We start from the raw sequence: 288,358 nt of genomic DNA, 5'->3' as shown, positions 1-288,358 counted from the left end.
GAATAAATGCTCTTTGGATTGTTGCACACCTTTGGTTAATTTCCAGAGTTCTGAAAAAGTTGATTTTGACTTTTGCCAGTGCTTTTATGGTAGAGCAGCTTTTGCTATCATTGCGTTTTTGGGGGACTAACTTTTCAGAAGGCCTAACTCTGCCACCCACTGACATCACGCCAATTTAACAGATTTTAAAGGAAAGTCTAAGCCCCCCCAAAATTCCCCTGTAGTATTGTCCTTAAAGTATAAACAGGGAAGACAAACATACAGGCATACAAGCACTGGGGAATGCAGCACCAATAAACCTATACTGGTAAAAATTGCTTGATGAAGAAATCTTACTAACCAAAAATTAAGTTTAAAATATAAAATTTAAGCATTAAGGGAAAAGAGGACAAGGGGAATCTTTTAGGGAGCATGGAAATAATTATACACTTAAGAGCAGTGCACTCACTGTATGTAAAATATGCCTCAGTTAAAAACAAAAGCAAAAATACAGAGCTTAGGAATGGAAAAACTGAGAAACTGTATGGTAAATCCTGAATTCATTTAAATCTACGACTATGAGTAAACAACTATGGGAATTATGAGTCCAGGACAGAATGTAAATGTTGACTACACAAAAATATCTTCCAAATATCAGGAGTTGGGTGTACAGGCTGGGAAGGGAAATGGGGAAAGTATAGTATATGTATGTATATTAGTTATCTATTGCTGCATAAGAGATTACATTGACCTTAGCACCTTGAAACAACCTAAATTTTTATTCTCTCACTTAGTTTTTATAGGTCAAGCAGCTTAGACAGGTCATTCTGATTCAGGGTGTCTCAGGAGGCTACAGTCATCAGCAGACTTAACTAAGGCTTAACTAAGGCTAGGGGACTCACTTCCAAGATGCCTCATTTGCATAGCTGTTAGTAGAATGCTTCAGTTCTTTGCCACATGGATTTTTCCATAGGTCTAATTGAGTGGTCTCACAACATGGCAGCTAGCTTTCCTCAGAACCAACTATTAAGAGAGAGCAAAGCAGAAACTTTTCATGACCTATCCTTAGAAGTCACCATATTCTGCCGTATTCTGTTGTTTGCACAGACCAATCCTAAAGCAGTGTTGGAGGGGATTACACAAAGGTAGGAAGACCAAGAGGATCATTAGGAATCATCCTGGAGACTAACTATCACAGTCTGCTAATTTCCTTAGCTTTTTTAGCCAGGAGCCATTAGATACTGCCCACAAATTAGAAAACAGTGCTTCCACCCTCCCAGTGTTTTCGTATGATCCTTTTTTCTTGCTTTATTGAACTCTTAGGAACCTCATTTCCCCTATAGAAGCATTTACTAAATTTGAGTAGATCCTTCTCTCTAGTTTATTTAGATTTATCTTCTTGTGTTAAAATCAAATCAAACTAAATTTGGTGTTTTTACATTTAAAAATTCAGCATGTAGTATTATCTCATTTTAGTAATTATTTCTGCCTATTCTATGTCCACGTATGCTTGGAGTGATCTTGTAATAAGTGCAGTTATTTATAAGTGGTAAGAATTTGGATGCTTTTTTTTTTTTTTTTTTTATGGTACGCGGAGCATACCCATCCCCGTTGCGGAGCATAGGCTCCGGACGCACAGGCTCAGCGGCCATGGCTCACGGGCCTAGCCGCTCCGCGGCATGTGGGATCTTCCCAGACCGGGGCACAAACCTGCATCCCCTGCATCGGCAGGCGGACTCTCAACCACTGCGCCACCAGGGAAGCCCTGGATGCATTTTTTTTATTAGCTTTCCTCTTAATTGTTCTACTTTCCTCTGAATTGTGTAGAATTCTTTTTATAATGAGCATGTGTTAATGTTTACAAAAAGAAAGTCAGACTCTAAAATTAATTTTATAAGCAGCAATGGTGAGGATGTAGGGAAAAATTCTCATCACTGTTGGTTAGAATATAAAATTGGGTACAATCTTCTTTAGGGGACAATTTGGTAGTATCCATCACAAACTTAAATGCCACTCGTATGCTACGAATCAAAGTCCATTCCTGTGAATTGGCCCTAAGATATTTCTTTGTATACACAAAGATAAGCATAGAGTGTTCATTGCATCACTTATAATAGTAAAATGTTAGCAACAGTTGAAATGTCTAATAACAGGTAAATGTGTAAGTGGATTATGGTATATTTCTGATATAAAATACCATGTAGCCATTAGAATGATGAAGGTTCACAATGTGATACGTGAGAAAATTCCAAGACATTATGTCAGAAACATTGCTACTTATTATGTATAGGATAACTCCAAATGTGTGTTTAAAACAAAAAAACCCCAGGGCTTCCCTGGTGGCGCAGTGGTTGAGAGTCCGCCTGACGATGCAGGGGACACGGGTTCATGCCCCGGTCCGGGAAGATCCCACATGCCATGGAGCGGCTGGGCCCGTGAGCCATGGCCGCTGAGCCTGCGTGTCCGGAGCCTGTGCTCCGCAACGGAAGAGGCCACAACAGTGAGAGGCCCGCATACCGCAAAAAAAAAAAAAAAAAAAAAAAAAAAAAAAACCCTAAATATATATATGTACATGTTTGTGTATTAAATGCATCGTAAAGAGTTTGGAAGAATTCACACCAAATAAACAGGGATACCTCTAGGGAATGAGAGAAGGGTTAGAGATGGAGGAAGGGCTTTTTTCTCTGCATTTGTGAGTTATTTTTATGGAGAATGGTTGCATGTGTTATAACTTAAATTTTTTGAGACATATCTCTCACACTGTGGAAGGTGAATTGCAGAGATGACTGCAGCTCTCAAGTAGGAAATTGAAGAAGCACATTTCACATTTTCATCTGTGAAGTGATCTTCTAATTAAAAAGGATCTGATCATGAGGATTTTGTACTTTGTGGATCTTAGATGACTTGTTCTTTTCATCAGAGTTATTTCAGTTATCTAGGCAAAAGAGGCTGAGATTCCAAACTGCTGGAATGAGGATTGGAGAGACGAAGAGAAATTTTGGAAGAGAAAGGGATTGGATTTAGTAAGCATATGAGAGTTGGGGGAAGGAGTAGAATGGAACATAAAATTGAGATGGGGGACACAGGAGGAAGAACAGATTTAAAGGAAGAGGATAATGAATCAAGTTTACTACGTTGAAGACCTGTGGGAAATTCTCATGAAACTGTCTAGCAGATGGTTTGAAAGACCAGTCTGGTGTTCTGGAAGTCATTGGTATTTAGATATTTTAAACCCTGATTGTTGATGGTTGAGATGATCGAAGGAAGAGTGTGTAGAATGAAAGAAGATGCTTAAACATGGAATCTTGGGGCACTAACATGTAAGGAGATAACAAAGCAATCCCTGAAGTTGACTGAAAAGTTGCGTTGGAGAGTTGTATCCAGCATTCCAAGGATGAAGATGATGTGAGTGAGTCAGTAGTGTCACGTGCCAAAGGAAGATGGAGGAAGAAGAAACATTTAAATTTGTAGTACTAGGGACTTTGACAACAATGGGTTGTGGTGGAGAGCCCTCTGGTGGAAGGGAGCATAGCATTTGAGGAACTGGAAGGATGGAGCTGAAGCTCAGAAAAGAATGTGAATGAGACTGGCAAAAAGGGTTTTTCATCCTTTGAACACAATGTGATCACTTTCTTATTGGAAAGAAATTAATCAGGGGTTAGTTTTAGTCTCTCAGTGTATGAAGGTTATATGTAAATTTTTCTTTTCTTCTGCCCTGTGAAAGGTAGAAAAGAGCTTTTGAGGAGCTAAAACTTGTGGAGAATGACATTGTGTTCAGCAGTGGGAAGTAAAGGGAGTTAGGAAAATTTTCTCTGAAGGAGAGGTACCAGAGCTGACAGTAAAGAGAAGCTGCAGGACCTTTTGACACCTAGCTCAATTGAAGTTCCAAAGACATGGACCGGCCCCAGAAGGAAAAGTTAAAGGAACTCTACCGATCAGCAAGTTGCTAACGAAGAAATATCATTGTAAAATGTATTATTGTACATATTTAATTTTTTTTTTTTTTTTTTTTTTTTTTTTTTTTTTGCGGTACGCAGGCCTCTCACTGTTGTGGCCTCTCCCGTTGCGGAGCACAGGCTCCAGACGCGCAGACTCAGTGGCCATGGCTCACTGGCCCAGCCGCTCCGTGGCATGTGGGATCTTCCCAGACCAGGGCACGAACCCGTGTCCCCTGCATCGGCAGGCAGACTCTCAACCACTGCGCCAACAGGGAAGCCCCATATTTAATTTTTATAGTGCCTTTTCTGGAAAAACTGCTTGCTTTATTACTTTGTTTTCTTATGAAAACTGAGATTAAGTTTACAGAGAATAAGTTCCTTGTTTGTTTCCTCCTCTCACAAAAGACTAGACAGGAGGATATTCTTTATTACCTTCTCTCCCTTTGTTTTATTAAATTAATAATTACACATAGAGAAAATTGTAGAACAACATATATTAACAGTTAACACTGATTACCCCAGAGTGGACTTGGCCAGGGAAGGCTGAAATTAACTTCTTTTCACACTTCTGTTTTGTTTAACTTAATTACAGTGTTTATAAAGCAGCCAATAAAGTGTGTAGTGTTTATAGGGAAAGGCTAAAATAAAATAAGTTAATATTTGTAGACAGATTAAGAAAACGATATAGAGGTGTACAATGGAGGGAGAGTCTGCCACTCTAAATTCGTATTGTGTATCTTTGGCTATATATGAGCTTTTGTTACTGTACAAAACAACGTAGATTATGTAAAAATATATGTATTCATTAAACTATATACTTTTCCATTTATATCATGGGGATCTTTCCATATTGATACATATCCATTTGTTTTTTTTTTAACACCTCATAGAATTTTTAAAACTTTCTTGGGAAAACTTCATTGAAATACAACATAGAGAAAAGTGTCCAGTTTAATGGCTTTTACAAAGTGAAGACACACATGTAACCACCATCCAGATCAAGATCAAGAACAGTGCTGGTCACTTCATGGGCCTTACTCATCCTACCTCCAGTAATTAACCTCCTCCCTCCTAATGACAGATAACCACTATTCTGATTGTCATCCATATACATATATATAATTGTGTCTGTTTTTGAACTTTATGTAAATTGAATCATACAGTATTGTGCATGGCTTTTTTTACCTGTATGTGTGACTATTTTTGGCCAACATTATTTTTGTGAGATTTATCCATGTGACTTCATGTAGCAGTAGTTTTCCCTTTTTCTATTTGTTGTAGTAGTCTGTAGTAGAATACATAAATACCACAATTTATGCATTTTCCTGTTGATGGGTATTTGAGTTGTTTCAAACTGGGGACTATGATTAGACAATGCTCATATAAGCCTTCCAGTACGAGTTTTTTGAACATATTCTTTTGAGTATGTACACATTTCTGTGGGCTGTATACCAAGAAAAGAAATTGCTAGATCATATGGTATGTGTATGTTCAGCTTTAGTAGATATTGCCCAGTTGTTTCCCAAAGGGGCCCTGACACTTTACCCTTCCGTCAGCAATGAGAGTTTCATATATGCCCTGCCAACACTTGGAGTTGATGGCTTTTTGTTTGGTTTTCTATTGTTTGGTTTTGATGGCTATTTTAGAACATTAGTCTGCACAGTATCTTATTGTATGAATATACCATAATTTACTCTCCTTTTGCTGGGCTTTTGCCCTCTTGCCCCACTATAGCACAGCCAGAACCTGGACACCTCTAATGTCTAGTAGACTCTGTGGTTTGTTCTATGTGTGAGCTGACTGTTTGAGGAAGATTTAATACTGTAGGTAACAGAACCGATATATTTGGGGTTTTTTATTAGCAGATTTTCCTCAAATTCCCTCTCTTTTTGAGTAGTATGATACCAATGTAAGAATCCATGTAAAATGGTTTCATTTTGTTGACATGAAAATCAGTTTTGATTTCATGGTGGTACATGGTTGATTTCTTCACTCTTGTTAAAAACTCATGTGAGGGCTTCCCTGGTGGCACAGTGGTTAATAATCCACCTGCCAATGCAGGGGACACGGGTTCGAGCCCTGGTCCAGGAAGATCCTACATGCCACAGAGCAACTAAGCCCGTGCACCACAACTACTTAGCCTGCGCTCTGGAGTCCGGAGCCACAACTACTGAGGCCTGCGCGCCTAGAGCCCGGGCTCTGCAACAAGAGAAGCCACCGCAATGAGAAACCCGTGCACCACAACGCCGCCAAAAAAACCCAAAAAGTCATGTGAAAAATAGTATAATGTTTGAAACTAGACTTTTGGTGAAAGTATTGCTAAACATGGCCAATTTAATTATACTGAATAATTTGCATTCTCTTAGAACAAGCATACAGAGATAGCTGCCAGCACCTGTATCACATAGATCTTCAATCCATTGAAAAACTGCTGTGTGAATGATTTGAGAATATAATCTCTTCGGTTTTGGAAAGACTCTTTGAATTTCACCCTTTGAAAGTGAAAGGTGTTTCCAATCAGAGAACCATGCTTCTCAGCCCAACTTTTAACAAAACTGCCCTCCCCCATTTCTGCAAATTTTCTTTTAAGGTAGGTTTTTAAAAGTACAGAAGCTAGGGGCTTGCTTTTAATGAGTTAAATGTGATAACCAGACCTCCTGGTTCTTCTTATGTTAGGGGGCGTGATTACTTCATGATAACCACTCTTTCTGTTGTGAGTTACAGCTTTAAACAGGTGCTGGCACAGGTGGTATTCATTACTATCCAGTTACCATAAGTAATTCCTTGGGAGAGTTTATATACTGTTAACCCTCTAGGGTAGCTGAATGGTCTTTTGGAAAGTGCCTTATGGGTGTATAAGACAGTTTTATATTTCCTATTATTCTTTGCTTTTGCCAGTTGTATGTTGAATTATTCATTTTGGAATAGCTATAATGACCAGAAGAAGCATGTTATTCTCATACTCTAGTAAGTTTTAGACATGCTTTTTTACCTTCCACATGGAGGTCTTTCAATTTCTTATTTATTGCTTTCAAGAACTTGTTAGTAATAGCTGAAAACTACTGCTTTGTATTGTATTCAGTGTTTCGTTAAGTCTGTTAGAAGAACATCTTTACCTCTTGAGATTTCTTAAGAGGTCCTATTGTAGCATAACTCTAAAAGTCTTCCAACTGTTAGCTATCTATACTAATGAGCCTGAAAATTAATTAACAAATGAGTTAGCCTGAATGAATTAACAAATAATCCAGAAATCTTATTGAAGAGAGTATTTTTCAATGACCTCTCCTTTCCCAGCCCCTCAATCTTTTTATCAGTATCAATAATGAGCAGCAAAATGTGCTGGCTTGATTTTTTTTCTTCCAAATATCTGGTAAAAGTTCTAATGTTCTAAACCAGGATCGGGGTGGAGGTGGTGATGGTGGTTGAAGGAGCACAAACTTAATCAACTTCTGACAACTGTTATTTAGATAGCTCTTCATTTATCTCACATTCATGAACCTGGTTTAGAGATTAATTTAGAGACCATTTTTAAGTCTTGGTAAATAAAATGCTTTGACCTCTTATAGATCATTTCTGAATATATCCTTGCAGTCAGCTTTTACAAGGAAGCCCAATATTAAAAGCCTTGCTCAAGTTGCAGCTTCCTTATAGAATTAACAGAGAATAAAGTACCCAATAACCTAGAACCAACAGATCCCTCATTAACTTCCCTGTAATTGCAGTATCCACAGCAGCTGTTTCTCTTTCTCCACAGGTATCAGTCAGAGCCGGATCTCTCACTGGCTGTTGCAGCAGGGATCAGACCTGAGTGAACAGAAGAAAAGAGCGTTTTACCGATGGTATCAGCTTGAAAAGACAAACCCTGGTAAATATTTTTTCCTTTTTTTATTGCATCTGAAATGGGACAGATATAAATTAATTACTTTATTGACTCCATAATTGGATTCCATTCCACTCCATAGTGTTCCTTGGTTTGTCTTCCCCAAGGTAGTTTCATACTTTACTGTTGTTCCTTTATGCCAAAGAACACTCTCAACTGTAAAACCTAAGCCCTGATTGTACCAATTTTTAGCTTAGTGTCTAATATTATCTAGTCATTTTCACTACTTCCTCCAAGGTGCCTCTTTGTTTTCCAGGTTATATGACATTTCTAACCGTAATTTGAAAGAAAGGTCATGATAGTCAGTAGCCAGTTTTTTTTTCCCTCACCTATAGGTATTGGTACATATAAGATTCCATACCTGGTTTTATATGTGTTTTTGTAAATCTTGTTTTAGTTAGTAATATAAATTTAATACTTTTATTTTGTTCATGCTATACCATATCCAATGATTTCTGCTAATGATTTTCTCTTTCTAATTCTAATTTTGGGTAATGAATGTGTCTTTGGACTTTAGGGTGAAGCTGCCCTGTTGACTTTGGGGGCAGCATTAGGTTGGAAAATAGACTGAAATCTTTAAAAAGATCACAAAAACCTTTGTGTCAGAAGTTGCCAGGAAGAGGCAAGATCTATTGCAGGATGCTTTTAATGGTGGTATATAAGTAAAATCTGAAGTTCGTGATGGACTCCCTCAATCTACACATTACACAGACTGGTGGCAGTGAGATCTGTCTCAAGTTTAACCTTGTGATTGAACTATCTTCTGTAGTACTACAGCATTAAAGCCTTTGCTTACAGACTAAATTATCAATTCGAATATCGAGTATTGAAGGCTCTTAGCTAATAATAGCATTGGCTCTGAGGTAGAAATAATGTTATAGAGACATATTTGTGTGTGTGTATCTGTGGTTAGATTTTTTTTTCCCAAAGATCACTTTGAAAGGCTCAGGCAGACAAAACAGAACAGACTGTATCAATCTCTTCGCAATGAATTTTTTAATCTACCCAGCCCCCCATTTTTTATATTTCAGATATACAGAAAAATTAAAAGACCAGCACAGCTAACACCTGTTTATCCTCTTCGTAGATACAATAATTGTTAACATTTTGCTATATTTGTTTTTCCCTATAAAATAAATAAATGAATAAATTTTAAAATGTATGTATGTGTGTATACAAACACATACTCTTTCTCTCTTTAGCATTCGTCTCCTGAAAAAAGGGTAATCGCCTACATAACCACAGCCCCTACAATCACATCTAAGAAAATTAATTTTAATTCCATAATAACACCTAATATTCAGTCCATATTCACATTTCTTTAGTTGTTGCAAGAATGTCTTTGTAACTTTTTTTAGAATTTTTTAATTGAAGTATAGTTGATTTACAATATTATGTTAGTTTCAGCTGTACAGCAAAGTGATTCAATTATATATATTTTTTCAGATTATTTTCCATTATAGGTTATTACAAGATATTGAATATAGTTCCCTGTACTATACAGTAAATCCTTGTTGCTTATATATTTTATGTATAGTACTTTGTATCTGTTAATCCTGTACTCCTGATTTATCAGCTTTTGTTTTCATTAAATAGTATGTGATTTAGGTTGAGAGATTGGAATTTGTTATGTCTCTTTAGAGTCTTAAAACTAGTCACTTAAAATTTTTCTTTCATGACATAAACTTTTTAAACCATGTCTCACGTTCTGGGCTTTTCTATATCCTCGTAGTGTCGACTAACTTGTTCTTCTATAGCCTGTGTATTTCACATACACTGGAAGTTAGGATTAGAGGCTTGATTAGATTCAGGTTAAATAGTTTTTGACAAGAGTACTTCATAGATTGTTTAGGGAGGACATTTACTAATGGCTGCAGTTAACTTCGAAACACATCAAGATAAAATGAATAGGGAGATGGATATGTGATAAACTAGGTATAGTAAAATATTAGATGGTATGGGTACAGATTTTCACTATAAAATTCTTTCATTGTTGCTGTATGTTTGAAATTTTTCACAATAAAACATTGGGGCAAAATGCTTTGTAGGTAATGTATACCTCACGTTACCACATGTCAAGAGGCATGTAGTGTCAGGTGGTAGCACTACTCATTTGCTAAGTTTGATTGTTTGTTAAAGTGGTGGCCACCAGATCCTATTTTTGCAGCTTTTAAATAATCTGTAGGGCATTACTTTGCCGCTGGATGAATAGCCTTTTCTGCAGCAAGCTTTGCCAGTGGTCTTAGCGTCCATTGATGATGCTCACCTGAATCAGTTATTCTGATGGGGGATTGCAAAATGGTGATGATGTAATCTACCATTCCTTCAATATTTACTAGCTGGCAGTTTTTCTACAAAGAGGAACTTCCATTTTTAGATATTTTTCTAATGATATCTAGATATACAGGCAAACCTATCAAAATAATGACTGTTGTTGCTGCCATTAGTTAAATGTTCTAAAACAGCACAGTTTAGTAGAAATATAGTGCAAATGACATATGTAATTTAAATTATCTAGTAGCCACATTTTAAAAAGAAGAAATAGCTAAAATTAATTTTGATAATGTATCAATATTTATGCTTGTATTATCACTTCAACATTTAATCAACACTTCAAAAAATTACTGAGAGCTTTCCTTCTCTCTCTTCCTTCAGTCCTTCCTTTCTTCCTTTTTTTCTCTCTTTCTCTCTCTCTTTTTTTCCTTTTCTTTCTTTTTCTTTGAAATACAATGTGTATTTTACACTTAAAGCACATGCCATCTGCAATCAGCCAAATTTCAAGTGCTCAATAACCACGTGTGGCTAGCGGCTACCATATAGGACAGCGCAGTCTAAAGACTCATGTTGAGGCAACACTTCCATCTGAGCTCTAAGCAGTCTTCCCAAAGAGCTGACTTCTCCCGTGACTCACAGCAGAGCAAATCAGATGGAAAGGAACAAAAACTTGGCACTTGGTCTGTTTAATAGAGCAGCTTAGGCTATGATATTGATAACAAGAGTTGGGCTAGGTAAATCGGGAACTGTGCCCAAGGGCTTCATAAACCTGGTCACATGCCAGCAATTGGCTACCAGGGGGAGTATCAGAGGGATTGTTAAGATGTTCCAAAATATATACAGCAGAGCAATGAAGAATTTGAAAGACAAACACAAGTCTAACTGTGCCAGGTAATCAGCCTCCATAAGAGAAGGGATTTTTGTCTCTTGGATTTGGCACTTAGATCAGTGCCTGACATGTAATCTAATCATAGCTGGTAAAGCTAAATTACCACACTGGATTTCAGGGCTGGACTTCAATCTCAGACAGGGACTGGGATACCAGGAAAATGAATTCATTACAAGCAGGAAGGCGGACTATCATGTCGGCATTGTTGTAGCTGATCTGACAGCACTGCCGACTGTGGAATACTACTATTGGAATCCAGTTTTAACAGGAAAATGGGGAAGGGCTAACAGCATTCATCCAGCTGTTAATTAGCAGGTGTTTTTTTCTTTAAGGATATAGTGCCTCCTCCTTTTAACAGTAAGTACCCCTAATTATATGCATTTGCTTTTCTATGAAGTTGCATTACCAACTGTCCCCCTGTAAAAGGACTTCCTAATTTTTATTTAAGAATCAAATCCATTCTAGTTCTGAGTTCTTTCTTTCTAGCTTCCTAGTCCAGTTCTTTGTAGTCTAGTATCTAGTTTTCTGTAGGATGTAATTCAGAGTTAGCTGAAAAGAAGGGGATAAGTTTGTAATTGTCCAATTGGTCCTTTTTGTTGCATCAACAGTAATTGGATATTACCAGTTGAAATTTAAATTTTTAAGTTTTTCTTTGCACTTTCACCTTTATTAAAAGAGCTAATATGGTATAGAATTTTTTCTAGATAAATGCAGTTTTATTGAGTTTAAAATAACCCTTGGTTTTAGCTAAAGAATTTATTCTTATTTCATGGACACTTTGGAACTATTATATGATGATAGTTCCAAATTAATATTGTGTGATAAGATGCACTAACATTACATTAGCATCTAAGAATACCTTATCCAGTGTCTAGTCAGTATTCACTTTTATATAATACATCAGAATTTTCTTTGCAAGTCATTGCAGAGGTGATTGGAATCCAACTAAATGTCCCTCAGTCGAGAAGTGGTTAAATAAATTATGGTATATCTGTATAATGGAATACTGTGGAGGCTATATAGCTTTTTTTTTTTTTTTTTTTTTTTGCGGTACATGGACTGCTCACCGTTGCGGCCCCTCCCGCCGCGGAGCACAGGCTCCGGACGCTCAGGCCCAGCGGCCGCGGCCCATGGGCCCAGCCGCTCTGCGGTATGTGGGATCCTCCCAGACCGGGTCACGAACCCGTGCCCCCCGCATCGGCAGGCAGACTCCCAACCACTGAGCCACCAGGGAAGCCCTATATAGCAATTTTTTTAAAGGTGGCTTTATATGAATTGAATTTATATGTAGGAATATCAAATTCATCAGTGAATAAAGTAAGGTAGAAAACAATGGATATAGTATATTGCCATTTATGTAGGGAATACACACACACACACACACACACACACACACACATGATTATATAAACTTGGAACATCTCTGGAAGGGTATATTAGGAACTGATAAGAATAGCTCTGTGGCGGAGAACTGAGAGAAGGGGAGGATGGGAGTGGCAGGGACACTGTTAACTATGTAACCTTTTGGTGTCTTTCTAAATTTTATTCCATGCACTTGTGTTGTATATTCCAAAAATACATATAAAGTGTAATGAATATAAGAGAGGGAGAGAGGCAAAAAAAGAAATTAATCTACCTTGTTAATAGCTTTTAAGATATAAAACAACTGAAGAACCTAGGTTTACATAGTTCAGACCTGCTTTTGAGAGGCAGTTAGGTAGAGAAATTAAGGTGTCAGTGATTTTTATCGATAGTTCTTTTATTTCATGTTTTTTCTCTGTCCAGGACAGATAGCTCATTGGAAGAAATGTAAATGGTATCATCACTTTGCATATATTCTGAGAAAAAATGCAAAATTAAGGACACTCACACGGTGAAAAAGTACTTTTTTTTCCCTCTAAATTTAAGCATTTAGAAAAAAAACAAAAAGTATTTGTACATTCTGTGCCTTTATCCCTGGGCTCAGAGCATTTCTCTCTGTATACGTTGATTGATGTTCTTCTCTTTTTCAACCTCTTCACTCTGGATTCATTTGAATAGGTTTTTTTAGTCTCTCTTTTAGTGGACTCAGCAAGAAAAATAATAGAGTGCATATTTAGGTTATTTTTACTGATAATCCTATAGATACAGTGTAGTTCTCTGCTAAACAGACCAATCACCAGAATTTCCCAGCATAATCTAAAGCCTGCCAAGGCTTATGAATAAAATAGGCTGATGGAAACTGATCAAATACATTTTATCTTGCTTCTTATGAAAACATTTACAAGAAAATGCCTATTTTTAAAAAGCAGTGAGTACTAAATTCAGTATGGTTGATATCAAGAGCCCCTTTATTTAATCAAATTAAGCTCAACAGTCCTCTCTCTTGTCTAATTTAAACATTACTATAGCAGACAGGGTTTGATGAGTTCTTCTTGGCTCATGGCGGTGATTCTGCATATTTCTAAATTAAACAATTAAATAAAGTTTGCACATGAAGTAAATTTGGAGAGCAGAGTATGCCTCCTCCCTTCACTGTTGCAGGGAGTAGAGCCTCAGGGAAATCATGTTTATGATGTGGGGGAAGATGAAAAATTACTTTTGGAGAAGCTAGTGTCTATGAATGGAGCAGTAATAACATGCTTGTAGTCATTCTTTTATTAGCTGATTGGCAAAGGCTCACCCAAAAGTAACCCTGATAAGCAAGAAAATGATTATAGATGCAAAGAGAACAGTTACCAAATGTTAAAATCTATCAGCAAATTAGGAAGAGTTTTGTTTTCTCTGGGTTTAGATCTGCTAGATAAATCTGCAATATTTTGTCTTAATGGGGACCCAGATATAATGTGGAGAAAAAAACGTTTCTGTAGAGAACACAGGTAACACGCTTCCTATAGGGAAGAAAATAGTGGGTTCTTTAGCCAATCTAGAATGCCTGTATTTTACTTCAGAGGGATTTAAATTCTTACATACATTGTTCCTGCATAATTGTGAACCCATTCTTGGGTTATTCATTGCTCTCCATCTGTTTCAACCAAAGCAAGAGGAACAGGTTTCTAGAACAAATCTGTTGTAGTGTTTCCAGAGTTTTTCTTGTGCTTTTTTTTTTTTTTTTTTTTTTTGCCACGCGGCTTGCGGGATCTTAGTTCCCCAAACAGGGATCGAACCCATGCCCTCGGTAGTGAAAACGCAGAGTCCTAACCACTGGACCACCGGGTAATTAATTCCCTCTTCTGCTATTTTTTTTTTTTTTTTTTTTTTTTTGCGGTACGCGGGCCTCTCACTGTTGTGGCCTCTCCCGTTGCGGAGCACAGGCTCCGGACGCGCAGGCTCAGCGGCCATGGCTCACGGGCCCAGCCGCTCCGCGGCATGTGGGATCTTCCCAGACCGTGGCACAAACCTGTGTCCCCTGCATCGGCAGGCGGACTCTCAACCACTGCGCCACCAGGGAAGCCCTCTTCTGCTATTTTTAAATACTACTACATTGAAAAAGAAAAAGGAACAAGACAAAAACCTCAAAAGAAATATGATAATATTATGTTTCAAATTAAGTATGTTTACAAGTTTGAAATTATTCGGAGTTTCCACCTTCTGTGCATAAATTGCCTTGATTTCTTTTAAGGTAACCAGGCCATTACTTACTTCTCTCTCTTCTTTTTTTTCCTCGTTCCCTCTCTCCCCCTTTCTTTGACTTCCTGACCAATTTTATTTTATCTAAGTTTCCTTTTTATAGAAAACCTGGACAATACAGGATATTGTAAAGAAGCATAGTTATATTACCAATAAACCCTAATACCAGGGAAGAACCATTATTATCAGTTGGCTCATTTCCTTCAACCTCATGACTCAGTTAAGACTCTTTGTATTCTTTGTTTTATTTGTGCCCATTTATCACTCTAAGAAAGCATGCCATAGTTACAGATATGGCCTACTAGTAGCAACTTACTGACGTATTTCTCACCCTCCACCCAATGAAGCCCTGAAACCCTCTATCCTTTTACCAGAGCCAGACCTTGGATGAGAGGACCTGGCTGCCTTAACCAGGTCATTTCTGCCTCTGTCTTTATTAGCCATGGTAGCAAGTTTGGCTCCGTTTTGGACCTTTTATCATGGCTGTAGAATAAAGCTTATATAATCTAGCTTAGGTAGATTCCAGAGCCCTCATTATACTGTCAATCCTGCTTGCATCCCGAAAAGTACCAAAACAAGGAGTTTGAAACCCTCTAGACCCATAGTTACTTCTTACGCCTAAATTTGTTAACTTTGAATTGAGCCCAGACCTAATTGCCAAGTTATTTTGGCAGAATGGAACCCTCTTTCTTGAACTACCTAAAGAAAGGTTTCAGTTTAGAGTTTCATAGTGTGTAGGACAGGAATTTTTTAAATCAGGGGTTAGCAAACTCTTCCTGTAAAGGGCCAGATAGTAAATATTTTAAGCTTTGCAAGCTGTGTGGTCTCTGTCACAGCTACGCAACTCTGCACTATAGTACCAAAAAGAGACAATATGTAAATGAACGAGTGTGGCTGTGTGGCAGTGTGGCAGAAGACCAGAATGTGCCACACCTTTTAAGCCAGTAGGTCTCTAATGTGTCGGTGACACACTTGCCTATTTGAGGAAGAGGTCAGATATTTACTTTACATCACACATGACGGGAAATCATATATCTATGAAGAGTTCAAACAAAAGTAAAAACTATAAAAGTATTCTGAGTTATATAAAATGCATTGACCATAAAAGAACAGATTAACAGATTTGACTGTACAAAAATTAAGATCTCGAAACATCATAAATAAAAAGATGAATGAAAAGCTGGAGAAAAATAGTTGCAATCTATATGACTAGCAATTGGTATGGTATCTACACACCAATAAGAGGAATAACTCAAAAGAAAAAAGGACAAAAGATATAAATTCACAAGAGAAGTAATTGTCAGAAACAGGAAAAGATGCTCATTCTTACTAATAGTGAAATCTTTATATATTAAAGAGAATTTTTTGTCTGCCAAATTTATAAATGTGAATAATTAATAACACTTATAATACTCAGTGTGTCAGGGAATTGGGGAGGTGGTTGTGATGTCTTATACAACTGGAGGTGGTTGTGATGTCTTATATTAGTTCTATATTATTGTGTAACAAATTACCCTACAGGTTACGAGCTGAAAACAGCAAACATTTATTATCTCACAATTTCTGTGGGTCAGGAATTCAGGAGCAGCTTAGCTAAGGAGGTTCTGGCTCAGAGTTCTCATGACACTGTAGTCGAGCTGTCAGCCAGGTCTGCAGTCACCAGGGCAGGACAGTCTGCTTCTAAGGTCACTCCCATGAGTCTTGGAAAGCCCCAGGTCGTTATTGCCTATTGGCCAGAGATAGCAGGTCCTCCATATGGGCCTGGCCATTGTCTTGCTGAGTGTTCTTGCTACATGGCAGCTAGTTTTCCCCTGAGCAAGTGATCTAAGAGCCAGAGCAGCAACACAGACACCACAGTGTATTCTACAGTCTAATCCCTGAAAGTGGCATATCATTACTTCTACCATATGTTATTGGTCACATAAACTAATCCTGGTACAACGAGGTGAATACCAGGAGTTGGCAATCCTTAGGAGCCACCTTGGAAGCTGGCTACCACACAACTATATTAGGGCTGTATGTCTAGGGCCTTATTTCTGTCAGCTGGGTTCTACACTTCTCCACATGGTGTCTGCTGCAGCTAGAATGTCCAAACTGGCTTTTTTCCTCAAATGTCTGGCACCTGGGTGGGTTTCACAGGAGCACCTGGAGGCAGACTGGGCATCTTTCACTCCACGTGGCTAGCTTTGGCTTCCTTACAACATCGTGGTCTCAGGGTAGTCATACTTCTTATATGGCAGCTGGCTTCCCCCAGAACCAGCATTCCAGGACATCTAGTCAGAAGTTGCAAAGCTTCTTATGACCTAGCCTCAAACTATGTCCATGTTGTCAAAAGGCGTCACAGGACCAGCTCAGATTCAGGGGCATGATTACCAGGAGGTGTGACTTATTGTGAAGGGCCATCCTTGGAACCTATCCCAGGGAATTATGCTTAGGAGAGATGATGCTGGCTTACTCTAAAGTGGTAGCAGTGAAGGTAATATAAATTCGTCTGATTCTGGATATAGTTTGAAGATAAAATTGACAGGATTTGCCTGTGCATTAGATATATAGTAGGTGGGGAAAAATAGCAGAGGCAAAGGTGAGTCTGAGATTTTTGAGCTGAGCAATTTAAAGAATAGGGATGCCATTTACTTGAATGGGCGAGAATGCAGGACAACAGGTTTGGAAAGGAAAATCGGGATTGGTTGAAATATTGGACATCTGTATGAGACAGTGCATATAAAGATGTAGCCATTAAGGGGACATCAAGAAACAAATCTGTGTGTAGTAAAGTAGAAATGCCACCCTTGGTATTAATTGCAAGGTACAATAAATAGAGTATAATTCCTGTTATGAAGAAAGAAATATATGCATACATGCATTATCACCAGTTCAGGCTGAGAAAAGTCTAGTCTGATTTAGTAAAATATCTCAATTGTACATTTTTTTCCATTGGTTTTATTACATTCAATAGGTAAAAAAATAGTATAGCATTAACAGGTAGTAGACTTATGGAGATCTGAATTAGTTAATAGACTAAAAACATATCAAATATCATCTCTTCTTTTGATGCTATATTTGACTTTTTTTTAAAGCGTTTGCAACAATTAGTGTTATTTTAAATTCATCTCCTACCTGCATACATTGATTAAAGGGCTCCATTTTCTCAACAACAAGAAGTCTTTTGAATGGTAATGAAAGGTTCTGAACGTGTAGGATATATTGTTCAGAAAGATTAAAACTGTCAAGTAGGAATTTCAAGAGAAATTTTTCAGAGGAAGATACTCTGATTAAGGGTTGTCACTGGGCCAAAGACCGTATGTCCTTATTCCCCTGAAGAGATAGATTTTGAGCTTTGTTTCAAAAATTGACATAAACAAAGATAAAAGACAAATGACTAACTGAAAAAAATGACATTTAAAATAATTAATAATGGGGGAGTTCCCTGGCGGTGCAGTGGTTAGGACACTGCACTTTCACTGCTGAGAGCATAGATTCAATCCCTGGTCGGGGAACTAGGATCCTGCAAGCCACGCAGCGTGGCAAAATAAAATAAAATAAGCAAAGTAAAGTAAAATAGATGGACTTTTTAAGGAAGAGTTTTTGTCTCCTTGGATTTTTATTTTGGTCAAATAATGTTTTTAAAATATAAATACCAAATGTATTGGGCCTGCAATTTCCAGTGAAGGGGCAAAAGTTTATTGTTGATTTCATGATATATTTGTCATATTGGTTTTAGTAAATTGCAAGATATTTGCCCAAAAAAGTCTCATTTATTTCAGGAGCTACACTAAGTATGAGACCCGCGCCCATTCCAATAGAGGACCCGGAATGGAGACAAACGCCTCCCCCAGTCTCAGCTACATCTGGCACCTTCCGACTGCGACGAGGGAGTCGATTTACCTGGAGAAAGGAGTGCCTGGCTGTCATGGAAAGGTACATGTCTCCTTTTCCTAGGAGCAATCTCCCAAACTTAGGACAGAGAAACTTAGGATAGATTTGGACACTTTTCATTTCAAACAAGTAATTTGAGATCTAGGTTTTATCTCTAAAAGTATTTTGGAGTACTATAAGTGCTGTATTATTGAAATAAAACGATCTTACCATTGAGAATTCATAAAACCAGAGTTAGTATCTATCAATATAATTTTTGTCCTCAGTAATTTAAGAAACTTTAGAATAATTTTTTTGAGTTTAGATCTTTGTATTATGTTTTAGAAAGACTCTTTGAAGTCTTATTTTCATAAAAAATATTAAATAATTGTGTAGGAGGCCACTGAGACTTAACTTTCTTTGATAAGGAGTATAGCCTAGATGAGCTTAGTCCCAGAGGTTAGAAGTACATGTTTTTGACTTTGATTTCATATCCTCTGACTCTAGCACCGGTACCTGATCCATAGTGGTGCTTTTTTTAATTTTAAGTTTTTTTTTTTTTTTTACAGTTTAAAAAAAAATTAATTGAGTTATTTTTTTGTCTGCATTGGGTCTTGGTTGCCGCACGCAGGCTTTCTGTGGCTGCGACGAGCAGGGCCTATTCTTCATTGTGGTGCGCGGGCTTCTCATTGCAGTGGGTCTCTTATTGGGGAGCATGGGCTCTAGGCGCGAGGGCTTCAGTAGTTGCAGCACGCAAGCTCAGTAGTTGTGGCTCGACGGTTCTAGAGCACAGGCTCAGGAGTTGTGGCGCACGGGCTTAGTTGCTCCGCAGCATGTGAGATCTTCCTGGACCAGGGATCAAACCTGTATCCCCTGCATTGGCAGGCGGATTTTTAACCACTACGCCACCAGGGAAGTCCCGGTACTCAGTACTTTTTAAACTTGAATTTGACCTTAGCTTCAGTTTTTCCTATTGGAAATCATATAAGTTAATTAAATGTGGTTATGAAATGTTCAATATATTTAGGGTGGATCCTATAGTATAATTATCCTTTTAGTCTCCTACCTGTAAGTAATGTTTACAGAATCTTGGTTTGATGGAGTTTATATGCAATAAGGTAGTAATTTTCTATTAGAAAAGTATTTACTTCCTAAGATTAAAATGTAGAGAAAAAGAATATATTAGGCAGAGGTGAAAACAATTGAACTTTTTCATATTGTGATTTCTCAATAATTTAAATAATAGAAAAGAGTGGAATTGAATGTTTAAAACTAGATTTAAATTCTAAGCATGTACATATTTACACTGAGCCAGCTTCACATTTTTTTTCCTATTATCTAATCTGACCAATCGAATGGTATACTGAAAAGAGCATTTGGCTCAGAGTCAGAAGACCTGAAGCCTGATTTTGGCTTTGCCATTAACCAGCTGTGTAACTTTGTTCAGGTCAGAAATTCTGAGCTTTAGCTTCCTTATCTCTAAAATATAACTTGTTCTGCACATATAAACTTCGATTAACCAGGTAGTTTTTCCCTGAGGAAGAATTCCAACTAATAAATGGAAAAAAGATGATTAGAGTATCATTATTATCAGACAATAATCATTGATAGCTGCTAACATCCCATAAAGATATACAAGGAGGTATTATGTACTTAGAGGATGTTAAGACACCACCTACAGAGTATTCTTTCTAACAAAATTGAAGCTGAATCAAATCGAATTTCTAGATCCAACTCCAGGTTTTTAGGAAATATGGAACAAAATTCTGTTAACACCACAGGGGTTTAAGTCAACCAGATTCATGGTGTGAGAGACCCTAAGAATAATAACTCAGTTTCTTCAGGTGTTTATTTCTTTTAAAATCTTCAGACAGTTGAAGAAATTTGAACACTGGATAAATAGTGATTCTTGTTTCAGTTACGATAATGGTCACTTATATGTAAACGGTGCTACATTTATAAAAATTAGAGTTCTTGTCTTTTAGAAACATGTATTAAAATGTATAATAATATGATGAAGTGATATCTGGGATTTACCTCAGAATAACACAAGGCATAAAGGCAGGGGCAAGGGTGTGTATAAAACGAGTGGTATCAGTAAATTACTGATTTCTATAGTTAGGTGATGTTTACCTGGGGGTTCATAGTATGGTTCTCTCCACTTTGTATGTATATTATGTGCGTGTTAAAGGATGCTGTAAATTTTGGATCAAATCACATGGAACTAGGAGAAATGTAAAGCCTTCATATATCACAAAAACTCAACTACATGATGTTATCTAATAGTAACATTACTTAATAAATATTTGATTGTCACTGTAGTGACAGCAGTACAATAGTGAACGTTGCAAACTCCCTCCTGAAGAGTCAGGTTGGAGAAACAGAAGTTAATGAAACAGTCATACAAATCAAGGTAAAATTGCAATTGTAATACATGTAGGAAAGGAAAGGTACATTGTGCTTCAAGATCTTACATTGATTAAGAGAGGATGTGGTGATTTAATTAGGTCAAAAGGAAGGGGGAAAATATTGCAGATAGAAAGGAGAGCTATAATCATCTAGAACTGTGCTATCTGATCATGGCCACCTGTGGCTATTTAGATTTAAATTATATAAATTTTTAAAAATTTAAAATTCAGTTCCTCAGTCACACTAGCCACATTTCAAGCACCGAGTAGTCATATATGGTTACTGACTATAGTTTTAGACAACACAGATATGTAACATTTCTGTCATCACAGAAAATTTTGTCAGACAGCTCTAATACAGAACAACTGTATCTCATCCCCAATAGAAAATAGTGGTTATATTTGACCCATAATGATTTGTTTCTATTTTTCTCTTTACTCAAAATTTTAAGGAAATACAAATATAAATTAAAAAGCAAACATTAAGTACATTGAAATATTTCAGAAAATGTCCTATGTGACCATGACAGAAACAGATAAATATTTCACTAATTCACGTAACAAAAGTATTGTGCTTCTGCATCCTTTTCCACATCTGGCCCTGCTTTTCAGAGTACAAGATTTAATAATTCATTGTTTATAATGATGGGTCTTTTCTCTCTAATTAGCATTCATTCATTCATTCACCTGTTCATTAAACATGTATTTTTACACATGGCATTTGGTCTCTTGAGTCGCTTAATTTTAACAGTTTCTTATACATACATAAACACACATACACACACAGACACACGTTTTCCATGCTGTTTATTTGTTATAGAGACCATGATATTTTGTCCTGTTGATTTTCCCACATTTTAGATTTGGCCAGTTACATCCTCTTACTGTCTCATTACATGACCCCATATTTTCTGTAGACTGATAGTTAGATCTAGAGCCCTGATTAGATTCTGGTTCAATTTTTTGGCACATAACTGGTACTTTGTTCTTCCTATTACATTGTATAAGGAGACGCATAATGTCTGGTTGTCTCCCATTTTTAGTAACTATAAGGTTAATCAGTAGATTCAGCGCTATCATCCTGATCCACTTATTAGAAAGGTCCCCATGTACAGCATAGTTTAGGGCAGTGATTCTTAACCTTGGCTGCATATTAGGATCATCTGTTAAAAAACACCAGTGAGACTGTACCCCTGACCAACTGAATTGTAATCTCTGGGTGGGGGACCTAGGCAGAGGTATATTTGGAAAGCTCCCAAGTGATTCTAAAGGGCACTCAGGATTGAGAACCACTGTTTTGTATCCATTGATGATTTTTTCCTCGTCACTTTCTTCATAAGAGGTTTGCAAAATGGTTATATTCCAATTTTTTTTACTTCTTCTGCACTGATAAGCTCGAGTTCTTCTTCTATAAAGAAGAACTTTCCTCTCATTAACTCTTTAGTTGCCCAGAAATATATTTCCTCACAAACTTGGGGAGGTACTATGATATAAGCAATTATAGAACTGGGGAATGAATGCTATTATGAAAATGGGTAATTAAATTTATGGGATCATATGAGATGCCGGCAAGCAGAGGAGGGAGTCAGGAAGACTTTACCAAAGTGGTGACATTTTGGCTGCATTTTGATGGATGATGGATAGGAGTTCACCAGTTAGACAATCATAGAAAGGATAGTATGATGTTAGGAGATTCTCTGTGGCGGAAGGTAGGGTTTTTCATCAGGAGCATCTCTACTTTGATTATACAGGACTTAGTCATACTATGCACTCTGTAATTAATAAGACCATGCTTAATTATACCATAGCTTTGGTGTTCAGGCTTTATCATAAAGGAGATTGCACCTGATCAGATTAGTCTGTTAGATAACGTTAGTAGGGGTATGGAAGATCGGCAAGAAATCAGCCAGCTAAGTATGCATTTGAACTTATACCAGATGCCTAAAGCCGAGGTAAAATAAATGTAAGTCGTAGTGTCTGCCCTCATATATCTTAAGATAATAATAGTTTACATTTCAGTAGGATTTTACAGTGTATAATTATTAATCTTATTGATAATTATTCTATATGATAAGTGAGCTTATTTAATCTTAACGATTCTGTACTGTGGATATCTTATTATTTATAGTTTATATATAAGAGCCTCAGAGAAAAGAAGTGACTAGCTTATATGTAAATGGGTTGAGGAGGGATAGATGGAGGCTGTTAGGGTAATCTGTGCATCAGTGATGAGGGCCCAAGCTATAATATTAAAGCAAAGGGCAAGAAAGTGGATAGAAGATAATAGATATCAGAAAAAATTTGAAGAAAAGAACAACCTAAGCTAGTCACAGATTGAACATAGAGATGACAGAGCAGGAAGTGTAAAAGAGAGTTTAGCAATGGTGATGGTCAAAGAGCATTCATCTGGGAGACAACATCTGTACCATTAGAAAATGGTTTGACTTTGGGCAAATCATTTAATACCTCTTAACCCCAATTACTGTATTTATAAAAAGAAGAGTTAAGTACTATGATAGAGTGAAAAGTCAGAGTCATAGAGACTTAGGGTTTAGTCCCAGTTTCACCTTATATTAATCTTTAGGAATTTCAGTTTTCTGTAAAATGAAGTTGGTTATTATGAGAAGAGTTGCGAGAGTTACGTGAGATAATATATGTAAAGCACATAGTAGAATGCCTTTCTCATAAACAGTATTGAACAAATGTTCCCTTTCTACCTAAATTCCTTTCACTTAGAGCTTTGACTGTGAAATCACCTCAAGATTTCTGTGCTAGGAGGTTTCAGTGGCTCTAGAAATGAAGATTTAGGAGTCGTCCATATAGTAGGTGTAGTTAAAGCCATGAGTAAGAATATACCCTGTTTAAATTCATCTCTTCTGTTTCTACATTTTTGCTTATGCTGTGTTCATGTTTTTGCAGCTAAATATGGCTCCAGAAAAACTTAAAACCCTTCTGACTGATCTCATTTTAAATTCATGACCATGAACCTCAAGTGAGTCTTTAATTCTGCCAGACAATCATACTATACCTTCCTGGTTCATTCTTTCCCACTCTCCTAAATAATTATTTCACACTTTGTTCTCTCTGCAAACTCCCCATCCTCAGTCTCATGATGATCTTTCTTTCTATTTAAATGAGGAAAGTGAAGGACTCAGGAAAATTTCACTAACTACCCACCTGTTTGCATGTAACACACACATACTATTTTCCTACCCCTTACCATCCCCAAAACACTTCAGTAATATTTCCTAGCACATAACTTAGTGGTGCCTGCCTGGCTTACAGTAGATAGATAGATATATATCGATCCCCCTTTTTTTGGCCTTTTCCACTTCTCTGACCTCATTGCATTGTCTGTACCACATATTTGACTTTTAAAATATCTAGTTCCAGAAACATTTATTGTCACAAAGGACAATACTGTATGATTCCCTTTATATGAAATATCCAGTTTAAGTAAACCTATAGAGAGACAGAACGTAGATATGTGGTGTCTAGGGCTGGGGAGGTTAGGGATATTGTAGGGGAGGATGAAGGCTAAGGAGTGTTGGGTTTCTTTTTGGGGGTGATAGAAATTTCTAAAATTGTGATAATTTTCACACAACTCTGAATATGCTAAAAGCTATTGAATTATAAATGGGTGAATTTGGGGGTATGTGAATTTTATCTCAGTATAGCTGTTTTTTTAAAGAAACAGTTATTTAGTACAGTATTGGGAGTTCCACATATATTTATCCTCCACATTTAAGCCTCATAACAGTCCTGGTTTCTTCTTTTTCTAATGAGGCAGCCGAGCCTCTAAGAGGTTGAATACCTTCCCAGGACCACAAAGCTAATAAGTGGCCCAGCCACGTGTCGACCTTTAGACAGAGCTAACCATGGATTTGAGTTTTCCTTATTAACTAAGAGGGGTATATTTGTATTTGGGTGTACACTGTTTTTAATGTATGGACTTGACCCTTATTAACTCTGACGTCTGATGCCACTAGATTAACATGTGATGTAACCTTCTATTTGCTTAAGAATATATGGAGATTGTAAAGAGGGAAAGATAAAACAAAAATGGAAAAATGATTGATAATTGTTGAAGCTGGATAATAGGTACATGGGGGTTCATGGGTATAGTATATTTGTGTAGTTTTGAAATTTTCCATAAAGATTTTTGTTGTTATTATTTAAAGGGGACTTGACTAGATTTTAATGGGCAAAATAGAATTAGATAATTGACTGATTTATTCATTCAATCATTTATTTATAGAGCATCTGTTATGTGCTAGCACTGAGCTAGGCTAAACTCAAGTAGTTTACATATTCACAAGGGGAAGGAGCGACATCTATATTGTATGTCTGAAATACCTGCATGTACAAATAATATAATGTAAGACTCAAATGTGATTTTTATTCAGCAAACCTAACTGTTCCTTTGTTCATTCAATAAAGTACTTACTAGGTATGAGGCAAAGTGCTAGGGATGGAGCGAAGGGATACATTTAAGGGTGAAGAAGTAAAGGATGATGATGAACCTAGCAGAACTGAATAGTCTTTAGAGTTTATGGTCAGAAGTTGTGGAGACCTTATGGCCTAAAATCAAAGCTTCTGATGTACTCTTTCCTTTCTAACCTTTCTGCCGTTCGGACTGGGTATTCTTTCAGCTTTGGAGACAGGTATGTCTTTGGAGTGTTTGGATATTTGACCAGGACACAAAAGCGTGAGACCTGGCTATTGTACCTATTCTGGTCTCAAGGGAGAAAGATGAAAGAAACCTTCGAATCGCCATATATAGGTTTTTCAGCCCAATTAAGCAAGATTGAAAGAGAAGCAACAACTTGAAGAAGGCTTTGACTAGATACAGGAATAAATAAGAGCACCCTGTGACATATAGAAGCAATAGAGTATAATGCTTAAGAGTACCCACTTTGGAACCAGATCTCTGTATATAGGTTACTTATTGCCGTTATTTTTCATCAAAGTAGCTGAATGATGAGTCTGTATCTGGGAGTGTCCAGGAAAATGAAGGCAAAATGAGTATCGCTGTGTGTGTTTGTAATTAAAACTATTTCATGGTTTTGTTTTGTTTTTTATGGAAACAGCACACCTATAATTTGTATTTTGTTCCTCTTAGATTCTTTTCATGTTCATCTTCAGTGAGCTATTATAAAACAAAATCATTTCTAAAGCCCAGAACCTTCTGAAATTATAAGGAAAACATTTTTGTTGTTGTTGTTTTAACCTTTGTCAATCTCCAAAACAACTCGAAAAAATTAACCCTAATTATTCTCCCCAGCAAGCAAAGAATCAGTATTAAAAATTTCAGCTTAAGCGTTTCTCTTCCCCTAAAATTTAAGCATCTAAAAATAGTTTCTTAGGATAAAAGTTACTCTTTATCAACAAAAATAACTTCACAACCACAATACTATAATGAACCAAAATTAAATCATAGCTCTAAATTTGGTGTCACTGCTATTAACCTGACATGTTATATACAGTCTGAATGTGTAATCTGAATTAGAGACCTGGGTCTAGTACACAAATGCATTTTATATAAGTCTGTTGTACATCCTGGGAGAATCAGCATAGAAGAGACAAATCTGTTTGTAAAGTGTGTTTCCAGAATTTTGCTTGAGGTTTCTGTAATTTAATTCTCTTGGTATTTACCACATTTTGGAATTCTTCCCAGGACAGTTTATTATTACTTGGATTTTGGTTTCAGTCTCTTTCCTTTCTCTGTTTAACTTTCAATTTTTCAGTGAGTACTTGGACTGTGAAGGTTAAGAAGACCAATAGTTCCAGAAACTAAATTCTATATTTAACTGCAGACTGGGTGTGGTTCAGAAACTGCAATGCAAGCTTGCTAGTATTTTGCCAGTCATCAAAACCCTGACCTGCAGGGAACATTCCTTTTCCTAGTCTTCTGACTCTGAAATATGATGAATTTTGATGATATATGGTGTACACATTTGTATGTGTAACTAAAATAAAGACAGAGTCGCATAGGTTCAACCTTGAAGTGGCTCTGGAAGATCTGTTTCTTCTGTGTTCTTGTATAGTAGTCTCAAATGGTATTAACCTTCCCTAGTTTCATGGCGCCACTTCCCATTATTGTTTTATTACCTTTAATTACTACTGTGCGATTTAAAAATTTTTTTACACAGGAAGTATTCTCCACTTCATCTTTCTTAAGTCATGAAGCCACATTTTCTTCTAATGTTTTTATCTTGTTTTGCTTTATATAGTTTTAGACAGTTTCCTAATTACCGTAAAAATGGAGAAATAACTGCTTGTTCTACTAGTAAAAATTTCCCTCATTTTAAAAAAAGCACTCTTATCTCTTGAAGAGAATCCTATTACTTTGTAAAAGGGAAAAATAATCACCTTTTCCTCCTTAGCGGTATCCTTCTGTATTATTTTGTGTAGTGTAGTGTCCTAGTATCATTTGGTATCATTCATACTATACAGAAATCCATGGAGTAAGAGACTCTTCTCATTTTAGTAAGATTACACCTAACCACAAAAATATTGGAGCAGAAATGCTTATAAATGCTTTTGTAATATTGCTCTTCTGAGAGATTGAGACCCATCCAGATGTTTCTTTGAATGACAGCTTGAGCCATGTGAACAATAAAGGGACCATTTTACCTCTGTTGTACAAAAATATATAAATTGCATCTGCTGACCACTGATTCGGTTTAAGCAACATTTAAGAACCTTCCCTTGATTTCATTTACTTGTATTTGGTCACATTTCTGCAGAGAATAAGGAAAAGACCCTAAAGATCATCTAGTTCAAACAGTTTGTCTTTTAAAACAAGAACTAAGAAGTTAATTAACTTGGCTAAACTCCAGAAGAAATGAGTTTAAGTTGCTTATTTTGAACCCATAGCCATATGAACCATAGAATTTTTTTAAGCATAATATTGATCTTTTCTGTTCTTTCTCTTCTTTATTTTTTGTTAGATACACATTTATTGAGTGTCTGCTATGTGCTAGGCCGTATGCTAAGAATTGGGATGCAAAGATGAATAAAAGGAAAGTCCTTATTGCATTTAATTGTCTTCTTGTCTGTGTTTCTTTATTCATCTCTTATTTCTTTCAGGCCCTCTTAATCTTCCTTTTTCCCTGCTAAACTCCTTTCTGTATCTTCCTCAAGGTTCCTCACTTTCTGTTCTTTAGTTTGCCAGAAAAATTTCTATTCAGTTTTTCTTTCTTCTTCTCACACTTTCTTTTAAGTATGCTTCCTACCCTCCCACCTCTGTTCTTCTTAGTTGCTTCCTAGTTGATCATAATGTAAACTTCAGTATATGCTTTAGTTTTTCTTAAACTTAGTGAATAAAGTATTTTTCTATTTCACTTAAAAAGCAAATTAATCATTATTTATTTTTCAAAGAATTAGTAAATGCTATATAATTTCTAAGGGCCCTTATAATTCTCAAAATTGCATTGCTGTATGATTTTAAGTAATTTCTTGTTATGTGTGGAGCCTTTGTTCCCTTTAAGACTGTGGCTTTTGTTAGGAAAATCTTCTCACCCTAGAAGTAAATCTTTGAAAAATAATTGGTGTTTTGTATAACTACATGAATGAATAGACTAACTTCAAAGAACAAAATCACCTCCATGATAACTGAGTTCTATGAGAAGACCAGTTATCTAGGACGTCATTCATATATATATATATATATATATATATATATATATATATATATATATATATATCTCCCCATTATTTATCTTGGCACCTTGTTTGGCAATCAGCTTGTACTTTGGTCCCTCAATTTCTCTGTTTATAGTAATGAAATACCTTAAGGGTATTGCAACCTGAAAATGCAAAGAAATCATTGTTCACCTACCTTTTATCAGTCTAGGTAATGAGAATTACTTCCTTTTTCCTTATAAAATGAAAAAACTAAAAGCATTTCTCACTGCTGAGAAAAAAATTTGCTTCTCCTATTTTTCATTTTATCTCTAAGAGTAAAACTTCCTTTAGTATTTTACAGCTGCAAAGAAACTTAAATCTTATTTTCTTCTTTGTTATGTTGCTGCTGAATTGAGTGGACTAGCTAAAGAAAATATCTTTTTCATATCTGGGATCAGAGACCACGTGTATGACCAAGATAGTGACTTTGCATAGGAAATTCAATGAATTTTTTTTAGCTTCTTTACATTTAACCATGATAGCTTTTTAGCAAGCTGCTAAGTTATTACATGGAATGTAGTGGTAAAGTAACGGATGTGGCCTGTGTAAATTCGAAGAAGACCGTGAATGAAATAATGTTAAGCGATAGAAGAAAAATTGCATTATTACAATAATGAAAAAGGAATACACATACAAAGATAAAGATTGGGAGCAGCAATAAAACTTTTAAATAAATGGTTTGCCCTAAATGTCGAATAGTTTGCACATTTTATGTTAGTTTTTGTCTTTCTCTTTGTTTGTTTCTGATAATATAGTGGTTAAGAACACAGATTGTTTTTAAAAATTATTTTATTGAGGTATACTTGATCTACAACATAGTGTTAATTTCTGTTGTCCAGCAAAGTGATTCAGTTATACCTATACATATATTCCTTTTCATATTCTTTTCCATTATGGTCTATCACAGGATGCCAAATATAGTTCCCTGTGCTATACAGCAGGACCCTGTTGTTTATCCATTCTATATATACTAGTTTGCGTCTGCTAGTCCAAACTCCTAATCCATCCCTTCTCCACCACCTCCCCCTTGGCAACCACAAGTCTGTTCTCTGTCTGTGAGTCTGTTTCTGTTTTGTAGATAAGTTAATTTGTGTCATATTTTAGATTCTACATATAAGTGATATCATATGGTATTTGCCTTTCTCTGTCTGACTTACTTCACTTAATATGGTAATCTCCAGGACCATCCAGGTTGCTGCAGATGGCATTATTTCATTCTTTTTTATGGCTGAGTAGTATTCCATTGTATATATGTACCACATCTTCTTTATCCATTCATCTGTCGATAGACATTTAAGTTGTTTCCATGCTTGGCTACTGTAAATGGTGCTGCAGTGAACATTGGGGTGTTGGGGTGCATGTATCTTTTTTAAAAAAACTTTATTTCTTTTAAGTCTTTATTGAATTTGTTACAGTATTGCTTCTGTTTTATGTTTTGGTTTTTTGGCCACAAGGTATGTGAGATCTTAGCTCCCCAACGAGGGATCGAACCTGCAGCCCCTGCATTGGAAGGTGAAGTCTTAACCACTGGCCTGCCAGGGAAGTCCCGCATGTATCTTTTTGAATCAGTTTTCTCTGGATGTATACCCAGGAGTGGGATTACAGGGTCATATGGCAACCCTATTTTTAGTTTTCTAAGGAACCTCCATACTGTTTTCCATAGTAGCTGCACCAGTTTACATTCCCACCAACAGTGTAGGAGGGTTCCCTTTTCTCCGCACCGTCTCCAGCATTTGTTGTTTGTAGACTTTTTGATGATGGCCATTCTGACTGCTGTGAGATGGTATGGTACCTCTTGGTAGTTTTGATTTGCATTTCTCTAATAATTAGTGATGTTGAGCATCTTTTCATGTGCCTGTTGGCCATCTGTATGTCTTCTTTGGAGGAATGTATGTTTAGGTCTTCTGCCCGTTTTTCAATTGGGTTGTTTGTTTTTTTGTTACTGAGTTGTGTGAGCTGTTTGTGTATTTTGGAAATTAAGCCCTTGTTGGTCACATCATTTGCAAATATTTTCTCCAGTCCGTAGGTTGTCTTTCCATTTTGTTTATGGTTTCCTTTGCTGTAAAAAAGCTTTTAAGTTTGATTAGGTCCCATTTGTTTATTTTTGCTTTTATTTCTACTGCCTTGGGAGACTGATCTAAGAAAACATTGGTACAATTTATGTCCAAAAATGTTTTGCTAATGTTCTCTTCTAAGAATTTTACGGTGTCATGTCTCTTTTTTAAATATATCTTTTTTTAATTAATTGATTTATTTATTTGGCTGCGCCGGGTCTTAGTTGCAGCATGCTGGATCTTCATTGCTGCGTGTGAGATCTTCATTGTGGCATGTGGAATCTTTTTAGTTGCGACATGCAGGATCTTTAGTTGTGGGATCTTTTTTAGTTGCAGCATGTGGGACCTAGTTCCCTGACCAGGGATCAAACCTGGGCCCCCTGCATTGGACCACCAGGGAAGTTCCTGTGTTGTCATGTCTTATATTTAGTCTTTAAGCCATTTTGAGTTTATTTTTGTGTATGGTGTGAGGGTGTGTTCTACCTTCATTGATTTACATACAGCTCTCCAGCTTTCCCAGCACCACTTGCTGAAGAGAGTGTCTTTTCTCCATTGTATATTCTTGCCTCCTCTGTGGAAGATCAATTGACTGTAGGTGTGTGGGTTTATTTCTGGGCTCTCTATTCTGTTTTATTGATCGATATGTCTGTTTTTGTGCCAATACTATGCTGTTTTGATCACTGTAGCTTTGTAGTACTGTCTGAAGTCTGGGAGGGTTATGCCTCCTGCTTTGTCCTTTTTCCTCAGGATTGCTTTGGCAATTCTGGGTCATTTATGGAAGAACAGAATTTTTAGTTACAAAGACTGGGGTGCTAGTCTCAACTGTCTTACTCACTAGCTGTGTATCCGTAGGCAAATTCCTTGCTATAAAATGACAGTAATAATCAAACTTACCTTATAGGAGTGCTGTGATTTATTACTGAACAATGGGGCTTCCCTGGTGGCGCAGTGGTTAAGAATCCACCTGCCAATGCAGGGGACATGGGTTCGAGCCCTGGTCTGGGAAGATCGCACATGCCATGGAGCAACTAAGCCCATGCGCCACAACTACTGAGCCTGTGCTCTAGAGCCCATGAGCCACAACTACTGAAGCCCACACGCCTAGAGCCTGTGCTCCACAACAAGAGAAGCCCGCACACTGCAACAAAGCGTAGCCCCTGCTCCCCGCAACTAGAGAAAGCCCGTGTGCAGCAACAAAGGCCATACATGCATAAATAAGAAAAATACTGAACAGTGGTGCACGTGAAGTACTACCTGTGGTACGTGACACACATAGTAGGTGTTTAACAAATATATTCCTACTAAACAAATAAGAATTTTCAAAAAGAATTCTGGGTTTCTTCAAGTGGAATTTTCTGAAGAATTACCATTTTCTGTATTCCTAAGCCTCAGCCAATAAATGTCTATTTAGCCTTTCTTTACTCAAAAGAAAGTCATTAATCACCTGTATGCCAATCACTACACGAGTGCTGAAGCATATTTAAAGATAAGGTTTTGCTCTAGTAGGTCTCAGTCTAGTGGAAGAGTCAGGTTTAAAGAAACTCAGAAGAGATAGGCACCAGGTACAGTAGGAGATAGAGGAGAGTGGTGTGAGGGAAGACAACACGGAGGTGACACTGAAGCTGGGTCCTGGAGAGCAGTATGATTTTGATGGGGTGGGGAAAGGAAGAAAGACGTGCTTGGCAGTGGAAGCAGTATATGCAAAGGCACAGAGGCATGAAACATCAGGTAACTGGAGTACTGGTTAGTCAGGCAAGAAGTGAGGCTGGGGAAGTAGGATGTATCCAGATTGTAGAAAACCCTTGTCTTGCCACAGTTGTAGCATTTGTCTTTCTCAAGCATTCATATTTGCATCCATGCCGAAATATGGTTGTTCTAAAAATCTCTTAAGACATTTTTTAGGTTGTTTGTGCCACTTTCCTCTCACATATAAAGCACTGATAATAGTTCTTTTATGACAGGGACTCAAAATTATTTTGGAGAGTAGAGGTAGATTTTTGTGTCTAATATTTGTAAAACATCCTGGGATTAAAAAATTGAAACTGTTTTGGGAATTCCCTGGTGGTCCAGGGGTTAGGACTCTGCGCTTTCACTGCTGAGAGGGCCTGGGTTCAATCCCTGGTCGGCAAACTAAGATCCCGCAAGTTGCGTGACCAAAAAAAAAAAAAGAAAGAAAGAAAACAATTGTTTTGAAAATCTTCTCAGTCTTCCTTTTTAAAGATAGGAGCCTAAATGATATTCCCTTCTCTGTGGCAAGGAAATATGTTGAAATTCCAGCCATTTTCAATTTAAACATTTTTGACCCATTTTTTTCCCCCTGCTGACGTGGATTATTATAAAATTATAGAATACAATTTTCCTACTGACTTCTGTTATAGCAGTGCATTGTTAGGAAGAAAATTTGAGCTATATCTTTACCAGAATGAATTATTTCGCCATCTGTTGAGTAAATTTTACTTGGTACTTCAGTGACGTAGTTTATGTTCCCCTGCAGACAAGGGTTTGGTTACACCCAACGGGTTCCTAGGCTAGCACAGTGCTCTGCATAAAGTCTGGCATCAGTAAGTGTTGCTTGAACTTGACTGAATTGACTATTTAATAAGACCCTACAACTTTAAGAAAATTAGGAAGTGGTGTCGCCCATCTCCCCTGCCAGACATATTAGACTTGGGGTGGGGGTAGAGTAATACAGTATTTTCTAATTTTGTTAAAATTGTAAGGGCTTCAATTCAGTTCAGCAAGAAACAATAATTTGATAATTTAAAGTGATCCACTCAAAATGACTCAGAAACAGCAGAAAAATTACGTTTCAAGGCCTCAATGTCGTTTTTCCTTAGCCTGATCACTGTACTATTTTTCCCCCACAAAACCCACTTTGTGGGAGTGGAATTGGGTCCTGTAAAATCTAAGGGTCGCCTTGCCGTCACTGCAACCCCTGGCAAGCTGGTCTTCCTTTCCCTCTCTTCTGATGTCATTGCTGTCCTAGGATAGAAAATGCTGCAAGAATACATTATAAATTTTGGAATTAATGGATGCTGGAAGATGAATTTTAAAAAGAGTTTAACGTCTTTAATACTCCTTATGGAATGACTCAGGTGGAACATAATGAACTACACCTCCTGTATCTCTGCAAATAGAAGGAAGTTCTTAACATTTATTTAAGACAGCAGGAGCCTGAACATGACCTCATTTCAATCCATTAGACTATTTGAGGAAAAAAACAACAAAACTTTCCCACTTATTGACAGGTAAAGTTATCCCAATCCATTTCTCATAGCCAGTAAGAAGATGAACTGTCCTTAAATGCATTTTAAAATTGGCAGATTATACTTCCTGGTTCCCTTTTGGTCAAACAGAAATAGCCAAAAGAGAAATTATCACCATTTTTTTGAGGCTGATTAAAAATTCTCCCCATCCTTGTATAGAAGATATGCCAGCAGTTTCATTTTGTGCAAACAACAGACCCCTCATTTCTCTAGTTCCTGAGCTAATTAAACAGGACCAAAGACCCCATGTTCCTCATGTTGTTCTGTGGCCACAGTTTACAAAGACATGAAGCGTAGTTTGGTAAGTGTTGGTGTTGCATGTGAGGAGTCACCAATAAACATATGATTCATCCCAGAAGCAGAGTTATACACGTCATAGTATAAATATTAATACTGATGGAGACCAGGTTATAGACCAACTAGAAAATCTTCACAGAAAATGAGTGAGCTTTTTCTTTTATAAACTCAACAAATGTTTATTGAGCTTCTACTTCATACCACTCCTTATGCTAGACACTGTTTGGGATACAGTGATTAACAAGACAGATATGGCCCTTATAATAGTGCATTCGGAAATCATTGTTGATAGACTAAACATTCATAGTGTGTACCAAGGTTTGCATAAGTGTTTGATGTTTGAAGATCCCAAATTAGTAGAATATGAACTTGTGGGTAAATATTCTACTTCTGTTTTAGTTGCCTTTTGGTTGAAGAAGTGTGCATGCACCGTGTAATTTCAGTGATAGAAAGCATCTAAAAGTGGTCTTTTTGAAAACCTGTGTACCATAGAAATCTCAATCATAATAGTGCCTCATCCAAATATTCTGTTTTATTGGTTCCTACTTTGTCACGTCATCCACTTAAAGGCCAGACAGACCTATAGTTCTGTTTTGAGACTATCCTATAATTATCATCTTTCTGGGGGCAGAAACCTTAGTTTGTCATCAAAATACCTTCCTTGGAATATGACTATATCCCAAATTTGCTCTTGTATCACTGTGAAGAAATTTATTTATCTTGCGCACAATTGGTAAGATAACTTTTCAGTTCTGGCAATATTAATGTAAGTAGCATGTTTTTTGTGTTATAAGAATTAATTCGACTTTTTAAAAGGCAGTTAGCAGTCATTTATGTATATCCTGGGTAGTTTGACTAAACTAAAAACAGCAGCAAACCCATAACACAGGAGATTAAAAAGTAGGTTTAAGAGAGAGTAGCAAGTACCTTTAAGTACAAGGTATTGTGTTTCTCCCCTCTTCAGGGAGGTATCAGAATAATCTCCAACCAATGTACCTCTGATTCTCTAAAGACTCTATGCTGTTGGCCATGTTTGGTTTGCTATTTGTTGAGACCTCCCCCAGGAGGACAAGTTCTCATTTTAGATACAGACCATATCCTTTTATGGTAGAGGTAGTCATTTTGCAGAAGCATAGTATTAATCATAAAAAAAAAACCATGCAGGAGACAGTGGATTGATTTTTATCAGTCTTGTTCTATTGATCTTCATATTATAGTAAACTGTTGGTCAGTAGTGTCAGATTGGTAAGTGGCCAGTTTATAATTCAGTGCTTTATATTTAAAAACAGGCTCCCTGCCTCAGGACAACTTGTACAGTGTAAGAAACTTAATTCCAGGTCACCTTACAAAACTTTTTTGTAAACCTAATTCCGACTAGCAAAGGCTGTCAAAACAGAGGGGGGAGGATACAGCTGCTTCCAGCCAGAAGCAGAGGCAGCAAGAGGCATACCAGCTTTCATGCTTTGACAGTGTAAGTTCTGGTAGATGCAGTTCACTCTCCAAGGTACCACAGTTTCCACTGGTATGAACTTCATGTAATTATCACTCACATTCGGTAGTTTCATTAGGAAACTAGGAAATCCATGGACCAGCAAAACCAAACACTGCCCTCTTGTGCATGTTCTTTTTCTTATTAAAATAAAATGGAGGGTTGAGCAAACATTTAATGAATGCTTCAAGAGAAATACCATACCATTTCTCGGTTGTTTTTCTTTAAGGTGGTTAGAATTTGTCAGTTTTACTGTTTTGCCTGATGACTTCAAAACATTGTCTCCATTCTTCTTTTCACAGTCTTCATAGAAAGACTGATGACTAAAAAGGTAATACATATTAGAAGGAAAACTTGCTCTATATTGTCAAGTAGTAATAAAACTCACACCAAATCTCTACTGTGGTAGGACTTCATTTAGGGCTGCATGTCACTGGACAAACGATAAGCCTGTGTTGTTTCTAAGGCTTAGTGATAGGCTAAAATGTGTTAAAAACTCAGTTCCTAAATTCACTGTTAGTCTTGAAATCTATTTATTAAACAGCAAGTAAGGTCTAGTGGCAGTTAGCATGCTGCAAGTAAATATAACATTTAAACATAGAATCTTTGCAGTGAAGGACCTCGGGAGATGAAAATTTTGTATTAGGGCACGTTTCATACATGGTATCCATAATTGTATCGTGTGTCGAATTTTCTTTTTTACATTAGTGAAGAAAGGCCATCCTGAGGAGGACTTGGAAGCTTTTTTTGGTGCTAGTGTCTGAAGAGGTCCTACTAACTCTTCTACGGTAGATTAACTGTGCTATATACATAGTCTTTAAATGTGTATGGATGTTGTGTTTCAAAGGAGAAGTCGTAGAGTTTATTAAATTCTCCTCTGCCCAGGGAAAAAAGGTACCTCAGTGTTATTATGGTTGTCTCCAGAGCAATTAGATTTCCTTTCCCAGGAGGAAAAAGCCCCTAGGTATAGTAGCTGCGGTCCTGGGGCTGTCATGGGTATCTTACTACTGCTGTCACATCTTTGCTTCTGGGAGCGCTTGTGAAATTTATAGGAGTTGATTTAGGTGATTGATTGCCACAGAGATTTGTGTCTTAAAGGAAGTCTGAAACAATACTATGTCATAGCTAAATAATGACCACCATTCCTGTGAGCCCTTTGAGCCAGTGAACTCAGTCAGGAAACTTGAGTTCTGGGTTGTGTGACCTTGAGCAAGTCAAGTCTCCCTTCATTCTTTGTCAGGACCTACTGTGTGGTGTATCTAAAACCATGTGTAATGAACGGTGTTATGGGATTCCATTGCATTTATGAATTGGGATTCTAAAATTCAACTTCTCATATCTGAATCCTTTAATCTCTTCATAGGCCAATACTAATTTTTCCACTTAAAGTCTTCCCTTTTCACAGGCTTTTCTATTCTATAAGATGCGGCAAAGTCTCGAAAACTTACAGCTTCTTCTATAATAGAACTCATTCATATTTTAGCTTTTACTTGGAAGGTCATGTGAACCTTACAAAAGTCTGATTTGGAGGGAGCCATTATTTATTTTAATTCTGTAGAATTAAAAGTGAACTTTTATTTATAAAAAATACATTAGTGTAGAACATCTTTTGTTTGTCATACTTTAGTGTGTTCGCAAAACAGATGTTTAAAGCGTGAATTTGTTGCCAAAACGCATTAATAAAAACTAAGAAATTTATTATTTAAAAATAATTTTGTGCAGTTCTATTTTGTTCATGCTTTGGGACAGCAAACTTTATTTTCAAATAATGCCTTTTTAATTACAAAATAAGCACATACTTATATAAAAAATGGAGAAATGCAAGAAAATATAAAGAGGAAAATTAAAATGAGCTTAATGAGATAATCATTAACATTTTGGTATGTTTCTTTTTCGCCATTTTTCTGTTACATATATATATCTGTATATCTTTCTAAGCAAAAGAATTTTGTATAAGAATATGCCATAATTTGTTACCCAGTCCCCTGCAGTTGGACATTTGTGTTGACAGCTGTATCCAGCTAGCTCAGGTCCTAATTTCATAACTGCTTATGTTGCCAGTTTGTAAACAGATACAGGGATGGTAAAAGAAAGAAAAGTATTTTGAAAAGCAGTTATAAAATTAATCAGAGTTAGGTTTATGTAATATTACATAACCCAGTTTATTTTTATTTGGGGTAACATTTTTTATTAGAAAATTAATAGTAACACATTGTAAACTATTTGGAAAACAATGTATAAAGAAGAAAATAATATTTCCATTCATAAATAACCACTAAAAATATTTTGGTACATTTACATTTGGTGTTTCTATCTTATCTGTATTTTAAACACAATTAGAATAACTCATATTTGGTTTTGTAAACTGCTTTTTTTCACTGACATTTTCCGATGTCATTTAGTACTCTTTGAAAACACGATGTTTTTAAATGGCTCCTTCTTTTTTTTCAAATGCCTATACCATAATCATAGTTAACCATTATTATTTTATTAGACATTTAAAGTCTTCCCAGTTTTGCCCTGTTAAATAGTCCTGACTCAGACACCCTTGTTCTTACCTTTTGTCTTAAGAATAATGATATGTTTGGCTGTATTACCAGCTCCCTACAAAAAGCTGAATTTATTCACATCACCAACAGTGGCCTTGAGCATGCGCTGCTCCTGTCACCACAGCCCTGCCTTCCCTGCATACCGTAATCTTTTTAGTGAGTGAAAATCAGCTTCATTTTACTTATTTGGTAGGTGAAAAGCACTGTTTTAGTTTTGTCTACATTTAAACTTCTTTTTTGTTTTTTTTTTTTTTTTTGGTACGCGGGTCTCTCACTGTTGTGGCCTCTCCCGTTGTGGAGCACAGGCTCCGGACGCACAAGCTCAGCGGCCATGGCTCACGGGCCCAGCAGCTGCGCGGCATGTGGGATCTTCCCGGACCAGGGCACGAACCCGCGTCCCCTGCATTGGCAGGCGGACTCTCAACCACTGCGCCACCAGGGAAGCCCTGGAATTTATTTTTTATTTAAATGTAGATAAATCCAGTGCTTTTATTCTTGTGTGACTGCCTCCATCACATATGCTTCCTCATTCAGATGTTTTCTTTTACATTTAGCCATAAAATATTGGGTTTATAAGGTGAAGGTCTAGTTTGGTCTTATTTTCCAGATAGCCAATTCTCCCTTTCTTCTTAGATTTAAAATTGTTTCTTTCTTGCATATAAAGTTATTATATTTGTTAGTTCTATTGATCTTATCAACAATTCTTGAACCACAGCTCTGATTATCATATAATTTCACAATATTTGACAAGAGAGAGAGCCTATTTATTACCATTTTCAAAATGTTCTTAACCATTTTCATCTGTTTTTTCAGGCAAACATTCAAATAGTATTGTTGACTCATAACACTCCCACTGAGAAAAAAAGAGGGAAGAAAAATATGTGATTGAAGTTAAATTTCATTGAAGTTAAACCTAAAAATTAATTTGGGAAGAAATGACATTGTCATATTATTCATTCTTATCTAGGAATGTGTTATATGCCTCTCATTTCTTGTGTCTTTTTTATACCTATCAGCAAAATGAATAACATTTTTTAGTTTTTTGTATGGTTTCTATATTTTTCTTGTTAGACATTTTTATTTTCTCATTTTTCTTGCTCTCATGAATAGATGCCTTTTTTTCTGTTAGGTTGTCCAATTGCTTATTATTGATGCATAGGAAAGTTTTGATATTTTTGTTGGCCTGTTTAGTACCCAACCATCTGATTGATTACTTCTGAGGCAATTTGAATTTATCCCTTGGCTTTCTTGGTATAATATAATATGCAATTGATATCTTTGTGGCTCTCCTTCCCAATTTGTTTCTTAATTCTGTTCCATGCCTTATTGTACTAGGACTTTCAGAAAAAACATTAAATTATAACAAAAGTAAAGGTTGTATTGGGGATGGTGAGCTCTGTTGCCTTGTTTCTGATTTAATGGAGATGCTCCTAGCATCTTACCATCTTATTAATGTTACCAATTACTGTTTTCCCAAGATTTTACTGTGAAAAATTTTAAATGTACAGCAGAGCTGAAAGAATTTTATAGTTATCACCTAGATTCTACCATAGTTTTAGTATACTTGTTTTATCATACATCTCTTAGCACATTTTTTAATATTGATAATCTCTGTTGTATTACAGAAATATTTATCTGTACTTACTGTTCCAAGATTTTAAAAAGTCAGCGCTGCACTAATTGTAAAGATACAGATGAATACAGCAATCTCTTAGCTCCATTATCATGAAGTAGCCAATCTAAAAAAGTTAATAAAGCTTTGAATTGGGGGTTTAGTGTGAAAACTGTTCAAATGGAGGACAGTGTTAAGCATCAAAAGAAGGATAGCAGTCCAGTTTGGGTTACAGGAGGAAAAAGAACTGAAGTTAGAATTTTTCTGTATTTGACCAGACTTTCAAAGAATGTCTTATTCAGCTGCTGACAGACTACTTACTTACAGAAATAGCTACTTATTCCAGTCTACTTGCCAGGTGTATTCTATAGTGAAATAATGTCCATCAAGTTATGATAATTGAATCACAGTATCTCTTAAGACTATCCATTCTTTTTGTACTGATTCTGTTTACCCAGAGTATTAGTTTTCTAGGGCCAACATAACAAATTTCCACAAACTGGGTGGCTTAGAAGGTGTCAGCAGAGTTGGTTCCTTTGGGAGGTTCTGATGGTAGAAACCCTCCCACACCTCTCTTCTAGCTTCTGTCAGTTGTCAGCGGTCCCTGGCATTCCTTGTCTTGTAGATGTATCACTCCAGTGTCTGCTTTCACTTCCTCATTGTCTTCTCTGATTGTGTTCTTTTTTTTCTCTTGTAAGGACACTCTCGTTGGGTTTAGGGCCCAGCTTGACCTCATTTTGATCCTTCCCAAAATTACATCTGCAGAGACCCTATTTCAAATAAGATCACTTTCTGAGGTTCCAGATGGACATGAATTTTCAGGTGACACTCTTCAACCCACTACATCCGGCGACTTCTTTCGTAAGCAGCAGTGGAAAGAGCATGGGCCTGGAAGTTAAGGAGCTTGTCTGTAATGCTAGCCAGCTCTGTAACTTTGGGGAGCTTATTAAGTGTAAGCTTGTCATTGTCTCTATTTCTCAAATGTGGAAGTTGATCGGTGAATAATCTTTCAAAGTCCCTTATTGTCCTGAAGTCCACAGTGAATGATGAAGAGTCATATGCATAGCTGATTTATAGCTCTGCCCCTCTTATTTCTCTCTGACCCCTGATGATTTTTCAGGGATATTTTTAGGTATGATTAGTATCAGAGGGGCTTTGAGATCTTTGGATAAAATGTAGGATATCACTGTCCAGGTGTGTAAGTGAACTGAGGATGTTCCTTCCTTAGACCTTTATGGATTAACAAAAGAGAGTTGCTGTACTTAAAGAAACTTTTCCCATTTTTTTCATCTCTGCCTTCACTCTGTTGTTTAAAAACAACCCCCCAAAAAAAGAAAATTTTAAATTATTTTGTTGCTGAAGATCATTTAACACATAGATGCTCTCAGAGAGGAGATGGGACAATTAGGTTCCAAAGTATTTTAGTTTAATGTTACTCTCTTTCCTGCCCTCTACCCAGTAATTTTACTTAGTGATGAAGAAATGCACACTGGATTGTAGATAGTGAGCACTGTATGACAATCCTGAAACCTTATTTTGAATTACTAAAATGGTGAGGTTTAAATATCTCTTCAGGAGGGATAGTTCACTTAAAGGCACAGTAGAAAAAAAAAAAAGTTCATTTACATGGCATTATCCCTTGCTTAGAGAGCCATTCCCTGCCTTCTATATGCTCACCAAGACACAATAGGAGGAACTTTCTGGCTGCAGTTTTTATAGACTTAGTGTTACTGAAATGAAGGTGCCTCAAGGACATTTCAATTTGTTACTAGCTTATGGTTTCTCATCTCATGTAAATTATTTTTCCACCTTTCATTTTAAGTCTTTGCTGTCAGGGTCTTGCAAAGCGATCATTTGGTTTCCCTCTGTGAAGATACTCACTGATCACTCAGCTGACAATGTCCTTTGTCTATAAAAGTGTAGTACCCTTAGGATTTATTTTATCACTCTTATATTACTACCTGTAGATTTCTGTTTGCATCTCTTTCCCTTTTTTGTCTTATAAAATGTCTAGGGCTATAAACATTCTTATATGGGACAGAAGAAGTATATTTCAGAAACAGGTCCCTTTTAGAGTCTTAGAACCAAGCTCACCTACAATTTACCCACCTGGTAACAGCAGATATATCTATTCCTTTGACATAACTTAAGCTTAAAATGCTTGAAGGTGAATAATGAATAGTGCGTACTGTTCCTAAAGCTGTCTCTTTTGGTGGTGGGGCAGGGAGGCGGTGCCTAAACCCAGGAAGCAAGGCTGTCTTGAATTTTTATTACCATCCTGAAATGTCTCTCTCGCTCTTTTTTTTTTAAATTTATTTTTGGCTGCATTAGGTCTTTGTTGCTGCGTGTGGACTTTCTCTAGTTGTGGCGAGTGGGGGCTTCTCTTGTTGTGGAGCTCGGGCTCTAGGCACGCAGGCTTCAGTTGTGGCACACAGGCTTAGTTGCTCCGCGGCATGTGGGATCTTCCCAGACTTAGGGCTCGAACCTGTGTCCCCTGCATTGGCAGGTGGATTCTTCACCACTGCCCCACCGGGGAAGCCCCTGAAATGTCTCTAATCTCATCTTTCCTCTCTATTTCCATGCCTTAGCCTACTTCAGATCCTCTCCTCAGTTGTTACCACAGCTTCCTAACTGGCTTTTGCCTCTAGGCAGAGATACTGCCCTACAAAGTAAGTTTGATCATATAATACCCCTGCTTAAAAACCTTTGCTTCCAGTTGCCAAAAAAGTTAAGTGCAAACTCTATCATACTCTTTAAAATCTGGACCCAATATTTTTCTTTAGTTTGATCCCCAGTCTCCCCATCTCATGTATATTTCGTCCACACTGAACTCCTCATTCTCGGAACATTTTAAGGTCTTTCATGACTCCCTTTCTTTTACATATTGCTTCCTCTGCCTTGGGTTATTTCACTTTATCCACCCTCTATGATCTGTCTTCAAGAAGCGTGCACAAATGTTGATTCCTCTCTACTCCCATATACTACATTCATACCACCAATACAGTCCATTTTACAGTGGACTTTATAATGTGTTTTGTTACATACATACATCCCCAGTGATTACACTGGGAGGCTTTGCATGGTTCATCTTTTGCCACCATTTTGCCAATTGCTTGGTATAAACTAGGACTCAGTCAACATTTGGGGGTGACTAAATGAATGATTAATTATGTCTAAATATCGAAGTCATTAGACCTATTTCCCAGCTTCATTGATAGTCTATTGGTTATGTATAGTTGAAAAATAAACACTATACTAATGGAATTGTATTCGGCTATATCTGAATATACCTAGAGAAGACGGTGTACAGTATGGTGAGACCCCAACTAGCTTTCTCCTGAAAGAGGTATTCTTGGTTTCAGTAAAAGCCTTAACTGAAACCACTGTTTTCTGTTTTCACCTCTGTTTCCTACTTCCATTCATTCATTCTTTCATGTATCATTTATTCACCCATCTTTTGATCAGACACTTACTTACTGAATGTCTGCTACATGCCAAGCAGATTCCTTGGGCTTAGATAGCTCCTCTTGTAAGTAACTAGATAGAAACCGTAGTTATTATTTTCTTTGATTCAGCTTCCTTTGTTTTGACAATATCCAGAACACAGAGCACATGTGAAAAAGACATAGGGATTTTAGTTAACATTAAATTCAGATAAGTCAATAATGTGATGTGGTCCTGGGGTGACCATGTAATTTATTGTCTAAGTGGGATACTTTAGGGGAATGAGAGGGGGGTTTGTTAATAATCCAGGATAACAGCACTATTTCAGGCACACCCTACATATAATCCTTATAGTCTAATCAGATTGCATTACTAGTTGCCTTCTGTCTTCCAGGCACATCTTAGGTTTTTCTACCTTTATATTTTTGTCTTTACTGATAACTTTGCCCTTTCCTGTCCAATGCCTGGGGCCTCTGCATCCTGCAGAAGCCTGTCCAAATCAGTGAGCTTTGCCAGGTCAGCACAGTCCATAGAGATATCTCTCTAACCTGAATTTATTTAACGTATCATTTATATAGTTAATTAGCAGCTAGATGTATTCTGGTTTGTCACAGTTTTACTGTTTTGACCGTTTCTTTAACTCCTATTGTTTAACTTTTTTAAACCTGACGTCTGCAACTGAACTGTATATTGTTAAGGTCAGGGCCATGTTTTGAACTTACGTCTACTCAAGTACATACTCATACTTACGTAATACTTATTTGTTGCATATTTTATTTCCTGGCCTACCTTTGTCTTTCGTAAAAACTCTTCCACTTTACATCAGTGCAGTGTGTCTGTCTGCCACCCCTCCCACCATGACCAAGAAGAAAGCTTTAAGAGCTTTGTAATTTTTTTGCAAAAAAATTTTAACTATTACATTTTAAACTTAAATATTTACCATGAAGTATCTTAAAATATATCATTTTATCAGTTTAGATTATACTATCGATATTTAATTAATATTTTTTAAACATTGAAACATTGCAAAAAGATGAAAAGTGGTGCTCACAGCCCAGTGTACACACCTCCAGCTGTGGTAGCACATTTTAATGAAAATTGAAATATTCAATAGCCCTACATTTCTTAATTATAAAAATAATAGGTCTTTAACAGAAAAGAAAGTATTAATTGCCAGGCTTAGAGATTTAGAACTATAGTTAGTGAATTATATTCTTGAGTCTTTAATTTGGAAGATGTTACCAATTTATTTTTATTCTGACTTTATTTTATATAGTTAAATCCTAAAAATACAAATTAAATAAGATTTTAAAAAACTTTTAAACTCATTAATCATATATGCCACGAATCACTGCCAATTCTTATTTAACTTCCAGAAATACTACGGTTTTATTCTGTTAGTGACTAGAATGGCAATCACAAACCTAATATTTTCTAGCCAATCCAGATATACTTTCCAAACATAAATTGTTTATGGAGTTATTAATCAGTAAACTAGTCCTTAATTGTCTGAATGTTTTCCCAAAGTTCTTTTATTAAAAAGAAATTTATGAAAATAGCATATGTTCATTTCAGAAATTCAACAGAGACGTATACAAAGCAGAATGTGAAAACCGATCTTAATTACCACCAATATTTCCCTCTCTTCTACCCACCGCCCCCAGCATTCTTGCTCCCAGGAGATAATCATCACTTGTAACAGTTTAGTATGTACCCTTCAAGACCCTGTTGCAGTAACTCTATACCCTTGATGGTCAACAGTTCATTTACAGTGACATCCATTTCTTTTGGAGGCCCCTACACTGGGCTGGTGGGGACTTTTCCATTGTTACTGAGGAGCGCATATCATCAATGAGGAGTGCATGTGGGGATGAGTCAGACTTGGCACCCTGGCCTCAGGTGGCTTTCAGTGTAGTCAGAGAGGTGTACAGTGATAACTGTAATACAAGATGAAAAAGGTGTAAGAGAGGAACAGATGAAATGCTGTGGGATTCATGGGGTAAGGAAATTATTTACCTTTGAGGTGATATTTGAGCAATGATGTGAAAGACAGACAAGATGGTTTGGGGGCAGGGAGGCAAAAAACAGATACACTGGTAGGAGAAAGGCACAGAGATGCAGGGGGTTGACAAGGCTATTCCATTTTCCTAGACTGTAGCATGCCTGTATGAGAGTAGCAGCAGATAAAGATGCAAAGGTAGTTTGGGGGAGAACTCTAAACACCTCTATAATAAATCTTGAAAAACTTTTGAACAGAAAAGTGGCATGACTAGAGATGTACATTAGGAATATTAATTAGACATTAGAGGGAGTAGAGTGTCGGTCACAGGCTTTGCAGTAATTTGGAAGAGGAGTTACCACAATGAGGTGTAGTAGTAGCCATTGAGCTGTAGCTGAAACAGGAGCTCTAGGTCTTAGCAGCTACCATATTCCATCAAACCTAAGAAGGCTTTGACTGTATGACACACCTTTAGTTTATGGTACTGGGGTGGGCGTGGGTGGAGGGAGGACACTGCCAGTTAATTTTCAGACACCACCAATTATAAGATGTACCTGATTTTAGAGATTATAATAATGAGGAAATGTGCATCATAAAATCAGTGAAATAGAGTAAATTGCATGTGCACAGGGAAAAGAAGGGGTATGCAAGAAAGAAAGGAGAGAGTTGAGAAAATGAAGGAGGGTGGGGGTGATGAGATCAAAGGCACAAGTGGAGAAGTAGACCTTGAAGAGGAGGATGCATCTTCCTCTGCCATGAGATGAAGAGAAGAACGTGCAGTGACTCAGAGACATGTAGAACTTGAGAAGCTAAAAACATTAAGCAAACCCATATTTAATAACCTCCATCTTGGTAAAAGAGGAGGCAAGGGCATCTGCGAAAAGAATGACGGTAGTGGGTTTGAGGGCTTGGGACTTCAGAGTGGAAAGGTTTCGGGTAAGTGGGGCACTAAAGATGGAGTATTAAAGACAGTTGGCTAGAAGGACAAAAAGCATTCCCAACAGAAATGAGGGGCCCAGTTAAGGTTCAAAAGCACAGATTTATAAAGAAACCAATTGGCCCTATTTTATGACTTTGTCCAGGAACACTTGGTACCCTGCGAGAAGGATGGAAGAAAACAAGAGGAAGGTGCTTTCTGCAGGGTGGGAGATTGGCTGGATAGGTATGGTGGAAGGACAGAAAAGCTGAATAATCAGAATTTCTCCTAAGAGATACAGTTGATTCGGCTTGCCATGGAGTTCAGGCTGAGAAATGAGAGGTAAGGCCAGAAGAAGAGTAATAGATGAACAGATTTTTAAAGTTGCAGTAGGGTTTTAAAGGATTCAAGATTATAAAGAAGGTGAAGAAAAAATTATTTTGGAGAGGTGGAGTAGGTGAGTAGAAGGTTGATTGGGGAATTTCAGAATTTCAGATCATAGGGTTGAGTATTGAAGATATGTTATCATTCTCAAACACAGATGGGAGTATATCTCTGTGTGGCCTGAAAACCTCTATTTCAGGGTGAAGTCTCTACTACTCATAGAACAGACAGGGCTCATCACAGGCTGGCCCCATCCTACTCTTCCAGACTAGTGTCTCCTCATTGCTTCCCCATATTCTAACCACACTGAACTCTTCTCTATGCCCAGAATCCTCAAGGCTTTTATCTACCTTTTGCCTTTGCTCATGCTCTTTCCCTCGCATGAAATGTTCTTCCTTCTCTCCTCTGCCTTGCAAACTCCTGTTCATCTTCAAGACCGAACTCAGACGGCACTTCCTCTGCCAGGTCATTCAGCAACACTGAGCACACCTTCGTCTGTGTGAACTCTGCTCTGTTCGGACATCCTATGGAATTTTATCACAAATGTATTGATTTATATGTGTCTTCAGTAGATTATAAACTCCTTGAAGTCAGAAACTAATTCTCTTCTTTACCCACAGTGGATGCACATAACATTAGGTACTTAATATCTGCTTTTGTTGTCTTTGTTGTTGAATTTTAAATGCATGAGCTAATCCAGTGCTTCTTAAACATTAATGTGCATTCGAATCACCTGGAGATCTTGTTAACATTCGGATTCTGATTTAGTCTGAAGTGGGGTCTGGGATTCTGCCTTTCTAACAAGCTGCCAGGTGATGCCCGTGATGCTGGTTAATGGAAACTAATCCATAGTGTCTTTGCCCAAGTAAATAGCAGAAGTGGAGTAAAGATAAAGGTCAGTAGGAATGTGGAAGTGGAGCAGAGATTGGAAGAACTCTCAGTATGAACAGGGAAGCCCTAAAAATGATAGCAGAATGTCACGTGGGAAGAGATGCTTAAAGCTTGGACTTAAGCAGGAGACCATTTGTGGAGGGTGGTAGTTGACAAGACTGGATGATATCGTTCTATCACTTGTATTTTAGAAAAGGAAAGGCTGTTTGGTGATGGCAGCTGCTGTGTCAGGACTACAGTGAAGGATGGTCTCATGGAGAGGGCTTCAGGGGAAGGGATTGGCATTGCAGAAGGCGGGTTTGGGGATTCACAGGAAGGGTTAGGGGCCTCCAGTGTTTATTCCCAGTAGAATGGCATTTTCACCAGTGCAGACAGAGGGTGAAGGAATGGGAAAGCTGCTTTCTGGGGGAAGGGAAGCCCCTGAGGAGATGAGAGGTACTAGAATTTAACAAGGAATCATTTCCTGATCTTAAGTTTCCAGGTTCAAAGCACAGAAATTCCCTTTTTCTTTTTTGTCTTTTATATATTTATTTATTTATATTTTATTTTTGGCTGCATTGGGTCTTCGTTGCTGCACGTGGGCTTTCTCTAGTTGCGGCGAGCGGAGGCTACTCTTTGTTGCGGTGTGTGGGCTTCTTATTACGGTGGCTTCTCGTTGTGGAGCACGGGCTCTAGGCGCGTAGGCTTCAGTAATTGTGCATCGCAGGCTTAGTTGCTCTGCGGCACGTGGGAACTTCCCGGACCAGGGCTCGAACCCGTGTCTCCTGCACTGGCAGGCAGATTCTTAACCACTGCACCACCAAGGAAGTCCACTTTTTTTTTTTTAAACTCATAGATGACAGAAGAGGTAGTACTAATAAGCATTCTGTTCCCACATATAGTCTCACAGATCTGATAATGCTAGGGATGGGTTCAGTAAGCCTAATTTCTTTAAGTACTATTGTATAGAAGCAATATATGCTTTTCTAACATAGGGGAAAAGGCAAAAATAAATTTAGAAATGTTTAAATTTCCTCCTATGAATCCCCTTCTCCCACAAGGAGGTAATCCAGCTTGATGTGTACCCTTCCAGCTTTTATCCATGCAAATTTAAGTACACATAGACAGGAATTTTTCAAATTTCTTAACAGTACTTTTACATGCACATTATTCTACAGATTGTTTTTCGCACTTAGGACTGTGTCATAAACATCTCTCCAGGCCAATGGATAGTTTTTCTAGTAATTTTTAAATAGCTATGTATAAATATAGATGTCCCATAATTTGTTCTGTCATTCTCCTACTGATGGGACAGTTGGGTAATTTCCAACTTTTGCTACTACAAACGTGACACACAAAGAGATTTCTGTTGTTACCAGTGCCTTAATAACAGAACTCTGTGATTTCAACCAGCCACCCATATCACAAGTAACTTTTTTTTTCAAGGACCTCTTTTAATGAAGCCTAGCAGTGGCCAGACCTGTACTATCCAATATAGAAGCCACTAGTCACATGTAGCTACTTACATTTAAATTTACTAAAATTAAATCAAATTAAAAATTCCCTTCCTCAACCACATCAGCTTCATTTCACGTGCTCAGCAGCCACATGTGAGTAGCGGCCACCCTGTTGGACAGTACAGAACAGACCGTTTCCATCCTCACAGAAAATTCCATTGGACAGGCTGGACCAAACACTCTAATGTTACATCCTAAAGAAGAACATCTTTTTCAGTGGGCTGGTGTTTTAAGGAGAGCACAGTTTTTAAAAGTACGAACTTTGTGTCTTAATTGGTTGCCTCTGCAGTTACTTCAATGAGAATCAATACCCAGATGAAGCAAAAAGAGAAGAAATTGCAAATGCTTGCAACGCAGTTATACAGAAGCCAGGTAAGGTAGCAAGTGCTGCTTGGCTCTGCTGGAGCTCTCGGCTCAGGTCATCATTTGGGACCTAAGTCTCTTCCTCTCCCAACGGGGTGCTCTTGGCTCCATTCCTGCCATCCTCCTGTGGATGGCCACTCCCCTGTCCTGTTCAAACAGTGCTTCTTAGGGGGTGATCACGCTACTCCAAATCAAACTTCATGTGGCAATTCCCAGCGAGTGTCCTTGCTTGAGATACGCAACCTGGAAATTATTTTTTGTGAAGACTGTGTAGATTTCTTTTTCCAAAAATACAGCATAAATATGCCAATTTCAAAATAGTTTTAAAGTTTGGTATACTTAAGCAAGGTTAGTTAATGAAATTATTAAGATAGGGTGTGTGGGTTTTTTTGGTGTTTTTACAACTGTTGAAAATTCTATAAGTCTGTCTTTCTGCTTGAAGAAAGAATTTTTTGGAGTTGGCTTCTTCCTCCTTCCTACATCGGGATGACTTCTTAGGTGGGAAAAAATGTAGGGTAATTCCATTCTGAAGTCCTGTTGTTCCTGTGCAAGTCCACAGAACCCCTGAAGCACTCATACATCTTTCCTTCCAAGTGCTAAAGTGCTCTTTCATGTTTTACAGGGTTTTTTTTTTTAACCAGAAACCATTCTCAGTTAAGATGATCCAGTTGATCTCCATTTGGCCAGTTACGTAGATTGGCTTAAAGGCTATATATATCAACAACACAAAAGTATCACTGTTTTATAATAATTAAATACTAATTTATCCCCCCCCTTAGTTAGAAGCCAGACTTTTAATAATCTAGAACATACAAGCTCAGCTACAGTGATACCTGTACCCTTATTTTACACAAGCCAAAAAGTCCCAGCCCTAAAGCTGTGCTGGAACTCAAACTCTTCGTGGAAAATACTTCACCCCCTTACCATCAAGGGCCTAACCTGTTTTCTGGTTTCTCCACCCAGTGTGGATTAAAAGCTGAATAAGGGAGGAGGGAAAGGTACAAGGTGGTTGCCATGTTGGTAAACATGGTGCTATCCATAAAACGTCACATTTGACAGCAAAGAAGAGAATACATTTAAAATGCAGTTTGAATTGTGCTGTGTGTTCCAGCATAGTTACAATTACGGCTGGTCATAGTGATCTTAATCTTCAAGAAAACATGGATAGCATTCTCTGTCTTAAGACAGCAGGAAACTAGGTAATATAAGGCCTTAAAGATGTAAATAAACTTCAGCTATCTGGAAACTTGATAAAGAATAACATATTCATCTAGAATGATGCTGATCAAATGAAACCTTCATATACAATCATGTGAACTCTGAACCCCTAGTAGACCGGATTCTTTAATGTAGTAATATTGGAATTCCCTAATATTGTGTGGTTTTCTGAATTCAAGCATTTTGTGTTATTAGTTGCTATTTGTATGTTTATTTATATGTTTATTCATTCAGTAATTGAGTCTGTACATAGTACTAGCTCATGCTAAAAAATATTACTTCTATATCTGTTATTCTGGCAAGAAATGCAATCAAAAGAACATTTTTAAAAAGAAAAGTAGTAACCCTTAAAACTAGTCTCAGATATAGATTATCTGAATTTTATTGCATGCATTCACAGGCAAAAAACTGTCAGATCTGGAACGAGTTACCTCCCTGAAAGTGTATAATTGGTTTGCTAACAGACGGAAGGAGATCAAGAGGAGAGCCAATATCGGTAATGTATCAGAGAGGCTGCTGTCTCTTTTGAGGCAGTCATGGACGTTGCGTTTATTTTAAGAGTGACTTCCATTTAGAACTGCAGGTCTAAATGATCCTACCTCTTAAGCCTAATGAGACTTGCCCTTACGTTTTTCTTCATTGTAGTTTTAATAATGCGAAGTTAATATTAATTACACTATTTGTATTGTAATAAGAATGGCATTATTTCTGAAACTCATTGTTCTCAATATGCTAGAATCTAGAATGTCTCTGATCAGTTACTCCTGGGGTGCATATTAAAGATACTTGTAAGGGCTTGAGAGAGGGAGTGTGATACCCTTAGCGTCTTCGTTATTACTGAGCTATATGACCTAGATGTTAAGAAACATGTGATTAATAAAATTGGAATAAGAGAGTCTTAATATACAAGGAACCTAGTAAAAGGCGAGATTTTTTTTTTTTTTTTAAAGAGAGAGCATTTAAGAAACATGAATTGATGAGATTGGGGTGGAGGGGTGGTTTTGAGCTTCTAAAATTGTGTTTCATTTATAAACGTACTTCCTTCCCCTTCATCGTTACAATTCTCAAGTGTTTTATAGAACCCCAAGACAGGAGAGCTGTTTAATTAGTTGGTAAGTATTTATGAAGCACCTAACAGTCAGCCACTCAAATGTACACGCATAGCAGCAGGGGCTCCAGAATGGGAAACGTGTTCCTCCCCTGACCTCTGTGCCGCCGAGTTCCATCTGTCTGCAATTTAAAAGAAACAAAACATAGAGAGGAGTCTAGGTTTTTGTTTAATTGCATTCTAATTTCCTCAATACAAACTCAGTGTTTAGACCATGATGGCGATGTAACAGATAATTTAGGGATCTATTTGCTTTTTTCGAAGAAGCAGCAATCCTGGAGAGTCATGGGATAGATGTACAGAGTCCCGGAGGCCATTCCAACAGTGATGACGTCGACGGAAATGACTACTCAGAGCAGGTGAGCAGCGGAGGGGAGGCTGCCGGATACAGGGTGGGTGGGACGGTGTGACAATTCCGTGGGTGCGTTTTGTACGGGGTGGGGGAGGGGAGGCAAGCGAATGTCCCTCCACTCGGCTCCTGTGTCTAGTTAGATTTTCGTGTAATTTGAAAGTGAATTTGTGAGAAATCGTTATTCACCCACATGGATTTATTGTCATATAACAGGATACTTGGCAAGTACGCAATGGGGAGGAGGAGGAGGGAAGAAGTTCAGAGGGAGGCAGAGAAGCAGAGAAGGTAGAAGAAGAGAGGAGGATCTGATCCAAACAAGCAAGTTCCACCGTCCACCACACACACACTCACTGTCCGAGAGACACTAGGGGCTGCGGGCAGCTGTGACCCTGCCTGGACACGTTCGGACCAGCACACAGTAGAAGGGCCCACCCACTTCGGCCCCGTTGCCGTGGGAACCCTCGTGCCGAGATAGTGGGTTCCTCCAGAGTCTCTGGCACATGGACACACACACCCTCTCATAAATGCATGTCTGCCCACCTCACCCTGACTTACTCTCCACTGCTTAGGGGGAAAATATATTTAATTGTAGCCACTGGATGGAATAATTCAGTAACTAAGAATGTGGGAATTTTCCCCCCACATATCTGTTGACAGAGTTCATTACATTTTTTATAGGATTTTAAACTCATTCCATTTGGAATATGAAGAGAATGTACGGTCTCTTCTCCTAGGCCCCAGCAGGAAAACATCTGCTCTTTCCTATTTGATGTACACCTTTACCTTGCCCCTCGGCCAGCTCTTTTAATAGAGTCCACTGTGGCCTTCTGCCGACCGCTTTGCAGCCCCTGTTTACCGGCTTGAGCATAGACACTGCCACTGCCAGGGTACCAGCAGTTCCATGCTGATCCCTACTTAAACTAAAGGCCAGCCTGTGCGAATGAGCACAGAATTTCCCTCTGAGGACTTCAAATCAGCGCTCCATGTTTCACTCAAGAGAATGTTGTGTGAGTCTAAGTGGAAACATTCCTGTTAGTTTTTAGTCTACCAATGTAGGTGGATCACTTCCACTTTTTCTCCCAGATGCCCTAAGGGCAACACATGCCATGCTATTTTTCGCCCAAAGGGACTCACCCTTTTCCAAAGCTTTTCGATGCAGAGTTCCCCTGAAGATGTGACAGGTGAGAAACTTACCCCTTGTGTGAAACACCATCTTCAGCGCCTGACGAACATCCTGCAGTGCCAGTTTCCTCCACAGCTGTATTGTTTAACACATCGGCGTTGCGGAGGGCGAGCTTCGCACTCCCTCCAAGTAAGACACCTGCACTTCCCTTGCCCGGCTCCCTTACAGTGGGAGAGTGCCAGGTGACATTTTCTCGGGAAGCCATTTCCAGCAGTTACACTTTTGTCCTATTGTAATTGAGAGTTTGGGGTTTGGGTGGGGGGGTTGGTTTGTTTTTTACAAAAATGCATTTTTATCCGAAAGGTGTTGGTGCTGTAGTTTTGTCTAGTCTTCTCAGTTGAGTAGAGAGATACTATGAATTCTGATAATCTGTTCGTAAGAGCACCAATCCAGAATTTAAGCTCACCTAGTTTGGCCTTCAGTAACTAGTGTTGTATTTGTTGCAAACTTGGAATGGTCCAGGTTTGATCATCATCCCCAGCAATCTTTCTGATAGAAGGAAAAAATTCTCAACAAGAAAAAAACATTTTAGTGCTTTTTATTTGTTGAATCATAAAAATGCCAACCCGAGGTCTCTGGACCTATATCCATTCAGTGTCTACTTAAATACATTTCACCTCTATTCTATCATGACGCCCCCAACTCTGTTTTCTCCCACGAATGTTCTGCCTCCCCTTGCCCGCAGCATGCCTTTCTGTGAGCTAGAGAATTTTACCAGTGCACTAATAACATTTGTTTCTTATCTCTGCACATCTAGGACGACAGCACTAGCCATAGTGACCACCAAGACCCCATCTCATTAGCTGTGGAAATGGCAGCAGTCAACCACACTATCTTGGCATTGGCCCGACAAGGAGCCAACGAAATCAAGACAGAGGCCCTGGATGACGACTGATGAGGGAGGATTGGACACGAGAAGTTAACTTAGTTTAGACGTAGCACCTTAGCAGACTTTCCTCGGTCCTTAACATGTGTTCTTACAGTATAACTTGCAGTTTCTTGTATGTCAGTTAGCCGTTAGGGTCTTGTTCTGTGAAGATGGCATGGTGCCCTCAGCCTTTGCATATACTCTCAGTATTAATTCCCAGTAAATAATAACCAACCAACCAACCAACCAATCAACCTTCCCTCTCCCAGACCCCGAGGCTAGAAAATCTTGCTGCTCTGTCTTAGCATTCCAAGAAAGTGCTTCCAGGTATTTAGATAGCCCTCAGTTCTCAAATATTAGGCTGTGTGTATTGGGTACCTTTAGATTCCTGTAACACTAGTCTGTACCCCTTCCTTCCCCAAGACTGGTAGGATGCAAGCTGAGGTAGTGTGGCCCAGGATGGACAGACGCCATTTGGGGAGTACCCACAGAGTAAAAGGGACACTAGAACCCCCACCTCAGTGTGGGAAGAATTGATTTCCAGCTGCAATAAGCCGTGCCTCATAATAGTCACACTGTGGCTAGATTATACTTCTTTGGGTGCTGTGCTAAGAATGTCAGTGGAAACACTCGATCTCAGATTTTGGTTGATGTTAACATGCCTGACACAGACATCCTTTCCTCTCACAAGCTGTGTGACTTAAGTAGATAAAATACTGCCTCTGCCTTTGGGACCATGATTAAAACAAACAAACAGAAAAATGACAAAAAACAAAAGTCATTTAAAAAAACAAACCCACAAAGCCCAGCTTGAGAGCACTGGGAAAAAACATGAGCTGAAGGTCTAATGGATGTTAGGTCCAGTTCTCAGAACCACTATACAGTACGTGGCACAGGTACATGCCGGCCTGGAAAGGTGCTGGAGGTCGTCACGGAAGCTGCTTTGCCTCCTGTCTGTGTCCCCTTTCCCTGCTACCAAAAAAAGGCATTTCGAGGATGGAGCTAAGGTCAAAAGTAAGTGAATGAACTTCCAGTCTTTGTATCCATTAACTGAAGCCCCCTCAACATGAGAGGTTGATAGAGGACTTTATAGCGGGATTATGCTGACTGACTCTCACAAACGCAAATACTTTCCTAACTAGGAGCAGAAAAAAAGCAGGGGACGTTTGCCACTTATGCGGTGGGTCTGCGAGATACAACAGGATGTGACTGCTTTGGTGTTCTCTTTACTCTGTCCTTGTAGAGGTGTGAAAAGCTATATTGCTACAGGCAATTTATTTAATAATTGGAAGCCATACTGATAATGGATGTGGTAATATTTGTAAAGTTTAATCTACTTTAAGCGGCAGTAACTAATGGAATTTTTTTCCTTGATCACATATGTAGCACTTTTGTTACTTTTTAAAGATATTTATATTTGATAAATCTTTTTTTCATTTTGAGAACTCAAAATACCAAACAAACAGTGAACTTGAGTTATAAAGTCACCCTGTGATCACCTTGTCGTCCAGTAGCAAAATGATGAACTATTCATGCGTCCAAGAAAATTACATCTGCTGGCCTTGTATGAAAATGATCTCTTGGCATCCCGATTAAAGGACACAGTGTCACTGTGGGTAAGAGGAAACAGCCTTCAGTGTAGCAGCGTAGGGTGCGTCTGAAAGAGGCACAGCTGCTCTCTATTTCCTGCCTCGTTCCCTCTCTCCTTCCTACAGACAACGAAGCCTCGTTTAAAGGGGAATATGGGCCTGGCTGTTAAGCAGGGCGTCATGTGTTTATCCATTGCCTGAAAGTGATTCTAAAATTGAAGGAGGGTGCCATTTCCTTACCTCTTCACCCTTCCTCCCCCACCAGATGTTTTCAACTTAAAACCATTGAGAGAGAGAATGACTGGCCGCCTTCATTTCTCCTTTCCTCAGCAGTGAGTTTGAACATCCGCCAGCTTCTAGCTGGTCTCACTCCACCTAAGGCACACGCTGATGAGATCACCTCCACTGTCTGTTCATCCTGCTTATGTCAGTGTGAGGAAGCCTTTGAGAGGCATGAAGGTGCCACCTTCTGTGGGTCTGTGACTTTATAGAGCTACAGGCAGGGCCTGGGCCTGCTCTTGTCCTTGGATTTCAGGGGGAAAATGTATATATTTTTTTCCAGCTTCCAAGAATTGAAGTAAAATGGAGTAGCCTTTTCTGTTTAACTATATTACTTGAACCAACGAATTCAAGAGTAGCATTTGTTATTCTCAGGAATGATCGATCCCCCCACTCATTTTCTTTCTCGGTGTGTTTGACTTTTTATTTCTATTAGAAGACTGTGTTATCTTTCTTTCCTTTCCTTTGATATTATTTAGAAAAAATACAACATATCTTTCCATTTCGGTGGAATTTTGTCTGCTTATTTTCAGTTGAATCAGAAAGAAAAGGAGAGAGAAAAATATACTGACAAGCCACATCCATGATTTATTGTAAGGAGATTATTATAATTGATAGCTTCTTTAAGATGGGATTGCTAGTATCATTTGTTCTTGCTGGTCCTTTTAAAGAAACAGACTCAAACTGTAAAGGCAGCTGCAGTTTCTAAAGAAACAGGGTGATTGCCAGAGAAGAGCTAAAAGGTTTCATTGATTTAGGACCTTTAAGGAAGGAAAGAAAGCTTCAAAGAGTAAAGGAGAGTATCCATGAAGGCAGTACCAGGTGCTTACCTGGAAATCTGGGAAAAGTGAAAGAATGTGTCTGCCAGTGCGGGGCAGCATTGCCTTGGGTTCAGTAGGAACTGGAGGAAGGAGCCCTGCACGCGGAGTTCTTTGATTAAAGACGACTGCCGGTCTGCTCTAACATCTACTGCCTTACATACAACTTTTGCTTTTTCTCCAGAAGTGAAAATTTAGTTCTTTGGGGCCTCGATTTAAGTCTACCATTGGTTTTTTGTCATCAGGTTTAACTCTGCTGTCTTCTCCAGGCTACCTTAGTTCTTACAGTGGCATATGGAGTTGCCACTGTCTAATTTGTAATATCTTTGGGGAGTAAATTTTTTTCTTAAGCTTTTTCAGGCTTAAGAGGTGGTATTAAAATAGAAACCCTAAACTGCTCTCTTACTGAAGGGAAAATAGCCAGGCTCTTAAAGCATCCCATCGTGTGCTTTTCGGTTTTTCTGTCCTCTTTTCTCACTTCCTGCTGTACTTTTTTCAGGCCCCCGAGGACTCTTTCAGGGGCTGCTCCTTCCCAGGTGAGGAAGACTGAATGTGTCAGGTGGGGAAACCTTGCAAGCAGTTCAGGTAACTTGTCTGTTATTCTTTTAAGACACTTTCATTGAATTATACTGTGGTCACATGGGTAAATTTCCTAGCCTTCTTAAAACACAGCCTTACAAAGGGACCCTTTAAAGATGGACCATCCTAATGCCATTTCTGCCCATCTCTTGAGAATCGTAACAGCAGATGAAGGCCAGGGAGGGCTACACGGTACACTCTGATCTGCGACCTTCCAGGACCCGTCAGTACCAAATAGACATTGTGGTTTGTTTCAGCAAAGCCTGTAAGGCCGGAGCACCCCTTAAGGCAGTTTTCTTCAAGTCTCAGTACTTTGGGTGGCCTCCTCCCGCCTGTAGTTTGTAGAGTTCCCGCATGTTGTCGTTCGGTGGGTGGGCTCTCCCCCACGTCTCGTAGTCCTTCACAGAAAGAGAGATCCTCGAACAGGAAGACCCCTTTCAGCTCAGGCGCGGTGATCACCTAAAAGGACGTGAGGGAGGGAGCAGCCCCTCAGTATGGGAGGATGCAAACCCAGCCCCCGTGTCCTGTAGGTTTATCATGGCAGTAGTTGCTGATGAACAGCACCTTTACCTCAAAAGGGACAACTCGTGAAGAGCTAGTGATACAGTTGCTTTCGTTCTCCCTGTTCGGCCTCTGTCTTTACACACTTCCCTCTTGGATTTCAACCATCAGGCACCAAGTGTAAGTAAACAGACTTTCATTTCATCAGGAATCTACAGTCACATCCTCTCTGTCTGTGAACAACTCCTCTTCTCTTTTCCTCTGGGCTCCAAACCAAGGTCTCATCTTGAGCTGACTCCTTGCTGGAATCTTTTTATCCTCTGCAGCAGGCAGAGTAGGTGGGTGTGGTCCATCTCTTCACACAAACACCCCTTCCTGTCTTGCAGCCCAGCTTTTTGACCAGCTACATATTCCGCTGACCAGCTACTCTCTCTGCCCACAACAGTGGAAATAATCCCTTTTTCATAAATGATACCCCACCCCCGTCCTTAAAATGTGAACGTCAAGTCCTTCTCTCTCTTTGGTCTTAAGAAGGGTTTGGGTAGAAGCAGTCTTCCCATTTAACTCGTGGCTCTGCCTTTTAAAATTGCTGTTTGTCTCTTTTTGTTGTTGTTCAGAGAACCACCAGAGTATTTTTTTCCCCAATGAGTCTCAACAGATTCTTAGGCAATAATTTTTCTTCTTATTGATGACCTTGTGTGCAGTAGCACTCTACATTCAATAGTCCTGACCCTCTACTCGTGCGTTGGTTTTCTGTGTTAATCACTGTGTGTGATTTAAATCTTATGTCAGAGTGGTGATAGAGTTTGTCATTTTGTTGTTGTGATTATTAGTGATGTTTTACTACTGTATTCATTGGGGCTGCGTTGAGACCAGCCAAATCCATTTATAGCTTTACTGAGCCGCGTTTGTTTGTCAAGATTTCCCAAGTGAACGTTGGGCACATTGACCAGCTCCTGCTGGTGGTATCTCTGCGGGGCACAGGGGTGGGGTGGGGGGGGGTGCAGCGGGGCAGGGCTAGGAGCTGCGTAAGACATTCCTTTTTGTGTGCTCTCTAAATAACAAGGATGTTTACTCAGGATTGGGGGATCAGTTGTTAGCCATATTGAATTTGGCAAACTGAGCTGCATGCCCTGGAAACCCTCTTCTGTTTCTTAATCTCCATATTGTCTGGTTGCCATTACCTGGTAATACCTAAATTACCCAGTTTAAAGGTATCGCACCATAATGAGAATGGGAGGTTTTCCCCGGGAGGCAACCGTGAATGCCCAGGTTATCCTGGAAGGATTGCCCTAACGGTGGTGTGCTGTCAAAGCAGGGGCCCTTTCTTTTTCTGTACTGCGGTTGCCTTCATGATAGGGTCTTCTTTTCAAAAGATGATAATCACTTAAGAGGAAAGATTTCCTTACTGCTCTCAAGAGAACTGCCGCACTAAGGTGGTGGGAAAGGCTTTTTAAACACATCAAGCCCATAAGTCCATTTCCAGTCACAGAAACCCCTCTCACAAACAGGTTATACAAAAGGCTGTTCTTAATTCTCACAGGCTAAAAGTGATAAGCTACTACTCTTGCCGTCTTAGAGGGTCGATGGTTGACTCACTAATCGCTGGAAGCTTATAAATTGACCAAGTTTCCATACCAGCTTCATTATTCTTCCTTAGTGGGGATGAGAAACAGCAGCAAAAGGAAAGCTAACGATCTTGAGAAATCTAGTTTCCGGTAACAATGGTTTTCTTTTCTAATCAAGAGGGGAATAAACATGGGAGGGAGGAGAGGGAAAATCTGGCTGCACGCGGGGATCTTGCATCCCCTTCTTATTGTCACCCAAAGACCTCGAGGACGTGGTAGGCGCCTTGGGATTCCAGGTACGCCTATCCTGGGCTTCATTTTTATCATTCCTCCTGTGACACCTGGGGCCAGGCAGTGAGCAGAACTAAATCTGTGCATTCAAGCAAAATCTAACTAGCATTTTTACACCCTGCAGTTTCCCACACACGTCTCACACCCGTTCTCTCATTAGCCGCAGCTCCCGCACAACAAGCGGAAGGACGCCTCTGCGGGGGGCCTTTGCGCTTCCCTCCTGACATCCCTTTTCCTGGGCAGTTACGGGAGCCATCTTGCCCCCGTCCGGACGGCAGCGCTGTGCCCTCCGGTGGGTGCGGGGGCGGCAGTGGCGTGTGAGCCGGCCTGGGCGCGGGCGAGTGTGCACGGCTCCACGGGCGCTTCACACCACCTCGGGACGCCGGCCCCCGTGACTCCATTTTCATTCTCTCCCTTAAATAAAAATGGCTCTATACAGTCATAATTAACTCTCAGATTCACGTTGGTGTGCTGTGAGCAAATGAAGGTTTGCCTGAATCCTTTCAAATTGTAACCATGGCGATTGAGGGGGGTGGCACAGAATGAATATATAAAAATATAACGACAATTGTTCTGAATGACTGAGTGTCCTCCTGACATGTAATTAGCTGTTTTAACAGCAAGATGTAGATTGGCATGGTCATAATTAAAAGGATTTCCGTCCTTTATGTGATTGAAAATGGCAGATCTCCCATTCCCTGTTCCCTTTTAGCACTAATGCTCCCAAGAACATTTGGAACAGCAACTCAGTAAACTAAAATAATGACATAGTGTTCGCGTCCTCTCCTAAGTGAAAGAGAAGGATTGGAGTTATTTCAGCTTCAGAATGGAAGCCTTTGATTACTGCTCCCCATTAGACTAAGTCACATGAAACCTGTCGCTCACATCCAGTTTCAACCTGCTCCATCTATGGCAGAAACTACAGTCAGAATCCCAAACTGAGTCAACCACTGATGAGGCCTCCAGAGTACTCTGTCCCACATGCCAACCAGCCAGGGTCACGTGTCGGCCTTACCTGATGTTTCCTGCTTCACGAGCTCCCTAGAATTCACATTTTCCCTTGGTCACTTGATACTTCCATTGCCGTCACCATCAGGAAGTGTTTTTCAAACAGGAGCTTACACTTGAGTTAGATAGGCTTTTCCTGAGCTAGAGCAGAAGACATGACACGAACACAGATGAATAAACTAAAACATATGGTCTGTAGAGAACTATGCGGCATAAGTGGAATACTGTTGTTTGCAATGTCCTAACGTTACTGGTGGAGAAGGACACGTGTGAATTTCACCCAGGTTTGCTCACATCTCTGGTAATTGCCAGCTTCCTCATGTCAGCAGCCTTTGGTTACCCTGAGTTTTCCCCATTGTTCTGCTGTGTCAGTGGGATTGCCCCCGCCTTGGCCCTTCCACATCCATGTTCTCTCCCTCCCACTTTTTTTTTCTTTTCCACCCACCCTGTCCCATGGAGCACCATGTTGTCTTGACACCATACATGGCCTGCCCACAAAGCCCGTGTTCTCACCCTGAGGCCTCAGGCTGGACGGGAGCTGCTGCGTCACTATCTAGCCTTTCTCTAGAATATGCCTTGTTTGGTTTTTCCCGTCACTTCAGTTATATGATCAAGAGTGAGTCTACACAAATACCAGCACCCAACATAGTGCCAAGTGGCCCTTCACAAGCCGTTTCAGTCCCTGAGGTTCCTGGCTGTGCTGGTGAGCCTGGCCCCTGAGCCCTTTGTTCAGGCCTGGACACTCCAGGGTCAGGTGGCAGCCGCTAAAGAAAAATACAGCTCTTGCTTTTGTTCATACTTTCCTGCTTACCCTTTTACCCATCTTCTCCCCTCTCCACATATCAGAGGGAATCCTAACCCAAACATTAAACTTCAGTTTCATAAAAATGCTGAGGTAGGCTGCTGCTTTCTAACTGTTCTCTCCCTTTAGCCCCCAGTACACACACACACACACACACACACACACAGGAATTTGGATATAAAGGTTCTGCCTTGGGATTCTTTTTTTTCCCCCTCAAAATACTTGCAATCAAATGTGTAATAGTTGTGCTAGAACAGGAAAAATAATGCCATAAAGGGTTTTTACTCAGTGCTGCTTTTCCTACAAGATCTAAAAGTGACTTAACCCCGACTCCTGCATGCCACCTGCTTTCAAGATAGACGTGCAGTCATTGGGACTTCTTTATGGGATCCTGTTGGTCATCTGACAGCTGGAATGGTTGTGGATTCATGACCCCGAAGACTACAGTATCCCATCCCTTTTCTTATTTTCCCAACTGCTGAAAGATAACTATCTCCATTAGAATTGAGAATCTGTCTTAAGATTAGCGATTCTGAAAACTGACTAGATGAGTATAATTCTGTGATTTGTGAGACATGCATTCAGCCAGCCAGCAGAACATTCTGATTATCTGCTTACATTCAAAGAAAATAGAATTATCACTGCAGTTAAAACCTTCAAACACAATCTACTCCTTTAGGGATCAAAGTATTAGATGTGCTGCTTAAAGGATGGTGCTACGTAAAAAGAACTGGAGTTGGCCAGACATTTCCCTCCCCAGATGTTTCCACAGGCCACTTTGGTGACTCAGAAAACCCTTCACCACATATTCCTTTACCACCCGCAGCCCCGCTAAAAAGAAAATAAAGCCAGCTTACCAAAATCAGTGAAAATACAGGTAGTGCTTACCCCTGCAATATGTATTTTTTTGGAAGAAAACACCAGAAGTAACCAGAGTAAAGATGCCGTCATTCTAAATCATCGTACCTCCCAAGCATTCGAAGCTCGAAGTAGCCGCTGACACTTGCTAGCTTGTCCTGTGTGCCCAGCACTGTGCTGAGTGTTTTCACTGTCTCATTGATTCTTGAAGATTCACAGACCATACTGAGCAGTACCCCCTAAATGAAGTCAAGTAAAATCTCCAGTCACTTCTCTCATCCTGGTAGAACATTAACAGGATGTCTGCCTGGCCCTGCTGAGTGAAATCTCTGTACTTAACCTGTTCCTTTTTCTCTTAGGCATTGCCGGATGATTCCCCCCTGGTGCACTGTTGCCCCGCCATCATTTCTGTGCCGACACTGGACCAGTGTCACTGTGATGATCTAGACACCAGGGCATCCTTCCTCCTTGGCCTTTCTCCTGTTACTCATGGTTACAGAAACGCAGTGAACGCAGTGAGGCTTGGCTGCTGTGATGCAAAACCTCTTGTTTCAAGTCCCCTGTCCCCATCTCCGCCTCTAGGAGGTGAATGGGAAGGTCTTGCCTTTTGCTGGGATGGAAGATCTTGGCTGTCACAGTCTGAGTTCTGAGGGGAACTCGAATATCCTAGCATTGCTTGGGGGTAGGTGCTCTAAGTGGAAGCAGAGAATATTAAAAGCTCACTCTTCCTGTTCTCTCTCTATTCAGCTCTTGGAGCATTTTTTCAGTGCCTGTGTTTGGAAGTTTCGCTAAGCCATTCCAGCTCAGTCCACTGTCCCTTCCGTCACAATCACGAGAGGCGGTGGGGCTGGGCCAGTGCTTTGGAGATTGGAGGCTCTGGAATGCCAGTGTTGGATCAGTGTCTGCCCTGCCGTGGGCTCTCTCTGGCTCGGCGTAAGAACTTTCTGGTAACCACAGTCCAGCTCAGGGGCGAGCTGCCTTGGGGTTGGTGTGGCAGCTCAGTGACTGTTGTCAGGGACGCGGGCTCTAAGCTGACCTGAGGACTCAGCTAACTAAAATCCATGCGCCTCCCTCCCATTCTCCAGCTCTTTACCTCTCAATAGGTGGTTCTGCAGGGGCCGGCTCTGTCGCTTCTCTCTCTTCCGACCGCTTAGTCGTGCCCTAAGCATCCTTGAAGCCCAAGAACGGGAACCGCCCCAGGAGCAAGGCCTCGCTGGGAGTGGCCCTGGGAGAGGGTCCCCATGTTGACCACTGGGGATTGGTGGCCCTTGTAATAGGCACCTTGTTTCATTAGCCGGCTCGTGGGGGGTTTTGGTTATCCACTCCACTCACCCCACCAAATAAACCCACCCTTAAAGGGAAGGGAAGAAGGCACGTGTGCTTTCCACTGAGGTGCTGATCCCGATTTGGAATCTCTGGTGGCAGCTGGGGGAGACTTCAGAAGGGAGGTGTGGGCTCTTCCCGAGGAAGGCGCACGTGACTCACCAGCCAGTGTGCACGCAGAGCTGGTCCCAGGACACCTGTTCTCTTCGTAACTTCCCACTCCCTCCAGGTCAGGTGTAACTAATCTGTCTGATTTCTGGCTTCCTTTGAGCACGGAAACCTCTCCTTTTGCTTTACTGGAACTAAGAGCCCAGCATGAAGTTGTGACGCTTATCCTTCCACTTCATCATTCACTGAAGCTATTAAACTGGAAAGAGAACGGCATTAGTGCTGTATTAATGTACACAGCAGCCACTCTAGTGATATTACCCTGAACTCTTGTTTTTATGCCACGGGGGGCAGGGCAGTACGTACGTTAGGAGTGGACCGAATGAAGGTGAGGGAGCTGGGCTGCGGGCTCCTGTCAGGAGCATTATCGTTAGTTTTCATTTGCCTTGGAAACCACATTCAGTATTGTTAGTCAGTGAACCCCTTCATCATTCATCTCTGAAAATGGGCACCACGAACGGAAACCAAAGGTACGGGGGGCGGGGCAAGAGCTCTCTGCCTGCACTGGCAGCTCTGGCAGGGCTGCTCTTGATTGCGCTCGGTTCCCAGAACCCTCGTCTCACCGGGGCCTCTTCTCTTCCTAGTAGTTTCTCTCGCACTGACGGTAGGAAGCGCACTGACGGTAGGAAGCGAGTCCGTGCAGCCCGAGCGTCACCCCCAGCCCAGCGGCTGCGAGCCTAGAGCCGGCCACCCAGGCACCCCGCGCGTGCTCTCCGCCCCATCTGTCCCTCCTGCTCTGCCCAAGCTAGAAGGACAGAGGCCTCTGCCGGTTCGCCCAGGCCGCAAGGGGGGCCACTGTCCCCGCCAGAAGATGCCGAGAGCATCACAGCCGCCTCCCCTGGAAGAGCCCACAGCCTTCTCTGATCCCCCGTGGGCTCCCCTCCCTCCCAAGGCCGTGGTCACGCTGGGTATGCAGCACCTTCCGAGGATGAATTTCTCTTTCTGTTTTTTAAGTGCCTACACAAGTTACAGACCTCTGGGACCCGCCAGAGTCGGCCTGTGCCCTGCCCTCCCTCCCCAACCCTGCCCTGGCCCTTGGGGTGGGTGGCCACGGTGGCTGCCCCTCCCCAGGGTCCCCGGGTTCCGCAGGCAGAACAACTGCAGGGGTGAGCACGCGGGCTGTCGCTCTCCCCTGTGCTGCTGCTTCACGGGCGTTTCTGTGGACGGGATGCCGGTCCTGGTCCCAGAGACTGTGTAGGAGCCTGCTTAGCGAAGTCCGCAGCTGCCGAGCGAGCGAGCGGGAGAGCGAGACAGCCTCGGTGCAGAAGCCCGGGCGTCTCTGACAGCCGCCAGAAGGTGCGTCCAGACCCAAGAGGCAAAGAGTCAATCAGAGCTATAAACAGGATTATTCATTTGCCGTCATCGGTCACTGACCCCTGGCTGCCTGTCCTCGTCCTCTCTTCCTGGATTTGAGGGATCAGGGTGTCTGCCCACAAGGGCCCAGAAAGGCCGTCATCGGTAGGGGGTGAAACAAGATCAGAAGTGCATCTTTGAAAACGAGTGTGAGATTGTTTGCTTCTTTTTTAAAGTACTTTAAGTCTGACCTAAACTCGGGGCCTTGATCACGTGGTGGGCGGATGAGGAGGGTTCTTCTGTGGCCGCACTGTTGACATCGTGGCACCCAGCAGCGCTCGGATGACTGGCTGGTGAGTAAGAAGGGTTTTGCAGAATGCAACAATCCATACCCAGGCACTTTATTTTCATTATGAATCCAGCATTTTTGTTCGGACAGTGGAGTGACCCATACACTGGGCATTCCCACTTAACACGTACAGCGTTTGCCACAGGGACTGAGCTGGGTGGCCAACGGGGGCGGTAGATGGAAGCGATGGGGTGGGCGAGCACCGCCGTGGAGGTGGCCTGTGAGGCTGCCGTGGAGCCGCTGCCCCCGTGAGCCGAGCCCCGAGCAGACCCTCGGCGCTCCAGGCGCCGGGCCACAGGTTCCACGGCGCTTGTCGGCTCCCCGTGTTGTAGTTGAAGAGTGTGAGCGAGGTTGGCACGAGGCTGAACCGGAGGAGGGGAGAGGAGAGGAGAGGAGAGGCGGGTTTCTCTCCGATCACCTGGACCGGGGGCTCACCTGGACCGGGGGCGCTGGGGGATGGTTCCCGCCGCGGAACCCCATGCGGCTCCGTCTCCCTGGGCGTCCGTTGTAGGGTGGGAACTCGCTGGCGCAGCGAGTTTAAAGTGTAAGGCGAGTTGATGGGGGTCATTTGATCAGATGCCAGGGGTGCCTCGGGTCTGCTGGAAAGTCTTTAGCATCCTCCAAATACTGGAGTACCTGCGACGGGCTGAGTGGGGCCCCTGCGGGCAGGCGGGGGGGGGGGTCGGGGCAGAGCGTTCCCCCTGCCTTCGCCGTCGTGTCTTAGTCTTTGTGTTTCCCTTTGGTGTCTCCGGGTCTCTGTCCCCATCTTGTGCACCATGTGTCCCTGAGGGGAGTCACACCTGTGTCTGAGTCTGCTGTAAGGTGTTCAGTCTACCTCAAGGGGTCATCATGGTCAACTCTGTCCCATAGCAATCCTTCCGACGTCGCCACACACACTGGAATGTATATCTGCCCCGGCCCCAGCCCGCCTTCCTGTCAGTAACCTCCTGACCCCATCTTTTCCTCTATCACCACAAACTCCTAGTGCAAATTGGATGCTGCTTTAAATGTGAAAACACTTGTTCAAAAGCTATAAAACCTGAATGAAAGCTAAAGCTGAATTTATAAGCCTTGTTGCATATGAGCCAAAAGTGCAAAAAGCTCTATATAATGAACTAACCTGCCACTCGTATAAATATAAATATATATAAATATATTAAAATCAGACTGTTCTACAAAATTGTGTATTTGTATTTTTGTGTACGTACAATTTTCTGCTAAGCAGAAGGAGGATGTAGTATAGGATGCTGTGAGAAGAGATTTGGTTTAATCCTATTTCTTTGTTACTTATTTTTGTTAACATCAGATGCCTGTCTTCGTCTTACGTGTAATGACACTGTTTGGAAAGCTGCAGTATCTCTCTTCCTTAGGGGCAGAGTCCATGAGAGAATGAAATGTGGGGTGGAGAGAGCTGTCCTGGCCACCGAACACGGGACAGTGGCCCAGGCTGCCTGGGAGCCACTCGAGGCCCTAAGGTGGGACTGAGGGAGGACGCAGGGAAGCAAAAATCCCGTTTCTAGACATCAGCTTCCAAACAAACAGACTGTCAGAGCTAACGCAGACGCCCCACCAGCCACTGGGAGGGGACGTGGGACCTCTTGGAAGTGAGGGACAGGGCCTCTCATCTCTGGGCCAGAAGCCTGCCCGGAAAGCAGCAGGGGGCTGTGCCTGGCAGTGCTGCCCTGCTCACCGGCCCTGAGCTCCCCGCCCCTCTTCCAAGTAGTCGCTGCCTTTTTCAGATCAGGTTACAAAACGCCTCCCCTCTGCCGAGCTGCTGGCGCTTCATCCCCCAGGCCTCCAGCCCCAGTTAACCTGGAGGGTCTCAGAACCCACCTTCCGCCGGTGCTAACACCCAAGAGGGGGTAGCGTGGCTGCCAGCAATGGCCAGAAACCGCCCATCGGACAGGCCGGGCCGGAGGACAAGCTCCGCGTGCCCAGGACAGCCGGCCCTCCCACCACAAAGGCGTCCAGAGGCCCTGGCCTGGGACTGCCTCTGCTGCCCACCCACCTCTCAGCCCCAAGACAGTCCCTCGTGACGTGAACCTTCTCTAGGGAGAGCGATACTGCACCTTCACCTGTGGGACTCATATTTATAACATTGTGTAATGACTGTAGCAAACAGCCCTTGTTTCTAGATGTAAATGGTCAAAGAAACAAGTGCTCTATTGTATTGATTAAAATAGTTCCAATGAGTCCTGTATCATTGTATCTCCTATTCTGGATTAGTGCCTTTTGGACAGTAGACTGTTCTGTAATTAAAATGTAGTATACTGCTTTTTTGTACAGTTTTGTTTTAATAAAACTTTTTTTTAATTTGTGTTTATTTTAGTATTGTACCTATTAGAGAATAAAATGTATAACTGAACAAAGACTGGTCGGGATTTCTTTGAGTAAGGACAGTCATTTGGGAAGTGCCCTGTCACTTCTGTTCTGAGCATCTGTCCCTTCATGCTTTTGAAAACGGACTGGTGCCCCAGAGACCCGAGGACACTTGAAAGGGGTTAAGGGGACAATCAAGCACTTCCTGGTTGAGGGAACGTCAGCCGTGAATCCGGCCCCTTCTCCTCCAGCCTGTGCTCCCTTCATGTCTGCCCCGAATCCCCCAGGAGAAGCCATCTCTTCGCGTAGCTTCCCCGCCCGTGATCCCCTCACTACAGGCACCACCCTCCCACATCCTAAAACCACTGGGATGCTGGAAGCTTCTCTTCCATGAGGACCACACCCTTGGACTTTGCTGAGCCGTGAACTCCCACCTCAGGCCATGCCCCGAGCACCTCATTTTCCTAGGGGCTTCACCTTTAGCAGTAAAAAACACAATATGAAAGAAAGCTGAAGCTTTGTAATTTGTGTAAGGCGTCCAATGGTTGGGAGCAAATTCTTGAGCAGGACTGAAGGATCGGGTGCCAAAGCTCCCCTTTCACCCAACAGGCTAGGATAGGTTCAACGACCCCTTCTCAGAGACGCAGTCTGTTTTCTCATTATGCATAACTAGAAAAGACTCTGCAAAACTTTAAGCTGCCCTCAAACCCTAAGTTGCCAACGTAGATGGGCGGGTTTTCGGGGGATGGGGATGCCGAGGACCATCCCCCCCCCCGCCCCATGCCACTCTACTGGGGCCAGAACTGCTCCTTCTGGTTCTGTCCTTCAGGGCCCACCTGCCCCCAGAGCACCACCACCCCCGCGCCTCGTCTGCGAGTCCTCCAAACACACTTGCCTGGAGGTCACCTCCTCAACCCCTAAAGCTCTGGAGCCCCTCTTGTGGGCGCCACACTCGAGGTTCTGCGACCGTGGGACTTGTCCAGCGACACCAGGCCCGGTGCAGGACGGCGCACACATGTTCCGAGGAACCCAGTAGCGAGAGAGTGAACGAACTAAACGTGACATACCCACTAGCGCCCATTTTGGGGTCTGAGCAACCGTGAAAACCCCACAGCCTCGTGCAAAGGAGATCTCATTTAGTTGCAAGACAGTAAGTAACGGCTCGAAAAATACGATTTACCCTAGGAGCTAAATCAATCTGAGACTCTTGCCTCAGAGCAGGACAGCTCCTGGCTGCCAAATTTCTGTCATTATTCGGCAGTGCTTATCTCTGAGAACAAGTCTCGGGCACTTAGGAATACAAACAAGTCCCGCCAAGACGTGCTCTGACTGGCGGCCACCTCTAATCAGCCCTCCCCGTGGCTGCAGCCCTACGTTTGCAAGTACCTTTTATAGCAGGCGCAGGCGGAGTGATTCACTGATGCAGGGCCACCAGCGCACTGGGCCGACTGCGTCCTCGCGGCTGTGGGCTGGGCTCCTGGACCATGAGCAGGACGGTGCAAGCCATCTCGGGAGGGCTGCTTCTCTCCCCGGCGCTGGCTCAAGCCCACGCTGGGCTACAGCTGGGTGCCACGTCCTCAGGATGTCGGCCTCAGGGGCAAGCAGGGCCCAACAAATGCCATCGGGCTTCACAGCCTGCGGGGACTGGACCGCCGGTGTGCACATCCATTGTCCTCCTCCCCCAAACACCTCGTTGCAGAACCTTCGAGGGTCCACTCACCCGTGCAGCAGTGGAAAGAAGTCCTCTGTTCCCCAGCTGCGGCGTCTGACAGGGGGCCCAGCGTGCAGGTCGAGGTGGACAGTGGAGCTGAGGCGTGAGAGCTGGGACACCCCTGTTCCCGAGAAGCGGTATCCCGGCTAGGTAGCCCAGAAGCTCCGATTACCTTGAATGTAAGGCCATCAAAAAGCTTCTGTTGGTCCTTGGCTCCTGAAAAAGGTCTCAACCCACTGGCCACGGAACCAAATCACAAGGAGCGCTGGGCTGTGGAGGTGTGCTCAGCGGACCTGCTGCTGCCCTGAACCTCTCTCTTCCAGTCTCAGTCCTGAAAAGCCCCACGCTGATCACTCAGAACCATGTCACAGCTGCCTGTGGAACAGTCTGGAATGAGCCCAAACACCCCTGCCTCAGGGTGGGGGAGAGGAAGGCAACCAGACGACCCAGACGTAGGCAGGAGATCAAATGGTTTTATTTAGAGGCTGTTGGTCATGTGACGGAAAGGCATATATGGTACAGAATTAAAGAGGTTTAGTTCATTATACAGTACAAATCATTAAGTCTTTACAATTCATTACAGAGTCTTTGGATTTTTCTTAACTCCCATTTCATGTGTAGCAAATCAATACAGTCTCCCAAACAAAATCACTCCTTTATGTGAACCCGTCATATTTACAGAACTCCACGCACAGAGATGTTCCAAGACTCTCCCAACACGATTAGTCAGCAGCACGCAGGAGGCATGACGGATTCCTCCCCGAGAAGGGTGCACATGGGGACAACGGGGACAGTGCAGTCAAGGGTCTCAGGCGCACAACCCATCCCGGAGAGATGTCTGTCCATCTGAGGAGCGACAGGCAGACAGACGGGGCGGTGATCCTGGGAGCTGGCGGCGTGTGAGAACAGGCAGGCCTCGGGCAAGTGGCTCATTGTAGCGGAGAAAATATGTACCCGTGGCCTCCTGGTCAGTTTCACAGACGGGGAACTTTAATCCAAGAGGAGGAAGTAACGGGGTCGGGGGGAGGGGGGATAAGGGTCTGAACACCTCCTAGGCCTTTCCGGCTCTGCAAGGGGCCCGCTCACAGCTCACCGAGCACAGGGGCCTGACCCGCTGGCCGGCCACCCGCACCGCCCCCCACAGTCCTCTGGGGTCCGGGCTGGGTGACCGTGTGTGTACAGAGCAGGAGGCAGAGGCCAGGAGGGCTCCCGCCCAGCCTTGACCTGTCCTCGTGCGGCTGGGAGCCACAGACGGACGGTCCCTCCCCAGCGCCACGCAGCTGCCGCTCCTGCTGTCTTACTAAATCCCGGAGCCTGACCTGCTAAGAACCGCATCAGGGATCCTAATGCTGACATTTATTTAAAATTAGGTTTGTGTGTTAGTAAGGCGAGGACAGAAGACGCAGGGAAGGGGGAGTCCCTCCCTCCCCCCTCCACCCAATAACTCAGGGTGCGGGGACTGCCCGGCTCCTGGCTTTAGGGACCGCAGCTCTTCCATTCACAAGCTAACAGGAGTCTGCGCCAAGAAGCAGGGCGGGCTTCCTTCACCACCTTGGAGCAGGACGGTCCCCGCACCCACCCCCCCACCCCCACCCCCCCCCCGCCCCGAGCCGCCCAGGAAGCCGGAGGCAGCAAGAGAGAGGCCGAGAGCGTCCCCGGAGCCCCACTCCATCCACCAACACAGCGGCCCAAAGGGACGTGTGGGTCATGGAGCCAGAGGGCGGGGGTCGGGACTGCTGACCCCATACCCCTGCGAGGACCCAGCATGGCCCCCACGCCCTGCTCTGCTCTTCCAGGGGCCGCCTCACTGCCCTCGAGGGTCCCGGGCCAACCAGGGCCCAGAGCTGGGTCAGGAGAGCCAGGCCAGCAGCTGCCTTCTGCCAGCAGTGCTGACAGATGAGGATGCCCAGGGCAGCCCGCGTGTTGCTCTCTGGCCGCAGGAACAGCTTACCAGGAACGCCGATGGGACGACGTGGCCTCTCTAACGCCACCAGCACAGGCCCAAACACAATTCATTCTGAGAAAACCCCAGGCAAGCTGGGAGCTACAGACTCTAGAGCAGCGACAGTGCTTTCCTCCCTGGAGAAAGCACCACCTCTGCACACAACGGGCTCTGGCCACCGCCCCCAGTCCCGGCAGCACGAGGTCAAGGGCTCTAAGGAAACGCTGCTTCCCTGGGGGCAGAGATGCTGGGCAGGGCTGGTGGGACACTCTCAGGCAGGCGGAACTGGGGACGTTTGAAAAGCAGGCCCCGGGAGGAGGCGTAGGGGAGGCCGGGAGAAGGGGAAGGGCGCCTGAGGCCTCTCCAGACAACAGGGCTCCTCCCGGCCCGTGAGCTCCGGCCAAAAACCTGCTCAGGGCAGTGACTGGGGCTGTCACCTCTTCCACTTCAACTCAACCGACAACGAAAAGAGCCCGACCCTTCACATCCCCCGACCGACCGTCCCAAGCCCGTTCTGTGAGGTTGCGACGCCTGTCACAGGGCAGATGGGCCCCAGCAAGTACTTGGCTCCGTAAATGAGGGTCACAAACACCCAAGCCACCTTCCATTTCTATGGCGTCTTCTCTCCAGTGCGCCTGGTGCGGACTTTCTGCCCCACCAGGCAGGTCACCTGAGGCTCTGGGAGCGAGAGCCGCCCTCCCAGGGAGCGGGTGGTGCTAGCATCGCACTGAAAACAGGCCTGAAAGGAGAGCTTCCGTGCTGGCAAGGAGCTTACGCAGAAGAGCTGGCACAGAGTTGGGAGCGCTTAATTCAGGGACACGCCCGGCAGGTGTTCCTCGGAATGCCAGCTGAGGACAGGAAGGAGTACAAGTGGTGGCCCGCCACAGACCTGGGGCACCAGGTCACTGGGCCACCACCCTGGTAATACCAAAGGCACCGGTGAAGAAAGGGCTCTGGACCAGGGCTGTCCCAGCGGGGCCAGGCGATGCTCTGGGATGATTCACAGCGTCCCCAGCACCATCCGGGCCAGCCTTGCCCGTGGCTCTGCAAGGCTCCCAGGGATAAACCCCGCCGGCAGCGGGGTGGGCAGCTCTCCCTCCGCCTACCGGGCTGCAGCCCCAGGCTGGGCGGGCGTCAAGGCACAAAACCGCCACGGAGCTAAGCTGGTCTAAGGACCCTCCCAGGACCAAAACCGCACCAAGGCCACGATGCCTCTGACCGACTTTGTCATTGGCCACAGAAGCACAACAAAAGTCTCCAGGTTTTCACTGTCAGCTTAGAGTAAGGCCACTTGTGTATCTGCGATAAAGGACACAAGGAGGGGCAGCGTCCTCCGGGAACCCCCGCCAGAGGCAGGAGGCTGGCAGCTCCCAAGTGGCCGCAGAGGCGGGCAGCGTAAGGCAGGCCCTGGGCACTCACATCGGGAGAATGATTGTGGCTCGCGAACAATTTCGGATTTTGAAAAAATAAATATAATAAATATATGCCAAGAACTCTGTTAAGGGAATAAATGGCAAAGAGAAAAAACTTTCTGGGTATAAAGACCCTAAAACACCCACAAAGAAACCTCTAAGAAACCCCGTGAAAAGGAAGAGGGAAAGGCGGGAGGGGGCAGGCCCAGGGCCCCAGGCACCTGAGGTGGGGAGAGGTGCTGGGGGCTACGGGGGTGCGGGGCGCCGCCTCCACGCGAGGGAAAGGCACGAGTAACGGTTATGCTTTAAATTAAGAGGTTAACGGCGTCACCACAGAAAAAAGAGCAACATTGGCCGCAGTCGCAGCGGCCCCAGGCCCAGGAAGACGGCGGAACCCTGCTCTCCACAATCTGGGACCACGCTGGGCTCCTAGAACCTTCCACCCTCGGCCCAGCTGCGACGCAGCCTCACTCTCTGGGGAGAGGGAGAAACAGGGAGAGGTCACCAGCCCCGCGACGTGCAGAAAGCATTCCCGGCCTGTCCCCACGGAGAGGGGCTAGAGGGCCCGCCCGGGACTGTCCCCGCAAAGGCTCGGAGGGTCCCCGCGCCCTCTGTCCGTCGCCCAGGAAGGACGGGAGGCGGCCACCCCGCCGCTTAGCTGGCCCAGGACTTGCGGTTCTCCGGGTTCCCGGGGGCGCGCTCGGCCCGCCCCGTCGCGCCCTCGGCCTTGGCCAGCGCCGCCGTCAGCGAGGCCAGGTTGGTGGCAGAGCCAGAGAGCGCGCCGCTCCTACGGGTCTCGGGGGCGCCTTGCGGCCGGAGCCCCGCGCTGCGCCGCCGCCCCGCGCACGCCGCCCTGCGCACGCGGCCCGGCCTCACCAGCAGCCCGTAGCCGGGGTTGCACTTGAAGTACTGCTTCCCGCCGATGGAGCCATCGTTCTTACCTGCGGGAAGGAAGAAAGGAAGGAAGACGTGGAGGTGGCTCCCCGGCCCGTGGGACCCCTGTGCTCCCAGGCCCGCGCAGCCGGTCCCCGCTGAAGGAGCGGGGCCGGGGCAGTGCCTCCCGAGCAGCAGAGGTGGTCACTGCGGACAGATCCCGGTGGCCTCCGGCACGGCCAGGGCCTGTCACTTCTGACGCCCACTCGCCCCGCCCTCGGCACCAACCGCTGTCAGTCTGGACAGTCAAGACGCAAACCGAGGATGGATGTCGTGAGTGGAACGATTATTTTCCCTAAATCTATTAGATGGAAACTGGCAAATTACCAAACTGTAGCTAGTGAGATGTCACGCCTGGTGTGTTAAGATGGGGAGAAGATGCCTCCTTGGTAAAAGCAAACAAAAAATGCTTTAAGGTGAAGGTCAGCACTGGGGGGGGGGGGGTTGGGGGGAGCTGATCCCTCAGTGTCCGCAGCCCATGGTGATGGGTTGCTGGGGGACGTGATCTCTGCAGCAAAGCACTCATGAACTGTCCACACTCACTGCCTGCACCCCGCAGCCTGCCTCCTCTCTTCCTCCCTCTCAAACAGGCCCACCCTCCACCAGCTCCTCTCAAGGTCAGCAGGAGTCACTCGGTCCGCCTCTCGATGTATCTCACAGGTGACCTCTCGCTCTCCCTTCCTGCCTCCCCCTCGAAGGCGGGGGCCTGTGTGTGGCCCTGCCCTGTCCCTTGGGGGCTCGCCCACCCAGCCTGCCCTCCGAGAACCCTGCTGCCTCTTGGCTGCGTGTCCAGCCCGAGGTGGCCCTCTGACTGCTCTTCTCTACCGGGCATCCACCCCGCACGCCCAGTGCCCCTCCTGCCAGAACCCTGGTTCCTCGGGAGCACGTGCTCTCCCTGCTCTCCTCATAGCACTCACTACTATCACATTTTGTTTGTTTACTTGGCAATTCTCTTCCCTCTAAAATGTAAGTCCAGGGAAACCAGAACTTGGTTTTGCTCACCAAGGTGTCCTCAAAATCCAGGACAGGGACTGGAACGCGGTAGGTGCTTAGTATTTATTTGCTGGATGAATTCGTCTGTTCGCTAATCCCCCTTTAATTTTTGAGCTCAATTACAGATAAAAATGTCTTTCCCAATTCCCCTTTGCATTTCAGCAGAAATAGAATTTAAAAAATATTCCAACCTGTGCTGCACTAGTCTTCTACCTCTTCCATTTTATGACATTCTTGGCCAAAATTATTTTTAAAGCCAGTGATTTCACAGCTGAGCCTAGGGGCTGAGAGACAGTCACTGTGGCCTGGGGTTCACTGAGGCCCCTCCTGCAACCCTCACTCTGCTGGACCAAAGGACAGCTCCTCACTGGCGACACCCAGCAGGCCACACAAGCTCTGCTAAAATCCATCTCCACAGCCTCCAAGCCTCAGCTCAGGGAGCAGCTGCCCCACCCTGGGACACGCTGGTGGGAGGGAGAAAGGCAATCAGGCCAGCCGAGCTCAGCGTGCTAGACACAGAGTGAACTCCCCGCCATATCTCCTCAAGAGAAATGAGTGTGTCCATGCAAAAACTTAACACACAAGTGTTCCCCGCAGCCTTACTCACAACGGCCAAAAAGTGGAAGCAACCCAAACGTCCATCAACTGACAAGTGGATGAACAACGAACGCGTGGGGCATCCCTACAGTGGGACAGTATCGGCCACAAAAAGGAATGAAGTGCTGACACAGACCACAACTGGCTAAGCCCGCGAAACTCGGAGAGTGAAATAGTCACAGGAGGCCGGGTATTTATGGCTCCATTTATGTGAAAGTCCAGATTAGGACCTTTTATATCAACTTAGGCAAAAAAGTAGATCAATGGTTACCTGGGTCTTGGGGGGGTGGGTAGTGTCTTGCTAACTGACATGCAGCTTCTTTTTGGGGTGATAAACCCATTCTAAAATTAGGGTGTACAACTCTGGAAATATACTAAGAACCACTGAATTGTACACTTTAAACAGGTGGATTTTTTGGTATGTAAATTGCATCACAATAAAGCTGTTGAAATCAAAAAGAATCCGCAGGCCATTTGCTACAACAAGGATGAACCTAGAGGGAATTATGCTAAGTGAAGTAAGTCAGAGAAAGACAAATAATGTATGTTATCACTTACATGTGGAATCTAAAAAACAAAGCAAATGAATGAATATAACAAAACAGAAGCAGACTCACAAATATAGAGAACAAACTAATGGTTACCAGCCGGAGAGAGGGAAAGCAGGAGGAGCAAGACAGGGGTAGGGGGTTAAGAGGTGCAGACCACTATGTATAAAATAAATAGGCTACAAGGACATATTATACGGTACAGGGAATACAGCCAGTGTTTTATAATAACTTTAAATGGAGTGCAATCTATATAAATTTTGAATCACTATGCCATACACTGGAAGCTAATACTGTAAATCAACTATACCTCAATTTAAAAAAAAAAAATTGGGGGGCTTCCCTGGTGGCGCAGTGGTTGAGAGTCTGCCTGCTGATGCAGGGGACACAGGTTCGTGCCCTGGTCTTGGAAGGTCCCACATGCCGCGGAGTGGCTGGGCCTGTGAGCCATGGCCGCTGAGACTGTGCTCCGCAGCGGGAGAGGCCACAACAGTGAGAGGCCCGCGTACCGCAAAAAAAAAAAAAAAGAAAAAAAAGAAAAATTGGGGACTTCCCTGGTGGTGCAGTGGTTAAGAATCCGCCTGCCAATGCAGGGGACACGGGTTCCAGTCCTGGTCCGGGAAGATCCCACATGCCGCAAAGCAACTAAGCCTGTGCGCCACAACTACTGAACCCCACGCACTGTAACTACTGAAGCCCATGCGCCTAGGGCCCGTGCTCCGCAACAAGAGAAGCCACCGCAATCAGAAGCCTGCACACCACAACGAAAAGTAGCCCCCACTCGCCACAACTAGAGAAAGGCTGCGCGCAGCAACAAAGACCGGACACGTTCAAAAATAAATAAATAAAACTAAATAGATGAATGAATGAATGGCACGACAAAGTACATGTTTCCTTAAGTCCTGCCCTCAGTCTTTCTGAAATGATGATCTCTTGGCTTGGAGGGAGGCCATTCCATAAGGAGACTTAAGAGACTGGTGAGCCCACGAGGCTCTTCGATCACCTCGCCTTCTGTCCTCCCCCTGGGGGCCCAGGAGCCTTGGGGTGTCTTAGGAACACCTGAGGCACCTGAAGCTCCACATGGGCACTGGTTTTTGTAACCTGAGCAAGCACAGCAGACGGAGCTGCTGTGACAATTGAAATGCAGACGCTTCTGTGACTAAAAAAGAAAAACCAGGATGTAAAGTCACCAAATTAAGAGTAGCTTTCAATTAAGGTCTTTGGTTTCTGAGAAATTTCTGCAGGTTAAAAAAAGAGAATCTGACTCTGAAAACGCTTAGGAAACTCTTATCTAGACAAAATTCTTCATTTTGGAAAGTGGTGACCCAGGGGCTCAGAGACGTGAACGATGTGCCCAAGGGCACACAGCAGGCGCTGGGCAGTGAGGGGCAGGGCCGACCACGGGGGGCACGGTGAGTCGCCCCGGGACCCGGAACCTGTCCCAAAGCAGCAGCACTAACCTGAAGGTAAGTCTAGCTCCACTCCGACCCACGTGCCCTCCTGGAAGTCAGTGGGCCCCACGTATCTCACGATGCCCGTCTTGGTGGTGCCCACGGTCACATATTCTCCCTCTCTGAGCCACTCTGGGACCTCACTGGCTTCTTCAGAATCCGAGGAGACTTCCAGCTTTCCCGGGGCCTCTGCCCCAGCACTGCCGTCGCCCGGGCCCCCTGAGGCCAGCGGGTCCTCCTCGCTCCCCGAGGGGCCGCCGGGGTCCCCGCCAAGCATGCGTGTGAATGACTTCAGCTCCGAGGTCCGCACCTTCTGGATCCTGAAGGAAGGGACCGGAGCAGGCGGCTGGCACCGAGGGTCAGCAGGCGCCGGCGGCCTGGAGACGTCGGGCCCTGGGCCAGCGGCCGGCTTCGCCTGGGGCTGGGGGCTCTCCGGCTTCTGGGGGGCAGCGGCAGGGTCACTCCTGCCCCGCCGGTCAGGCGCGGGGGGGCCTGCCGCCTCGTCCCGCTTCACCGCTGCAGCCCCGACAGGGGCCGCAGCCGCGCCGTCTCCCTGCGCCATTCGCTCCACCGGGCCGGGAGGGGCGCGGGACGTGACGGGCGCGGCCGGGGGCTCGGGCTCAGGGGTGGCCGGGCCGGGGCCAGGAGAGGGCAACGCCGCGGTATCCAGGCCGGGGCCGCAGGCGTCCGACAGGGTGGCAGTGGAGACACTGTGCGAGAAGTAGCCGCTGGACGCCTCGCTCAGGGGGCTGGGCGGCCCATCTGCGCCCTCGGGGGCCGGGGAGGTGGGCGCGGGCCTCGGGGGCCCGTCGTAGGTCTTGGGCGAGGGGGCGGCCGGCAAGGCCACGAGCACGTCGGAGGCCACGCGCAGCCCCGCGCTCTCTCGCTGAGCCTGGAGCAGGGAGGGGAGAATTCACAGTTAGGCATCCGCTCCCCAAAGCCTGGAGACCAATGCTGTTGTCAGCGGGGACATGACAGCTCCAACGGTGGGACAAGCGCAGCCGTGCAGCAGGGCGGACCCGGTTCCCACCTCAGCTCCCCTGCTGTGCCGTGCGACCTCCACGAACCAGATACGCAGGCCGACTAGGCTCCACGCTGGCGCTGCCCCTGCTGCGACTGAGGGCTAAGCAAGACGGCCACGGGTGCCCCTCATCGCCTCTCCTTTCCGTAAACTGCAGATCTTAACAGCTGCCTGTGATGGCATCATTTCTAGTAAGAGTTCCATATTTGGTCCTAGTCTTGTTTTCGGGCACAGAACTCCCAAAACCCTTGGGGTTTCCTAAGTGGCAATAACAATAAGGGCTTCTTAATACTCATAGCGAGGCCCTTTCAACCACATCTGAGTTTGTTAAGGGGGTGACTTTTGGAAAGCCCCCAAGGAAGGGGGCTGGTTGCCAGGGGGAACAACCAGGTGACTAGAGGATTTGAACTTTCCATCCCACCCCTGGCCTCTGGGCAGCGACTAAAGGCTGAACCGATCACCAATGGCCAATGATTGAATCAACCATGCCTACACAATGAGGCCTCCGTAAAAACCCAAAAGGACAGGGTTTGGAGAACTTCTGGGTTGGTGAACGTGTGGCAATCTGGGGAGAGCGCTGTGCCCAGGGAGCGTGGAAGCTCCCCACCCTTCCCCTACGCATCTCTCCCAGCTGGCTGTTCCTGTGTTACATCCTTTTATAATAAATGGATAATCTAGTAAGTAAAATGTTTCTCTGAGTTGTGAGTCACTCTAGCAAATTCATTCAACCTGAGGAAGGGGTCATGGGACCCTCTGAGCTGGAGCACACCGGACTTGGCATCTGAAGTGGGGACAGTCTTGTGGGGCTGAGCCCTCAACCTGTGGCATCTGACACTGTCTCCAAGTAGATGGGGTCAGAAGCCGAGTTAACTGTAGGACACACAGCTGGTGTCCGAGAATCGCTTGGTGGTGGGAACAACACGTACGGGGCGGCCACCTCGGCGATGCGGTACAAGGTAGGCAGACCAGGCCCTCACACAGAGCGTGGCACACAGCAGGCGCACACCTCCTAGCGCCTCCCACTTCCCTGCACTCAGGCTCAGAACTCTTGCCCCCATGTGAACGGATCCCCCTGCCCAACGCCAACTCCATGGGGAGACTGACAGCACCGCCGGAGGCCAGAAGAGCACTTTCCTCCTGCAAAACTGAAATGATGGTCTCACTGGAGGATCTGGAAGTGCCAGGGCACAGCTCCACCAGCTCGGGCAGGAAGCAACAACCCTGGGGCCTGCGGGCGGGAGGCAGGGGGAAGAGGAGGAACAGAGGCTGCCTGCAGGCTGTGCCCTTCCTCTGAGAGGCCGTCTTTCAAGCTGCTGCTCAAGGCTGGTCCCATGTCACAAATGGTCCCTCTGGTCCCAGGAGACTCAGGCCAAGGAGCAGCCAGCCCGGCGAGCAGGGGCTGAGCGAGGCCAGAGCTACGCTGGCCTCTCCGCCTCACGTCACCGGGTCCGAGGGAGCCTGCAGAGACGCGCAGAGCCCCATCTCCTGGGGAAGACGACAGTCGCGGCTGCGCCGAGCTCTGCGCTTTCTGGCGCGCTCTAAGGTGTCTCGCCTTGATAACTTAAGCCATTGGGAGAAGGTGGCAGATTATCTTTCTATTCCCAGTGCACAATGACAGGGAACGGGAGACAGAGTGGGGAGTGGGTTGGGGGGCGAGAGGGGTGCTGCTCAGAAAAAGAAATGTGTTTTCAATATTTACAGAAAGATGATTTATATTAGGAGAATGGCCGTTTTCCATTTGAAATACAGGATTTATTTGAACTGGGAAACAGCTGAGATCTGTAAGTCTCTTCCAGTTACTTGGCTTAACTCAGCAATTTGATAAATCGTGCATTTTCTCGTGAACTGTCATTTATATCCCTGTCTCCAGAGGCCCTCCTTCCCCCACAAGGCACACTCTCAGGGTACAAAATTAACAGCACCTCTTGAGATTAACAACCCATTTTTGTGATGAATCTCTGGGCTGCAAAATTTACTAAATCCAATAGATCAATAACTGTCACCAGCATAAATACTCTAAAAGATTAGGCAATCCTTCAATCATTTTTCTTTTGCAACTTGTACATATTTTATTTACTCTTTTCTATTTTAGTTTTAATATCACTGACTGGGCAGGGAAGAATACGCAAACAAAATTACAACAGTCTAGAATCTGAACAATAACTATGGCCCTTAAATAGCCTGTGTTCCCCACTCTCCCAGGGTCCAACCCACCATTGCCGGATCTGCTGTCTGCTAAGGGCAGCTGGGCCCATCCGGAGGGAGACAGTCCTGCAACAGTGCCCTAGAGCTCCTTGCTGTTCCCCCATCAGCGCTACTGGATCCTCTGATGTGGGCCAGAAAGTACTCGCTTTACAACACGGCCCAGACAGGCTAAAGGATTCACCCAAAGGCTCCAGTAAGTGAAAAGCCAGGGATCAGAGGTCACATCCACAGCGACAAGAAAAAGGTGACGGGAGGCGGCAAAAGGCGAGCCCAGATAACCCGCGTTCTTTCCTGCTGACCGAGCGCAGCTCAGATCCTTCCGCTTCGGCGCTTCGGCGCTGCGGCAGCCGCTCCCACTCGACTGGAGCTGCTATGTGAATGAGAACCTCCCTGCGTCTTTGGGTTACACTTTGCCACTGACATTCCTAAGGCTGCCAGAAAGCCTGGACGCGAGTGAGCCAGCGGGATGCTGAGCGAGCCAGCGGGATGTGCAGCAAAGCTGCGCGGAGCACGCAAGGCAGCGCCCTTACGTAAGGGACTCCGTCTCATTCTGCCCCACCGGCCTTGGGACCCCAGTCCTGCCTCCGAGAAATAATAAACCCAACTCATAGGGGGCTGGGGGGGGGCGGTGGGTGTCACAGCTCTATCTTCAGTTAAATTCGTGAGCACCAAGGATGTCCTGCATTGAAAAGGGCTGTGCAGAAAGTAGTAAATTCTTGAACGTCTAAATTTTCTTTCGAATTATTTGGCCTCTTTTCCTATTGTTTTAATAAATAAAATTTTCCTATGACGATACCGCGTTTCCTAAGAGGATGAACACACAGTGGGAGAAAAGAGATTTGCTATTCATAAGATCAGAAGTGCTGTTCATCTGTGGGAGATCATAAGAGACTATTTTCTCCCCAGCTTAGCAGCAGTCTTTTCACGCTGATATCATGAATCAGAATGAAATGTAAAACTGAGAATTTAGTCAACACTTGGAATAAGGAGATTGTTCTGTTTATAGAAATCGCCTCTACCTAGCAGTGGGTTATTAAAGCCACAGACTGCATTAGCAGTCAAGCACCTAAAAGTTTAGCAATCATATGATTAACAAGTTGAAAACAGAAAAGTGTAACAAGCAAAATAGAGAGGGAGAAGACGGTGACCTATATTATAGTTAATTATCAAAACGGGAATGCTAAAATAAAAAACCACGGGTGTGGACTCAACAATTATAGCATCGGGGCCACCCACGGTATGTGGGGCAGCCACCAGCAAAGGCGCCACCAGGCCCGACTAACTCACCTCCACTATCCCGGGCGTCCCGGCATCTGGGAGGGCTGACTGCACCATGATTCGAGGCACGGGCTGAGGAAACAAGGGAACAGGTGGACACAGGGATCAGGGGAAGCAGAACAGAATAACCAGAGAAGATTTCAACTGAACAGACAGGAGGGCTGTCAGGATGACCCACACAAAGCAAACTTTTACAACTTTCAGGAATTCTAACAAGTCACCGCCTAGCAGGCCTGCCCGGGGCTGGGGTCGGGACGCTGCAGAGGAAACACGAGAAGCCGGGAACTCAGCCAGCTGCTCGTACCCAGCTGGCAACACCAGACACGTGCTGAAGACAGTAAGGTGTACGGTGTGCTCTCTCCACTCTCGCACGGCACACGTTAGCCAAGGGCTGCGTCTCTACATACAAGCGTTACAGGACTTCACTGGCCCGGGAAACTCCTGGTCGAGAGGATCACAGGCAGTGCCGTCACAGGAAGCAAGGAGGACAGAAGCCAGTGTGGCTGAAGCACGAGGCACAGCAGGACAGGGATGTGGACAGAGGCTCTGGGGTCTGAACAAAAGCTCCTGGGCAATGGTAAGGACCCCTGCAACGCCTGGGCAGAGAGGGCAGGACATGAAGACCGACCTGCTGGCGGAAGGCAGGCTGGCTGGAGAAACAGTGCAAGAGTGAGGCGGGCCAATCACAGGCTCCAGCAACAGAGCAGGGGTGAGTGACGAGAGCCTGAGTTAATGGGCACAAGTGACATCACAAGAACGGAGTAGGCTGCTTATGGACACGTGGTTCAAGGAACATTTAAAAAAAGAGTAAAAAAAAAAAAAGACAAAAACTAGGGGGCTTCCCTGGCGGCGCAGTGGTTAAGAACCTGCCTGCCGATGCAGGGGTCATGGGTTCGAGCCCTGGGAAGATCCCACATGCTGCGGAGCAACTAAGCCCGCGTGCCACAACTACTGAGCCTGTGCTCTAGAGCCCGCGAGCCACAGCTACTGAGCCCACGTGCCACAGCTACTGAGCCTCTGCTCTGGAGCCCGTGCCGGGCAACAAGAGAAGCCACCGCAATGAGAAGCCCGCGCACAACAACAAAGAGTAGCCCCTGCTCGCCACAACTAGAGAAAGCCTGCGTGCAGCAACGAAGACCCAACGCAGCCAAAAATAAAGAAAAACAAAAACAAGCCCCAGGATAAGGAAAACAGACCTCAAAGGAGGAGCTGGTAACCGTGAAGCAGTTGGTAGCTGCTGAGTGCACTACAGCAGGTGGGGAAGGGCACAGAGTAGACGCAGTCATCTCGAAGAAGCCCGGGGTCCACCACATCCGCCTTTATTCTCTCAACCAACGTCTGGCCCGTTCCCAGGCCTGCCTGCTCCGACACACAAGTCTGGACCTCGCCTCAGAGAGCTGGGCTCTAAGAGGGCTCCGTCCTGGCAAAATGAACACCTACCCGCAGTCCTGTCTCACAGAAGGAGTCAAAATTGGGTGTCGGAGTTTGTTACCATGGAGTTATGCGTGTCTCTTCTCTTGCCGGCTCACTGATCTACTATCTAATCTAAGTTGCCCGGAGATCCCTCCAGGTCCCTTCCTCTGGCCCTGAGCACTCCAGGTCCTCCCAGGTCCCTGGTGCATCTGGGGGCCCGGGGGCCTCTGCTGTCACGACTCCCCAGACAGTCTGCAGGCACGAAGGCTGACGGCCAAAGTCTTGCTTCCTACTTGGCAGCCCAGACTCTTCATTGAAGGGAGAAGAGCCCACCTGCAACAAGATGGCCCACTGAGGGTAGGTGTCGACCTGCTGTGTTCACACACCAAACAATCGCGTTTCAGCAAAGGTACCGCTACAACCAGTTATGCCCTGGGACTGCCTCTGGGAGAAAAGTGCTAGAAGGGATTAATTTTGTAGAGGTGAGGGACCAGCAACAGGATTTGGGCAAAAGCACAGAGAAGAGGCGATTAAATAGGAGATGGTAGGAGATCCAGCTAAACAGGTGGGAGGACCTAGGGATAAAGGAAAGGAAGATGTACTCTACCCTGCAAACACTGGGGAATTCCTCGGGGTTGAAGGCCAGGGAAAGCGAGGATCAGAGGTGTGTTTAAGAGAGCCAGTGTGAGCAGGCAACAGCACAGAATGAGGGAGGACGCCCGCTGGCGGCAACGCCACGGACCCCCCGCCCCCCGCCGGGCTCACATCACTCCCTCCCACCCTCCGGCACCTGCCGCGTGCTCCCCGCTCCCTTTTAGGGGTTCTCCACTTCAAGCACGTACCCTTCACCTTGTCTTACAGTCCTTCAGTGCACGGCCTACTCCCTTTATTTGTATTTTCCCCATAGTGTCTGAAGTCCCCCACGAATGGAAAGGTGTTCAGAGCATAATTCTCAGTAAGGAAAGAAAAAAGTGTTAAGCTGGAACTCCAAAATACTTACATTCTTCAGTTAGATCTTATTTAAAACCGACAAGATTGGTGTGAAACATTCTCCCTTAAGGCATAAAAACGTAAAAATCCCACCAAGAATGGAACTATAGCCACCCAGGATGAAAGATTTTCTAAGATTCTTGTCCTCCTGAACGGAGCATGGAAACATAATTGATACTTTTATGATTCAGAGTGATTTAAAAAATCCAGTAAATGTTTGGAAAAGTATCTGCTGAAATGAATTAAAGGGCCAGCTTGACTGGGACGCGATGCTGGAACCCAGTGGACCCACGGGGCTTCCTGGTGGGGCAGGGCCCCTGGCCAAGACTCTGTGGCTCCAGGCTAAGCTGAAGACTTCGAGTCCACCCCTGACCATCACTCACTCTCAACAACCACTTCTCCATCAGGCAACAGGTCTGCTCCACAGAGATGCCTGCCCCACCCCCAGCATTCAGATGACGTGAGAACCAGACACTGGATGATCAGACACACCTGAAATGGCTGAAAACCGTGTCAACAATAAGATCACATCAGGTCTGAGTGGGTCCTGAGTGCAACTTCACGTACTTTGACCACACCCACTGCGCTTCACACTCTGGTAACTTCGGGGTGTCCCCTCCAAGGGGTGCTAGGTAGCAGTGGACAAGAGACGACCACAGGTGGATACTTCTCCAGCAAGGGACATGCTCAAGAGGGCAGGGGCACAGACATACAGGACTGGCCGCGTACTGCTTTCTATGGAAGCTAGGTGCTGAGTACCTAGGGATTCACTGTAATATTCGCTTTACATCTGTATATTTCAAATTCTCCCATAATACTGCCCTACATGATGAACTTAACTGGGGCTCTGCTTCAATGTATAAACTTAGCTCAACAAGGACTCAGGTCTCAGGCGTACAAGGCATTGCAATAGCGCCGTGGGAACACAAAGACCTGAAGAATACGGGCTCACTCGCGACAAGGCAGCAATCCAGTTTGGGGGCAGGATGGGATGCAAATAACAAAAACGTCAAGGAAAAGGACAGCTATCAGAATGACAGTTTCAAAGCAGAGGAGATTCTGAGGAGGAAGGGGTCATCCTGGGACCAGGCCTAGAACACCTCCATGAGGGTGATTTCACTTGTGAGACAGGGCTTGAAGACGGAATGGCTTTTCCCACAGCTGAGGGACACCTCGAACATGAAGAGTGGCGTGACAAAGGCAGGCTACCCTTTGTGTCTGGCAGTGTTCCCTCCTCACTTCCTGCCCAGGAAAAGCTACTCAACCTTCCAGGAGGTCTTGGGAGAGAGAGGATGATCTAGACTGACCAGTGCTGGGCAGAGGCAATGGAAGTTAGGGTGTGCAGAGGAGGCCTTGTATGTAAATTTATGGTGGATTTTCACAGGCGATAAAGAACTATCAAAGGTACTGAATGAAGCGGCCATAAGAATTAGGCTAACAGAAGATTATCCCTAAAGAGGGCAGACAGAAAACTTGGAGAGGTCAATTAAGCAGCTGCTTCAATGGTTCAGCGGAGAGCCAATAACATAAGAGCCTGCACTTGGATAGTAAGAGGAAAAGGAAAGAGAAATGAAAATTTAGAGATACGAAGGAGACTCCTGAACACCTGGAAACTGGGGGGAGAGCGAAAGACGGTGCCCAGGAAGAAGGGACGACAGGGCGAGGGTGACGGTGGCCTCAGCAGAAAGAGTGTGCACACGCACCTGTGCGTGTGCACGATCATGGGGGGGGAGGGGTGCAAGGGAGGGGGTGCCAGCCTTCTATATTTGGCCACGGCCTTTGGTGAATTTAGCAACCTTAGTAAGGGTACCAAAAATACCTACAAAGTGCACTGAAATCTTCAGTGTGTCATCTGTCCTTCACACGTAACAGCTCCCATTTCCAAATGGTACTGCTTGCGCTTTAATGCTCTTTTACATATCCCCCATGCAGGCGGTTGCCTCCGATCTCAGGAGCTCAAAACACTGCAGATCATAAGTTCATTAATCCTTATGACACATCTGGTAACTATTAATAAAAATGACTGCAAAGTATTTTGCAGCTATAAATATTAAGAAGTCCCACGAGGCTCACGAATATAAGTATAATTATCTACATTTCACACTACAGAAACCAAGGCGCAGAGGCATTCACCTAGCGGTTAAATGCAGACAGACTGCCCAGGGGGGTCAGTGACAGGGATGGAAAGGGACCGTGGCCTGGAGGCCAGCTGAACCTGCCATCGTGCTGTCCCGAGGGTGGCTCAAACCTAGTAGATGGGCAGGTGACAGGCAGAGGGTTGCTCCGAAGCATTTCGGGGAAAAGGTGATGGTCACTTCTCATACCATACCTTGTCATTTCCTAAACTCTGGTTTTCACATGCCACCTGAATGAAAACAGAGCAGACTGGCTCAGAATTTCATAACTAGGCATAAAAGCTAATTTGGAGACCTCCTTGCCCCAGAATAAAGCCTTAAGTCCTTGGCGTGACTTGAAAGAACCTCACCCCTCACGAGGCTGCACTTCCCTCGCTCGGCATGCTAACCCACTCTGTGCTGGACACACCATCCTCGCACTGTCCCTTCCCCTAGGGTATCACATTCCACCTGATGAAGACCTAGTCATCTTTAAGTCTCAGCTCAAGCAACATCTACTCTTCCTCAAACTGCAGGTAAAATGCCACCTTCACTGGGTCACCCCCGATACACACATTCAGCACCTACAACATCGTCCTATTTATCTGTCGACGTGTCTCGACGGGAGCCCCTCTCAACTGCAAGCTCTCTGCAGGGTAGGGGTTATGTCTCATTCATCTCATCCATAAACAGGAACTTAATGTTTGTTGAATGAATAAACAGTTAAATAAGTGAATGAATGAATTACTTAAGTGACATGAAGGCTGAATTGTACAGTTAGATAGGATTTGGAAAAATCCTATCAAATTCCAAAATTTGGGCATAGGGGTAGGTAGAGGGCAGAAGAGATATCAGCTGAAGCAAAAAATCATCACTTTGTTCAAAAAAAAATTAAATTTTCTGATGTAGTTTTTTGTTTGAAAATGAACCTTTCCTAAAAATCACCCCTTACCCTGAATTTGATAAATTCTTACATGTCATTTTCTAATGGTTCCTAAGTGAATATGATCCTCTAAGTCTTTTTTTTTTTTTTTACAACTCTAACCAATCACTTTAATCCAAGCATAGGAAAATACAACAAGAGATGTAAGATTTATTTTTGCCATAAATACTCAATAGCTAACCTTTGATATTCGTGCTGCTAAAGTGAGAAAAATATAAGGAACACCACTGAGCTGGGGCAGTGCACATAAACAAGATACTTCCTCATCTCTGAATATGTTCTGGTAAAGTAATAAACATCAGATAAAATCAGACGCGTACAATTACTAAAGATCAAGAATCAGCAACAGCCTAACCAATATAAACAAGTGTTTAAAGGTTATGTTAATCAGAGGCAGGGTGGTGAGGCTGCCAGTGCCCCCCCACGCGGGTGCAGGGACAGGCGCTCCAGCCACCGCGGAGGGGGTGCCCTCGGACCCAACCCAGCACCAGCCTGGGCTCACGAGCAGCCTTAGGAGCTGCACTCTGGCTTTCCAGAGGGATCCAGGTAAGACTGTGCTGGCCACGATGACACCAGCACTTTTATCCACCTGGCAGTTATAGTTCTTAGTTTAAATGAGTAACTTGGCATTCTAATGGATCCCTCAGTCCTTTGTGTAGACCTGATCACCGCTGGGTGATCACATCTGGAAGGTGGTGATCCAGACCACAGGAATTCTCTAAGCAATGCCACCCAGGGAGGATGGCGGGTAGCCACCAGATGGTCCTCACCAGAGACACTGTTACCCTACCTGGCACATGCTCCTTCCAATCAGTGACATTAAAGTGTCACTGTGTCAAGCATGGGATGGTGAGTTCACTTTTCTGACCAATATTACAATCCCTCATGAGGTATGCACATACATTTGAATAGATTCTTCCAGTTTTATTCTATTCCAATCCATCTTCCAAACTGCAGTCAGAGGGGCTTTCTGAGACACAAATTTGACCACGTCACTCTCCTGCTTTGTCAATGATCCCTCATTGCCCAGAGATAATTTTTTTAGAAAGAAATGAACAAAAAAAACAAAGATGGATAGATCCTACCCAGTGTATTTCCACGGCATGACTAGTTCCTCCTTCAAATACTTTATAGAGTCATTCATTCTACAAATATAATCGCTTGCTATTTTTAATCAAACCCAGTGAAATCTCTTCAGATCACAATTGTGCATTGTTTTGTTTCTTGAATATGTCTCAGTTCTGCTACTCCCTAGGCTCTGACCTTAGTTAACCCACCTGAGTCTCATCTTCCTCTCTGTCCAACTCAGTGTCTAGTATCACCCTTTAACTCTGCGTGTCCAACATGGCAGCCACCAGCCACATGGCTTCTGAGCACTTGAAATGTGGCTGGTGTGACTGAGGAAGTGGATTTACTTAATTTTAACTAATAATATGTAAACTTAAAGCACCTTTAAGTATGTTTGGAATGGCTTGGGCATGCGGATCTATTTTTTCAACTTCATGAACTCTAAATGCAGATCAAGATTTCCGAGGAAAATTTAGTATCTAAATTGAGATGTGCTAGAAATGTAAAATACACACCTGATTTCAAGGACTGCACAGAAAAAAAGATGGGACTGTCTCAGTAAGTTTTTTTATACTGATTACAGGTTGAAATGACGATATTATGAATATACTGGGTTATGTGAATTATTTTATTAAAATTAGTTTGACCTGTTTCTTTTTACTTTTTTTTTTATTGGAGTATAATTGCTTTACAGTGTCGTGTTAGTTTCTGCCGTACAACAAAGTGAATCAGCTATACGTATACATACATCCCCTCCCTCGTGGACCTCCCTCCCACCCTCCCTATCCCACCCCTCTAGGTGGTCACAGAGCACCGAGCTGAGCGCCCTGTGCTCTACAGCAGGTTCCCCCTAGCTAGCTATTTTGCACATGGTAGTGTATGTATGTCAATCCTAAATTACTTTATCACAATTAATTTGGCCTGTTTCTTTCTACTTTAAATGTGGCTACTAGAGAATTCTAAATGACACATGTGGCTCATTTATTTTCATCAGACAGCAGTGGTGCTGAGCTGATGCATATAAAATCCCTGGCACACCAAGCACTCAGTACTCTTTTAAAGCACCAAGGTAATCTAGTCATTGGGATTTCGGGTGTTGTCTTCCAAGGTATTTCTAGGTGGACTTACTATATGCACATTTTTAAACAATCAACAATTCCACCTGATGTAAGTAAAACATGGGCCAGGTGCCTACTATATTCTAAAGGTTGTGCCAGGAGATAGGGATACAATGTGTGCAACACCAGACGTAGACAGGGCCCTTCTTACTCCTCAGAAATGGGCACTCAAGGTCCACCATCTGATATTCCTATTTAATTCAATTACATGAAACAACTAAACGGCCCACTTCTTCTATCAAGAAGTAAATTGTTGTATCCGTTGATAAAAGTGAATAAGCCCATCCAAACAGACTTTTCATTTCACTCTATCATATATGTGTTAGTTCAACTTACTTGAGGCCCTAGATACAGAAAATTTTAAATACTAATATTTCTGAAGTTGTCACGAAAGAGACTGTTCCTTATTTTTTAGGGTTTAGCTAGTTTACTTTTTAAACTTCTGCATGATAATTATTAAAATTTATTTAAGTATTTATGTGAAAAAGATTTCTATTTTTTAAAAAGAGGATGTACTATTCACTCCATCCACTTAGTTTCTCAAGCACCCATGAAGGATGAAGGATGTTTACCTGAAACACAGAATGGCCATCAATCTAAAAACTTAAAACCAGGGTCTAAATCTAGACCGTCCCCACCTCGGTGTGCCCTGTAAGCTAAGAATGCTTTTTAAATTTTGAAGTTGTTGAAATAAATGAATACCCTGTGACATGTAAAAATTATATGAAATTCAAATTTCACGGTTATAAATAAAGTTTTATTGGAACAAAACCAGACCCAATGTTTGGACCAGAACTACAGCTAGTTCTGACAGACACCGTTTGGCCTGCAAAGCCTAAAATGATACTATCTGGCTCTTTACCAAAAAAGGTTCCAACCTCAGGTCTCCAGAATCATACAGAAGTATACAAGGCCCATTTGTGAAAAACGACTGGCAGACTGAGGTCTCTTCCATCAACTCGTATCCTGCCTCAGAAACTACCTTCTTTTCATTATTTTTCAGATCAACTACTAACCCTGATTCTGAAGACAACCTGTCAACTTAGTGTCTCTAAGTATGTCAATATCCATACATTTCTGGGGCAAAGGTAGATGGTAAGATGTTATGATTTTGGAAAAGAAAACAGAGAGAAGAGTCTCATTCTGTAAAGTAGTAAGAATGCCTAGGGCTTCCCTGGTGGCCCAGTGGTTAAGAATCCGCCTGCCAATACAGGGGACACGGGTTCAAGCCCTGGTCCAGGAAGATCCCACATGCCGCGGAGCAACTAAGCCCGGCGGCCACAACTACTGAGCCTGCGCTCTACAGCCCACGTGCCACAACTATTGAAGCCGCGCACCACAACTACCGAAGCCTGTGCACCTAGAGCCCGTGCTCCGCAACAAGAGAAGCCAGTGCAGTGAGAAGCTCCAGCACTGCAACAAAGAGCAGCCCCTACTCACCACAACTAGAGAAAGCCCGCGCACAGCCCAAAATAAAAATAAATAAATTTAAAAAAAAAAAAAAGAAGAATGCCTAAGAACACATCCCCAAACCAATTGAACAGAAATCACCTGCCTTGAATTCTTGGGTTTTTTTGACCACGCTGCATGGCATGCGGGATCTTAGTTCCTCGACCAAGGATCAAACCCTTGCTCCCTGCATTGGGAGCGTGGAGTCTGAATCACTGGACCACCAGGGAAGTCCTACTTTGAATTTTTTTTAAAAGTCTGTACTCCAGAAGGGCTGTGCAAACTTCCCTTTGTTAACTCAAGAAAAAGCAATATAGCATACCATATCCAAATATAAACTACAGGGGGAAATAACCTTTAAAAATAACCTGAATAATTAAGGAAAACTCAAGGCTAGAAACAAAGTATAGATACCTTTTCTTATTTTAGTTAGTTAAGATGATGAACCCTTAAGACACCAGGATAGGCATTTATATGGCTTGTTTCATCAGAGGAGCCCAAGTATGAAGAGCCTAAAACAGCATCTTCATGCACAAGGGAAGAACCAGTAGCTGTGTTTGTTTCCCCCCATTTTATACATGGAGGAATTGCTGACATGAAACCCGGAAGAACTAGCCAAGCATCTTTTCAACTAGGCCAGAGATGCGCAGGGCGCTGCTTTCCCTACTCAAGGCCCTGTCCATCTTCCACACTGGAAGCTGTGTTGAAACCGGAGACACACATCCCTGAAGTCGACAAGGCAGCCATAAGCAAAGCGCAGGACACTTAAGAGGGGCAGACGGTAAAATAAAGATAGGCCGGAAATGCGGCTGTGTTTTTGATGGTGGAAATTGAATGTGAGCGTTAACTCTTTAATTCCCCAAATGAACCAAAGATGCCATTTGGAGCACCTAAGTTTGAAGTGCATAAACAGCTTCATCTGAACACAATCTTCTAGATATATGAAAAAAGCTATTATGCCACATTAATTCAATCTAACTAATTGGAGAGCAGGAAGTGCTTTCAATTATTGTATGTGCTGTCTGAGAAACACACTTGAATATGAGTACAGATTTCATTAATTGCAGTTCATTATTTTCCAGATTAGTTACTAAACTTGCATCAGAAGGTCAAAGACAGCAATTTTGTCAGCTGCCACCTCTCTCAGTGCTGTATCTTTTGCATTTCTGGAACTCAGACAGAAACTGATTACAAACAAAAACAGATCTCCATAAAAATGACAAACATAAGTCTTTACGAATATGTTCGAGCCAAATGATTCTGTAAAATATAAGAACCTTTGTTTTTAATGACTTTCTTAAAATCTTTATTTTCTTTCTTTAAATTTTTGTATTCCTCAGAATAAACTGTTAACTTCTATCTTACAAGAAAAGATCCATGAGTCTTTTCAGCTGCTGAAGTATGCACCCCCCCAAATAACAGAATCTTGATCTGAGAACCTGCTGACTCCAAAGAACAAGTTAATAAACATTTATCTTTTCATTAGATTTTCACTGTGGTTGTGTGTTTGTATCTTTGCATGAGGGAGGGAATTGAATGTTCTTGTTTGAAAATGTCAAGGACACTCTGATTAAAAGTACTTTTTTGATAATAATCATTCCTTCATTACACAACTTCTGCCTCTCTTCCACCTAATCTAGCAAAGAAAAGAGGGAAGAATGACTGGTAGAAACAGGATCTATTCCATTCCCCGGTTCTTAATGGGAATACTTTTATATTTTCAAAATCTTACTTTTACAAAATAGAAGTGACAGAAAGCCCTGGGGGTTTTTTTAGAGAGTACCCTGCTATCTACAAATCACTGTACTCATTTACGGTTGTTACCATTCTCTTCGTTAACTTCATTTCTGTTGTTCTGTGCCTTTCCTACTGCTGCTTGCCTGGAACCATCCTTACACAATTCTTCCCTGCCTTTGGTGTTGATATCCCCTGAATGCTTATACAGTCAGCTCTCTTAGTCATTGTTTGGTCAAGCTATAAATAACTTCTTTAATCCTTCTTCATAAATCATTTCTGATGTTATTCTCTGAAATAATTCCAGTTGGTCAATGAATGTCTAGTAGTAACATACCCAGAACTAAGTGCAATGATCTAAGTGTTGTCGATGCCGGAGAGAACCCAGGTGTGGTGTTTAGGTGGGCTGCTATGAGTGTCTTTGTTACTGTGACTCTTCCAGAGGAGTTTAAGTCTCCAAATTAACTTGGGACAGAAACAGAAAAAGGAAGAAGTTTTGAGATCTTTCATCACAGTCAGGTAGGAAATGGAGAGGGCAATGGCTTTGAAAATGATGAAAAGAGAAAGTTGGGTGGGGACAGAAATGAGAGTGTGCCTGTCTTATTCTATAGTCTGCTGGGTTACCACGTACTGTCTCTGCTGATCCATTTGGGGGTTTCTGTTTAGTTTGTTGTGCCGTCTCACATTAGAAATCTTAAACAAGGGGCTTCCCTGGTGGCACAGTGGTTAAGAATCCGCCTGCCAATGCAGGGGATATGGGTTCGAGCCCTGGTCCGGAAGGATCCCACATGCCGCGGAGCAACAAAGCCCGTGCGCTACGACTACTGAGCCTGTGCTCTAGAGCCCGCAAGCCACAACTACTGAGGCCCGTGCACCTAGACCCCGTGCTCGGCAACAAGAGAGGCCACTGCAGTGAGAAGCCCGCGCACTGCAACTAGGAGCAGCCCCTGCTCACGGCAACTAGAGAAAGCCCGCATGCAGCAACAAAGACCCAACGCCGCCAAAAATAAATAAATTAAATAAATAAATTTAAATAAATAACTTTTAAAAAAAAGAAATCTTAAGCAGGGTTACTATCTATTTTTTGTCTCTAAGTTTTATGCAATGTTAATACCAATATTTATCCCTTCCTGTACTGTAGAATTGATCCAGATTCCTTTTAGGCATGTGCACTGATTTCTATTTTTCTGGGTTCTATCTTTGATGTCATTCTAAAACCTATATAAGTTTTTTAGTCCGGTATTGATTATTGAATGACTATTTATACGGGCCATTGAAATTAGTGTACTAACAAGGCAGTAGTAGCCAATTTAAACCAGAATCAAGACAGAGAGCAAGCTTCGGGGTATTTGTGTATTTCTTTACGCTACACTAGATACCTCACACAGAGCTATGGCTAAGCCAGGCAGTGGGCAGGGTGGTCTAGGAACGTTCATCAGCATGAATTTTGTCCTAGGCTTTCTGGACTGGTGATACAGAGGAAGGCATGGTGTCCCTCTATTTCTGTAATGCATCTAACAAAGTCTCCCATAATCTCTTTGCTAGGGAGAGGGGGAAACGTGGGTTGGAGATGGAAGTTACTGAATATGCAGAGCTGAAGTGTGTCGCTCTGTCGCTCTGTAACTTGGGGAGAGATCTCTAGTCACATATGACAGAGTTCTCTCTCACGCCCTAATGTTCCATATTTTGTTTGTGACTCAAATGCAGACTATGCCCTTCAAAGTTTGCAGATGACAGTTAGGACAGAAGTATTTTTTAAATAATTATACAAAAAATATCTTGCTATCCTAGGAATGTTGAAACAAAATCAAGATGAAAAATTTTCTAAATGAATCTGAAGATCCTTATTTAAGTATTTTTATACTTCAACTAAACAACATAATAATAAAAAGAGAAGTGCATTGACAAGAGTGTAAGCAAATAAACAAGCAAACAAAAAAGGGGAACGTTAATGGACCAGAGCACAATGAACTAAAAATACTTGCCTTTAAAAAAAGTGCAATCATATGCCACTTTGGTAGAAGTACATTATTCAAAAGAGGACAGTGACAGTTGCACTATTTTCAAGCATAGGGGTTACAGTATCACTTCTGGGCTCCCCACTTTAAGCAAAACCCTGGCAAGACAACGGAAGAATGATGAGGCATTTATTATAAGAGATATAGTTGACTAGTCTTCAGCTATTAGGTCTGGAGAAAGCCTAAAGGAGCACAGAACCTTTAACTCCTGGGCAATAGCAGAAAAAAGCAGAGGCAAAGACTAGGTAGAAATAAAACAACCTTCTTCCTGGAGGACTTGGAGGTTCCACACGGAGGGAAAAAAGTAAGAACCTCAACTTTCAGGTATCAAATCTGATTTCCAAGTGAATAGGATGACATTAGAGTGAAGATTACTATAAAAAAATTGGGAAACACTAAAAAAATCTAGCCAATATAGCATTGCTCTTGTTGCTGTTATTTTGAAATTCCATTAACGCTCAAGTGCCCTAATTTCAAGGATGGAACATCGTTTAGGTGACGGCAACTTAAAGCATACTTAAAGTGGTCCTAGTAAGGGAAACCTCTATATTGATACTGTCATTTTAAATTATAATTTACTTCTCTTAAAACTTTAGCAGAGATAGTAAAAATGAGAACACAAGCATCTTTGATCAAATAAGTCCGAAATTATAAGCTCAAGCTTTCCCCTCCTTTAAGAGTAGTTCTTTAGTGGAACCTGCATTAATCTAGGAAAGAAACTTCATAAATATGTCTCGATATCTCAAATTCCCACTCAGATGTGATTCTCTCACCTCCGAACTATAACCACAGTCCTTTACACCACTGGATGACACCTGGTACATGCAAACTATCTAACATTACAAGCTGTACAAATGTCAATGGTCAACCAACATATATTTTCCATTGACTATGCCCCTGCCCTGAAGAATTACATTCTAGAGTGGAGATAACCGATAAGCATATAAACATAACAATGACTCCCAATGAAAAGATTAAATATGGGAGTACACTGTAATATGTATGGTAGATGCTATTGTTTTAGTTTGGTTGGTTCAGGCCACTCTAAACTCAAACGTATTTACTTAGAGTGGTCTTTCTTGACCACGCTATTAGCAGACAAGTCTACTAGAGACCTAGTAGCCACGCAAAGACTTTGGGAGAGAGCAGTCCAAGTAGAAGGAAAAGCAAGTGCCAAAACTCTTGAGACCAAAAGGAGCTTCATGGTTCATGCGACAAACAATAACAACGAAAAGGCCAATATGGCTTAGCATGGTGAACAAAGAATAAAATGAAGGGAATAGGGACTTCCCTGGTGGTGCAGTGGTTAAGAATCCACCTGCCAATGCACGGGACACGGGTTCGAGCCCTGGTCCGGGAAGATCCCACATGTCGCGGAGCAACTAAGCCCATTCGCCACAACTACTGAGCCTGTGCTCTACAGCCCATGAACCACAACTACTGAAGCCCACGTGCCACAACTACTGAAGTCCACGCACCTAGAGCCCGTGCTCCGCAACGAGAAGCCACCACAATGAGAAGCCCGCGCACTGCAACTAGAGAAAGCCTGCGCGCAGCAACTAGAGAAAGCCTGCGCGCAGCAACGAAGACCCAACACAGCCAAAAATAAATAAATAATTAAATAAATAAAAAATAAAGGGAATAAAAGATTAAAAGTCAGGAGGCTAGATCACATAGGCCACTGTAAACCACAGTAAGGAATAGATTTTATTCAAAGAGAAGCAGTGGAAGGTTTCAAGCCATGAACTAATGTAAGGCCTTGGGAGCTCACCCTGGCTTCTCTGTGAATGACAGGACTGTGTGAGGCAAAAAGCGTCAGTTAGACCAATTGATAGGCTGCTGCATAGTCAAGGCAAGAGACGATGGCATGGATGAGTGATGAGAAATGGAGATGGCGAGAAGTCACCGGACTGAAAGTGGTACCCACAAAATTTTACTGATGGACTATTTATGAGGTGAAGCAACTAGGTGGACATTTGTGCTATACACGCTGAGATGGGCATGTATTTTGTAAGTAACTTGTAAAATGTGAATGTCTAATGGATTTGTAAGTGGAAAAGCTGAACAGGTGGTTAGCTCCATGAGGCCAGCGCTCAGGGGCAAAGCCTGGGCTGGAGATAGAAATGTGAGCATTGTCAATGCATAAAGAGTTAAAAGCCACAGAGCTGGATGAGATTACCTGGGAGGGAGCTCTGGAACACCTGAATATCAGCGGCTTGTTGGAATAAAGGGTCCCAGAAAAGGCAACTGAGAAAGACTGAGCAGCCAACAGAAGGGAAGCCAGGCAAACTCGGCGCTAAGCGCTAAAGCCCAGAGACACAAATGTTTCCTGCACGATTGTCGAGTCCACGATGAGGACTGAGAAGTGCAGGCAAGATAGAGCTCTGGTGACCTTGAGAAACGGTCCTTCAAGGGAGTGGGGATTTCACCAACCAAATGGAACAGTTTAGCTCCACCATTGAGCATCTTTGTTAAGGCCACTTTTGTATTGACATTCTCATTTATTTATGAACTATGCAGCATCTGGGGGCTCTTTTTGTAACATCTTTGCTCATATATGCTCAAAAAAAGTAAACTGAATGAACAAATATTCTTAAGATATCTTCAAAATATTTCAAGATTACCTCTCTTAAACTGGACATTACAAATTGCGATTATCCACCAATCACTAGATTTCTTTCTAAACCACTGCTGTTCCTCTCATATCCAAAGGGACCAATCACTCACTGGCAAAACAGTAAAAGTAACTTCTTACGGTAGCAGGTGATTTGACTTGCTACATCAAAAGCTTAAAGTCGCTGATAATTATAACAATGGTAGTCTGATTCAATGACTTCTAATACTGTTCCAATTTCCTTTAACTTACGTTAACTCTGTCTTCACCAAACAGCAATTGAAAAACAGTGGATATCAAACTTTAATGTGAATAAGAATCACCTTAGGTGCTTATAAATGCAGATTATTAGATGTCCCAAGGTGAGGTATGAGTTACATTTTTTTAAGGTCCGGCTGTATTTTTTTAAAGTTACCTTTTTAAAAAGCTACCATGGAAATTCTGGCACAAACAGTAAATGAATCATACTTTGTGAAACAATGATGTAGCAGTTTAGAACAGAATAACGTATGCTATGACAAACCCGTGGCAAAATCTGTTTTGCCTACCCTCACCCCCACCAAATATTAGGCTTGCTATTTGTTTTAAGCTCTCGCCATCTCAGATTCATTTTGGTAACTGTCAAGCACCCGTTAGTGCCCGGTTAAATTTAAACATTTCCAAAAATCTCGATGTTTAATTTTTTTCATACAATATGTGTGCATCTATGCTGATATATATGCTCATATAATCCTAGAATGAAAAAATTATGTATTTGCATAGCAACCTTACAAAACTAATACCATCCCCCTTGAAAATGCACTTGTAAACTTAGAAAAGTCTTTTAAATAGTTAAGGTCTCAGGCAAGGAGACTCACCTGCATTTCTGCCACTTGAATGTTTAAGTGAATGTGGAGAAGCTGATGTCAAAAGAACTATTTCAACAACTGAACATGCACTGTATGTGTTTTTGAATGAGTATAAATAAATCCTCATTTATCATTTTCTGCTGAATTCACACCTATATGAGGCTAAAAATTGCATTTCCAACAGCCTTCCCAGGCACCATCACACAAGAGCAGCTTCCTGATTATTTGGAAAACCCTTTAACATCTTCTCTAAAACGTCCTCTAAGGCCCGGTAGAGAGTTTTAATAAAAAGGGGAAATAAGACACGTTATCACTTTTAATATTTCAGTGAAAGAACAGGTAAACCAGAGTAGAGGAAAAAAGAGGTTGAGCAGCAAGGACAGGGATGATGTAAAATTGTGTGAAATAAGAAACGAAATCAAGAATTAAAAATAGAATTACATTTTCTGTTTGGCAATACACAAACAACACTAAGTGCACTTCATAAATTTCACTATTGTTGCTCTAAGTGATATGACCATAAATCACGTTAGTAGTGTACTTGGCATTTTTTAAAAGCAGAAAGGATTGAGAGCATCACTGTGTTTAAACAGCTCTGTTATCTCCGACGAGAGTGGAAGAGAAATTATCAGAGCTTTTACCAGGTCTGAAAGCCCAGCTCTGACGCCCCCAGTGCTGTTACCCTCTCCTTCCAGCTTCAGCGCAGCGCAGAGCATCACTGCGCCAGCAACCTATTAGGAGCACGGGCACTGTTGCCTTCGTGACGCTTTTACCTGATGTGTGAGGGGAGATGGCTGTTTGCCCCTTTTCTCGTCGCGGACGGGGAAGAGAGACTTCAGCAGCTTCGGCATCTGCGGCACAAAGGATCTTACTGGACTCAAGTAGGAGGCTGCTAGGTTACTCAGTCCTGCCAAAAATATTGAAAGGAAAAGAGATAAGGCAAAAACAATTACAGAGACATCTTCCTTACTGTAAATTGGCCACATATCCTTTGTAAGCAAATCTAACAATATAAATCAAAAAACGTATCCTTAAAAAAATTAATATTAAAAGACATGCTCTTATTATAGTTACCCTCAAACACAATGGTGTTTCCTTTTCCAATTAAATAGCAGCAATTGGGGTACTTCTAAAATGCTCTAATATCCATCGTGCCTATTAAATGTGAAGGGTAATCCAACCCCAGGCCTTGTCACTAACTGGTCAAGTACTATTGGGTTGGCCAAAAAGTGCTTTCGGTTTTTAAGTAAAAATAAAAGACACATTTTTCATTTTCACCAAGAACTTTATCAAACAATGTATTCACCCTTTTGTTCCCCTACCTTCTGCCATTTTTCAGGCAACTTCATAATTCCGTCTTCCCAAAACTTTTTTTTTGTATTTATTTTTGGCTGTGTTGGGTCTTCGTTGCTACGCGTGGGCTTTTCTCTATTTGCAGAGAGCAGAGGCTACTCTTCGTTGCGGTGCGCAGGCTTCTCACTGCGGTGGCTTCTCTTGTTGCAGAGCACGGGATCTAGGCGCACAGGCTTCAGCAATTGTGGCTCGCAGGCTCTAGAGCGCAGGCTCAGTAGTTGTAGCGCACGGGCTTAGTTGCTCCGTGGCATGTGGGATCTTCCTGGACCAGGGCTCGAACCTGTGTCTCCTGCATTGGCAGGCAGATTCTTAACCACTGCACCACCAGGGAAGCCCCCAAAACTTTTTATCTTTTTAAGCAAAGAACTGTTCAAGATGCCTTTTACATTCTTCCAGGGAACTGAAATTTTTTCCATTAAGAGAATTTTGTAAAGACCAAAATAAATGGAAATCCAAAGGTGCAATGTCTGGTAAATATAGCAGATGAATCAGAACTTCCCAGCCAAGCTGTAACAGTTTTTGCCCGGTCATCAAAGAAACATGCAGTCTTGCATTATCCTGAAGGAAGATTATGCATTTTCTGTTGATTAATTCTGATGCTTTTCATCGAGTGCTGCTTTCAGTTGGTCTAACTGGGAGCAGTATTTGTTAGAATTAATCGTTTGGTTTTCTGGAAGGAGCTCATAATAGAGGACTCCCTTCCAATCCCACCATAGACACAACATCACCTTCTCTGGATGAAAACCAGCCTTTGGTGTGTTTGGCGGTGGTTTATTTCACTTGCCCCACAATCTCTTCCGTGCCACATTATTGTAAAGTATCCACTTTTCTTCGCCTGTCACAATTTGTTTTAAAAACAGAACGTTTTCAGTACTTTTAAGTAGAGAATCGCATGTGGAAATACGGTCAAGAAGGGCTCCCCCCCCCCCCCCCCCCCCCCCCCCCGCTTAACTTACGTAGAACCCAAACATCAAAGCAATTAACATAACCAAGCTGATGCGAATGACTTTCAACCTTGATTTGGATATTTTAAGTATGTCGGCTATCTCCCAGGTGGTATAACGTTGATTGTTCTCAATTAATGTCTCAATTTGATCGCTATCCACTTCAACTGGTCTACCCGACCGTGGAGCATCGTCCAGCGAGAAACCTCCAGCAAGAAACTTCACAGACCACTTTTGACGTGTTCGATCAGTCACAGCACCTTCTCCATACACTGCACAAATCTGTTTTTGCGTTTCAGTTGCGTTTTTACCTTTCTTGAAATAATAAAGCATAATATGCCAAAAATGTTGCTTTTTTTCTTCCATCTTCAATGTTAAAATGGCTACACAGAAATTCGCCAATTTGGATAAGCCTTTTTTTAAATGCACGCTGATATGACAGCTGTCACAATACAATCTAACAAAACTGTTTCGAATGAAGTTAAAGACAACTAACTGCTACTAGAACCACGTTACAGAAAAAAAACCAAATGAACCTTTTGACCAACCCAATAACTTCTGCCCTAGAATAAAATGGGGCTTTTCATTTTTAAATCACATAGCCAATGACACACTCGTACAGCTCTCCATCCAGACTTTAACCTCTTTAAAGTCAGGGACCATATCTTATTCTACTTTAATTTTTCATGCTGTTTACTGAATGAAGATGATGAAACTGACCTTTCAGGAAGACAGTGGTGTTTGAGTTGTTTTCACAAGAGAGGGACAAGTGCCCTGAACCAACCCTGTTCTTACCTGCTCTTAATTACCAAAGGCTGGGGTCAGACGTGCAGATAACGCCTATGATATTAGGAGACTTGTTAATGCTTTATTCCTTATTCTTAGTGAATAAGACTAAATTTTCAAGAAAAACGAATTCAAGTCATATGTGACTTGAAAACTGTACCCTAATTAACACTTTAAAAAGAAGAAGCCAGTCAACTTGAGGCATCTGTATATGAGGCTGCCTGAAGAGAAGCACATGACCATCCCCACCTCTACTCCACGCTGGACGAAGACGATGCAAGTTCATTGGCAATACAGATGGTGCACAGACCTGTACGGTTAAGGTTTTACCTTTTCCATAAAGGACTATTAACTCTAAGTAAACTAGGAAAAGTTACAGAAGGATATTCTGTAATCATGAGCTCAGTCATTAAAAAAAATACAGCAAAGAGAAAGCTATTTGCCAAGAGACAGGTCAAAAGCAAAAATAGGGATGAGAGAAACAAAAAAGAGGAGACAAGGGAATTCCCTGGCAGTCCATTGGTTAGGTCTCCATGCTTTCACTGCTAAGGGCCCCAGGGTTCAATCCCTGGTCAGGGAACAAGGATCCTGCAAGCCTCGCGGCATGGCCACCAAAAAAAAACAAAAGAAGAGACAAACAAACAAAAAGTTTAAGATGAATAAAGAGGTAGAAGATATAATCATCTAAATGCTAAGAAAAAAATTAGGAATAATCTAAAGTTTTACATGCAGTTAAACTAACATTCTAGAGTGAGGATGACCTCTAATTAAATATCTAGCCAATAATCAACTAAAGGCTGCATCTATCACAGAAAAAGAGATAATCAGACATGATGTGTCTCCTAAGGGAAGTACATAAAACTACCCATTCATTTACCCTACCTTCCGTCCCTCCCTCAAATTAGCCTGAATCTGACCAAGGCTGTGGATCTAATCACCAATTTACAGGAAATACATGGGACAGAGAGTCATGTTTAAATAACCTGGTGAGGATGTCACCAGTAAAAGTAAAAATGTACAGTCTATGTACAAAACCTGGTCTCTTCAACAGATACAAGGCAACAGGGAAAAAAGATGAAGAGCAGATAGACTAAACAGACTTAAGACACGTATCAACTAATCACAATGTGTGAACCTTACTTGGATTTTCATTCAAAATGACTAAGAGATATTCTTGATCCAACTGGGGAAATCTGAACACTGACTAGATGTTTAATGATATTTTGGAATTATTTTTCATTTTTCTTAGGAATGAAATGTTACTGTGGGTATTACTTTAGAAATACATGTACAAGTATTTACAGATGAGATAATATCTGAGATTTGCTTTAAAGTCATTCTGAGAGGGTGTGGGGACGTAGTGGGAGCACAGATAAGTAAGCCTGGTGATGCACTGATCGTTCTGAAATCAGCATGGGGCACTGGAGGGCACACCATGATTCTCTTTCTACTTTGTCTGATATTTTCCATAGTAAAAGGATTCTTCAAAGTGAGAGCAAAATAAAAACTTTAACATACAAAAGAAACAGTTTGTCACTAAAAAAAAAGATGATTGCTAAAAGCGCTAATGATGGATACATAGTCACTAAAAAAGAAACTAAACTCAGAAGCATGGAATGAGCAGGAAGCAATGATGAGCAGAGCAAAGTGGTAAACATGCAAATCAAGTAAACACTGATTAGAATCTTTTTCTTTAATTTACAGAATTTTTAAACAAGGTAGTAGTCTATGACCAAGTAATTTCACCCTAGGTATTTACTCAACAGAAATGTTACAAAAAGACCTATACAAGAACAAGCTTTAGTCACAGTAGCCAAAAACTGCAAAAAAACCAAATGTCCATAAACAGGAGAACTGGTTAAAAACTGATAAATTCCACTGTGACAGTGAAATATCTCTCAGCAATAAAAAAGAATAAATTACTGATACATGCAACAGTATGGATGACTTGACAGATATGCTGAGCAAAAGAAGCCCAACACAAAAAGAGCACATACTATATGATTCCATTTAAATGGAACTGTAGAACGGGCAAAACTAATCTGAAATCAGAACACTGATGCACTGTGGGGAGTAACTGGAGTCACATAAATCTTCTAGAGCTCGACTGGGGTGTAAGTTACATGAGTAAATAAACTTGTCAAAACTCATTAAATATGACCCATAGACTAGAAAAAAGCAGTCAGAAAAAGACTAGGGGATTGGTCATGATGCTGGAGTTAGCAGGTAAGAAGTTTAAAAGCAGTTTTTATACACAGGTCCAAGGATGTAAAAAAAGATATGGTCTTAACAAATATACAGGTATGAAAGAAATATCAGCAGAGAAATTAAAACTATTTAAAAAAAGCAGCAAATGGATATTCTAAAGCTAAAAAGAATAACTGTAATTTAAAAATTCTTGGATGTGCTTAATAAAAAACTAGAAATGGCAGTAGAAATTATCCAATCAGAAGAAACAAAAATAAGATAAAAAGATGAAAAATTATAATCAAAATAGAATAGAGCTTCTGTGACCCATAGGGCAATATTAAGCAATACAACATGTGTGCAATTAGATTCTCAGAAGGACAGAAAAGGGCAGGGGAAAAATGTAATTAACTAATAGTTGAACATTTCCCAAAACTGTTCGAAAAATCTCAATGTATAGACCCAAGAACGTCGGTGAAACCCGAGCAAGATAAACACTAAGAAAACTATACCTAAGCACATCACTGCCCAACTTGCTAAGAAGAAAAATAAAGAGAAAAATTGGAAAGCAAACAACGTAAACAAAGATATACCACATGTCGTGGGAAAGTGACACAAATGATGGCTGAATTCTCATCAGAAAAGAAGTGTAAAAGATAATGCAGTGTCTTTGAAGAGCTAAAAGAAAACAAGCTATCAACTCAGAGTTCTCTACCTAGTGAAAATATCCTTTGAAGAAAAAAGTGAAATAAAGATATTCTCAAAAGGGGAGACCCATCTTCTCAAGGAAAACTGCACAATAATACAGGATATTCTTCAGGCTAAAGAGAAATAATATCAGATGAATATATGATCTTCAGGAAGGAGTAGTGACAGAAATAATAAATATGAAGGAAAATATAAAAGATTATGTATAGTTTCTTAATTTCCTTAAAAGACAAAGAGCTGTTTTAAAGAAAAAAAGAAAAAAAAAAACAACCACTGTAAAATGGGTTCACAACACCTATAAAAGCAAAAGATACAACAATAATACAAAATAAGAGGGGTGGGGGAACAGGTAAATGGAATTACACTGTTGCAAGATTCTTATATTTGTGCAGTGGGAAGTGGTAATTATTAATTCTAAGTAGACTGTGGTAAAATTAAAGATACCTACTAGACTCCTTTAACAAAGATGTTAATAAGTAAATACAGGTATACCAGAAAGCCAAAGAAAAAATAAAATACTGCAAAATATTTTTCAATTAACCCAAAAGAAAACAAAAAAGATTACAGAGGAAAAAATAAATAAATAGGCCAAACAGAAACCAACAGCAACATGGCAGAGATAACAATAATAATATTAGATGTAAAAGAACTAAACATGCCAATTAAAAGGCAGAAATTGTCAGACTAGATAAACAAAAAACACTAAACCTAAATATGCTGTCTATAAGATAATCACTCTTAAAGATAAAAATACAGGCTAAAATTTTAAAGACTGAGGCAAAGATACACCATGCAAGCAATATGCAAAAGAAAGTTCGTGTGCCTATACTAATATCAAGCAAGACAGATTTCAAAGTAAGAGTATTACCAGAGAGCTAAAGGGACATTTCATAATAAGAAACATAACTATGTCAGCAAAAAATAACAATTCCAATGTGTTATACCCAGTAACAGAGTTTCTAAATGAATCATGCAAAAACTGTTATAATTAAAGGAAAAAATAGACAATTTCACAATCATTGTTTAGAGATTCAACACCTTCTCTCAATGACCGACAGAACAAATATGAGGGGGAAAAAAATCAGTAAAGATACAGCAGGTTTGAACAAGGTTATCAACCAACTTGACCTAATTGATATATAGAGAACACTGTGCCCAAAACAGAATAGACCTTTTCAAATACACATAGAATGTTCACTAAGATAGAATATAGTCTCAAAACATTTAAAAAGATTGAAATTTTGAAGAGTCTGTTCTCTGCTCATAATGAAATTAAATAAGAAATCAATAATAATAATACACCCCCAAGATATAGGAAAATGAATTAATATGCTACCCAATAACCCAGGGGTCGAAGAATAAATCAGAGAAATTAGAATATCTGGAACAGAATGATAAAAAAACACATCGTGCCAAAATTTGTGAAATGCAGAAAGAAATAACAATCAATGAAACAGAAAATAAAACCAAATTTGGCTCTGTGGGAAGACTAAAGAAAACTGACAAACCAGTTTCAAAAGTATTTAAGAAAAACAGAAAGAAAACAAAAATTATCTATTTAGAATAAAAAGAATGAACATAACAACAGATCCTATAAACATTAAATGATCAATAAAGGAACACTGTAACATTTATGTAAATAAATTTAATAATTTTGGTGAAATAGAAATTTCCCTAAAAAACATAATTTATGAAAACTTACAAAGAAATATAAAAAGTTAACTTTATAATAAAGAAACTGAAGTCATGATCTAAAATCTTCCCACAGAGAAAATTCCAGGCCCAGAGAGTGTCACTGGTGAATCCTGTCAAACATTTAAGGAAGTAGTAATACCAAGTTCACATAAACTCAGGAAAAAAAGAGGAGGAAATTTTTCTCAAGTCACTTTATGAAACCAATGTAATCATGATACCAAAACCTAACAAAGACAATGTTATGAAAAAGGTACATATATTCATCATAGAACATATGCACAAAAACTCTAAACAAAATATTAGCAAACAGAATCAAACAAATATAAAGGACAACACATCATGATCAAGTGGTATTTCTCACAGGAATGCAAGATAAATTCAACATTCAAAACAATGGGACTCAACACGTTATGATAAGGAAGGGGAAAATTCAGACAGGCATTAACTCGTAGGACAGTGGTTACCTGGTAGGAAATCCTGATTTAAACTACTTCTGAAAGATGCTCAAATTTCATGACAGTGATTGAAAAAGGAAAATATAACTTACCTGGATCAGGAGAATGGTTGTTTTGGGGACAACCAGGGGGAGATGGGGCAGCCGGAGTGGTTGCTCTAGAAACAGCAGTTTGCGATACATCCTGTTGACTTTCCCACCGGCCCTATTAAGGACAAAATCAGGAATTTTGATTCATATCAATTAACAAAAAAATCTAAAGATACTGAAGAGAAATCTGTTACACATTACTAAAGCTTTATTCTTGTTATAAGACATGATAAATCTTATTACCTAAGTACCCTTCCTCTTCTTTATAGAATTGCTCTCCCTAATAATACCACCTCACGTCTGGGTATCCCCTATGATTAGTGATGTTGAGCATCTTTTCATGCGCTTATTGGCCACTCATATATTTGTGTATTGGAGAAATGTTTGTTCATGTTTTCTGCCCATTTTGTCCAAATGGCTAAACACTTGCCTAAGGCAGGACTGAAGCCAAATGCAGAATGAACTTCTAGGATAAAGATACAGTCTGAAGTTTTGTTTTTTTAAAAAAAGCATTTCTATTTTATTAAAAATTTTAGGTGTCAAAATTCAAGAGGTTGACAGTATAGTACAGGAATAGCAACTTCTCATGCTGTCGGTGGTTTTCCTGTACCTGCAGTCGCTCCACTGCACACTTGTGAACACTGGTGTTCACTCCCCGATGGGCTAGGGACGGGGCAAGGTGGTCACGTCTGCCAATGCAAAGACCTGTGCCAGCGACGGTGCACCTTCCTCCCTCACAGCAGCTGTTGAAGGTAGAGACTTACCTTCTTTGCGTCCCCTAGACTTGAGGACTTGGTCAATCTGTGAGATGATGCAATGTCATTGACAAAATCACATGAACTAAATAAACCTTGCTTTACTGCTTACTACTATTTACAGCCTCCTAATAATCTTTCTCCTATATCATGCTGCTTCTCACAAAACAGGGATTTAGTAAGACATTCCTCTTGAAATCCTCCCTTCCGCTCTGCTCCTTAGGCCCTCTCTGCTCTTGTGCCTCAAGATACCCTCTTTCACTTCAGATTCTCGACGGAAGCCTAGGAACAACTCTAGTACAGTCAGGCATCTTCTCCTCCGCCACATACCATTCATGAAAGTAAAAACTCTAGAACAGCATATTACCAAGCCATTCATTTTTTTTAACAGATATTAAAGATGAGTTGCAGTTAAGCCTAAACCAAGTAGTCACAAGGTGCCAATAATGGTAGTCTCCGAATTAACAAGTCTGACTGTACTTTCAACTTGTCTTGTAAATTCCCATTAAAGAGATTTCACTGCATAATACAAAAACAATGCCCACCAGCTGATGGATTAGTTTACCTGTCTAGAGCTTGAGCCATAAAAATGGTGACAGCACCAAAACACTCTGAACATCAGTCCCATCTGGTAAAGAAATAAACCCCAACCCATACTACCAGTATAAAAACCAGTAATGAAGATGAGACATAACTCTTTTAAATGCTGTACGTTCTCTTTTGGTCTTCTGATAATCACTCTGACTTCTTTTTCACCAGAGTTTAAAAAATGGTATTTTATATTAGTTTAAGCCAGTACTCCACAGAAGAGTGACCCTGACGATCAACTTGAGTCTTCATTAGTAATCGCCTGCAAAGTAAGTTCTTTGCTGCTCCTGAAGGTGGATGGGGGAAGAAAGCCCTCTTAGGTTGCCAACATGTACTGGAAACCTATCTGCTTTTAGCAGCAACCTAAGTACTGATCATAAAATCGATAAGCCCTAAGTGATCTGGATCCTGTTTATCTTACAGAAGCCCATTTTCCCCAGGAACTCTCTCAGCACTTGATATTTTAACACATGGTATGATGCTCAACAGTAGGAAGCTAGGAAGCAAGAGAGACATGAAGAGATGATGAGGGAAATGAACTATGAACATGTCACTGTAGGAGCATTTGTGTTACTATGAATCACACACTGATTTACATACTTTAATGTTTCATTAACTTTTTTGCATTTAAATTTAATTATCTGTCTGGGAAGCTGCAGCTTTGTGTACTCTGGGACGTCACCATGAGGTGACGGGACAATGAAGTCAACACTCTACTGAGCTCAGAGGAAGAAAAGTCTCACGCTTTCTTTACAGGGTTTAAGCTCATGCAAGGTTGTTCTGAAGACAACATACTTGATTTCAGAATAAATCTGTTTTCATACTTTACATTTTTCTTCCTGGTTTGGCAGCTGACATAGTGGGACTCTGTCCCTTAGGAAAACTAAGCAGCAGATTTGGAGTCAGCACCTCAGCCATTTGGTGTGGCCCAGTGACAAATACTGTAGGTGTCACCTCTTCCCCAAGGCACACTCAGGGCTCTGCTAGCTTCCCGGGTAATTTTTACCAGCTGGAACTCCCACACCCAATGTTACTCCCAAATCTGAATGGAGGCAGTAACTCTTACTATCTCATATATTCAAATATCTCAAGTGAAAACATTTGAAAGGATGCACACAGTACTTACACAGAGCCTCAGCCATATCGTTAGCCCCATCAGAGAACGAAAAACGGAGACTCATTTCATCCATCTCCCTTAACCACCATCTTAACCTTGAGGAATCTCACAGTCTCGCTAACCAGAGACGGGGACACAGAGTGTCTCAAATCGCTCTGGGACAGAACAGGCTCTGCTTCCAAGGGAACAACAAATTTGGATGATAAACTGGTATAACACTCCTCCCTCCTCTTTCTGATACCTGCAGATCTCTGGAGAAACACTCCACTGAAATCATTCACTATATTCTTTCTCTCTGGCTGTACATGTCCATTCTCTTGCCAGGAGTGGAATCTGTGGTCCGGGGTCTAGCAACACACACTGCCACCCAGGGACAAGGCAATTAGTGTCTTTCCAATACATTTCACATGCTTGGCTGGTCCAGGGTTATTCTCCCTTTACTAAAATGTTGGAGAAGAAAAAAGGAAGCATCCCAGTTAAAGGTACTTCAGAGGGAGATCAACTCAGGACAATGAATAAAAAGGACTTGGCCAGACACCAGGCCTTTCTGCTTTCTTATGAGCTCAGCTCTCAAAGTCAAAGAGTATGGCATTTTTCTTTTTAAACTTCTACCACAGTAATCCACGCTCCACTACTGAAATCTGGAAAGATCAATCTGTGATGTTTCTGACATTTTTCATGTCTATCAACCTTCAGAATCAGCCACAGTGGGACTTCCCTGGTGGCGCAGTGGTTAAGAATCTGTCTGCCAATGCAGGGGACACGGGTTGGAGCCCTGGTCTGGGAAGATCGCACATGCCATGGCCCGTGCGCCACAACTACTGTGCCCGCACTGTAGAGCCCGCGAGCCACAACTACTGAAGCCCCCGCACCTAGAGCCCGTGCTCTGCAAAGAGAAGCCACTGCAATGAGAAGCCTGCACACCGCAACTAGAGAAAGCCCTCTAGGTGGTCACAAAGCACCGAGCTGATCTCCCTGTGCTATGCGGCTTCTTCCCACTAGCTAGCTATTTTACATTTGGTAGTGTATATGTAAGTCCATGCCACTCTCTCACGTTGTCCTAGCTTACCCTAGGACAACGTGGGTCTCTTTTTTTTTTGCGGTACGTGGGTCTCTCACTGTTGTGGCCTCTCCCGCTGCAGAGCACAGGCTCCGGACGCGCAGGCTCAGTGGCCATGGCTCACGGGCCTAGCCACTCCACGGCATGTGGGATCTTCTCAGACCGGGGCACGAACCTGCGTCCCCTGCATCGGCAGGCAGACTCCCAACCACTGCGCCACCAGGGAAGCCCCCTTCCCCCATGTCTTTAAGTCCATTCTCTATGTCCATCTGCGTCTTTATCCCTGTCCTGCCCGTAGGTACTTCAGAACTTTTTTTTTTTAGATTCCATATATTTGTGTTAGCATATGGTATTTGCTTTTCTCTTTCTGACTTACTTCACTCTGTATGACTGACTCTAGGTCCATCCACCTCACTACAAATAACTCAATTTCGTTTCTTTTTATGGCTGACTAGTATTCCATCGTATATATGTGCCACATCTTCTTTATCCATTCATCTGTCGATGGACACTATGCTTAAAGGCAAAACCCAACAGGGAAAAACACAGCACGCTCTCAGCTGGCTTGAAGACCTGATCGGTCCCCCTTGGGCACCTCCTGTTTTCCTGTTACCGCTCTCCAGACAGACACAAATGCTCTGGGTATTCCGTCAAAGGGTCTGGTTTTGATCAGGAAAGTGACAAAGAGGTAAACAAAGAGAAGCACCAGTGACATTCCAGGTCCAAAGGTGGCTTCTCGTGCAGCTAAAGAAGAGGTGACTCATATCTGGTACCAGCCTTAACTAGTGCCACACTACATAACTGCAGTTTTCAGGAAGGTGATGGGGCCAAAACACACAATTCAGTTTTGTTAACTGAATATTCATCCAGGCTTTTGGCTATTTTTAATTGCACCATAAACTCCAATCAGAAGCTGACAAACATCTTACTAACTTATTTAAAAATATATAATTCCATTTTAAATGTCTTTAAGTAAGACCAGTATTTTCTGTTGACAGAGTTCCATGGATTGCAAAAGATCTCAAGGCACAGCCACTGTTTAAATGGAAAAATAATCTGCTGAAATTAATTCTGCACCTAAATGTGAGTCTAATCTGGTAGACTGGTCACAAAAAGTTTGCTAAGCTTTCATTATATCTATACAAAAACTGCCTTACAATAATGATGAAATAGCCAGTAACAGTAAATAACAACATCACTGCAATTAGGAATATTTTATATTCTTAATTGAAAAGCTTTTCAAGAGTGATTTCTTTTAGGCCATAAGGTGAAATTAAAAGTTAAGAGTAGTTAATAAAATTCAATTTATCTTTTTAAGATCAATTAGCTCATCAGTTGCATCTTGGTGGAGCTCAGTAAACAATTCCAACTTTAATATGTAGCGAGCATCAATAAATAAGGCCACGCAAAATGTGGCTGGCCGAATTCCAAGTATTATAGGCCAAAGTGTGACACTGTTTTAGTACCTTACCACTTGCTCTCACCTCCCCAAGAGCCCTAAGCCTATCACACTCTCTGCTCCTGCCTCCCGGACACACCTTTTAGTGTTACTTCTCTCCCGACTGACTAATCTTTGCCATGACATTAACTGAAAATTAGTAGGGAAAGGCAGACTTGAACTTACTCCGTGGCCTCTCCCTGCTTCTAAACCTGAATGTTCTGATATTAGGTGGGGAGGACACAGCAGATTCTCTGGTCTGTGACTCTGATTTCATAATCAAGAAAGAGGGATAGACACATAGATAATGGAACAGAGAACCCAGAAACAGGCCCACACGAGTTTGAAAGGTAGATGTAACTGTGATTATAATTTTCATTTTTTTTAAAATACAGTTTCTAGCATTTTAAGCATCGATTCCAGGTTAAAATTATATTTCCGACTCAACTTCCCTGTATGTTAAATACTTTCATGCAAGGAAGCCAGGATGGTCCCACTGAGCAAAGTTCTGTGGCGTTGAAGGCAGGCCCAAGGCACTTTTGCTCTCTTCTTTGCTTCTCTCCCCTGTCCCATGCTTGAGAAAAGTACAGCTTAAAAGTTCTCATTTACTGTATCATTTGCTTAACTAATAAATTAACTCCAACTCTTCACATTCCAGAGCCTTCTACATTCCATCAGATGCCTTTGTTCCTGGTCTCTTCTGACAGATATTTTCATAGCCCAGGTAACAAGGAACATTTGAGAGGAACTGTATATACCGATTACCAAAGTTATTTTTACCAAAGGGTAACAGCCAAAAACTTAGTACAGTGTCAAATTTAGTCGTCTTATAAAAACTACATTTAAAAATGCATTCTTATTCTCAAGGTAAAAGCAAGCATGTTTTAGGATAGTAGGATAATACTTGTATCCCACTCATTAGGAAAAACCTAATGGATTAATTACCTCTCCCTGGATCTCTGAAAACTGCAGAATGAAGGAAGTCTCCAAAAGAAAAGAAGAAAAACAACATGAGTCTTTGAGATTTTCCAGAACAATTTCTTTAGTAATCTCTCCTTGAGGATTTTGCACGAAAATTATTACAGATAAAGCAACTAAAGACCTTCTCAAACCACTACTTACTAGAGAATAAAATCTTCTGCTAAAAAGGGTAGAGAATAAAAATTTTTAATTTTAATTTTTTTCAATAGGTAATTTGTTCCCATGATCCAAAAAACAAGTAATATAAAAAGGCACACAGTGAGAAGCCTCCTACCTCAGGTGCCCACATGCTTCTACTCTCTCCCCAGGCAGGTAAGTAATGGTATCTGTTTATCATATATCCTTATAGGGTTTCCTGTGTCTATGTGAGCAAATCCATAAACAGTCACATGCACCTCTCTGTTTCCCTCCTTTTATAAGTCAAATGGTAGCACACTGTGCTGCACTGCATTTTTAATCCCTAAGTATATCCTGGTGATCTTCCACATTAGTACCTGGAGGGGTTCCTAACTATTTTTCACAGCTCTATAGTATCCCATTTACTTATGTGTGTGCACGTGTGCACACTCACAGGGAGAAAATAGATTTAACCAGACCAAACCAATGGACATTTAGCTTGTTTCCAATCTTCTGCCATTATAAACAATGTGGCAATGGGCACCCTCATACATATGTCATCTCATATGTCTATGAGCACGGCTGCTGTGTAAAGGGGTTTAATAGGACTTGGATAATTTGTATGTCAACTAGTTTAAACACTACCCTGAGGAAGTCTATTATGCACAGCATTATAACAATTTTGAATTCAAAGCAATGCCATATTTGACGATGTTTTTCATTGTTTCGTTTAAAAGACCAAAGGGAGGAATCTCTGTTCCTTGCTGCTATTGGTGGAGGGAAATGTTTCTTTTCTCGCTAGTAAGAAAATACAATTTAAAAAATATTTATTTTCCTTAATCTTTTTTAAGAGGCCCTGCTTTAAATGATAAAACTACTGAGGGCCCCGCACCCGCAAAAGGGGGAACCACTTTGTGCTCCCTGCTGAAGTGAGCCTGGAATCAAATCCTCTTTGATGAGTGTTCTTATCACTGTTTCCTAGCATCAGTTATGATCCTCTGTCACCTGAATTTCCATACTCGTTAAACAGGTCCATCCATTAAATCTTAGAACAGTTTTCCTCTACCTCTCCCCTAGTGAAAAGCAAAAGGTCTCTGATTTTGGTATGTGGACATTCATAAAACCTACTGATCTGGACACAAGCAGGAAGTCAAGTGATGCCCATGGTGACAGTGATGGAGTGGATGGAATCCCAGCCATACCTGGTAACCATTCAGGGTCCATGGGGGCCAACAGTTCACAAGAAGATAAAATAATAGCTCCACAGCTGAACTGGGAGCACGTTAGTAATGGGGAGCTGGCCTTTCTGTTTTCCCTGACAAGAACTCCACTGCCCGTCAGAGGCTGGGGACTGCTGTGGTTGCGCAGGGGTGAGAGACGCCAAGTTTTGAGGAAGACTGCAAACTGCTGCAACAGGAGAAAAGCGTCCTTCACTGTTTGGAGGCATCTGACGAAAACTGAAAATACATGCTGAAATAGAGCGGACACAGCCAGATCCTTGCTGCTGGGACGGCACCAGGACACCAGTAAAATCTCAGAGGGTAGAATTTCCTCATCTTCTCTAAGTTATACAGGGGCCCCAGGACATCAAGATGACTGAAAAAGGAAAGGTCCTGGTAGAGTAACAAAAAAATGTGTAATTTATTTACTCATTTAATATATGCCCCACTGGGACTTCCCTGGCGGTCCAGTGGTTAGGACTCTGCGCTTCCACTGCAGGGGGCACGGGTTCGATCCCTAGTCAGGAAACTAAGATCCTGCAAGCTGCACAGCACGTCCAAAAAAAAAACCCAAACAAAAAACAAAACAGGGCTTCCCTGGTGGCGCAGTGGTTGAGGGTCCGCCTGCCGGTGCAGGGGACACGGGTTCGTGCCCCGGTCCAGGAAGATCCCACATGCCGCGGAGCGGCTGGGCCCGTGAGCCATGGCCGCTGAGCCTGCGCGTCCGGAGCCTGTGCTCCGCAACGGGAGAGGCCACAACAGTGAGAGGCCCGTGTACCGCAAAAAACAAACAAAAAAACGCCCCAAAACACATTTTGCTTACTTCTCCCCTATCCTCCACAGAAGAGACTGCCCTGGGAAAGGCCTCCAATAAACTCTTCACTCTCACACCCAAAATAGTCTTTTCAGCCCTCATTTCGGTCTCTGAGGAATCTGGAAGGAGCTCCTAAACCGCCTTTCTCCGGCACCAGTTTCCAAGCCGCCCTCCTGCACCTCCCCGCCTCTTTGAGGACTCCGGTCCGTTGTGGCCCTGGCCGGCTTCCCCTCCTGCACAGGCCTGAAAGTATCACCATCACGCCCGCACAGCCTCGCCTCTGTGCTCAAATCCCTCATGCTGTTCCAACCAGGTCCTGAGCTCCCCAATCTGTCTTCAGCTCAGGTTTCCAGACCCCTGAACTGGCAGACATAACCTTTTGTCCAAAATTGACCTCAATCATTTTCTTCCCCAAACCTGCGCCTGCAACATTCACCTCTCTGCACTGTCACCCAGAGCCCAAGCCACCCTGTCTCCCCTGGGCTCCACCTTATTCTTCATGTCGCCGAGCTCTAGAGCTTCCATCTCCTGAGCACATCCTGAATCTCTCCCTCCCCCTCCCCGCTGCTGAGACCTCTACGCCACCTGCTGTCCCCACCCTCACTTGTGCATTGGTAACTGTACACATTTCTACTATGTACATTATTCTAACGTAATTTTATACACCACAGCCAGGAACATGAGTGGGGTTTAGGTAGACTGTTTAAAAAGACTCCTTCAAGGGACCCAGCTCCCCAGCTACTCCTAGGCACATCTATAGGAACTTCTGAAATAAGGCCCCTTTCTCTGGGCTCTACCCCACACTGCACCCTCTCTGCTTTACTCATGCTCTTTCCTCCTTCCACACTTCTGTTCACACTCTTGCTTCAACCCCTTCCCTGCCTTGGGTGGACCTTATCCTCTTTCAGCATTAAGCTTATTGGGGGCGGGGAGTTCCCCCTCTCTGTAGCCTCTCTTGGTCCCTGAATAATACCTATAAAAGTGCCCACTCCCTCCTCTGGGCTCCTACTCTACCTAGGCATACTTCTATTACAGCATCTGTGTTCCTTTATTCTGTTTATTTGGTGTAGATGAAACAATAATTCTTTTTCAAGCAGATACTACTGTTTTCTATTATTTTCTTCATTTAAACATAAGGAAACTAGGGTGAGAGAGAAAAGCTGAAGAAATTTTGGCTACTTTTTTTCAAGGAATTCATGATACAGGATTTGGGTTAGATGGATTTCAAAAAAACACAGAAAGTCATGGTTTTTTCTTATATTTTCCTTAAAATACTTGAGTTATTTATAATTAATAATGACACAATTTTCCATAAACTCTGCTTTGTTTAGCTAATCACAACTATGCTATGATTATCAAGAGCTAATCACACCTGTCAGTGGACCCGTATCAAGGAGTACTAAACCTTAGCACACTTTCAGACGCATGGTAGGTGGTCAGTGAACTGATGAGCTGGAGAGCAAGTTATTTGCCTATAAACACTGAGATACATATTTTTAAGATTTAGATTACTGGTAGTTTTCCTGAAATAATAGGATATATATACATAGATACATATCTATGTATTACTTCAGGTAAACTCCTAGTAACCTAGATCTTAAAAATGAGTCTAATCGTTCATCAACTTCATTGCCTTTTCCTTAATTTTTCTTTTCCCCCTCCTTTTTGCGGTACGCGGGCCTCTCACTGTCGTGGCCTCTCCCGTTGCGGAGCACAGGCTCCGGACGCGCAGGCTCAGCGGCCATGGCTCACGGGCCCAGCCGCTCCGTGGCATGTGGGATCTTCCCGGACCGGGGCACGAACCCACGTCCCCTGCATCGGCAGGCGGACTCTCAGACACTGCGCCACCAGGGAAGCCCTTTCTTAAGTTTTTATAAGGAAAATTTCAAACCTATACAAAGATAGATTGTAGAATATTTAACAAGAATAGAAAGAATAGTGTAAGAATAGTGTAATGAATACCACTCAGCTTTGATAATGATTAAATAGCCAATCTTCTTTTATCTGTATCTTCTTTTACTGTGACACAACTTCCTCATGTCAGACCATTTCATATGACACTTTTGGCCTCCTCAAGGGTGAAGATATCGACACAGAAAACACTGCCTGCAGCTGGCAGCACCAACATCTAACGAGGTCCCTCAAAAAACGGCAGGCACAAAACTGTGTCATGTGACATCCAGTTACAATTTCAAGTGTGAGCCCTTTAAGTACATGAAAATGAATTGTCTATGCTTAAAACTCTGTTATATTGGGGAAAGCTATATTAACAAGCAAGTAAATACATTCCAGCTAACAAAATTTCTGTTGGCTTATTTTTCTTTCTTCTAACAAATAATATTAACTTTTAGACATGATCTTATTCCTCACATATTTTCAATCATTTCATCAATATTTTACTATTAAAAATCTGACATGAAGTTCCTTTTCTGACACAAACAGGAAGAATATTTTCAACAGAAGAACTTAAGCAATTAAATTGTTTTTTAACCCTTAGGAAGTAGAGTAATAATAAGGTCTCGGTAACATTATTTTAACTGGCAGATAAAAAGAAATGAACTCAACGCTCTCCAATAAATTTCACACAGTATAGAAAACTGGGAGAAAATTTGGCACGCAAAACTAGCGTGTGATATTTGAGAAGAGGAAAGCTGGAATGGGAAACGGGTTAAGGCTGATAGAAAATAGTTACAAACACTCACCTTGTTGCTACCTAGACTGTAGGATGGAATAAGATCCTGTCGGCTGCCAGACAGCTAAACAAGAAATAAAGAGGGGGATTAGTCCTTCATGTGCAAAAGTACATAGATCTATGGTCCTGGAAATACAAGACTTTGAAAACTGAAGCAACAGAATGTTGAAGTTGGATGGTATCAGACAGGCTGTCAAGACCAAAGTTACAAACTAGACTAGTGGCCTTTGGGACACTGTCAGGTGCAGTTTTTTTTAAAAAAATTGAATTAACATTTTTTAAGATGGGAGGTTTGTATAACATCAGATATCCAGTGTACACTGAGGCAACAGCTGGCTGGGCCCGAGTAAGAGACGCTTCATTTGTTTATCCCCTTCTATTGAAAGGATACCAGGTTACTGGTTACCTTACCCTGTCCTAATCGGACGACTCCTTTCTCTGGGTATTGTAGCAAATGTATACACGCAAACTATTTATTTTAAACCATAGGATTCTAAATACCAAATCTCTGCACATACCAGTGCATTTTAGTAGATCATTTTCTGAAGGAATGAGAAGATATTTACGCTGAGTTAAAGTGGTATTTTTTACTGCCTGAGAATGTTCCTAATCTTTCTGTCTGAGATCATCAGTGACGTCACTCAGTCTCGCGGGGCCACATGGGCCCTCCAGCCTGAGACCCGTCCTGCCTCTCACTGGGGCCTCTCCAACACCAAGGCTAAGGGTCAGCTGCTCTTTATTTCAATGCTTGTACCATGGTTTTTCTGGGTAACAAGTTCAGACAAAGGTGTACTATCTCTCATATTCATATCTTTATCAAAAGTAAGGAAAGTAGAGATAAATCACAGTTTATAAACCTAGTCCAGACTTCTCCTCAATTTATAAGTAATTCAGTTTGGCCTAGAAAATTCAAACAGTTCCCCTAGGCACTCGGCTAGTTTTGCTTTAGTACAACAAACACTCACCTAACAGAGTCAGTGTGCCAGGCACTGGCGACATGAAGATAAAGGAGAAACATTACAGAGGGACTCATATGGGAACTTTCCCTGTAAAATTAGGAAGGGCAGTGACAGAGGGGTGCACCGATGCTTCAGGGTAGAGAATGGGGACACTTAAATCAGTTCATAGAAGGAAATGATATCCGAGATGAGATTCAAAGGATGGGAAGGAGTTATCCAAGGAAAGAGGAGCGAAAGCAGAGCATAGAATGGGGTTCCAGGTACTCACTCTGTTCACATTTGGAGAGCTAATACTCCTCCTATTCAGCTTCCCTTTTCCTGTCAACTGTTCCTTCACTGCAACTTCCTGTCAGTCAGAGAAAATACAGACGAAAAATACACATGAGAGACACACTTCCAAAGTAACAGTATCTTAAAGCAGGCTGAGCTATGGACACATTCCTAGTTCTTTAAAGGACGGCTGTTACTTCACACGACAGAATGACTCAATTGCCATCACTGTGGAATACTCAAAGTTAATTCAACAGCTGACAGGTTACCTGGATCATTCTTTTCTGTATCTACTGACGGCCCCCTTGAAGCTGGCCAGAAGTCAGTCCCAAGAGAAAGGTTATTAAAAGCAGACCATTCTCTTTTATTTTTCATTCGTATTTTTGGTTAAAAAAAAAAGTCTCAACACTGTCACATAAAATGGAGCTCAGGGTTTCTCTGAGGCTTAGGTTTACGGCTGGCGCTTCTGTTTTCCCTTCTAGAGATCCACTCCGTGGAGGCTGTGGAGGCAAAGGAGGGCACAGCACTCTACCTTCTGTGACATTATGACCCAGTATCAAGGAATTTCTAAGATACTTAGCCACCAAGAGTTACATATTCTCTTCCACTACTTCCAAATGGCCACTAGATACCATTTAGGGTCTTGGAAAAAGTAACTTTCCAGTAGTGTCTGTATCTTCAAAGACTTACCCAGCAAGTTTAATCTAAGTTAATATGCTCCACTTAGAGGCTTCAAACGTTTAGATGTAACAACAATGTGACTTGTGGAAAGTCAAACCCAGAGTCAGGCTGGGCTGGCACCATGGCCACCAGCTCTGTCGGCTGACCTGGCGAAGTCGATCTAACGTGAGAAGGTTCTCCACTGCCAGCACGCTCCTGAGGTATTTCTCAATATATGCCTCCGAGTCAGCAGAAGCCGTGTTTTCAACATTAGCCGCCATTCTTGCTAATGCTTCTCGTTCCTCTACTCCCTGGGCATCCTGGAGAATGGAAAATTGTATATTAAAATTAAGTACCTTGCAGAAGAAAATGTTACAAAAGCTTCCTGATTATACAAATACACACAAGAGTACTGAACGAACAAATGGGATGTATTCCAAATTCCATTTTAAAGTCAGCTTTCGGAACTCAAAATGCATTTTCCCACAGAAATCATGGTATAAATGGTGGTTCGGTTCACTTGAAAGGCTGGTTAAACACAGAGCAGCTGAAACACAGCACATTTTCAACAAAACTGTTCTCTCCTACATTTCCATTGCAAACAAAGGCATTCCTGGTTAGAAAGGATTTGGTGGGCTAGCTGGAAATCTAACCACAATAGTACTTCCTGAACATATCTTGGGGGGCCAGAGGGAGGACTGAGGAGCTGGGGTAACAGCTGGATATGTGTGGGATCCAAACAACTCCTGCAGGAGACAGACACAGGTATGGAGGCTAAGAATGGAAAGAAGGGCTGGGTTCCAACCCTTTTGCTAAGCAGCCTCCCACAGACTACATATTCCAAGTGTGGTCTCAATCCCCAACTCTGCAGTGGCAGAGGCCGAAGGCTGGAAGCTGACCAAGAAGAGAAGTAACTAAGCAAATTCTCACTCACCCAGCTCCCTGGACATAACTGGTCCAGGCATATAAATGGGATGTTTGCAAGTCAGGGAGGGACTTTGTTAATGTAGTCAGGTATCTCAAGCTCATGTGGCTCATAACAAAGCACTCTTCTCAGGAAAAATGAGATACTTTTTTTTACTGGTGAATTTGTTACAGTAACGTCAAAGACTACAAAATATATATCCACATGCCACTGCATCTTAAGATACCATCGACTTTAAGAAAAGACATATACCACTAAGGAGGGAAAAAAACTCTGCCAATTAACTTTAAGATATCATCAATTATAAGACACATTCTAACTTCAAAAATATTTTTTAAAATTTACATAAGCCTTACGGGCTTCCCTTGTGGCACAGTGGTTAAGAACCTGCCTGCCAACGCAGGGGACACGGGTTCGAGCCCTGGTCCGGGAAGATCCCACATGCCGCAGAGCAACTAAGCCCGTGTACCACAACTACTGAGTCTGCGCTCTAGAGCCCGCGAGCCACAACTACTGAGCCCACGTGCCATAACTACTGAAGCCCGTGCGCCTAGAGCCCGTGCTCCACAACAAGAGAAGCCACCACAACAAGCAGCCCGCACACTGCAATCAAGAGTAGCCCCTGCTCACCGCAACTAGAGAAAGCCTGCGTGCAGCAACGAAGACCCAAGGCAGCCAAAAATAAATAAATAAAATAAATGAATTTATTTTAAAAAATTTACATAAGCCTTAGAATGGATAAAATATGGAAAAATTCAGAAGACAGCTTAAGTTCACAAAACTTTTGTCTCCTACAGTAATTCGTTTGGGCCCAGGAATCATCCTCATTTTACAAATGAGGAAAGAGGAAGGTCGCATAATTAGCAAAAGAAGCAAGACTAGAATTAGGTCTCCTGACTCCTGATAGAGTATTCTTTTAACCACTGAATATCCTGATTTTCTAAGAAAGAGGATACCTGAGTTTTAAAGAAATGTATATATTATATATCCATGTTATCCACACAAGAAATAAAACATTTCCATTTCCTCAGAAAGTTCGACCCCTACCCTTCCCCCAAGGCAAGGTCGTTTCTTTCACCACAGATTAGTTCACCTGTTTTAGAAGTTCACATAAATGGAACGACACCCTTTGGCGCCTGGCTTTTCACTTAGCATAGTGATTTAGAGATTCGTTCACACAGTTCATTTCTTTGTATGGCTGAGTAATACTCCACAGTATGGAGATGCCACAATTTATGTATCCATTCGTCTGTTGATGGATGTTTGGGTTGTCTCCAGTTTTAGGTTATTTTGAATTAAGCTGCTTTGTATATTCCTGGGCAGATCTTTATGGATATATGCTTTCACTTCTCTTGGGTAAGGACCTAGAAGTAGAATTACTGGGTCACGGGGTAGGTGTCTATTTAACTTTATGATCAGCTGCCAGTGGTGGTATCATTTTACACTCCCATTAGCAATGAAAGCATTCTAGCTGCTTTAAAAAAAAAAAAAAAGGAAGAAAGGTGAAACCATCTCTTGTTGCTCTCTGGTCTATGACTACTTCTTTTTGCTACCAAGCCCTCAAAGCTTCTGTAATATGGAACACAAAGAACTTTTCCAGGCTTTTTCATGATGAATTCTAGCTTTTAAGAAGCTTTCTATTTTATTTTGAAATAAAAAATAAACTAGTGTAGTCCTTACACTATAAGCTTTAAGTCTCACTTTTCCTTTGTCTTTATCATCAGGATTTGATAATGTGACCCTAACACTTCCCAACTTAAGACATTTAGCTAATTATTAATAGGTAGCCCCATCACGTGAGGCTATGTGTTTATCTTTCCGCTGATTTCCCCACATTTCTGCCCTTTGAAAAACCGTATCACCTGAAGAATAAAAGCACTGTTAAAGAAGATAAGAAAACTACAAATGGGGGACTTCCCTGGTGGTGCAGCGGTTAAGAATCCACCTGCCAATGCAGGGGACACGGGTTCGAGCCCTGGTTCAGGAAGATCCCACGTGCCGCAGAGCATCTAAGCCCATGCACCACAACTACTGAAGCCTGCACACCTAGAGCCCATGCTCCACAACAGAGAAGCCACCGCAATGAGAAGCCAGCGCACTGCAATGAAGAGGAGCCCCCGCTCGCCGCAACTAGAGAAAGCCCACACGCAGCAATGAAGACCCAACACAGCCCAAAAAAAAAAAAAAAAAAAAACTACAAATGAGGAGAGAAGAAAGATGATGGGAGAAAAGGAAAAACTGAAGACAGTTCACTGCAAGTGTCACTGTTTCTCAACTGCATTCAAACCGTTTTATAGAGTTAAGATCTGAAACAACTGGAAAAAAGAGCAAACACTCAGATACAGAGAATAAACAGTAAATCTCTAACCCCACATATAAGTATACAAAGAGTAATATATTCCAGATCCAAGATTTTGCAGCTTGTCTAACTCGAAAAGGGGCTCAATTTTTAAATGGTCAGCAGGCTCCAAATTAAATAAACAGTTAATATGTGCTATGTAAGCCTAATACTTTGAAGGTCCAGGCAAGAATTAGTCACTATTTGACATTATTTGAGAGGAAGAGTGTTCTGTGATATAAGTACTCTAAAACAAAGCCTAAGTACTGTGCAATCTTTTCACTCTTCCAAAACCTGATCTGTCTTAAAATATATATTGTCCATCTATTGTTCAAATAATCAACAGAATCAATCAACAAGCACTGAGCCCTTGAATCAAGAGAATGAAGGCACCATGGATGGTGTGCTTAGGAGGGAGTGCTCGCCCCAGGGTCCCATTCCCATTTTCCACCCCCAAGGGCAGCACAGCCTGGACCTCCCCACTCACTCCCCGATTTTGGATAGTCAATGTGGCAGAAGGAGCCACTCTTGTCTTTTTTGTTGGGTCCTTTTCTTAGACCCCTCACTTCTCCTACTCCTGTAAGGAAGGCCTTGTTACTAGCTATGTCAATAACCAAGTGCACAAATCTGTCTAAATCAGGAATTAAGTACTAGGAAGCACATATAAACTACATCCTCCAGCAAGCTCCTGTCAGGGGTATTTTCAGCTCTATCTGTTTGATTCCTGTGCATATCTGAATTAGCTCAGAAAGAGAAATAATAATAGTAACTATAATAATAATAGCAATTACAATTTATTGTTTAGCATGTACACAATTTGTGTATATTGTCTCATTTAATCCTTAAAAAAAACCCTGTACAGAAGGTATCACTAACCCAATTTGATAAATGAAAAAATTTAGGCTCAAAGTAACTTACCCAAGTTCACGTCACTAAGAGGTGACAGAAACAAGATTTCTGTTTCATTCCAAAATGAAACCCTGAAACTCTATGTTATGCTGTGTTGCCTTCCTTCAAGGGTTATACCCTCTTCTGTGGGTAAAAAGGTGTTGATTTGCTTTTCAAAAGATTCTTCTTTAACAAAATACTAAAACCAAAACCTTTAAAGCCACACAAGTACATTTTACTCTGAATCAAGTGAAGATTAGGAAATTCCTCTACAAATCTATAACATTTTCCTAAATATACATTTTCATTTAACACACATTTCTTGCATAGGTGACTTTTCAGGGAGTTTGCTCTTTCTACATGTTTATTTTTAGTATATTCAAATTTCATATGATCCTTCACCTCTGGAATATTGGAGACAATTTCAAAGGTCACTCCACAGCCTGGAATAGAACTTCGATGTGACATCTTTTTTAGGAGACTCTGAGCAAAACCCTAGAGAAAAACAAAATAGAAGACATGGTTTCCCACCTCAAAAACTGAGTTTTCATTAACAAAGAGACAGCATAAACGACACCACATTCACTCTAACCAAAAAGGAAAAGAACATACTTCCAATATAAGTCAGAATCCAAATCACTACATATAAGTTCCTCAACTTTGTCTTAGTGCCCCAAACCAATTTATATGATGCCTGCCACGTGACAGGTCCCATACCGAATATATGAAAAGTACAAACCCTAAACTCTGGAACCACACTAGGCATCTGGTTCAGCTCTGCTACAAAAATAAGACTGTTGACTTCTACAAGATAAAATGACCTTCTAACAAAGATGTAAGGAAGGGCTGGTGACCCTTATCCTTTTTTTGCACTATGAATATTGACAAGTCCAGGCATTAATTCTTGACCAAAGCAGGATCGTTATGAAGAATGATTTAAGAGTGCATGGTCATTGTTTATGCTGACTGTGCTCTTTGCACGGTTAAGAATTGAACTGTTGAATTAATGCATAGATGACTCATTTGAAGATGTTGCTAAGACTGAACATCCTGTAGAGGTTAAAGAGAGCACGGATGAGGGCAGAATATAATTGGTGAATAAAGATAAGAATAAGAGAGAATATTAAACTGACACTGAACCTTTTTCCCTCATGCAAAAGCCAAGTAGGAAATAGGTAAAAGCCCCCAAACAGAATAGGAAAAAAACTGTTTGGTCTCAGAAGTACATATTTTCACAAACTTAGTAATAATTCAGCGATCTTTAGTTAACTTTTTAAAGGATTTTAGCCTCTTAGAATGCATTTATTTCATCCCTTCACTCTTGACTCCAGACTTATAAGGTGGCACAATGGTTAGGAATCTGCTTACCAATGCAAGGGACATGGTTCGAGCCCTGGTCTGGGAAGATCCCACATGCTGTGGAGCATCTAAGCCCATGCGCCACAACGACTGAGCCTGCACCCTAGAGTCCGCGAGCCACGACTACTGAGCCCACGTGCCACAACTACTGAAGCCCATGAGCCTACAGCCCATGCTCCACAACAAGAGAAGCCACTGCAATGAGAAGCCCACGCACAGCAACCAAGAGTAGCCCCCGCTCACTGCAACTAGAGAAAGCCTGCATGTGCAATGAAGACCCAATGCAGCCAAAAATCAATAAATAAAATACATTTATTTAAAAATAGACTTCCGAGAAAAGAGAGACCAAGAAAAGAGTGAATGGGAGACACGGCATATACATACATCTACAGCTACGCCATGACCTGTATGTACTGATGCTCGATCGCCAAGCTGAAGAGCTGCAATTTTAACAGCATCACTGCCGGTCTTCATTCAAAGATTGATATCAGTGTGACATTTAGAACTAAAGATTAATTTTTAGGGGTGGAGATTACATCCAGGACTCTGTCAACCGTGACTGTACTCTTCTAAATGAAAAGATTTATTTTCATCTGTCCTGGTTTTAGCCAGTGTATTGAGAAGAACCCCTAGAACCAACCTCCCAAATCGTATCATTGCAGAACCAACAGCAGAAATCCTTTATATTCTTATCTAGAAGTTTTCTACTAAACTGGTTCATACGGCACAAGGTCCTTCATAACCTAGCTGCAACTGTGTTGATGCCCACAGCCGTGGCCTCTGCAGCACACCCCATCACACTCTGCTTCTAACGGTCCCCAAGCTGCCACGCCCTTTCCTTCCTCACCACCTCTGCACGGATATTTCCTCCTCTCGGTGAAATAGCCAGCGACTCCTCTGCCTGCCAACCACCGCTGCCTGCAATGGAGCAGCTCACATGCCCCCTCCTCTTTGAAGCCTTCCCTGACTGCACTCTCACCCTCTGAGCTGCACCACCACAGTAGAGGAGTCGTCTGCTTATACACTCAGAGGCCAGTGGACATTGGCTCTTTAAGGATGCAGATTATTTCTTATTCATCTTTTTACCCCAAAGCTTGACAGAGTACTCTCTCCAAATACACAATCAATGAACCAGCAGAGAGGACTGAAAGAAAAGAAAGGCACGGAAAACGAAATGGTGAACAGCACAAACAACAGCTCATCTGTGGTGAACATTCTCATCTTGCAGGACCCAGATGAAGAGTCAAAGACAAAAACAGTGAGCTTCGCCTTGACAGGGCCCTATGGCACCCAAAGGAAGGGCTGTGAGCTGTGCCTCTGCAGTAACAAAGATTCAGGGTAACAATTCAGGGTCGTCTAGGAGGAAGTCAGGCTGACGGGTTCCGGGATTATAGGACAGCAATAGTCAACTGAAAGAGAAAAGCTCAGAGCTTCACAGAGCCTGGGGGGACAGGAGGCCAGAGCAATCCTTCCACAGCCCCGCCCTCGTGTCTGACCCAAAGTCATTTCTTCAACTAGGATCAATGACTCACCTGCCGGCCGTGAACACTGACACAAATGCGCTTGCGTAATACCAACTGCATGTCGGCCGGATGGCTGAGCTGGACCGTCACCCGCACGATGAGAAACACTCGCTCATCCGCGGGCGTGCCTTTACTCAGCTGAGGGCAGTTGTGCACTGCGGAGTCCCAGGAGGCTTCCGCTTTCACCTGCAGAGAAGACAGAACAGTCACCCCCTCCTCCTAAAACACAAAACCCCACAAGGAAACGTCTTGGCTTGGGCTGAAGTGGAGCAGGCCACTCAATGAGTGCAGCTCTGCTAAGAGAACTGCCCTGGGAGACCATGGGAATCCCAGGATGTGGCCTCCGGCACCGACTCGAGGGAGTACAGAGCAGGCTGTTCCTGGCCGACAGCTAAAATTTATTTATTTTGAAAAATACTCAAACATAAAAGTTGCAAATTGAGTACAATGAACTCCTGTATTTCTTTCAGGTAGATTCACCACCTGTTAACATTTTGCCCTTTTCCCTCTCTCTCACACAAACACACACAGTATTGCTGTTGTTTTTTGGGTTTTTTTACCGAACCACTTTACAGTAAGTTATAGACAGGTAACTCTGCATCTCTAAATACTTCAGCAAGTATCTTCTAAGAGCAAGGACATCCTATAACTTAACCATAGGACAATTATCATATTCAGGAATTTAACATCAATACAATACTACTATATAATACAGAGTCCATATTCAAATGTTTCAACTGTTCTGACCCAGGATCAAAACTGCATTTAGCTGTCCTGTTCTTTTAGTCTACTTTCATCTAGGCTGGTTCCCCAGGCTTTCTTTGTCATTCACGGCACTGACTTATTAAAGACGGGTGCAGGTCCACTGTTTTACAGAATGCACCGCAGTTCAAGTTTTGCATCTTCAGAATACCACTCACTATGTGATGATGTGTCCTTCAGAGTATCACGTCGGCTTTCCTTCCTTAATATATTTTATAATTTTTCCAATATGCTCAAAATTAGAAAATAAGCCCCCGGTGTATACCCATCACTCAGATTCAAACATTATCACGTGGCTTCATCTATTCTTTTCCTCCCTTATTAAGAAGTCTTCACTAAAGCATTTCGAAGTCAGTCCCAAACACAGTGCCATTTTACCTCTATGTACTTCAGGAGCATTTCCCCAGAGAGTAGACCACTGCTGACCTGAACTATGAATTACTAACAAAGATCCTTCACCAGGAAAAGAAGTAAAACAGTGAATGGATGTGATCTGATTGGTCTACTCCTTCTGGAAGTGGTTCCCTTCTTTCTGGAAATCATACTGAAAGGTTTTCATTTATAGTTCTTGAGAAACGTAAGCACTGAAATGATTACCTTGCTGATTGTTTTCAAAGGCTCATGGAAAGGTTAAAGAAACTACTTTTCATCCAGTCTTCCCGAGTTATGCTTTATTTACCTCTCCATCATGCTGTTTGACAATCTGCAGTTCAAAGAACTCGTCCTCTTCTTCTCCAGTCAGGGTAGCATCCCATCCACCAGCTTCTGGGTCATCAAGATTATCCTGAGAGCTGAAATCATCAGCTAAAAGCAGAGAAGTTCCATTCAATATGGAGATCATTTTAAAGGATAACCCCTACCAGCTAAATTTCAATGTGCTTAGTAGCAGAATTCTCCTGCCTCAAATTTCATTTGCTGGTTGGCTCTGAAATCTTACATCACACAGATGATGACCATTAAACAGTTCACGGATCTTAGAGATGGAAAACGCCTCAAGAAATTATCTAAATCCAATCTCCTACCTCCGTGCCTTATTTGACATGGAAGGCAACCGAAGCCAAGAAACCCAAGAGGTTACACCGGGTCAGCCCATAAATGTTAATGACAGGATTAGAACCCCAATTCCCTGTCTTTTAGTGCACTGAAGAAATGAGAGTGAGAGTGATTCCAATCATCCCACAGTTAAGAAACTGAAGGGCTGCCCTGTGGCCCTTTGGTTGTTCATTTCCAAGCCTGACCCTCCCAACTCCCTATGCATCTTAAGCTTGCAAGTAAACATCAAACGTATTTCTTCTAGTACGTGGGCTTGTGTGGACCAAGAACGGGCATAGGCTGAACAGGGTGCTGCTCCTGTCTTGGAATATCCATACTAATAGGTCTTCTTGAAGCTTATTCTCTTCCACTTTCTAACCCTCCTACACACACACACCCCTCACCTATCTAGGAACCTCAGGTAAGAACAAGACAGAGTCGCCCTCAGTCTCCAAGGCTCAAGAGAACAAGGAAGGATAGAGTGCTGTGGCAATACATTAAAACCCCGACAGGTGGATGTACGGTGCCAGTGGCTAAGTGCTCTTCTCTGACTCCGTGTGGATATGAAAAACTCTCACAGGTCCAAGTAAGCCAAGCAGCACAGGACGCTAGATACCTGAGATGCTGTAACATACTTTCAGGGCAGAAGAAAACCACTGAGGACATCCAAGCTTGTCTATTTAGGATGGTTCATTTTAATACACAGTTCTTCTGCAGATGTCTTTGGAATTTAAATGCTGACTTTCAAACTTATTTTTAGCTCTTTAATCTACCTTTTCATTTTTATTTCCCTCCTCAGACAGAATATTTGTAAAATGTAGCCACATCCAAAATATTTTACATGAGGAGGAAAAAAATGACAGTTATTTAAAAAACAAAAAAGGCGACGCAGTGATGAATGGCACAAGAACTCACAGATAAAGTGAGAAATTCATTAGGTAATGCTAAGAAGACACCAGATAAAAGCAACATGCTACATAAGCATCACTAGTTATTAGTCCTTTCTGGAGAGGAGTCCTCCTGAGAATTAAAGAAGAAAATACCTTAAGTGTGGAAAACATTACTGCCATCCTAAACTGATGGGAGACAAAGCACACAAAGCAGTATGGGTTGTAGAACGAAATGTGAGAACACATCACGATGAGACATACCTATCACTGTTAAAAAAAAGTACTATTCTTACAGGAAATTCATTCTTTGCCAAGGATTAGAGTCCTTTGGCACACATAAAACAGACCCAAACCTTAGGCTTACAGAATTGCCTAACTGCATACTTTGTTAGAATCTAAGTGTTACTTGGACACTAATTTGTCAGAGTTGCCTTCGGAAGGCGGCACCTCTTAACTTACCATTTAAGTCAAGGAATATAACGGGAATGTGTGTTTCCATCCCAGGAACCGGCGTCCTAAAACATAACGAACAACAGCATCTCAAATAAAGCAGCCTTTCTCAGCGGCATGTGCTTCACGACTCAGCCTTCATACATGCAGAGCAATTACAGGTCAACCAATGATAATTCTGGGTACTGGGTTAGCTATAATTTCACATCAGAGATGCCACAAGGACTTAACTGCCACTGCTGCTTCTTTTCTCTGGTGCTTCCATGCATAATTATCATACGCTCTGATATCAGAACTTAGTCTTAGAAAACACATATACCTGTTCATCACTGAAGTTGAAGCTCCCTTGCTTAAACGTACTTTCTTATAAAGTTATATACCTAAGGGCCCCATGTGGCTTAATTTACTATTTTTAATTTCTATAAAGTGGCAGAGAACATTTGCTGACAGTTCAGTTTAATCTAGTACCAAAATCAAAAACACCTGGTGATGCAATTTTATTATGACTGAATAGTCTTTTAAGGGAATGACCCAAGTAATTAACATATTAACTATTTTTTTAAATGCTAAGTGCAATGGTACTAAATATTGATTTAGATTCTCAGAAATCTTAATTAGTTGGGCCAAAAACAATATTACTTAATAAAACAGTTTTAGGTCACAGTTATTCCAACTCATGAAAATAATTTAACACCTCCTCTAATTAAAACAACTTTTTTCCCCACACGCTACGGTAAGTCATCCATTAATCAAAGCAGAGGCAACACTCATAGAGAAAGAGGGCAGCTCCGTGAGCACAGAAAACTTCAGAAGACACAGGGCAGCACCCATACCATTCTGCCGGGGCCCCTGGGATCCCACTGCCGGCTGAGGGGACCATGACTGCGTTCCTCTCCTCAGTCAGAGTCAACCTCATCTCTAGTAGTTGAGCTTCACGGTCAGCATCATCCTCTGTTTTATCTAGAACATCAAGAATGAGGATCAAATACGGGGGTCCCACTTCTTGCCTGCTGTTTACGCTTTGTCCTACGTTATCCACAGGATGTTCCCATATTCCATGTATTGGTTGAGGAGGGTTCACTAGCAACTTATTACTTCCCTAATTCGTGATAAAAAGCTCACGATAAAAAACTAACTATAAGCTAGCGAGGCTGGTGTGCTCTCACAGAGACGCCGTCTGCAGTTCATGGAAGGCCTGCGGTGGAACAGCACAGGGATGATCTCTTCGAGAGTCAGAGGGCTCGCGTGCCTCTGGACCAGAAATCAAGAAATGTGAGCATCTTCCTTTAGTTATTTTTGAGGGACAATGTTTACTGCACATACTCTATTTCCTCTTTGTTGGGGGGGAAGGGAGACCTATGCAAAGACATCCTTACAAGTGGATAACTGTCCTTTGGAAAGGATGTGACACAAATAAGCACCATTCCTATGTTCTCGCCATTCCCACTACTGATGTGTTCGTTTACTTTTATTTCATGTAACTGCAAATGGGAATTAACAGCACACTGATTTGGGGTGGGGGGGAATATTAGAAGTTGCTTTTCATACCATGTTTACTGACAAGCTTTTGCAGTTGTTGATCTAAGTACTCCTGACGCTTTGTTAACACATTTAGCCATTTTCTACGTAGTCTCTCTAAATCCCGATCCTAGAAGCAAACAAGGGGATTACAGTAAATATAACATCAAGACAATATATCTGAAACCGATACTCTATCTTACACCTTACTCTAATATGCTTCAAAAATGTAAAGTATTATACCCTAACATTTTTATTACCACTACTAGTTGAATCCAACCATTATTCAGAATAGAAACTTTCAGAAATTAAAGCATTACTGTACTAGAGTAACACCATTTCTGAAAGGGCACTCTGATAATCCAGAACCAGTTTTTCCCTTATTTTATTTTTATTTTTTTGCGGCACGCAGGCCTCTCACTGCTGTGGCCTCTCCCGATGCAGAGCACAGGCTCCGGACGCGCAGGCTCAGCGGCCATGGCCCACGGACCCAGCCGCTCCGCGGCACGTGGGATCCTCCCGGACCGGGGCAGGAACCCGCATCCCCCGCATCGGCAGGCGGACCCCCAACCACTGCGCCACCAGGGAAGCCCCAGAACCAGTTTTATTTCTATTGGCTCAAAGGGTAGAACTCCAAGCACTCATGCAGCCAATATCTTCTACAAGGTCTCTTTGCTGGATAAAAATCACAAATACTACTCGATAATCCTCAAATTTATATCCCTTAGAACCATCGGAAGAACTCTTCAGATTTCTTAACTACAGCCTTCAACATGTTTCACCAGCATCTACAAATCATGTAAATGCTTCTCTCCCTAGTTTCTGTTGGGTTTCTTTTTTTTTGGCGGGGGGGGGGGGGGGGTGGGTGGTGGTGGTGGTGGCAGACGGGATGTTACCAACAGACTAACAACTCTACCAGTCAACACCTGACTGTGCTCCCATCTTACCTCATTTCCTTCTGTAATAAAGTTACGTGACTGGGTAGATCAGAGGAATGCTGAGCATATTGGGAGTATCTGGATTTCACTAAGGCACTTAACCAAATAGCTCATGACATTCTTGTGGACAAGAAGGAGAAATGCGCAATGGATCTACTTGGAAGAAATTATAGAAGACTGAAATATCAAATCCAAAGAATAGTGATTAATGGAATAACGTCAGCTTAAAAGAATTCCCTACGGTTGTGCCACAGGACTCTGTATTTAACCCTCAATACTTTTATCAGCAACTTATAGGAAAGCAGACATTTTTATCCAATTAGAATGAAGCCAAACCAGGAGGGTGACTGCACTGGCTGACATAATCAGGATCCGAAGAGCTCTGACAGTGCTAAACGATGACTAACCAGACTCACAAAATAAAATTTATCAGACGTAAACAAAATCTTGCAGGAGATTAGGGAAAGGGGGGTGGGGGGAAAAACAAAACAAAACCTGTATGACTCCAGGAAGTAGGGAAAGGAGACCTGGCTTAAAGTATGGAAAATACCTAAGGGGCGTGGCTTGACTGAAGCCAAGTCTGCAACAGCTCTTCCAGGGAAAAAGGAGAGAGCAAGTGCAAGGAAGAGGACCTGAAGAATGGATCTGCAGGGGCCTGGATGGGCAGCTCCAGGTTTGGAAAAGGATAACAGTCACAAATGATTGTTCCCTTCTGTTTTAACTTCAGACAAAGCAATATCTGAATCAAAACTAATTGTGTAGTTACTAAGTAACAGCATGGCAAGACTCAGGAATGTGTAATTTAGTACTTTAATCGAGCTTATTTGACTAGGATAACCCGTGCTTCATTACCTGGTAACTGTCCATGTCCTCCTCTTCCTCCTAAGAGAAAAAATATATTATGCAGAGCCGAAACAATCATTTATCCAAGAATCAGACTACGCTAAAGAAGTTTGAATCTTTTCCCATACTTTATATTTTCTACTTTAATGAATACGCTTTTTCATCTCCCACCCACGCTCACCCTCACTCTCGGTTTTACAGTTTTCAGGTAGTTGGAGTGAAACCTTGAGCTTCTCATAGGAAAGTGAAGAACCTCATTTGACCTTTTCAGGGAGCTAGTACAATACTCTCCCCCTGCTGGGTTTATAGTCCCACTCCCCAGGGGAAATCAAACACCTGCTGGCAAATAGTCTTTATGAGCCAGCAGGGGGTTTCTGCAGAGGGGTGGGGGGGCGGAAATCAGGCACTGAGGAACTCCCGGAGGCTGAGATGTTTTAACCCTCACTTTGCCGTGTACCAGGGAAAACCAACAAGCTGGTGCAGTGGTTCCACGCAAATGCAATACAATTAAAAAAAAAAAAAAGAAAAGAAAAGAAAAGAAAAAAAGATATCCAAGAAAATAAAATACTGAAAGAATTGTTTGTGGAAGGCAGTTTTCTGCCAGGTTCCAAAAGACTCTCTTGTCTGGTTGGGTCTGTCAACAGAGACTTACATGGATGGTTTCATGCGTCTTGGCCGATCTCGGCGCCCTGACTTTTACACATCCAATGCCAACAGACAATATACATTCTTCCATCAGCGGTAAAGTCCCAGACTCCTGCACAGACTTCACTTCCACTTGGACTCGCCGGGACTGCCCCTGTATCACAGACAATTTTAAGAGTTTCTCAAAATCGGTTTGATTCCCAAAAATTTGGTTTAGAGAGACCCCTACAGGCTGATGATGAGAAAAGCATTTATCTTTAGAGATGCTATCTCACCGTATCTTACATGTTTAGTAGTAAATTACAAATTCAAAAACTAATCAGGAACAAATATATGGCTTAGATATTTTTTCCAACAAAAAAAACTTTAAAACAATCTAACAAAGGAAATGCAAAAGGCTAGACAATATAAAATGTTCCACTTACTAATAAGCAAATTAAAATAAGCATGAAACACCTTTATTTTCACTTACTAAGCTAGCAATTATCTTTTAAAAAGGCAATTTACAATATTGCCCAAAGTTTACAAAAAAGGCAACTACATACACTGTTGGTGGGAATATAAATCGGTAAAGCTTTCTGCAGGGCAATTTGCCTTAAAAAATAAGAATCCCTTGACCCAGCAATTCAACTTTCTAGGAACCTGTTTTAAGTAATCATATATGTACATAAAGAATCTTACAGCAATGTTAAGAATAACAAGAAATTAGAAGCAAATTAAATGTATAGCATTGATAACTGCTTAAACTATAGTATATTAATGAAATATTTACATGGTCATTAAAATATTGCTATAGAAAAACATACATGATATATAAGTTAAAGAGTACAGTGACAGATGTTAACTAGACTTCTTTTACAAAAGCAGATTACCAAAGCCAGTATATATAGTAGGATCCACTTTAAAAAATAAGCAATCAGAATAATAAGAATGATTACACTATCCTGAATTCACTGCTCTCATCCCAAAATAAAATAATTTTAAGCCAAGTTGCAAAATGAAGAATTGATCAGAAAGAAACTGTTCCTTCTTTAAGCATGTTTTCACAATAAACACTATGTGACTTTGAATATTTACAATGAAGTAATTTTTAAAAGAAAATTCTCAGTATCCCCAATCACTGACTTCAAAGTTGGTTTATAAATTCTAGGAATGTAAAATAGAATTTGAAAAACAGAATCTCAACATGTAATTTCAAGTCAGTTACCCTTCCCCTCTTCTATTGGATTTTAATTCCCAAGAGCTTTGTATCATCAGGAAAATCAGCTTAGGCAATGATTGATTCTATCAAGCTAGATTTAAAGAGATGGGTTGCAGATGTCTTTAATATTTTCCGAGGACTATGCATCAGATATTTTGTGCAAAGAAGAAAACATTTTAATTGTCTGAAATAGTTTAGTCATTTCAATTAGCTACCTTTGGTTTTCACTCTTCCTGAGACAGGAAGTGACCTATTCTGAATGTGCACCCAAACGTGAAGGGTGAAGTACCTATACTTTGGGGGAGAATACAGGATAAAGAGAGAGAAAAATGGAGGGAAAAGATCCAGGAATGGCTTAATGCTTCACAGAAAAGCTTTGAACAGCTTTACCAATACATAAACTATTAGTGAACTTCTTGTAACTGCCGATATTTGACTATTTTTAACTACAAAACTAGCAAATGCATGCAGTTAATCTAATCAGTTCTCCTCTGCTATTTTCCTGTTGGAGAACAATAGGTTCCCATTTTGAATTCTAATAAGTCTACCATCCAAGGTCCTCCATGAACTAGCTGCCCCAAGCCTCTATAACCTCTTCTGTTACTGCTTCTAGCTCTTCCTACAAGTTACTGATACTTTCTACCCAAACTTACCTAATTCCACCCTCTATCTTTATTCCTGCCATTTATATATGAAGAACCCTTCCAACATGATTCTTTCACCACCCAGGTCAAGACGCACATCCTTCAAAAAAGCCTTTCCTGATATACCCAAGATATCTTTGAACACTTTTAGTAAAGGTTGCCAGAAGTGTGAAAAACACTTAAATATTCAATTTATACTAAACCACAGAAAATTATCTGGTCTTGCCTTCCGGGAGATGAAGAATTTCTAAGGCATCCAAAGAGGATATATATAGTTTTAACAGATGTTCAGGAAAAGATGTTCTTCACACCCTTATGAATCCTATTTTATGTATATATCTCACACTATATTTTAAACTAATTTCCTTTTGCTTTTAGTGCCTTGTCTATACATGAATGGATTTGCTAAAATTCATTTGCTAGGGTCAGAGAACAAGTGCTTATCATTTTCCTCCTCCTAAGACATTCAGAAACTTATTTAAGCAAACTTTTTCCTTTAACCTTTTCTCATATTTTGCTTTGAATGATTTCAACATTCATTTTCTTGAGCCATTCTAATATTTTACTACTGTTTTAAAGTATGGAAACTATCACAGGCAATAATATTCTACTAAATGTTGACTTCATGTAAAGAATAGCAAACGAGTATTTCTAAGTCTTACATGTAAATTCTATTAAGATACTCTCATCTTTAACTTGCAGCACAGATACTACAGATCACATCTGTCTGGGGTTAAGTGACAAGTCCCACACGTGTCTCTGCTGTATTGGTTTCTGGCAGGTATTCACATCTACCTAGCTGCATTTACTTAACGTGTCCTATTTACCTAACGTGTTAAGTAAGATAGAAAAGATATTTGGTCTTTGTCCTCAGTTCCTGGCACAGAGCTCCTAAAACTCTTGGAATTTCCTTAATGATAAAGGTGATAGGTGCGTCTTTTAACCATGTGACTTTTCATTTGGTCACTCTAGGCAGATCCCTAGGTGGCTTCAGGATTGGGGCTGGTCGCCAGGAAGACCAAGCCTTGATCAGAAGGTCGGAACTTTCAGCCCTACACCAAAACCTCAGGGAGTGAGAAAAAAGGGGCTGGAGATGGGGTTAATCACCAAAGGCCAGTGCTGTCATCCACCACGCCTACGTAAAAACCTACTAACGATGGGGTTAGAGCTTCCTGGCTGGTGAACACGTCAGGTGCTGGGAAGCTGGCGCAGCAAAGGGCACACGGCAGCTCCTCATCCTTCCTCCACACCTTACCCCGTGCAGCTCTTCCGCTTGGCTGTTCCTGAGTTGTATCTTTTACAGTAAACTGGTAACAGTAAGCAAAGGGCTTTCCTGAGTTTTGTGAGCCATTCCAGCAAACTATGAAACCTGAGAGTTGTGGGAACCCTCAACTGTAGCCAAGTAGGACAGAAATGTGGGTGACCTGGGGCCCTGATACTTGCAGCTGGTGTCTGAAGTGAGGGCAGTCCTGTGTAAGTCTGGGCCCTTAAACCTGTGGAGTGTGATGCTCGCTCTGGGTAGTTAGGGTCCAAACTGAACTGAATTACAAGACACCCAGTTGGTGCCTGCAGAGAAGCAGAGAACTGGTGGGCATCAGAGGGAAAAACACTTCTCATCTCCCATGTATCAAGCACTGGGCTCCATATAGTATTTCTTTTTTTTTTTTTTTTTTGTGGTACACAGGCCTCTCACTGTTGTGGCCTCTCCCGTTGCAGAGCGGGGGCTCCGGACGCGCAGGCTCAGATGCCATGGCTCACGGGCCCAGCCGCTCCACGGCATGTGGGATTCTCCCAGACCGGGGCACGAACCTGTGTCCCCTGCATCGGCAGGTGGACTCTCAACCACTGCGCCACCAGGGAAGCCCCATATACAGTATTTCTAATCCTCACAATAACCCTACAAAGTTGGTATTATCACCCCGCTCCACTTTACACCTGAGGAAAGGTTCCGGGAGGTGACTGAACTTGCTCACGGATATACAGCTAGGTCATGGGACAGCCAGAACCAAACCCCAGAATGTTAGACTCTGAAGTGCTTGTTCTTTCTGCCATGTCACACAGTCTCTCCTTGTCTTTATAAATGTTCTAATGCTGCTTGATACGTTTGTTTTGTTTCCTACAGTTCAATTCTAAGTCACTATAAAGCTTATCTTTTTCTTTTTTTTAAAAAAATATTTATTTATTTGGTCACACTGGGTCTTAGTTGCAGCAGGTGGGCTCCTTGTTGTGGCTTGCTGGCTCCTTAGTTGCAGCTTGCTGGCTCCTTAGTTGCGGCATGCATGTGGGATCTAGTTCCCTTGACCAGGGATTGAACCCGGAACCCCTGTGCACTGGGAGCGCAAGCCTTATCCACTGTGCCACTAGGGGAGTCCCCAAAGCTTATCTTTTTCTTACTTAAACTTCACAGAAGCTGGTTTTAAATACTGTAAACAGCTTTATTTTTGAAAATGAAAGAAAATACACATGAAGGGAGAGAAAACTTTAATAAGTGGTCTTGGCCAATCTAGATTTCATTATCCCTGATGTTTCTGCTAAAAGGAATCCAATATTAACCTTTACGACACCAAAGAATTCAATGTTAACATTAAAAATTTCATTACCTGCCGGAGTTGGAAGATTCCACCTGTTGGCACGTCCTTTGCAGGAATTACCTCTACAGGGCAGTATTCACCATTCTCATTCTGTTCCAAGATTTGAACCCAGAATTCCACTTTCCTGGTGACTTCGCTCCATCTAGGAAATAGTTGAAGTTCTTGGAAAATCATACATTTCTATTTCAATACAGGCAGCTTAGGATCCTACACATGAGAATTAATGATGAAAATAACCTCCAAACAGAATAACTCAGTAGAATTATCTGTAGTTCAGTGAGTAATACACAAATATATACTGGCAAATGTAATTAAAAGCAAAGTTCAACAAACAACATCAGAACTAAAAATGATGCCTTTATTTCATTCAAAAAGGTATGATAATTACAAATCTATTTCAAAGTGGTTATTCAAAAATTTAAACACTGTTATCAGAAGTACAGAAGTAAGTTGCAGTGATTATCTTTTCATACAGCAAAGGTAGTGCTGTATGCTTTAGTGACTTGACAAGTATCTCTGCTGAGGTCAATAAGAGAATCAAAAAAAAAAAATCCCAATGTCTAATTTAGTATTTGGTAAAACTTTCTAAATACAAAAAAAAAGAAGAAAATCTGCTTCTCATCTATAATTAGATGCAGTACAAATATATGCTCTTTCAGTCTTTTCCTTTTAACTCTTCTGTTTAAAATTCTGGTCAACAAGTAAGCCTTCCTCCTTCCATGATTAATGCTACTTGAAAAGAACTTTGAGCTAAAGATAGAATAAGTAAGGGACTTCCCTGGTGGTGCAGTGGTTAAGAGTCCACCTGGCAATGCAGGGGACACGGGTTCGAGCCCTGGTCCAGGAGGATCCCACATGCTGCGGAGCAACTAAGCCCGTGTGCCACAATTACTGAGCCTGTGCTCTAGAGCCCACGAGCCACAACTACTGAGCCTGAGTGCCACAACTACTGAAGCCTGCGTGCCGAGCCAGCGCTCCACAACAAAAGAGGCCACTACAATGAGAAGCCCGCGCACCGCAACGAACAGTAGCCCCCGATCACCACAACTAGAGATAGCCTGCACGCAGTAACAAAGACCCAACACAGCCAAAAAATAAACTTATTTAAAAAAAAAAAACATGTAAACCTGAATTCCAGAGTATATCTTGATCTATTTTCTCTACAGATGATTAATTAGAAGTATTTCATAATGATAAGCAACCTTTTCTCCAAAAATTCATTTCACACTTCATTCTTAACTACCTATTTCTTAACTTTTTCCCATCACTCTTCAAAGTTCACTCCTCCAAGGAAGTTTAACTGTGCTGTTAATACCGTGGACATAACACCAGCTATTACTGGAATACTGGTAATGCTCAGGAAGGGGTAACCTTTATAAATGGCAATATTAATCTCTAGCAATTTTTTAAAATTATAAATGGAATCAGATGGATATCTAAAATTCACCTGTCCCGAAGACTGCGTGTTTTTGCTTGGATAATCCCCAAATCCCACAGGGTTGGGTTTTTCCGAGGATCATTCATCTTATGGCCATAGACTTCAATTGCCAAAGCCCCTTCTGAAAGATGCTCGATAAAGTCTTCAGTGATGCCAACAGAAAATTCCTGGAAGGAAGTACGTACAGAAGAAGAAAACACCTTCTAGTGACCTTACAATTACTTACACCTGACATATCCTCACTTCATCATGGAGAAGAGAAATAGAATGTTTTAGCCATAGGACAAAACTGTCATCCAACACCCATAATGAATGCTCAGATGGCCCGAGGTTCTTAACTCTGATTTTTAAAAAACTTTTCACCTTGAAAATCTATTGTAAAAGACCAGCACTGTATTCTATTTTGTTAGCAATATTTTGGGAGCTATTTTTGAAAGTATAAATAATTATATTAAGAATGACAACAATGATCTATGTCTTGATATAAAAGTTATTACATCCAGTAAGGCAGCAGTGTGTTGGAAAAACAATTTTTTCCAGTTTTTAGGAAGTTAACTATCTCCAATAATAAGAGAGAAAGGAAATAAATACTGATCATCAGTGCAAATAATCACCTATTTTAAAAAAATTCTCCTATCTGTCCATCTTTGTACGATAGATGTAAAACAGCCTCTTGCAATAATTAGGATTAAGCTCTAAAAAAGTTTATTTTAAAAAGTCATAGAACCTCTCTCTCTCTCGATCTTTAGCACAACAAAAGTATTTCTGTTTTAAACAGATTAGAAAGAGACCTCTCTCGAAAAAAAAAAAATGAGATGGCTCAAGTGAGATAAAGTAGAAAAAGAGAATTTAGAATCTGACAGTCCCGGCTCTGCTAGTTACTAGCCATGGGCAAATGACCTCTGAACCGACTTCTTCAGCTAAAGAAAGCACTGTCATCAAATACAGCTGTGGGAAAGAGCAAATGAAAGAATCACAAAGTGCTGAACAGAATATTAGGGGCTCCACAATGCTAGTTCTTATCTCCCTTCTATCTTCACTTTCTCTAAAACACTAGTTTCCTAACCTTCCCAGATGACAGTTTCTCCAGTAACTCATACAAAACATGGATTCCTTTTGGAGAAGAGCAGACATATGTACATATAGTCACACAACAGTTAACTTTTGATGCTGGAGGAGCTACATGCACTGACACTATAGTTCTGCTTTTCCCCCAGGCTTACAGAGATATAATTGACATATAACGCTGTGTAAGTTAACATGTACATACAGTGTGTTGACGGCACTTTAGTCTTTGACTCCAACCCCACTCTAAGAACCTGATCCAAGACACAGACTGGTACCAAATTACTCAACAAAATATGGGTTGTTTTTTGTTTTGACCTGAGTAATTAAATGCTGCCCCAGTCTGGAAAACACACTTACATTGCACTGATCAAAGACAACCATGCACTGAGGTTCCTTGCTGACAGGAGAGGATGAGGTATCCACCTCGGGTGCAACAATTACCGGCTCCTGTTGATCCCAGAAGTTGTATTTGCAGAATACAAAGTGGGACAGATGCTGTGGCAAGCCGGTGGCTTGAAGTATTTTAACCTGAAGGAAAAGGAAGACTGTTTTTAACTCAGAAAGTTCCAAGAAGTACTTTGAGTCAGAGACACAGGCTCTAGTCCTGACTGTGTCACTAACAGTTGGTTTACGTTGACCAAATCTCATTCAACCTGGGCTGTATTTTTGCATCTGTGAAATGTCATATTTAGTGAGAGGTTGACACAAGGTATCAGTAACCTTGAGGATATACAAGTGGACATTTTAAAGCATTTACAGGCTGATGAAGAACATTTACAATTCTAGTTTTTTATATCATCATCATCTTCGGAAGAAGAAAGTTCTCAAACATCAGCACCATTCAATCATACAAACTTGGCCAACTATGGATAATACGGCCCAAGGACACAAGATTGTTAAGAATGATGAATGAAGAATGAAAACAGTGTGCATACCAGTAAGCAGTAAATATTCAGAAAAGGGCAAAAAAAAATTTATTTGATATTTTAATGTATAATAAAGAACAAGGTTCTCAATTGGAATGTTACTTGCTACTAGAGCGTTTTTGGAAAACTTTAAAAGCATCAGGAATGTATACTCTGAAGATCTGGAGGGGTGAACGGAGGAGACAAAAGATGGTGACCGCTGACCATTCTCTGCAGCGATGTGTACGATGCCTTCTCCGTGCAGATTCAGGGAGGAGGGCCAGATCAAAGGAAATGTGCCCTGGACTGCTGGGGTGTGGGGTTTTGTGATAACTACGTGCGATTACAGAAGTATGTGTTTAATCAGACCCGAACGCCCCCAGAAGAAATGCCCATAATAGATTTTAAAGCAGCCAATGGTCTAAATATTTCTTTTGGCAGGCAGTGTCAGGTTGATTTTTAACTTTGTGATAAGTTGTGGAAGAAACTAAATCCTGAAATTAACTAAGCTAAATTCTGACTTCATAATCCATGAGGCCAACCTTCAGGAGACTGCACACTGATCAGTTATCACGCTCTTCACCTGGTCGCTTCCTACATGTTGTATGACGCACTCTAAACCTCCAGTACGTAAAATAAACAAAAACAGATTTGAGTATGTGGCAGAAGTTTACATAGTTTAGCAACCACAAATGTTCTTACTGTTTAACGAAGCATTAATAATGACACAGAAAATCATGCAAAGCAGACGACCATTTTCTTCTATAATGGGTAAGCAACGGACGGGCACTCCTGCTATTACTCACTTTTTTCTGTGATGGCACAGAGTTTGAAACATCTAGATAGCAATTCCCAGGCTATGAAAGACAGATTGACTAACACATTTTGTTTCTCCAAACCAAATAGAGCCATTAGTATTTGGCAATTAATTTTTCATTAAATTTTAAAAACCATGCCCTTTTCATTAAGTGTTTAAAATGCTTATTATATTCTTTAAGATGAGGCAATGTGGTATTTGGGAAGATTGCAATATTCTGGAGTACAAAGATCTAAATAAAAATTTCTGCCACTTATTAGCTTCTGTTTATGAGCAAATTACTTTAATTCTTAGGCTTAGTTTTTCTCCTATGGAAAACAGGATAGCTACCTAATGATAGATGTGTGAGGACTAACCATACCAATGAAATACAATGAATGAAATCACTACCAGGCGTTACGTGGATGGATGTTCAATACATACTTCTTTGTGACTGAATTCCATCTGAAAGTTAATTTTCTTTCTTAGAAATCAATTTCAATTTTAAGATTGAAATAAATAAGAAAGCAAGGTTTCATATGCTGAACTCTCTCCCCTATAGGCAACTCCTCAGGAATGAGACTGCAGGAATAAAGAATATCAGGAATAAAAATATCAGGAATGATGTCTAGAACATAGGTTTAAGTATTTGCTTGCAGAAACCAAAATCACCACCAGGTGTCAGAATACCACAGACTTCAACTTGCCACTGCTCAAGACCTACAGCCCAGAAATGTCGGGAGACACTGATGTTGTTCGCGGTTTTAAAATATACTAATTTTATTTAATGTAATTAAAATGATCAATATGTTAATATGTGCATACTTTTTTTCATCACAGAAAAATAAATCTAGTCTTCTTTTAAGGGCCAGTGATACTCATCACCTGTGATATCTTAAGTGCCCCCAAACTGGTATCTTTTGTTTTATTCCCCACCAATATTTAACTACCATACAGTTTATTTGTCTTCCTCCTTTTACACAAAAGGCTATTACACACTCAGAATATGGTGTCTAAAAACCACTCCCCACTGAAAGGGATCCAGTTCCCTTTCAGTGGAGAAATGGTCTGGGACAAGGAATGTACAGTCTGCGTCACTCCAGAGCAGGAAAGCTGGCACACTCTCTGAGGGTTAGGGTTGTATCAAAGGACTCAAGAGCTACCCGAAGAGGCTTCCACAGGCCAAAGATGGGATTGTTTGAGCTTCGATATAGGTAATGAATACAATGGATCAAAACACACCAAGTATATTTAAATCCAAGAGTTCATAATGATATGAAGACCAAACCAAAAAAACCTCACTTGTCGCTTTTGCATAATAGTAGGAAAACCAATTCATTATTTTGAAAACTAGTGAATAAAGGGAGAGAATGGAGCATTCACCCTGCCTTTTAGATACAAATTGTACCTCTGAATAGCAAAATAGTTGACAGTAGGAAGGTTCACTCTACAGAATTCCAGCTAATAAATGAAGGGATGATAGAATTATTTTTTCTAACTCCTAATGAAATACCTAGGTAATAACCATCAACGATTGCTAACAACCCCAAAAGAGAACCAGACATGACGTGCCTTCTGATGGAAGACACCTTACCCTGTAAAGGATCATCGCCCCTCCCCTCCCCCAGGTCACCTTTATATCTAACTCCCAATTTACAGCAAATACACCTTAACACAGTAAATAATACCAATCAGCAAAATCCAGACTATGAGAAAACACACGATGACAATGCAGTTTCTACAATAAACAAATTGCAGGGTGAGAGAGAGAGAGGGCAAGCATGAGGGAGCAAGCATAAGGGCCAGAGCCTAAAGATTAAAATATAAAATAGACTAAAGACGCCAAGACGACCAGGGAAACTGACTGGATATTTCATGATATTAAAAAAGTATTAACTCTTGATCATGATATCCTGGCTAGGTTGGTTTTTTAAAAGTCCTCTTCTTTTGGAGATATATATACTAAACTATTCTTGAAGAAATATGATGTCTGGGATCGCTTCAAAATAATCCAAGGGAAGGGGACAGTGGAGAAGCACCTTGTGTATATGAACGAAACAAGACTGACCATGAGTTGATAGTCGAGGGAGAATGAATAGGGGTCAATGACACTATCCTACTACTTTTCTATATGTTTGATATCTTCCATAAAAAAAATTAATACATTTTAACTTCATTTAAAAAAAAAAAAAGCCTAAGTTACCCAGTGACAAAGATACATTTCCCAAGTGAGACAGTACCCTCACATGTTACTTCACTAATGGTAAGTTTCACAGGTTGCATCTCTGGTCCATCCCCTTTAAAGTGGGCCATTATGAGTCACAAAGCCTATGTCTCCCCATCTTTGATAATCATACAACCTCAAAGGAAATGTTCTGAAATCGAGTACAGTACAAAGATTCACCGTTTAGTGAATTAAGAATACTTCCCCGTCACACGGAAGCAATGGACCGTCAATTACTAATTGAGGCCTCCTAAATACATGGAAAGTGGCCCAACTCTAACAGCTTTAGCTGCTCCATACCTGTAGCTGATGCCTAACTTACTCCTTTCAAAATGAAACTCAATTCTAGAAATATTTACTGAGCTACAAGACTGGACCTAGGATAGACTATGAAATGAGAGTGAAGTGTGGGCTTCCTGGCCTCACCTTTGAATGGCCTCCTCACTCACACACGGTGTCTAAGCCCCTTGCTGATTTCTCGTCTTCAAAAACCTTTTTAAGTGGTGCCTGGGTGATTCTCAACCCATGGCACCCTGGCCCACTAGAGTGTGCCTGGAAATGCACGATGGGATGTTCTCCTTGTCGTAATGAGTGAAGAGGCGGCCCTACCTATGCTGACCTAACACGCGCCCAAGCAACCACCCGTGACGATACCACAGCCCCCTAGGGAGAGGACAGCTTTACATAACATGCTCTCCTTCCAGTTCACTCTGAGTCTCATCTTTCCAGAAATATCCCTCAGACCTCACTATGTGCATTCATTGATGACCCCTACTCTGTGTCCCAGAACAACTCCTATCTACCCCTCTCAGAGCACACGGGACACACAGTACTGGAGTCCTCCGTTTACCTCTGCGTCCCCCAGAGGTGCACACCAACTACACAGGTTGCTCCCCTGACAGCACGAGTCCTGCCCGACTCATTTTCATATTCCCAGCGCCTGACAGTGTCTCACAGATGATACTCAACACACAGTTCAGGAACAGTATGCGTGGGAAGAGCAGAGAGGAAAGGGTCTGGGGCGAGGACATGACGGGACAGCACAAGCAAAGGCATGCTCCTGAAGAGGAAACAAGAAACATGCAAAGACAGGGTGAAGAGTGGCTTAGGCGGCTGCTTAGCAATAGGACCAAGGCTGGGACACACCTCCAGCATCAGAAGAGGCCCAAAAGGAGGAGGAAACCTGTGTGAGAAAACTGGCTTCTCTAGAGAGAAGTTCAGACAAACTCAAATTCACATAATTTTAGGGCAGAACAGCCCAGAAGAAAGAGGTGACTTATCCAAGGGGTCACAGAGGAAGGGAGTGGAAACACCTGGCTACCTGGAATGTCAGGAAAATGTGATGAAATACGGTTTCTAGAACACTAAATACTAAAGATTTATTTAGAGACAGATATTTTCAAAATTTGAAAAAGGACACAGTATTTACTGTCTAAATAACCACAATCCTCAAAACCAGCTGCACTTCTACTACTTCTAAAGGCAAGTGGGCCTTACCATGCACACGAGTTTGTTCTCCTGGGTCTCCTTATCAAAGGACGCGTCTGCAGCATCATCACCTCCCGCAATTCTCTCCCCGATGTCACCACTAATGCGCATCACCTCTACATGCAGCCGGCCTGCCACCTACAGCAGTGGGGACAAAAGCAGATCCTTTCTCCAGATTTTGTTCTTTCCTCTGTTGTACAGTCAAGTGGTTAGCTTAGTGGTATAACAGGTTCTACCAGTTACTTTACCTCAAAGTATTTATTTGGAATAATCACCATCCAGCAGTATGGAAACACAGATATTAATAATACACATAGATAATGCCTGTCGTTATTGATGAAAAATTATAACAACAATTTACTATCACCACCCTGTTGTTTCTCAAACTGTTCTCTGCGGGGCACAAGGCACGAGGAGAAAACTAACCTCTCCTTTCTGGTTGATGATTGGAACAGCATATTGTAACTTCACATCATAGAAGAGGGACTCCAGGAAGACATTAGCCACCCCAATGAGACTATGATTTTCCTGCTCATCATAGAACGGATCTGCACGCTTGAAGTAAGACCGTATCACCTTTAAAGAGATTCAAAACATACAGCTTCAGAAAACCTCTTAAAATAAACGCATTCAACCTACCACTTTTTGATGCAGTCTAATAAAGTCACTAAACTTAGCTGAAGTATAGCATCGTATTGCATGCACGCACACATGCACACACACACACACACACACACACACACACACACACACACACACACTCTTCCTCATTCCCCCTTAGAATGGTGGTCAGCACCCTTCACCCATGAGAGAGCAATCCCAATAACACATCATTACTTTCATCATTTCTTCTCCCTTACATGGAAACCTTGCTGTGAAAATAGAGAAAGCATACATTGACTAGAAAAATCAGCAGAGTGTACAAAAGTACTCTATTTTTCATTCACATCTATTCTACCTGTCCCTACCAAATCATTAGACACGCTGCTGCTAATGAGAGGTGACCCCCTTACAAGAGTGTGGTTTGCTTGTTATTTGTTGTTAATGTTATTTCATTTCTAAGTTGAAATAGGAGAGGAATACAGAAGAAAATGGAAAAAAATGTTTTAAGAAAAAAATGTCATCTAACTATAAGAAGTCATTTTTATTGATGAACATTTTTTTTTTTTTTTTTTTTTTTTTGCGGTACACGGGCCTCTCACTGTTGTGGCCTCTCCCGTTGCGGAGCACAGGCTCTGGACGCGCAGGCTCAGCGGCCATGGCTCACGGGCCCAGCCGCTCCACAGCATGTGGGATCTTCCCGGACCGGGGCACAAACCCGTGTCCCCTGCATTGGCAGGCGGACTCTCAATCACTGCGCCACCAGGGAAGCCCTTGATGAACATTTTTACAAAACAAGAGGCTAAGGAAGTGAACAACTCTATGGGGCCCTAGGACCAGCAGCGCTGAAACTATGTAAAAATATACATAATTCATACTTCTATTTTAAATAGGTACAAGCACACGGCTGACCTAAATGAGCAAACCTGAAACTTGAGGAGAGAGTACCAGAGTTCAGATCTATGGCACCTGCTTTAGGATCAAAACGCCTTCAAAAAATGTTCCTAATAGTATAAATATTAAGGTACCACTGATGTTCAGTTCAAAAAACAGATGTTGTAGTTTTGTTATTTGCAAGGTTAAAATATGTTGAGAAATGGGAAGAGAGATATTAAGGCCTGAGTAAAACCATGGGAGACAGATACACGTAACACCAACAGAAGCCAGGAAAAACACAGAAGATTCTACTAGAAATCCAGAGAACACAAATGTGGAGGAGAGAAGATGCCAGAAAAACAGGTTATTAAAATTCTTGACTAGCTAAACAATTGACAGGATTAAAATAAGTATTGTATTTATTAAACAAGCTATTTTGGAAAAATGAACAGTTCTTCCCTAAAATGGGCAGGCTCATTCCTGAGTGGTTCCTTCTGTGACTATCAGTTAAGTAGTTTTTCTCAAATAACTTACTGGGGTATCTTCTTCACACTCCTTCCACTCCTGATAAAGATCTCTCATATCCAATAACCTGTTGTCCAGTTTTTCCAAAGACCAAATCTGCTTCCCTTTTCCTTTTCTTCTCACCTGGATGGCAGGTTCACTAAGGAGAGAGCCTCGCTGTGAAGACAGTAAGAGTGGCGTTGGGAAGCACAGAGATATCTATGCATCGTAGACATCAACCCCAACATTCTATACCCACCAGTCAAATGTCATCGACTAAAATGGAAACTGTATCATTCTTTAATCTGTTCAGTGCAGAACTTCCCAGAAATCTTACAAGCTTAATATAACCTCTTTCTATCTAACTGCAGTCAAAATTTAAATTTAAGTATAAATCTAAATTTAAACTCAAATCCCAGAAAAGTAGACCATGTCTATGGGGAAGTCAAAAATGTTTTATTCAGGACATCATATGACCAAAGAGTATCAGTGGGTAGGAAGAGAGTCATAAGCACTGAATGGGAAGGGAAAGTTTGTGGGATGGATGGTGAAGAATTTTTACCTTTCAAAAGTTAGCATTTTAAAAAATTTCTGAATGGCTAAGTATCTTAATGTGATACAAAACACAAATGATTAAAAGAGTAAGCTGTGAAAAGTATCCTATTTACCCATTTGGAGGCAACAAATGATACCAAATTCCAAATATACGTAGTTTGAATTTATTATTAAGACGGTACAGAACTAGGTAGTGATGCTGGCTGCACAACACTGTGAATGTACTACATGCCACTGAATTGTTCACTTTAATTAACTTTATGTTACGTGAATTTCACCTCAAAAAAAATAAATAGTACTCATTTAAGTCTTTCTAGCTTAGAAAGCAACGTGCTTTTAATGTAGAAAACATGTTTAAATGTTTTGAAATCACAATGTAGAAAATAAAAATGCCCCTGTAGATCTCCCCCAGAGAGATGTACCTATCAGATATCTAATCAACTGAGATTTCCCGGAAATTTTTTAAACTGTTCTGGTACGTCTACTTAGAACTTTGGAGAATTATGAAAGATGCCAATGTTGCCTTAACATCTTGCCTATAATCAGTTCCAAAGAAACAGAATTTACATAACGAAGCAAGGATTTTAGAATTCTGAAGTTCAAAAATTACCGTTCTCTCACATACTGCAAAGACCCTTCTACCTTATATTCAGCCGGCTAGGGAAACGAATATCTGGATACAAAATTCTACCTAATCCATCAAAAATTATGTACTAACATGATCAAGAGCTATAAAAGAACCCAAATAAGCGAGAAAACTGAATGGCAAGGATAGGAGACTATGATGGGACTTGACCTCTGATTTTTATTAGGCTTCTTACATTATAAAAAATAGAGAGAATTGTGATCTTGAATACCCACATGAAACAACTAGTGGACAGTTGTGCCATGCCATCTAGTGACAAGTAGAAAACAACATGCTATAGGTAAAATGAATCCCTAACTTGGGGGGCAAGGGGTGGCGGGTGGCAGAGGAATAGCATGAAGGGAAGAACCACTTGGGGTACGGGTACTGCTGGAGATGGGGATGAGGGCAAACCCCCCACCCCGGTGTCTGAATAATATGAAGGCGTTTTATCCAGTGATATCTTTGTTTGTTTTCATTAACGTCAATCTCACCTTCCTGTTGGCATCGAGGCTGGAAGCTGGAATCTGTAGGGTTACTTTATACTCTGTTCGTTTATCCAGTTCTTCCGCAATGTAACTAGCTTCTCTCACCAACAGATTGGCCTTAACGATTTGTTCCCTCAGCCTCATCAGGCTGTTATTCAGTGTTGCTTCTCTTCAAAAAAAAAAAAGGGGGTGGGGGGCAGATAACCATTAAAGTAGCACATCAGAATATTATATAGTGCATGGTACGTTAACACCAAACTGCGAACCAAGCTTTACAACTGTCTTTTGCACACAGGGAATACATCACCGACACTGGCCCATGCACACACTTGAATGTGGGCTACGTTACAAGCACTGGCACATGCTCCTGTAAGAAGCTGGCCAGAGACTAGGGCTTGGCAAACGTGACTGTGTACACAAATCACCTGGGAATCTTGATAAACTGAAGGTTTTGACTCAGTAGGTCTGGGGAGGGGGACCCAAAATGCTACATTTCTATCAATCTCCAGGTGACAGAGATGCTGCCTGTCTGCAGACCAAACTCTGAAGAGCAAGAGGTTAGTTAAATACGTCTGTAACCATGGATAAAACATTTAGTGCAATGCTAATTAGCTCAAATAGAGATCAAACTTGCAATCTGAATCTCATTGGTACCATGCTTTACCTACCTGATAAACCACCTTTCTCTTTTTCCTTTTTTAAAAAAAGCATCTACCCACGCTTCAGAACCTAAAGTATAATATACAATGATAAAGTATAACTTCTAAGTACACATACTTGTTTAGTCAAATCCAAAAGCCATACAAACTGAAAATGGGGCAGCACCTAACAGGGGCGGCTTTAAATAAATCAATATAAATTGACAATTCCCATTTTTTTTTCAAAAGTGGGGAGGGGAAAGACAATGCCAAGTGGTTCCTAGCTGTAACACTCTCTTTTAATCTAATTCATTTTTAAAGTAAGGCCTAGATTTTTCCACTCTGTATGTTATGCAGGTGGGTTAAAGGTGACAAGCATATGCTACGCAGGTGGCACAGGCCCTGTGCTCCACCTACCTCTCTTCCGCCCACTGCCTCAATCGCTGCTGAGCGCTGGGTGAGTGGAAGGAAAACTTGTCCGAACTACGACAGTTCTGTTTCTCAGGAGACAGCCGTCTCCGGAGCTGCTCCAGTTCATGTTCGTACATGAGCCTCTGGCGCTCCAATGCAGACCGTTTCTCCTCTTCGTGCTGTTGTTCTAGGCTGTTCAGTATTGACTGCATGGGATCTAAACAAGTGTTGTTGTTTTTTTTTTAAGGCAAATAATAAAAGGTTAACTGCACAACACAATATACTTTAAATGTTCTGTATTATTATGTTGTTTGTCATCCTAATTAATAACGTAAGATTCTTATAGACAGTTAACTTTCCTTACTCCCAATTACTGATCGTATTATCTATTCTGTCAGATACATGCCAAACCATCTTCCATATAAAAAAAAGCAGGTCTATTTGTATGTTCTACACATAACCTAAGACAGATTAGCGGTCCGGAAATCCACTACAATAATAAGCCAGTGGCAGTCAAGTCTCAAACCTGAGAAATTCTATCAATGAGAACAAAGTTTTCAGTGATTTGTGTATCAAGGCAGAAAGAAAAAACAAGTTTTTATAAGCATAATAAATTAAGGCCAAAGTCACAAAAGAATTGAGTACAGAGAACAACATGAAGATTTCCTTTGTTGCTAACATTTAAAAAGTGTCCATTGTAAACAACTCTAACAGTCTAGCAACTCTGAAAGATTCTAAAAAGCACAACAGATCTGCTCACCGTTACTGCCCAGAGCCTTCATGGTTACCTCCATCTGCGCGTACTCATAATTGAAGTTGATTTCACTGGACACCTCACTGGATGAGTCTCCATCCACATCCAGCTGCTCAGAACTGGTGTCATTCTTCATGGACGTGTCTTGTTCCTCATCTTCTCCACCTGCTTTCTTTTTCTTTTTAGGCAAATTAAGTCTTGGGGAGAAAAAGAATATTATCTTTTAAAGAAAGATATGCATTTATTCATTGCATTAATTATTAGCACTTGCTAGATGCCAAGGGGATACTATGTGCATATAAGACAATTACTGTACTCAGAAGTTTATATTCTAGTAGTAGAAATAAAACACAGGCACCTGCGCAAATAATGACAACAGAGAGTGTGACACAAGGCCACGTGACAAGCTAGGTGTCAGAGAAAAGCTGAGGACCACCTCACGCTGGACTGAAAGAGGCAGGGATGACAGAATAAGAAGTCATCTGAGCCCAGCCTTAAAGGCTGAGGAGAAAGCAGGGCGTTAGGACAGAGGAACAGCATGAGGAAAAATGGAAACTCTCATAGCCTCTGGAGAAATTAAAAATTACACGGAGATACACAAAATTTGTAGAGCAAAAGTTGCGTGAGATAATGGTGGAAAGATCAACTTAACCCAGACTATGAAACTTTGAACACTAAGCCAAGCAATCTACACTTGATTAAGTTTAAGGAAAAAAATGAAAAAGGTTTTCCACACACTTTGTACCCCTCTTTTCTCAACAATCAAAATAGCAACTGGCCCACAAGCAAAGGATCTAGTCAGCTTGATGTAGGAAACACAGGGCCAGAGACAGGAACAGACCAGGATTTTAACTTTGCACTCTATCTAGCCAGTCCGTCCTCACCAACACAACACCAATTTTGTATGGGAAACAATATGCAGTCCCAGGTCAGACACTTTCATTCTCAGCCTCCTTTGCAGCTGAGAGGCAAATTCTAGTGAATGAGAGGTAAGTGGAAGGTTGCTGGGGACTCTGGGAAGACTCCTGCTTCTTCTCATCAGCACAGTCAGGACTAGTCCTGCCACCCTTCAACCTCGTTTTCTTCGCATGTGCCTGAGTGCTGCCTTGATGTCTGGAGTGGCGTGGCCATCTTTAGACCACAGGGAAAAGCCAAGACAATGACACGACTTCTGCCATGACTCTTTTGAGAGGCTTAGCCAATGCCAATAACCATCTTCCTTGGGAGTTCGGCTTTGTCAGAGAAATGAACTATCTGTTTAAGCCATTATAGTCAAGTTTGCCATTACATGCAGCTGAGAGCATTCCTAAATGAAATATTAACCTTATTTTATGGATAAGGAAACTTAAACCACTACTTTTCCAATAAAAAAAACAAAAAGACAAGCATGTCAGAAAATAATTAATGAATTCTTATACCAGATGGCAAAGCAATCATCTTCCACTGGGAAATAAAAAGGAAAAACGATGTAAATAAACACAGTATTTCTCTTGAGTGTACTTGTTCATGTGTCCCTTGGGCTCAAATCGTATAGTGAACAAGTGTATGTATAGTGAATACATACTTATGTGCACAAAACAACATAGAATACTTATAGCATTAAGTTTATTTTTTAATATATACTTTTCTATTTCAGAGTATAATCATCAAAAATCTACCTATTTAAGAGCCATGAATGTCATACCTGAAGAAGTGGTTGTTCCCCCATAATATCCTGTCCCCATGGTGTAGCTGAATAGGACTGGATACAGAGGAGCCATTTACAAATGTTCTGTGGGGAGAAGAGGTCAAACATATAAACAATGATTATCATGTTCTCTCCTTTAATTTTTCCAATACAATATAGGAAAAACAAAAGAATCAATTCCCCAAAATAAAATCTGCCCTTGGTAAATTTTATTAGTTGTATTTCCTTTTTTGCTGATTTATTTTAAATGCTTATGGTACCAAGTATCATAGATTATTATCCTCTATCTTTCAAAGCTCTAAATTTGTTATACAGCATATTAAGGAGTAAATATGGAACCACTGCAGCCAGTAATAAAAAGATGGTAGCAGTGTACACTACAACGAAAACAAGTATGTCCAATCTACATGGATAAAAAGAGCCAGTCAACCAACTAAACTCAGAAATACCTATAGTATCAGTAATAAGAAATGAGGCCTATGTTAAACTCTTCTGTAACTTCCTGTAGCACAGAAAAAATGTGCATATCCTATCAATAGATAGAAGATTTGTAAGATCCACTTGACTGCTTATCTTGACAATAGAGTTCAACAGAAGAAATGATGGGTAGAAGGATATTAAGGAAAAATTTTAGAGGGGCAGGAAATAAATAGAAAATTATGCATACCACAATAAGATTGATATTCCTGGAATACCAGTGTCATCATGCCTCTCTCCACTGAATGACTAAGCTGCTTAGGTTTAGGATAAAGGTCAAGTTCTTTAACTTGACATTAAAGGCCCTGCAAAAGGAAACCCTCTTTATCTCCTTCTTCCCCACTTCTAGTGAATTCTCAACTCCAACAAGAAAAAAAAAGAGGGGGGGGATAGGGGTGTTATGTTCTGTCCACTAAACATGGCTGACTCTTCTCCAAAGCGAGGCTTACCCCAGTCCTATAACCTGGAATAGGGTTCCCGTTCTCTATCACCCTGAGTCTCACTCAGTTTGATTTCTCACAAAGCCCAGTTTGGTTTCTACTTCCTCTGTCACTCCAACCAATACTACCTTAGTTTCTTTACGTTCCTAAGGCACTCACCTGGCTTTGTACCGCCAGTTATTTTTAATGTATATGCATACACACAAAACCTAACTCTCCATCTAGATTTCACTTACCATGTGGGTTTTTAAGCACTAAAAGTAATTGGTCTCTATGCTCCTACAGTCTGATTATTCAAAGCACGAGCTCAAAAACTAGAGTTATGACAAGAGGGGACCTACTGAAATTAGCAGATTTTAGCCTTTATGACACGAATACCTTACACACAGTGAGGAGTTTAATTAAAGGCAAACACATAGAGGCTTATTTTTTAAAGCTCCAGCAGTTAAATAAAAGCACGACTGTAATAACAGTTCTCAACATGTGGTCTGTATGGGGTCCCGAAGAGCAAATTTATTTTTATAATAACACTAACCTGCCCTTTTTCACCGTGTTGACGTTTGCTTGGCAAGGAGTAAAACTGCTCGTGTTTTAGCACAAATGAAAGCAGTGGCACTGGATTATTCACTGCCACGCACCCACAATTTCTAAAAATGTTTCACTTGAAAAGGTCCTTGATGAAGCAGTAAAACTCAACCATACGCCAATAAAATGTTTTTAAAAAACAAAAATAAATTTTTAAAAATAATAAATTACTACTTTTAGTAAATTTTGACCCTTGAGTAGTACACATCTTCTTAAACATTCCAGGTGACAAAATGAGAAGTACACACAAAGCACTGTGCTAATGCATACCAAAGTATAAGAACTGTCTTGAGCAGAAGACATACTCAAAGTGGTTTTCTGGCAGACATTTTCTCGAAAATGAACAAGGCCAGCCCGTCACTTTGACAAAAACAGCTGACAGTATTTGTTGCCAATTGTAAATGTCAAGCTTTCAAGTGAAAATTAGAGTTTTGGGAAACTTGTGTCAATGTCTTCCAACCAAAGACCACCAGGAATATTCCCGTAGTTGAACCAGTTGGGTTTATTACTCACGCAGAGGGAGGAGACACCACAGGAAGCATGGGGGCATCTCAGTGAGGGGGCCCGAGGGGACTCTTGCAGGACTGGGCTTCAGCTGCTCATCCTGGGAGAGGGTCTAAGGAGGTGAGAGTTCTGTATATACCAGATACTGCCAGAGAGCAGGAGTAATTCTATGATCGGGTTTGTCAAAAATCTTATCCACAGAGGATAAAGTTGTAACTGGTGAAGAAACAGCCACTCACTTGGCCGAGAGAAGGTGTTTGGTATTTTGGGTGTGGCATAGTGACCCTGGTTTTTGTCTCTGCTGAAACAAAATTATTATGTGGCCTGCTTCATCTTATTTCATCATAGCCTCAGAGTAACCTTCCCTGGGGTTGGTATCTGTGCGATTATTTAATAGGAGAATAGCACACCAGAGCTGGGAGTGCTGGGCCAGCTTACGCTCTATTTTTTTCTTTTCTCACTTGTATCCTTTACCATGAGCTTGATAGCTTCCAAATATTTACAGACTTTATGGATGAAATTAGTGATGGTATTAATGATTTTTTGATATAATGATGAATCAACATTTGGAAGATCAATATGTCAGTTAACCATCACCTATAACAGTTATATAGCCAGTTACACAACAGGGCAATAACAGTTTCAAAGCTCAAGGAAACAAACTGACAAATATTTAATTTGTATAATGTTATGCCTATTCATTACTTATTGAGCACTTATTTATTAGTCTGGTATTACACGCTAAGGATAGAGAACCAAAAAAGAAAGGTCCTTGTCCTCAAAGAGCTCACAGTCCAATGTGATAATAAAGGCTAACAGCCCACAAGAACACAGTATGAAGTATTAACGTAACAGGAAGCATAAAGTACACTAGGAAAATGTACTGGGGGCCCTTATTTTAGACCAAAGTAGACAGTGACAGAACTTAACCTTGAAGGTCAAACAGGAGTTACTTAGCTGGCCAGAGGAATGGCAGATGCAGAAGAATAGGAGATAAGCAGGAGGGATGTAAGGGATTTTTGCATCAAGAATAGAAGAAAGCCATCTGGTTGTATGGTGAGTGGACCAGGAAGATTAGGGTGCTGTCAGGAGTTCCAATCAAGATTTGATGGGGGGCTTCCCTGGTGGTTGAGAGTCCGCCTGCCGATGCAGGGGATGTGGGTTCGTGCCCCGGTCCAGGAAGATCCCACATGCCGCGGAGCGGCTGGGCCCGTGAGCCATGGCCGCTGAGCCCGCGCGTCCGGAGCCTGTGCTCCGCAACGGGAGAGGCCACAACAGTGAGAGGCCCATGTACCGCAAAAAAAAGAAAAAGAAAAAAAAAAGATTTGATGGGGACCTTATTTAAATAAGGCCACGGCAGTACGTATAGAGAGGAAGGATTGGTTTAAGCCATATTAAAAAGTTAAATATTAAGGACTTGGTAACTAACTGAATATCTTCTTTAAGTGAACATAAAAGCACACAAAGGCCAAACGTCCTTATACCATCCTCAATTAGTGTACTTTCTTCCTCTTAAAAATTACTGTGACATTAACACTAATTAAAGTACATTACCTGGTGTTCTTTTGAGGAGTCAGCATAACCTGGCCTTCTGATGTGATGTCTATGATACAATGTTCAGGAAGAATTCCCATTCCACATAGTTGGATATCTTGGGAATTTGCTGAACCTATCAGTGTATGTTCCTACAAAAGAACCAAATTCACTGATTAATAGTGCATTCTTACATGTACACAAACTGAAATCATCTACTCTCAGCTCTCATACATTGATCCGTTACCTTAGCTAAAAGATTTTTAAAGCAAATGGAATGACAGAGGGAATTTCTGGCTTTCTATAGAATTCATTCTACAAGTTCTATTTCCTTATAAGGAGTAATGCACTGAGTTGAGTTATAACTTTTAAACCTACAACTACAGTTTTCCATTAATGTCTATATTACATTCGTTATTTTCCATTGCAATCTTGATTCCAAATATTCTATACTACTCTCAGAGCATGGTCTGAAAACTACAGTTACTTAAGTTGTACATCACCTACCTGGTCTCAGTCAAGATGAGTCTACAAAGATAAAGAGCTATTCAAATGCAAGGAGTCTGAATTATTTTATGAATTACATGGTCTCCCTAGACCTCATAAAAGATATGGTAGATGTGTTCTTCTTACCCTAAACCCCCAACTACTCAATCCTCTAAGCCCTAATCACCAGTGTCACTTTTTGGCAGGTACCTGAGAAAACAGACATAAAAATCGAACTCCCTCTTATGTGCTTCAACATTTGACTGCCCTTAAATGTTGATACTGACTGGGATGTGTCCCTAGGCCACCTTCCCCTTATACACACCTAGATCAGGGGTCAGATATGAAATATTTTAGGCTTTTTGAGTCATACACAATTACTCAACTCTGCCCTTGTAGTGTGAAAGCAGCCAGACAATATACAAATGCACAAGTGTGGCTACTTTCCAATAAAACTTTACTTATGAACACTGAAATCTGAACTTCATATAATTTTCAAGAGTCCAAAATATTATGATTCTTTTGATTTTCCTCCAACCATTTAAAAAATGCAAAAGCCATTCTTGGCTCCTGGGGCATATGAAAACAGGCAGGGGGTGAGATTTAACCCATGGAAGCAGGTTGCTGACCATTGACCATGATGATCTCATCCAGTCCAATATGCTTTAAATACCATACACACACACAAACACACACACACACACACACACACACACACACACACACACACAATTAAATCACCAACCAGGAACTACAGACTTTAGTTCCATCATTCTCCCACCTCCACTATCACTGCCCTAGTCATGGTCACCATCATTTCTTGCCTACTGGCCACAACTTGGATGTCTAAAGACATTTCAAAGTGAAAGGGCCAGAGCAGAACTTTTGCTTCCACCTTCCCACCACCCCATTGAGTCTATTCCCTTCCCCAATACTAATGGCACCACCACCACCCAGCTGGTCAACTAGAAAAGCTCAGATGCTATCCTGGAGTCTTCTCTCTGTCTTAGCAGTCTACCTCCAGCCCTGTGTCAATCAGGAAATCGTCAAAGCCTCTCCCTGTGAAATATATCAAGAATCAGCTCACTTCCCACCTCTACTATCACATCCTATTCTCTTGCCCAGGTGAATATTAGAGCCTCCTCCTATTTCTCCACTTCTATCCACCCCACCCGCTCCCACCACAACAGCCGATCACGTGATCCCCTATCGAGAATCCTCTAGTGGCTTCCCTTTGAACTTCTAAGAAGTTCAAATTCTTACCCAGGCTGACAAACCCTCTGTGATCTGGCCCCTGCCTACCTCTCTTATCCCAGCTCCCAGCACTCTGCCTCTCCTGGAGCGTGACCCACCCACTCGGGCCTTTCATCTGTTCTCTGAGCACACTGACTGCTTCCTCTGTCTGAGGTGTTCCTCCCCTGATCTTGATATCGGTAGTTTCTTATCATTTCCACCTTAGCTTTTAAGTACACATCCTCAGAGAGGTGCAGCCTGAACCAACAATCAGAAGTAGCCACCCTGTTACTCTCGTGCCTGAATTCCTTACAGACTGACTGTCCGTGGGTTTCCTGTCCATCTCCATGGCTAGCATGGAAACTCCAAGACAGCAGAGAACAGCCTGACCTGCACCACTCCACCACTATATTCCAAGCATGTAACACAGGCCTGGTACATTCAGCCATTAGATAAATATAAAAGAAAAATAAATGAACAATCAATTCCCTTCAGACTCAGGAAGACAATTTTCTCCTCTTCTTTGCTGATATCCCTCCTAATTATACCCTGGTTTCCAATTCTTCCCATCTCTTCTGGGATCTCAACCTCAGAAAAAGGCCTCTTCCCTTCTATTATTTTCATGTTCCCTTTTCTGGGGGTTTCTTCTCTCAAGTATGCTGCAGCAGTGTTTCCAAGGAAACAAAGAGCCGGGCTCAGAACTGTGCCATGGCATGCCGTTCAGTCCTCAAGGAGTATATACAATACACAGAGAGGGCATTCCCGGCAAATGTCTGCTCCTTGATCTTGGCCGAGGCTTCTTGGCCAATCCCACACTTCCCTAAGCTGGAGAACAGGGCTTGATCGGGTGTAAACTACAAGTAATGCTTCAGTGACATTCATTAGCAGGCCTAACGAATGTGTTCCATGTCGGTCTCCATTCCCCACTTCTTCCCTCTCTAACAACACCAACTACAAGGTGCAGAGAAGTTCTAAAAGGAAAAAAAAAAAAAAAAAAGAGTCTGAAGAGAAAAAGAGCCCAAGATCACTTAAAAAAGAAGAAAAGATCCCCAAAGCACTTGGCTTAGGCCATTTCTATTATAATCCCTTTCCTCTCCCCATGAGAAATTCTAGCTGGAGTCCTTATTGTGACTTTGGAATCCTTTTTGTCCTTGGGGGTGGAGGTGGAGAAAAGCTCTGAACTACCCCCTAGATTGGAGTTTGAGTGTAGAATCAGCTCCGACTGCTGCATTCCAAGATTGCAGCAAGTACCAGGGGCAATAAGCAGAGAAGTATTCGTTGCTCTTCACATACGTAAATAACCAATAGCCCTTAATAAACGAAATCGCCCTGGCTTCACAGAACCAGGACTCAAGACAGCCTTTCGGGAACGGAGGTGAGGAAGGAAGGAAAGGTACCTTTCTGTCTTTTACAAATTCAAATATTACTCTAGGTGAGTCAAACTGCCTCCAACCAGGCACGTCTCACAGCCACACCGCTGTCTTATTCGTCCTGGGCCCCTTGAAGCCTGGCCCACAGCTCTATCAACGCGGAATGGCTGTGGCCCTGCCAGTCTGCTGATCGCCTCCCTCCACTGACTGAATGCTGGCAGGCAGCTTACTGCCAACGGGAGCTATGCTCCCCCTAGGACTGTTCCCTACGTACGTGTGCTTTGACGCTGCTGCGGAATCACTGGTACAAATCCTGATCAAGTGTGTGTGTGATAATTTGCCCCAAGTCCTTCAGAATCACCCTTGCTTCCCCAGCCATGAGTAGCTGACTCGTGAAAAGAGTAGATCCAGAACTGCACAAGCAAAATAGCTTTCCTGAACGATTCGGTGGAGAATTCAAAGGTGTGACTGGAATTAATCATACTGTAATCCTATTTCTGTAATTAAAAAATACGTATCACTATAAATATACACACACACACAGGAATAGATCCAGAAGATACAGTTAAAAATATTAAATATTAACTGTGGTCTTCTCTGGCTGTTGAAATTTGGGCACTAATGCCCCTTTCTTTTTCTAATATGTTCTTATTAGACTTTTTAGAAATAAAAGTGTATTACTAAAAAAAAAAAAAAAAAGTGTATTACTAGCATGACATATTTAAGGTGAGGAGAGCAGCTCTTCCCTCTAGAAGCTTGGCTTATGCTGGTATAAATCTACAAGTCTCTCAAAAAAACTAAAAACAGAACTACCCAGCAACTCTACTCCTGGGTATATACCCCAAAAGATACATGCACCCCAATGTTCATAGCAGCATTATTTACAGTTGCCAAGATACGGAAGCAACCTAAGTGTCCATCAACAGATGAATAGATAAAGAAGACGTGGAATGGAATGGAATACTACTCAGCCATAAAAAGAAAAAAGGAATAAAATTTTGCCATTTGCAGCAACACGGATAGACTCGGAGGGCATTATGTTAAGTGAAAATAAGCCAGACGAAGACAAACACTATATGGTATCACTTACATGTGGAATCTAAAAAATATAACCAACTAATGCATATAATGAAAAAGAAGCAGACTCACAGATATAGAGAACACACTAGTGGTTACCAGTGGGGAGAGGTGATATGGTGGGGAGGTACAAACTATTGGGTGTAAGATAGGCTACAAAAATGTAGCCTATCTACAACACGGGAAATATAGCCAACATTCTGTGATAACTCTAAATGGACTGTAACCTTTAAAACTTGTACAAAAATTTTAAAAATAACAAATTTTTAAAAATATAAATAAATCTCCAAGTCAACCTCAGAACTGCAGGCAGGCCTTGCTTTGCACAAGAGCGCAGGACTATAAAAATAATTTAGCAAGGAGATCTTAATAATCATTGGGGAAAACTGCAATAATTCTGTGACATTTAAAACTGTCCGTAAAATCATGAAGAAATCTCTTACTGTTACAATGTATAGGAAAATGAAAAACCAGTTAAACTAGTATTTATTTAGTACACTGTCATTTAGAACATTAGAAACATCGAAATTTAAAGCAGTTTTTTCTTTGTTAAAAGCGTATGTACCGAGAGTAGTTAGAACAGTGCTTGCCTTCTTCTCAACATATATCTTACAGCATGCAGTGAGCATATTTTCCACACCTTGGCAAACTGTCACACTCCTTTCTAAGCTTCTACCATTTTATCCTTTGTGCTTTCAACGTTGCGAAGTATCTCCAAGAGCTCCTCTCATGTGAAGTGCTTTCTGGTGTCACTCCCTTTGAGACATCTGCAGTCTTCTCATCACAACCACTTTCATTATTCACATCGGTAAGTTCACCTTCACTAACTTCCTCTGGCTGCACATCTAGAAGCTCATGAATGCCTGCAACGTCAACATTATTTACTAACTCACGTTAACTGGAATTTGTGTATGTTGGAACCATGCAAAGCAAAAGCTGCCTGGCTATGCAAATTAGATGCAAAATTACCTTGTGAATTACATTCTACCTATGGTTTGGCCACCATACTTCGCTTCTGCAAGTTCCAGACAGAACAAATAAATGGAGGATTCTATTCTAGAAGAGAACCATTCAAAACCTGGAACTAGAAAGAATGCTAGAGGTAATTTAATCCAGGGGCCTCATTTTATACATGGGGTGCTCAAAGTCACCCACTGACATGAGGTCATCTGTCCAGCATGTAAACCAGCTTGAAAATTTGAAAGCAAAGAAATAAAAAACGCTCGGCCTCTAAATTCCTCCAACCCACATCATGGTATCACTTTACTGAAGCAAAAACTGTTCTTGGACTGAGATCATCCTTTTGAATATGCTTTGTCATGAATATAACTTTTGTCATGGGTTTAGCTTGGGCAGTGAAGAACCAACACTGCCTCAAACTCTGCCAAAACAGGGTTGACCACACAGTCTGAAACAGAATCCCAACACCTCCATACAAGATGACCAGAAATATTTTAACTGCTCTCCAAAAGTCTTTAAATAGTTTTCTTTGTGTAATTTTTTAGTTAAGGAACAGATATGAATCAGGCTTTTTTTCTTGTTGGGTGTATGTGTTTGTGTGCTCCAATCTGAACTTCATCACATCAGAAAGAAAAAGAACTCACAGTTCTGAAAACTAAAAGGGCAGAATATTTAACTCCTATTCTAATACTGCATCTCTCCTAAAGCATATGAATATCTACAGCTGAAATTCTAACACAAAAAGCTGCCAGCATTGTTAGAAGCACAGCAAGAGATGTGCTAATATGTCATTTTTTTCAAAGGACAAGGATAATATAATAAGGTACCAGAGTATCAAATGAGAAAATGGTGTGTGGAATAATTTATATGTGGATAGTGCTTCTGTTTATAAAGTGCTTCTATATGTCAAATCCCATTTAATCCTCCAGGAACCCTGTGAGGTAGCCGGACAGAGAAAACTTCCATTTATAGAGGAAGAATCTGTAGACTGTGGGGGGCAAAGGACTTGAGAGCAAACATCTGCCAAGCAGTGGTGCTGGACTAGAAACTGAGGGCATCTCCCTCCTACACCAGCACTGCTCCCACTACACACAGCACCTGAGTGTGCACACGATTATATGCAACAAACACACAATTTAACTCACAGTGTAATAAAACATGGTATAAGATACTTATGAATAACAGGGCCTTATCAAAATATCACAAAGCAATTACCCCAGATACCTTTGATCAAAACTGGGAAACCAGCCAACGTGTCGCGAATTCTTCAGTCTCTTTAGAAGTGAAACGACACAATTCTCTAATTTTAAAGCTGCTTCCAACTGTACCAGCTCATGTCTTTACTGTCCTAGTCACTAACTTAGTTAAACCCACACAGATAGTTCCTATACTATGAGGGGAAAAATCTTCCTCCTAAATATTCATTAACCATATGTCAGAGTCATATAGTCCATTATGTAACTCATTTATGCTCTAGGGTTGGCAAAGGTAATTTTGGCAAACTCCTTATAATTTATATAGTGTCTGATATCATGCTCATCCTAAAGTTGTCTCTTGTCTTCCTGATACATCCCACAACCTATAGGTTTCAATGTATATGAGTATATACATATACACAATGTATATAGATGCAATGTATATCTGGTTTTTTCTGCTCCATACTCTGACCCTCTCAGTCCCTAAGTGACTTACTCTCTTTTTTTATAAGTTGATAATCCAAAATTTTTAATTTTCCTAAGAGTTACTGGAAACACAAATTTCAAATCAAGTGGTCCTAACAACTTTCTTTAAACATTTCCTCTGTAAGCTAAGAAACCATTCACCAAAAGCTGTGCTTCATAGAAATCACAAAAGCTTTAGTCTACCTATGAAACCGTTTAGTTTAAAAGTCACTGTGTAAGCTTTAAAGTTATCTACTTAACTCCCTGGTTTAATCATATTAAATGATAGAAGTTAAGCTACTTAACTTGTTGGAAATAATATCAGAATATCATCTTTCATATTTACTAGGTCGAATGACATCACTCAAAGACTACAAAGAGAAACTGATCTCAGAAACTCAAGATTTTCCTATACTCCAGCTTAATCAAATAAAAACAATTTGCTAACTCATATTTTTGAATATGTATGGTTCTCCAAGTATAAAAAAAAATACTGTGGAATACTGCTCTATTCTGTGGTAGGAAACAGTAGAAAAGCCTACTACTTCACCTTTAAGTAGTAAACCAGAAGTTCATTCAGAGCAGGATCAGCGTTGAGATTAACGAGGAAACATTTATCATCCCCAACTTTAATTCCAGAAGATTGAAGAGATATTCCAAGACTCTCAAGCTGTTTCTGCCGCTCCTGTAAAGGCATTAGAGAAGTATTAATTCCACAGCTATTGAGGCAGCAAGATATAAAAAGTCATATATTATAGTAATTATTAAATAACTTTATAACTCAAATATGTTACTTAGGACATGGTATTATATAGGTTACTGCATTTGTTTCTTTCTAAACTATAATGTTGCTTTGTTAGGTAAAATTTTTTAATTTCAAGAATAAAGCCATGCGGGCTTCCCTGGTGGCGCAGTGGTTGAGAATCTGCCTGCTAATGCAGGGGACACAGGTTCGAGCCATGGTCTGGGAAGATCCCACATGCCGCGGAGCAACTAAGCCCGTGCGCCACAACTACTGAGCCTGCGCATCTGGAGCCTGTGCTCCGCAACGAGAGGCCGCGATAGCGAGAGGCCCACGCACCGCGATCAAGAGTGGTCCCCGCACGCCGCAACTAGAGAAAGCCCTCGCACAGAAACGAAGACCCGACACAGCCATAAATAAATAAATTTTTTTAAATAAATAAAATAAAGCCATTACAAACAGCAACCAAATATACTAAGTTCTCATTTTTCATTCTTGAAAATGTCTAACATCCTGAATTCACCTTTCACATTTAATTCTGTATATGTGAGCAAATATAAGTGTGTTTTACTCAATTGTGATCTTTCTGAAAAGCCAAGTATTTAATACACTCTGCTGCTTGATATCCTCAGTGGGTCTCCAGCAGGGATAGAGGCCAAACTCCCTCAACCAAGCCCACAAGGTCCTTCAATCTGGCCCATTTACTCACCATCATCACATCTTGTCACCCCTACTCTCAAAGCCTGTATGCAGTTAGTGGAACATCTTCCAGGGCCCTCGAAGTCTCAAGAATGCTCTCTCTAGCTTAAGAGTTTTACACCTATTCCTCCTATCTGGAGCACACCTGTTCTCAAACTTGGTAACTTTTTACTCGACCGTTTCTCTGTGAGGGCAGGGACCCTATCTCTCCACTGTGTATTCCTAGCACCTAGCACAGTGCATAACACAGAATAGCACTCAAATCGTCGCTGTCGTGAATTTATCAAAATAAAATCTGCATATTCAGTAAAGCCCTATTTTCATAAGAACATGAACCTTTCCTTTTCGTGCCTACCGATCTGTGAGTACATGCAACACACACACGCGTGCACCTAGGGAGATACGCATGAATCCTGCAACCGAATCGGGGCAGAGCAGGGTGTCTTTAACTATGTATAAATAGCGAATAGTGATGAGTCATCAAGAACCTCTGATTCCGAGGAAAGACAACACAAACTAAGTCACTTAACTAGGGCCACACAGTAAGTCTGCAGTATAGTTAAATTGCAGCCTTAGAATTTTGCTATTTCTAGGCACACATCCTAATTTATACAGCCACTGCAACCCAGTCAATCACCCCTAGAATGATACTATTACAAACATACTGAAGGGGATATTTTGGTTCTGGGCCTTTGAATTGAGTCTCTTCTCTAACAAACATTACTGGGTTCTTTCGGAAGTGCTGAGTGGTTTAGCACTAGCCATTAGTTTTCAGCACTCAATTCTAAGCAATGATTATCCTTGATAAAAAACCATGTTCCTAAAACGAAGAAAGCAATTCTAATATATCTTGTATGGTCCCTTACTGAGGGAAAGGTCTTTTACAAAGGGATGTTGGTGTAATTAAAGAATTATTCCAATAATGAGAAGAAACATTTCTCTATAAAAATGTCTTTTTTTGTAAACTACGAATGAAGTGGGTAGATGTTCATGAACTAATATTAAATTTAAAATGTAGGGTATAACTAGTATATTAATCTGTGCACTGGGAAAACGTGGAAGAAACCACAGAAATATTAACAGTAGTTTTCTTTGGATGACTGGATCCGTTCAATTAAATTTTCTTCATAATAATCTTTCTGTATTTTCTATAAGTAAATACTACTTTTGTAATACAATAGTTTCTTCTACTTATATTCTTATTAGGACTCTAGTAATTTTCACTATGGAAATAATTAAAAGATTTAGAAGAAGTTTGGTTACTGTCATCTAGTGGCAAAATTTTAATTCATACAGAGGCAAAGGCAAGCCTGAAAAAGACTATATGACTTAACAAAGGTAAAGCCACTCAGAGTAAGGGAGAAGACAGGATTTAAATGAGATAATGTATATAAAACAGCCAGGATATACTTACATAGTACATAGCATATAGTAAATGTTTTAACAGATAAATCAAAATCTTTCTAGCTCCTACTGCTGAAATCTAAGAATTTTAGTTTGACATTCAAAGCCCTATAATGAATGGCCAGACTTACTTACTTCCAACCATCCCCACACTCTCCAATAATAACTCTCTGACTTTTGCTCAATATTGATAATTGAATATGGAATGAATGTCACTGAATATAGGTTTGCCCAAGGTCATTGAGCAAATCTATGCCAGAGAAAGAAATATAAATGAATAATTATCTAAGTTAGCAGTTAGAGTAAACTACTGTTTTATCCTACTTCCTTAAGCGTTTTCCTGTCATTTGAGATTTTATAATGGTAGAAATACCACAAAATTTTTGTTTAAACCAAAGGGCACAGCGTTGAAAAACTGTCAATTCGTTGCTACATCTGCCGCCAAAAATTTTGAAGTTTTTAATCATTAAAAAACAACAAAAGTTTGCAACATCTAGGAATCAGTTCAAAGAATAAACAAGTATTGTATGATAAAATAGTTACATTTACTAAATATTGCTTCTGATATCAGAGATTAGTTAACTTTTTCTATAAAATGTCAAACAGTAAATATTTTAGTCATCTGGGTCCTATGGTCTCTGTCACAGCTATTCAACTGTGAAGCCATAAATAATACAAAAACATATGAGCATGGCACATTCCAATAAAACCATGAAAAGAAGTGGCAGGCCGGGTTTTTGCCCAAGGGCTTAGTTTGCTAACTCTTGATCTATCTCACGTAAGTGTACATTTCTTTATTGAGAACATAAAAGATGAAAATAAGAGAATTTGGTATCAAAGATATGCCACTGGGCTGAGAAATTAGTCAACTTGAGTTCTGACTGTTTACTCAAAAATACTACTGAGCACATAGTTTCAAAAATTAAGAGATACAGCCTTTTTTCTTGAGAACCTTACAAACTCATTAGGTAATAAAAGTACACACAAAAAACTGAATAGTAAATAAAGTACTCATGATTTAAGGGTCAAAAGGGTACAGACAGCTTCCACAGGGTTCACTGGCAGGGACAATCTCCGGGGGCGGGCATACTAGAGGAAGATGCCACAGAACCCAGAGGACTTTGAGAGTCTGGCTGACTTAGAACAGACTCCCAGAGAGCTCTTCACAAAAGAAATCCATTTGGCTGAGTTCACCTAGGTTTCCTCAAAGTTATCTGATCATGAACCATTTTTTTCCCTTATTAACAGTCTGTGGCTATTAACAGTCTGTTAAGACTTATTAACAGTCTGTGGCTATACTGCCAGGAATACATTTTAGGAAATGCCAGTCTGTATTGCAAAGAGGTCAATGACCAATAGACCAGTGAGAGAGGAGAAGAAAGCTCAGCAGCACTGAAGCCTGGGGGCTTGGAAAGATAAGGTGTTAAATGAGGTGTTGGATAAAATCAGGCTGTCCTCAAAAGGGGCATATGACCGAGACAGAGGACAGTTAGGCGAGGAAAGATGCTACAGATAAGCTGCATCAGCACTACACTCTCACTTAGACCTACCCTGCTTCGTATCAGAGCAAAGCAACCCAAGTACAATAGCACTTCAAAGTCAATGTTTTATTTTCAGAGTAGCCCAAAAATGCTCACATAAATTAGTTCCAAATTGAATGATAATTAGAATTAATTCTTATTAAATAAGAATTTAATTTATGAAAAACAGCAAGTGTAATATGTAATGAGAAGTAAAGTTTATATACTGGTGTATTCTCTTCTCTGTAATCTGAGGGATATGCTTTAAAATAACCCAGTGCAGGGATACAGATAAAACAAGACGGGTCTTATGTTGGTCTTTAATGAAGTTGGGTAATGGGTACGTGTGGATTTACTACACTCATATTTTTATTTATTTTGAAAAGGACTGTACTAAAAATGTTTAAAAATCAACTTAAATCCTAGTCTGCACTAATATAAAGCTAACATCCACCTTATGCTACATAGTAATAGTACTGTCCTACAACATCTGATGCATCAATTGATTCTGGACAGCACACTGAAAGATGGAATCTACTGGGTAACAAAAGAAGTAGCAAGTTCTATTTTGTTAATACACAGAACAGTTGAAAACACAAGAAATTTTTAATTTTAGAAAAGGAGGGGAAGAGGTAGAGGTGACTTTCAATATCTGGGTAATAACAGATCCTATCTTGCAGGGCTATTGGGAGGATTAAATAAAATGCTGTATATTTAGATGTGCTTAGCATAGGACCCAATATGTACATGTACCCAATAAGTATTGGTTATTACTGTTATTATTAGTTACTACATACAAGTGGGACACTTATTCTCTTAGCTTTGGAAGAACAAACTAAGGCCAATGAACAGAAATGGAAGAATAAAAGATTTCAGTTCAATCTACCATCAGAGTTATCCAATCATGAGAAGACTGCTCAGTGTGGTACTGACCTCCACATTACCATGTATATTTCTAAAACAGAGGCTGAATAAGCATCTAAGAGGAAAGTCACAGAGTAAACCCTTTACTAGGCACACAGTTGGACATTTTAGGATTTTTTCCAAATGCTAATGCACCCACTGGAAGATTTCACTACTTTATATTTAATGGTCTAAAAATAAGAGACAGTCACCTCAGATTTAGGTATTTCATATTACTTTTACTGAGTTGTCATATGGAAGCAAGACGCTCATAGCCTAAATATCTACTACTAATAATTTTGAAGTTGGGTAAGTTCCTTATGTTTGCAAAGCACTTAACAGAATTGGGTGTTCAGAGCCAATGGCTAGTTATATCATTTAAAAAATTTTATGACACTAAAAATATATTTCTTACATAATGAACAATTAATTGTAATTATGTCTTTATCCTTCAAATGAACTTTGTAAAGTAAAGACTCCTGGATTTAGATCTTATTTAAATCTTAATCTGCTAGATTTGCCATCTTCAAAGCTAAAAATCAAAAAGAAATCAGAAACAGGCTCCGAGTTGCACTGCGCAAACTGCCACGACGTTTCTCTCTCCTTAAGCAGGAAGCACGAACCTGGGCAATCTCCTCGGTTTTCCTTAATTTCTCCTCCCAGGTCACAGTCATTTCCTGGATTAGCTTCTCTGATTCTTCCAGCCGATCTTTCAGCTCTGGAGATTTCATTGCCTACAAGCAAAATGTTTATTTCATGAAACGTCTATACAATGCCCTGAAAAAAGAATTCGCTAAATCCAGGAGGACAAGAGGAACAACCTGACTCTTCTTAGCTCTACAGCTCACTGGGGTCCCTGACCTGCCTAAGACACAAGGACTGTCACTGACCCACAGCATCCAGACTGTGTGGGTCCCACAGACTCACCTAGTTATCCAGTGGGTTTGAAAGAAGACTTAACCTTTTCATTTTTCTCTAACCTGTTGTTACTATGAGATCTAATTACATTTAGGGAGATAAAAAGTTCAAGCTACCAAGGGCTTATTTTTTTAAATCTCAATAGGTCTAGACTCATATGTGTGACTCATTCTACTCTTAATTGATGACTTTGGGTGTTTCTTCAAGTATATGCAGACTAAATTTGCACATGTTGAAAACTGGACGGTGTTATTGATACCAGGAAGACAGAAACAAACTTTCAAAGAATCTTGATGAACTGTAAAATTATTCCTGTAAAAACAGGATAGAATTCAACAGGCAAAAATACAATCAAGATAATTGTTTTGACCATGTAATTTACTGTTATACTACCAGAAAACAGGTCATGAGAAGAGGGCTATGGCCTCAGGCCCAAGAAAGAATCCCACAGTGCTTGGAAATAATGGGAACAGAAATGCTAATTAAAGTAGGGATCCTGAATCTGACATTTCATCCCACTTTTGATAAAAGGATAAGCATTTGAAAATATTACGTATAGAATGGATAAACAAAAAGGTCCTACTGAATAGCACAGGGAACTATATTTGATATCCTGTAATAAACCATAATGGAAAAGAATATGAAAAAGAATATGTATACAACTGAATCACTGTGCTGCACAGCAGAAATTGACACAACACTGTAAATCAACTATACTTCAATAAAATAAATTTTTTAAAATAAATCTTTAAAAATTAATAAAAAAGATTTTTGGTTAGAATTGTGTAGGTTTTAAATTCAGTAATGGAACATAAATATCATACACTATAGAATGTACAAAGGATAGTGAAACAGGGCAGTTTTAAACAGATGGCTACTTCTGCTATATTTTTTCCTATGAACATAATTAACCCATAACATGGAAAAACTAGCTTATTATGGTGTGCAAGACCTCCTTAGGATTTCTGTTTGGACTTCAACCTGTGAACATCTGATACAACACAAATCTGTTTGATTCCTCTTCTAATTAGCCTATGCACGTTCACCACCATTTGCTGCACTAGTATTAAGTTGTATCTATTTTTGTTTCAAGCATCTCTCTTCCTCTACCCTATTCTACTGTACCTCTTTTCTCGTCGGCTGCCTATACTGTGGAAAGAAACATTTTCTCAATTCCCCTTATTCTCTCCTATTCAATCCTTTAACACCTGTAAAAACTATCTAAATTTCAACTATGACAATTTATCTGTCTTCCTTTATTACTCATCTCAAATTTCTCTTCCTATAGGAAATTCAAAAATTCTACTCATCACTTATGGCCCTGGGGGAAGAAAATTCAAGTTCTAGCTTTACTGGATTTTCCTAGACCCATAATGCTGCTCGGCGGTGCCTCATACCTCTGCTTTGGTTAGCTGCTCTCGGAGTTTTTCTACTTCTTCTCGGAGGTCCCGGATAATCCGTGCATTGGGATCCTCGTTCACCACAGCGTGGTTCACGATGTTCTTGGCACGATCTGCATACCGCAGGGTTGAAAGGGTTTCGTCATAGTTGTCAGCGGCCGGACTCACAGTAGCTACCATGGCTGTCTTGCTGTTACCCCCAAGACTGTCCTGGAGAAGAAAAGAAATTGAATACCATTTTAAAGTTGGAAGAAAACATCATATGGGAACGCTGAAGCCCCATATGATGAGATAATGTCCCAAGGTCAAACACAGATTTAAGGACAAAGCCAGGACTTAAGTACAGGTATACTGGCTCCCAGTCCCATGCTCTTTCTTCGCTGGCAAAAGCTACTTTTCTGCAAAAGGTAGCTTTGGTTTTTGAGAAAGAACTGGGAAATACAATGAAGCCCACACTTACTTCAGTTTAATAAAAATTAATTCTAAGTCAACTTGTCCTCTTTTAACAGGCAACATGATACCATAAGTCAGCAGACTGCTCAGAATAAAAAAGGATGCTTTCTTAAGTGCCTACAAAATCTCCCTGAGAAGACTGAACAGTCGTAACAGTATTTGATCAAAGAGTGATTACCTACAATCTACTCCATAACGCCATGTACCTGGAGTCTCTGTGAAGCCTGAATAATAGCTCAGAAAGTGGTGCTGTTATAATGCTATCAAGCACCTTGTAAATTTTTTAAAACATAAGGTACAATTATGGTCTTAGAAAACAAAAGATACATTGAAGGTACTTCATCGTATTCCATCTGACAGCACTTCAAAAACTACTGAAACAGGCTTCAGCTTCTATACAACCGCTTCTAGAGTTCAGATAAGGGTGATGAAAAAAAGACATTCATCTCCATTAGAGAAAACCGCTAAAGGGACTTTAGGATGGGCTTCAACAAATTCAAAAAACGACTTCCCCTTGAGAACATTAAAAAATAACTAGATATAACTCAGGATTACAAAACAGGACTTGGGAAGTCAAGTCTACCCCACGCCGCTTCGCCACACAAAGGCTGCATGAAATCCAGCTGCGCAGGCGGCCTCTGAGACGGCCCCCAGAGATCTACGCCTCCTGGAATTCACACCACCATGTCTTCCCCTTCCCTGAGTGTGGGCAGGACTCTGATCTGCCTCGAAGGAAGAGAACACAGAACTGATGGCTTGCCACGTCTGAGATTAGATTATAAAAGACTGGCTTCTGTTGTGGGTGTTTTCTCTCACTCAGGGAAACCACTGCCATGAGGTGAGGCAGCCCGAGGAAGAGACCTCAGGAGTGAGTTTGGAAACACATCTTCTGACGCCTGCCCACAAGCACTCAGATGAGCAGATCCAACCTCAGCACCCGGCAAGGACTGCAGCCCCAGATGACGCCTGCACTGCAGCCACGGGAGAGACCCCACCCAGAACACTCAGGCTGCACCTGGAATCCTGACCCAGAGAAACTCTGAGGTAACAAACGATGGCTGCTCCCAGCTGCTGAGTTTTCAGGGTAATCTGTTGCACAGCCATAGATAACTCCCACTTACTCTATCTCAGGATGAGAGTTACCCAGAAGACTACATTCAATGCCCCCTTTCAGTAGTAAAGTATCACTGAATTATAGACTCACAATATTAGAGAGAACACTCAGGCTGGCCACTAATGAGGAATTCATTAGATCACAAGAAAGCCAACTCTATCTTTGGGCTGCATTAACCAATACAAAATTCTTACTTTTGAAGATAGAAATGTTTTCCGTTATCAATATTTCTAAAATTTGCTTGAACCACCCGTGATTTATACACCTTTGTGCAGAGATTATTCAGTCCTCAGCCTTTTGTGAATTAGCGTATTAGTATCCCCATTTTACTGATGAAAAACCAGAGGTTTGTTCTGACAAAGGAGGTTAAATACCTTGCCTACAGATCCAGAACTAGTGAAGTGAAAACATTCCTGCCCAGTTGTATTCTACCTTCCAGTCCAATATGATTTCCACTCCCTCACAGCTACCCACGATAGCACAGAAACAAAATAACACCTGGCAACAGAGAGAGTTCAGACCTGAAGCCTTTCCAAATTGTTCTGTCCTAGTGCCAGAAACAAAATTGTTCCCTAGGTGTTGCTAACAGTCCAATATAATCACAAACAGTACGTCCCCTTATTCATCCATTACTAAAATTTTGGTTTTCCACAGAAAACACAGCTAAGATAATTATATCATTGAAGGAAATAACTCTTCGATGCATGAAAAGGGAGGAAATGAAAGTAATCTGGGCTTTAGGAAGCAAAGGCAATTTCTGCAAAGTCTGGATGACTGCTTGCTTCACTCTACTTCCAGACACTGATCTCACATTGCTGGTGCCCAGCTTTGGCAACTTCCAGAAAGATGTCAAGAAGAATCCCATGCACGTTAATGGAATTCAAATGTCATATATCAAGATCACAGGAATTACATCTCAGGCTGGAATTCAGTTCACAAGCAGTGCCGTGGTGCACTGCTGCCCTTCCAGAACCACTGCATTCTCTTAGCCCACAGGAAGAGCAAATGCGGTTGGGTAGAAGGGGATTCGTAACAATAACTACCACAGGAGAAAAGCATGCATACTGTGCTTCAATTTGTGCTGAGAAAAGGAAACCTGGCAAACAACAAATACTTGACATTTTTTTTTTAATACTTGACATTTTAAAAGCCCTTGTGCATGAGCAACAATATGCTCATATTCAAAAATGGCCTCATGCCATCAGCAAAAAGGAAACAGCAACAAAAGAACTGGCACTCATTCAAGGAGAAAGTATAATGCTTCTTGTTTACTCTTTAATTGTTTAATTAGGCAAATCAGATGAGCTTTGTTTCAAACGCAGAAACTGCAAATTAAATGGACATGAGAAAGAATTTTGGAAGTCGGAATCTTTTAAAGCTGAAAGAACTCTTTGAAGTCACCTAATCAAATTATTTCACTTTACAGATGAGAAAATGAGACCCAGGAAGATTGACAGGCTTACCAAAGGTCATAATGCTAGTGCAGAGCAGAGCTGAAATTATTCATTCATTCAACTTTTCACGGAGTTTACCATCTAGAGGGCAATGCTGGTGAGCAAATACTATATGCTAAGAACTAAAGTAGAGGTAAATACAATATGGTCTGGGAAAACAGAGAAAAAGCAGAAAGCCCAGTCTTGAAAGGTTAGAAAAGACTCCCAGAGAAAGTGACATTTGACACCTAAAGATGAATAAGCATCACCTAGGTAAAGGGGATGGGAGAGGGAAGTAGGAAGAGGGATTGAAGAGAGGAGGAAGACTGTTCCCAGCAGAGTAAGAGCAAAGTCCTAGAAGTAAAAGTATTCATCACTCAGCTAGAACTGATAATGTCAAGAAGCAAAAGCTGAACACTGACAAGTAGGGAGGGGCCTAGTAAACCGCAAGTCTTTAAATAACTTGGACTTTATCATAAGTGCCCCTGGAGAGTTACTGAAGACATTTAAGTTTAAGAAGAGTATTAATTTAGAAAGACAGCAACCTAACTGTAAAGAACGGAATGAACTAGGAAAGCCCAGGAAAGAAGTTTCAATCACCCAGGCGAGAGGAGAAAGCTTTCATTATTCATTAAGTAACTGGCAGTAAGGATGCAAAAAAGTAGATGAATTCCAAAGATATTCATTATTGGAGCACTCATTACAGGAAGTTACTTGATGTTAAGACCTATATTTAGAAAGTCACAGAGAGAAGAAAACATAATCTTAATATGAAACAGTTCTCCACTGACCACTTACCAAATGAGTAAGCGCTCAACCCTGCCTGAGAGAAGAGCAGTCACATCCATCCCCATCCCCCCACGTCACACCCCCACCTGCCAAATCACCAAGTGTGAGCAGTTTCTCTGACTCTAAGAGCACTACATAATTATAATGTGAACACAATGCAAAAAAAAACTTTAAAAAGAAACTGCAAATCTTATAAAGGATGAGCAAGTTTATGAGTTGGATGAAAGTCACAGTGGAGAATACTAGCATCATACCAAGTCAAACAAGGATCAGGAAGAATTAGACTAATTGAGAATTAAAGAAGGACATAAAAGACACCTGAAGGGAGAATGATTTGTGTAGCAATGGATTCCAAAAGGCTTTGGGGAAAACTGTTTAAACCCCAGCATAGGTTTTACAAAAATGCCCCTACTTATGATCTTGTACAAAAGTCAAACATCGTAAAGAAGGTCATGTAGTTTTTCAGGAAAAATATGACAAAGATCAAGGAAACTATTCATTTTTTTAGCCTAAGAATTAACACATAGAAGTTACAATCATAGCCTAGTTTTATTAAACAGAAGACAAAGAGAGCTTTTTAAAAAAGTGTTTAGTTTTGTTCTTCAAGTTCAATTATATTCAACAGTTTCTATCACATTTGGTAAAAGTAAGGTGCTTCTCTTTCTAGTGAAAAGAAACCTTTGGTAAGAAGAGCACAGCCTAGGCAACAGAAGATGGGCAGCAAGGTCAGCCCTGGATTCCAATCTTGGTTCTGTCACTTGCAGGTTCTGCGTCCGTTGCCGCATCTGTAAAATGGGACCACCACCATCTGCCTTCCAAGGAATAAATGAGATAATGTATGTGAAGCACTTTGCACAGTACCTGATTCTCCTGACCCAAGCTCTCCTGGCCTCCAGCCTATGGGACGGACACTCAATGATTAACCTAGGCCATTTTAACTACGCCAACTTAACAAAGTATTTCTTATTGTTGGGTTAAATGGACTGAAGCAGCAACACTGGAACGACAGGACAATGAATATTCTTTTAAATCAAGCACATCCAGAAATCATCAGGAATGATCAGGAGATGTTTCTATGGAAGTGTGAGGAAGAAGTATCATATTGAGATTTCTTCTGGAAATTAAACAAATGAGACTTCAAGGTTAATTACTGACACTTGAGACAATTATTTCCTTGGTAATTAAACGTTTTATAATATGTATCCCTTTAATTCAAGAGTTATTTACAAGTGGTTTTTTTTTTTTTTTTTTGCGGTACGTGGGCCTCTCACCGCTGTGGCCTCTCCCGCTGCAGAGCACAGGCCCTGGACGCGCAGGCCCAGAGGCCACGGCTCACTGGCCCAGCCGCTCCACAGCATGCAGGATCCTTCCGGACTGGGGCATGAACCCGTGTCCCCTGCATCGGCAGGCGGACTCCAACCACTGCGCCACCAGGGAAGCCCTACAAGTGGTTTTTAATCATCAAATTTTGTTTATCTTTTTGTTTTGTTTTGTTTTATTTATTTATTTATTTTTGGCAGTGCTGGGTCTTTGTTGCTGCACGCGGGCTCCTCATTGCGGTGGCTTCTCTTGTCGTGGAGCATGGGCTCTAGGCGAGCGGGCTCAGTAGTTGTGGCTCACAGGCTTTAGAGCGCAGGCTCAGTAGCTGTGGCGCACAGGCTCAGTTGCTCCGCAGCATGTGGGATCTTCCCGGACCAGGGCTCGAACCCGTTTCTCTGCATTGGCAGGCGGATTCTTAACCTCTGCACCACCAGGGAAGTCCCTATCCTTTTGTTTTAAATTTCTACTTTTATTGCACTTTGGCCAAAGGAAGTAATCTACCTGATTTTCTACTGTGGCAAATTTCACTTAATAAAGCATGCTCAAACACTGTGTAGAGTTTTAGAAAGTAAAGTTGAATACTAGTAAAGCCTTTGAGAGGGTGTAGAAACTAGAAGAAAACCCTACTCCCTTTACAAACATGGTTCTCTAAACATGTCAAAAGCTGTGTTCTCTACTTAGCTGCCTGCGCTTAACTCATCTTTATATGCTCAACCACTAGCACAGTGAGTAACAGGTATTCAATAAATTCTTGATCACTGAGAAAATAAGCCATCACACAACTAAACAGGGCTCACAAAATTATTTTTCCATTTTAAAAACATTTTTTAAAAGAGCATTAGGTAAAATATTTTATTCCGGGTTGGCAACTTTATAAGGAGTTAAATTGTCACTAGATTTGATATCCTCTAACTTCCAGTCCAATACCTAATCCACCACACCAGCTCTATCAAGACCAAAGGGAATCTTGAAAGACTAGAAGAAACCTGGAAATAGTCTCTCTCTTCACCAAACTCCGATTACATGCCATTTTCTTCTCTCTCATGGAATCACCCACTCGTGTTACAGTATTCTGTGTACACAACTTCTCTCCCTTACTGGACTGAGTGATTACAGGGCAAGGAGAATCTAGCGTTTCCTTACATCCTCCTCACAGCGCTTCATACAGGCTTTTTCTTCCTCATTTCCATTTCTCTCATTCATGCTGAATCAATTAACCAGTGAATGACTGTGTGCTCTACTCTATCTTTTAACAACAGCTTTAAGCAGCTGAAAGCAAATTAAAATGATCATGAGTAGTCTGGAAGTTAAACAGAAAAAGAAGATCCAAAATGTCCATCAAACAAAAGGAGTCTGTGAGAAGGAAGGAGCAGTCCAGCTGGGTCTGGAACACAGTGGAAACCCCTTTCCTATGACGCGCTCAGCTATCAGATCAGCACTAGGTCCTGTTCTAGTCCCCAAATCTCAGAGGCGACTGTGCGATTCGGTGTGCCACAAACCCCCCTGCTTCCGGGTCCTGGTGAATCAGAAAGAAACCCATGCTTAATCCATTAAAATTAGGACTATCATGTAAGAGTCTAATGATTATAAATTTGAACACTGATGTAGGAAATTATAATTGGGAGAAATCAATAGTCTACTCTTTATTCTTCCTTTTCACCAACCACCAAGAGCATCCCAGAAAGGGGGGAAAAAAACTTACTTTGAGCAGCCAAGTGAGAACTGAGTCACGATATGGAACAAATTTATTCTTGTTTTTGCCAGCACCCTGATCTGCTAGGGCTGAGATAACCAGACCGAGGGTTGTGAGGGACCTGCATGGTGCAACAAACCGTAATAATCGTAAAAACCTGAGTGTATCAAATGTCACATTTTAGCACAAAGACTGAACATCAAGATGCCTTTGTACCAGCACGAGAACAGCACTGTTGTCAGCATTTTGCTGCTCAGGTTAAGAACACATAAACTCTAAATGCTGATATCCCTCTAATACTACTGTAAGCTATAAAATTGCTTAGTTCAATTTTTTTTTTAATTTTTGTAAAAAAAAAATGTAAGCTGTAAACCATTAGGTCAAGATAATGACACAAATACCACATATCTTTAAGAAAGGATGCCACAAACACAATACGATTAACTAAAACATAGTACAAGGCAAGAACATTCATATATATATAAATAAATAATAGTGTAGCATCTGGATGATGGTATTCTATGATCTCCAGCTGGTTACTGATGACTGTCTCACTAAGTGTCCTTCTGGGAGCCACAAGGATGGAAAAGATTCCTGCCCCCAAGGGGCTAACAATACAGCTTAAGGTAAGAAAATGTATAACCATATGAAGGACTTGGTGCACAAAATATTACTTTGTAAAGTAAAACCTTGGTATAAATAAGCACCACAGCTGTCATAAAAAGCAAAGCCCGATGTAGCCAGTACACGTTATTGTTTGTTCAGACAGTGACACCCACGCCAAGATCCACAGCTGGACTCTGATACTCCGATTATCTTTGTTTGTTTCTATAGCTTAGACCAGTGGCTCTCAACTGGAGGGTGACTATGTCCCCACAGGGGGCAGCTGGCCGTATCTGGAGATAATCTATGTTGTCACAACTCGGGCTGGGGAGAGAGATGGCAAGTACTGCCGCCACCTAGTGGGTAGAGGTCAGGGATGCCACTAAACATCCTAAGAGGCATAGGACCACTCCCTGGGACAAAGAACTCCCTGGCGCCGAACCTCAATAGGGCTGCCCTTGGGAAACCTTGGACTTGACTGAGGTTGTGCTCCTCAGCCCCAGAAGGCCTCTCAAAAAAACATAAAACAGGCTCGGGCCCTTAAAAAATATCTCTGAAAAAAAATTCTACACTATTTATAGCCTCAGTCATTCCGGAATCCTATTCTTTCAGTAACTACAGAAGTTCCCCCTTTTGGCTACTAAGTCACTGAAGCAACAGAGGCAGGCTTCTGGACAACTTACTTGTTGATGTTGCTGCCCTCCTTCAGCCTGTCACCTGCCGCTCCTGTTTTCGTCGCTCGCTCGCTGCCGGCTAAATCAACCAAGCTCAGCTTGCCCACTTTCTCTCCAGATGTCTAGGAAGCAAATCGACAAATACTAACAAACAGTTACAGAATACAGAAAGTGATACATCTCCACCGAATGAGTTTATTATCTAAATCCTTTATTAAAGCGTATCTGTTGTAATTTTAAAGTTAATTTGTGCTGCTATATAACAGTGTAAGAAAACTACACAGTCTAGTAGTAGATACACACAAAATTATACACAACTACGAATCCAGACAGAAAACTATCTCAAAACAAAACAGTGCCCCCCAATATGGTACATTTTGAAGGGAACCCAACAAAATCTTCTTAGAGAAGTATACAAAAGCACTATTCATAAGGTATAAATTTTAATATGTGAAACCACGCTTAAAATTTCATATATATTTACCAATAATCCTGAGAGAAAGTATTTGAATTTCTTATGATACAAAAAAATCTGACTTTTATACAACAGAAGGATCCCTCAAAGACCCAATGCTTTCTAAAATTTTTCATATTATTCATATAATAATTCCCTTGTTTCATAATTTCAGGTATTAAATTTACATATTTTTCTAGTTATTATACATACTGACATTTTCCTTTATCAAAAATGTTCAAAACAGATAGTTCAAAACAGATAGTTCAAAACAGATAGTTCAAAAACAGATAGTTTATACTTCTGCAGCAATGTAAGAAATGCGGGAAAGCAATGCCAAAATCTATAGACTGGATCACTTTTTAAAACTTTCCTTTAAAGTATACATTCATACTTATTTCCATAAATAAACATGTTGCTAACAAAAGGGTATTAAGCTTCCCAAATCAAAAGTACTTTTGGTTTAAAAAAAAAAAAGTCAGTATGTTTTTTGTTTTATGCTGAAAAGGAAATAGAAAACAAAGAACTTTTTGTCGTTGCACTAATCTTGCTGTGATGGTAAAAGAAGAAAAATATGCTCTCAGCAAATGAAAATCTTGCCAAAATACAGCACTTTGCCAGGGTGATCATTTTAGCTTCTGGTATTTGAAATTGATTCGCTGGAGGGTAGTAATAAAATATGCAAAAGTTCACATAAAAAGTAAGAGGGAAAACACAAATGTATGAGCCAACACAGAAGTTTTCAGTGTGATAGAAGCATACACATCTCTGGCTCTGTTACTTTTCATAAGCTTCAAGTCCAAATGCTCAAAAAATTATTCCACAAATCTAGAATCTTACAGTACAAGTTCTCCAGTATAACTTACTCCTTCTAACACTTTGCTGTTTAGCAGAAGGTAACACTTCAAAAGAAACTCCACTAAATCAGCTAGAGTATTATTAGCTTATACAGTTTGCCATCAGAGTTGAAAGCTCAAAAAATGCTATGGCAGAGACTATGGGCCATCAGCTTGTATAACTTCTGTTCCAACTTCCTTTATTTGGAGAGGGTGGAGAGCTAAAACCTACATTTCTCAGACTCCCTTGCAGCCAAGGCTCAGGATGTGGCTTAGGTTCTGTCAATCACATATTCTTGCTTAAGATTTAGAAGGCAGAAACAAAGTAGAGGTCATCCCCCTCACCCATTTTGGCTTATTTTCTGCTGGCAAGCAGGAGTGTGGATATATGAGTTTTCCTAAAAAGGCGTCCCAGCTCACATTCTCCAACTACCAGGGCTCTAAGAAGGTGGCCTCACTGACTCCTGTATCTTGGATCACAGCTCTGGGGTGTGCCTGGAACTCACAGGTCTGGGGGTGGCCTCAGGGGTAGTACCATCCTCACTGGATGAGATCTGTGCTCTTCTGGAGGTTATTCCTAGAGATTTAGTCTAGAAATCACTCCTCAGAAGGTGTACCAACAACTTTGTAATCATCCAATTCCCTCTTAAATCCCTTTCTGTTTACCTAGAGTGGCTTCTGTTTCTTGTCCTGAGTCCTAATTGATACACATGCCTGGCTAGGACTTTAAGTCATCTAACACCTGAAGGGAATAAGATAAACCATGATCCACTTTAGAAATTAAAAAAAAAAAAAAAAGTCATGTATCTGAACACCTACCCCGGACTTCACATCATATAAAGTGTGTGTGAGGGTGATTTTGAAGACTGCATGTGATCGGCTGCTCTCCTCATTCATGTTGGTTGCAGCAACTGTACGAGATTTGTTACCTTCAGACATCAAAGATTCAATATCCTAAGTGGAAACAAGTCATAGACACACATTTCATTATCTAATAAACATTAAAACTCTGCTATACTACGAAATGCATTCCAAGTTTCACTACTTAGTCAACCACATTTGGAGTTTACATTCTGTTTCTCGATGAACATTATGCCCCACAGAGTACAATAGCCAGCACTATCTCTGAAAACTCAAATAAAACACATTATTTACTGTAGGTGCAGAATAAAGCAGCAGCTCTGACCAAGAATTAGAAAAGTTTAGAAGCTACATGTTGAAGTCCCACAAGATGGACAAACATGCCATGCCAATCCTCATCTCATCTAGAAATCTGAAAAACTTTAGCTTATTTAATTATAGTAATAGAAGTTAATTGGTAAATCAAATTAGATTGTATAAATAAACAGCAAACAAAAATAATTTGTAACCCCTTCACACAGGCAAAGCATTACATCACCGCATTGGTGTATATCTTACCAGACCTGTTTTTAAAAATGAAGACATCAAGAGACTAATTTTCTGCACAGATTCACTACTTCATTGCCATTGTAACTAAAACAGAGACAGCATAATACACTCGAAAGATCATGGGATCTTTGGGGGTTTTTTTTTTTAATGTTATAAGCTCTAAAACAGTTACTTAAGCAGTCTGAAATCTAGTTTCATAAATAACAATAGAGCTATGACATCATCTACCTTACAAGGATTTTAATGAGGAACAAGAAACATACTGTACTTGTGAGAGAGTGTACTAGTTGCCTTCCTTTATCCAGCCTCCTCTTGTTTCCAGTAAAGGAACCCCATCTTTAGCTGAGCACACTGCAGCGGAACTAAGAGACTGCACTTCCCAGATGCCCTTGCAACTCAGCCTGGTGATATGACTAACTTTTAGCGGATGAGACAAAAAGTCACCTGGGAATTCACCTTAAAGGGAATAGGCACACTATCACATGCTGGTTCTGAGCCATCCTGAACTATGAGAACAAGGGCATTACTAAAGACCTGGCTCTATGTGGAAAGCTGGAAGGAATCTAGATCCTAACAGCAGCTTTGGAGTCGCCATACCAGCCCTCTCACCATTCATTCATTTGTTCACTCTAATAAATACACAAAGCACCTACTACAAGCCAGGTACATTTTAAGATACTGAGGATACATAGGGACAAAACAGATAATAATTCATATTCCAAAGCACTTAAGTCCTGTTATATTATTTTCAGTTATATGCCGCCAAACATAATCCTAACTGACACATATATATGAAAAACTTTGAAAATAATAAGATTCTATTTTCCTATATAAATGAAAAAGAATAACATTTAAGGACAAATTCAACATGATACATAACAAGCCTCAAAGTAAAAATACTGCAAAAAGAGGTAGAAGTTGGCACCAGAATGGAAAAACAACAAAATGTAAAATTTACAATTTTCTAGATGTTCCAAATCCATTTTAGATCCATTAAATCTTACAATCCTGACACTTAATGAAAAAGCTTTATTCTATTTAGCCTACATTTTTTAAAACTAAATGTTTCTGGTTTTTTGTTTGTTCTTTTAATTAATTAATTTATTTATTTATGGCTGCATTGAGTCTTCATTGCTGTGTGCGGGCTTTCTCTAGTTGCGGTGAGCGGGGGCTACTCTTCGTTGAGGTGCACGGGTTTCTCACTGGGGTGTCTTCTCTTGTTGCGGAGCTTGGGCTCTAGTAGTTGTGGCGTGCGGGCTCAGTAGTTGCGGCATGCCGGCTCAGTAGTTGTGGCTCGCCAGCTCTAGAGCGCGGGCTCAGTAGTTGTGGTGTATGGGCTTAGTTGCTCTGCGGCATGTGGGATCCTCCCAGATCAGGGCTTGAACCCGTGTCCCCTGCATTGGCAGGCAGATTCTTAACCACTGAGCCACCACGGAAGTCCCTAGCCTACATTTATTCATTGGTCTCTAATCATCTAGACATTCATTGATTTTTAATCTGTTGTCTCCTACATAAAGCTCTTTATTGAATCTTTTAATTTTTTGAATAAAACGTCGTTTTATACTTTCCAATCTCTCTGAGCTCTCAAAAAAATCTTGATCTCTCTTCACTGTTGCAGAAATAAGCTCTCAAATATCATTATTAAAACAACAATACCTAACATTTATATGATACTGTAGAGTTTTCTAAGACTTTTCACATGCACTATCTCATTTGATCTCCTCCAGGAAGCTTTCCTGGATACCGCCCTCCCTGGACACCTACATATCCACTGAAGGCAGGTATTCCTCCTCCAAACTACCATGAACCCTGAACAATGCATCTCTCACTGCACTTAAAATCATGTTGTTTTATAATACCTTTATAACGTCTGCAAGCATCTTGAGGGAATGGACCACCTCATTCATTTTTTTTTATTTCTTCAGCACTTAGCACAATGCCTGGCATATAACAGGTATTCAATAAATGTTTACTAAATGAAGTAAATAGTGTTTACTAAATGAAGTATCATTGACCAAATGATAGAATGTGATTGATGAACAAAGGAACTAATGAATCTACCTCAAAAGATAGTCAAGACAATAAAACTAATTTCCATTCTAAAAATTAGGACAAAGAGGCTTGGTGAGATAGAGGAAACAATCCAGAGTCATATAGGAGTCATATGAGAAGACTGTCACCATCAACAGTCTCTGACTCTTAATTCAATGGATATTACATCACAGCTCACCCTACCCCCATTTTCCCAACGAGGAAAGCCTAACGGATTCACACAAAGCATAACTGTGAAGTTTGAAAATGAAGAGAACTAGTAACTAAAGGTAGAAGAGTGATTCTCTCAAGTTAGAAACAGGCTTTGAATTCCAACTACTCAACTCATATTTTATTTCATTAAATCAACAAAATCATAAGCAACATCATTATTTTATGTACTACTACAGAAGAAAAAATACTGCCATTTATCATTTTAAGATACAATCGTAAGGAATATCACAATTTTAGAGCTCATAAAAATGGAAAAAATGTGTCTCACAATAGATGAATAGGTATGCCTTGCAAATATGTATACCTTCTCTCAAAATTAAACTGACCCAAAGCTTTTTAATAAAGGTTTTTGTAACTTTTTTACAAACTTTTTTGTGACTTATTAAGTGATGCTACCATAATTTTTTTTTCAGCGAAAGATCACAAATGCAACAACAAAAAAATTTGCTACAGTGAATTTTAGTAGTTCACATAAAGGATGTTGTTACCTTGTAGCCTGTGACAGCCAGTTTAGAAAGTCCATCGACATAGGGTCCCAACACACTGTGCTCTCTGACTTTTAACGTTTGACGGCTTCTGTTCAGTAAAAACAAAAGAATCAATTTTTAAACAATTAACCTGTTTAAAAGGACTCGGCCATGCGCAATAAAAATACATACTGAATTCAACAAAGATCGATCCCAGAAGAATTTAAACCAAAACTTAAGATCTTGACTAGTAAGAAAAACTTTGTAATGTGGTAAAATCTCACATCACTCAAAAGGGTACACTGTGGGATGTCTACTACCACAAAGAATGCAGAGTCAAATAAATACAAACAATCTACTTGTCAGATCACAGAATGTGGCACAAAGAGCAGAAACTCAATAAATGTTAACTGTGCAAAAGAAAGAAAACTACAGACAAAACTCAGTCATGAATAAAGACAAACAAATATAAACGGACAAAAATAAAGACAACAGGCTGAATCTAACAGTGATTTAAAAACATAAAGTTGGACTGTCCCAGGGCTGCTAGGTTGTTTTAACACTGAACAAAGATTCATGCTCTTTACCACAATGATAGACTAAAGAGGAAAAAAATACACACGATCATTTCAATAAATGATTTCAATAAACTGAAAAATGATTCAATAAAATTAAATACTCATTCATGGTTAAAAAAATAAACCTCTTACAAACAAGGAACTAATAAAACCAGTAGAGGGCACCTGTCAGAAACCTAGAGCATACAGCATACTTAATGATATCAACCAAAAAATATAAAGAATATTTGATGACTGATTCTATGTCAAAAAAGCTCTTCAAAAAATCTAAACATTACAATTCTTTTTTTTGGTTGCACCGTGCAGCTTACAGGATCTTAGTTCCCTGCCCAGGGATTGAACCCGGACCACAGCAGTGAAAGTGCCATGTCCTAACCACTGGACCACCAGGGAATTCCCTAAACATTACAATTTTTAAAAAGAATATTTATTGATGGTAAGATTACAAGTGATTCTTGTTTTATGTAACTTATTATTTTCTAATGATTTGGAATCTTACAGTACCCTAGGATCAACCACCAAAACTTTACTTACTACTATAAAACTGTATATAAAATACATATAGAGGGCTTCCCTGGTGGTGCAGTGGTTGAGAATCTGCCTGCTAATGCAGGGGACATGGGTTCGAGCCCTGGTCTGGGAAGATCCCACATGCCGCGGAGCAACTAGGCCCGTGAGCCACAACTACTGAGCCTGTGCGTCTGGAGCCTGTGCTCCGCGACAAGAGAGGCCGTGATAGTGAGAGGCCCGCGCACCGCGATGAAGAGTGGCCCCCGCTTGCCACAACTAGAGAAAGCCCTCGCACAGAAACGAAGACCCAACACAGCAAAAATAAATAAATTAATTAATAAACTCCTACCCCCAACCTCTAAAAATAATAATAATAATACATATAGAATATCTGACTTAGAATATATCCAAAGATCAGAACTATTACAACTTTTTTCCTTTCATATTTCTCTTTTTCTTAAAGATAGTGTATACTGCATTATCTCTTGAGTAAAACAATTCTATTACTACACAAAGTAGGCAGTGAATTAATAAAATCAGTACTTGAATAAAATAACTAGGTTCTCTCAAATAATCTTTTGCTGAAAAGGAATCACCTTCAGAGTTTTTAATCCATTCACTTTGGCTCTTCAGAAACACTACAAAAATCCTCGAGAAACTTTCATGGAGACAACAGCTAACACTTATTGAGCACTTACTATGTGCCAGTAAATGTTCTAAGACCTCAGGTCTATCAACCCAGTCTATCTTCACAGCAGCCCTCTGAGATATTATGTAACGTTATAATCCCTTCTGTACAAATGAGGCCTAGAAAGCATAAGGAACTTGCCTTGCCCAATAGGTAACAAGTAGAGGACCTAGATCCAGAGCCAGGTGATTCCAAAGCCCATGCTGTCAATTACTAAACTGTACACAAGACAAACATATAAGATATTACTAAAGACTATTAGCAAATCGTAGATAGTAAAGTTCAAGCTATTCACATAAGCACTGTGGAATATAAAACATGAAAATGAAGTCAGCTAAGAATTTCTGGAAAGAGTAGGAATTTCTGGGATCTCAAAGAAAGTGATGCTTTTCACAGAAATGAAGGTGCAAGAAAAAGGATTCAAGGCAGAGCCAGAAAAAGTAGAGGGGCACAATTTTTAGCAAGATGTGGCTACCTAGGCCACAACCTTCCTCCCTCTGGACTTCCTTTGGTTCCCTGTTTCAACATCTGTGCATACTGCCCTTTAGCCCCATTGGACAGCTGAGTCACTTTCCAAACCTCTGATTTCTCCACACCTCCATGCTCTGGCACAGGCTGTCCCCATGCCTGAATCGTTCCCACCCTGCTTCTCAGTGGACAAACTCCTACTCAGTACAAATTTATCAAGCACTCTCTGTAGAATCTTCCCTTCTCCTCCGGGCAAAGGCAGTCACTCCCTCTTTGCTCTCACCTATTTTGTGCGAGCCTCCTTCACAATTTAAAAGCATTATTGCATTGATTCATAACTATTTGTTTCCAAAACTCCCATTCTGTCCACACTGAGCTCTTCATCTATGACTGCAAAGTGCCTGGCATACAGTGATCACTCGATAAATGTTAAGTAAAGTTCTGTATAAAAACACTAAGTGCCGGGGGCTTCCCCAGTGGTGCAGTGGTTAAGAATCCGCCTGCCAATGCAGGGGATGTGGGTTCGATCCCTGGTCCGGAAAGATCCCACATGCCGCGGAGCAACTAAGCCTGTGTGCCACAACTACTGAGCCTGTGCTCTAGAGCCCATGAGCCACAACTACTGAGCCCATGCACCTAGAACCCGCGCTCCCCAACAGGAGAAGCCACCATAATGAGAGGCCCGCGCACTGCAATGAAGAGTAGCCCCCGCTCGCCACAACTAGAGAAAGCCTGCACACAGAAACAAAGACCCAACACAGCCAAAAATAAAACAAACAAACAAACAAACACTAAGTGCCGGGAATTCCCTGGCAGTCCAGGGGCCCGGGTTAGACCCCCGGTCGGGGAACTAAGACCCCACAAGCTGCGCGGCACAGCCAAAAAAAAGGGAAGAAATACTAAGTGCCAATTCAGCCTCATATGAAAGGCCTGCAGATCATTATCTCTGCTAAAGAAAACAGATGCCAGTGAGGAGCTGACAGGTTTAGTTTTCTCTTGATTGAGGGCCGCTGTGACCCACTGCTTCTGAGACCAGCTTTCCTTGATCGTCCTCTTCATCCCAAAATAACTAGACGCACCCTCACCGTCCTCCGCACTTTCTATAAGCTTCAGCTCACGTGGCTCTTTGACCTTCCAAATACTGCTCTTACCAGCAATAAGCCACAGGCTGTGGTTTTTATGTTTTTCTCTCCATTGTTGCACTTCCTTAAAATCTGAACTCAGAGAACTCTGTGCAATGTACAAATTTCCTCAGATACCCCTTATCTTCCTCATTAGCCTCAGTTATGACTGCAGACTGAGGCAGCATTCTTGAAGGCTTTCTAATACTTTTAAGCCACTTCTCTTTCAAAGCCTACGCCATAAAATTGGACACTTTTTCCCCTTGAGAATCATGAAAATGAACTATCTTGAAGTCCAGGTTTCACTATTTCTGATTATGTCATAGCCTGCAAACAGATGAATTCCATTCGAAATTTCTTGGTTTAAAACAAACAAAAAACACTCTACTTGATTAAGGATACCAGTTATACTGATATTCAGTAACTTAACTATCAATACGTATTTTTTGTTTGTGCTTTTGGATATATCTGAGAAAGACGGTATAACCCAAATACATGCTGCTCAACCATGCTTCCCTGCCCCATCTCAGCCCTAGTTCAAAAGCCCAGAACTGGCTACAGGAAACCTCTTAATATAACTAAAAACTAGAAAAATAACTCTTTACTCAAGTTCAGTATAAAACATGTCACTTGGGGCTTCCCTGGTGGTGCAGTGGTTGGGAGTCCGCCTGCCGATGCAGGGAACACGGGTTCGTGCCCCGGTCTGGGAAGATCCCACATGTCGCAGAGCAGCTGGGCCTGTGAGCCATGGCTGCTCAGCCTGCGCGTCCGGAACCTGTGCTCCGCAATGGGAGAGGCCACAACAGTGAGAGGTCCGCGTACCGCAAAAAAAAAAAAATTTCACTTAAGCCAATTTATTAAGTCTGTTTTAGTCCATGATACCACAACATTAAAGTCTCAAAGTCATTTACCCTTTGGGATCAAGAAGGTCTCTAACTTTTTCATTGTAAATTTCCATATAGGACACTTCTACTTTAAAACTCTGCTCTTCGTTTTCCTCTTTCTGGGTTCGTTCAAAGAGTCCACTGCAAAGTCTTGGGATTAATCCAGGTTGGTCAGCTGTGCCCATCATGGTGTAAGATTTTCCAGATCCTAAAAAATGGAAATCATAGTTATTACTGTCTCCTTGAGAAGTTTAAATACACAGCCCTCTTTCCATTGCTCACAATAAAATCCTAGCACTTAGCAAAATGTCCCAAATAAGGAATACACCCAAATATAATGATGACACTAGTAAGTAGAGAAGCTTTCCAATTATACATGTAGAAGTACACATCCTTTAGGAAGAAAACAAAAACCTTCTTTAACTATCATCATACGTAAAAAAAAGAAAAAAAAGACCTAAAATGACTGAAAAATTGTGAGGTAGGAATAGTTTCCTAAAATTGAACTGGAAAGATCCATATGATGAATACTACGTGCCTGCTTCCAACCACTAATCATAGCATAAAAAATGTACGTTATCCCTACAGGCCCCAGAGCAAATTAACTTACTACCACTACCCTTTGGCAACAGTGTAGAAATCAGAGTCATCTTATTTTTCTCCTACAAAATTATTTTCTATGTACCAAAAACACATATTCATTAAAGAAAATTTAGAAAGCATAGGAAAATAAGAGGAAAAAATTAAATCACTCATAGTCCTAACAAGTCTTGAAAATATCATAACCATTTTTCCATGAAGAATAGTTTTCAATTGGACAAGTTATACGATATACCCTTATAAAAGTGACTCCTTCACTTTAAATAGATTTCTTTCCTGTTGACCACAGAGGTATAGAAGTCAAAACACTCCTTTATCAATCACAACTGATAAGACGCTAGCAATATGTATTCTTTTTGGTGTTTTTTTTGTTAGGATCTTTAAAGTTTAAAAATAAAACAGATTATTTAACAATTACCAGTCTGTCCATAGGCAAAGATACATGCATTGTAGCCATCAAAAGCATTCTGAAGGATATTCTCCCCAAGGCACTTGAAAACATCATCTTGACCTGAAAGAATGACAGAGAAAAAGGTAGGATGTTTTAAGCCAAAACTACATATGAACAATTAAAAAAACGAAAAACAAACATAACTCTCAAAAATGCACTTTTTTCTCAGCTTGTTTATCTACCAAACAAGATTTTTAAACTTGATGAGTGCTTCCAAAGGCTTATGTCTTTCAGAAATATCTAGTTATTAGCACATAACAGAAAATGAGTGAAAAGTTCCTGATAATATGAACTTGAATCAACACCGGCCAAAAAAAACCAATGAACTGCTAATTTTATAAACAATGATTATAAATATCTGAAATGTATACTTGGGACCTAGGTGGATCTGAATTTAACTATGTACCACTCAGCCAATGCTTTATTCAGTGTGTACTAAAGTTCAAAATAATCATATATATCAATTCCCTCTCCTTTTCCTCAACGATAATGTTTAATTACAGGGTCTACAATATATACCAGCTGGGAGAGGGAGGAAGGGCTGGGACATTTCTTCTAGCTTTCAACCATGGACATAAATAGTAGGGTCCAATTCCCCTCCACAGGCTAAATTAAATATGTCAATAACCAAATGTGGCCTTGACAAGTTATTCAACCTCTTTGGGCCCTGAATATAATATGAAAGAACTGGATGCTGTTATGCTTGTTACATTTTGAACGCTATAAACAGCATTCCATTAGGCCTCACTTTCTAGCTCATTTACAAGATCCATTCATCCTCATCACACTTGTGATTCTGAAGCAATCCTCAGAGTCATCACTGGGCCAGCCAGCCCAAATTAACCTTAACTTTTGGAAACAGCTGTAGTACTACTGTTTTTCATGATAAAGGCCAATACAATATTTAAAAAATTGCTTAGAAATGGGTGTCATAAGCAGTTAGGAATAAAGGAAATATATGGTTATCATTGTAGTCTTTTTTTTTTAGATTTTTTTTTTTAATTTGGCTGTCACTGTAGTCTTTTTTTTTTTTTTTTTTTTTTTGCGGTACGCTGGCCTCTCACCGCTGTGGCCTCTCCCGTTGCGGAGCACAGGCTCTGGATGCGCAGGCTCAGCGGCCATGGCTCACGAGCCCAGCCGCTCTGCGGCATGTGGGATCTTCCCAGACCAGGGCACGAACCCGTGTCCCCTGCATCGGCAGGTGGATTCTCAACCACTGTGCCACCAGGGAAGCCCCTGTCGCTGTAGTCTTAAACTTGTAGTGAAAAGGGGCTTGAGACAGTCATCATTGAGGAGAATAAAAGAATAGACTCCCAGAGCAAATTTAGAGAGGATATGGCATATTCCTCTCCATTAAAAAGGGAAAAGGGGGACTTCCCTGGTGATCCAGTGGTTAAGAATCCACCTTCCAATGCAGGGGATGCAAGTTCGGTCCCTGGTCGGGGAACTAAGATCCCACGTGCCGCGGAGCAACTGAGGCCTAATGCCTCAACTACTGAGCCCGTGTGCCTCACTTAGAGAGAAGCCCACGTGCCACAACAAAGAGCCTGCTTGCTCTGGAGCCGAGCACCACAACTAGAGAGAAGCCCACGCACCACAAGGAAGAGCCTGCGTGCCGCAATGAAAGATCCCACATGCCACAACAAAGATCCTGCAACTAAGACCCACCTCAGCCAAAAATAAAATTTAAAAAAAAAAAAAAGAGTGAAAAGGGACACTGAAAGCCTAAGTGATTTACTGAAAGTCAGAGACAGGAGTGGAGCTTGGATTAAGCTCAAGGTTTCCTTTCCTCCTTGGCTAGAGTTCTTTCATTACACCAAGCTGCCTCTCTAGACCATATTACAAACATCTAAGGGAATCTACGTAGCTACTGCATGCCACGGTCGTGTGTAAGGCCCAGGGATGCGTGTAAGACAACCTCAACTGTGTACGCTGTTCATCTAACTTTATCATCTTATACCGACAACAGTATACCATGAATCTCCCATTTCCCAATCAATGTTAAAACTCTAATAGCAAAGACTGGAGGAAGTTCTCTATGTAGTTTCTAAAATTACACAAAATACTACTATGATAGTTTATAGGAAAAATACTAAAACATCTTTCTATATTATCAGTAGTTAATAGGATGCTGGACTCTTACCTGCATACTTTTCTCTGACAGATTCATCCATAGACCAGAAACAATGATCATATGCAAATACCTGTTGAAAAACAAAAATAATAAAGTTTGCATTAAGAACAAAACTGTAACATACTTATAATGTTATAACAATGTCATGACACTGATAACATTGTTCATAACACTGAAATAAAAACAACTTCCCGTCTTACAATGGAGGTTAGTTATTTATGGTACAGTCTTACAATAGGCAAGTAAGCACCCTATAGATGATATAGATCTTTATTTCACATGGAAAACTTTTCACAATGTTAAGTGAAAAGGGAGGAGGTTACAAAGCAATATGTATAATATGATGGCTATTAGACACACACACAGTTACATATATAAAAGCTTATTACTGCACGATAAGATTAGTGATATCTTTGTTTTCTTCTTTATGCTTTTATGTATTCTCTACATTCTCTTCTCATCAGAGAAAACAAAGATTTTTTTTTAAACAAAATGTAAAGATGATTACTACAGCATGTTGAGAACGCATATTCTTTAAATAAACTATAACAGGCCCATGGTCGATGCTGTGTAGCTTCAAGAGCATAGAAGACTAAGATTCATATATTAATGTAAAAGCTATGAAAGTCTGGACCATGATCTCATATCTGTACAAAAATCGACATACATAAAAAGTAGGAAGAATATACATTGGAAATACTAGTAATACATATTGCTACTTCGTGGGATATCACAAACGATTTGTTTCGATCTTTTATTTTACTACTTTCTAAAATACGTTTGTTTTTTTTTTACTTTCAAAAGTCTTTTTCACCGATTATATTTTTAATTTTTTGGATTTCACGTTTTACAATTTAGTCTTTTTAAGGATTTTAAGTGTTTTTAAATTCATTTCAGTTTGCATTTCAAACTCCCACTTTTGGACTTTGTTGCCTCACTTCCTGATGACAGGTTTCCTCTTGTGCTTTATATGTTAGTTTGCAAGTACATCTGAATTGGGAGTTTGCATTTTATGGTTTACATGATTGCCTGTTTTTTTCCTCCCCCTTTGGCCCCCCTTTACATGAATAGTTACACTGCCACTCCCAGCTACTGAAGCCCAGATTTGGGTCCTTCCAAAGCCCAATGTCTCTACTCCCTCCTACTTAACACAGAAATTGGCTCAATGTTGGTGGCCAGAAATCCTTTTTTCTTTTAATATATATAATTTTTTTTCCTAAATTTATTTATTTATTTATTTTTGGCTGCATTGGGTCTTCGTTGCTGTGCACGGGCTTTCTCTAGTTGCGGCAAGTGGGGGCTACTCTTCGTTGTGGTGCATGGGCTTCTCACTGTCACGGCTTCTCTTGTTACGGAGCACAGGCTCTAGGCGCGTGGGCTTCAGTAGTTGTGGCACTTGGGCTCAGTAGTTGTGACTCGCGGGCTCTAGAGCACAGGCTCAGTAGTTGTGGCACATGGGCTTAGTTGCTCCACAGCATGTGGGATCTTTCCGGACCAGGGCTCAAACCCATATCCTCTGCATTGGCAGGCGGGTTCTTAACCACTGCCCCACCAGGGAAGCCCCAAAAATCTTTTTTTAAGCCTTCTTTCCTGATGGAGCCTCACCCAAATCAGTTTTCTCATGGTGAGCTTCTCTGGTCCTCAACCTATACATAGGATCCTCTCTAGTCTGCAAGGGTTGAACCTCCAATCCTCCGAAAACCTGTGTCTGATCTCAAGGCCCAGTAAATACGCTACTTCAGCCCCAGCCTGCTGCTGGTCCCTGCAGTGACATATGTTGTTTTTGAATATAATGACATGATTTTAATATTTTAAAATGTCTTATCTGTCCCTGCTATGAGTTTGGAGTTGGCAGAAGAATGTTTCTGTGTGAACTCACAAGGCTATCATGTGGACCAGAGGTCTAAGAGTTACATTTTTTTAAAGAGGAAATTAGATTAGGATGGTAAATTAAGTATGCATGCCTATATCCACCTCTACTTGAAATTAACACAAAATGATGGAGAGAGGGAGGGAAAGAGCCTAAAAGGGAAAGAAGCAGGGAAAGGAGAGCAAGTTTTTGAAATCAAGATTGCTCGCTTATACCTGGACCAGAAACTGAGAAGCCCTGAAAAACAGCTGCAATGAGACTGGTGCAGTGTGAGATGGGGACCACAGGGAGAGCACAGGCCAAATCACGGCAGGAGGAGATGGCTGCAAAGCTAAGAGCAATTCCAGGAGTACAGCAGGAAAACAGCTCAGTGAGTGGCTAGGGGCCCTGGGGGCAACCGAAAGGGCAACTGGCTAGAAACACCTTTAGAGCAAGGAAGGATCAGAACACCCACATCTTTGTGCAAAACAGTGGCACGAGGCATTTGTTCCCTGGGGTGGGGCAGTGATGGGGAAGCAAGGCCAAAAAGGTAGGCAGAAGCCCAATGACGGACAACACCTCGGAGGAGGTGGGAACCCTGGAGCCCAGAAGCCATCCACCCAGCCTCAGCACTATGTGGTACATTACTAATCCTCAACATTTTTCCAGAGCTAAACATGTGTCTGTCAACAGTGGTGGCTCCCTATGTTAGCAATTCTCCAACAGAAAGGGGAGGAAAAGAAGAAGGAAGATAGAAGGTGGTCCCAAAGGACTGTGGACCAAAACCTCCAATGGGGGCAGCTTTTCCAGCTACACTAGTCAGCAGGGAGAGATTAAATAAGATGTGAAGCTCAAATTAAGTTTCTTCTGTTCTAACGTTCAGCTCTCATCTCTCAGCACTTTATTTGATTCTGCTCTTACCAAGCTTAAGTGGACACCATCCTGATTCTTTGCTTGTATGCTTAGCTCACACTTGAACAGTCCATCTGTGTGAACATCTTAGAGATCAGGCTCTAAATGGCACTCCTCTCCCTACGACTGTGGGTTTTTCCTTTCTTTTCTTTCTTTTTTAAATTCAGGGAGTTGGGCTTCCCTGGTGGCGCACTGGTTGAGAATCTGCCTGCTAATGCAGGGGACACGGGTTCGAGACCTGATCTGGGAAGATCCCACATGCCGCGGAGCAACTAGGCCCGTGAGCCACAACTACTGAGCCTGCTCGTCTGGAGCCTGTGCTCTGCAACAAGAGAGGCCACGATAGTGAGAGGCCCGCACACCGCGATGAAGAGTGGCCCCCGCTCGCCGCAACTAGGGAAAGCCCTCGCACAGAAACGAAGACCCAACACAGCCAAAATAAATAAATTAATTAATAAACTTCTACCCCCAACATCTTCTTAAATTCAGGGAGTTCTTTCACAATTCTTGTTCTCAATTCCAGTAGAGAAGCTACCATTAAAGTAACCGCAACAACAGCTGATACTACACGGGAGGCCCTGGGGTACAAGGAAGTCAAGAAGCTGGTGACCTGCAGGTGGGGAGCTGGGAGCTGAACCCAGCCTTTGAGCACTCTGTCTGCTCCCCACCAGGCCCTTCACCACAGGCTGGATTCGCTCTCTTCCCCAGTTACAGGAAGATGCCACAGCCTGGTACAAAGTTGGGAACTAGGAATGCTTAGTTCTTGTTTACTAACAACACTGAACGGTCCTCTTTAAGTTTCAGGAAGTTTGTAAATTATTACAGGTATCTTCCAGCCACAGATTTCCTAAAGCAGACAAGCCCTTTTCTTTCTAAATAAACATTTTTCCTTTAAAATTTAAAAAAAAAAACTTTTTCTAAGTAACAGAGAAGAAACACACATTCATTATAACAAGTCAAATAACACCAAAACATAAGGAATAAAGGTCTCCCATTCACCGAGCATTTTCTCCTCAGAGGGAACCACCATGTTAATAGTGTGGTGTTGGCCCTTCCATATTTTTTACGTCAACACATTTTCTCTAAACGTTAAGATACAGTTGAATTAAATAAAACATGAATAGTTTTTAAATAGTCATGTAATGTTTCCTCACATTTTTACTGCAATCTCCAGCCTCTGTTCCATCAAAAATTAAGAAAACAAAAATAATCTGGCATCTTTTCACAGAAAAGATAAAACTAATGAAATTAGTTCTACATATATAAAGAAGTCAGTGCCATATTAAACTTCTTTTTTTTAATCATTCAGAGTCCCAAGTGACAAGTCTATACATACTTTAGCAACAATAACAGAAAATGGAATTACAGTTCAACCACGGACTCTTAAACCAAACTCCAAGAATGTAGATAAAAATCTAAATTTCCTGGAAAATTCCAGAGAATGATCAATTCAATAATACAGTCCTTGTGCCTACTTCGGCACAACTACATTTCCTAAGAGATGCAGGAACTGACCCACCCCACCGAAGTTTCTTTAGAATCTGGGCTCAAATCTCAGATGAAAGCATATTCCCTTGAGGAAGCTGTGGGCCAGGGCAGGTTTCTGTTGGCCTGAGAATGTGTCCCCAGCTGTCCCAGGAGCAACATGGATGAGTCTGCCTGCTATGGTTCTGACCACAGTATGGGACGAGCAGTTTCGAGCCAATCCACGGCGAACAGCAGGGCACAAAAGGAATCTGTGTTGTAGTTGCCAGGAGACTGGACAGAATTGGTCAAAGTACAAATACAGCTTTTCTATAAACCTCTTACACCAATAAATGGCTTTGGATTTATGAACAGGCTGACAGCTTGCATTACTTCTTTTTTTTTTTTATAAAAATGCCAGAGAAAATTTTTATTTTTGAGAAGAAAATTACCAGTACTTCAAAAATATGCCCATAAGACCTTTACAAGCATCGCATAATAAACCAAATCGCTTACCTTTGGCTGGCTTCTGAGTTCCCAAAAGAGATGTCATCAATGACATGAAAGAAAAGAGAAAGGGTTTAAAATTTTTTTTTTTAGTTAGAAGATGCTTTTTGAAGGGTAAAACAATAAACATCATGTAAATCTTTATTAAGAATATAAAATATTAACTTTGAAATCATATAGCAATTTGAAATAAAGGATAAATTAATATCTATTAGCTAGTAGGATAGAATATTAATTATAGAAAACTAATGTATCTCTCAGGTAGAAGAAAGATTATCTGAGCACCGGATAATTTTTGAAGTCCTAATATTTCTGCTTTCTACCGTTTACTTATCCTTGTATACAACTTGTAAATATTTTTTAAAAATTCTTTACTTTTTAGCATCTGATTTTACTTCCAAGCAGTCTCCTCTGCCTTGATAAAGCAGCAGCTCACTCTCTATCTATATAGGACCTTCTGCCAAAAACTTCTGTTCTAAGAAAAAAAGGTTAAAGGAACAATTAATTTTTTTTAATTTTTATTTATTTATTTTGGCTGTGCTGGGTCTTCATTTCTGTGCCAGGGCTTTCTCTAGTTGCGTCAAGCGGGGGCCACTCTTCATCGCGGTGCGCGGGCCTCTCACTATCGGGGTCTCCCTTGTTGCGGAGCACAAGCTCCAGACGCGCACGCTCAGTAGCTGTGGCTCACGGGCCTAGTTGCTCCACGGCATGTGGGATCTTCCCAGGCCAGGGCTCGAACCCGTGTCCCCTGCATTGGCAGGCAGATTCTCAACCACTGCACCACCAGGGAAGCCCAGGAACAATTAATGTTTTGCCAGTGAGTGACCAGTTACTCACTTACTACTTATTCCTCTATGCTAACCCAGGTGCCTCCAACCTCCCTCCCTCTGAAAATGCCACTGGCTTACATCTCCTCAGGGTACAGGAATATAACTCAATCCAGTATAATTTTAAGATAGTTTTAAATTTAGAAGCTGTAAGAGAAGCACACAGAGCTCCCTTTACGCAAACTCACCAATTGTTAATATTGCCACGGCTGCTATGTCATTCTTCCCCCCTCCCTCTCTCCCCTCTTCTACACACACACACACACACACACATTATTTTCTCTTGATCATCTGAAGGTAAGTTACAGACATGCGCCTTCAGCCCTAAACACTTCCGTGTATAACTCATAAAAACAATGATGTTCACTCACACAACCATGGGAATAACTGGCCCTTCTCAGAGGATCCAAATGCCAAGTGAAACCTGAAACTTGAAAGGAAACTGTACATGGAAATACTTCAAATGTCTGGACATCTTGTGCCTTTGTCTCATAAAATTTTCTTCTAAATTTAATATTTATTTGTATCAAATGATTTCAGATAAGACGACTAAATTACCAAGGAAAGTAGCAAATGAGTGACACTTGTCTAACAGATTTTGGAGTAACAGCCAATGTGACTAACACATAAAATAAAATAATTTCTCTGGGATAGGAGATATGGGGAAACTTCCAAACAAAAAAGACCTGGGAAATACCAGTAGAGATGACTAACATACGCTATCATCGTTCTGTAGGTATTTATAAGCAAAGAAGAATCTCATCAGTTTCAGAAGGCACAGTTATAAGCCCAGCTGGAGGAAAGAACAGAGCCAGCATATATGAAATGCCCACATTAGGCCAGGTACATTGTATGCTACTTCATTTAACTTTCACAATAACTTTGAAAGGTGCTATTATCATTCCAGTTTTACAGATGAAAAAGTTAAGGCTCAACAGTTAAATGAGCTGTCCAAGACACAATAATAATCAGTGATGAATCTGGGATGCAAAAGTAGGTCTTCCGAATCCCAAGTCCATGTTTTCTTCCTCTCCCACACTGGTCAAAACAGTCTCGTCAAGTTTCTCCTAGACTTAAGAATCTTATGAGTCATACATTAACAACTGTGCTCCTGGTAACAGAAACATTTCCCAATGTATTAATTTCCTCCATTCTAATTATTACCCAATAAAAGGTCACCACTTGGTGCTTATGCCAGTGTAAGTTTACTTATTCATTATATTTATAAAAACTCCAGACTGTCTTTTCTGAGAGGAAAAATAAGATGTTTAGCATGATATTTTAAGTAAAACATTTTTATACAAAAATCAGCTCTTCCTAAAAGACAACCAACAAATATGAAATTCAACAATATATGATACACAGCAGAAGAATCCATGGGACTAACCTGAATGTAGAACATGATAATAAAAACAGAAACAAACCAGTAAATTAATTACAGAGCTAAGTTTCCAGCTAGGGATTCTGGTGGCTCTAACAGTAATGCTCAAATAACCTACAGAGCCATTGGAAACCCAAAGATGTAATTACAGCTCTGTACAAAAATAAATAAGTAAATTAATTAATTAAACAAAACCTTTCAACTTGTAGCTGCAATCCAATACGGCAATGCCTCACTATTCCAAAATCCCTTATTTAGAAACCTCAGCTATCCAGATCACAGTGGAGATTTAAGAAGCAGAGAAAACCAGCCCCTTGACCAATCAAAAGAGATGTCATAAAGTAGAAGCATGAGAGTCTGAATTTCTGAGTTTCTGTTGTTGTTGTTACTTAAGTTCATTTTGAATTTCCACACTTACAAAAAGTTCCAAAAACAGTACAAAGAACTCCCGTGTACCCTTCACCCAGCCTCTCAAAATGATAACATCTTATTAAAACCACAGTTACAATTATCAAAACCAGGAAATTAACCATCAACACAAGATTTATGAAATAATCTAGAGCCAACCTTACACAAATTTCTTCCCAACTGCCCCCTTGATGTCCTTTTTCAGGTCCAGGATCACACACTGCAGTTGTCACGCCTCCTCCAACTGGGGACGGTTTGTCTCTCATGACCCTGACACTTGGAGAGTCCTGGGCAGTTATTCTGTAAAATGTCCCTCAATCTGGGTTTGTCTAATGCTTCCCCATGACTAAATTCACGTTATGCATTTCAACAGGCACCAAAGAATCAATGTTGTGCCCTTCTAAGTACATCAATACCAGAAGGCACATCACTATGGAGAACAGTATGGAGGTTCCTTAAAAAACTAAAAATAGGATTGCCATATGATCCAGCAATCCCACTCCTGGGCATATATCCAGAAAAGTCAAAAACTCTAATTTGAAAGATACACGCACACCAATGTTCACAGCAGCACTATTTAAATGGCCAAGACATGGAAGCAACCTAAATGTCCATCGACAGATGAATGGATAAAGAAGACGTGGTACATATATACAATAGAATATTACTCAGCCATAAAAAAGAATGAAATAATGCCATTTGCAGCAACATGGATGGACCGAGAGATTATCATACTAAGTGAACTCAGAAAGAGAAAGACAAATATCATATATCACTTACATGTGGAATCTTAAAGAATGACACTAATGAATGTATTTACAAAATAGACTCACAGACACAGAAAACAAACTATGGTTACCAAAAGGGAAGGGAGGGGAGGGATAAATGGGAATTTGGGATTAACGGATATACACTACTATGTACAAAAATAGATAAACAACAAGGTCCTACTGTATAGCACACAGAACTATACTCAATATCTTGTAACAGCCTATAATGGAAAAGAATCACTTTGCTGTACACCTAAAATACTGTAAATCAACTATACTTCAATAAAAAAAAATACCAGAAGGTACATGATGTTGTCCAAATCTCACTGCTGATGATGGTAACTCTGGTCACTGGTTACAGTTGTATATACCAGGTCTCTCCACTGTAACATTACTAGTTTTCCCTCTGTACCCTTCTTGGGGCGGGGGCGGTGATATTTTAAGACCACGTAAGCACCCTTTCTCATCATACTTTCACCCATGAATTTTAGCATCCACTGATGAGTCTTGCCCACAACAATTACTGTTCCCCAAATTGTGATTGTCTAGTTACTGAGATGTTAACAGCCCAGGTGGATCAAGATGGGTAGATGTGCTTTTTAGGAAGATGATGTTTCAGAAGACAACAAATGATTTGATTACATATTTTGTAGTTTTATTTTATTTTATTTTAGGCCGTGCCATGCGGCTTGCAGAATCTTAGTTCCCTGACCAGGGATCGAAACCGGGCCCCCTGCGGTGGAAGTGTGGAGTCCCTAACCACTGGACCACCAGGTAATTCCCTGATTACATATTTTGGATAGAACTGTTTCTGTGAATAAGCTAGTCACCTCCTCCTTTTTACTCACCTGGTTTAGGAGCTTGTGCTCACTTCTCTTTGCAATAATAAATTACACTATAAAATTAAGTCAAATTAAAGTCCTAATCTTTAGAATGCCACAATATGAAGCAGAAATTTAGTAATTATTTTATATAAGTTAATGATCTTTGGGAATTTTTATCAATACTTCTGACCATGACAAAAATAAAATTGATATTGAGTCCAAAAATAAACCACAAAGTACTGTATATGTGTAAAACAAAACTATATCAGAACTATGAGTTATAAATCAATTACTGCTGTCAACTACCAAAATCAAACGTTATATCCAAATATCATCACCTCTTTTAACCTTAAAGATTTAAGTTTCTGAAACATTCACAATTAGAAATATCTGGAATCTCTGTTTTAACAAGATCCCACTCCAACCCGTTCTATAACAGATGTGTTAACATCACAAAGAGTTTATTCTAATACAGCCATACTATATAAAGATATTGTTTCCTTTTCGGACTTAAGCTGGCAGTACCAGCAACCAAACAACAATCTGCGTGATGATCGTTATTTTTTCTTTGTCACCCCTCCCCCGATGTGCTTTTCCATATAAGGAATAAAGCTGACCTGAGTAAAAATTTAGACACTGACTAGACTCACAGAGGAGATTCAGCAATCTTTGCTGATCTAGCTAACTTGAAGAAGTACAAATATCACTAAAAGCCCTGGTCACTGTCTCCCCAACATTTAGAATACTACATTCAATTTTGAAGAATAAAATTTAAAAGCATCACTGATAAACTAGACTATCTTGGAGAATAGCATTCCAGATGTAGAGGGGTTTTAAAATGATACATGTAGCCTGGACGAGGGAAGACTAAAACAAGACATGATGCCATCTTTGGTAGGATCTACTAAAGAAAGTTAAAAGAAAAGGGATAGCTCTTTAATATAAGAATAGTTAGCACTGTGTTAAAGAGCCAGCTCACCATTAGTGGAATTATCTGAAGAGAGAACAGGGAAGCATTTGATGAGGATGTTGTAGAAGGAATGAGAAGTTACACTGGATTACTTGTATAGCTCTTTATTTACAATGAGAAAGCAAACAGTAAGCATTCAACAAGTTATATTCAATATTTCTGTCAGGGACACGTGCAGACCACTGGAACATCAGAGGTAACCCAAGCTACAGTTCGAGCATTACCTCCCACATCACACCCCTAGAAGAGTCCTCCTCTCCAATGAGCTACTGTCCTTCCTGCATTCCACATGCCAACACTCAGATGATGCCATCCCTCTAACAACTCTGTTTGTTCAAGCCCTACTCATGTGGGGAAAAGCTCGGATCAAATTCTATCTCCCTCAAGAAGCCTTCCATAAGAACCCCACCCAAAAGTGAGTTCTCCTTCCCCCATTCCCCCTCTAAGTCAGAACTCTACTGCTCATGCATTACCCATCATTCTCACATTATATAAACTTTTTAATATAAATGGGTCATCTCCTCAACTAGACTACAAGCTTCTGAAGGACAGAGTGTGTCTTCTGGCATTTATCAGTGTCCAACACAAGGCTTTCTGATTCAGCTAATGCTGTTTAAGCTCTCTAGGTGACCTGGCCCCTCCCTCTATCTCAACCACATCTTGGACCATCTTCCTTTCACTCACTGGCCTTTTCTAATTGGCCCAGTGTACACAGTTTTCTAGTCTCGGGGCTCTCATTCATGATTTTCTTTCTGCCTTGAAATCTTGAGGCTAACTCCTACTCATTTGTCGTTTCTCAGCTTAGGTATTATTTCTCTACATGTATCTTTCTTAAACATCCAATCTAAATTAAGTCATTTATGTTATTCTCAATCACAGTATTCCTGACAGAATAAAAACATTTCTACCATCATCTCTGCTCTCTAAAATCATCTCCAAAACAATAAAGCAAACAAGAAACAAATACAAATTGAATCTTCAATGAAACTAGGAGATAGCTATAAATGAAATATATGAAGACAGAAAATGCATCCACAGAATGCCAGAAAGGGTCAGAAATGAGTGGTGCTGAGTATCCCAGAAGATGCGGAAGAAGGGGGCCTAAAAAACAGTAAGAACATTCAGGTCACTACCTCTGATATATATCCTTGGAGAAACGTCTTTAAATCAAGACAAAAGACAATTCTCTCCAATTAAAATCTTCCACCCACACAAACTACAATTGGTTGAGAACAGAGGGACATCCGAAGAATACAGCCACTGAACCGCAACTGGCATATTTCACAATCAGAAAACGTTAGAAAGATGTTTAATAAATTCCATAATTTCAAGTTACCATATACTGAGAGAGCATCATTCAAAGAATACACTATCAACTGAATCAGTCATTTGCGAATCATCTGTCAAACACTCAAGCAGAGTAAGTTTTAATTCACTGTCCACTTTCACTACAAGGAAGTTTAAATCTGACCAAAGAATTAAATCAATATTGATTCATTTGTGTGGTTTTTTTTAATAAAATATATTTCACATGATAGGTTAACAGAGTAATACACATTCATTTTAAAAATTACATGTTAAAATAACTTCAAGGCATGCACAGAGATTAGGATAGATTATTGAAATACTCAGATTTGGACTATTCTAACTTGGAATACTGGAGATACAAGCTTAGCATAGAGTTATTTTAATGGAATAATAACTGAGCACCAAGCACTACATTAAGTACTTTATATTCATCATAGTAATAACCCTATGAGATATCCTCATTTTACACCTGAGTCACTTAGCATTCTGAAATTAACACAGCTAGTGGAGGTGGAATTAAGATTCAAACTGGTGTGTGCCTGATCCAAAGCCTACATTCAAGCTGCTGGGGCCAAACACAAGGCACCCAGACAATCACTTCCCCATTTCAAGCTATGGCGAACATCACTAATGAATCACAACACTCCTGCTCTTCATTAAAAGAAACTTTATAATCTACGGCACCCTTGGAGGGAAGTGCTAAAAAGATCATTAAATATTAAAATAATGCTGGGACTTCCTTGGTGGTCCAGTGGGTAAGACTCCATGCTCCCAATGCAGGGGGCCCGGGTTCGATCACTGGTTGGGGAACTAGATCCCGCATGCATGCCACAACTAAGAAGTCCACATGCCGCAACTAAGAGTCCACATGCCGCAACTAAGAGTCCACATGCCGCAACTGAGACCCAGTGCAACATACATACATACTTACATAAATAAATAAATATTTTAAAAAATAAAAAATAGGGCTTCCCCAGTGGTGCAGTGGTTAAGAATCCGCCTGCCAATGCAGGGGACACCGGTTTGATGCCTGGTCTGGGAAGATCCCACATGCCACGGAGCAACTAAGCCCGTGTGCCACAACTACTGAGCCTGCGCTCTAGAGCCCGTGAGCCACAACTACTGATACCGTGAACCACAACTACTGAAGCCCATATGCCTAGAGCCTGTGCTCCGCAACAAGAGAAGCCACCGCAATGAAGAGCCCATGCACCGCAATGAAGAGTAGCCCCCGCTCACTGCAACTAGAGAAAGCCCATGCGCAGCAACAAAGACCCAAACGCAGCCATAAATAAATAAATAAATTTTTTAAAAAGAAATATAAAATAATGCTAAATATGTCAGAGAATAAAGCAATTAGAAATAAGATATTTGGAGATTACTTAGAAAATTTACAAAAATAAGTGTCACAAGATGAACAGAATATTTTCACTGTAAGCTTCCAAATCAAATTTGAAATTGTATTTTTAATCAATTTTAATTACACTATTAATATTAATCTCTTCTCCCAAAAACTAACTTGGATTTAACTGCTACATGTCACAGACCCAAATATTCTACCATTTTCTACTAAAAGTAAAACCTGAAATCTGAAAGGAAAAAAGACACCTATTCTTCACCATACATTATGGCAGCCTTTTTCTTCTTCTTCTTTTTTTTTTTTGTAAGCAGGGATTGTGTTTTACCTCATAACATTTCCCAAAAGAAAGGCGTTATGTCACCCAAAATAAACCATGCTTCCATCATTTCCATGTTTGTAAATGTTTATTTCAATAGGCAAAGGAATAACAGAGAAAGTAAAATAAACAAAAGCCTTGGTCATTTGTGGAATGAAGAAAAGAGTGAAGACATGGAAAGAGGAAAAGGATTAAGTTGAGGCCACTAGCAGGAAGTGGTAACATTTTACAGCCTAAGAAAAAAGCAGTAGAAATAGATATTTTGAGGAACCAAATATGCCTGCAACAGCAAAACCAGAAATCCCGGTATTAGAAAGGATTCCTTAAACTACAAGCATCTGCACAGTCACCCCGGTTTCTTTATACTTGGTGTGAACTGACTAGCCAATTGGTTAACTGAAGGTAAAATTGAGCACCAATTGGCTGCTGAAGGAAGACTGGAAGAGGAGTTGAGTACTAAATGAGCCACAGAGGACTGAGAGTTCAGTTAGACCTTGGCATTTTCTTAAAAGTTACCAATTCTGATGTCTTTAAAAAATCAATAGTTTTAAAGATATAAATAATCTAATATAGTCTAAATTATCTGTTTATGTAGTTTTAACAATTTTATTGACATATAATTTATATACCATAAAATCATCCATTTTAAGTGAACAATTCAATGACTTTTAGGAAATGTATAGAATTGTGCACCCCCCGTCCCCCATGCAATCTAGTTTGAGAACATTTCCGTCACTCCAAAAAGTTCCCTCAAGCCTGACTGCACTCAATCCCAGGTCCTTCCCCCAGCCCCAAACAACCAGTGATCTGCTTTCTGTCCATCTTCTTTTGTGGACATTTCCTATAAATGGAATCATACAATATGTGGTCTTTTGCATCTGGTGTCTTTCACTGAGGCATGTTTTGAGGTTCATCCGTGCTGTAGCATGTTATCAGTTCTCTGTTCCTTTTTATTCCGGGTGAATAGTACTTTGTTTACCCACTCAGTAGCTGATAGGCATTTAGACTGTTTCCAGTTTGGGGCTATTATGAATAGTGCTGCTATGAACATTCAAGAACAAGCCTTTATGTAGACACTTATTTTTATTTCTATATATCTATGCAAGTATAGATACCTAAGAGAAGAACTGTTGGGTCATAGGGTTAGTGTATATCTACCTTTATGGGAAACAATCAAACTGTTTTCCTAAATGTGTGTACCGGGTTACATGTCCACCATCAACATGTGAGAGTCACAGGTGCTCTGTACCTTCACCATCACTTAGCACTGTCTGCCTTACATATATATATAGCCATTCAAGTGGACGTGAAGGTGGCATCTCGCTGAGATTTTAACTTGCATCTCCATAATGACCAATGAGGTTTGAGAGCCTTTTAAGATGTGCTTATATTTCATTTTAAAGAACAGAAAAATTCTCACAATCTAGTTTCTATCCCTATTTTTAAAGTATTATAAGGACTGACAAACTCCTGATCAAATCCACGCTTTTTCCTTATTTTCATTCATATTTATTTCTCTGTATCATTTCTAACTATTACTTCATTCATTGCTTTTACCTCTTTAACCACTTCTGAATTTCTTCATGTTTTTTTGTGTAGACATTCATTTTTATCTCCGTTGGACACCTAAGAGTAAAACTTTTGGGTCTTACGGTCAGCATAAATTTAACTTCACATTTACTACTTGTTTTATGATCTGGATGTGCAAAACTACCCATTTGAAATTCAGGTCAATCTTTTTAGGACCAAGCTCAGTATGTTAGATTTTATTTTAGTAAATTTTATTTAATTACCAATGCCCACACTGGATGATTCAACACATACACTTGAGTCATTATGCCAAAGTCATTCTTATTGCTTTACGTCTTGAGTTTCTAACTATTCCAGGCCTATAATCAGATGGCACCATGAACTTAACAGTTGAAATCCCCAAGAAGCTTGCAATACAGTTGATAAGATAACAAATCATTAGATATTGAAGACGTCTTCATGGCACGATGCTGTAGGGAAAACTACTCTACACTAGCAGTTAGAAACCCTTCACTCAGTTTCCCTTCTGCCTTGCTTTAGCTTTGTGATCCCAGGGGTCACTTAACCTCATCAAACCTCTCTGCTACTTCAGGAACCAGGCTACCACCTACATAATCTACTTCACACCACGCAATATCCTATGTGGTAGGGAAAGAACGTGGCTTGGGAACTAGGCAGATGTGGGTTCAAATCTAGACTCGATACAGTTTGTGCTCTTACCAGGTCCACACTATGCATTCCATGTATTACTGTCTTGAATCCTCAAAACAACACTAAAGGATAGATCCTGTTATCATCCTCATTTTACAAGTGAGGAAACTGAGGCTCAGAAGATTAAGCAACTTGCTCAAGTCGATGATTAAATATTGGATTGAGGATTCAAACCAAGGCAGAAGCAATACTCTGCTGAAGGGACATCATCAAAAACACGTAGGTCAGGGGCTTCCCTGGTGGCGCAGTGGTTGAGAGTCCGCCTGCCGATGCAGGGGACATGGGTTCGTGCCCCGGTCCGGGAAGATCCCACATGCCGCGGAGCGGCTGGGCCCGTGAGCCATGGCCGCTGAGCCTGAGCGTCCGGAACCTGTGCTCCGCAACGGGAGAGGCCACGGCAGTGAGAGGCCCACGTACCGAAAAACAAACAAACAAACATGTAGGTCTTGTGAGATCATCAATACTGAGTTTTCTTTCCAGGAGCAAGCTGCTAAAGTAAATTCTGTGTAGTGGCTCACCTTTCTCTGTATTAGTTTTTCGTGTTTCTGTTTCTGTCTTTCTCTCTTTCATAAAGTCTTGTTTCCTGAATAGGCAAACAAACCTCAAGGAAATATGCTCTAATCCCCAAGTAGACCAAGTGGTACATGGGGAAGGGGGACGCAGGTAGAAAAGACTTGTCGAGCCTACCTAACAAACAAGCAAAATACATCAAGTTTTGTGCAACATGGAGTGGGGGAGGGGATGACACTTGACCTGGGAAATGGCTTAGAGCAGAACAAAAAAGGCACCTACATCCTTTGGTTATTTCATATCCCAAGATACAACCAACTAAACCCTTAAGAAGCAGTATGGCTTCAGCACTTAGGGCATTCTTCAACTAAAGTAAAACGTTGTGAAGAAAGCAGCAGCAGCAATCTTTTAAGGCATTAATTTGAAGGACAAAGAAAAAAGCACTGGAAGCTTTTGAATGCAAATTTAGACTCTTGGAAATATAAAAGTAAATGAAGATATGAACTCTTAAATTCAAAAAACAATCTGCATACAACATATAGGTAACAAATACTGCGTACAGGAGGTATACTTGCAAATTAGTTTTGCACACTCACCTTCGTACATGAGTGTGCCTGCGATAACCAAACAGTATACCCAAATATTAACCAGTATTACCATTTCCCAGTAGTGTAAAAGAGACTTGCCTAAGAAACTTGCTTGTATAAAACTGCTGAAATTATTTTTAAAGCATTCCACAAGTCTAAGTCTGTATTTTTTCATATCTTTATTACAAGAGAAGCTATCTTTTGTTACTGTGTGTCAATTACCTAGTACACTTTAGTTCTAAGCTTCACAACAAGCCCTACTGGTAGGTCCTACACTCTCTATTTTACAGAGTAATAGGGAAAGAATAGCACAGAGAAGTTAATTAATTTGGTCAGTGGCAAAGCTGGGATTCAAACCTAAGTTTCTCATTCTAAAACTATGCTCTTTCTACTGTGCCATTCTGCCTCCCTCTCTGCATGGCAAGCGATGTGGAAGAACAAATTCAAGTCAACTTTGAATGTTTCAGGAAACTTGAGGAAGGATGCTTATTTAAAATGATCTGATGGAGGGGGACGGGGGTTGTCTGTTGTTTTTTCCCTTGCCTTCAAACAAAGTAGGCAGCATATGAAAGTGGGCTCTAAATGAGGGAAACCTATGTAGATAAATAGATACAGCGGGACTTCCCTGGTGGCGCAGTGGTTAAGACTCCGCCTGCCAATGCAGGGGACACGGGTTCGAGCCCTGGTCCGGGAAGATCCCACATGCTGTGGAGCAACTAAGCCCGTGCGCCACAACTACTGAGCCTGTGCTCTAGAGCCCGCGAGCCACAACTACTGAAGCCTGCGCACCTAGAGCCCGTGCTCCGCAACAAGAGAAGCCCGCACACCACAACGAAGGGTAGCCCCCACTCGCGGCAACTAGAGAAAGCTCGCGCGCAGCAACAAAGACCCAACACAGGCAAAAATAAAAAATTAAATTAAAAAAAATATATATATATATACACTCACACAGTGACACAGAGCTGAAGCTATGTGACCCTCAGGTGCTTAGGTTAAATATTGTTCGGGGGAAGGCTGTCCTTTCTTCAGCTCTTGCCCAATCTACGCTAACTTCCCAAAAAAGACCTGGTCTTAACTGAACCAAGAGTGCTAAGGAGAGAACATTTTACTCCTCATCCCTGTGTTTCCGTGTGGAAGAACTCCAAAGAACACTCCTGAGGCCTCTAAGCCACTCACTCTGTCCTCCTGAGAGGAAGGGTGAACGATCGAGTTAGCAGCGTTCAGGAGAAGGAACCAGTACGTGGGCTCTGCACGTCCACACCACAGGGGAGACCTGCAGTGGCCCGCTGGCCTGGTCAAGTCTGTAATGCACAGGGGAGGTATCAGGAGGCCCACTTGGCCAACAATCCTAAAGTCCTTTTCTCCAAGAGCTCTCTCAGTATCAGAGGTGAAATGAGATGCAGGAAAACACAGTGGTAAGAGACTGGGCTCTGGAATCCAAGTGCCCGATTTTAAATCCCAGCTCCACCATTTACTGTGTGACTTGGGTAACTAACTTACCTAACCTAACCTCACCTCTCCATGCTCCAGTTTCCCTTATCTGTAAAATGTATATAATAAGAGAATCTATGTCATAGGGTTGCTGTGGAGATTAGAACAGGGCCTAACACATAATAAGTACCAGTTGTGTTTTATTTTTGATTTGTGTATTTCCTGTCTCTATCTTACTGATCCCCATGACTACTTCAGTTCAGAATTGGGGTGGCGGGGGGGAAGGGAGTATTGTGTATGGATTTCCTAAAATCTCAACAGAGAGAATCTCAAAAGTAAGAGAGAGCCTTTGGCTATGGAGGCAAGATGATGCAAATGTCTTATTCTACTCTTCGGTGAACTAGTCTGGAGAAAACTCCAGAATAAAGGCTGGTCCAGAGGAGATAAAGCACTAAGGTGCCCAGTTTAAGATCTCCACCAAAATTCATTTACAATAGTATGATTTTTTCCAGGGCAGAGGGCTGTCGAGACACATCCCCCAAGACGGTTCATTACTTTGCTGTATTATTTGGACCTACCACTCACTAATAATAAATGGTAAAGTTTGGTGGCTTTTTCTAATACCACCGCTCCCCTCTCCCTCTCTTTTATGGGTATCAACTGAATACCCCTTGACCTTCTTAAACTGTTTCCTATCTGAAACACCCCGTGCACCTTGGGACTTTATGAGCACAGTTACATCGTGCTTATCAGAAGGCATAAGAGAATTACAGCATTAAAGATGAAAACATAAGGTTCCCAGAATTCCTTGAACATGTTTCCTTATAACATGCACTACATTGTATCAACTGCTTACAGGTGCACTGGCAGCCGGCCCCCTCCACCCCAGCTTCTCCATCTGGGTATCTCAGCACCTAAATTTAGCCCTGTGCCCGCCAGATTGTAGGCATTCGATGAATGTTTACTGAAATGAGACACTAGGAGTTAGGTTAACCATGACTACATCCTGTTTAAAATCTCTCCTTCTAATCCTCTCCTCAGATCTCCAGATACCACTTTTCCTATGTATATTCTCTGTCAACATCTTGTCCTTCCTGTATTGTTACACATTAGACTCTAAACTACCAGTTTCCTTACGAAACCATGATCTAAAAATGTAAAAGAGCCAGAAAACGTTAATTCTTCCTCCCTGAATTTCAGATAATAGTTATACAGGAGCAGGTCTGGAGAGCAACCACAAGACAGAAGGCTCTGAGACAGAGATCTTTGGAGAAAATTAACAGAATGGTATCCTAAGAATTTGAAAGAGAAAAATTTAAGAATATGCTAAAGACAATTAAAAAGTAAACAAAATTGCAGGAAAAATAAAAAACTATTCAAGTGAGTCACGGTCTAAAATGTGGTACAATCTGATGTAATCGATGGAATTTGAGAAGAGAATTTATTTAAACTTTATGCTAGAAGACACTCCATCAAATAGCCTATGGGTTGTGATAATGAACCCAGAGAAGGACAAGCAAACCTAACACACCGTTTGGTCTAGCACTGACACAGAGGGATAGACAGATAACTGGATGGATGGATAGATAGATGGATGGATGGATGGATACATAATATATATAAAATAATGTCAACTTATGAATAAAGCAAGTGGGTTACAAAAGGGCATAGAAAGGGGGAAGGGCATGGTCTCATCTTGGTAAAGAAGGAGTGAAGAGACAATGTTTAAAGCTGATTTAATAAGAAATACAGGTTTCAATATGTTCTGTAAAAATACCACAGAAATGACCAAAGAAGAAATTACAAAAATATAAAAAGCAAGCAGTAGGAGAAGAGGTAAAAAGCTTGTACATCTAAGCTAAAATCTTCATCAGGGAGTCAATGAATATATGCCTAAGATTAATCTAGGTATGAACATAGCTGGAGTAATCTTCAAGATTTTTTTGATCATGTACCCCCCAAAAACCGCCTCATACGTTTTTAAGTTGTCATATAAAATTTTTCAAACATGAGTTTAGATAGCTGTAAAGAATATAATTCCTGAAATATATTTTAAAATAGAATTCCTTAAATATATTCATTAGAATCCAAGTACCATAAATTTTTGTAAATTTGGATACTCATATTTTATTGCTGATACAATCCACTATTTTGTTTTAAAGAAAAAACTCTCCTTCGGTAGTCAGTAATTTCATACCTTTACTTCTTTCCCATGAACTCACCCAGCGATGTGAGGTCATATGCCCAGCATCTAAACTGACTTGAGAATTTGAAGGCAAAGAAATTAAACAAAACAAAACAAAACAAAACACTCGGCCTCTAAATTCCATTCCACTTTCCGCAAAGTATTTTATCCTAATGTAAAGTCTTTTGTTAACCACTCTATCATTCTTTTCTGCAAAAATATCCATACAGATTAAAATTTTAAATTTCTCTGGTTACTCTTCTTCTGCATTGAGCTATCAATTATTAGCAGCACATGACTGATCAGAACAAAACAAATATATCACAAGTTTTGATAAACACAGCAAGTAAAAATTGCAATGGAAAAGCATCTTATAATGAAACGAGTCCATGGGATGACTGTATCTTACTACTAAAATGAGTCGGCACTGAGTGTTAATTCTATTCCTATTTTCTTTTGTACAGAAGTAAAGCACTGAAAACCTTGCTCAAATATGTAAGAGGACTGGACTGGAAGGAGGTTTGTTATAGTAACATCACAAAAATCTTTGCACTCCTGCCATGGTACATGCCAAAAAAAACCAAATCACATAATAACCTAACATCAAATATTATATTTAAGGATCTATAAGTTAATGAATCAATTAGGTCTCCTGAAAGCAAAAATTGAAAAGTACCTGATTTGCAAAAGGAGTTGTGACCCAGGTCATAGAGTGCCTGCTCATTTTTTCAGTTTCTTGGCTAGATGCCAAAGACTTCAACATAACTTATCAAGTTAATCACACCTGCTATTGTTTCACTTACTGGAACTTTGCTTAACCTCTAAAAGTCAGAAAGGGTTGAGAAAATCAAATTTTTTTTTTTGAAAATCAAATCTTTTTAACTTCATTACACCTTTGACAAAAATACTATTTGATAAAATTATTTCATCTTATGATGTGCTTTAGATACATTTTCATCAAAACACTGAAGCTGCATATTTAGCTGATTCAATTTATGGAAAAGTCTGCCCTATAAACTAACTAGAATGTAGTTTTATTATCAAATCACTGTTTTACATATCTTATCAAATCTTTATTATCTTATTATCAAAATAATCAGGCAAATCAAACACATTTTCTGTACAAAATAACCTGACCTCATTTTTAAATTCAAATATAAGTTTTAACACTCATTTCAAGGAGGTCTCTTTTATAGAATACATTTTGTAAGATAGATTACTAAAAGTATTAAGCAAGGATTTAAATTACATACATCTAGTAATTTAAAATGGATAAAAGACAAGATGGATCAATATATTGTTTCTTATTAACTGACCCGTAATAATAAAATACAATGTGTAGCTAAAACTAGAAGCTATTTACAAAACAAGGAGTATGGTAAAGATATGGTATTCCTTGGGTTAACAAGTATATAAAATAGTATTTTGAGGGTTTTTTAATAATTAAATAAGAATGAGAAAAAAGTCCATTTACCTTTTTAAACATCAAGATTAGACTTTTCCCATGTATTTAAAGAAACAGAAGAATACAGCCATCCTTCGGTACATGTGGGTTCCAGGATCCCCCCCAGATACCAAAATCTGAGGATGCTCAAGTCCCTTATATAAAATGGTATAGTACTTGCACATATACTTTAAATCATCTCTAGATTACTTATGATACCTTAATATTGGGTTGGCCAAAAGGTTCATTTGGTCTTTTCTGTAAGATGGCTCTAGTAGCACTTAATTGTCTTTAACTTCATTCGAAACAATTTTGTTAGATTGTATTGTGACAGCTGTCCTATCAGCATGATTTAAAAAAAACTTATCCAAATTGGTGAATTTCTGTGTAGCCATTTTAATATTGAAGATGGAAGGAAAAAAAGCAACATTTTCAGCATATTATGCTTTATTATTTCAAGAAAGGTAAAAACGCAACTGAAACGCAAAAAAAGATTTGTGTGGTGTATGGAGAAGGTTCTATGACTGATGGAACGTGTCACAAGTGGTTTGCGAAGTTTCATGCTAGAGATTTCGCGCTGGACGATGATTCACGGTCGGGCAGCTGAAGTTGATAGCGATCTATTCGAGACATTAATTGAGAACATCAACGTTATACCATGCAGGAGATAGCCGACATACTCAAAATATCCAAATCAAGCGCTGAAAATCATTTGCACCAGCTTAGTTATGTTAATTGCTTTGATGTTTGGGTTCCACGTAAGTTAAGCGAAGAACACCTTCTTGACCTTATTTCCACATGCGATTCTCTATCTCTACTTAAACCTAATGAAAATGTTCCATTTTTAAAACAAATTGTGACGTGCGATGAAAAGTGGATCCTGTACAACAATGTGGAACGGAAGAGATCATGGGGCAAGCAAAATGAACCACCACCAACCACACCAAAGGCCAGTCTTCATCCGAAGAAGGTGATGTTGTGTATATGGTGGGACTGGAAGGGAGTCCTCTATTATGAGCTCCTTCCAGAAAACCAAACGATTAATTCCAAAAAGTACTGCTCCCAAGTAGACCAACTGAAAGCAGTACTCTACGAAAAGCATCCAGAATTAAGCAACAGAAAACGCATAATCTTCCACCAGAATAACACAAGACCACATGTTTCTCTGATGACCAGGCAAAAACTGTTACAGCTTGGCTGGGAAGTTCTGATTCACCCGCCATATCAACCAGACATTGCACCTTCGGATTTCCACTTATTTTGGCCTTTACAAAAGAAAAAATGTCAGTTCCCTGGAAAACTGTAAAAGGCACCTGGAACAGTTCTTTGTTCAAAAAGATAAAAAGTGGGCTTCCCTGGTGGCGCAGTGGTTGAGAGTCTGCCTGCCGATGCAGGGGACACGGGTTTGTGCCCCGGTCCGGGAAGATCCCACATGCCGTGGAGCTGCTGGGCCCGTGAGCCATGGCCGCTGAGCCTGCGCGTCCGGAGCCTGTGCTCTGCAACAGGAGAGGCCACAACAGTGAGAGGCCCGCGTACCGCAAAAAAAAAAAAAAAAAAAAAAAAGGCAGAAGGTAGTGGAACAAAAGGGTGAATACATTGTTCAGTAAAGTTCTTGGTGGGGCTTCCCTGGTGGCGCAGTGGTTAAGAATCCGTCTGCTAGTGCAGGGGACACAGGTTCAAGCCCTGGTCCAGGAATATCCCACATGCTGCAGAGCAACTAAGCCCATGCACCACAACTACTGGGCCTGTGTTCTAGAGCCCACAAGCCACAACTACTGAAGCCCACGAGCCTAGAGCCCATGCTCCGCAACAAGAGAAGCCACCGCAATGAGAAGCCTGTGCACCTCAACAAAGAGTAGGCCCCACTCGCCACAACTAGAGAAAGCCTGCGCACAGCAACGAAGACCCAACACGGCCAAAATAAACAGATAAATAATAAAGTTCTTGGTGAGGACTTCCCTGGTGGTGCAGTGGTTAAGAATCCGCCTGCCAATGGGTTCAATCTCTGGTTGGGGAAGATCCCACATGCTGCGGGACAACTAAACCCGTGCACCACAACTACTGAGCCTGCGCTCTAGAGTCCGTGAGTCACAACTACTGAGCCTGCGTGCCACAACTACTGCAGTCCTCACACCTAGAGCCTGTGCTCTACAACAAGAGAAGCCACCGCAATGAGAAGCCCGCACACTGAAACGAAGAGGACCCCCTGCTTGACGCAACTAGAGAAAGCCCGCGCACAGCAATGAAGACCCAACGCAGCCAAAACTGCAAAATCTAAAAAAATTTTTTAATATAAAATTTAAAAATAAATATAAATAAATATAATAAATATAATATTATATAATATATAAATATATATAATATAATAATAATATATAAATAAATATAATATTTAAAAAATAAATTTCTTGGTGAAAATGAAAAATGTGTCTTTTATTTTTACTTAAAAACCGAAGGCACTTTTTGGCCAACCCAATACAATGTAAATGCTATGTAAATAGTTGCACAATGTAAGTGCTATGTAAATAGTGGCCTCACAGGAAATTCAAGTTTTGCTTTTGGAAACCTTCCGAAAATTTTTTTTCTTTGATCCACAGTTGTTCTTTGATCCGCAGAAGTGGAACCTGTGGATACGAAGGGCTGACTGTATACAGAACTGTAAACCATGCTAGCAGTTGACATAAAATGTTTCTGTTAACAGTTGGCAGACAATATTAAATATTTTATAGCTTGAAATAAGATGAGGATTGACTACAACTGAAACAAATACTTCATGATATGATTTAATTAAAATAGGTTTCAGCTACCTTACTCAATCCTTATTGAATAAGGTATATCAAAAACCTGAAAGAAATGGCATAAAAATTTTATCTGCGCATTTAGCCAATGCTGAAAGAACAATTCCTATTTTCCTGCTTTGGCTGTTTGAAAGTACTTTGCCTTGCAATTAATGCCTCATCCTAGGGATGAGTATTAAGAATAAAAAAGAATTGTTTCTATCTTCCAGCCTGGAAATCTACAATTTGGTAACTGCAACTCACAATTAAACAGAAGTTTTGTATTAAGAAACCGTAGTTTAAATCATACCATTAGTCTGTCAACGTGAAAGTGAAAAATGAAAATATGAAAGTGAAAAATGATAATGTAGAGAAGAACATATCTGAGTGACTATGAGGTTGAAAATGTTAACATTTGGTCTTGATTGACCTGAAAATCCTCATTGCTTTACGGCAGATTAAAAACAAATCAACCGTATGCTAACATATGGAATCTAAAAAAAACGGTACTGATGAACCCAGGGGCAGGGCAGGAATAAAGACGCAGACATAGAATATGGACTTGAGCGCACAAGTGGCAGGAAGGGTAAACTGGGACGAAGTGAGAGAGTAGCACTGACATATATACACTGCCAAATGTAAAACAGATAGCTACTGGGAAGCAGCCGCATAGTACAGGGAGATCAGCTCGGTGCTTTGTGACCGACCACCTAGAGGGGTGGGATAAGGAGGGTGGGAGGGAGGCTCAAGAGGTAGGGGATATGGGGACATATGTATACATATAAGCTGATTCACTTTGTTATACAGCAGAAACTAACACAACATTGTAAGGCAATTATATTCCAATAAAGATATTTTTTTAAAAAATCAACGATACTTCTGACCAGAAATATCAGGGTGTCTGAGATAAAGAGGCATCTCTCTGGGGCCTGTGAAAGTGAAGAAAGGGCTAGAAGGATTGTGTGGGTGAGGGAAGCCCGCCCACAGGTTCCTAAGACACGTCTGTCAAATCGATGAGGCCACCAGCTGAATCTGGACTCAGCCAACAGAAAGCTTTGTGACCAGGAACCAACCGACTTAGTTTCTCTGTAAATGCAGAACGTGGATTAGGTATGTTTTATAAACTCCCATTTAGCTCTGATCATCTGTTAGGTAGAGAACTATGCACTCCGGTTATTTATCTACCAGGCAGTCACGTGAAGTTCACACTATTGAAGCTCTCTTGAATCCGTTTATTGGAGAACTCACTACACTGCCAGAAAGCTCTTTTCCTGGGCCTAGGGAAGTCAGGACTGAGTGGGGTGTTTGCTGTATTTCACCTCAAAGATGAATCAATCCTACTCCAGACCCTGAACGTACCGTCAGTCTGCCCTTGACCTAAAGCTTTCCCTCCCACTTCTGAGTTTTCTCGAATTGACTGCTAGCAAATGGGCCAGATTCTGAATGCTTCCTTTGCTCCGACAAGGTGTAAGTACCTTTTACACCTGTAAGCTTAATCACCACACAACGTAACGTTTGCAAATCATTCCACTGGTGATCCTATCTGGACAAGTGGCTACGCGGGGTCCTCACGTAAACACTAACTGGTGATTACAATAAAATGCTGCCCATAATGAATATTCTACACTCAGGAGAGATACTTGTAACACAGGCATTCATCCAGCCATGTACAAAAACTGGCTGGTAAAAAATCTCTACTCAGAAACACTGCACTTTCATTTCCTATTTTGTGGGTGTTGTCTGACTTGAGAACATAAATGTGCAGATTTCCAAGCTGGAAAATTCTTTTCATCAGTTCTTTAACACACAGCGTTCAGGCCACCTTTACCATCTCGCCAGTATCATGTTAACAGTCTCTGACCTGGTTTTCCTATCTCCGCTCGTGCTCCCGCCTAATCTACCCTCCACACTGTCACCAGTGTAATCTTGTATGGAGTCATTTTGAGTCCAGCGGAGCCAGACAGGCCTAGTTTTGACTCTGAGCAAGATACTTAATCTTGCCATGCCTGTTCCTCCATCTGCAAAAAGTGCAAATAATAATAAGACTGCTGTGAGGATTAAATAACATGTATACACTGCTTATAACCGTGACTGGACAATTATGTCACTCACATGCAGAAGAACCTTCCATGCTTTCCCACCCTCTACTCCTACTGTCATGCTATTCTCTATATCTGAAATATCTTTATTTCTAAGCCAGACAGAACAAAGCCCTAATCATATTTTTCTGTGATGTCTTTTTCAACCTTAAAGAATTATAGTAATTGAAACTTTCACTCCTTCTCCCCACTTTTTTCTAACACTATATCACTGCTTTCATGTCTATCTAGATCCTCTTATGATACCGTCTTTGTTTTAGACAAGACTCTCTTGTCTTTATTTGAAAATACTTCTGCATAATCCCATAGCACTTCATAGCTCTCTCCTATGGAACTTTTCATACACTCCATTTGTTATTTGCACAGTCTCATCAGCCCTACTAAATTATTGGGGAAAAAAAGAAAAGAAAAATAGCCATAAAGGCAAGTGTTAAGTTTTAATCCACATGTGGGGCTAATTTCTTAACATTTGGTATCCTAATCACAAATATACACTCCAGGGTTAACATACAAAGGATTCTAATCAAGAATGCACACTCTAGGGAATTCCCTGGCGGTCCAGTGGTTAGGACTCTGAGCTTTCACTGCCAAGGGCCCGGGTTCAATCCCTGGTCAAGGAACTAAGATTCTGCAAGCCAAGCGGCCAAAAAAATTTTTAAAAAAATTAAAATAAATTAGGCTACTTCTCTATTTAAAAAGAAAAAGAATGCGCACTCTAGTATGGAGATTCTTAATCCCAATAGAATGAACAGGAATCTATGAAGATGGATGGGGGGAAAAGTTACACTTTTATTTTTCACTAACTTCTAACTGCAATTTACCAATTACCCTCAATTATTAATGTAGGCAATAAATTACAGTATTAGCAGTGACTTCGTCACCAATAGAAATCACAGCTTTTTTTTTTTTTTTTAATTTTTGGCTGCATTGGGTCTTCGTTGTTGCATGTGAGCTTTCTCTAGTTGTGTTGGGCGGGGGTTACTCTTTGTTGTGTTGAGCAGGGTTACTCTTCGTTGTGGTGCACAGGCTTCTCATTGTGGTGGCTTCTCTTGTTAAAGACCACGGGCTCTAGGCATGCGGGCTTCAGTAGTTGTGGCACGCGGGCTCAGTAGTTGTGACTCGCGGGCTCCAGAGCGCAAGCTCAGTAGTTGTGGCACACAGGCTTAGTTGCTCCGCGGCATGTGGGATCTTCCCAGACCAGGGCTCAAACCGGTGTCCCCTGCATTGGCAGGCGGATTCTTAATCACTGTACCACCAGGGAAGTCCACAGCTATCTTCTTATCACATTACAACTGCTGCAAATATGTTGTATGTATATTCATCACAACTTTGAAATTAATTACTCCCAACACTAGATCTTATTAGTTAATACAATAATAAAGAAGCACATATTACTGTATCCCACATCTTTAAAAATATTTCTGGAACTATATTTCATTACATTTGGTTTCTTTTCTAAAATATTTATTTATTTATTCATTCATTCATTCACTTGGCTGCACCAGGTCCTAGTTGCGGCACACGGGATCTTTGTTGCAGCATGCAGGCTCTTAGTCGTGGCTTTCGGGATCTAGTTTCCTGACCAGGGATCAAACCCAGGCCCCCTGCATTGGGAGCATGGAGTCTTAGCCACTGGACCACCAGGGAAGTCCCTCATTATATTTGGTTTCTTTTGTTATCCTTTGCATTTTATGCTTTTGAAAGATTATTCTGAGAAGGGTCTACAGACTTTATCAGACTGCCAAAGGGGTTCATGCAAAAATAGGTTCAGCTGTCTTTCCTTCTGATCCACACCACACAGTTCATTATTCAGCACAAGGAATGTCAGAAATAATTTTTAACTGGTAAAATGCGTAGTGTTAAAACTATTCAGACTGACTAGAAATCTTACACAGGTACCTCCATTCTTGGGAGAACAAAGTCTAAGCCTTTAACAACCCTGGCATCCTGTGCCATTGGGGTAGGGTTCTTGGCCTAGGGCTCTAGCCAGACCTGAATTCAGGCTCTGCCACATAATTCTAAGCAGAGGGTACTGAATCCTGCTACCTTTGTCTCAAGGGAAACTTTCGGGCAAAGCGCCTGAGAGCTGTGACTTCATGGAGCTCACAGGAACAAGCTGTATGCTTAATGCTGTGCCTGCGCTAACAGATCTGAGGCAGAATTCGTCAGAACTTCGTGGTTGACCTACCCCATGGTAGTGTGGGATGAGGAAGAAGGCCTACAAGCTCTCACCTAGCTCTAATTTTAGGAGGTTACTAATGTCTGATTATAAGCGACCCAAATGCCTTAGACCAGTTCATAATAACCCTGATAGACTAAGAAGCTCCATGAAGCCTGGGACCAAATTTTCTTTTGTTCATCATTGTTTTCTTAGGGTCAACACTATCCTGACACCCACAGAGGGCATTCAACAAATAGTTGTTGAGTGCGTTAACAAATGTAACGTACTTACACTCCCTAACTCCAGAATGTGATTCCTTAAAAGAAGAGCAAGTCATACTTATCCTTCCCTTATCAGGCACCTTGCCAGGGCTGCATATATTAGATACCAATCAATAATTGTTGGACTTCCCTGGTGGTGCAGTGGTTGAGAGTCCGCCTGCCGATGCAGGGGACACGGGTTCGTGCCCCAGTCTGGAAAGATCCCACACGCCGCGGAGCGGCTGGGCCCGTGAGCCATGGCCGCTGAGCCTGCGTGTCCAGAGCCTGTGCTCCGCAACAGGAGAGGCCACAACAGTGAGAGGCCCGCGTACCGCAAAAAAAAAAAAAAAAATTGTTGAATGCCTACAGTTTTGCTCTAATCTCAATTTACCAATTGTATTTTTTATTTTCTTTTTTACTTTCTTTAAAAAAATCAAATATATGTTTTCAAATGTTTAAAGATCAAGAAGAAACTCTTCTGTGAAATCTTACAAGGCAGGGGACTTCTCTGATGGTCCAGTGGCTAAGACTCTGTGCTCCCAATGCAGGGGGCCCAGGTTCGATCCCTGGTCAAGGAACTAGATCCCACATGCCACAGCTAAGAGTTCACATGCTTCAGCTAAAAGATCCCTCATGCCACAACTAAAGATCCCGCATGCGGAAACGAAGATCCCGTGTGCCGCAACTAAGACCCAGAGCAGGCAAATAAATAAATATTAAAAAAAAAAAAGAAAGAAATCTTACAAGGCAATAAGAAGCAGTATATCTGGTGATACACGGAGGGTATCTGGCTTTGGAGACATGAGCTCACGCAAACCTGAGTTCAAACCCCAGCTCTGCCACTTACTAACTGTGATGTTGGGAAGTCATACAGCGCCTTCCTGCCTCACTCCTCTTCTGAAAATTCTAATATAATCGTGGTGCTTATATTTTCTATTCTAAGTACTTCTGTTGAACCTGTAGGTAAAACCCTTGCAAAGGATCCAACACACTATAAGAAATAATAATGCCTACAAACGCTATTTATCATCAATGAAAAGATCCAAAAACTAAATTCTCTGTTCGCTTCTCATATTTCCAGGAACACTGCCCTAGCTGTCTCTGCATTATTTACACCTTCCACGTGTTCAAAGACCTTGACCACAAGTTCCTTTGACTATAATAATAGCTCTTTGCTCAGAACAAGGAAACCAACTCTGGGCAATGTTATGCAAATTGATGTTCTTTAGAGGAAACTCACAATCCCTGAAATAAACATCTTGTACTTGCTATCTGGAGGGTTAGGAAACTACACTTAGAGCTATAGCTTGAGTCACCTAAGATTATTGCCAATTAAAAGCAAAAGGGCATGATTTGTTATTAGGAACATAGTATGATAGTTTACTACATGTCTAACCTAGCCAGTAAGTATTTACTGAGTATCTAGCATAGACCAGTGTTGTCGGAAAAAAATTACTTAAAATATGACGTGTTTCAATGAATAAAATTTTTATGAAGAAAGTTGATCAGAATAAACGAATCAAGGAATAATAGCAGCTACCATCTACTAAGTACCTACCATGTACGAGGTATTTTACATAAATAACTCATTTATCCCAATAGCAATCTGACAAGATCTATATTATGGTGTTCTCACCTTGATTTTACAGAAAAGGAAACTGAAGCTCAGGGAAGTCATGTAAACTTTCCAAAGGCACACAGTTGGTAATGGTAGATCCAGAACTCAAACTCCATTCTGAGTCATACTTCTCCGATGCCCTTCAACCAACTCTTGCCTTTTCCTATCCTTATAAGCAATGATGATGGCTAAATTCCACTGGCAACACCCCAATCCTACATCCTATCTAATGCTTATGAGGTTGACAAAAGTAAAAACTAATCCACACGAGGGACTTCCCTGCTGGTACAGTGGTTAAGAATCCGCCTTCCAATGCACAGGACTCGGGTTTCATCTCTGGTTGGGGAGCTAAGATCCCACATGCCGTGGGGCAACTAAGCCCACGTGCTCTGGAGCCCACACGCCACAACTAGAGAGCCCACGTGCCACAACTACTGACCCCGCGAGCTCTACAGTCCATGCCGCAACTACAGAGAAGCCCACGTGCCACAACAGAGAGCCCGCACGCCGCAACAAAGCATCTCGCGTGCCGCAACGAGGATCCTGCATACCACAACTGGGACCTGATGCAGCCAAATAAATATTTTTTTAAATTAAAAAAAATTAATCCACACTATGAAGAACAGACCTAACCTCTTCCTAATTTTTAAGTTCAGAGTCGGGTCAAAATATGTCAGATCAACTGTAATGTAATACATAAGCAAGAGAATCCATTTAGTATATAAACCAAGGGCATACAAAAAGGATGTTCTTAGCTTGGATTCCTCAGAAAGCAAAGCCTAGGGCTTATCATGGATTACAGCCCCAGGGAAGAGCAGGGAGAGGAGCGAGGAATGAGGTGTCAGATTATGTCCACATCAAGTTGGTCAGGGTCCAGTTTGAGTTGGCAACAGCCAGGGGTGAAAAGTGATTAAAGGCTCTGGGGAGAGTGAGGCCAAGAAGACCTGAAGTGGGACAGAAGAGATGTCTAATACAGCGGTTAAAGATGAAGTCAGTGTCAGAAAACTTAAGTAAAGCTTATGGAAATGGCAAGGCACAAAGTCCTAGTTTGGTGCCAAGGTATGACTCAATCTTGAACCAGTCTCTGTCCCAGTATCCTACTTTTAAGCATCCTTCCCGATGTGAGTGGATAAAGGCTAGCATACAGGTTCAGTCCTAATAAATCTAACTTTCAGAGAAAAGACATTCACGCAAATAGTACCAAACGTATATTCAATGTCTGGTTCCCCCTATTTTACGGCAGTTTCTGATTCCCGAAAGAACATGGCAGATTGCAAGGGCGGCTATGACTCACTAGTGGCTAAGTGGGAGTAATAACTGAACAAAGATCTTGCTTACATATGGGGTTTCTGTTGTGGTAACATTTGATGAGAATAAAAGCGAGCAAGGAAGTTTGTTACACATGACCAAAACATAGCTCACCCAGTTTTCTACACAGAGGAGTATGTTAAGTCTGACAAAATAATAAAAGTGCAATTATATGAGCAGTAGCTACTACTACAGATTCTTAAGATGGTTTTCATTTCATAGGGTAAAATTTATTTTTTAAAACACTTGAATGGATAAACAACAAGGTCCTTCTGTATAGCACAGGGAACTATATTCAATATCCTGTGAAAAAACATAGTGGAAAAGAATATGAAAAAGAATGTGTATATATGTATAACTGAGTCACTTTGCTGTACAGCAGTAACTAACACAACACTGTAATTCAACTATACTTCAATAAAAAAATTGATTAAAAAACACTTTATAACCTTGCAAATGTTCATTCCATCTAAACAATAAAGAGGAAATGATCTGCTTTAATGCAGATTTAGATACATATGTATAATTACATAAAACTGCTATAAAAATCCCAGTTTGCAAAACAAAAACCTCCAGTCAAAACTTGTTATGCATTACAGATTCAACTTCCAAAGACTTACCAGCTACATAAAACTGACAGGTATCCTGAAATTTGAATTACTTATGAGTAAAAATAAAAATAAAACTAGTCTTGCCATCCTTTTCTCCTTTACAGTGACTGCATTCTGCTGACATCTGAAATCTTGACAGTTATCTATCTTTTTTACTTAGGAATATTTTTAAATTTTATTAGGGACTTCCCTGGTGGCACAGTGGTTAAGAATCCGCCTGCCAATGCAGGGGACACAGGTTCGAGCCCTGGTCGGGGAAGATCCCACATGCCGTGGAGCAACTAAGCCCATGCGCCACAACTACTGAGCCTGTGCTCTAGAGCCTGTGAGCCGCAACTACTGAAGCCCACGCGCCTAGAGCCTGTGCTCTGCAACAAGAGAAGCCACTGCAATGAGAAGCACGCACACCATAATGAAGAGTAGCCCCTGCTCGCCGAAACTCGAGAAAGCCTGCACACAGCAGTGAAGACCCAACACAGCCAAAAAAAAAAAAAAAAAATTTATTAAAGTTTTTGATATACAAATTTATAATCAAATAATTCCACCTTGTAGACAGTAACCAGATTTTTTGTCATAGGTTTCTTGCTTGTTTCAGATCATTTTTTAAATTTTTTTGAAATATTGATTTACAATTAGTAGTTTCAGATGTGTTAGTAGTTTCATAGGTACAGCAAAGTGATTCAGTTATACATCTATAAATATATATATTCTTTTTAATATATACTCTTTTCCTGCCTTTTCTGTCCCCTTTAAATATCCTGGTAGACACAGGAACATCACATAACCCACCCTACGGAGAACAGACCTATCCTGGGAGTCTTATGCCCAGAGGAGCTCCTTCTTGAAAGGCAGAGCAGAGACCAAGAGAGCCATCAGAACTAGCTCTCCTCAGGCAGTGGAAACTGTAGGCCAAAGCCCCTCCAATAATCAGTTAAACTATGGTTTAACTACAGTTAAAATCACATCTAATCTTATCTTCTCTGAATATACTCTTGCAAGACCTTCAGAGCCTCTCCCAGTTGTACACCATTTTATGAGACATATGCTAAGGACTTTCCAATCTCTTCTTAGGGCAACAGGACAATATACATGATGTTTTTCAATCTAAAAGTACTGCTCGAGCACCTGTGAGCCTAACCCTCTGCTAGATCCTAACACATACAGATATTCTATACCTATAAATCCTTTGAACTATAAGGATAATTAGTTAGGATCCAATTCCTAACCCAAAGGGATTTTAAAAACAGTTGGAGAGACAAGACAGGTATTTGCAACTAGAGAATAAAGAGATGCGTGTGTCCTGGCTACACATACTGTTCTACCTGGACGGCTGCCCAACCAAACTGGTCCAGGAATCCCCCACCCTCATTATGGCTGCTGGGACTCTCTCTTCATCCTGCCTACCTCCCTTTCTATCTCACCAAGCAAAAGCAAAACAGTTCCTCTTCTCCACCCATATCTTGCTTTAACTGTTCTATTACTCCAGTGATGTAAGGTGAGGACTCTATAATGATGAGACAGAGTAAGCTGAAGTGGAGAGAGGAAGGAAAAAAGTTTCCCTCCCTGCTTTCGGGTGGGAGGTTGGGGGGAGGTAAGGGGTGGATGGACAGAAAGACAAAACTGGGAGAGGGAGAGAGCCTTCAGGAAACTGTGGCACAGCATCTGCTTTTCCAGGTTGTCTACCCACAAAGGGAAGCAGGTAGGATTATTTCATCCCCTTCTCGCCTCCAAGGAACCCCAGTTTTCTTCTCTACAACTGCTCATTCTCTCACCCCTCTAGCATCTGAATCTTGTTTAAAAGTCCCCCCCACCAAAATCTCAAATCACACCAAAATTCCATCTCAGTTCTTCAAATCCTCTCCCCACTGTTTATGCAACAAACTCTCTCTACCAAGAGCAAGAGAACAATCAGAAAGGCTTAGAACCAGGGAATCCCTGGCCCCCTATCCCAAAAGGTAAAGGGTTAAATTTCTTGGCATTCTAAGTTAGAACTCCAAATTCACAGAATTATATGCCTAAATGTCTTAGTTAAATAATGTTATACACTTCAGAAACACCATGGATTCAATAAACTTTTGCAGGGACCTACTGTTGATTTACATGATATTGCTTACAAGGGAAAAAATGATTATGTTCTAAAATTTTGGTGAATACCTTAGACAATTCTGATTAACCTGGGCTAACACATTACCCTTTAGTATCAGAGATGCTCAAACTCTTTGGTATCAGGACTCCTTTACACTCTTAAACAACTGAGGACCCTAAAAAGCTTCATTTTACATGGGTTAGCCTACAGAAGTTTTTTTTGCATTAGAAATTAAAGCTGAGAAACATATTTAAGTTTAAAATGTTATTAATTCATTTAACATAGCAAGATTACATGTTAACATAAATAACATTTAAGAAAAACTAACACTATTCTCAAAAATATTTATATTTATATAAATATATATTTACTGAAGAGTAGCACTGTTTTACATTTTTGCAAATCAATAATGTGTTACGCTGAACACTTGGTAATTTATAAAGTCATATCAACAATTATAGAAGTCACATGGCTAAACTTAATAAACTAAAGAAAAATTGAGAACATACCATCTTCACAGTGCAGAAGTTAAGAGTTTCAAAAAGAAATGTGAGCCCCAAACCCAGGGCCAAGGTCAGGAAAGGACATGTTTTGTGACCAAAGCCGTTAAGGATCTACACCAAGGGTTGGATGGAAAGGTCCACAGGGACCAGGCAAATAACATAAATGAGGGTGTCCACCAGCTGGGGACCTGAAGAGCTCATGACCTTGTCAAAGGAGGCAGAAAGCCCAGTGATGCCAGATTTTCAGGTTGTTTAGGAAAAACTGCAAATCTGAATTTTCTTATGAAACCCCCATATTTTTAAACATTGAAACTACAGGCCAAACAAACATCTATGGGTAAATGTAGCCTACGGCACCCCCGTTTGCAACATCTATATGTCACAAATTGTTTAATCTTCGGGAAATTCTTCCCAAGGAAATTTATCCTACAGTATGGTCCTAATATTAGATCACCAGGAAACAGCACACTTAAAATATCATCAATGAACATCACTGGAACAGAAGGTTGTTGTCAAAACAAGAAAAGCAAAACAAAAGCTATGGTGCCAAGAGAGTAAACGAGAGACCGGATCCAGTGGACAAGAATCTCTCTTTCTAGAAAACCGCACCCTATATGGTGGAGTGGATGGAAATGGCTCATCAGGCCCTACTATTGTCTTGAGAAATACTCTTCATCCTGGGACTTCCCTGGTGGTCCAGCGGTTAAGACTCCAAGCTCCCAATGCAGGGGGCCTGGGTACAATCCCTGGCCAGGTAACTAGATCCTGCATGCGGCAAATAAGACCCGACACAGCCAAATAAATAAATAAATAAATGCTTTAAAAAATAAAATAAAATAAAATCCAACTCCCAGACTCACAAATCACCTTTCCAACTACTAATTGGGGCAAATATGAGAACGGGGAGCTTTGGAGAACAAGCACTAACAGAACAGTTATAATCAATCAAGAGACATTTACAGAGCACCTTCTGCCTGCAAAGCACTGTACGAGGCACGAAGAATAAGAAGAGGTCCCGGATTTCAAGTAACCACAGTCTCAAAGGGGAGGGGGACTCAAAAGACATACGATAAAGCTAAACAGTACAAGCATTAGAAAACAGGGAGGCATGAACACATAAAAGATGTCACCCAGGCAGTGATATTTCTTAATTAGTAGAAATAATAAAGGCTCCAAATTGAAAAGACAGACTACAGGAAGCAGGAGCAGGCTTGAAGGAAGGTTCCAGAAACCAGTCAGAAGGCTAAATATAAGGCAATTATGGTACTAACTAGGGTAACGTCAGAGAGAATAGAAAGGAATGTCAGGATAAAAATATTCACAAGAAAAATCAAGATTTGGCAGCTGACTAAATAAGCACAGTACATCCTCTGTAATAAATTCACTTATTAACCCACCAACACAACGAATGACCCCATTTCTTCAACAGCCAAGGAACCAATAAAGTAAAAGACATATAACCCAATCGCCATGGATGCTCTTCAAAACAAACTCTGGGGAAAAAACTTCATGAAACAATTGGACATGTGAACACTGACTGAAACTTTGATGCTACTGCATAACTACTGTTAATTTTTAAGGTGTAATAATGGTATTTTGGTTATGTTAAAAATAATAAAGATATATTAAAATACTTGTGGGTAAAATGGAATTTACTTCAAAATAATGTGGGAAAAAGGAAAGAGCTGAAGATGTGGATAGGACGGTATTAGCCACAGGTGAATGGCTTTGAGGGCTGGGCAACAGGCAGCCTATTATACTATTCTGTCTACTTTGGCATATCTTTTAATTCTCCATAACAAAGAGGTTTTTTAATTAAATGGCAAATACAACTTCTACCTACCCCATGATCTTTTGTAAATTCTTGTTTTCCTAAAAGTGGAACAAAAGCATTACTGATCTGTTTCATTTATGGGTCAATACGTGAAGGTAAAGATTATTACTACTCGTAATTATTACTCATTCTATAGAATTTTTTATTTAATATAAGTATACATAAATTAGGTTTGGTAAAAAGTGAAATTCACCATCACACAAGATAGTTCTTTAATGAATTCTAAGGAGGTAGGATAAAGGGCTCCAGAACTCTACACTATTAACTTGCAAAAGAAATAATTTTTCATTTTTAGCTAAATATCACTCTCATAAGAAAAGGCACAATGCTCAAAATTAGACAATAGAATCATTTCAAGTCTGAGCCTGCAAAAATGCAGACTTACAAAGTCCACAAGAGAATAATTCAACTTCCCTTTCTACTTTTCTGTTTTGCTTTGTTTTTTATTTTACTAGTATGTTTATAGATACTGTGTGCTAAAAATAATTTCACCACAATGTAATGGAACTAAGGATTAATAAAGATTATCCTAACTTTTAGCTTGGTACTTGGCAAAGGGTTGATGTTCAGCTGCTGAATGGATCAGAAAGATTCCTAAGATATTGTGACGCAGCAACTTTTTGGGTGGAATGGTTTCTCATGGCACATTTCCTCATAGAATACTGCTACCTCCATCTTTTTGTGTGTGGAGGGTTTTGGTTAGTTTTTTTTGGCCGCGCCATGCGGCATGTGGGATCTTAGCTCCCCGACCAGGGATCGAACCTGTACCCTGTGCATTGGGAGCTGGGAGCGTGGAGTCTTAACCACTGGACCACGAGGGAAGTCCTGCTACCTCTATCTTTAAAACGTAAGTCTAGATCCTTATTCAACATTTTGTTTATATTAGCAACAACTCCTAAACTGGAGATTGAGACAAAGAGCCCTAAAAAAAAAGTATTGCCAAACAAACAACAAAGACAAATTTTAAAAACATCAATAGTGGGACTTGATAGTTTTACCTAAACTTTATTCGTAATTAGATGTCTTATCTAGTATATCATATGGCATCTGATAATTTTATGGTGAATCCAGAATTCTGGGGAAATTCAAAACATTTAATTCGTATTAGCTATAACTTAATCTAGTAACCAGCCACACATACACATAACCCTGCATCCTCATTATATCAAATGTTAGTATCCAAGCAGTATTTCAAGCACAGTGATAAAGACTCTTTTCTTGAATTAAGAAAAACAGCTTATTTCTTCTTATTGCTGTACCAATAAAAGCATAAACAAGATAGATACATACCCAATGACAATGCTAAGATTTCACAAATTCTACTAAAACAGTCTAATTTTGTTCAGACAGGTTTACTAATATTACAGCTATCAAACAGTTCATTTTAGCAACCTACTAGCTTTTGCTGGTAAAACTTTGAAAAATCTGTATTTATTGCTATTTGATTATGTGCTATTAACCATGAAATAACATGAATTCAACCATACATATTTTATTACCTTTTTAACTTTTAAGAGTCTTCCCGATTCATTTTCCCAGATACATTCAAAAGTAGTAAATGGTTTATACACTCAATGGCCACAGTACTTTTTAAAAAGATGGGGAGGAATTCTCTAAAATATCAGAGTACATAGGACACTGTTCTCCCCACTTTACTCTGACATAATCAGGGCAGACAGGCTTCCCGAGGAAGAGTCCCTTTATGAAATTAAAACATACCACATACTATTCTCCAGAGGAGTAAATTCTATTTGGGCAGAATTATTAGCCTCACTCAAGTCATTTCACAGCAGAGAGAATAAACCGATCTATTGTATATACCATAATTACACTTTGCATGACTTCCTTCAATTAAAATCTTTACTTAAAGTAGCATCCATATAACAGTACAGAAATTTTAAAAGTCATTATCTAATATGACCTAATGATGCCTTCTCCTAACAAGGAATTAGTCTGAAAATGACTTCATATATTTCAAAGCACTTATTGGCATTAGGCCCTCCCCTCAGCAGTATTACACAATACATTTGCAAGAGAAATGTATGTACATGGGTCAACATCACTTAATTCTGCATCTATCTGATATATATATATTCTGCATATATTCATTCATCTACCAAGAACAGAGTACTCTGAACCTCCAAACAAGGACTGGATATACTTTGCTCATATTAGAACTCATTAATTACCTAAGGATCTTGACTAAGATCTGATGTCTGGTAAGCAATTAGAAGGAATAAAAAGAGTTTTAATGACCTTTCTGACAAGTGCTGGTTAAGATCAACATCTCAGACATTCTTTGCACTAGACTGGCAGTTATAACCCTCACACTATCAATTTATCATTAGGTTAAACATAACCAAACAGGAAGGAGTGGAAAGCCCCATAGTTTTACAAGAAAACAAGAAAAATATCTGCATATTTGTGTCATCTACAGCTAACTCCATCCATCTTGGAAAGTCTCTCCCACATGTACTAAAGAACAGGCCATTTCACAAAATATCACAGAAATCAGTGTTCAGGTTCATTACGATTTTGAAGTCTAACCCTCCAAATGTTTTCTACTTCAGAAAATCCTGGTCTTAAAAATCTTACACTTGGGAAATTCCCTGGTGATCCAGTGGTTGGGACTGAGCGCTTTCATTGCCGTGGGTGCGGGTCCAATCCCTGGTCAGGGAACTGGGATCCCACAGGACACATGGCCAAATAATAAGAGTAATAATAATAATAACAGCTTACACTTGGTGGGGCAGGGTAATAAAGAATTATAAGAGAAACTCTAAGTTAGTATATTAACGGTTGTAGTGTTAATTATACACACACACACACACACACACACACGATAGAAAACAGAGGGCTAAAGAAGAAAATGGATTAACTGACCAAGGGATTCTCAGTACAATTTATACTAAGAACTTCTTTTCCTTTCAGGTTTCAGTTCTGTTGTTTAAAGCAGCACCTCTGAACAGGCATAGCTCACTGATCCACAGTGTCTCAGACTTGGAGGTACAGTAAAACAATTTTCACTGCAACGCTTGTTTGGAATTCACTGCAAACAATAGGTGAGAAGGGAAAAAAAGCTTTTTTTTTATTTTGGTTTTTTAAGAGGAAAAAAGGAGGAACAGCGTATTTGACAAAATATGAACAATTAGCTTTCCGCCCCAACATAAACTTGTGATATTATTTTTGGCTTCTCTTAATATAATTTTTTTTTGCCTTTAAAAATCAGGCATTAGGGATTTCCCTGGTGGTGCAGTGGTTAAGAATCCGCCTGCCAGTGCAGGGGACGTGGGTTCGATCCCTGCTCTGGGAAGATCCCACATGCCACGGAGCAACTAAGCCCGTGCACCACAACTACTGAGCCTGAGCTCTAGAGCCCGTAAGCCACAACTACTGAGCCCGCATGTCACAATTACTGAAGCCCGCGCACCTAGAGCCCATGCTCTACAACAAAGAGAAGGCACCACAATGAGAAGCCTGCGCACCGCAACAAAGAGTAGCCCCCGCTCGCCACAACTAGAGAAAGCCCACACGCAGCAACGAAGACCCAACACAGCCAAAAATAAATAAAATAAATAAATTTATTTTCTTAAAAAATCAGGCATTATACTTTAGTAGTCAGTCTTTTTTGAGTCACATATCTCTCTGACCCTTTACTAGAAAAAGGCATTTGTGGACACATAGTATTGTACAAACAATTTCCAAACACACATAGTGAAAATGTAAAGAAATAGAAAGATAAAAACCAAATTCTGGAAAAGTTGTTAACTGTGGTGGAGAAGAAAGGCATTAAAATTGGAGGCTGTTCACAATAGGCTTTAACTGTATTGGTAATGATTTATTAAACTGAGTGACAGGTGCCTAAGTGTTTTATTCTTTAAACCTTTTTATACACTGTATTTTTTAAAACTTTGCTCAATTATTTTAATTGTAATCTGAATGCCTTCGGGCAGGGTATACACTCTCCAATTAGCCAGAGTCACCACCATTTTCCTTACAGTAAACGAGCGTTCTTTAAACGCCAAAGAAACTGGAATCCTCATACACTGCTGGTGGAAATGTAAATCGGTGCAGCCGCTTTGGAAAACAGTCTGACAATTCCTCGAAATGTTAAGCACAGAGGTACCATATGACCCAGAAAGTCCACTCCTGAACATCTATCTAAGAGAAACAGAAACATATGTCCACAGAAAGACCTGTATACAGATGTTCACAGCAGCATTATTCATAATAGCCAAAAAGTGGAAACAACCCAAATATCCATCAACTGATGAATGGATAAACAAAATAGAATATGATGAAATATTATTCCACCATAAAAAGGAATAAGTACCAATAAATGCTATAACATGGATAAACCTCAAAAACATTACGCTAAGAAGAAGCCAATCACAGAAGACCACAAATTGTATTTCATTTGTATGAAATGTCCAGAATAGGTAAATCTCAAACCTAGAGACGGAACATAGATTAACAGTGTGATAAAGATGTCATAAAATTAAATAATTGTGCTGGTAACTATAATAAAAACCATTGAAACTGTTCATTTTAAAGGTATGAATTATATGATATGTTTATTATATCTCAATAAAGTAGTTTAAAAATAAACCAAAGACATCCATTCAGTCTAACTTTGGCTCCCAAATTGTGGTCTGAGGACTCCTGAGAGTTTCCTAGAGCTTCTCAGTGGGTCTTGAGGTCAAAACTATTTTCATAAAATACTAAGACATTTGCCTTCTTCACTGTGTTGATATTTGCATTGATGGTGCAAAAACAACGGTGGATAAAACTGCTGGCACCTTTGGCACAGTGACGCCAAAGTATATTAGTTACTGATAGTCAATGCATTCTTTATCTCCATACACGCACAGCAAAAACAAACAAGCAAACTTTACCGTATGAGTTGTGGGCCAAACTAGTCACTCTTTTTAATAGAACAGCCTTTCTCCTAGAAACAACTGTCAATACCTATCGGAAAATGCATTCCCATTTCCAAACTCACAGAAACATAACTTTCATAACACAACTGTTTCATAAAGTGGAGGCTGCCACTCTCCATGAGAAATCACACCTCACTCCCTTTGAAAACATTTTAAGTATCTCAATTTTTTAGCCAGAGTGAGCAGCAAAGGCCTGCCTGGTGGGTAGAGGAGGGAATGAGGCAAAAGGCAGAAGATAAAACTTAGCCTAAGAAACTGTTTTGTCCTATCATGGTGACAAGCACTAGCATTAACATTTTATTATAAGATAAAATTTTCATGTTTTAAGACATAATTCAAACAAAATAAGGCTTAAAGATGTATTTAGCTATTTAAAAAGGGACTGTTCTACATCATGGTATTATTGTAACTAGTGATAAAAGGGACTTAAAGGGCTCCTAAATGTGAAGAATCACACACTGAGAATCACACTTGTAAAAATCTACTAAGAATAGATAATGAATTAGTCACTTATTAACCCTAAAAGATGATTTGTAAATATAGTGCTGAAGATTTGGGAAAGCCCATGGACCAGTCTAGAAAACTAAATTGGTTTAGTGCAAAAGGGTAATTCGAAAAAGACATTTAACGTACTACTAGTATAAGCAGTATGGCTCTGCAAGAGAAAACAAATAGATCAAATCTGTCAATGTGTATCTAGTACTATACATAGAAGAAAAAGACCCAACTGGTGGATACAAGTGTTTCAGTCTCTAGGGTGTTTCAGTAGAGTGCTGTGGAATAGAAAGAGTCTGTCCTTAATCTTCTCCATATTTAATAAAACGTCCCTTTGTTCTTACCCTATGTTCACAAGCACTGTTTTAACCTGGCTTCCCCAGTTGGTTGATACTACGGAGAAGCCCGGATGACAGGGATTAATATTTTGTTCACTGTAAACTTAAAATTAAGGGGCTATCTCTCTAACACATGGCATGTTAGTCCCTAAGAGCCCCACCAACTTTGGGCAAACTAGACAAAATAAAGTTTCTGACTTTGCAAAGCTGAAATTTTTCTAGAACTAGGTAATTTCTTGATAGGCATGTATACTCAAGTACTGAATATATTTTGGTTTAAAAAATTTTTAGGGGGCTTCCCTGGTGGCACAGTGGTTGAGAATCTGCCTGCTAATGCACGGGACACGGGTTCGAGACCTGGTCTGGGAGGATCCCACATGCCGCGGAGCAACTAGGCCCGTGAGCCACAACTACTGAGCCTGCGCGTCTGGAGCCTGTGCTCCGCAACAAGAGAGGCCGCGATAGTGAGAGGCCCGCGTACCGCGATGAAGAGTGGCCCCCGCTTGCCATAACTAGAGAAAGCCCTCGCACAGAAACGAAGACCCAACACAGCAAAAATAAATTAATAAACTAATAAACTCCTACCCTCAACATCTATTTTAAAAGAAAAAAAAATCCGCCTGCCAATGCAGGGGACGTGGGTTCGAGCCCTGGTCCGGAAAGATCCCACATGCCACAGAGCAGCTAAGCCCATGTGCCACAACTACTGAGCCTGTGCTCTAGACCCCGCGAGCCGCAACTACTGAAGCCCGTGTGCCACAACTACTGAAGCCCGTGCACCTAGAGCCCATGCTCCACAATGAGAAGCCACTGCAATGAGAGGCCCATGCACCGCAACGAAGAGTAGCCCCTGCTCGCCGCAACTGGAGAAAGCCCTCGCGCAGCAACGAAGACCCAACGCAGTCAAAAATAATAAATAAAATAAATTTTAAAAAAAATTTTACTTCCTTTATGAAGTTATAGCTCACAAATATACCATGGACTACAACTTGAATACAGGCCATAATAACAGTAACAGTAAGAGTCAAAGTAATAGCTAACTTTTTACATAAGGTTAACTGTACACCAGGCACTGCCACTTTACATATTTTAACTCACTTAATCCTCATAACAACCTATAGGCAGGTACTACTATAATCTCCACTTTACTGAGGCAGAGGACAATTACGTAACTTGCTCCACATCACACGTTAAGTAGCAGAGCTGAGATTCAGTCCAGGATGTCTGACTCCAAAGTCAGCATTTCTTAATCTCGTTAGCCATGTACAATCAATTTTCTGAATTTTAAGCATCTTATTTTTCAAAACAGTTTTGAAATTCCACACATATAGCACAGCAAAAATGTTTCCCAAATTCCCATGATTAAGCTGTTAAGCTGAAAATGGTCTTCCTCCTCATTTAACCATGACTTTTATTAGCTTTAATAAGCATAAACATCAAACCATGATACTTTCAGAAGTTAATGCAAAATTAATCAGAAAAATATACAAACTATTGTTATAAAATGTATACATGTTCACTTTCAAAGTATACTAACTTAGGTTGTAAGTATACATACAAAGCTAGTCATATTTTTATATTAATAGGATTGGATACTATTCTAAAAACAAGGATATTGTAGCTTTTAAAGGAAAAACATTAATTTGAGCCTTTCTGACTAGTGATTTAGACTGACCAAACCACCTTTTTTAATGTTAGTTTCAAATCCCTGGCTCTCTGCTATTGGGTTGGCCAAAAGGTTCGTTCGGTTTTTTCCTTAAGATGGCTCTAATAGCACTTAGTTGTCTTTAACTTCATTCGAAACAATTTTGTTAGACTGTATTGTGACAGCTGTCATATCAGTGTGCATTTAAAAAAGACATTAAAATTGGTGAATTTTTGTGTAGCCATTTTAATATTGAAGATGGAAGGAAAGCAGCAACATTTTTGGCATATTATACTTTATTATTTCAAAAATGGTAAAAACACAACTGAAATGTCAAAAAAGATTTGTGCAGTGAATGGAGAAGGTGCTGTGACTGATCAAATGTGTCAAAAGTGGTTTGCAAGGATTCGTGCTGGAGAATCCTCGCTGGACGATGCTCTGTGGTTGGGTAGACCAGGTGAAGTTGACAGCAATCAAATTGAGACATTAATTGAGAACAGTCAGCGTTATACCACGCGGGAGATAGCCGACATACTCAAAATATCCAAATCAAGCGTTGAAAATCATTCACACCATATTGGTTATGTTAATTGCTTTGATGTTTGGGTTCCACATAAGTTAAGCAAGAAAAACCTTCTTGACCGTATTTCCACCTGCGATTCTCTACTTAAACGTACTGAAAATGTTCCGTTTTTAAAACAAATTGTGACGGGCGATGAAAGTGGATACTGTACAAGAATGGGGAATGGAAGAGACTGTGGGGCAAGTGAAATGAACCACCACCAACCACATCAAAGGCCGGTCTTCATCCAAAGAAGGTGATGTTGTGTATATGGTGGGACTGGAAGGGAGTCCTCTATTACGAGTTCCTTCTGGAAAACCAAACGATTAATTCCAACAAGTACTGCTCCCAACTAGACCAACTGAAAGCAGCACTCAATGAAAAGCGTCCGGAATTAGTCAACAGAAAACACGTAATCCTCCATCAGGATAACTCAAGACTGCACGTTTCCTTGATGACCAGGCAAAAACTGTTACAACTTGGCTGGGAAGTTCTGATTCATCTGCCGTATTCACCAGACATTGCATCTTCGGATTTCCATTCATTTCGGTCTTCACAAAATTCTCTTAATGGAAAAAATGTCAATTCCCTGGAGGACTGTAAAAGGCACCTTGAACAGTTCTTTGCTCAAAAAGATAAAAGGTTTTGAGAAGATGGAAATATGAAGTTGCCTGAAAAATGGCAGAAGGTAGTGGAACAAAAGGGTGACTATGTTGTTCAATAAGGTTCTTGGTGAAAATGAAAAATATGTCTTTTACTTTTACTTAAAAACTGAAGGCACTTTTTGGCCAACCCAATACAAGTATACCTCCTATAAAACCATAACTTGTTGTATGGATTAGTCATTCTACAAACTAGACGGTAATTAACCTTAACTTTGTAATTTGTGCTTTCCTCCTATTTTTTTCCTTTAATGGCCTCAACATATACCACTGAACTGCCACATCCCAAAACTTCTGTTTTCCCTTTTCACCTTGATATTACATTAAAACAAAAAGTGCTTCTCATGAGATGGTCTTTCGTCGCACTAGTAATGTTCTTGTTTTTAATCTGGGCGCCAGTTATAGGACTGTTCAACTTATGAAAATTCATCAAGCTATATATACTTTTCTGTGTGTATAGTATGTACTTCAATAAAGAGTTGTTTTTTAAGCAGCTGTGCTTCCTAACTTTACTTCACCAAAAGCCATTACATACCAACCTTATTGACAGTTGTCATTTCTAAAAGTTTTTTTTTATCAGACAGTACTCTACAGCACTGAGTTAATATTCAACCTGTTTTCAGCACATGTAAAAAAAGAGTCATCCAAGATACTCTATGGAACCAAAAAGTGCTAGTTAATTCTTTCACAAATCCCTAAGATTTAAAGGTCTCTAAAGGAAAGAAAACATTTTTTAAAAAAGCTTCTATGTGCTCATTTTATTCTCACAATTACCTCATCAGGTACACACTTGTGGATGGAGCCACAACGATACATCTCCCACCCCAAATGCTTTCCTGATTTGACACTAACTTTCCTCCACCCTAAGACAGATGAGTCTATGTTTCCTCTTCTTGAAACTGTGTAGAGCTTTATACCAGACTTGAGCAAGAAAATGTGACAAAAATGACACTGTGTGACTTCCAAGGTTAGAATATCAAAGGCGATACTTCTTCTACCTGGCTTTCTTGTGCTCTCAGGATGCTTGCCTTTGGAACCTGCCACCAGACTGTGAGCAGGCGTTCTGCCCACAGCCCCAGAGACCTCTCCAGCCAACAGACGGCACCAACTGCCAGACCCAGGTGAGCCTTCAAGTCTTCCCAGTAGGCCCCAGACAGCATGGAGCAGAGCAAGCCGTGCCCGCTGCACCCTGTCTCAATTCCTGACCCACAAAAAACAGGAAATAATGCATGGTTATTGTCGTTTTAAACCACTAAGCTTTTGAGGTAATTTGTTACACAGCAACAGAAAATGAAAACACTTTACAAATAAAAAACACAGGTAGATAACCATGCCAGCGAGTGGCAGAGCCAGAATTTGAATCCATCAGCCTGTATAAAAAGCCCATATTCTTTCTACCAGAGGGTATTGCCTCCAAGTTTGTTCAGAGTCGCCCACATTGCCAAAGAAAGCCATAGTCTTCAGATTGGAAGCTCTAAGAGCAATAAACAGCCCCCAAATTAATGTTTTCAATTAACACTCAGGACAACAGGTCATTCAGTTAGTAGGCTCAAAATCCCAGCACCTTTCTTGACACATCTATACCCTTCCCACCCTAATAATGGCATATCCCAGAGATGCTTAAGAAGTATCTCTACATCAATAACAATAAACCTGAACATTTACAGAACACTTTACAAAGCACTTTAACAATCACTAATTTGATCTCATAGAGGTGTGAGACAGGTAAGGCACGTATCTTACAGATAAGGCTCAAAAAAGTTAAAAATATATACTCCAATAAAAAATAATTTTTAGGGCTTCCCTGGTGGCACAGTGGTTGAGAGTTTGCCTGCCAATGCAGGGGACATGGGTTCGTGTCCCGGTCCGGGGAGATCCCACATGCCGCGAAGTGGCTAGGCCCGTGAGCCGTGGCTGCTGAGCCTGCGCGTCTGGAGCCTGTGCTCCGCAACGGGAGAGGTCACAACAGTGAGGGGCCCGCGTACCACCAAAAAAAAAAAAAAAACTAACTACAATAACATAAGTAGGGATTCTATTTCCGATTTTCTGACTCCAAGGCCAGTGCTCTTTTCAATGCAATTCAACTTGAAAGAACCTTTATGGAGTACCTTCCGGGTATGTTTCCATATACAGCACTGCTCTACAAGTACTCTGAAGCACCTACTTTGTGCAAGGCATCGTGGCGGGCACCATGTGTTCTCCACTTCCAGGATCGGCACAAAAACATCTCTGATAGAGCTGATCTCTGCAAACAGCCAGTCTTTTCCCCACTAACCTATTCTCTGCATTGCCATCCAACAGCTCTTCCGAATCCACCTCCTTAATCACAATAATTAAAAAACTGTCAAAGATGACATCCTACCCATAAAAATACAGGCCAAATCTCATCTGCTTTCAAGGTCTTCTGTAAACTGACTCCAACTTACGTGATTAAATTAATTTTCCCGCACTTGCTGAGAAAAACCAAATTAATCTCTTCCTTCCTCCCCACATTCAATTTCTTTACAACTTCTTGCCCTCTCTTTTCTTCATACTATCACCCAAATCCAGAACTGATGCTCAAGTATTCATCCCCAACCCCTGACAGAGAGTCTCTTCCCTCCAAGACCTTAAAATCTACTGTTAAGCTACAATTAATAATTCAAAACAATATATAATAATTAAATTAGGTAGTACAGATTAGAGTTCATGAGGCCTTAAAAGAGAGGAATCACTAAGGGCTGCAAGAATGTCTTCAGGAAGAAAATAGCACTTGAAATGGGCTCTAAGTGACAGACAGGATGAGAATTGGCAGAAGTAAAAACAACACACACTGAGGAACAACCTAAAAGCCTTCCCTTTTACCCGACTTCTTCCCGTTCACATCTTACCTAAGCCTCCAGCCAGTACCACCTCCTCAAGAAGCCTTCCTCAGTTACTTCACAATCTAACCGACACTCTCTTCTCGGACCTTCCAATACCATTACCGCCTACAACACGCATTCTGGCACTCAGTCATTCCGTATTACAGGCCTCGTCTATCTGGCAGCAATATGTCTCCACATAGGAAGCATTCAATATTTGTTCAACTGAACTCAGTTCAGCAGCCATCGTTGCTTTCCGCCATTTAAAAATCCGTTGATCGTAACACTGTTTAACTTACCGGGCATCTCCTTTGGAAAGATTGGTATTTACAGGATTGAGAATAACCTTGTTTGCATCTACATCCACCACACATTTGGTATGCAAGTCAATTTCTGCAGATTAAAAAAAAGAAAAAAAATTAGTCATTTTGAAGTAATTTATGTCAGAAAAAAGCTTTTGACAAAAAATCCAACACTCCTCCATGATAAAAACTCAACAAACTAGAAACAGAAGGGAACTTCCTCAACCTGATAAAGGGCATCTAAAATACCTGCGGCTAACATCACACTTAACAGTAAAAGACTGAACGGCTTACCCTCTGGCATCAGAAATAAGACAAGGATGTCTACTACTGCAACTTCCGTTCAAAACTGGACTAGAATTTCTGGTCAGGGCAGTTAGGCAAGAAAAACTAATAAAAGGCATCCAGATTGGAAAGAAAAAATAAAACTACCTTTATTTGCACACTATATGATCTTACATATAGAAAATCTTAAAGAATCCACTAAAAACTACTAGAATAAACAACTTCTGCAAAGTTGTAGGATACAAGATTAATATACAAAAATCAGCTGTGTTTCTATACACCAGCAATAAAAAATCCAGAAATGAAGTTAATAAAACAATTTCATTTATAATAACATCAAAAAGATTCAAATACTTAGGTATAAATTTAAAAGAAGTACAAAATATATACACTGAAAATTCCAAGACATTGTTGAAAGAAATTAAACATTTAAACAAATAGAAAAACAACTTATGTTCATGAATTGAAAGACTTTATTCCATTAGGATAGCAATACTCCCCCAATTGGTCTATAAAAATTCAAGGCAATCCCTATTAAAATCCAAGTTAACTTTTTTCAAAAGTTAACAAGCTGATCCTAAAATCTATATGGAAATACACAAGACCTAGAACAGCCAAAAAATCTTGAAGAACAAAATACAAAGACGACAACGCAACAATTTCAAACTTACTAAACAACTACAGTAATTGTGGTACTAATATAAGGATAGAAGGATAGACATATAGATCAATGGGACAGAGAGTACAGAATTATACTCTCATATTTATGGCCAAATGATTTTGATGACAGTGCCAAGAAATTCAATGGAGAAAGTATAGCCTTTTCAACAAACAGTGCTGGGACAACCTCATCAAAATGAAAAATTTTGTTCTTCAAAGGACACCATCAAGAGAGTAAAAACACAATCCACACCAAAAAACAAACAACCCAATCAAAAAATGGGCAGAAGACCTAAATACACATTTCTCCAAAGAAGACATACAGATGGCCAAGAGGCAAATGAAAAGATGCTCAACATTGCTAATTATTAGAGGAATGCAAATCAAAACTACAATGAGATATTACCTCATACCAGTCAAAACGGCCATCATCAGAAAATCTACAAACATGCTGGAGAGGGTGTGGAGAAGAGAGAACCCTCTTACACTGTTGGTGGGAATGTAAATTGATACAGCCACTATGGACAGCAGTATGGAGGTTCCTTAAAACAACTAAAAATAGGAGACTTCCCGACCGTCCAGTGGTTAAGACTCCATGCTTCCACTGCAGGCGGCACGGGTTTGATCCCTGGTCAGGGAACTAAGATCCCACATGCCATGCAATCAAAAAAAGAAAAAAAAAAGAAAAAACTAAAAATAGAGCTACCATACGATCCAGCAATCCCACTCCTGGGCATATATCTGGAGAAAAACGTGGTTCGAAAGGATACATGCACCCCAATGTTCACTGCAGCACTGTTTACAACAGCCAAGACATGGGAGCAACCTAAATGTCCATCAACAGATGAATGCATAAAGAAGATGTGGTATATACATACAATGGAATATTACTCAGCCATTAAAAAGAATGAAATAATGCCATTTGCAGAAACATGGATGGAGTTGGAGATTATCATACTAAGTGAAGTCAGACAGAAAAAGACAAATAGCATATGATATCTCTGATATGCAGAATCTAAAAAAAATGATACAAATGAACTTATCTACGAAACAGAAACAGACTCACAGACTTAGAGAATGAATTTATGGTTACCAGGGGGAAGGGTGCGGGGGGGAGGGATAGGTTAGGAGTTTGGGATTGACAAGTACAAACTGTTATATTTAAATCAAATAACCAATAAGGACCTACTGTAAAAAAAACACATAATTTTTTAAAAAAGAGAAAAAAAAGAATTCTTGGGGAAAAAACAATCCACAAAATTAACAAAATATTTGTGAATCATATATCAAATAAGGAACTTGCATCAGAAAATATAAAGAACTCATACAACTCAATTTAAAAAATTTTAAATGAATTTTTAAAAATTCAATTTTAAAATGGGCAAAGAACTTGAACAGACATCTCTCCAAAAAAGATACAGAAATGGCTAATGAGCACAAGAAAAGATGCTCAACATCATTAGACAATGGGGAAATGCAAATCAAAACCACAATGAGATACCACTTCACACCCACTAGCATAACTCTAACCAAAAAGATAACAACTTAAACTAATATAATATTGTAAGTCAATTATATTTCAATTAAAAAAGAAAAAATAATAAAGTGTAAATTGGATGTCAAAAAAGAGACAGGTAAGTATAGGTGAGGACATGGAAAAATTGGAACCTTCATACATTACTGGTGGGAAAGTAAAATGATGCAGTCACTTTGGAAAATAGTCTGGCAGTTCTTCAATGATTAAACACAGAATTAGTATATGACCCAGAAATTCCCACTCCTAGGCATATACCCAAGAGAAACCTATGTCCATACAAAAGTTTGTACATGAATGTTCATAGCAGTATTATTTGGCTACTCATAACAGCTAAAAAGTGGAAACAACCCAAATGTCCATCAACTAATGAATGGATAAATGTGGTATATCCATAAAATGGAACACTATTTGGCTATTAAAAGGAATAAGGTACTGACACATACTACAACATAGATGAAGCTTGTGCTAAGTAAAAGAAGGCAGTACAAAGGACCACATATTGTATGACTTTACTTATTTCTAATGTTCTGAACAGGCAAACAGAGACAGAAAATAGACTAGTTATTGCCCAGAGCTGAGAAGTGACTGCTAGTGGGTACAGGTTTCTACTGGGGATGATGAAGATGCACTAAAATTGTGCTGATTGTTTTCACAACTGCATGAGCACAATAAAACAACTGAATTGGGGACTTCCCTGGTGGCGCAGTGGTTAAGAATCTGCCTGTCAATGCAGGAGACACGGGTTCAAGCCCAGGTCCGGGAAGATCCCACATGCTGCAGAGCAACTAAGCCCGTGCGCCACAACTACTGAGCCTGCGCTCTAGAGCCCACGAGCCACAATTATTGAAGCCCACGTGCCACAACTACTGAAGCCCATGCGCCTAGAGCCTGTGCTCTGCAACAAAGAGAAGCCACCGCAATGAGAAGCCCGCGCACCGCAACAAAGAGTAGCCCCCGCTCCCGCAACTAGAGAAAGCCCACATGCAGCAACGAAGACCCAACACAGCCAATAAATAAATAAATAATTTTTTTTAAGTTTAAAAAATAAACAAACACTGAATTGGTTGAATTATGTCATACGTGAACTATATCTCAATAAAGAGAAACATGGCCACATCATGTTTATGTTCTTATATTCTTCAAAATTTCTGACCCAAAGTATGAAACTGTTTCTGTTTGCCTTATCTCTATTACCCAAAGATATGCTCTAAGGAAAGAAACTGTACTACACTGGAGTCATTTTGTATTTCCCTAAGAACCTTGGCCAAATGTCAATGTCAAACTCATTATAACTTTAGAGTATCTGCACTGCCAGGAAAGATGATTTCTTTTTTGTTTCCTTTAACTTATATAATTGAGACAAATGCAAACAAAAACAAAAATTTCCCTCCCGGTGCCTACCATTCAACCTTTCTCACATCAGTTATTCTACATTTGTTCTCAAAGATATAATCTAGAAGTACCAAAAATTTAGTGGTCTTTCTTTTAGCCAATACATTTTTCAGGCAAAGAGAAACTGAAAATATCAGACATATGTTTTACCCAGGTGTGGAAGGCTAACCTGGAAAGGCAGATGTCTCACTGTGGTCAACTAGTAGGAAAGCCTATTTCTAATACTTTGTGTTTAAATCCACTCTATACTACCACAGAAATGCTGCAGGAAAGCCTCAGCCACAATGCAAAAACTTTTCAAACATGCATTTTTACTTCTTTCTTTCCTTAGGCCCAGAGCTCAAGAAAGTTTGCAAAGAGATATGGGAACATATGTATATGTATAACTGATTCACTTTGTTATAAAGCAGAAACTAACACACCATTGTAAAGCAATTATACTCCAATAAAGATGTTAAAAAAATTAAAAAATAAAAACACTTCACACCCTAAAAAAAAAAGGTTTGCAATCATCGTACTTTGTTGATACTACCCCTTAATGACCTCTGACCATATTGTATTGGCTGACCCTGTGCAGTCAAATCTATATTATACACAAATGCTTTATCAAGGCTCCAGAAATTGTACTGACTCAGAATCTCCATCTCACCACCCACCACAAAGTTAGATATTAGTTTCTTGCAAGAACCTTAGGTCTGAGCAAAGGAGCTGCATGTATAGTTCTGCACGCAAAAGCACTCATCTAGAATGCATGCCTGCAAAGCCGTAAATCAAATATCTCCCCCGCCCCCACTAGAGTTTTGCCTTCAGTTCAGATGATCTGGAATTGAAAAAGGATTCAAACGTTTTCTTTCAATATTTGTAGGCTTTTTCCCTATACTCTTCACAGCTCCTCCATCCTGCCCCTCATGACTTCATCAGACACACTAATAGTTTGAAAGCATTAAATGGCATGATTCAGGAACCAATCCCTGGAAAATCCTATATAATTCAAAGAAGCACCTAATAACTAATATATCCAACCTAAACTCATTTTGTCCTAAAGAGTACAACACTTACAAATGTCCCTACATTTAACACCCAGTGGAGGTGGCCTTCAAAATATAAACAACTATCTTCACTTCTTTATTAGCTCAGTTTTTATTACCAAACAAAATTCCCACCCCAACGCTGTTAAAAGAAGGCTTTTCACAAGACTGTTTAGAATATGGGTGGAACATCTAGGACACACACTCAAGCAAATAAGAGCAGTGAGATTTGAGGAGAGTTTAAGGGTCAGATATATGAAAAGCATTTTATCACCAAATGCCACCAATGTTTGAATGAAACTATACTGCTACAAAACTCTAAATATGACACTTTCTCCATGGAAAACTTCTTGCTCTATACTGCTTAGAAAGCAAAGTTGTGATTAAATATTAATTGACTAAATAGTAATACCAAATTTAGGCCTTAAATTTAAGGTGAATTTAAAAAAGAAAAAAAAATTTTTTAACACCAACACCTACCAAAAATCCAAAACATAAACATCTTCCTCTTAGTTTGGAACAATACTTAGATTAAAAAGATTAATACCCAGCTGCTATGCACTACCTTTGCAAAAACAGCATTAAAGTACACCCATGTTCACAGCAGTATTCACAATAGCTAAAAGGTGGAAGCAACCCAACTTTCCATCAATGGATGAACGGATAAACAGAATGTGGTATATATATTCAATGGAAGATTATTCAACCTTAAAAAAAGAATGAAATTCTGCTGAAACATGGATGAACCTTGAAGACATTATGCTAAGTAAAATGAACCAGTCCCAAAGGATAAGTTTTGTAGGATTCCACTTATATGAGACACCTAGTGTAGTCAAACTCATAGAGATAAAAAGTATAATGGTAGTTGCCAGGGGCTGGGCTAAAGGAGTTAGTACCTCATGGGCATGGAGTTTCAGTTCTGCAATATAAAAAAGTTCTAGAGATGGATGGTGGTGACGGTTGTACAACAATGAGAACGTACCTAATGCCACTGAGCTGTACCCTTAAAAATGGTTTAAGATGGTAAATTTTATGTTATATCTATCTTACCACAATAAAAAATAGCACTAAATACTCATTATTATAATAAGTAACATATGGACAACAGTTTGTTCTCAGTGAAGCCTAAAATTATGAGATTGGGATTTAATTAGTACTATGTCTGAAAACCAATAAAAAACCAGAGTGATCTTCGAGTTAAGTAGTGCTATAAGTTTAGGTCATGACCAATCAAGCTTTATAGTACTCAGAACCATGAATTCTTTGATGTATTCACGAGTCCTTTAAAAAACAAAGAGAGGGACTTCCCTGGTGGTGCAGTGGTTGGGAATCCGCCTGCCAATGCAGGGGACACAGGTTCTATCCCTAGTCCAGGAAGATCCCACATGTCGCAGAGCAACTAAGCCCGTGCACCACAACTACTGAGCCTGCACTCTGGGGCCTGCGAGCCACAACTACTGAAGCCCATGCGCCTAGAGCCCATGCTTCACAAGAGAAGCCACCACAATGAGAAGCCTGCGCACCAAAACGAAGAGTAGCTCCCGCTCGCCGCCAACTAGAGAAAGCCCGTGCACAGCAACGAAGACCCAACAAAGACCCAATGCAGCCAAAAATAAATATTTTTTTAAAAAAAATAGAAAGAGAGAAAGAGAGGAAGAAAGAAAGAAAGGAGGAAGGAAAGAAAGTTAATTTAGTCCACTAACATTAAAGATCCCATATTATTTCCCAAACAGGATCTTTTTCTAGGTCAAGTTCCTCAAGGTGAATAAAATATCAACAGCTGATAATTCAGCTTACTCAGCCAGCAAATTAGTCACCTTGTAAAAGTGAACGATAATTTGAAACAAGTCTTTCTTCAATGCATAAATCAGCTATGGCTCTTTCTTCAATGACATCATAGTCAAAGATAGGTGGGGCGTGGGAGACTCCCTTTATATAACTCATATTCCATCTGGGGAAATGCATCATTCTCAGTGTGGACAAAATAATTCTGAGTTGCCCATTCAGTAACCTGCTTTTCTAATTCTCCAGAAAATTAATAGTAATTTTCAAACAAAATCTACTACTCAGAAATATAAATGAACCTCCCTTTACCTATGTCACATTCCTAAAAAGCTATAACTTACTGTTAAATTCACTAGGGTCCATTTTTAAAAGGAAGATAGTAAATTATTTGTAAGAGTCACATTTTAATTAAATTGAAAATTTTGCATGCTATATATGGTTCTATTTTCAACTAAATTGTGTCATGTGCCTAATATTTTTACATGTCTATGCATGCTGATGATATTCATAACTCATATTTCATGTATGAAGCACTTGTTTTCCCAACTGGAATGTAGTATTCTTACTTGCAGAATAGGGAATAAGACTTATAGTTCTTTACTACACTTACAAGTTGCTTGGGACCCACTGACCCAAGGAAAAAGAAAATTAGGTGATGCCACAGAAGTAAAAAACCAATTGGTAGTTTGCTTTCTAGTAAGAGATATATAAAATATCCTAATCACCTACTTTTATGTTTTTACCAGTGAACATGAGAATCTATTCAATAAACAAAAGATAAAATATAACCGAGTTCTAATACAGCTAAAGAAAAAACTGAGGAATGAAGGAAGATCCAAGACACGATGCCTGATGGGGTAATATCAAAATAATTGAAATAATCTTATGTGGCCCAAAACATAAAATGTGTATTTTCAAGAAACCAATCAACTTCAGAGGGTTAGAAAGCAGGTATTTAAAAACTTATAAGGCAAAACCAGAATAGCCAGACCAATCTTGAAAAAGAAGAACAAAGTAGAAGGACTACACTCACCAATTTCAAACTTACTACAAAGCTACAGTAATCAAGACAGTGTGATACTAACCTAAGGACAGACGTATAAATCATTGGAATAGACTTGAGAATCCAGATGTATGCTGTCACATTTATGGTCAACTAATTTTCAACAAGGGTGCCAAGACAATCCAATGGGGAAAGTATAGTCATTTCAACAAATGGTGATGGGACAACTGGGTATTCACATGCAAAAAGACAAAATTGGACCTCTACCTCACACCACATTCAAAAATTAACGCCAAACAGGTCAAAGTCCTAAATAAGTATAAGAGCTAAAACTATAAAACTCTTAGAAGAAAACATAGGCATTAAATCCACATGACCTTGGGTTAGGCAATGGTTTCTTAGATATCAAATCAAAAGCACAAGCAACAAAAGAAAAAAACAGATAAATTGGACCACATCAAAATGAAAAACTTTTGTGCTTCAAAGGACTCCACTTTAAGAATGAAAAGGAAACCCACAAATTCAAGACAGTATCTGCAAATCATGTATCTGTTAAGGGACTGGTACTCAGAATATAGAAAGAACTCTTAGATCTCAATAATAAAAAGACAACTCAATTTTAAAAATAAGAATAGGGTTTGAATAGGGATCTCCGAAAAGATATACAAATGGCTTAATTACATGAAAAGATGCTTAATTAACATCACTAGACATTGGGGACAAGCAAATCAAAAATCGTAATGAGATACCACTTCACACCCACTAGGATGGCAGTAATCTGGAAACTTCATACATTGCTGGTGGAAATGTAAAATGGTGCAATAACTTTGGAAAACAATTTAGCGGTTTCTCAAAAGTTAGAGTTACTATATGACCCAGCGATTCCACTTCCATGTATACACATACTCAAGAGAAATGAAAATACACAATAACTTATATATAAATGTTCATTATTCATTAATAGCTAAAAAACGGAAACAAGCCAAATGCCCATCAACTGATGAATGGGCATCAAAATGCAGCATATCCATTTCACAGAATATTATTCAGCTTTAAAAAGGAATGAAGTATTGATTCATGCTACAACATGGATAAATCCTGAACACACTATGCCAAGGGAAAGCAGATACAAAAGTCCATATACTGTATGATCCCATTTATAGTAAATGTCCAGAAAAGGCAAATCCACAGGGACAAGAAGTAGATTAGTGGCTGCCAGGGGCTGTGGGGAAAGGGGAGGGTGTGGGTATGGATGGAGAGCGACTGCTAACGAGAGAGTCTCTCTTTGGGATGATGAAAATGTTCTGGAGTCGGACAGTGCTGATGGTTGCACAGCTCTGCAAACACACTAAAAGCCACTGAACTATACACTTTTGATACATGACCTACATCTCAAAAACAGCTGAGAAGGAATGGTCCCACTGCCCTCAATGTATATAAATTATGGTTCAAGTCCTTCAACCACACTTCTAGACACTCACTACTTTGAAGATCCCAGCCAACCCAATTCTTCTTACTCTCAATTAATAACCTCACATTCTACCTCATCTAGAAAATTAAGCACTCCAGGGCTTTCCCATTATATAATTATCCTCTTCCCCCTATACTTCAAAAATTTCCGTCTCTAGGGACTTCCCTGGTGGCACAGTGTTTAAGAATCCGCCTGCCAATGCAGGAGACACGGGTTCGATCCCTGGTCCGGGAAGATCCTACATGCAGTGGAGCAACTAAGCCCGTGCGCCACAGCTACTGAGCCTGCGCTCTAGAGCCCGCGAGCCACAACTACTGAAGCCTACGCGCCTAGAGCCCATGCTCCACAACAAGAGAAGCCACCGTAATGAGAAGCCTGTGCACCGCAACGAAGAGTAACCCCCGCTCCCGCAACTAGAGAAAGCCCACGTGCAGCAACAAAGACCCAGTGCAGCCAAAAATTAATTAATTAATTTAAAAAAATTTTCCCTCTCTATTGGCTATTTCTATTTTTTTACAGGCTCCGGACGCACAGGCTCAGCGCCCATGGCTCACAGGCCCAGCCGCTCCACGGCATGTGGGATCTTCCCGGACCGGCGCACGAACCCACGTCCCCTGCATCCGCAGGCGGATTCTCAACCACTGCGCCACCAGGGAAGCCCAGCTTTTTTGTTTTAATTGAAGTATAGTTAATTTACAATGCTGTGTTAGTTTCAGGTGTACAGCACAGTGATTCAGCTATATATATATACACACACACACATATATATTCTTTTTCAGATTCTTTTCCCTTATAGGTTATTACAAAATATTGAGTATCGTTCCCTGTGCTATACAGTAGGTCCTTGTTAGTTATCCATTTTATTTATAGTAGTGTGTGTATGTTAATCCCAAACTCCTAATTTATCCCTCCCTCCTTCCCCTTTGGTAACCATATGCTTGTTTTCTATGTCTGTGGGTTTATTTCTGTTTTGTAAATAAGTTCATTTGCATCTTTTTTTTAGATTCCGCATATAAGCAATATCATATGATAGTTGTCTTTCCCTGTCTGGCTTACTTCACTTAGTATGATAATCTCTAGCTCCATCCATGTTGTTGCAAGTGGCATTATTTCATTCTTTTTATGACTGAATAGTATTTCTATACGGAGCTTCTTAGAAGAATGCTCACGTATACACACTGCTTCCACATGGAAACACCCACTGATTTCTCAGCCCACTCCCAACATGCCAACACCAATTCATTCATTCAGTAAAAATTATTCTTCTGCCATTTTTTGCCCTGGCCCTCCACATTACTTTCACCTGCTTTTCCTTATGCCTCTCTTCTTGGCCTCTGTGACCTCGTCCTTCACGCATGCCTTAATTTGATGTCCTATCTTCTAAATATAGTAACGACTCCCAAATCTACACGTATCTCCAGTCCCTTAGTTTCAGACTCCTGTACAACAGCTTTCTGCATCCATCCGCTTGGCTGCACTTCAGAACCTAAAACTCAACCAGTCTCTTGCGTTTCTTCCAGGCACGTACTACATCTTAGTTGTAGGTGCAGTGCATGGCACGTGATAAGCACTGACTAAATATTGTTGAATGTCCAAGAATGGAGCTCATAATTTCCCACACCTCCACCCTAAAACCTGCTTCTCCCACGTTTCTGATCCCAGTTAATGACACCAGCACTCATTCACTCAGTTATCTAAACCAGAAGCTTTGCAGTCTTCCTATATTTCCCAAATCTCAGTTGCTTTCATACCACCTTGACAAGTTCTTGCTGGGTGTGTCTAGACTGCAAGGCCAGAAATGCTCTTTACCCCACCCACCTCTCAGGAATGTGTTTGCAGCCAGCAACCCTCAGGACAAAGAGCAGGCTTGCTTACCACGTAAAAGCAATCGAGTCCCCCAGCTCAATGCTCCTCAGATGCAACCCAACCCACTGCCTGCACAGCATCCATCTGGACCCCTCCATGTCACCCCTGTGGGATTTGCAGGCAAAGGGAACCGCTCCTGCCACCTGCTGCGCCGTAAATCCTCTGACCCAAAAGTCCTGTGTCTTCCTCCAGCATTCATGAAACAGAAACAAGCTAATGTATTAGCTTGTAAGCAAGATAGAGACACAGCTTAATTTACCTTCCTAAAGCATCACTTTAACAGTGCCACTGCTCTATTCAAAAACCTATACGTTTGCGACAACACGCATGGACCTTGAGGGTATTGTGCTAGGCGAAGTAAATCAGACAAACACCACCGTATGATTTCACTTATATGTGGAATATAAAAAAAAAGAACAAACAAAACAAAACTTACAGACACAGAGGACAGACTGGTAGTTACAGAGCAGAGGGGGTTAGGGGTGGCAAATGGGTGAAGGGGGTTAATTGTTTGGTAACTGGTGATCACTTTTTAGAGTTACCTTGTACACCTGAAACTAATATACTGTTACATACCAATTTTACCTTAAAAAAAAAAAACCTACAGTGACTGCACTCCTCCAACCCTGCCCAAGACCCTTCTGAACCTGCCTGTACCTCACCCCTCTTCATACCCCTCTGCTGCCCACAAACCTCGTGACTTCAGTGAGGCCACCTTCCATCACTCTTCTCATGCCCCACTCCCTATATTCTTCCAGCTTTTCCAAGAAAGAACAGAATTTCAGGGCTGGGGCTCTGGAGCTGAACTGCCCAGGTTCCAATCCCCAGTTTCTCCACTTGATAGTTCTGTGATTTGGGGCAAGTGGCTAAGCTTGTTCAAGTTCCCATTTTCTCATCTGTAAAATGAGTTATAAATTCTTCCTAGCATTTTTGTGAGGATTAACCTAAAATAATCTAGTTCAGTGCTTGGGACCACGTCGATGCACAGCAACCTCTCTTTAACTGTTAATTATACAGATACTGTCTCCTTCCTGCTGTCTGAATTTTTACAGCTAACTTCCTCACTGTTCTTGCTTAATTCCTACATCCATGTTTTGCTAAGTCCAACAACTCATCTTGTGCACCCCACCTGCCATGCCTTCCTGTCAATTGCCTTCAACCCATGCCTCATCATTCTCAAGCCCCACCCCCATTTCTTTAATTCATAAGGCACTGCCATCATTGCTTTGTGTACTAATAACTGATTCACCTGTGTATCTTACTACCAACAAGACAGTGAGCTCTTGTTGTCAAAGATCATGACTTATGCTTCTCATATATCCTGCACATCTTTGAAAATTACGCAAGCTCAGGAATGTAACGCCCCTCTAAAGATCATCATGTCTGATAGAGTAGTAAAAGCACAGGTTTTAATGGCAAAATAGGTGAAATTCGGGCTCCAAAATACTGGTTTTGTAATTCTGGGAAAGTTACTTAACCTCCCTGAGATTCTGTTAAAAAGAAATTCTATAACTACCTTTCAAAGTTTTGTTTGAAGAATAATGTATAAAAAGGAATGAACTGTGTAGCTCACAAACAGAAAGCTCTCAAAAAGTAGCTATTATTTTTTTCCTCAATCAACACATGTTAAACTGAATAGGCGAATTCATTACTACCAGCTTTTAAAGATACCTACAGCTTCTGAGAGCTAAAGCCCAGGACCAATTAAGTCATGGATTTCGTGTCCCATACACCAGTTAGTTTCACACACTTCCCTAATGACTACACTGCTTCTCTCAGCCAAGCTTTTTTAAGAATATGCTTTGTTGAACACAAGGCGAAGCTGATCGGCAAGCATAGAGATCAATAACGAACCCATTTCCCTCACTAAACAGCTCAATCCATCTGCTTAACCAATATTTTTGCCAGTGGTTTCTTCCATCTTCAGAACTTAAGAAATGGAAAAGTTGACGTTAGTCATTGTTTTATGGGGGGGTGGAGGGTTAAAGTAATGCCAATTCAAACAAGTTTTGATCTGATTTGATAAACTTGTACTTTCTTCTCCAAAAGCCTCTGGCCCTATATGTATAAATCCCATTTTTCAGTCACGGAGTTGACAGCAGAAACAAAAGAATGTTGTGATAGATGTGTGTCTCATCCTCCATTAGCATCTCAAGCAGATGCTAATAAAACAAGCATCTTCTGTTTCAGAAAATATGTCAGAAATTTCCATCCACAGTCATCCCTAATTCCAACACCAGTTATCTGAGAAGGCTTAAGAACCACCAGTGGGCTCAGGGTCAAAGTCTCCTTCCTGTTTCAAACAGATGCTCCCACCCAACCCTGCACCTTGATTCCCAAGGATCACCTGTTTTCCTCACTGACGGGCCAGGGTCTTCCAAGCTTCCTCCTACTTCCTCAGTTTCACCTGTCTTTTGATTCACGACTGCTCACTTGGTTTTGACTGGTCTCCTTAATCTTCCTATTCACATGGCTTCATTTCCACCACAAGCTTGTAAATGTTTTCTAGCTATACCCTGAATCAGTTACCTACCCAGGCTTTCAATCTTGCCCTGAGATCTGGCGATCTTTCTCCGTCATGCTTATGTCCAAGACCCACACGAAGTTCTCAAAAGCTAAACAGAGCACATGGACCAGCCACCCTGAAGCCAGATTTCTGGGCCCCCTGCAACTCCGCCTGACCTTCCTAATCTCAGCCTTCTCCAGTTAACCTCACGGAGCACTCCTCCCTGTGTTAGCACACGCTAATCTCATCTCTGTGCCTAAACTTGCCTGGCTCATTCCTGTCCCCTTGCCTTTGCTCTCAGGCCATACTTCCTTCTCAGAGAACCAACTCCCCACCCCTCCCACCAGGCACCATAAGCTTCCTCCCTCCACAGAGAAAGAAGCCTCCCCTAATCACCAGGTTTCCAGGGATCCTTCACTCTAAATTCCTACATCTCCCTATCACTCACCTGGTACTTTTAATAACTAGCAATCTGCTGAAGGTGTTTACCTTTTAATCTTATCTTTTCATGTGACGGTCATTTCCTTATGAGCATAAACCATAAAGTGCACTTTTAAAAACTGAATACTATAATACTAGACAACACTAAGAGAAAGTTTTTAGGAAATAAAATTCCCCCAACAAGATCAGTCTCATTTTTTCATGTTTCTTTCTAGCCCTTGCCCATTCCTGTTTACATTTTTAACATAGTAATAATCATAATAGTAGATTCAACCATACAGTTACACATACTGTTTTACATTCTGCTTTTTCTAACATAAAAAAGTCTTCCTTGTTAAATGGTTTTGATTTTCATTTTTAACGTCTATATCTTATCCACTGAGAAACTAGACTGTGATTCACTTAAGCACTGACTTATTTTCCTAGTTAGACATTACATTATTCTTTGTGTCTTTCACTGTGTTGATTCTTCTCCGTGATTTTCACTGCATCAAGTACTGAAAAATTCAAAGCAAACCGTTGAGAAATACCTGTTAAAATAAATTTATTGTCCATGCTTCCTAACACCTGAAATAATCCATTTCACTGTTTTTTCTCTCTAGCTAAATTTCTAATGTAATTTCCGGTTTCATCACCTTAGGCTAGGTAGACAGCAAAGATATTTCCCAAACACTTTTTATATAGATTTATTTATTTTGATAGTTAATCTCATACATATTTAAACACTGGAAGCCCCTTGAGGGAAGGCAATAAGATCCCATACTAAGATAAGGTAGACACCTGGCAGGCGTTCAATAAATATTAAATATTTTTTAAGCCATCTAAAGTTATAAAACATCAAAGTCCTGAACAGGAGAGTGTCGCTGATCTAACTAGTGCCATCAATTATGCTTGTAAAACTTTCGGCTCACTTAATAATTTCACTGGTTAATAATGTATGAATGGGTGTTCCTTACAGTTTACAGAACACAAAGAGGTTACCTGGTGAGCTGTACAGGTCTGAGAGATGACAAACAGAACTGCAAATAGAACTCCCAGATCTCATGACAAAACAAGCTTAACCTCTTTTACTTTAGCTGTTTAAGTTCATACTTCAAATGAAGAAAAGCAAAAACAAAAGTTGTAGTATTAAAACTACGTAAAATTACATATGCATGTAAGTACGACCTGGAATGAAAATAAGAAAATGAGTGTGAATTGTTAAGGTGAAAGAATGTCAGAGACATTTTCCTTTTTATTTTTTGTTTTCTTAGTATAATGTTAAAATGTATAACAAGAAAAACATTCCCGACAAAAGCATATTCATTAGTCATTACAATTCTTGCTATTATTGAAGTAGGGCCTAATGCTGAATGTTCAAATAACTAAGTTTCCCAAGCCCACATGTAATTTAGCAAAAAAGACTGAAACACTCTTAATTCCATGATAAATGTTAAATAATAAACCAATTATCTACCTTAACACCTAAGCACAGACAGATACTGAATCACATGAAGGACTTAATGGTACACTAGAAGCTTCTTGCAAATTTCAGATTTTCCTCAACGAGTAGCTAACGTGATTCCAACTATCAGTCTTTAGAGTAAAACTACATTATCCCAGGAACCCATTCTCATCTCATTCTCATTTGTGAAGAGTGATTTCTGAGGTTGCTTCCTGCACTAACCTGCTAAGGGAGAAACAATTATGACTAAAAGTTCACTATTCATCAGAATTGTATACTATTACTTAATCCATTAATTTTCCCGGAAGTAATAATTGGTCACAGTAATAATTTTTTTCAAAATTACCGGAAAGGGATATGACTTTGTTTTAGGCTTTTTAAGCAAACTCTACACAGCAGTATAAAAATCACTGGCTTTAGAATTCCACTCCATTGTATTCCACAAGAACCTCTAGATTTATGTAAATGCCTACTTTATGACAACATAGAAATAGAACCACTTTTAATTATCTGTAGTAATCACTAAAAAAAAAAGTCCATGTGCATTCAGGAAATGTGAGGCTAGGTAAGAGACAGCACTAAATGAATCAGAAGGCAGTATACCACAAACAACGCGCTTCTACTTATAGGGTAATGGATCTATGCATAAACCTTAATTTTAAAATGAGTTCAGCCAAAGGGACAACTAACATCTTTTCCAAAGCTAAAAGTATTATTCTAAGTATCCCTTGAACCTCTGATACTGACAATTATTACAATCTAATCAATGTCAATTTATAAGTAAAAAGGATAGTGCTTCCCCTGGAAAACTGAAACTCAAGGTCGGGGGAGGGGAAAGAGGAAAGAATTTTAATTATCCAAGATAGGTCTTTGGTGGTGGTGAGTTAGCTGCCTCTTTTTAGCACTGGCATTTCCCAAGTTTTTCGTGAATAGGAAATTTTTTGAATGTGCCGAAATCATCCTTTCAGAATCAAATCCCAGCTAAGTTGTGTTTTCTGCGGCTTGGCGTTTTGTTTTGTTTTTTTTTAATCACTGTGATGGTAATAAACTTGAAGTGAATTGAAATAAAGCTGCCTGAACACTCGAGGACTAGAAGCTTTTGGAAACTGTCAGAGTTCATCTAAGTTCTTTCATTTTGTCAGAGCATGGATTTAATGAGGCAAAGGTTGAAGACCCAAAACGTGAACTCGTTGAGAACTTAAAGTAATTAAGTTCTTAGGGAAAATTCTTGTGTCATCTTGACAGCCTTAAGCCAAGCAGGGACAGGAGGAATCACCAACTCCAAAAAAAAAAAAAAAACTTCCAAGAGGACAAACCTAGAAAGCATGTTATCCTGTTGAACTGTGTACCTCAATATATACCAAAGACAGCAAAGACAGCTAGAAAGAAACTCCATTTCTACACAGACTTAAACAACACAACTACAGGGTTTCCCTGGTGCCGCAGTGGTTAAGAATCCGCCTGTCAATGCAGGGGACACGGGTTCGAACGCCTGCGCTCTAGAGCCCGCGAGCTACAACTATGGAAGCCCACGTGCCTAGAGCCTGTGCTCCACAACAAGAGAAGCCATCGCAATGAGAAGCCCGCGCAAGGCAACGAAGAGTAGTCCCTGCTCGCCGCAACTAAAGAAAGCCCGCTCGCGGCAACGAAGACCCAACGCAGCCAAAAATAAATATAATAAAATAAATAAATAAACAACAACTACAAACAAAGAAGTTGCGAAAATGACTGAGAAAATGATTCTGGTACTTACACGAATGATTCGCATTAGTTAAGAGCCTTCTCAGCTGAAAAGTCATTTCCTGGGACTATAATGATCCCACTAGTATCACCTGGTATATATAGGAGGTGTTTCCAATATATCTCACTTAAAGTAACTTGCCCTGTCACGCTGCTAGTTAAGCATTAAAGCCAAGGCCCGGCCCACCTCCTCTGACTTGAGTCAGGTTTTCTTCATTACATTTGACTGTCTAAAGAGGATTTAAAATATACTGTTTATCTGCTTTCTCTACCCTCCCTGCAGAATTGAGAGAATGTCTGAAAGATACAATTTCACAAGAATCTTGGCACCTAATCTATTTATTGTTGAGAGATGACAAAGATGACTTCAAGCAAAAACAAAACTTTCTTAACAGTCAAGAAAAAGCGGGGGGTCGGGGGAGGGCAACTCCTCTACCCAAGTTCAATCAAAGGATTTACAAGTCTTCATGACAATCCAGGTTAAAGGAATATAAAGTGAAAAGCCAAGAGGAAGGACTTTTGCACTAGACTGCTTTCTCAGAAGTAACCCCAACTCCCTGCCCTTCTTCCTGCCCCGGGCCACAGGAGTGCGGGGTCGGGGCGCCTGGGCCACCGACGTGGGGCCTGGGGGTCCCCGGCTGTCCCGGGCCAGGCCGGGGGCCGCGCTGACAGCTGGCGGGCCGAGAGCGGGGGCGCGGCGAGGCGCGGGACCAGGGGCCGGGTGGGGAAGGAGGAAGCGAGCCAGGGGCGCGGGCGCCCTCCTAGAAGGGCAGGGAGACAGGAGGGCAAAAGGGCGGCGGGGCGGGCGCGCCGGCGGAAGGGGCAGCGGGCCGGGACATGGGGCCCGCGGCGCCCCGGGACGCGGTGCGGGCCAGGGGAGGGGCGTCCCGAGCAGGCGGGGCGGGCACGGGCGACGAGGTTTCGGGGTGCGCGGGCCGCCCCCCCACCCCGCCCAGACACGGACTCCAGGGGCGGGACCGGCCGGACCCCACACGGCGGCCGCGGCCAAGGGAAGGGCGCGCCAGGCACCTGCCGCCTCCGCCGCGGCGGCCCCAGGCGCGCTCGGCTCTCACCTCTTCGGTTCATGGGTCGGATCCGGACGGCCACTTTCACTTTGGAGTCCCCCATCCTGCCGCCGCCGAGGCTCTCGCTCGGCTTCCGTCTGCCGCGGCCACCGGGCAACTCTTCGGGGCTGACCGGGCGGGAGGGGGCTACGGGCGAGAGGGGCGGGGCCGGGGCGGGGCCTGCGGAGGGGCGGGGCCGACTCGGGGCTCCCGGCGGCGCCCCCGCTGCATGACGGGACTTGTAGTCCCTATAGGTGGTCGGGGGCAGAGCTGCATAGGTCCGGTGCGCTTCCCTCTCTGGAGCTTGTAAATACCCCTCTGTTTCTACACAATTCTTACTTACCCTTACAGTTAGTACTGAGACGTAAGCTGTGGATGAGCTGATATCTCACCTGAAAACAAACAGTTGAATAGATGGCACTGGAGACCTTGCGACCTCTCTCAGACTCATTTCCTGCCAATCTTAGTGTTTTATCCCTGGCTCAAATTATTTCCTCTGCCTGGATTGCCCTCCCGGCCGTGTTTGCTGAAATCAGCCTTCAAGACAAGTCAAAAGTCACTTCTGGAGGTCTTCATAAATCCACAGGTTACCCTATACCAACCCACCCCCTGCCCCCCTTCCAGTCAAGACCTTGGGCTCTGGCATCAATCTGGGTTCAAACGCGCTCTTAGCACTTTCCAGCTGTGTGATCAAGGCAAGTGATTTGACCACTGTATGCTTGTCTTTTCATATGTAAATGAAATACCTACTTTATGGGATTGTTGTGAGGTTTAGTGAGTTAATGTAGGTAAACCTCTTAAAACTCCCAGGCACAAAAGTGCGCAATAAAAGTCATTATTTTTGATCTGTTATAGCATTTATGCTGCAACTATTTATGTCTCTCCTATTTTGTTTTTTTTGTTTTTTTTTTTTGTTTTTTTTTTTTTGCGGTACGCGGGCCTCTCAGTGTTGTGCCCTCTTCCATTGCGGAGCACAGGCTCGGGATGCGCAGGCTCAGCGGCCATGGCTCACGGGCCCAGCCCCTCCGCGGCATGTGGGATCTTCCCGGACCGGGGCACGAACCCGTGTCCCCTGCATCGGCAGGCGGACTCTCAATCACTGCGCCACCAGGGAAGCCTGTATTTTGTATTTTTAAAACCATATCTTACATGTGTAGCCTTGCCTGTAGTAGAGACCCAGTAAACATTTATTGCGTGAATGAATCAATGACTCAGTGAAGCCACACTAAAATGTGCTTTTTGTTAAGCCCTAGCAGAAATGCTAACTGGTGGCCTGTGGGCAAGATCTGACCTGCAAACATGTTCTATTTGGCCCAACGTTATTGGCCAATGCATGAAAACTGGGAGATTTTTACATGCAATGCTGGGCCTACATTACATATTGGGAATATCAATAGGAAATGAGTAGCAGTGGCCACCTTTATAAGAGGCAGTTCCGCTTCGATATGTTTAAATGACAGAATAGAACTCAGAACAATTTTACAGATGAGTAAATACAGAAAGCTGGCAAGACTTGCCCTTTTACCAACCATCCTATTGTTGAAATAGCTTCAATACAAGCAGAGTTGTCCAACAGGTTAAAAACACATTTAAGAGACTATATAGCACAGGGAACTATATTCAATATCCTGAGATAAACCATAATGGAAAAGAATATAAAAAAGAATGTGTATATATGTATGTGTATATATATATATATATATATATACACACACATATATATGTATGTATATATGTATAACTGAATCACTTTGCTGTACAGCAGAAATTAACAAGACATGAAATGATCCAGACACAAAAAAAGCAAGCCCTGTATGATTGCACTTATATGAGGTACCTAGAATAGTGAAATTCAGAGACAGAAGGTGGAATGATGGTTGCCAGGGGCTGGGAAGAAGGGGAATAGGGAGTTAGTGTTTAATGAATACAGAGTTTCTGTTTGGGAAAATTAGAAAAGTTCTGGTGATGGATGGTAGTGATAGTTGCACAATGTGAATGTACTTTATGCCACTGAACTGCACACCTGCAAATGGTTAAAATGGTACCTTTCAGGGCTTCCCTGGTGGTGCAGTGGTTGAGAGTCCGCCTGCCGATGCAGCGGACACGGGTTCGTGCCCCGGTCCGGGAAGATCCCACCTGCCGCCGAGCGGCTGGGCCCGTGAGCCATGGCTGCTGAGCCTGCGCGTCCAGAGCCTATACTCCGCAACGGCAGAAGCCACAACAGTGAGAGGCCCGCATACCACACACACACACACAAAAGGTACCTTTTAAAATATAAATTTATTTATTTTTGGCTGCATTGGGTCTTTGTTGCTGCACACGGGCTTTCTCTAGTTGTAGTGGGCGGGGGCTACTCTTCGTTGCAGTGCATGGGCCTCTCATTGTGGTGACCTCTCTTGTTGCCGAGCACGGGCTCTAAGCACGCAGGCTTCAGTAGTTGTGGCTCGCGGGCTCTAGAGCGCAGGCTCGGTAGTTATGGCTCACGGGCTTAGTTGCTCTGCGGCATGTGGGATCTTCCCGGACCAGGGCTCGAACCCGTGTCTCCTGCATTGGCAGGTGGAATTCCAACCACTGCGCCACCTGGGAAGCCCTAAAATGGTACATTTATGTTGTGTATATTTTGCCACAACTAAAAAAAGGTAAAACATCATATCATTATGTTGTACACCTGAAACTAATATGTCAATTATACCTCAATTAAAAATTAAGTAAGAAAAAAAGGTTAAAAATAGAAAATGCAACCCCAGAAGGCCCTCCTTACAGGAAGGGAATTTCTTTCTTAGCCGCACCTCATCTGAGATTTCAAGGGGGCCTTCTCAGCTGGAGAAGCAGTAGGTTTCAGACAGTAAATCTTTTGATTTTCACAGTGCAATAAAGTGAACAAAATAAGGAGGACTAATTTAGCATTGTCAGCTTTTTAATTTTGCCAAGTAAATTCTTTAAAAACTAATGGATACAACAAATTGCTGTCTACTATCACTGTCATCCTTTAAAAAAAATAAAAGCCAGGTTGCAAAGAATATATTTTTATATTGAAATCATTTGCTGGATGAAAACCCTCACTCCTACCCTTTTGCTCTTATTTAGCATTGAAAAAACTTTTATCATGGCCCTTGGACTGATTACCAGAGTTGGGTATTCTAGGCTTAAACGATTTCCTATTAACCATCTCACCACATGCAGGTTATAACAAATGAGGGTTTGCAACGTGCCAAGGTTCCTGGGCATCCACTGTTCGCTTTATATCTCTTTTATAACCTGGTAAATTTTCTTTTTAAAAGGCCTGTTCTCATGACAGCTTGAATCTAGCTTAACAGAAACAAGGCAGGCAGAAAAAGAGAAGGCTACCAGTTTCTATGTGAACACTGTATTTCCATTTAAGCTCAAATTTCCAGAGGAGAAAGCCCCTTAGGAGTCAGAGAGGTGGGGGGGATACAATAGGGAAGAGGTGAGGACTTTCTCTAAAGTTTCAAAACCATTTAAGTGGTCCTGGAAACATTTGACTGGAAGAAAATGACAGGAGCTTCCCAAGGGACCGTAGAGAAACACCCCTGTGGGCTACTCTCCCTTTGACCTCTTATTCACACTAATCTCCCCCTTTTGACTTCTGCAATAAAGGTGAGGAGAGAGGATTCTTAGAGGAAAGAGCCAGAGCCTAGGAATGGCTTTATCTTCCCAGGGAAAATCTCACTGAGATAGTGAGAGAGAAAGGACTGAGAGGCGAGTTTCAACCTGCAGCCCAGGAGCCTGGGGACTTTCACACCAGGTAACTGGAGAGCTGCCCTGTCACCTGGCTGGGAGTGCTGGTTCGGACTCCAACAGAAGAGGGGGAAAGTCAGGGTTTCTCCCTTTTGAACTATTAGAGGAAAAAGAGAAAAGGAACTAGTAAATAAGGCACTCCCTTGGACCATTTTCTTGCAAAGCAAGGACTTAAGAAATCCACCAATATTTACGGTGTAGATACTGCAGTTAAGACATTGTTGAATTTTAGCTGTGTTGATAAGAAGGTCCTCCTTTATTTTGCCCTGACCCTTTGCAGATCTACTCGTTCTAAAACCAATTTCTAGTTTACTTTTTTGTTGCTTTGATCCACAATTTCTGATGATCCCTGCAGAGGTTGAGGAAGACATTTTGCCTTATAATATCATCACTTAATAGAATAATGAGAACAAACATATTGAATAATCACTATGTACCAGACGCTCTCTAAGCATTTTATGGGTATTAACTCACCTAATCCTCACACTAACTCTATGAAGCAGCGACCATTACTCTCCTCACCTTACAGATGGGGAAACTGGACCTGACAAACTTACTGAAGGTGCCACGGTTGTGCTCTGACCCCCCTCTCTACAATCCTTCATGACGGGAAGTGTCTCCGCACAGACTGTTCAGCCCATAGGAATTTGAAAACATCTAATTTTCTGCTATTCTACTTTCCAGAATAGTTTCTGAAACCCTATTATTGTAAAAAAAAAAAAAAAGTGGGGACTGTACGCTAAGTTCTATATTTTTAAAAAGGGAGCGAATGAGCTAATCCCTGCATCAGGGCAAAAGACATCTCTCTGGCGTCATTAAGGATTTACCTGCGTGCCTCAGGCTTAGCTTTGCCAGAGGTCTAAGTTTTCCCAGTTGTCTCTTTCTGTCTCCCCAGCTATACTGTGGGCGCAGGAGAGTGTCTTGTTCAAGTCTCTTTATCTCCAACACCCAGTATAATCCCTGGTACTCAGTAGGCAGGCACTTAATACATGTGAGGGAAGATATTAACAACCCAGCACCATGATTAACCACAGACAGGTGAAGTTACTTGCCTCCAATCTACACAGAGCTAGTAAGCTTCAGGGTTGGAATGCAAACACAAATTTGATTCTGAAAATCTAGGCTGTTTCCACAAAGAAGGCCATCCCTGTGCATCCTCTTATGTATTTTTCATGTTAGTGTTCTCTTTCCTATGTTGTGAATTCCTAGTGGATGTCAGTCTCCAGAGTGGCCTTTATTTTATAGGTGTTATTTATCAAGTGCTTATTATGGGCCAGGCATTGTGCTCAGCACCCCCCATACACGATCTCATTTAATTTTCACAACAATCCCGTGAAGCTTGGCGATATTATTACAGCCTTTGACAGATGGGCAACTGAGACTAAATGGGGCAAGTTAACTTGTACGCTAGCCTAAGTAAGAGGTTCCTAAATGCAAATTCTGGGTCCCTGCTGTGTGCTCTTGCCCAGGCCTTCAGACCTTTGCCACCACCCCACCCTGCTTCATGTAGCCTCTGGTGCCCTGCTGGGTCCCTCAGCCTCTTCTGACACTTCATCAGCCACGGACTGGCAGGGCCACACCTGGATCTTGCCATGATCTAAGATGGCTCCGCCTATGAAACTCAATAACTCTCATTCACAGCCTCAGTCTCATCCAACCTGACTCACTCCCCTACTGCCAGGTACCAATGCACTGTTTTTAAGCCTCCACTTCCTCAACTTACCCCTTTCCTCACACTCAAGCTCCTTCAGGGGCTCATTTTCTTACATCTGTAGCTTAAACCTTCCTCTTGCCCATGTCATCACCACCACTCATGGCCCGTGAGTTCCTAAACTTAAGTCATTTCCCTTCCCTCCTTCTCCCATACTTCGTCAGTGCCATGTTGTGATTTACAAGAAATACATATTTGATCGTTCAGAGGACCAAAATCTATGTCTCATATGTATTTGATCTTCATTCACAGTTGTTCTGATGGCTCATAGCTCCCCAAGCCCTTGGAATTTCCTAAGGGTTGAGAGTGATCAAGCTGTCCCTTGTTGTGTTAATGATGTGTCTTTTGGAAAACACCTAAGGCTGGGGGTTGATTGCCAATGGGACCAACCTGTGATTAGACCTCCAGGGAGGGGAGCCAGGCTGGAGTTGAAATCAACACCATTGGCCAATGATTTAGTCAATCATGTGTATGTCACCCCTAAAAGGACAGCGCTGGGGCCCTTTCTTGGAGTTTCCACAGGAACCAGTTTCCATGTGGGCTCTGGGCCCCAACCCTCCACGAGGACAGAACCTCCTTTGTTTGGGACCTAGCCCTATGTATCTCTTCATCTGGCTGTTGATTCCTATCCTTTAATATCTTTTTATAACAAATCTAGTGAAATGTATTTTCCTAAGTTTTGGGAGTCATTCTAGCAAATTAATTGAACCCAAGGAGAGAGTCATGGGAACCTCCAATTTATAGCCTGATGGTCAGAAGTACAGGTAACACCCTGGACTTGCAATTAGCATCCTGAGGTAGAGGGGGGTCAATGGAACTGCGAATTCATAGCCAGTCGTTCAGGAGCACAGGTGACAACCTGGGCTTGGGACTGGCGTCTAAGGTGGAGGGCGGTCTTGTGGCCCTGAGCCCTTTACCTGTGGAATCTGATTCTATGTCTAGGTAGATAGTGTCAGAATTGAGTGGAATTTCCTGTCACCCTGTTGGTGTCCAAGAATCGCTTGTTGGTGTGGGGAAGCCTACACACATACACACGTTGGAACTGGGCCCAGGAACCCTGCTGGAGGAAGTCACATACCCGTGCACCTTGGTGCCCTCACAGATCAGTTCTCTTTAGTCTCAGCGTGGCCCTCAGTGCCCTCCCCCATTCCTCCAGGGCCTTTACCATCTTTACCACTTCCCCTCAACCCTTAGTCCACCTCTAGTTACCTCTCTCTCTGCCTCTTCCACAGCCAAGCTTCCCCAGATAATTTACACTCACTGCCTTCCCTTCCTCACCTGTCATTAGTCAACGGACTATTAATTCAATCATGCTTTCGGCCACCTTCACCCCTCCAATAAAACCAGGCTGGCCAGGTGTATCATTGGTCCTTGATTTGCAAATCCAGTAGTGTGCCTTTCGGTCCTCATTTTACTTGATTTCTCTGTGGTATTTGGTGTTATGGACCATCCCCTTCTTGATGGTCTTACTTTCTATGACATCACTCTGTTCTCCTTGGGGGATTTTTTTTTTTTTTTTGGCCACACTGCATAACATGAGGGATCCTAGTTCCCTGACAAGGGATTGAACCATACCCCCTGCAGTGGAAGGGCGGAGTCTTAACCACTGGACCACCAGGGAGGTCCCTGTTCTCCTTGTTTTAATTAATTTATTATTTTAATCAACAAACTTCCCCACCTTGTGCTTGGCATTATGGCATTAGGTACTTGGGATACAAAGATCAAAAAGAGGTGGTGACTGTCCTTAAGGGCTAAGAAGTTTGGTTAGATTTCTGGAAATTTCGTAACTTCTTCAAGTTGTTTTGCTGCCTCTTTGTTTCTCAGAATAGTGTGGGAACCCCCTTTAAGGATGGTGCACTGGGAAAAGAGAAGGCTCAGTAGACCTGGCTTGGGAGATCACAGGGAAGGCAAAGCCAAGGGTACTCCACCCAATTCCAAAGCTGGGGGGGAAAGAACAGCCAATAGATGGAGCGGCAGCTAAGCAGTAGAAGAACTAGGCACGAAAGAAAGGGGACAACGGAAAGAAACACTAGTATTCATCGAAGAGTAGCTGCTGGAGCCTAAAGTGCAAAAAGCTCATATGGGTTCCTTGCTGTCAAAATCCATGTCTCTTGTACCTGTTTGTTCTATTCGCATTGCCACCATCCTATCCTAAGCCTTCTACAGTTCTGGCTTTCAAAGCTTCTGCATGACCCCTCCCCAAAAGATACCTCTGGCAGAAAGTATCCCTCCATCCTGTGCATGGGGTCATGCACTTTGGGGTCACAGAATTGGGTTTCTCCTGAAAGGGTAAAAGGCCACAACTGTGGGGCTCAGGAGGCTGAATGGAATTGACTTGGATTTTTGAGAGATTTCGATGATTCGAAGAGTCCACTTGGGTGCTGGAGGTTAAAGATGTCCCCTGAAGTGTACTAGGTAAGGTGCACCCCTCTTTCCCTGGGATCTCATTTGGAATGAAGTAGGGTTTATGAGCCCCAGAGAGCGAGGTGTACCTCGTAAACGCGATTATTTATACATTAGTTTCTTTTTTCTCTCTTTGTGCTCAACTTTTCTTTTTTTTAATTTAATTTTTATTTTATATTGGAGTATAGTTGATTGACAATATTGTGTTAGTTTCAGGTGTACAGCTAAGTGCTCAGTTATACATATACATGTATCTATTCTTTTTCAGATTCTTTTCCCATATAGGTTATTACAGAATATTGAGTAGGATTCCCTGTGCTATACAGTAGGTCCTTGTTGATTATCTATTTTATATATAGTAGTGTGTATATGTTAATCCCAAATTCCTAATTTACCCCTCCCCCATTAGTAAACTTTTCTTAAATGTATGTGTATTTGACCTATGCTAGGGGGAAGCAGAGGAAGGGACTTTTGACAGAGCTTTAAAAGGGAAGAAGTCTACCTCTGAGGCCAATGTGGTGGAGGCAGTGGGGACGGGGGGAAAGACCACAACACGAGTCAAATCAGAAGTAAAGATCTGAGATCACTGGGCTCTTCATACTAACCTTACAGCCCTGGGTTTTACTTCATTTTAGAAGGCAGCATCCCCTTACTCACCCCTCACTGCTGGACAGTCTCTCTTACCCAGTACTTTTGCTCTAGTTGCTCTCACTCACGTTGCTAACTTCCCTAGGATGTCCTCCCTCCCTCTGCCAATTAACACCTAACCACTCGAGCCCTGTTTTCTCCATAAACTCATCCTTCGCTTGTCCAACACACGTCAATGTTCCCTTTTGGAAGCTTCTAGCTCTGTACCGCACGAGCATTGGTGACAGGCCGACGTAAGCAACGTGTATAGGTCTCATCTTCTCCAATTAGGTGGAGAACTCAGTAGTGGAGATGCTGTCTTCTTGTCTTTGGTATTGCTCCAAGTGACAAGCACACAGCCGACCCCATCTATACTTGGAGACTGAACTATTCCAATTTAAAAGACACAGAGCGGAAGAGACAGGAGGCATGAGAAGGGCTTTACGTTCATTGTTTTGACTGATATTCTACAGTAACAAGAAATTCCAGGAATAACATAAGTACGGGTGGTGGCATGGAAGTTCTTTCAAACCGCATTTTGCCCTCTTTATTGAGGAAAGGTAAACTCCCTCCTCATCTCTGAAGATCCAGAACGAAGAGTCCTCTCCAAACACACAGATTCCACACTAAACTCCCCCAGGGTGTCCACTATCTGTACGAACATATTACTTCCCTCTTTGTTGAAAAGTGCCTGGAAAGAACAACCTCCATAATAAATCTCTGATGGGCCTAGTTCATCTCCATAAATCATTCAGGGATGGAGGTCAGGAGAGGGTATTCTTTTGGTATTATTCCAGGCAGATTGTACAGTTCAGGCCCCATTAGTGAGCACAAAAGGACATCTATAAAATATTCATAGGCTGTGGTACAAATACATTGACTGCTTGGGGGACCCACTGCCTAAGGCATGAGATTCGTCAGACCCGTGGTTGCAGCAGTCTGCTCCCTTCAGCTCAGAGGTTTCCACAGCCCATCAACAGATCTGATTTAGAATTTAAAGGGATTTTTTGAAACCACAAGAGAAAGGGTGAGGTAAGTTGGAGGTGAACTATTTTGCCCAGGTCTCCCAGCCTGAGGAGAAGCAACTGGCTTCTCATGGGGAGGGCCATCTGGTGAAGCAGCAAAACCTCCTGGGAGAAATACTGGATAAAGTTAGCACGGGAAGAAGGAAGGAAGGGAGGAAGGAAGGAAGGAAGGAAGGGAGGGAGGGAGGGAGGGAGGAAGGAAAGAAAGAAAGAAAGAAAGAAAGGGAGAAAGAAAGGAATGAAAGAAAGGAAGGAAGGAAGGAAGGAAAGAAAGAAAGAAAGAAAGGGAGAAAGGAAGGAAGGAAGGAAGAAAGAAAGAAAGAAAGGGAGAAAGGAAGGAAGGAAGGAAAGAAAGAAAGAAAGAAAGGGAGAAAGAAGGGAAGGAAGGAAGGAAGAAAGAAAGGGAGAAAGAAAGGAATGAAAGAAAGGAAGGAAGGAAGGAAAGAAAGAAAGGGAGAAAGAAAGGAAGGAAGGAAGAAAGAAAGAAAGAAAGAGGGAGAAGAAAGGAAGGAAAGAAAGGAAGGAAGGAAGGAAAGAAAGAAAGGGAGAAAGAAAGGAAGGAAGGAAGGAAGAAAGAAAGAAAGAGGGAGAAAGAAAGGAAGGAAAGAAAGGAAGGAAGGAAAGAAAGGAAGGAAGGAAGGAAGGAAGGAAGGAAAGAAAGAAAGAAAGAAAGAAAGAAAAAGAAATCTCCTAGAAAAATACCTGGGGAGGAATCCCTGCTGTGAAAGACACCCTCCCCCCTCTATTCATTATTGCTGTTTTCTATCACATACAATTCCATCTAATCCAAATTTGATAGCATATGCAATCAATGAAAGGTACTTCCCCGATAAGGAATCAAAAAGTGAGGATGACATACTTTACATTTCCAGGTTAGAATTTACTGGAAGAAAATGATGCTGTTCCAGTGGAAGAAAAAAATATCCATCAAATTCCTCCTTGGATACTGGCAGGTAAATGAGATCCTGTTTTCCCAGGGAAGTTGTCACATGTGGCAGCTGCAGGTGGCTGGGGTGGAGGCCTGAGCCTAGCTGGGGAGAGAGAAGGAACATTCTGAGCTACCCCAGATTCAGATCTAGGAGGTGTTACCTCTGCAGGAAGCATGAAGGCGGGTGGCAGTGAGGGGTGGGAGGGCGGAGTGCATCAAAATCCCGATACTGGAGGGAAGAGAAGGGCAGAGAAAATGGTTCAGGCTAGGATGGATGCCTCATGTGGTTTTAATCTTCTAGACACTGGGCATGAAGTGGTTAAAAAGAAACCCAAGGCAGCTGCAGCCCGGGGACTCTGTAATAGGAAGTAACATAGAGTTCATTTTTCTATGCCATCGAGGGAGACTTTGTTTTTCAGCTGGGACTCAATCTGGAAGCTGTTCTACCCACTAGAAAGCCGGAGGCTATAAAACCCTGCCAGTACCACAGCATGACTCAGGGGCAGCTGAACAAAGCCCAGGACAGAGCAGGGCAGCTGCAACTGTCTCGCACTTTGGCACCATCTATGGAGGAGAGCAAAACCACCTTAGAAATAGAGAACGATGTAGCCATCCTTCACCAGTATAACTACCAGACACATTCAAGGCGTACCTGTAAAAACCTGAAAAACTAGAGAAAAATAAGAGCGAATATTTAGCTGAGCTCAAGCAAAGAAAGAAGTCATCAGTAATAGTAAAAGTACTGAGAAACTTGTGCAAGGTCTGTAGGTGGAGCTGGGGTCTGTGCTACACCAGAGCCTTACTCTCAGCTCTGCACAGAAATGCTTCTTCAAGGGGAAAAATAAAAACAGGTAGTTTGGAAAACGAATATTTCTAAAGTATACCCAAAGAACTCACCAAAGCTGGAAAGAGTGAGCAACAAATTGGAAAGCTTTGGCAATATATGATAAACGTAAAGTTATAGTCCTGAAGAAGACATTTAAAAACAAAACAAAACAAAACAGCAAGAGACTAATAGAAGGTAACAGGCTATTTCTTAAGGAAGAAATGTGAACAATGCCTAAGATACACAAATGTAATACGTTTTAAAAGGAGAGTGAAAATACAATAGGACTAATTAAATAAATATTAACCTATATTTAAGAAGAAAGCACAAAGACATGTTTCTTTTTCTCCCACAAAGACATGTTTCTTTTTCTCCCAATATTCTCTCCAAAAATATCCCATAGGATATTTTTACTCTTTGTTTCCTTTTTACAATAACTTAGAGCATCCTTCTTTGCTTTCATGTGGTGACAGACTGAACATACTCAAATGCAAAATTCAGTTGATGCTTACCAAGCCCACATTATGCTAATTCCTGGTGTCAGCCTGATGTGATGACATCAAGCTAAATATTCCCTCAACAAAAGCATACTGTATGGAATGGTAGATTTTTCTTACTAGTAATTGCAGGGTTTTAGACTTGTGGGACTTTGCTTCTAGCTTTCCAAAAATGTTCATCCGCTTTGTATCTACAAGCTTGTTTCGGTAGGTCAGCTGTTTGTCAATAACGTCCTTTACAGCTATAAATTCATCGTATGCACTATCTGTATGGAAAATGTCCATCATTTGTGAACACTCCAGAGCAGCTTGGATGATATCATGAGTTAAATTTCTCTCAGGGAATATGATCTTAAAGCATGGATGTAATCTGAACTTGTGAAATCAAAATTTGATTCCAAGTAAATTATAGTTTTAGTAGAGAAATGAGAAAGTCCTGTTTAATTTGGTTGCCCTTTTTTGGTGACTTTTTGTTTTGTTTTGAGTTCTGAAGCAGTCTTATTTCCAAAAACTTCCTTATGAAACTTTTTGTTACAACCTACACATAACATCAAACAATTCAAGTGGGCTCAGTCCATCCTTAGCTAGGCTTCTTATGGCCTCTTCAAAGATCATCAAACACTTTTGGAGAAACAGCATACAAATTTCTGTTCTACAGTCATTCTTTTTTCCATTCTTATCCTCATTGTATTTTCAAATTAGAGAAGGACAGTGTTCTTGTCCCTCATTTTGAAAATATAATTTTACAGGCAATATTTAATATCTTTTCTATGGCCAGCAGCAATGATAGACTATGTCTAAGACATATGTCCTATGTCAAACAAGGTGAGCTCCTTCCATTTCTATAAAGTCAAATATCTCATTAAGTGATTCTGCAGTTTTCAGAAAACTGAAAAGTGACTAAAACTTTCATAATGAAAACCTCAGCTTCACAGGTGAGCAAATCATATTCCTCTTCAGCAGTGTGGTGTATAAGATATGCAAAACATTCAGTAGGAGAGATGTTTTTTCATTGCCTTTGGTTAAAAAATGTATAGACTGAATCTGCCAAAATTTACATTTGGACCGTCTGCCAAATAGGCAGATAGATAAGCAAGGTCCAGTTGGCAGTCAGATAATATATCAACAATCTTTTATGTTTTCTGTAGTTTCATTTAAATCTTCATAGAAATCAAGAAGACAATTTGAGATTCCATTTTTCATATCAAAGTACCTAAGAAATAGAACATATTTTTTGTTGTTGGGGAGGAAAAAAACTTTTCCTCCACACTCTTAGATTCAGTATCTGAGGCCTGGGAATTAAACGGGCCAAAGACTGATTAACAGAAAAAAAGGCACAATTTTTATTTAATAGTTACAGACACAGGAATTCACAGAAAAGAAATGAAACTCAAAGAAGCAGTTAGATTCAGGAGCTTATATACCATTTTATTTATTTATTTATCTTTGGCCATGGCTTGCGGCATGTGGGATCTTAGTTCCCCGACCAGGGATTGAACCTGCGCCCCCTGCGTTGGGAGCGTGGAGTCTTAACCACTGGACCACCAGGGAAGTCTCATATACCATTTTAACAAAGGAAAGGACGTTTGGGATTCAAGGGATGACAAATTGCAGGGAAGTAACTGGGAAATACATGGGGGGAATAGTTATTTTAATAAGGCCTGTTTGTGCAAATTCATCTCAGTGTGGACTCCCTATCTCTGGTGATAAGAGTGCTCTCCCTGGTACAAGGGGCTGGGGGTGGGAATGGAAGGTTAGCTTTCTCCAGGGGAAATTTATGCCTTGCTTTTAGGCATACGGGAGAGGGCAGAGAGTTCTTCCTGCATCTGCTGTTTCTCAAGTACCTTTAGTTCAAAATAATATGCCAAAGTGGCATAGCCTCATCCCCTTCGTTATGACTAGCGTTGCTCTGATTTAACCCATCACTTGATACACTGTAGAAAGCATAATTGTTGGTAAGTTCTGCCAGAATCGGCCCTACATTTTTTTTTTTTTTTTTTTTTTTTGCGGTACGCGGGCCTCTCACTGTTGTGGCCTCTCCCGTTGCGGAACACAGGCTCTGGACTCGCAGGCTCAGCGGCCATGGCTCACGGGCCCAGCCGCTCCGCGGCATGTGGGATCTTCCTGGACCGGGGCACGAACCCGTGTCCCCTGCATTGGCAGGCGGACTCTCAACCACTGCGCCACCAGGGAAGCCCCGGCCCTACGTTTTAAGAGGCCAGTTTGGATCGGTTTAGAAGGACTTGCCCATTTCATCCTGGACTTTTAAGATTCAGTCTCCATGTGTGTCTTTACCTCCCCTTCTGCACCATGCTCGATCCCAGTATATTTTCTGCACCTGTGTAGCATGCTCAGTTTTGTTGCTTTACCTCCCTAATCATGTACCATGTCCTTCCATCTGTCATTAAAATGTCATGGTCCTTTAGCCTTCTTTTTTCAGTGATGTCTAGGTCACGCTGGTGTTTGTATTGTAACATGAACTCTTAGAAAACATGGTCACACTATTCACAATGTTAAAAAATTAAACTAGCATTCGGTACAAGCAAATTCTCAATACAAATACAGAACAAGAGTTAAACCACAGGCAGAGGCGAAGACAGACTGTTAAAGATGATAAGGCCCTTAAGTGGCACACCTAAGTAGTATCACACCCAGTGATGTAACAGTGGATGATCTGTTATGGAACTGAAAATCATGGTAGACAACATCAGCAGTCAGTGACCATGCAAGGTGGGTAATCTATCCACCATATCCATTTGACACTAAAAAGCGTGTTTCCTTTAGCCCCTAGGTTTTCGCCACTATAACGAGTTTTGTACTTTCCCCCAAGCTTCCACACTCATGCCGAAAACCATGCTTTCTCATGTACAGTGGAGGGTTTCCTGGAATGTGGAACTTTCAGTGCTGAAACCACAGGGGGACAGTCCTTGTGAAAACAGTACTTTCAGATATTTCTGGTCAGAAGTATATATTGGTGCACCTTTCTGGAGAGCACTTGCATGTGAATTTCAAGAGCCTTAAACATGTGTAACCAGTCATTCCATTTCTAGGAAATTTATCTTAAGGAAATAAGTAGAGGAGGTCATAAACATTTATGATTATGGATAGCCAATTGGATTTTACTTACTGTATTCAAAAATTAAAAACAGTTTAAAGTTTCAGCAATAGGGAAATAGTTAAACTGTGATATTTTTTACAGTGAGATGCAGTAATTAAACACCATCATTAAAATTCATGTTTTGGGAGGATGTTTAATGGCGTGGAAAAGTACATTCTAATGATAACTTTGAGGCAGTTTATAGTATATCATTTTCACCTAATGTATGCATTTATACACATGTACATAACAATATACAGTAAAAGGGAAAGAAAAACTAGAAATACCCCAGAATGGTACATTTGAGTGGGAGGATTATGGCTAATTTTAATTATAATTTTCCCAATTTTCTGTAATCAAAATTTTTCCTTATGACTTTTTTGCTATTGTAACATTGAATTAATTTATTTTTTTGAATCACATATTTTAATGACAAAAATAGCATTATAAAAATAAGAAAACAAACTTCTCTGTACCATAACAAAATAGCAGTTGCAAGCTATGACTGGATTTCTTGACTAGCCACTGTCGAGATGAAAAGGTTAAAAGAGAATTCTGATAGCCATCATCCAATGTAAAGTGAATACCAAAGGACCCAACCCAAGAGATCACTTCATTTAGCTACTTGGGATACATTTGGCATGAAGTTAAAGCTGGTGTTCATTCAGAGGCTCCTCTCCTCCAACTTGGAGCCAGTGTCTCTTTCATGAATGAGGCAGACAATATAATTATCCTTCAGACCCTCTCTTGTAGATTTGCCTGATGATTTTTTTTTAAATAATCAGATAGAATGTTTTAATACTGTCTGAAAGTCGAGCAATTGCCAAGTATGAATGTGAGTTTTCTGGAATTAGCAATAAGTTTCATAATGTAAGGAAATGACTTTTTTCTTGGACCAGTATGAGATGCTGATGATAAAATAAACCATGAAAAAATACGAGACTCTAGAAAGAAATTTGTCTAAGCTTTCACCAAGATGTAGAGAAGAAATTAATATCGAAACACTACTCCAGGGAACTTCCCTGGTGGTGCAGTGGTTAAGAATCTGCCTGCCAATGCAGGGGACAACGGGTTCAATCCCTGGTCCAGAAAGATCCCACATGCAGCAGAACAACTAAGCCCGTGTGCCACAACTACTGAGCCTGCGCTCTAGAGCCCACGAGCCACAACTAGTGAGCCCACGCACTGTAACTACTGAAGCTCGCAAGCTCTAGGGCCTGTGTGCCGCAATTATTGAGCCCGCATGCTGCAACTACTAAAGCCCATGTGCCACAACTACTGAGCCTGCGAGCCACAACTACTGAGCCCACGCACTGTAACTACTGAAGCCCGCAAGCTCTAGGGCCTGCGTGCCGCCATTATTGAGCCCGCGTGCTGCAGCTACTGAAGCCCGTGCTCCTAGAGCCCGTGCTCCACAACAAGAGAAGCCACCGCAATGAGAAGCCGGAGCACCACAATGGAGAGTAGCCCCCGCTCGCCACAACTAGAGAAAGACTTCGCGCAGCAACAAAGACCCAACGCAGCCAAAAAATAAAAAATAAAATTAAAAAAACACTACTTCATATTATTTATGGCTATGATTTAAGCTAACTAGAGAGTAAATTGTACCCAGTTCTCATCCCATAGTGTGTATGTCTTATTCCTGATGAACATTTTAGTTGCCTTTAAAGTCTTGAGCGTAAGAACTCCTTGAAGCTTCTACCAGGTAGATTTGTGAACTATATATGCCCTCCACTGACAACTGCAGAGGGGATGCAAGTGCCCAAAGTGAGCTGATGTGAGATCCAGAACCTTCCTCTTCTAAAATGGGACTTTCAGCTTAGTCCTGCGTGACCCAAAGCAAGTAGGGAAAAAGTGACAAATCTCAAGTCTATTGCAGGAGCTTTAATTAAACAGCAAGGCCCTTCCACATTAGTGATACAAACATTCTGAGAAGGACCTGTGTAAATACTGACCCCTTGACCCCTGTAAATTTCCCTCTCCATAGCCCTACATGGGTTGATTTGATTCTGAAATCTTATTCTCGCTCTGACTGTAAACATAATTCTGATTTCCTATCTGGGCTCCATGTGCTGTGTGTGATAAAAGGGGAAAAAGGAAAACCAGATGAGGGAGTAAATAAGGAGCAGAAACCATGATATTAAGATGGGAAGGGGTCTTCCCTGGCGGTCCAGTAGTTAAGACTCCATGCTATCAATGCAGGGGGCGCAGGTTCAATCCCTGGTCAGGGAATTAAGATCCCACGTGCTGTGGGGAAGTGGCCAAAAAAAAAAAAAAGGTGGGAAGGATTGTGGTTGTTGACAGTCTACTAGAATACCCTATGCATTACCCTCGGGTTCCTAAAATCCACAAAAAAGGTAAACTGTGTTGGATAACCCTCCAAACTACCCCCTTCCACTTTCTCCGGATCAACCAGTTCCAGACGTGTGTTTTCCTTGTTCAAGGTTCGGCTTATCACCTAGTTCTCTATAAGAAAAGTAAGTGGAAACCGGACACCCAAAAGGCACCAGCGTCCAGGATTGGGGGCTGGGATGGGGTTAGCACTGCAAGAGGAAAGCTAAAGGCTGTAGAAGCTCCCGAAGGCTAGGACCTATCGTGGTAGAAATCAGGAGGCCAAGCACTAAATGCCAAAGAAGTAATCAATTCCTGCTAGTCTGGGATAGGGGAGGAGCCCAGAGCACATGAGAGTCCAGCTCCAGCCAAGGGGTGAATAGGTCATTGCGAGTCAGAAACTGGTTTTCCATCCAGGATGTTATCAGTAGACCATAAACCGGATCAAGAATGAGGGTGAGTCAAGGTGTGTTTGTGGCCTGATTTGAAGACAAGGCTTATTTGCATCAGAAGGTGCCTCCTTACAAACCCTTCGGGGTAGGAGCTCGTGTGACTTGGGCCTATACCAGGCAAACTTGGGAACAGGAACGGCCAGCTGACAGCAAGAACCTGAAAGCTGTGTGGTTGCAGGTGAGTTGGCATGAAGGCTCTACCTGGTGTGACACAGCAGAGGGGGCCAGGGGGCCACTCAACACTGGCTGCACAGCAGACTCACCTGGGGAGCTTTTTCAATCCCGATGTCCAGCCACACCCTGGAAAAATTAGATTGGAATTTCTGGGGGTTGGGTGTTGGAGTGCTTTAAAAAGCTCCCTGGGCTATTTGAATATGCAGCCAGGACTGAGAACCCCGGATTAAAGGTAGGTTCACAGAATTGTTCCCTATAAGGTTGATTCTGATAGAATCATTTTCTTGTGACCAACTAGTAATTACAAAACAAGCTTTATGAAAATAGTATTTAATGAAACATTTACACAATAATAGATGTGTTTTGAAAATTGAGGTAAATCAATACCTGTTAAAGCTAAGGGGTTAGAGTTTCATCCAACCAGGAGGATTTTGATCCGAGAGTGATATGACACAAGTGACAACGTAGGAAGAGTAATTGCACAGTGATGTGTAGGGTAGAGCTGGTTTAGTTCAGCAGACGTTCAGTGACTAATTATGGTCACTAGCACTTATTGAGGCAAACACTGCAACAGTCTTACTCAATCCTGCCAAGAGTCCCACAAGGGTGGGTAGTTTGGGTACCATGTTTTATAGATGGAGAATCCAAAGGTGAGAGAGGTTAAGTGACTTGCCCAAAGTCATAGGTTAGTAAAAAGAGAAGTGTCAGAATTTGAATCCAGAACTCCCTTGACAACCACCTTGCTGCACCACCTCTCATGTCATGAATGACTGTGCCAGCGTATTTTGGGGGGACATACAATGAATGTCACAGTCCTTACCTTCAAGAGAGGGCAGACAGGTCAAGAAATATCCACCATGCTGAGTGATAAGTGCGTAATGGTGTTCTGAGAACACAAATGGTCTGCCTCAAGGAGTGATGTTGGAAGAAAGCCAACAGTAGACTTGTTCTGAAAGGAGAGGAAAAGAGTGGAAATGGGAAGGCCAGTTAGAAAGCCATTGCAGTCGTCAGGTCAGGAAGCTGGGATGTGGCTGTGGGGATGAGAAGGAAGTGTCAACAGGGTGGGACTAGGCTGAGTATCTTAGTCTACTCTGGCTGCTATAACAAAAATACCACAGACCGGTGGCTTATAAACTATGGAAATGTATTTCTCACAGTTCTGGAGGCTGGGAAGTACAAGATCTAGGTGCTGGCAGATTCAGTGTCTGGTAAGGGCCCACTTCCTGGTTCATAGGCAGTCTTTTGTCCTCACATGGTAGAAGGGGCAAGGGAGTGCTCTGTGATCTCTTTCATTAGGGCACTAATCCCATTATTGAGGGCTCCACCCCCATGACCTAAGAACCTCTCAGAGGCCCCACCTCCTAATACCATCACACTGGGGGTTAGGATTTCAACATATGAATTTTGGTGGTGGGGGGACACAAACATTCAGTCTATAGAAATGAGGCAAGGGAGGTCCCTAGGATGCAGAGCTTAAGAAGTCACCCACTCTCAAGGCTGTTCCTGCACTTGTGCTACCTGGAGAGTTGTGCCACCTTAAAGGTTGTGCCACCTCAGTTTGCCTCACCCTAGCCGCCTTGCTTCCTCACCTAGTTCTGGCCCTGAGGGTCTACCTAGAGAGAGCCCTGCTAAAGGAGGACCCAGGGATTCAATCACCTGGAAATGAAGAAATCAAAGGTAGTCTGTGGTGTCAAGCTTAGATTATCAGGAGAATAACATAGCAGATAACATGAGATAATGACAGGATATCAAAGTGGAAACATGCAACCAGAACTTAGAATACAAGTGGATCTCCTGACTGATCAAGACTAGGGATGCTGACTTGGGGGTCATGGGAACGGATGCTTCACAAGCAATGGAGGGACTGCCCTGGTGGTCCAGTGGTTAAGACTTAGCCTTCTAATGCAGGGGGTGTGGGTTCGATCCTTGGTTGGGGAGCTAAGATCCCACATGCCTCGTGGCCAAAAAACCAGAACATAAAATAGAAGCAATATTGTAAAAAATTCAATAAAAACTTTAAAAATGGTCCACATTAAAAAAAATTTTTAAAAAAAGATATTAGGTCACTTTCTCAATTCTCACTGACTGAAATGTCAGTAAGTGTTCCTTGTTTAAAAAAAAAAAAAGCAATGGAATAATTGCTTATTCCATTCTGAGAGCAGAAGGCTGAGGGTCTCCCACAGGTAGGCTAAGGTTTGCCCAAAGGAAAACAGCTTTGCACATGGCTCTTCCAAAGACGGCAATAATGTTCACAATAAAGTTACTCCATAAAACTTGACAGTGAGTGCCAACACAGGGAACACAAAGTGTTTAACACCTTTTTTACTGTTACTGAGTGTTTCCTATAATCAATAAACTACTGTTATATAAGCAATTTCCTATAATTGCTACCAAAGTTTACAATTACAGTTGAGTCCTGAGCAACTGGGGTGTTAGGGCCACCAGTACTCAGGCATCAAAAATCCCTGGATAACTTACAGTTGGGCCCCATATATGTGGTTCCTCTGTATCCGAGGTTACACATCTGCACATTCAACCAACCAGGATCGTGTAGTACTGTAGTATTTACTATTAAAAAAATCCGGGCTTCCCTGGTGGCGCAGTGGTTGGGAGTCCGCCTGCTGATATAGGGGACACGGGTTCGTGCCCCGGTCCATGAAGATCCCACATGCCGCGAAGCGGCTGGGCCCGTGAGCCATGGCCGCTGAGCCTGCGTGTCCAGAGCCTGTGCTCCGCAACGGTAGAGGCCACAGCAGTGAGAGGCCCGCGTACCGCAAAAAAAAAAAAAAAAAAAAAAAAATCCATGGATAAGTGGACCCAGGCAATTCAAACGCATGTTGTTCAAGGGTCAGCTGTATAAACAATTTTGTTAGTAGTTCCCCTCTGATCAAACTGAGCCCAGAATATAGAACTAGCTTAAAGATTGTGCAGGTCGTCTGATTTTCTAAGCTGCATATTCAGTAAAGGGAAAGCACACATTTACTGAGCACCAGCTATGATCCAGGCAGTATTCCAGGCCCTGACATGTGCACCATCTCATTTAGTTTAATGACAGCCATTAGCACTTTTTCGTATCTTTGGGTCAATTATAAATTAAAACTCATTGAGGGGAATTTCCTGGCAGTCCAGCAGGTAGGACTCTGTGCTTTCACTGCCACGGCCCGGGTTCGATCCCTGGTCAGGGAACTAAGATCCTGCAAGCTGCTCTGTGCGGCCATAAAACCCCCAAAACCAACCAACCAAACAAACAAACAAAAAACCCACTGAGGAGAAACCAATCCCTGGGAAGGCGACAGTTAATTTCAAGCCACCTGATCCCTGAATGAGGAACTGAGGTTTCAACACCTTGACTTGGCCTTTCAGGGAATGAAGTTCTGCTCTGCGTTTGAGACGACTCATTATACAGCAGCGAGGGGTGGAATGGCACAATCTACACGCAAGTGTGTCTGGGGAGAGGCAGACTCCTGGAGCCAGACGATGTCTTTATCAACGCCAACAGCATACGGATCACCCAGCCACTTGCAGCTCAGTTAAACAACAGTGGGGTGGCAGAATCTTGGACAGACTCCACCAACGGACCCCAGGGTCACCAGGAGAACTCCTGCCTTCCCACTGTCTCCCTAAATCCCAAGCAGGTACATGATCTTGCGGGTCCCCTTACCGGTAACGGCTGGCCTCAGAGAAGTCAGAAATCTGAGGACAGGAGACTTCACCTTCCTGCCAGGAAGGTGGCCTAGGTCTGATCCAAAGCCACACTGAACATAACACTTTCCCAAAAGCTAATGTTGCTATTGGCTCAGAAGCGCGACTTGCTTACAAGCAATCTGAGGCCTTCATCTTTGCTCGTTCCCGGATGCATACTTGGTGGCGTCTGCCTTGGAAATTGGCTTCCCACTCAGCTGATTGAGTTACATCTCTTGTGGCTGTGCTCTCCTGGGTGATTTTCCTTTAAAAAGGCTTCTGACTGTGGCAAAATACATATAACACAAATTGACTATTTTAACGCTTTTTTAAGGTTACAGTTCAACGGCATTAAGTATCCAAAAAAATTTTTAAGGGGTTTTATATCCTGAGCCTTAAGAATATTTAACCACCTTTGTTCTGCCTAGTACCAAAAATGCTGCTCTTAAGAGCTCAAAGTCATTCCAGAACCAAAGGGTCCTGCCATCAGAAGGAAAATTTTTTGTTTTTTGACATCTATGCTGTCCCGAGAGGGAAATTCCACTTTTTTTTTGGAATTATATAAAGTATTTATAGAGGAACCATTGATTCTCTACATCTGTTAATAATCTCTCATCTATGAAAACAGCTTTATTTTTAGATTTAATATGTTCATCAATGGCAACAAAAAAAATGAGCCATAATGTAAACTGTGGATTTGAGTTAATAATAATGTATCGATATTGGTTCATCAATTGTAATAAAAGTACCACACCAATGCATGATAAACTCGTGTGTGTGTGTGTGTGTGTGTGTGTGTGTGTGTGTGTCAAGGGGTAATATGGGAACTCTTTGTACTTTCTGCTCAATTTTTCTGTAAATCTAACACTGCTCTAAAAATAGGCTATTGATTAAAGACATAACTGAATTAATTCCTAAAATAAGTCTTTCCAAATCCTCCTTTCTCTTTTTTTTTTTTTTGGCCACTCCCCGCAGCTTGTGGGATCTTAGTTCCCAAACCAGGGACTGAACCCGGGCCTTCGGCAGCGAGAGTGCGGAGTTCTAACCACTGGACCACAGCGGAATTCCCTCCAAATCCTCTTTGACATACTCTGTCATCCTTAACAGTTTCCAGCTGTGCCCCACCAGGAATAGTCCGCCTCTGGCCTTCCTATCTTAACTAAGAGGGAAAGAAAATATTCATAAATACTACATTGCTTAATAAAAACCTACTTCCAGCATTAAACTTTCCCTTTCCAAACTGACATTCTCTTTCTCTCCCATTTATTTCTTCTTTAACCTAGTCCATATTTCACCCTCCTCTCTGAGGTCTCATTAACTCATGCTGGGATCAGTCACCATTCTCTCTACGGCACAGGCTTTTCTGGGATGATATTTATTATCCCTCCCCTCTTTGAAGGAAGGAGTAGTGGTTTCCTGTTTATAAAAGTTTTTTTTTTCTTTTAATACTTTTTTAAGTTGATATGTTGTATTTTCATTTTTATTCAGTTCAAGAAATTTTCTTTTTCTTTGTTTTGGCCACGTGGCGTGCAGGATCTTAGTTCCCCGACAAGGAATCGAACCCATACCCCATGCAGTGGAAGAGTGGAGTCTTAACCCCTGGACCGCCAGGGAAGTCCCTATAGAAGTTCTTTTTTTTTTTTTTTTTTTTGTGTGGTACGCGGACCTCTCACTGTTGTGGCCTCTCCCGTTGCGGAGCACAGGCTCCGGACGCGCAGGCTCAGCGGCCATGGCTCACAGGCTCAGACGCTCCGTGGCATGTGGGATCTTCCCGGACTGGGGCACGAATCCGTGTCCCCTGCATCGGCAGGCGGACTCTCAACTACTGCGCCTCCAGGGAAGCCCCCCCTATAGAAGTTCTTAATCCCTTCCTCTCTGCATTCTTGGCTTTCTGATTCCCCAAATCCTTACAACTGGGTTTTAAGAGACTCCTGTATTGCTTTCTCCGATTTTCCACTTTGAAAGCAAGCTATTTCCAACAATCTTCCAAACTAGGTGGGGGGGCCTGGGTTCAAAATGAAATGCACCTAGTCAGAGCCAGTGTAGCTGTGGGCCTGAGATAGTGGACACAGGCAGGCCCTCCTGAAGAGGACTCGGGGAATCCAGGGCCAGCAGGGGGCTCACCACACCTACGGGCAGTTAGGTCAGCCTGGGCCAGTGAGGTCCAGGATGCAGGTGAGGTCCGATGTCAGCTAAACCAGGGTCCAAGGTTTCAAACTGGAGGGGCCTTTCAAGACCAAGGAGAATATCCAGGCAAATGTTTATAACCCTCCTTCCAGCCCTGCCACATCTGAAAGAGAGAGCCTGGTTCCACTGGAAGGGAAGGAGATCTTACTATCAGCAGATCCCAGACAAGCAAGTGGAATCTAGAGAAAAGGCCCAAACGGTTTGGTATTTTTCCATTACATCACCTTTCAGGGGTGTAGAGGCAGCCGTTGGTTGGCGTAGAAGGTTTTTCCTGGTTTCAGGTCTCTCCTCTTCAATCTCTGCCTGGATCCTTTCCACCCCCGTCCTCCCCACGGGGTCCCAGCTCCCTCCTGGTACCAAGTGGAACTCCTGAGCTCCGTTCAGGGATCAAAGCAGAATATCTACAAGAGAAATAAACCATTTCCTTGCTATGTTAACCTTTCAGGGCATCATTTGTCATGTTTTTCTTGAGAAAAGATCACATTCCCACCAGGAAGGGAAGAAATAGAGTGAGGACAGAAAACTTTATCTTTGTGCACCCTTCAACGAGAACATACCTTTGAATCCTGAGTGGAGGAAGGTTAGGTGCTGTCCTGCCCCCTCCCCACTTCCACACACATGAAGAGCAGGACCCTTTAGGTCCTAAAGAACCAGGATGAATTACAGGAAGGGTGGACCTGACCTACATTCTCTAAAACTTTTCTGTATTTGGCTGAGGGGAGAGCTGCCGCTCTTCAGGTATCTTTGGGCTAAACCGGGGCCAGGGGAAAGGTCAGTCCCTGACACTGATGGGTTAGGTGGGCGGTGGGAAGATCCCAGCTCATCATCATAGCTTGTGTGTTTGTGAGTCAGTCGCCCTCCTGGCCAGTGCACAGGGCAATCTAACCCACCACTTGGACCAATAACTAGGTCGGTATCGTGCCCACGTGTCTGTAGTATTTGATTTTGGGTTTGTCCCCATTCTCATATCTCACACCACCACTTAAATTATGCAGTTCTCATCTGATTCTTAGCTTTTCTTTTCTTTTTTTTTTTTGCCTTGCTGCAGCATGCGGGATCTTAGCTCCCCGACCAGGGATCATACCCACACCCCTGGACTTTCCTGGTGGTGCAGCGGTTAAGAATCCGCCTGCTAATGCAGGGGACACGGGTTCCAGCCCTGGTCCGGGAGGATCCCACATGCCACGGAGCAACTAAGCCCGTGCGCCACAACTACTGAGCCCATGTGCCTAGAGCCCATGCTCTGCAACAAGAGAAGCCACTGCAATGAGAAGCCTGAGCACTGCAACAAAGAGTAGCCCGCGCTTGCCGCAACTAGTGAAAGCCTGCGTGCAGCAATGAAGACCCAACGCAGCCAAAAATAAATAAATAAATAAAACCCCCACACCCCCTGCAGTGGAAGGTCGGAGTCTTAACCACTGGACCACCAGGGAAGTCCCTCATCCTTAAATACTAGTCCATGATTATATTTCTTCTGATTCTTTAAATATATAACATACCTATCATTTACTTCCTTGTAAGGATCTTATCTTTCTGATATTTTCCAATCATTCTTCAAGGGACCCTGATTTCTCAAAATTTTATTTCCACCTAGGCAGGAATTTTAAAACAATGCCCTATGTCTAGTTTTCTCTTGTTTTATTGTGACTAAAATAGAATGCTAAGTTGTAAACGAGTTCTTCTTTTATCATTTCTAGTCACTCTATTTTCAGTGGCAATTTTGTAGTTGTTTTAGGCTATGTCACCCTACAGGCTGTTAAAATCAAATGGGGTGATATATATGAAAGCACTTTGAAAAGCATAAAGACACTACTCAAAAAGACTCTCATTGGTGTTGTTATTCCAAATGGCCTTTAAAAAGTTGCGGCTTATGGCACAGGGAGATCAGCTCGGTGCTTTGTGATCGCCTGGAGAGGTGGGATAGGGAGGATGGGAGGGAGGGAGACGCAAGAGGGAAGAGATATGGGAACATATGTATATATATAACTGATGCATTTTGTTGTAAAGCAGAAACTAACACACCACTGTAAACCAATTATACTCCAATAAAGATGTTAAAAATAAATAAATTAAAAAAAAGTTGCGGCTTTTTTTTTCAGGACCACACCTATGATTGCTCGGAATTATACAAAACCTAACAAAAAACAACTACTAGAAACAACTATCAGTTTTACTGTTTTTCTTTTCACAAATATAAATTTTTTATTGACATCATTCCAGAAACTTTTTTCTCTTTTTTTAAAAATTTTTATTGGAATATAGTTGATTTACAATGCTGTGTTAGTTTCTGCTGTACAGCAAAGTGAGTCAGTTATACATATATCCACTCTTTTTTAGATTCTTTACCCATATAGGTCATTACAGAGTATTGAGAAGAGTTTCCTGGCTATACAGTAGGTCCTTATTAATTATCTATTTTATATATAGTCGTGTATATATGCCCATCCCAATCTCCCAATGTATCCCTCCCCCACCCCTGTCCCCCCTGGTAACCATAAGTTTGTTTTCTACATCTGTGACTCTATTTCTGTTTTGTAAATAAGTTCATTTGTACGATTTACTCTTTTTCTAATGATGATTCCTACATTTTTCATAGGATACTTTTTTATGTTTTCTTTCTTTTTCAATCTTTTTCTTTTTAAAGTCTTCATTTTTTAAAAAGAGCAGTTTTAGGTTTATAACAAAATTGAGAGGAAGATACAAAGGTACAAAGATTTCCTATCTACCCTCTGCCCGCACACATGCAAAGCCTCCCCCATTATCAACATCATTCCCTAGAATGGTGCATTTTTACCAAGGATGAACCTACGTTAACACATCATAATCAGGACTTCCCTTGTGGCGCAGTGGTTAACAATCTGCCTGCCAAGGCAAGAGACGCAGGTTCGAGCCTTGGTCCGGGAAGATCCTACATGGCGTGGGGCAACTAGGCCTGTGGACCACAACTACCGAGCCTGCAATCTAGAGCCCAGGAGCCACAACTACTGAGACCGTGTGCTACAACTACTGAAGCCTGTCACCTAGAGCCTGTGCTCCGTGACAAGAGAAGCCACCACAATGAGAATCAAAGAGTAGCCCCTGCTCGCCACAACTAGAGAAAGCCTGCGTGCAGCAACAAAGACCCAACACAGCCAAAAATAAATTAAAAAAAATTTTTTTAATTAAAAAAAAACACATCATAATCACCCAAAGTCCATCGTTTACCTTAGGATTTACTTTTTTTTTCTTAAATGTTTTATTTATTTATTTATGTCCCCTGCATTGGCAGGCGGATTCTTAACCACTGTGCCACCAGGGAAGTCCCAGGATTTACTTTTGATGTTTTACTTTCTGTGGGTTTGCACAAAAGTATAATGACATGTATCCATCATCATAGTATCATACAGTATTTGTCTTTCTCTGTCCTCTTGCTATCATAAGGGTTCATGGACTTCCTAGAACAATGGTTAAAATCTTTTGAGGGGGCAGAGACCTTTAAAGAACTGAACAAAGAACTATGGTTCTTCTCTCCATAAAAACACACATGCAAAGTAGATTTCGCAGATAATTTCAGGAGATTCATGTCCCCAAAAGCCCATCCATGAGACCCTTGGTGGTTAAAAACTCCTGCCCTCAAAGAGGTCTGTGGCTCAAAATAAGGCTAAAAAACCATAACAGGGCTTCCCTGGTGGCGCAGTGGTTGAGAGTCCGCCTGCCGATGCAGGGGACACGGGTTCGTGCCCCGCTCCGGGAAGATCCCACATGCCGCGGAGCGGCTGGGTCCGTGAGCCATGGCTGCTGAGCCTGTGCGTCCGGAGCCTGTGCTCTGCGATGGGAGAGGCCACAACAGTGAGAGGCCCGCGTACCGCAAAAAAAATAAACAAACAAAAAACCGTAACTGCAAGGTATTCCACAATATCTCTCTCATTTACCAAAAGTTGGACTGTCCCTTGGGAATCATACACTCCTGGATTTGAGTCCTGCTTGCTCCACTGGCTAGCTGTGTGACATGGAGCACGTTCCATAAACTGAACATTGGTCTTCTCATCTGCCAGCCGGACATAATAATACCAACCTATTAGGTTAGTATGAATGTTCAATAAGATGTAAGTGCAAAACACCTTGCAAAGTATCTGGCCCGCAGTAAAGGTTCCAAAACTGAACATTCACTCCCTCCTTTCCTTCTTATTACTTATTTCTGCTTTTTATCCCATCTGGTTCTCAGAGATTCTTAGTTGGAAAGGACCTCCAAGGTCATCCACTGAGGACTATCTCCGCATCTCTTTTTAAATGACTGCATAAAGCCCCTCCTTTTCTGTCTTCCTTGCTGTGAGCACTGATGCCTCGAGCAGTTCTCAGACTCTTTCTAGATCTCAGTGGAGTGGGCCCAGGAATTGCTCCTCATGGGTGTTGTTCCTATGCTCTTCTTTACCCTCCCAGCTGTGATGTTGACCTGCAATGCACCCTTCATTCCCTCTGATCAAAAGCTTAGTGTTTTTTGACCCTTCTTTGACCCTTGGTCTACACCTACACCTGTCCCCCCGGCTCCAGAAACAGTTCCCTGTGGAGCCCTTCTCTTAGCAGCCACTTGCCTGCCAGTTCTAGATGAATCAGCTCATCTCTACCCTTTAAAAGCCACTCAACCACAACTCCCTTTCTCTTCTGAAATGCTTCTTGGAAGTGTCTTCAACATTCCTCAAAAGAAGCAAGCTATTTTCTCTCCAGAACCTCTTATCTCTCATGGCTTTCTGAAGCTGGCCGGGCAGGTAATCTAATCTTGTAGGAGGTGAGCATGAGAGGAAACCTTAAATCCATAATCCTAGCACTTGCATAAATTTCATAAATGTGAATACATTTTTGGAGAAAATGTAGAATGCCATTTGAGAATGCTGAAGCGGGTATGGGTCTTCTTCAAAAGTTATCTTTCTCAGTGGGTCAATGATGAAATCAAAGAGGAAATCAGAAAATACCTCAAGACAAACAACAAACGACAATGAAAACACAACCCTACAAAATCTATGGGACTCAGCAAAAGCAGTTCTAAGAGGGAAATTCATAGTGATACAGGCCTTCCTCAAGAAACAAGAAAAATCCCCAATAAACAACCTAACCTACCACCTAAAAGAATTAGAAAAAGAAGAACAAACAAAACCCAAAGTCAGCAGAAGGAAGGAAACAATAAATATCAGAGAGGAAATAAATAAAATAGAGATCCAAAAACCAATAGAGGGGAAGGATAAATTAGGAGTTTGGGATTAACAGATACACACTACTATATAAAAAATAGATAAACAACAAGGATCTACTGTATAGCACAGGGAACTATATTTAATATCTTATAATAACCTATAATGGAAAATTATATCTGAAAAAGAAATATGTTTCTTTTTCATGTATATATATATCTGAATCACTTTGCTGTATACCTGAAACTAACACAACATTGCAAATCAACTGTACTTCAACTAAAACAAACAAACAGTAGAAAAGATCAATAAAACCAAGAGCTATTTTTTTTTTAAAGGATAAACAAAATTGACAAACGCCTAGCTAGGCTCACCAAGAAGAAAAGAGAAGACCCAAATAAACAAAATAAGAAATGAAAAAGGAGAAATAACAAACTATAGCACAGAAGTACAAAAAAAATCAGAAGAAAATACTATGAACAGTTATATGCCAACAGACTAGAAAACCTACAAGAAATGGATGAGTTTCTAGAAACATACAGCCTGCCAAAATTGAGTCTAGAAAAAACTCGAACAGACCAATGACTAGAAATGAAATAGAATCTGTAAAAAAAAAAAAACCTCCCTGCAAACCAAAGTCCAGGACCAGATGGCTTCACCAGGGAATTCTACCAAACATACAAAGAAGAACTTATACCTATCCTTCTCAAACTCTTCCAAAAGATTGAAGAGGAGGGAACACTTCCAAAGGCATTCTATGAAGCCATCATCATCCTGATACCAAAGCCAGACAAAGACAGTACAAAAAGAGAGAATTACAGGCCAATATCTTTGACGAATATAAATGCAAAAATCCTCAACAAAATATTAGCAAACTGAATCCAACAATACATAAAAAGGATAATACAGCATGATCAAGTTGGATTCATTTTAAGGTCACAAGGATGGTTCAACATTCACAAATCAATCAATGTGATACACCACATCAACAAAAGAAAAGACAAAAACCACAGGATTATCTCAACAGATACAGAAAAAACATCTGATAAAATTCAACATCCATTCATAATAAAAACTCTCACCTAAATCTGTATAGAGGGAACATACCTCAACATAATAAAAGCCATTTATGACAAACCCACAGCCAACAAAATACTCAACAGTGAAAAGCTGAAAGCCTTCCCACTAAATTCTAGAACAAGGTAAGGATGCCCACTCTCACCACTTCTATTCAGCATAGTGTTGGAAGTCCTAGTCACGGCAATCAGACAAGAAAGAGAAATAAAAGGTATCCAAGCTGGAAGTGAAGAGGTTAAATTGTCATTATATGCAGATACCATGATACTCTATATAGAAAACCCTAAAGACTGCACAGAAAAACTATTAGAACTAATAAATGAATTTAGCAAGGTAGCAGGATACAGGATTGAT

At 41.2% G+C, this 288,358-nt stretch overlaps 2 protein-coding genes across 19 annotated transcripts in view; one reads left to right on the top strand and one right to left on the bottom strand.

The window, feature by feature from the left end:
• Positions 1–67,805, top strand: part of HMBOX1 (homeobox containing 1) — a 207,133-nt gene extending 139,328 nt beyond the window's left edge. For 2 of the 13 annotated variants that reach the window (XM_033857580.2, XM_033857583.2), the window contains exons 5-11: positions 7,672–7,782; positions 18,334–18,487; positions 49,208–49,290; positions 50,900–50,995; positions 51,872–51,966; positions 52,173–52,244; positions 53,900–67,805. In XM_033857580.2, coding sequence (XP_033713471.1) covers positions 7,672–7,782; positions 18,334–18,487; positions 49,208–49,290; positions 50,900–50,995; positions 51,872–51,966; positions 52,173–52,244; positions 53,900–54,037 — 749 coding nt within the window. In that variant the 3' untranslated portion in view covers positions 54,038–67,805. Of the gene's footprint in view, positions 1–7,671; positions 7,783–18,333; positions 18,488–49,207; positions 49,291–50,899; positions 50,996–51,568; positions 51,612–51,871; positions 51,967–52,172; positions 52,278–53,899 lie in introns of those variants that run through there. The other 11 variants (XM_033857582.2, XM_033857581.2, XM_073805781.1 and 8 more) reach the window with 11 other exon arrangements.
• Positions 67,806–71,065: 3,260 nt separating this feature from the next.
• KIF13B (kinesin family member 13B) lies at positions 71,066–258,218 on the bottom strand. 6 transcript variants are annotated; one of them, XM_019941373.3, is made up of 41 exons: positions 258,074–258,218; positions 239,840–239,933; positions 196,246–196,258; positions 191,514–191,574; positions 189,338–189,430; positions 188,347–188,527; positions 184,092–184,179; positions 180,748–180,882; positions 178,648–178,760; positions 177,371–177,482; positions 170,557–170,769; positions 168,865–168,975; positions 163,524–163,658; positions 156,208–156,338; positions 152,645–152,731; positions 150,967–151,157; positions 150,213–150,423; positions 149,164–149,326; positions 147,520–147,666; positions 145,936–146,085; positions 145,519–145,647; positions 140,454–140,624; positions 139,038–139,195; positions 137,600–137,732; positions 133,162–133,308; positions 132,519–132,548; positions 130,759–130,858; positions 130,044–130,170; positions 129,220–129,275; positions 127,518–127,642; positions 126,086–126,262; positions 123,597–123,689; positions 119,211–119,363; positions 118,382–118,459; positions 117,165–117,218; positions 112,276–112,314; positions 106,376–106,487; positions 98,929–99,062; positions 81,856–81,918; positions 77,352–78,234; positions 71,066–73,761 (listed from the first exon to the last, which is right to left on the bottom strand). In XM_019941373.3, the coding sequence occupies exons 1-41, from the start codon at positions 258,126–258,128 to the stop codon at positions 73,475–73,477; spliced, it is 5,733 nt and encodes a 1,910-aa protein (XP_019796932.2). In that variant the 5' UTR covers positions 258,129–258,218; the 3' UTR covers positions 71,066–73,474. The 6 variants fall into 6 exon arrangements, with proteins under 6 accessions (XP_019796932.2, XP_019796935.2, XP_019796936.2 ...); XM_019941376.3 differs by lacking the exon at positions 258,074–258,218 and adding an exon at positions 257,014–257,036; XM_019941377.3 differs by lacking the exon at positions 258,074–258,218 and adding an exon at positions 230,939–231,104.
• Between the last annotated feature and the right edge of the window lie 30,140 nt (positions 258,219–288,358).

Source organism: Tursiops truncatus, chromosome 6 (assembly GCF_011762595.2).
Source record: "Tursiops truncatus isolate mTurTru1 chromosome 6, mTurTru1.mat.Y, whole genome shotgun sequence".
Taxonomy (NCBI): domain Eukaryota; kingdom Metazoa; phylum Chordata; class Mammalia; order Artiodactyla; family Delphinidae; genus Tursiops; species Tursiops truncatus.
This window is presented reverse-complemented; position numbering and strand designations above follow the sequence as displayed.

Coding starts and splice junctions, on each gene's coding strand:
- KIF13B (XM_019941373.3), bottom strand. CDS start 258,128: ATGGGGGACTCCAAAGTGAAAGTGGCCGTCCGGATCCGACCCATGAAC. Junction 163,659..168,864: donor AAACCGAGGAGATTGCCCAG/GTTCGTGCTTCC, acceptor ATGCCTTTACAG/GAGCGGCAGAAACAGCTTGA. Junction 149,327..150,212: donor AGGCAGTGGGCGGAAGAGAG/GTAGGTGGAGCA, acceptor TTTTTTTTGAAG/AGAAGCAACACTGAATAACA.